The sequence below is a fragment of the Podarcis bocagei genome, assembly GCF_964188305.1.
Source record: "Podarcis bocagei genome assembly, chromosome: 5".
Taxonomy (NCBI): domain Eukaryota; kingdom Metazoa; phylum Chordata; class Lepidosauria; order Squamata; family Lacertidae; genus Podarcis; species Podarcis bocagei.
In genome coordinates this window covers 5,717,568-6,005,925 of record NC_138129.1, presented here as the reverse complement: position 1 = coordinate 6,005,925, position 288,358 = coordinate 5,717,568, and the positions used below count along the sequence as shown (strand labels likewise).

The following is a 288,358-nucleotide window of genomic DNA, read 5'->3' as shown; positions in this document are numbered from 1 at the left end:
AGGTAGGGAGGGAGAGGAGCTGCTTCCTTTGAAACCCGGGAAATTTAAGGGACATCATCAATAAGGGACAGAGCTGGACATGGCGCTGGGATAAGGGACTGTCCCACCAAATAAGGGACACTTGACAGCTATGCTCTGTGTCAGGGAACTGCCATCAGTGCCGGAGGGAGAGAGCAAAATCCAGAGGGATTCCGGAGAGCGTCCCAGGATTGGGAGAGGCAGCCCATCTTTTGGGGAAGAGAATCAGTGTAGCACCAGTGGAGAAGGGGGGCAGATGGGGGAAGCGGCGAGGCGGTCCCATGACTCCTTGCCGGGGACCAGCAGGGAGAGTAGAGGTCCTCCGCTGCCTACGCCCTCCTTGCGCAGAAGGCTTTCGCGCAGAGAGAGTAGGAGGAGACTAGGCGTCAAAGAGCTTCTTTGCTGGAAGAAGTTTAAGAAACGCCCACTGACGGATTCTGCCAGCGATTGAGACAGCCACGGGTGAGTGGCTGCCCGGACAGAAAAGGTTCACTCAGGCAACCCAGCCAGGTGTTTGCACCGGCTTACGCACGAGCAACCCCTAGAACCATTACACTCTGAATGTCAAATGCTGGGAACTGAAGGACCCCTCTTGTGCCTGGGTCCTGGTTTCAGGCTCCCAAGAGGCATCCGGGTGGCCACTGCAAGAGCAGGCTGCTGGGCTAAACATGCCACTGGCCTGATCTAACGGGCTCTTCTTAGGTCCTTAGAGAATCCCAACTTCCCAGGCAATGAGGCATGATACACACACACACACACACACACACACACACACACACACACAATATTCACAATATTTCAGAGACGTGAGGTCATGTAAAATGGCTTGCTTCCACACCCACACAGTGGGACTTGAATCCGCACCGGAGATGCTTTTCAAACAGAGTGGCAATTGCTATTCACGTACCGCTCAAAAGCCTTTTGATTCTTGTAATTGGTAAATCAGTACTTTTATACAATACGCCCCTGCCCAGTCGCTTAACCCATGGCTCTTTAACAATCGTCCCCGTGGCTAATTATACCTAGTACTTATTGCTTCCCAGGGAGAAGGTTTAGTACGCTGTTCCTTACATCTCCTCCCACAAAGTTACAAGCCCTTCTCAGCCACGGCATTTAAAAGCAGAATGAAAGCAGTTCTTTCCCTGTTGGTTTTTCCTCTCTCCATTCAGGTGACATTGAAGTGCACCTTATAAAAGCTTTCGGGGACAATGGATTGCGTGACGGTTACTCTTTGTGGCATCTGTGCCTTTTTGTTGCTTGTTGTCGAAGGGCTGCCCTCCCAGAATCTCCTGACAAGGACACTTCAGAACAAATCACTCCCATCAAGGAGGCATCTGTGGCCAGATTACACATTATGGTAGCGTGTAAACACGGTGGGAAACACGGACAATGCCTGCTCCTTGCAACAAAATAGATGTGTGAAGGTAGTTCTCAAGTGGTCCATGTGATTTTCGCTGTGCTGACTCCCCTTTTCGTTGCGGTTTGCATTTTGGTGGGGTGAAAGCTTCCTGGGTCATGTGAGCAGCTATGTTGCACAAACAGCCTTGGCATGCATTTGTGTCTCAAGAAATTCCTACAGTGTCATTTGCTCAGGAGAGCTGAGACAAAGAAAGCACGTGCTGCAAAGGGCATTTTTGTAAGGCGACCGGATGCAAAGGAAGGTTATTTGTGGAATAAGCTAGAAGCTGAATGAAAACAGCAGTCCCACAGGGCACTAAACAGTAGCACTATGCTCCCCATTAAAAAAAACAACACAACAGCAGCAATGCCCATTCTTATAGTCAATAATACGTTTCTTTCAAAGTGTAAACAGGCAAGGAGGAAGCTTCTAACAAAAGGGACAGGAGCCCCCAAAAGCTGCAGTAGCACTTTGCTGTTGGATGAGTTGATGCTGCAGTTTCATCTGAAGAAGAAGAAGAAGAAGAGTTGGGAGAATAATGTGCCAAACAGTGGAATGAACTGGGTGCTCTGTAAAATGTCTGGCTTCTCTGTAAAAATTGAGTGAGCAAATGGTGCCATTTTGTAGAATCAGAACAGAAAGTTGGAGTTGACCTTGTAGTTTGTCTAGACCAGCAACCCAGTGCACAATGCAGAGGCCGAGAACCTTCCGGCGGTTCCCTCATTGTGAGAGCTGAGGTTACCGAGAACCAGGCAGAGGGCCTTCTCGGTAGTGGCGCCCGCCCTGTGGAACATTCCTGCCGCCCTGTGGCACATTCCTTCAGATGTGAAGGAAATAAGCAGTTATCTTTAAAAGACATCTGAAGGCAGCCCTGTTTAGGGAAGTTTTTAATATTTAATGCTGTAGTGTTTTTAACACTCGATTGGAAGCCGCCCAGCGTGGCTGGGGAAACTCATCAGATGGGCGGGGTATAAATAATAAATAATTATTCTTATTCTTATTCCTATGCTTGCATTTTCCCTTTCTGCTCCTTTCCTAATAAGTCCTAGCGCTGCATTCACCTCCTTTCACTGCCACAGCACATTGAGATGTCATTATTTTGGTGACATATCCACCAAGACCCCAGGAGTTTTCTGAATATTGGCTGGGGAAAAAATGGGAAATTTCCATTTGCAAGGAGGTGGTGTCTCCTGATTTCTCTGAGATGAAGCTGGTTCCCTCCCTCCACCCCCATCCACTTTGAAAAGCAAGAGGAGGTAATTACAAGCCAGGAAAGAGCCCTTCGCACAGTCAGCAGCTCCTTGGCTAGTTAATTTTGCATGAAGGAGTGGAGTTGTTCTCTGATGACGGATCACTCGGCAGCCTCGCGGCCTAATGAAGCTCTGTCTGATTAAAGAGCAGATTGCACAGCCTTTGCAAAGAGCACTTGTAGGCGGCTGTCGGGGATCCCTCCTTTCAACTCTGCAACTCGTTTCCAGATTAAGCCAGCCCATCTCCTCCTGGGGATGAACATCAGAAGATAAGAAGGAACCTGCAGTGGCGTAGCGTGGGTTGTCAGTACCCGGGGCAAGGCAAGTAATTTGCGCCCCCTAACCCATGGATTTGCGCCCCCTAACCCTAACCCCCAGATGTTGCGCCCGGTGCGGCCGGCCCCCCCTGCACCCCCATGCTACGCCACTGGGAACCTGCCTGATCAGGTCAACGGCTTCTCCAGTCCCGCTCTCCGTTCTTACAGTGGCCAACCAGATGTCCATGGAAGGCCTGCAAGCAGGACTTGAGCACAACAGTGCTCTCTCCCCAACTGCAATTCCCAGAAACCGATATTCAGAGCCATACAGCCTCTGAAAGTGGAGGTAAAGGTGAAGGGACCCCTGACCATTAGGTCCAGTCGTGGCCGACTCTGGGGTTGTGGCGCTCATCTCGCTTTACTGGCCGAGGAAGCCGGCGTACAGCTTCCGGTTCATGTGGCCAGCATGACTAAGCCACTTCTGGCGAACCAGAGCAGCACACGGAAACGCCGTTTACCTTCATGCCGGAGCAGTACCTATGTATCTACTTGCACTTTGACGTGCTTTCGAACTGCTAGGTTGGCAGGAGCTGGGACCGAGCAACGGGAGCTCACCCCGTCGCGGGGATTCGAACCGCCGACCTTCTGATCGGCAAGTCCTAGGCTCTGTGGTTTAACCCAAAGTGCCACCCGTGTCCCGAAAGTGGAGGTATTGTGGCTAAATAGCTGTTGGTAGCCTTATTGTGGGAATGTTCAGGGAGGCAGGAGAGGATATATTGTTTATTAATATCCTCGCTAACTTGCACTAACAAGTTCTATAACCTAGCAGAGTTTTACATTCCCCTTTTAAAAGCACAGCAGATAGCTGGTTGCAGGCTTGTTTAAGCCTCTCAATATTAGGTTCCTAGTACGTTCCCTTATTTCCCTCTTAAAAGAATAAACACGTCACAATCTTGTGTAAAGTATATAAAATATGTTTACTCACATCATCAGTTCACAGTTGGATCCCTGAAGGCAGACTTAGTTACAAAGTATATACGTGTGGATCTATACCATATGAGGATAATCTCAGTGTCCTCTGTTGGCTGAGAGCGAACAGAGCATCTCTAGATGAAAAGCTGCTCCAACGACGAAGGAAGTCAAAAAGAGAGAAGGTGTGTTGCGTGACTTGCCCTTTTGTTACCTGGGCAGGTAAGGTCACACCCACCACTAGTCACATGCAAAGGAAGTATGTCCCAGCCAGGAGAAAACAGGAAGTTTTTGACTGGCTGGACCAAACATTCCCCCGCATGTCCATATCTGTTTGTTTTTGCAATAAATCCTCCTTTTTAATTATCTACGTTTACTGTGTTATCAAGCTGGGAACCTGGACTCCTGACAGCCAGGTCATTTAAGTACTGTCCACATTGCAACGGCTCCATGGTTTCCCGCAAGAGATATCCCCAGTTCTACCTGGTGATTTAACCTGGGACCTTCTGCATGCAAAATGGATGCTCTATCACTTACCTACGACCCTTCTCCTATCTGCTGGTGGCCTGTGTGCTTGCAAGCACCACCTTCACAAGCAGAAGAAACTTGCTTATACTGAGATTCTTACAAAGTGGGATTCTGAACGGCATAAATGGCTTAGCTCAGCCACCACGAGAAAAAGGTCAGGGATGATGGGAGTTGTAGTCCAGTATCATCTGGAAGGCCGAAGGTTCCCCATCCCTGAAAGAAGCAATGCTGAGCTAGATCAGGGTTTCCCCAAACTTGGGTCACCAGCTGTTTTTTGGACTACAAATCCCATCAGCCCTGACCACTGGTCCTGCTAACTAGGGATGATGGGAGTTGTAGTTCAAAAACAGCTGGAGACCAGAGTTTGGGAAGCCCTTGGCTAGATGGACCTCGTGTAGAGAGGCTTTCTAGATTAATAAAAAGCAACAGCCCACCCACAACTGCCTGTTTCCCTGTATATGTTTCAAAGCTGTGCCTGATCAGAACTTGCTTTCACCACTGGAGCCTTCATACAGATAAGGAGTTTGCTAGTAAATAAAGGAATGCATGTGTTTTGATGGCTGGTGCTCCCCATAACAGCAGCTCAAGGCTTATTCTTTCTCCTGCTTCCTTCTGGCGCTTCCTGAAATGGCAGCAACCAAAAACAGGGTCACTTCTTGCCTGCAAGATGTCAGCTTCGCTTCCTTAGCAACGCAGGCGCGAAGGCAGGCGTGTCGGAGCTCCTTTGCACAACAGCCTTGAGAAAAACGTCACAAGGATGCCTCCCTTCCCCAAGGCTGAAGTGAATCACAACGCATTCAGGAGAAGTGGCTCGTGCTAATGGGGGGAAATGAATTGAGAGACGCAGTTCCTGATGCAGGGCAGATTTAATCCACAGGAACCTGCCCACTGATGATGTTCTTCATCCAAGGTCCTCCTCTCTGCAACTTTACCTTCTGAGGTCAGGCAGGTGACGTTAAAGAGAGAGCCTCCTTTGTGGTGGCTCCCAAGCCATGCAACTTCCTCCATAGCTATTTATTGGTTTATTAAATTCGTGCCCTGCCCTTCCTCTCAAAGGACCCCAGGGTGGCAGACATCGGCATGTCAATACAATACAACTTAGAATCCTATGCTTCTATGATATTTAAAACAATTAAAACCATATAAAATGTTTTTAAAGAAATAAATGAGAGCCAACTGAAAATGTTATGTTTTTGGTGCCAGGCAAAATCAGCTCTGTCCTCTCGTGCTTTTGAATGGTGATGGGTATCCTTTTACGGGTTCCCAGCTACAGCTTTTTTCCTTGCACGCTGCTGCTGGTTTTTGGTTGGTAATGCTTTGTTGCTTTTATTGGTGCCTTGAGGATTTTTGCGCTGAAAGTGGTGTCGTCAGCACAAGGCCCAGAGCCCCACTCAGCAGAAGGATCAGGAGGGGCACACCAGCACAGCAGGGCTGTTTTACCCTGTTCTAGTGGGAGGGAGTTCCGTAGGGACGGGCCCACTAAGCAAACAGTGCGACTCCTTTCTGGCCCTGCTTCAAATAACAAGTGTGTTTGCCTGTCTCAGACATATCCCTGAACTCCAACAATGCCTCTTGCTTGGCCTGGATAGAAGGCAGAGGTGTGTGTGTGTGTGTGTGTGTCTGTAAGAATTAGCCTGCTAAAATTAGCATTCGTGTCCCAACCACTTTTGCTCCTGGCCCCACTGGTCTGTGGCCCCTGGAAGTTTGCCATGGTGGGAATGTGGCTGGAAAATTCCTCCCACTGCTGAGACAAGGCTTAGGGCTGAGCCAAGAGAGCTTGTCTTGTGTTCCTGGTGGGTTTTATACTGAAAGGAGAATTGGCATGAATGTTCTTTTTTTATGCATTTTCTTCCCCAAGGATTCTCTACAGTGCCCTTTTGAGTGGCTTAGGAGGGAAGTTCGCCTTTTGATCCATTAGTTCCCCAAGGAGCAAAACAAAGGGATTTATTGTCACCTGCTATTCACTTGCTTTGCGAGCTCCCGTAATTACCAAATCAGCAGATTTCTGTAGGATCCGCCACTTGCCAGGCTCCTTGTGCATAGATTTCTCCGCCCCTGAGATTGGGTCATTGTGTGTGTTCATTATTTGGGAATAAAATTCAACAGTGGGCAAATGTCATCTGGCACCTGGCAGGAGGTGTGTTATTCCTGTGCGAAAGATGAAGGTATCGCTCAAGAATCTGCCACTTTAAATCTGTTACTACCTGTGGCTTTGTGTGGCGTTCCTGTGGAAAACATTAGCAACTCTCAGCAGACAGCTGGCTCCCCCTGCTGTTTTAGCTTCTCCTCTACAATGGATAATTCGCCCTCGTTTTAAAAAAGCAGTGCTGCCTTCATTGTTATTTGGCGATTAAACCCCAGCAACCTTAATTGCCAGTGTGCGGTGTTAAGAGAAGAGGTTTCTCCCCAAGCCTCACATTTCAGGTCTAGAATTTGGCAGCACTTGAATGTTTTAACACTTCTCTGCATGGCATTATCCCCTTCCAAAAGGAAATCTCAAGAGCACTTGCAGAAACCGAATCTTGTGATTATTATTATTCTTGCTTTTTCGTCACCCATTAAGACATCTTCTCACCTGGGACCAATCCAGATTTTGAGTGGCATTTGAATCAAGCACCTCGGGGGCAATGGGTGCTTAATCAGTAGCAAAGCTGTGCCTTCCCAGTGCGGTTCAAATGAACCAGGACTGGGTTATGACGATGAGGCTTTGCTGGTTCCTGATTTCAAAAAGTGAGAGGTGCTACATCATGTCTGAAAGGGACATCCACTTCAAACTGAATTGTGTGCTTCCTTATGCAGAGTCATCTGTGTGCATGGCACTGTAGGCTTAAGACAGTGGATGCATAGCATGTTAGTTACCTGAAGGGGAGTTGTTGTTGTTTAGTCGTTTAGTTGTGTCTGACTCTTCATGACCCCATGGACCAGAGCACGCCAGGCACTCCTGTCTTCCACTGCCTCCCGCAGTTTGGTCAGACTCATGTTAGTAGCTTTGAGAACACTGTCCAACCATCTCGTCCTCTGTCGTCCCCTTCTCTTTGTGGCCTCCATCTTTCCCAACATCAGGGTCTTTTCCAGGGAGTCATCTCTTCTCATGAGGTGGCCAAAGTATTGGAGTCTCAGCTTCAGGATCCGTCCTTCCAGTGAGCACTCAGGGCTGATTTCCTTCAGAATGGAGAGGTTTGATCTTCTTGCAGTCCATGGAACTCTCAAGAGTCTCCTCCAGCACCATAATTCAAAAGCATCAATTCTTCGGCGATCAGCCTTCTTTATGGCCCAGCTCTCACTTCCATACATCACTACTGGGAAAACCATGGCTTTAACTACTATACGGACCTTTGTCAGCAAGGTGATGTCTCTGCTTTTTAAGATGCTGTCTAGGCTTGTCATTGCTTTTCTCCCAAGAAGCAGGCATCTTTTAATTTCGTGACTGCTGTCACCATCTGCAGTGATCATGGAGCCCAAGAAAGTAAAACCTCTCACTGCCTCCATTTCTTCCCCTTCTATTTGCCAGGAGGTGTTTGGCCCAGTGGCCATGATCTTAGTTTTTTTTGATGTTGAGCTTCAGACCATATTTTGCACTCTCCTCTTTCACCTTCATTAAGAGGTTCTTTAATTCCTCCTCACTTTCTGCCATCAAAGTTCTTCCATCTGCATATCTGAGGTTGTTGATATTTTTTCCGGCAATCTTAATTCCGGCTTGGGATTCATCCAGTCCAGCAACTGCCTTCGTGTCAAGTCAGACTATTGGTCCATCTCTCCATCATGCTATGTTGCTATGGCCATTGGCTAATGCGAATAAAGTTTATCTATCTGTCTATCTCCATCAAGCCAACACCAGGGGGAGACATTGTGGTGCCCTCAAACTGTTGGATTCCACTTCCCACCAACCTGCTGGTTGGAGACTGATGGAAGTTGCACATAGGGTTGCCAACTGTCCTGTATAATACAGGATTGTCCCTTATTTCAATGTAAAATGCTATGTCCTGTCAGTTACTTTTTCCTAGAAAAAGAGGTGCAGGAACTCCCACATTTGTTTTTGATGGACAACCCTAAGTTGTTGAGCAATTTTTAGTGGAAAGCCAAAGTTGTTGAGCATCGCTGCGGCTGCATTTACAAAATTGCCTCCGACACGCTGCCCCACAGTCTCCGACACAAAGCCATGAGCGACATGCAGCTTGAAGCCTCCGACACACAGCTCTGGGCATCATGCTGCTAAACAGCAGCTGGCATGCTACAAAGAGGTGCCAGAATGCACCAAATAGGTGCCAGTACTCTGGTGAGTTTTGGGTGAAAAAAAGCCCTGTGTCCTGTACTGATACAGTTTTGTCCTGTATTTTAAGTCATCTGTCTGTCTGTCTGTCTGTCTGTCTCTGTCCTCTCCAAATGCACGTGTTTGAAAGGGTGTGTGAAAGCAGTGGCATAGCATGGGGGGGGGGTTAGGGAGCTGTCACTGCAGGCAGTTTTTGGGGGGCCTGCCCCATCACGGCGCCCTGCCCCATTGCATCATTCACAGCACCCTTCAGCTGGAGGGCAGCTGAGAAGGATGCAACAGGCATACGCCCTGGCCCTTGCAGGCCCAGAGCTGCTTTTCCAAGTGGCGCTGCTTGCAGGGAGGGTGCCATGGGCTGCTACGTCCTTTTCACAGTGCCCTCCAGCTGGGGGGTGGCTGAGAAGGAGGCAACAGGCATGCACCCTGGCCCTAGCACTGGGCTCATTCCTGACCATTGGGAAAGCTGACAGGGGCTCATGGGAACGGGAGTCCAATCAAGGCTGTCTTAAGCATATGCAGCGCCAGGTTGCAAAGATCTGCCCAGCGCCCCCGCCCCCAGGTTGCCTAGAGTTGTTTTTTAGGGCGGGCCGGCGAGGTGCGCACGGCAGAACTGGCCTGCCGGCCGCCTCAGCACCAACAGGGGAGCCTGAGGAGGTGACGGCGACTGAGCGAAGCCAGGTGCTTCGTGTGAGCAGCATGCACTGGGCGGCCCTCTTGATGGCCTGCCAATCGCAGGTGTGCAGGAGGGTGGAGCCAGCTGGCTGCCTCAGCACCTTGCTTGCCTGCAGCAGAAGAGCTGTGGCGCTCCGATGGGCTCTGCTCCGCTCAGCAGTGGCTGTCGGCTCTTCCCAATCCCCGGACTCCAAATCTCGGCCCCAGACTCTTGACCTGGCACCCCCGAGAGCCCATTTCCCGGGTGCCCCGCACCCCTAGCACCTATGGGTAGGACGGCCTTGAGTCCCATGATCTTTTGAGAGCCCTGTGTTGGCTCCCCTGGTCTGGTTTCCCTAATCACAAACAGGGATAGATGAACTTTGATTTTCCATATCCATCTTTTCTCCCTCAATTCTCCATGCCCTAACAATGCAAATGTATAAAGCAAGACTCCATGACCTCTCAACAGTTAGAGCATTACTAATTTTATTAAATGATATGAGCATGCATTCTTACCCATGTACATGGCATTCGAAAAAAAGTCATTAACTTACATCAGGGATGGCCAATGTAGTACCATCCATATGTTGTGTACTGCACTTCCCATCAGCCCCGGACAATCTAGCCAATGGTAGGGATGATGGGAGTTGTAGTCCAGTGTTTCCCAACCTTGGGCCTCCAGCTGTTTTTGGACTACAACTCCCATCATCCCTAGCTAGCAAGACCAGTGGTCAGGGATGATGGGAATTGTAGTTCAAAAACAGCTGGAGGCCCAAGGTTGGGAAACACTGTTGTAGTCCAATACATCTGGAAGCCATCACATTTGCTAAGTGTACAATACAAATGTAGGTGCACAACAATCTCAGTACATTTCATGAATCTTGTCTCTTATGTATCCTGACTGCCCAATAACATTGTTGTGGTGGATCAGAATTTTTTCAAGAATCCTAGCAGGTTCTAGTTGGCCCATGGGATCCATTGGGCACTAAACCTTTGGGGGAAACTCTTTCCCAACTGCTGCAGAGGCTCTCCAGACTGAATTCCTTGGTAAGCTCAAATCTGATTTGCTGTGAGTTCTTCTTTTTTTAAGTGGTTTTGCAGCTGAGCTGTTGTGAAAAATCATGATTTTGAAATTGGTGCTAAGGGTATCTCTTTAAAGTTTAGCTATAAACATACAAATGCAAGTATGCCAAGTAATAACAATTATGATTTGGTTTAAAAACAACAACAACCCTTAAACATATGCTACCCAAATAAGAAGCAGATGTTGAAAAGCCAGAAACAAAAAATAAAAGGGAATTAAACAAGCAGTTATTCCATGCGCTGAAAAGCAAAAAAACCCCACCCCTAACCCAAATATCATTTTATAAGCAACAGAGTTTTCCGCTGAGGAATTCTAAAGCACTGGTAGAGCCTGCTCTTAAATGGATTCTGGTGATTTATTTCTGTTCCAATAGTCCATAACTGGCTGCCAACTTTCTCATGATTGGATAATGCGACCAACCCCCTGTGCTATTTTATTAAAGGCTGTAACTTTATTTCTTAGCATTACATGCCAAACCTTTCTAATCCAGCCCTCCTTTGATGGTTCCCACATATTTTTGCACCTCTTTTTGCAGCAACTCTTTCCCATCCATTTTTTTGCAACAAAGGTTAGCAATTTGCCTCCTGGGTATCTCTATTGTTTTCCTAACACGTTCCTGCAAATTGTTTAGCGCATAGATTGTGGATTTATAAGTATTCACAATGGGCGATATCCAACTAGCACGTCCTGTCAGCTCAAGGTTAACCACTTGATCAACAAGACTTCCTTCCCTTCCTGCTTGCACTCTCTCAACTCTCAACTTTGGAGAGTTGGGGGAACCCCAGAACAGATTTAGGGTGCTCACAGGTGGTGGAGTGGGGGGAGAAGCTGCAATGCACAAGCAGAAATCATTGTGCCAATAAGAGGCTTAACACTGCTTTGGATACCAAAAATAATTTCATTGTTTTTATATATGGTGCCATTATCTATATGCAGCCATAATAGGTATTGGCATTGATGCTAACCATCAATACCAAGATGAAGGTCTACCAGGCTTGCGTGTTGAGCATGCTACATTATGGTAGTCTGATGAGGGCAACTTACACCCACCAGAAGCAATGCTTCAATGCCTTTCACATGCACTGCATCAGGAAGATTTTGGCCATCACATGGCAGGACTATGTCAGAGATGTGCGCTCCCAAGTCCACATTCCCAGCACACTCCTGTCTCAGAGAGGTCTATGCCGGCTTGGGTGGTGCTGTGGTCTAAACCACAGAGCCTCTTGGGCTTGTCAATCAGAAGGTCGCGGTTTGAATCCCCGTGGCGGGGTGAGCTCCCATTGTTCTGTCCCATTTCCTGCCAACCTAGCAGTTCGAAAGCATGCCAGTGCAAGTAGATAAATAGGTACCACTGTGGTGGGAAGGTAAAATGGCGTTTCCGTGCGCTCTGGCTTCTGTCACGGTGGCCTGTTGCACTAGAAGCAGTTTTAGTCCTGCTGGCCACATGACCCAGAAAGTTTTCTGTGGACAAATGCAGGCTCCCTCGGCCTGAAAGCGAGATGAGCGCCATAACCCCATAGTCACCTTTGACTGGACTTAACTGTCCAGGGGTCCTTTAACTTTTTTTTAACCTATGCTGGCTTGATCAGACCTACAGAATGGAAGACGGCAGTATCCCCAAGGATGGGCTCTGTGGGGAGCTGGCTTCAGGCACCAGGCCCATTGGCAGACCAACTCTAAGTTACAAAGATGTCTGCACATGGGACATGAAGGCTGGCAACATCAACCCTGCCAAGTGGGGATCACGACCACAGTGCCTGGAGACAGACAGACAGACAGACAGACAGATTGAGTGTCCATAGCAGTAACCAAAGGACAAATAACTGCTGGGAGGAGCACAGAGAGAAGAAACGCCATGGTGCATCTGCAGCAGCACAACTGGACGCCATCATCTGCCCCAGCTGCAACTAAACATGTCTCTCCTATATCGGTCTCTACAGCCACAGCAGGCACTGAAACTCTCCAACGGTTTGACTTCACCCTCGAAGGCACACTTTTCCATTGTCTCTCCCGAGACAGATGGGTGCCAACCACAGAAAACCTAATAAAACCACAAAAGTGAGACAAATATGAAAGGCTAATAATGGTGGATGGTAACCAGCTGTTCTTTTAGCCCCTGCCTTTCTTTCAAGGCTGCTGCAAGGATGGTTGAGATGATCCCAGTGTGGCTATGATTCCTCTCCACTGTTGGATAGGAATATCCCTCTGAATATTGTGATTCTGCTGGGAAACACAAGTGGTTTGAACTCAGTCTGAGTCCTGCTTGGGCAGGGGCTTCCCACGGGGACATCTGGCTGGCCACTGTAAAAACAGGATGCTTGATTAGATGTACCAACTATGCTTCTCTCTTCTTGCAATGCGCTTTTGATGCTATATAAGTGCACAGAACTGTTTTTGCAATTCTTTAGTAGATCGCGATGTGATACCATACACACTTTTGCTCTTCCTGCTCCAAATCCGCCCTCTGCCTCTGGATATGTCCCTCTCTAGATCTCAAGTTCTTGGAGACTTCAAAACATCACTCTGGCAACTGCTTTCCCCATTGTTCGGATGAGAGGGATTCAATGAAAGCCTTTGCAATTCTTTTAAAAGACGATGTTGTGTAACCATGGGAAGGGCAGTGGAACATCTGCTTTGCATTCAATTGTTCTGGGTTCAGTCTCCAGCATTCCCAGGTCGGGCTGAAGCCCTGGAGAGATTCCTTTGTCTCCATGTTCTTGTGTGTCCTGATTGCCTGGCAAGGCCTCCTTCCAAGAGCGATCGTGGAAGTGTATGTTTGTGAAACAGGCTCTTTGCTCTTTCTCTTTATCAGGACTGGGCTGCTCTCCATGGTCCTGAAACAGCATCCAAGAGTCATAGAATCATAGAATCATAGAATCGTAGAGTTGGAAGAGACCACAAGGGCCATCGAGTCCAACCCCCTGCCAAGCAGGAAACACCATCAGAGCACTCCTGACATATGGTTGTCAAGCCTCTGCTTAAAGACCTCCAAAGTAGGAGACTCCAGCACACTCCTTGGCAGCAAATTCCACTGTCGAACAGCTCTTACTGTCAGGAAGTTCTTCCTAATGTTTAGGTGGAATCTTCTTTCTTGTAGTTTGGATCCATTGCTCCGTGTCTGCTTCTCTGGAGCAGCAGAAAACAACCTTTCTCCCTCCTCTATGTGACATCCTTTTATATATTTGAACATGGCTATCATATCACCCCTTAACCTCCTCTTCTCCAGGCTAAACATGCCCAGCTCCCTTAGCCGTTCCTCATAAGGCATCGTTTCCAGGCCTTTGACCATTTTGGTTGCCCTCCTCTGGACACGTTCCAGTTTGTCAGTGTCCTTCTTGAACTGTGGTGCCCAGAACTGGACACAGTACTCCAGGTGAGGTCTGACCAGAGCAGAATACAGTGGCATTATTACTTCCCTTGATCTAGATGCTATACTCCTATTGATGCAGCCCAGAATTGCATTGGCTTTTTTAGCTGCCGCGTCACACTGTTGGCTCATGTCAAGTTTGTGGTCAACCAAGACTCCTAGATCCTTTTCACATGTACTGCTCTCAAGCCAGGTGTCACCCATCTTGTATTTGTGCCTCTCATTTTTTTTGCCCAAGTGCAATACTTTACATCAAGTAGAAACTGGGAAACTGGTAGGAAAAGTTCGCCCTCCCAAAGTACCTGAACCTTGTGAACTGAGTCCAGAGGTGGGTCTAGCAAGTCCACCGTCCTGTTTCTGTAGTGGGCAACCAGATAATATTGTATCTTGTGAGATTCCGTACGCTGCTTTGAAGTGGCAATCACATCCAGAAAAGTGGTGTATAAGTCAGGTAAAGGTAAAGGGACCCCTGACCATTAGGTCCAGTCGTGGCCAACTCTGGGGTTGTGGCGCTCATCTCACTTTACTGGCTGAGGGAGCCGGCATACAGCTTCCGGGTCATGTGGCCAGCAGGACTAAGCCGCTTCTGGTGAACCAGAGCAGCGCATGGAAACACCGTTTACCTTCCCGCCGGAGCAGAACCTATTTATCTACTCGCACTTTGACGTGCTTTCAAACTGCTAGGTGGGCAGGAGCAGGGACCGAGCAACGGGAGCTCACCCTGTCACGGGGATTTGAACCATCAACCTTCTGATCGGCAAGTCCTAGGCTCTGTGGTTCAACCCACAGCGCCACCCACGTCCCCATAAGTCAGGTAGGTAAATAAATAAATGAGACAATTTTTTTAAAGCCGCAAAGAAATCAATGATGTAAGGACATAGCATAAGAGCCCTGATAGATTAGGCAAAAGGCCTGTCTAGTCAAGCTTCTGGTCTCCTGCAGTGCCTAGCCATTGCTTCCTGGAAGTCCACAAGCAGGACATAGGTAGAATTGCCCTCTCCCATGCATGATCTGCAGCAACCGTTATTCAGAGGAATACTTCATGGGTACAGAAACTTCTTGGGAGTGCTCTGAAAACTGCCTCAACAGTTCTGGGGCTTGCCATTTGGCACTGGCAAAATGGAGATGGGTTTTTATATATATATAAAAAGATGACAAGAGTTACTATGTGACATGATGTTAAATTAACGCCCACTTCCTTTCTCACCAGCCCAGAGTCTATGCTAATTCTTAACCCCCCCCCCCAGCTTTTAACTGTGATCAAGTTGAGAACTTAACTTTGCCATTACTGCTTATTCTTCATCTTCAGCCTTGGTGCTTAATTGCCATTGTCCCAGCAAAATGTCAGAGTGAATCACAGACACTATTCCATTAGTATGAATATTAATTAAACAAACCATGGAGTGTATGTGTGCTTTTCTGCCGCCGCCGCCCTTTTTGTGCTGTGAACTTTTCCCATGGCTGGCTTCAGTATCCCTTAACAACAGCCTGAGGGCTGCACAAAACAATCCCTCCTTTCCAGATTAATTTCCCACCTGTTGGAGAAAAACAACCCAGAGATAGATAGATAGAGATTTTAATAAATACATGGTGGGAGAGGGGAGGGTTAAGCAGACCCCTCCCCGCACCATTCTTGAAAGTGGCTGAGTTCAGTGCTGGTTTTTCAGGGTTTTTTTATTTAAAAAAATCAATTGAAAGCCTGTTCCTGTACACGGTCTACTTCATCTTCCCAGAAGTGCTCAGGTGGCCACTGTGAGACCACTAAATGTAGACTAAATGGTAGACTAAATGTCCCACAGGCTCAGATCCTACAGATCTTTATTAGTTCTTAAGGCTGACCCATGGGACTTTGAACAGACTTTAAATGAAAGCAGTGATTCCCACTCTCCCTTCTGTCCCCAAAGGGCTACTGCAGGAATCCTCCCCGAGGCAAAAGCTCCTCAGAGATCATTTAGAAGAAGAAGAGTTTGGATTTGATATCCCGCTTTATCACTACCCAAAGGAGTCTCAAAGCGGCTAACAATCTCCTTTCCCTTCCTCCCCCACAACAAACACTCTGTGAGGTGAGTGGGGCTGAGAGATGTCAGAGAAGTGTGACTGGCCCAAGGCCACCCAGCAGCTGCATGTGGAGGAGCGGGGAAGCGAACCCAGTTCACCAGATTACGAGTCCACTGCTCTTAGCCACTACACCACGCTGGCTCTCGAGCATTAAACAGGGTTGCCATTTTTTATTTTAAATCCTCTCCATGCTTCTGTATCCTTAACAGCAGGTTGAGAAGCACCATAAATTCAATGAGTGACCCTTCTCCTGGCATGGAGCAAAGTACAATCTGATAAGCCTTTCGTGCTTCAGGTTATCACCAAAGGCACAGGAGCAGAGCCCATTAAAAACGTGGCTGTCTAAGAAACCAGGCAGACTGAGATATTAGCCTGGGAAAATGCCAGCTAATTTTCATTCTTCTAGCCGTAATGCCAGATGATGCCGAGTGCCCACAACAGGAGGTGTCTCCCATCTTCATTTCCTGCTTATGAGTTTTCCAAATGCCCTTGGCCGGTTGTTGTTGTGCACTGAATGCTGGCTTCTTCAGTCGCGCTGACCCAGCTCTTTTCTGATCAGAGAAGATGGAGGGTTTCTAGGTTAGGAGTACAAAATGGAGCACCTCTGGTTTTCATAACCAAACTCGGAGCTCCAGGGGCTCTCAAAACTCTTCCCGGCAGGCTGCTCCAAAGGTTGGTGGGCGCAGCTGATCAGATCTCATGTTTTGTTACCTGATTGCCTGACGTGAGCGCAATCAGCTCTCTGTAGCTCAACACCGGCACTTCTGCCTTCCTGTAATTGCAGGCGCGCACAAAGGGAATCAAGGGCCCAAACTCAGGACCTATTCATGATCTAGCCTGAGATGGCAGCCTTGGAGAGCGAGGATTTCATTTCAGCTGAATGCCCTCATTTGAAGGCAGAAAGGGCCTTATCAGGCAGGCTAACGACAAAAAAAGCGGCCCCTTTTGTGCCTTTTCAACAGGAGGCACTCAAAATGGAAAACAGGTTTGGAAATCAGGGACACTAGAAGTTTGCGGGGGGGGGGGGATAACAAGAGGGAGATTTGGAGGCACTGTATCATGTTGCATTGTGTCCATGAGCATGGAGGGAGTATGATCTCTGCCCACTGAGTTGAACTCAACGGATTGGCAAGCTGAGAGGACCCATGGAGGGCATCGAAGTCCAGCTTCCTTGCTCAGTGCGGGTTCTACAATGCAGAAACTTGCAAATGCAGCATCCCTGAACACAGGAAGCTGCCCTATACTGAGTCAGGCCATTGGCCCATCTAGCTCAGGATTGCCCACCCTGGGTGACTGGCGGTGGCTGTGCTGGGTTTTAAGCAGAGATCTGTCTCCTCTGCCAGGGATGGAACCTGGAACCTTCTGCATGCAGGGCTGTACCATTTAGGTTCATCACAAAACCTGGAAAGAAAATGTGCCAGTGCTCCGTCTTTAGATGCCTGCAAGCTAAAAGAGCAGAATTGCCAACTTTAGAGACAGACGACATTCTTGGGAACCTGGTTTACACAAGAAGTGCCTACAATGAGTTTGGCAATAAGGCACCAAGGTTGCTAATTCATGCCTTGAAGAAACAGAGATCCAGGAATTTAATTCATTGTATCCGATCATCTTAAGGTGCTTTAATATATGACGCTCCTTCAATTAGCAAAGAATTTATATGCTTTTTCAAAAAAGCACAACCTATATTCCAATTATTCGCCATCTCCAGAGGCTATCAACTCATATATTGCTCAGACTGCTCTTCCAATCTTAACAGAAGGTTCACAGGAACTTTTTGAACAGGGCTATCTCTGAGGAGGAAATCTGCGATACTTTAGCTGAGATTTTGGCATTGAGGGGGGTTGGACTAGATGACCCCTGCTAGTCCCTTCCAACTCTACAGCTCTATGATTCTATGAGGGGATTCTAAAAAGGGCAAATCTCTGGGGCCAGATGGATTTTCTGGGGATTTTTATAAGGCCTTTTGTGATGATTTATTGTCCTATTTGACTTTACCATTTAACAGTATTCTGGCTGGGGTTGTCATCCCACCCTCATGGAAATCTTCAAGAATTGTGTTACTGCCCAAACCAAATACTGATTCTCCGGGGGTGGGGTGGGGGGTCATACCACCCTATAGATGCTAAATTACTCTCCTCTGTAACGGTTCAGAGACTTAATACTTTTATAGAATTAAGGATATTCCTCCTAATACTCATCCTATTTCCATGACGGCCCTAAATGAAAAAAAGGAAACATGAATATGGACTCAGTTAATTCAAACGACTACATTTGCTAAATCGCTAGCTCATAAAGGGGGTTGTTTATGTTCTCTAACTACTTTTGAATCCTTAATTGCTCAAATATCTCTGAATGCTAAAGGCTTGGTGTCCAGTATTTACAAATAGCTAAGAAGCCAGGCAATGGGCTCCTTGCAGGGTCTCAAGCTATCCTGGGAGGGTGAACCTAAATGACAGATTGATGAACATAAATGGAATCAATCCATTTGGGGAAATGTGCCATTAAAAACCATATCTCCTAGGATTCAAGAATCCACTCTAAAAATGATACTTAGGCTGTATCGGAGGCCAGTGTTTTGTTGTTGTTGTTTAGTCGTTTAGTCATGTCCGACTCTTCGTGACCCCATGGACCAGAGCACGCCAGGCACTCCTGTCTTCCACTGCCTCCCGCAGTTTGGTCAAACTCATGCTGGTAGCTTCGAGAACACTGTCCAACCATCTCGTCCTCTGTCGTCCCCTTCTCCTTGTGCCCTCCATCTTTCCCAACATCAGGGTCTTTTCCCGGGAGTCTTCTCTTCTCATTAGGTGGCCAAAGTCTTGGAGCCTCAGCTTCAGGATCTGTCCTTCCAATGAGCACTCAGGGCTGATTTCCTTAAGAATGAAGAGGTTTGATCTTCTTGCAGTCCATGGGACTCTCAAGAGTCTCCTCCAGCACCATAATTCAAAAGCATCCATTCTTCGGTGATCAGCCTTCTTTATGGTCCAACTTGGTACACCTTTCCTAAATCAAATATCTCTCCACTATACTGGCAATTTGCTATTGGAACATATATGCATATGTGGTGGGAATGTGAAGTTTTATATAGTTTTCGGATAATCACAGATTATACCTCTCAAATCACAGATCAATCACTAACACCAGGTCTAGCCTTTGCCTTGATTTCAATAGAAAGCAATTCTAATCCCAGAGTATCTCATATGATGCTGATCTTTCCATTTCTAATGGCAGCAAGAATGTCAATAGCTTGTCAATGGAAATCTTGCTCAACTTCCTTGATTGATTATTGGCTTGGTAGAGTCTGGGATACAGCTATTTCTGAGCATCTCACATATCAAAGAAAAGTAACTAGGGGAGAATCTAAATCAGATTATTTTCATGCTACTTGGTCTAATTTTTTAATATGCATCAATACAACAGAGAGCAAACATAGACGCCCAATGGTCCAATGAACTTTGTGGAAAAGATGTATTTCAGACAATTAAGATAAATTGCTTTCTCAATGCCTTGGATTGTGATTATGAAAATTGCATCGCATGAATTAATGTAGAGCAGGCACAGGCAAACTCGGCCCTCCAGATGTTTTGGGACTACAACTCACATCATCCCTAGCTAACAGGACCAGTTGTCAGGGATAATGGGAGTTGTAGTCCCAAAACATCTGGTGGGCCGAGTTTGCCTATGCCTGATGTAGAGTGTTCTTTCCCCTTTTCTTCCCCTCCCTCTTATCCATTCTAGAATCATAGAATCATAGAATCATAGAGTTGGAAGAGACCACAAGGGCCATCGAGTCCAACCCCCTGCCAAGCAGGAAACACCATCAGAGCACTCCTGACATATGGTTGTCAAGCCTCTGCTTAAAGACCTCCAAAGTAGGAGACTCCACCACACTCCTTGGCAGCAAATTCCACTGTCGAACAGCTCTTACTGTCAGGAAGTTCTTCCTAATGTTTAGGTGGAATCTTCTTTCTTGTAGTTTGGATCCATTGCTCCGTGTCCGCTTCTCTGGAGCAGCAGAAAACAACCTTTCTCCCTCCTCTATGTGACATCCTTTTATATATTTGAACATGGCTATCATATCACCCCTTAACCTCCTCTTCTCCAGGCTAAACATGCCCAGCTCCCTTAGCCGTTCCTCATAAGGCATCGTTTCCAGGCCTTTGACCATTTTGGTTGCCCTCCTCTGGACACGTTCCAGTTTGTCAGTGTCCTTCTTGAACTGTGGTGCCCAGAACTGGACACAGTACTCCAGGTGAGGTCTGACCAGAGCATTCTAGTTTTCCTTCCCTCCAGTTTTGAATCAGTATGTTCTGTGTAGCTTGTATTTCATCTTCATTTTCAAAATTACTAAAGTTTTTTTAAAAAAACAACAACCAGGAGGCATCTCTGAGCATACGCAGAGTGCATTTCTCATCCATTGCATCTACACATCTGGCATCAGGAGGAGGATTTTGTAGCCAGAGGAGTCTAGCCCTTTACAGTGGTACCTCGGGTTACAGATGCTTCAGGTTACAAAAGCTTCCGGTTACAGACTCTGCTAACCCAGAAATAGTACCTCGGATCAAGAACTTTGCTTCAGGATGAGAACAGAAATCGCCTGGAGGCGGCAGCAGGAGGCCCCATTAGCTAAAGTGGTACCTCAGGTTCAGAACAGTTTCAGGTTAAGAGCGGACCTCCGGAACGAATTAAGTTCTTAAGCTGAGGTGCCACTGTAGTCCAAAAGGGCACACCGCCTGCCCTCAGCCACCTCCTTACAACAGGGAGAAGGCGTTTCTCCCTTGTGAAGTTGTGGACTCTCCTCCCTTTGAGGTTTTAAAGTAGAAATTGGATGGCCCTCTGTCATGGATGCTTTAGCTGAGATTCCTGCATCACAGGAGGATAATAATAATAATAATAATAATAATAATAATAATAATAATAATAATAATAATAATAATAATTTATCATTTATACCCCGCCCATCTGGCTGAGTTTCCCCAGCTACTCTGGGCGGCTCCCAATCGAGTGTTAAAAACAATACAGCATTAAATATTAAAAACTTCCCTAAACCTTTTTTTTTTTTAATAAATTTTTATTGGTTTTACAGCATTTTTTAAAAAAGAACAAACAAACACAAAACAAAACAAACATACAAAATACTTTCAAAGATATTTTCATGAACCTCTTTTCTTGGACTTCCCCATACCCCCCCTCTTTGCATCCCAATGTCCATATTTGAACTAGCAACTCCCAGTTGTTACTTTCTAATCTCTGTCATCTTAGTCCTCCTTTATCATCTAACCTTGTATCCCTGTACCCTGTTACTTCTAGCAACCACAACATTTTAACATTCGTTGAGTTTGTAGTAGTCCTTAAGATAGCTCTTAAATTTTTTCCATTCTTCTTCCACCATCTCTTTACGTTGGTCACGGATTCTGCCTGTCATCTCAGCCAGTGTCATATAGTCCATCACTTTCATCTGCCATTCTTCCAGAGTAGGTAAATCTTGTGTCTTCCAATACTTTGCGATGAGTATTCTTGCTGCTGTTGTGGCATACATAAAGAAATTTCTATCTTTCTTTGTCACCAATTGGCCGACAATGCCCAAGAGAAAGGCCTCTGGTTTTTTGGAAAATGTACATTTAAGTACCTTTTTCATTTCATTATAGATCATTTCCCAGAAGGCCTTTATCTTCGGGCATGTCCACCAAAGGTGGTAAAAAGTACCTTCAGTCTCTTTACATTTCCAACATTTATTATCGGGCAAATGATAGATTTTTGCCAGCTTGACTGGGGTCATGTACCACCTGTATACCATTTTCATAATGTTTTCCTTTAAGGCATTACATGCCGTAAATTTGATACCGGTGTTCCATAACCATTCCCAGTCATCTGACATAATGTTGTGTCCAACATCCTGCGCCCACTTAATCATAGCAGATTTAACTGTTTCATCCTGTGTGTTCCATTTCAACAGCAAGTTATACATTCTAGATAGATTCTTAGTATTGGGTTCTAACAATTCGGTCTCTAGTTTTGATTTCTCCACTTGGAAACCGATTTTCCTATCCTGTTTAAAAATTTCCATTATTTGGCGATATTGAAACCAATTTTCTACTTTGTGCTTCAATTTCTCCTGACTTTGTAGTTTAACCTTGTCTCCATCCTGTTCTAAAATTTCCCAATACTTCGGCCATCCGACCTCCATATTGAGTTTCTTCACTGCTTTAGCCTCCACTGGTGACACCCATCTAGGGGTTTTATTTTCCAATAAGTCTTTGTATCTTATCCAGACATTAAATAATGCTTTTCTAACAATGTGATTTTTAAAGGTACTGTTAACCTTGTCATACCAAAGATATGCATGCCAACCAAAAGCATTATTGAAGCCTTCCAGATCCAAGATGTCTGTATTCTCGAGGAGCATCCATTCTTTCAGCCAGCAAAACGCTGCTGCCTCATAGTACAATTTTAGGTCCGGCAGGGCAAAACCCCCTCTTTCTTTAGCGTCAGTCAGTATTTTGAATTTAATTCGGGGCTTTTTGCCCTGCCAGACAAATTTCGAAATGTCTTTGTGCCACCTCTTAAAACATTCCATCTTATCAAGAATCTGCAAGGTCTGAAACAAGAATAACATTCTAGGCAATACATTCATTTTAATTACTGCAATTCGGCCTAACATTGACAGTTTCAGATTTGACCATATTTCTAGATCTTTTTTAATCTCTGACCAACATTTTTCATAATTGTCCTTATACAAATTAACATTCTTAGGTGTTAAATAAACCCCTAGGTATTTGACTTTCTTAACCACTGTCAAACCTGTTTCCTCCTGAAACTTCTCCTTTTCCATATCTGTTAGGTTTTTCCCTAAGACTTTAGTTTTTTGTTTATTCAACTTAAATCCAGCCACCTGGCCAAATTGTTGAATTATTTCTAAAACCCTTTTCGTACTAGTGTTTGGCTAAAAACTTCCCTAAACCTTGGGGTCCCTTCCAATTCTATGTTTCTATTATTCTACATTGGTTCTGACTCCACCTACTGTCTGGGCTTCCTGCCTTTCAGTCCCAATGGGCACTGCTTCTAGGCCATTTAATATTCTTAATTTCAGACATTTTAACAGCTGGCCTTACCTCCTCTTGCCTCCATCTCTGTTTGTGTCTCTTGCATGTGATGACCGTTTGTGTCCAAACAGAGGCTTGCATTACAGTGGTACCTCGCGTTACAGATGCTTCAGGTTACAGACGCTTCGGGTTACAGACTCCGCTAACCCAGAAATATTACCTCGGGTTAAGAACTTTGCTTCAGGATGAGAACAGAAATCGCGCGGCGGCAGCAGCGGGAGGCCCCATTAGCTAAAGTGGTACCTCAGGTTAAGAACAGTTTCAGGTTCTAGCAGAATGCTAGAATGGGAGATGAAAGTTGAAGAGGTAAAATCAGTTATGATTAAATGGGCACAAGACATAGGTCATAATATTATGTTGGAAGACTGGGAAAAGCTATGGAAAATTGACTTAGAATTCACACATTGCTCTTTGTTGAAAGAAAATTATATGAAGATGATGTATAGATGGTATATGACACCAGTGCAGTTAGGAAAAATGTATAAAACCAGTTCAAATATGTGTTGGAAATGTAAGGAAAAGGAGGGGACATTTTACCATATGTGGTGGGAATGTAATGAAATTAAAAAGTTTTGGGAAATGATATATAATGAATTGAAGAAAATGTTCCATCTAACATTTGTTAAGAAACCTGAAGCATTTCTGTTATGGATTGTAGGAAAAGACCTGCCAAGGAAGTTGAAAACTATCTTCATGTATGCGACAACGGCGGCAAGATTCTTAATAGCACAAGGATGGAAGAATGAGGAAACCCCGACTAAGGAACTATGGCAAGAGAAATTGATGGACTATGCAGAATTGGCAAAATTGACACATAAACTACGAAACAAGGATAACTGTGATTTCAAAGATGAATGGGAACCTTTTACAAAGTACTTAAAGAAACAACAAAGTGAACTGGACTCCTTGGCAGGTTTTGAATAAACACTCACAAACTTTTTATTGACAATAATCAGTCAGATAAATTAAAGATCTATATAGTTTTGTACCATGCAGAGAATAGCATTTGTAGAGAAACCAGAGATTGGAACTGAGGGAAGTGAGGGGGAGAGGGGGGTTATTTTATGGGGAGGGGGGGAAAATGGGGGGGAATCAAAGATGATACGTTTTAAGACAATATGTTTTGTTTAAATTCTTAATAAAAAATATTTTTTTAAAAAAAGAACAGTTTCAGGTTAAGTTCTTAACCCGAGGTACCACTGGACCATAACGAAGGCTGATCGCCAAAGAATTAATGCTTTTGAATTATGGTGCTGGAGGAGACTCGTGAGAGTCCCATGGGCTGCAAGAAGATCAAACGTATCCATTCTGAAGGAAATCAGCCCTGAGTGCTCACTGGAAGGACAGATCCTGAAGCTGAGGCTCTAATACTTTGGCCACCTCATGAGAAGAGAAGACTCCCTGGAAAAGACCCTGATGTTGGGAAAGATGGAGGGCACAAGGAGAAGGGGACGACAGAGGACGAGATGGTTGGACAGTGTTCTCGAAGCTACCAGCATGAGTTTGACCATAGTGTGGGAGGCAGTGGAAGACAGGAGTGCCTGGTGTGCTCTGGTTCAGGGGGTCACGAAGAGTCGGACACGACTAAACGACTAAACAACAACAACCACTGTACATGTAAACTGGGCACTTGACAGCATTTTGGAGTTCCAAGGTGTCGGAAGCAGACCTTGGATAGCTCAGTGAGTACAGCCCTGAGACTGTCCTGAGTTCGAGTCCAACACTGGGAGAAAGACTCCTGCATTGCAGAGGTTGCTCTAGATCAGTGTTTCCCAACCTTTTTTGGGCAAAGGCACACTTGTTTGATGAAAAAAATCTCGCGGCACACCACCATTACAGCCCCGTGACGTCAGCGCGCAGCGTCACGCCGGGAGGGATGCACGAAAGTGAAAGTTTTCAATTTTTCCCCCTCCCCCTTGCCTTCCTTCTGTGCCAACCGCCAAAAAGCCAAGAATCGCGGGACCGCCGGCGGAGGGGGGGAGGGGGGAGGGGGAGCGGAGGCAGCGGTGAGCCCCGTTCCTCCCCATCCGCCCCATTCCGTGCAAGGAGCGCAAACAGGTGTGAGAAGGGGGTCAAACCTGCGGGTCGGCGCCGGGGAACCTCCAAGATTTGGGGGTGGGGGGGAAGGAGGCAGCAAAGCGAGGCAGGAAGGAGAGCGGGGCTTGGTGAAGTACTCGGCGGCGAAGGCCAGCAGGTCCGGCGGCCGGTGCCGCAGCACCTCCACCGTGTAGCCCTGCAGCAGCTCAGTCAGACCCGGCGGGATCTCGATGCTCATCTTGTAGCCGAGGCGCGCGGGAGACTCAACGGACGGGCCCGGGAGAGAGAGAGAGAGACACGACGGAGAGAGAGCAGGAGTCCCTGCTCGCCATTGCCGCCGCTACAACTACTGTGGCGGTTGGTCGTGGTCGCCGCCGCCGCCGCTGCCCACCTCTATCTATCTCTCCCCCTCAGCTTTCTACACGGGCCTGGAGCCGGAGGGGGGGTGGCCGCCACCGCTTTCTCCGCCTCCACGTCCTGCCTCCTCCTCCTCGAGCCCTCCGTCAGCCCTGAGGGAACCGCCGCGCTCGCGCCGCCGCTCTCTGACACGCGAGAAAGAGAAAGGAACAGAGCGGCGGGGTAGTCGGGGGAAGGAGGGGCCGGAACGGAAGCGCGAGGCGAGCTGCGCATGCCCAGCAGGAAGCGGCGGAGAGCGCCACAGAGAGAGAGAGAGAAGCAAGGGAGGGCGGGGAGTGGGCGGGAACACGCTTCATGCGTCACAATAACGGACAAGGGGCGCTCGAGAGATAGATTAGGACCTAATTTGACTTTTACAAAAAAAAAAAATCTTTTTAATTTTCCCCACGGCACACCAGGCATCATCTCGCGGCACAGTAGTGTGCCGCGGAACAGTGGTTGGGAAACACTGCTCTAGATGACCCTCACAGCCCCTTCCAACTCTACGATTCTATCATTTTCCCTCTCCTCTCTTTCTTTCTCCGCCATACAGAGGCCTTCTCGGGAGAAGATGAATTTTCCTCTCATTGTTATTGTGTCTCTCTCAAGGTGAATTATCAATAGGATGATGATGTGCATATAGAAAGGAGAGGAAGTGACTGAATTGAAGCGGGGGAGGGGGCAGGTACAGCAGGGTGGATACGCATGTGGGTGAACAGGGAAGGGCCAGCACTGGCAGCATGCAAGGTTTTATGGGATGGCGGATAATGGACGGCCCACGCTTTTCAAAAGGAGTGGGTGGCGCGGTTGAGAGCACCTCCCACGTGTCATTATGGAAGGTCAAGGCAAGGGGGAGGTAAATGGATTCCCCTCCTCTGTCTCATACATAGACAAACACATGCAGAGTGAGAGAACAAAGCGAAGGAGAAGGGAAAAACGAAGCCAGCCCATTGTTAATCCCTTCGGTAACCCTGTTATTTGCATTAATGCTGAACTGCGTTTGGTATTGATCTTTTGGCAGCTTTAGAAACGGGGCATCAATGTGCTCTAATATTTCATATATATGTGTGTGTGTGTGTATAACAAATTGAGCTAAGCACAAAGCCATTGAAAGAAAGAAAGAAAGAAAGAAAGAAAGAAAGAAAGAAAGAAAGAAAGAAAGAAAGAAAGAAAGAAAGAAAGAAAAGTCTTCTTTCACAGGTATATCTCAACTTTTGCCCCAAATAGAAGAAGAAGAAGAAGAGTTTGGATTTGATACCCCGCTTTATCACTACCCGAAGGAGTCTCAAAGCGGCTAACATTCTCCTTTCCTTTCCTCCACCACAACAAACACTCTGTGAGGTGAGTGGGGCTGAGAGACTTCAGAAAAGTGTGACTAGCCCAAGGTCACCCAGCAGCTGCATGTGGAGGAGCGGAGACGCGAACCCAGTTCACCAGATTACGAGTCCACCGCTCTGAACCACTACACCACACTGGCTCTCCCAGCTCTCACCTGGGAGCATCCCTTTCTTCCCCAAGCCTCTCACCCTGGGAGCATCTCCCCTTCCCTGCCTCTCACACAGGGCCCTTCACCAACTGACCATCACTTCCATCTGCGTAAAGGTCTCTCTTGAACCCGGAGCAGAGGACAACAGCAACAAAAGGCAGATCAAAACTGAAACAAAGCAAACAGGGAAAAGAGTGTTTGGAAGGACTTTCTGATGGCAAAAGCAGAGCAGATGGTGGTGGATTCTCCTTCGTTGGAGGCATTTAAGCAGAGGTTCGATGGCTTCCTGCCAGGGATTCTTTATAGTTTGGTTCCTGCATTGCAGGGGGTTCGACTAGATGACCTTTGGGCTCCCTTCGAACTCTACAATTCTGTGATTATATGATACGCCATATAGCACCCTGTGATCATAAAGGTAAAGGGACCCCTGACCATTAGGTTCAGTTGTGGCCGACTCTGGGGTTGTGGCGCTCATCTCGCTTCATTGACCGAGGGATCTGGGGTACAGCTTCTGGGTCATGTGGCCAGCATGACTAAGCCGCTTCTGGCGAACCAGAGCAGTGCACGGAAACACCATTTACCTTCCTACCTATTTATCTACTTGCACTTTGACATGCTTTCGAGCTGCTAGGTTTGCAGGAGCAGGGACCGAGCAACGGGAGCTCACCCCATCGTGGGGATTCGAACCGCTGACCTTCTGATCGGCAAGTCCTAGGCTCTGTGGTTTAACCCACAGTGCCATCCGCGTCCCATCCTGTGATCATAGTGAAATATATTCTAGGGTAGAATCCAACACAAGGATTTCTGCTTATGCAATGGAACGCCCTCCCTTAAAATTATTATTATCTTTTATAGTGTGTGTGTGTGTGTGTGTGCTTGTGTATCCCATCTTTTTCCTCCTAGGAGCTTGAGGTGGCATAAACAGTCCTCCCCCTTCTAATTGCATCAACACAACACCCTTGTGAGGTTGGTTAGGCTGAGAGGCGGTGACTGGCCCAGTGAGCTACATGGCAGACTCTCCCTGGGAAGTGAAGCTTGCTAAGGGTGCTGGGAACTGTAGCTTTGTGAAGGGGTGAAATATAGTTCCCAGGATTCTTCAAGCCGTATGCATTGAATGTGCTTTTAAATATACAGTGCGGATTCAGAACTGTGGCCCGCCCACTTCCTCTATTTGGATGAATGACGGAAATGCAAAAGAACATTTGAATACCTTATGTGTAAAGCATTTTAAGAGATTGCCAAAAGGAGGGAATCTCTCATGTAATGCAGATTCTAAGCTGGTTTGCGTAGGCCAGGGGTGCCCAAACTTTTCCATAGAGGGCCAGATTTGATGAAGTGAACATGCGTGAGGGCCGACCAATGCTGTTGAGCTTTTTAAAAGGATTTTATTCCAGGACATATACTGCCAAGGGGACCAGATTAAATTGACCAGCGGGCCAGATTAGGCCCCTGAAATGGACTTTGGACATGCCTGGTTTAGGTCAGCTTGACGGTGTTAAACCAGCCTGATTTTGAAACTTTGGTGGCCAGGACCACTAAATGCCCACTTTCGAGTTTGAGTTTGTGAAGATCTGACAATCTCGTCTATAGACTTTCACTGCATGCAGCGTGACAGGCATCTCCGCTTGGATAAATGCAGTGTTCCGTTTGCTTTCAGTTCATTTATCTACCAGACAGCTCAACCTCTGTTCAGCTCTTCCTTCAAAAAGTGCATGTGACAATTTTTAGACGTGATGGGTTCGGGCTGCAGGTTTTAGGCACTTTCCACGTAGGGATTTTGCAGTGTGCAAAGCTGGTCCGAGAGCCAACTCACTCACGCACTCTGCAGCGTGGCAGAAACATTTGTGCCTGTTGTGCATTTGCTGCAACAAAGAGGGATGAGTCACAGCTGAGTAGCAGAACACAGGGCTTCCATGCAAAAGCTCCTTGATACTACCACCCATTAAAAGGGTCAGTGGGAGGGAAGAGAGTGGAACGGACCCTATGCCTTAGATCCTGGGAGATGCTTCTGGCTAGAGAAGACAAGGCTGAGTTCAATGCACCAATTCCTTGAGTCTCCATGTGTTTGCCTTATCCCAGATATGCCCGCTCGACTCCTTTGATCTGCTGTACTGTCGCTGCTACAGGTGTCAAATAAAACCCATTCCCCCTTTGTAAGAAATCGATCTTTGGAACTCCCTGCCTATTGACATCATACAGGTGCCTTCGCTGTACTGTTTTTGATGCCTACGTGAAACTTTTTTTATTCATGAAAGCCTAGCCAGGGACCTGTAAAAGTTATATGTGCTGTATTTTTTTTTAAAGCTCCTGTTGATTTTAAATCAACTTTAATTTTTTTATACTGCCTGCTTTTAACTGCTTTTACTTATCATTTTAATGCTTTATTTTATATTATTGTAAACCACTTAGAGGGTGTGCTTTTTAAAACTTACAATCAAATGGTATATCAATTTGTTAAATAAAAAAAAAAACAAATAATTATAGAATAGCCCAAGGCCTATCTAGTCCAGCTTCCTTTTGGAAGACTTTTAGAAGACATCTGAAGGCAGCCCTCTTTAGGGAAGCTTTTAATGTTTAACAGACTACTGTATTTTAATACTTTGTTGGAAGCCACCCAGAGTGGCTGGGGAAACCCAGCCAGATGGGTGGAGTATAAACAAATTATTATTATTATTATTATTATTATTATTATTATTATTATTATTATTATTATTCCTGATCTCACAGAGGCCAAGTGGATGTCTATGGGATGCCTGCAAACAGGACCAGAGGGCAACAAGAAGGCTCTCCCAAACTCCTGAGTGTTCCCTTAATCCCCAAAGCAGTGGCGTAGCGTGGGGGTGCAGGGGGTGGTGGTTAGGGGGCGCAAATCCACAGGTTAGGGGGCGCAAATTACTTGCCTTGCCCCGGGTGCTGACAACCCACGCTACGCCACTGCCCCAAAGCAAGTTTGCTGTGGTTTCCCAAATGTCTGTGGATATGCATTTCTCTTTCTTTACATTCGGGGACATTTCTCACTGACCTGGGTTTGCCAGGATTGTAATAATAATAATAATAATAATATAATAATAATAATAATAATAATAATAATAATAATAATAATAATAATAATAATAATAGTAATAATAATATCTTTATTGTCATTGCCCCCTCTCGGGGACAACGAAATTACTTGGCTGCTCCATCCACCCAGGTAGGGCACTCCACACAAAATCAAAACAACTATAAAAGCACTAATTAAAACAATACAGTCTAACACAGCAAGGAAGATTAGATGACTTTCAAAGTCCAGGCTTCCCATTCAGGGCCGAGATCGCTCTGGAGAAGAAGCTGTTCTTAAGACGACTCCTTCTTGTCTTCATCGTCCTGTATCTCGACGGCAAGAGCTCGAAGAGACAGTGACCAGGATGCGATGGATCTTTTACTATGTCCAGTGCCTTCCTATGGCACCTTGTGGCATAAATCTGCTCTAAGGTGGAGAGTGGGCAGCCAACAATGCTCTCTGCTGCCTTAACAACCCTGCACAACCCCATCCTGTCCTGGGCAGTACAGCTTCCGTACCACACACATAAGCCATAAGTGAGCTTTTGTCCTTTTAGCCGGGAGGGGAGCCTGTCTTGCGACCCTGGCAGGGATTTCTGCCTGCTGCTGCACAGTCCCCTTTTTTGCCATTTTGGGGGTATCGATTTCAAACTCCGTAGTAGTCGCCTAAGAAATGTAACGTGTGAAGGGGCCCTTATTGTGATGGACACCCTATGCACCCAGAGGGAATTGCTTCTGAGATCTAGGGGTTTTGTTTTGGAGAATGAAGTTTGCGCCTCGCCAGCTCTTTTCCGCTGCCCCCCGACTCCTGCAGAAAGGCTCTCTAGCAAGGATCTGCTGGTGGCCTTCCTTTCCCCCCCTATGGAGGTGTCGAAGAGCCGAATGATGCTTCTCATTATTCAGAGCTTCCGTCTTCCCCTATTGGCTCGGGAGAGCTTGAGCTGCGCTGGGGCTGTGTGGCAGGAGGCGGCGGCGTGTCAATAAAAAGAGGGGCAAGGGGAGGAACCCGTTGCAAAAGGGGGAAGAAAGAACCCGAGCTGCGAAGCAAAGAAGGGGTCGCAGCACCTTCACCGCCGCTCCATCCGCCCAGCCACCAAGGATGAACTAAAGCGCAAAGCAGGCTGCGCGCACACCGGCAAGAGGAACCTGCAACTTTCGCGTCCTGCCCAGAGAACCCACCTGAGGCCAACTCTCCGAAGAAGCGTCTCCATGAACTTTGGGAGTTCTTTGCGCAGGTAACACCTTCACTTTTCCCTCTCTCTGTGTCTCATTTGCCTCCTTTTCCAAGCCGGCTGCTGTGCAATCCTTTGTCCTCCTCGAAAACCTTCTTTCTTTCTCCACCCATTGATTTATTTCTTTTCATACCCACCACCTCAGCCTCAGTTTCGCCACTGGCAAACAGAGAACGCTCTTTCGTCCGGCGGCGTTTGCCTGCTTTGCGTTCAGCAGGGCTCCGATTCAGCACACCCACACACTTAGTTGAGAGTAAGTCCCACTGAAACTCAGCGGGGCTTGCTTCTGAGTAGGTGCGGGTGAGACTGCACTGCGAAAAGCATCAACTACGAAAAGTAGAAGCAATTAAATGATATATATAGATGAGTCTCTATTCTCCACTCACCTCCATTCCTTAGCAATGGATTTCTGAACTCTGCCTGTTTATTATATCCATTCCACTTCGAAGCACACATCAGTTTCAACTCAGGGGGAGCCAGCAAAGAAAATCTTGCCAGTGCGTTAAGATCAGTCTTGTTGCCATGCATTCCTAACTTTCAGCCGAAAGGAAAGGAGATAAAATTATCTGGGTTTTTTTTGTTAAAGAATGTGCATTTTTTTATATACCACAAAAGTTCCTTTCCGGTTCGCTTGTTTGCTACAAGTGCTTTCTTTGAACTGTGGGCATATTTGATGGGGGTTTCCTCTATTGCTGGAGAAAATCCGTGTGCATTTCTTGTGATTTTTGCCAGGAGAAATAAATAGTGGGCATAATCCAGACAGAATTAAGAACTCGAATCAGTTTTGATTTCGGGCACACGCCTGCTGAAGTCAATGGGACTTTTAACAGCACAGTTCTGCTCAGAAGTAATTCCCAAAAATTCAGTGGGGCTTAGGGCTTGGTAACTGGGGTTTGATTGGCAGCCTAAAGCACTTATGACTGCAGTCCTGTGCGCACTTAACTATCATAAAATCATAGAACTGTAGAGTTGGGAGGGACCCCAAGGTCATCTAGTCCAACCCCCTGCAATGCAGGAATCTCAACTAGATCATACATGACAGATGACCATCCAGCCTCTGCTTAAAAAGCTCCAAGGAAGGAGAGTCCATCACCTTTCAAGGGAGCCTGTTCCCGGGAGGAACAGCTCTTTCTGTCAGACAGTTCTTCCTGATGTTTAGTCGGAATCTCCTTTCTTGTAACTCGAAGCCATTGCTTTGGTCCTAGCCTCTGGGAGTAAGCTCCATTGAACTAAATGGGGTTTACTTCTGAGGAGACACATCCAAGACCGCAGCTTACCTCTCCCTTTTCTCTAGCTCTACTATTGTTTCCCAGTCCACTGGATTTGACAGAGCAGCCTCAAGGCTGATTGTCTAGAAGCCGTTTAAAAGAGTGAGAACAAAGGGTGCTTTAGTTACAGGTAGTTAGCCGTGTTGGTCTGCCGTAGTCGAAACAAAATTTAAAAAAATTCCTTCCGGTAGCACCTTAGAGACTAACTAAGTTTGTTATTGGTACGAGCTTTCGTGTGCATGCACACTTCTTCGGAGACACCGAAAGAGAAGCTACCAGACCTTTATATATCGTGAGAGGGTGGGGAGGGGTATTACTCAGAAGGGTGGTGGGAATGGGTGATGCTTTGTGCACCAACATTGCACTGGGAAGTTCTCTTGCACAATTCCTATTGGAATCAGTGGCGTAGCGTGGGGGGTGCAGGGGGGCCGGCCGCACCGGGCGCAACATCTGGGGTTAGGGCAAATCCACGGGTTAGGGGGCGCAAATTACTTGCCTTGCCCCGGGTGCTGACAACCCACGCTACGCCACTGATTGGAATGAACAGGAATTTTGCCCTAAGTGTGGTCCAGCCTTTGCCAATCTGGTGCTCTCTAGATGTTTGGGACTACGATGCCACTCAACTGGCACCAGGGTGTGGAAGACTGGGGATCAGAGGCACACCGTGGCTCCCTTGCCCTCTTGGCAAGCAGTTGTATCAGCGCTGCCTTGGCAACCTGCATTGGCACCTCCACCACCCCTTGCTCCTTTGACAATCTCCAGCTCTCCCCATCTTCCTTCCTTTGTGCTGCCCTCTAGGCCTGCACCTTTGGTGGGGGCCAAGCTAGCCAACCCCTTGGTACACCTGGGGATTCATTAGAAAGAGGGATGGGGTTGAAACAAAAGGGGAGATAAAAGTGTGTGTGTGTGTTTCTGTTATATATTTTTTGGGGTGTGCTCCTTGAACCATTTTGGGACACCTTCAAAACAACTCATGGCAGATTCTTCAAACATAGCAACAAGCAGGCAATGATAAGAGGTGGATCGTATCTATGCATAGCTGTCAACTTTTCCCTTTTCTTGCGAGGAATCCTATTCGGATTAAGGGCATTTCACTTTAAAAAAGGGAAATGTTGACAGCTATGATTCATATTGTGCCCCCATTTGCCACAGAGGCAAACCAAACCGGGTTAATTCCAAGAGGGCGAGGATGTAATCGGCTTTCTTCACTGATTTGCAAATCTTTGCTGCTCATTCATAACACTGTTTCTGTAATAAGAGCCATCTGGGGCCAGAATCCATTGGGAGGGGGACTTTGGTAATCTTTGGTAGTATGGCACCCTGAGCAAGCCCAAAATCTGGCACCCCCAAATTGATCTTCGCAATGATGGAGCGTCTCAATTTTGCAACCCCTTGGCTTGGCGCCCTCTGCGAGGGAGCTGTCTGCACCGCCCTAAATCCAGGGCTGATTGGGACATTCTCCTGCACAAGGCGAACTTCCTGGAGACTACTGTCCTCCTCCCTGTGAATCAGAGGGCTTAAAAAAATCCCTAGGGAGCAAAGCTATCTGTCCCCCGCATCCTCACCTCCCACCTCTAGAAAGGGTATTCATAGAAGGTCCATTTCTCATTTCTCATTTTCGTCACTAGTTACATATTCAGTACTGTATCCCTAGCTACACATACAAAGAGAAATTATCACCAAATGAACCATCAGCAATGGAGATTTTGACTTCAGAAAACTGTCTTTGCCTGGCAGACCACTTGTGATCTTTACTTAAATTTCATCTGTCCAAAGTAGGCGGCATATATATATATATATATATATATTCATATATTCCAAATGGACAGAACAATTCATGAAGGATAAGTCTCCCATTAGCTAAGTTATCTAAGTGGAACCTCCATGTCCAAATGCAATGTACCCCTGCCCAAGGGACACAACAGTGGTGGGAGACCCCCCCCCCCGGCAGCGTGGGACTGGAGAAGATGAGCCTATGGTCGAATCCAGTTGGGCTCTTCCCATGTTTGCTGTGTGTCGTGCTGTGTATTTCCATAAAGAAAAGTCTCTTGAAAACCAGAGCTCCGCGGTCACACCTTTCCCAAGCACCCAAAACAATAATTTTCTCTGCAACATCAAATCCATTTTTTTTTTTACACCACAGTCACAAAAAGCCAAGGCAGATAAAACAATATAGCATAACCAGTGGGCAATAAAGATCACGTCTAGAAAGCCAGACATGGAAACCCTAATAAATCGGGGCAGTTTCTTCCCCCTCCCATTTTAGGCTGCTGAAATACCACGCGGAATTGTAGAATTGGAAGGGAGGACCCCCGACGGTCATCTAGTCCAGGGGTCAGCAAACTTTTTCAGCAGGGGGCCGGTCCACTGTCCCTCAGACCTTGTGGAGGGCCGGACTATATTTTGAAAAAATATATATGAATGAATTCCTATGCCCCACAAAAATAACCCAGAGGTGCATTTTAAATAAAAGCACACATTCGACTCATGTAAAAACACCAGGCAGGCCCCACAAATAACCCAGAGATGCATTTTAAATAAAAGGACACATTCTACTCATGTAAAAACATGCTGATTCCTGGGCCGTCTGTGGGCCGGATTTAGAAGGCAATTGGGCTGGATCCGGCCCCTGGGCCTTAGTTTGCCTACCCATGATCTAGTCCAACTCCCTGCAATGCAGGAATCTCAACTAGATCATACAAGACAAATGACCATCCAACCGCTGTTTAGAAAAGTCTGCCACTTCCAAGGTGGTCCGTTCCATGTCGAACAACCCTTATTGCCTTAAAGTCCAACATGGATGCTGAGTCAATAAGCAGGCTTTCGCTATCTCAGTGTCTTCCAGATGTTTTGGACTTCATCTTCTGTCAGCTCCACTTGCCAGACTGTATTTACAGGGAGGTGCGTAAGCCCCTGCAGTCCAAAGACAACTGGAAAGCTTTCCCCATTTCCTTCCTCCTTGCAGAGAAATATTTGAGGTCAATTTGGGAGAGCCAAAATGGCTCCAGGATTGTTCTTCTGTACTATTTCAGACACGTGGTTTATATACTTATGTATGTGTTTGCCTACATTTATGAACATTTATTATATATATATTATATTTAAGACCTTATAAATCCTATAACACAACCAAAACATCTGGAGGACACAAGGTTGATGAAGCCTGGCATATACAATTGTCGGAATATGGAAGACTCTGCAATGTTTTTATTGCCTCTCATTGCCACTTTGCTTTAGTTGCTTTTTTTTCTGGACAGAGTTCTCAAATGTTTTCAATAAAAGCAGGGGAGCTATTACTCCGTTTTCACTGGGGGGGGGAATTCTCAAGCGTTTCCCCAAAGCAACATTTCCATTGCGAACAAATTGCATTTCCTGTTCCCCACCCCCAGATTCAACATGTTATTTTTACTTGAGAAAAGTGCTCTTCTGACCACTTTAAAAAGCCATAATAATAAAAAAGCGGTAAACACCAGTGAACTTTATGAAATCTCTTACGGCGATGCCTTCAACCTTTCCCTGCAATGTGGTCTTTTTTCCTTTTATTAAAAAAGGGTGTTTATTTTATGCTGTGTTGTGGGTGCTCTCTCCAGTGCTGCAGATACATTAATCCACACACAAACACACTTGTCCGTTTTCCTTTCCCGACTTGACACCAGAGGTAACATTGACAAAGCTCCGCCATGGGGCATCATCCACTTTGGGGTTTTCTCAAACCCAAGCTGCATTTGCAGAAATTAAAATGTGGGGGGAAAGTTGAGCAGTTCAGCATCTGCCAATATCCATGCAGCAAAATTGTGGGCGTACCTGTTGAGACACCGCCTTTCATAGGCGCCGACTCCATGGGGCTTGAGGGGGCTCGAGCCCCCTCAAAAATTTTTTTTGGGGGGCTCAGCCCCCCCCAATAATCTCGGGCGCCCTTCCAGCAGAGCGCCGCCGCCGTCCCCCGCCTCCTCCCCACCTGCTCCTTCGCCGGCCAGCCTGCCAGCCGCGCGCCCTAATGGCGGGGGCTCCTGCCTCGCTGCTTCGCAGCACCACCGCCACTGCCAAGGCACTGCCGGAAATCCCGCGAGAACAGGGGAATCCCGACTGGCCACACCTCCCAGCCAGCCAATCGGCTGGCTGGGGGGCGTGGCTTGCCCTATTTAGGGCCGGAGCCACTTTATTTGCATATTCATGAGCTTATTTATTATTCATGAGCTTTCCCGGGCCCCCCCAATATTTTTTATAAGTCCGCGTCCCTGCCGCCTTTACACAGCCGTGTAAAAGCCCAGTGTAAAATTAGGGCTTTCTCAAATGTTAGGGCTTTTTTTTTTGTTTTGAGTGTGCTTATCTTGAGCTGCTTCTGTTTTCTTTTATTTTTAAAAAAGCAGTTGTGAGCAGGGCCGGATTTCGGTTTGATGAGGCCCTAAGCTACTGAAGGTAATGGGGCCCTTTATATATCCAGCTGTCCTTTGTCAACAACAAATTGCCGCTGTTTTTTGTGTTGAATATATGCTATATGGTAATTTATGGACCTAATAGGTATCTAAAGCCATTTGCACATAACAAATAGGAGCCTACACAACACAAAACACTGTTGCTGTGTGTTAAACACTGTTGCTGTGTGTGGGTTTTGTTTTATTTGTTTTTTATCTTATGTTTTGGAAATGTACATCCGGGTTTTTCCCCTTTAATTTTTGGGGCCCCCCCAAGAGAGTCGGGCCCTAAGCTATAGTTTATTTTATAGCTTATACGTAAAACTGGCACTGGTTGTGAGGGGTTCTGAACTGGATCAGGAGTGCATTGTGCAGAATATAACCTTTCCCCTTCTGCACCTCTTTCCAGCCCAAATCCCGCCCCAAGACATGTCTTATACTAGGGGTCAGCAAACCTTTTCAGCAGGGGGCTGGTCCACTGTACCTCAGACTTCGTGGGGGGCCGGACTATATATTGAAGAAAAAAAATAATGAACGAATTCCTATGCCCCACAAATAACCCAGAGATGCATTTTAAATAAAAGGACACATTCTACTCATATCAAAGCACGCTGATTCCCGGAACATCCGTGGGGTGGATTGAGAAGGTGATTGGGCCGGATCCGGCCCCCGGGCCTTAGTTTGCCTACCCATGTCTTATACTGACTCAGACCATTGGTCCATCTGCTCATAATTGTCCACTAAGGGCTCCTCTAAATCAATATTCCCCTTCCAACCTTGTTTCCTTCCTGTGGGGCAGCGTAGCCAAGAGGGGCAACTGTCCCCCATAAGTAAAAGTAAATACAAATGAATACAAATATGAGGTTCTGCCCCCTAACAAAAACCCTGGCTACGTCCATGCCCCCCTCCATCCTAGCATTAGAAAGATGACTGTTTAAATGTTTTGTTTGTAAATCGAACATGTTTTATTTATACTTTTTTATTATTTATACAAAATACAATTACATAAAGTGATAGGAGCATAATGAAATATTGTTGAAGCAGAAAAACATAGACTCATAGGAAACTCAGCTAAAACACCCAATGCCAGAGGGGTAGACTATGTCTAGTCTTCAGTGAGTCTTCTCTCTCTCCCCCCCCTAATCTTATTAAATGTTTTTAACATATAATGCAGTAAAAACCAAAGCGGTCTAAAGAGAAATAATAAAAAACAAGACAGAAAAAGAAAGAAAAAGAGTTGAGAAGAAAAGAGAGAGAAAAAGAACGGAAATAAAATAAGAATAACATATACTGTATTTTTCCGTGTATAAGATGCCCCCATGTATAAGGCGCCCCCCATTCTTGGGGACTCCAATTTAAGAAAATGGAGGGAAAGATATTCGTGTATAAGAGAAGCCCCAATTTTGAACATTATTTTAGAGTTAAAAAAACCATAGACTTATACATGGAAAAGTATGGTAATTTTGTGTTTTATTATGAATAATATATCTATAGCCTCCTATTGCCCCTATATCTTAATCTTCAATCCACATACAGAGATGGGAATCCCCCCCCCCCCAGCTTTCACTGGGGAGCTTCCCCCTTCCTCAGTCTCACCCTCTGAGGAAGACCACTCTGACCAGGTCTCAGTGTTTCGATTTCTGGGAATGGAGTTGAGAGACGACCTAACCTGGGGAGAGAACAGCAAAGACCTGATGAAGAGAGCACAGCAGAGGTTATATTTTCTGAGAATCCTCCGGAAAAAACAATCTCTCAAAGGACCTGTTGATGGCATTCTACCATTGCACTGTAGAGAGCGTACTAACTTATGGTCTGTGCGTGTGGTTTGGGAGGTGCACGGCCAGGGAAGAAACAATGCTGTCCAGGGTTGTAAAGACTGCGGAGAGAATTATTGGGTGCACTCTTCCCACCTTGGATCAAATCTACGCTTCCAGGTGCCATAAGAAAGCGGCAGAGATAGCACATGATAGTACGCACCCCGGAAATGATCTCTTTCAGCTTCTACCTTCTGGAAGAAGGTATAGGGTTATAAAGGCCAGGACTAGCTGCCTGAAAGACAGTTTCTACGCTAATGCAATTCTGGTTCTAAACGCAGCATAAGGGGTCTGTAGTATAGTGTGTTTTAAAATGGGGTTTTAGAGTTTTTAGGGGTTTTTGAATGTTTTATGTAGTTTTGTAGTAGTTTTATGTAGTTTTGTAGTAGTTTTATGTAGTTTTGTGGTAGTTTTATGTAGTTTTTATGTAATTTTATGTAGTTTACAATTTCATTGTTCTGCAAGGGACAATGACAATAAAGATATCGTATCGTATCGTATCGTATCTGACCAGTCTCCCACACAGGGCTTCCTTTTCTATCCAACACCAGTGAGCATTCGTTCTGATTTGTTTGCAGGAACAATGACAATGAGCATGCATCCTAATTTTCTTGCATGGTGTTTATACGTTTTCCAGTTAAGGATTCCTTCACCCCACAATTTGCAGTGTGGTTCCTCATCACCTTCCTAATTATAATAAATAATAATAAATTTTTATTTATACCCCGCCCTTCCCGGTTCAGAAAACCGGGCTCAGGGCGGCTAACAACAAATTTAAAACACTTAATTGATGCAACAAAAAACAGTATAAAACGTGAATAACAATATATTCAGAATTCAAAAATGAATTTAGGGGGGAAACCATCCAATAAACATTAGATGATCACCAGGGCTGGCTGGCTAAATTAGTCCTGTTTGGGCCAGCGAAGAGACCAGGGGAGAAATAGCTGTGGGATCCCAGAGCGGGTAATCTTAATGAAAAGGAGAGGGAAGGAAGGGGAATAAAATATCGGGCTAAGTTCAAATTGAAAGCCAGGCGGAATAGCTCTGTCTTACAGGCCCTGTGGAAGGAGGTTAAATCCTTCAGGGCCCCGGTCTCATGGGACAGAGAATTCTACCAGGTTGGACCCATCACTGAGAAGGCCCTGGCCCTGGTAGAGGATAGTCTGACTTCCTTAGATAAACTGACTTAAAAAGTTAGTTGTTGTTTTTTTTTAATGGCGGTAGGATGACAGAGCTCTTTAACCTACTTTAACAGTGCAACCCCGAATTTCTGGTATATATTTAATTCCGCCTGCAAAATACTAGCAGCCTTGAGGCAACCGTAATTTCAGCAGCTCTCCAGGGTTTCTGACAACGGTCTCTTCTTGCACTACCTGGGTATCCCAGTGATTGAGTCTAGGACCTTCCGATTAATAATAATAATAATAATAATAATAATAATAATAATAATAATAATAATTTATTATTTATACCCCGTCCATCTGGCTGGGCTTCCCCAGCCACTCTGGGCTGCTTCCAAAAAAATATTAAAATACTGTAATACATCAAACATTAAAAGCTTCTCTAAACAGGGCTGCCTTCAGATGTCTTCTAAAAGTCTGGTAGTTGTTGTTCTCTTTGACATCTGGTGGGAGGGCGTTCCACAGTGTGGGTGCCACTACCGAGAAGGCCCTCTGCCCGGTTCCCTGTAACTTGGCTTTTCGCAGTGAGGGAACCGCCAGAAGGCCCTCGGAGCTGGACCTCAATGTCCGGGCTGAACGATGGGGGTGGAGACGCTCCTTCAGGTATACTGGACCGAGGCTGTTTAGGGCTTTCAAGGTCAGCACCAACACTTTGAATTGTGCTCGGAAATGTACTGGGAGCCAACGCAGATCTCTCAGGACCGGTGTTATGTGGTCTTGGCGGCCGCTCCCAGTCACCAGTCTAGCTGCCGCATTCTGGATTAGATGTATTTTCTGGGTCACTTTCAAAGGTAATGAGCAATGGTCCTTCCTTTCTCCCAATAAATATTTGCTCCTAAGGAGTGCCATTGCAATAAAAACTGTGATTGGTGCATGCAGTTCTACAACTGTTGTGCAATCGAGTGCCCTGGCCATTTCTCTGGCTTCTGCTGGGTCTGTGTCTTCTGACGATTCAGGTGTGGCTACAGAAGCCTGTTTTATGTTAGCACGTAAGGTAGGGCTGGAGAACCAGAGTGAAATATACTCAGAGTCGCAAAGTGATTTCATGCTCTTTATTTAGCTCATAGTGGTGAGGAGGAATGAATGAAAGTCCCCTCAAAGTATCTGCTTTATATACATTATTTACACAATGGGCTGCACATGATTGGTTAATTCTGGAATTCTACTGTAAGCCAATCAGGTTGTGGATTCACTTCTATCTGGAGCAGGATTGGGTGGTTCCTGCCAACCAATCATACTGCTGCATTGTTCTTGGACCAATCAGACTGCTGCAGTTTGGATCCTATTCAACTCAGTACATAACACAGAGGTTGTTGGAATCCAACTCCCATCAGCTCCTGCCAGCCTGGCCAATCTTCAGGGATGAAGGGATTTGTTGTCTAGCAACATCTGGCAAGCCACAGGCTCTCCACCTCAGATGCAGGATGACCAGGTGCAAAGGAGGTAGGAATTTCAAATGCGGTGCAAAACATTCAAGTTCTGCACCTGCAGCTTCTCTCACCTTACACTTGACAACCTACAGCTGCTTATTTGCCAACCCCCGTCTTTTGTTGTATAGTCGTTTAGTCATGTCTGACTCTTCGTGACCCCCTGGACCAGAGCACGCCAGGCACTCATGTCTTCCACTGCCTCCCGCAGTTTGGTCAGACTCATGCTGGTAGCTTCAAGAACACTGTCCAACCATCTCGTCCTCTGTCGTCCCCTTCTCCTTGCGCACTCCATCTTTCCCAACATCAGGGTCTTTTCCAGGGAGTCTTCTCTTCTCATGAGGTGGCCAAAGTCTTGGAGCCTCAGCTTCATGATCTGTCCTTCCAGTGAGCACTCAGGGCTGATTTCCTTCAGAATGGAGAGGTTTGATCTTCTTGCAGTCCATGGGACTCTCAAGAGTCTCCTCCAGCACCAGAATTCAAAAGCATCAATTCTTCGGCGATCAGCCTTCTTTATGGTCCAGCTCTCACTTCCATACATCACTAGTGGGAAAACCATAGCTTTAACTATACAGAGCAATTTGATCTTCATCTGGTTAGCTGTCTGAATGTAAAATGGAGAAGAGAGATTGCGATCCAGAAGGGCCAACATTTTGTGGAAGGGATTCGAGTGCATAACAGAACTTTAGGATGGTGGATGAAAAAGCTCTGTCTCCCTAGCGTAAAAAAAATCCACTTAAACAAACATCTTGTTTTATTTGTGGCTTGGAAAGTGACAGGGAAATGCAAGGAGTGTGGAATGAATGAGCCATTTATGGGAAGACGTATAAACCGCTCCACCATCAAAGCAGGATGAATGCTCATTCCTATATAATCATTCCTGAAACAAATAGGAACAGATGCTCAGTAAACGTTGTACATCATATAAACGCTGTGTAAGCTTTGTAAAAGCAAATCTGGGTGAATAAACTGCAACCCCAAAGAGTCTCATTCCTGGGCATTCACAGCCATTTCACACCCCATAAGCATATATGTGAAATTAAAATTTCGTTTTGCCCTGGTGTTCATCACTTCACATTTGTTTACCTTGAGTTGCATTTGCCATTTTATTGCCCATTCACTCAATTGAGAGGTTCTTTTGGAGTGCTTTGCAAACGCTTCCAGGTTTAAGGACCTGGAACTATTAAGCATCATAAGCAAACTTGGCGACCCCTCTGCTCTCCCTTAATGCAATATTATTTATAAACAAGTTAAAAAGCACAGTCCAAATATTGATCCTTGTGGGTGGGGAGACGCTACATCCCTCCATCAGAAGAATTGTCCATTTATTCCTACAGTGGTGAATTCCTGGACTGTGAATGCCCAGGAATGAGACCGTATAAGCTAAACAAGCTGTAGCTTAGGGCCCCAAGTTCTCCCCCCCCCCAATATTTCACTATTAATATACTTCTTCTTCATTGTATTTCAGTTCAACAATTACTTTGATAAAATACATATTTTGTTACGTGCAAATGGCTTTAGATACCTACTAGGTCCATAAATTACCACATATAGCATATAGGTAAACGTAAAAGGACCCCTGACCATTAGGTCCAGTCGTGGCCGACTCTGGGGTTGCGGCGCTCATCTCGCTTTATTGGCAGAGGGAGCCGGCATACAGCTTCCAGGTCATGTGGCCAGCATGACTAAGCCGCTTCTGGCGAACCAGAGCAGCGCATGGAAATGCCGTTTACCTTCCCGCCGGAGCGGTACCTATTTATCTATTTGGAGTTTGACGTGCTTTCGAACTGCTAGGTTGGCAGGAGCAGGGACTGAGCAACGGGAGCTCACCTCGTTGTGGGGATTCGAACCGCCGACCTTCTGATCGGCAAGCCCTAGGCTCTGTGGTTTAACCCACAGCACCACCCCGTCCCTCCATATAGCATATATTCAACACAAAAAACAGTGACAATTTGTTGTTGACAAAGGACAGCTGGACATGTAAAGGGCCCCATTACCTTCAGTAGCTTAGGGTCTCATCAAACCTAAATCCAGCCCTGCTCCTACTACATGCTTCCTGATATGCAACCAATTCCTGATCCATAGGAACACCTGTTGTTGATGTTGTTGGCATCCGTCTGTCTTGAGAGACAACAGAGTGCGCCTCCAGGGGTGAAGTCGAACTGTTGTGTTAGCAGCACCGAAATGAACTCCCTGGGGCACCAGCCTGGGCAGTGTGGATGGAGGTTCTGAGCTGCCCAGACAACAAGACCCCCCTTTCGGCCCGACTAGTGTGGTCCAAAGGAAAGAGGAGCAATGCGTTGGGCACCAATTTGGCTGCAGGAGTTGCCAGAAAGAGGCATTCAAGGAGCCAACCAACCCGTCTTAGGGACTCCACTCCAGATTTCTGTAGGATTTACCGTATTTTTCGTTCTATAGGACGCACATTTCCCCCTCCAAAAATTAAGGGGAAATGTGTGTGCGCCCTATAGAGCGAATGCAGGCTGCGCCGCTAAGCCCAAAGCCAGAACAGGAAGACGGAGCACTGCGGAGCGCTCCGTCTCGCTGCTCTAGCTTGGGGACGGCTGTGCGCAAACCTCTGCAGGGCAGCGGGGTGCATTCACCCCGCTGTCCTGCAGAAGCTAGCAAAGCTGTTCCCAAGCCAGAACAGCGAGACGGAGGGCTCTGTCTCGCTGCTCTAGCTTGGGGACGGCTGCGCGCAAACCTCTGCAGGGCAGCGGGGTGCCTTCACCCCGCTGTCCTGCAGAAGCTAGCAAAGCTGTTCCCAAGCCAGAACAGCGAGACAGAGGGCTCCGTCTCGCTGCTCTAGCTTGGGGACGGCTGCGCGCAAACCTCTGCAGGGCAGCGGGGCCCTGCGCTCCAAAGGCTTCAGGGATCTTTGAGGCTGGCGGTGGGGGAAAGCAGCGCTTCCCTCCACCGCCAGCCCCACAAGCTCTGGTGAATGTACGTTGAACACACCTTGTTTTAGAGGGGGAGAACAAGAAAATTTTTTTTTCCTGTTCTCCCCCTCCTATGGTCCGGTGCGTCCAATGGAGCGAAAAATACGGTACTTCTTTGTCTGTTCTGCTCCTGAAAATGTTCAGCAAGGGAGTAGGTATGGATTTTAATTTGGGGTTGACACCCTAAGCCTTTCTCATGAATGGGTATAGCCGCAAGGCAGCGGAGGTCTAGGACCAGAGTTTTCCTTCTCCTAGACGGGCTCCCTTTCCAGGTTGATGAGCCCATCTGCCTCTCACTTCCCTCTGCAGCCTTCTTGACCGCTGGGCCCATGATTGCTCTCATCCACTCAATCTGCCGGAGCCTGTCTTCACATGTAGGGGAAACCCCTAACTCACCATGGGTCTGAGACTTGTCGACTATCCTCACCTGGTTTAGCCAGCCAGTCACATATTGACATCTTTTGGGAGCCACAGGTGGAAGCCGAGTGCAGGATGGGGACCAAAGGTTACACGGAACCAGGCAGAGGGCCTTCTCGGTAGTGGCGCCCGCCCTGTGGAACACCCTCCCACCAGAATTCAAAGAGAACAACAACTACCAGACTTTTAGAAGACATCTGAAGGCAGTCCTCCTTAGGGAAGCTTTTAATGTTTAATAGGTTACTGTATTTTAGTGTTTTGTTGGAAGCTGCCCAGAGTGGCTGGGGAAGCCCAGCCAGATGGGCGGGGTATAAATAATAAATTATTATTATTATTATTATTATTATTATTATTATTATTATTATTATTATTATTATTATTATTATTAACTACCCCTAACACCCCATACACCTGTATAACACTATGCATGTTATGAAGGAAGTGGATAGAGAATTTTCTCTCTCCCTTGTTCATAACACTAGAACTCGTGGACGTCCTATGAAACTGAATGTTGGAGGATTTAGGACAGAAAACGGAAGTTCTTCTGTCCCCAGTGCATTGTTAAACTGTGGAACTCCCTCCCACTGGAGGCAGTGATGGCTACCAACTCAGATGGCTTTAAAAGAGGACTAGACAAAGAACAAAGGTATTAATGGCTACTAACTAGGATGGGTGCATGTTGTTCTGCATTCACGAGAGGCCGTTATGCTTCTGAATGGCTGCAAATGGCAGGAGAATGCTGTTGCTCTTGGGTCCTCCTTGGGGGCTTCTCGTAGGCATCTAGCAGCCTGTTGCAAAAACAGGATGCTGGAGTTACATGGGCAAACCAGTGAATTTTATTAGCTGACTGGGTTCTAGTATTATGGGAGAGAGAAACATAATAAGCCATGCATAATTATATCTTCTAACCAACGTCTCAACGTACCTGGGAGTCAGCCCAACATGATGGGACTTACTTCTGAGTAAGTGTGCTTAGAATTGCATTGTCAGTCTCCCCCCCCCCCCGCCCCTTTTGGAAAACAACTAAAAAGCCCCCAATGCTTTGAGTCGCATCAGGGAAAAAGGTGGAGTATAAACAATAAACAAACAAACAAACAAACAAACAAACACACACACAAAATAATACAGTCATACGTTGGTTTTCAAACGCCTTGGGAGTCAAATGTTTTGGCTCCCGAATGATCGAAAACCGGAAGTGATTGTTCCAGTTTTCGAATGTTCTTTGGAACCCAAACATCTGATGTGACTTCTAACAGCTTCTGATTGCAGCCAATCAGAAGCCACACCTTGGTTTCTGAATGTTTTGGAAGTTGAATGGACTTCTGGAATGGATTCCATTTGACTTCCGAGGTACCACTGTAATGCTTTAACCCATTTTGGCACCTTCCAGATTCTGTGGACTACACTTCCCATCAGGCTCAGAAAACATGCCTAATTGCTAACAATGATGGGATTTGTAGTCTATAATATCTGAAAAGCACCACGTTGGCTATATTTGCAATAATAATAATGATGATGATGATGATGAAATAATTGTCAGGAGTTCAGCCTACACTCGAGTAGGACCCTGGCAGAGACACATGCCCGACTGGCATGTTCCCTCCCTCCTGATCGTTCGTTCGGGAGCTTCATAAGCTTTCTTCAGTCCGAACATCACAGCGACCGATGCCAACCGACACCGGCACACTTAGGGATCCGCAGAGTTTGCGCAACCTGCGTGTGACAGACCTCAGCAACTCAGCATTTTGGCTAATCTACTTTATTTACATATAAACACAGACGGAGCACTGCAACATGGCTCTCTCTCTCTTTGGCATCAGACAGCAAAGAGAGAAAGAATAAGGACAATAGTCTGCCTTCACAGAACACAGTAACACAAACATCCTGTCTCCGTCACTTCCCACCCTGTGGAATGAAAACATACACCGTCATGTGATAGACAACAATCCCATGACTGTAACCATGGAGCAGGAATTCTAACAATAATAATATGCTTCCCATCTGAGTAAGCTTGAGCCTTTTATAGAGTAGAGCGTGCTTCCACCTTCCTCCTTATGCCCAGTCCAAGCGAGAGGTGGTGGAACAGCCTCCCTTTGAGGTTTGCAGACACCTGGACGTATCTGAATGAGGTTTCCACTAACAGCAGCAGCACTGACTCTGCAGAGCTGCCTGGCACATTACGGCAGGGCTGAGGGACCTGTTGCTGGACTCCCAACTCCCACCACCCTCAGCCAGACTCATAGAAGCACAGAATCATAGCACTGTAAGAGTTGGAAGAGACCCCCAGGGTCATCTAGTCCAACCCCCTGCAATGCAGGAATCTCAACTAAAGCATCTGTTAGGGGATGATGGGAGTTGTAGTCCAGCAACATCAGGAGGGGCACAGATTCCCCTTCCCTGCACTAAGACAATGCTGGGGTTATCAAGAGTGGAACAAATGTCATCATTGGCAATGAGGCGAGGAGAATGCCTGAATTTACAGCACACACAAACACACACCTGGATTTTGCTTGCAGGCAAGTTTGCAGTTGCATGCAAAAGTCGCTTTTGTTCTGTCTGTTGGCGTGTGTTTCTTAAATTATATATATATATATATATATATATATATATATATATATATATATATATATATATATAAAACAAGCCTGTCTTCTCTAAGCGCATTTTATCTTTAATTGCACCATTGTCTCTATCGTTATTTGCGCATCCAAACTGGCCCTTGGCACACCGTTCGAGAGCTGCCTCTGCGCTCCGCAGCCCGGCAGCAGCAAAATGAGAAATTTAATTCTCTCCCCTCCTGCTTTAATAAGAGCCTTTAAATCATCCCGAGAGAAATCGATAGAAGCAAGCTGATTCAGAGGAATGGCAGGGATGATATAAGAACCTATCAAGCCACACATCCTTCACTGCTGGCTGTCTGTTTGTGGACTGGCAAGTGAGCGGAGCATTCTGCACCAAAAACGACCGGTGGGAAATTGGTTTAGTTATGCAATGCATCTGCCCCCACCAAACCTTAGCCAAAAAGGCTGCCAGAGCAGTTGATGAAACATCTGTGGTAAGATAGTCTCTCCTCCTTCCTTGCCCGCACTCCAGCAGAGTCCGTTCCACTGTCAAACAGCTTTTATTGTCAGAGGACCCACGTACCTACGGGACTGCCTCTCCTTGTATGCCCCGCAGAGGACCTTAAGGTCCACAAATGACAACATTTTGGAAGTCCCAGGTCTCAAGGTGTTTAGATTGGTCTCAACTAGGGCCAGGGCCTTTTCAGTACTGGCCCCAACTTGGTGGAACGCTCTGTCACAAGAGACTAGGGCCCTGTGGGACTTGACATCTTTCCGCAAGGCCTGCAAGACAGAGCTGTTCCACCTGGCCTTTGGTTTGGACTCAGTCTGACCCTTATGTTTCCCTCCCCTTGTGATTTTTAAATTACTTTTTAAAGGCTGCATTTTAAATTGCATTTTAACCTGTATTTTAAATTGGCCCCCCTTTATGTTTTTACTGTAATTTTACTGGTGTTAGCTGTCCTGAGCCCAGCTCTGGCTGGGGAGGGCGGGGTATAAATAAAATTTATTATTATTATTATTATTATTATTATTATTATTATTATTATTATTATTATTTTCTTCCTGATGCTTGGCCTGAATCCCCTTTATTGTAACTTGAATCCATTGATTCGGGTTCTAGCCTCTGGAGCAGGAGAAAACAAGCTTGTTCCATCTTCCTTGTGATAGCCTTTGAGATATCCGAAGTGGAACGGACTCCCTCAGAAAGTGGCAAACTCTTCTCCATTGGAAGTTTTTTCAGCAAAGGTTGGGAGATTCTTTAGCTGTGATTCCTGCATTGGGGACGCAAGCCAGCAGAGATAAGAACTCTTCACGACAGAAGCGCAGAGAGAGGCTGTGTAAAGCATATTTAAGGCATTTTATTCAGCATCGGGACAAGGAAAAACATGTCTGCTCCCCTTCGTGTCCAAGCAAACAGCATAAGCAAAAGCTATACACGCAACGGAAGTTCCCAGCAAGCTGTGCTGGAATGTAAACAGACATCTGACATACAACAACTCCACATATCTGTTAAGGTGGAACGGAATATCGTAACACCAATGTCCTCTTTTTTTTGTTTTAACCTTAGTTTTTAATGCAATACAAGCGTCACTCAAATCCTGCCAAAATGTTTAGTTGTTTACAGTGTTCTCTTAAATAAAAATTTCCATTCCTTCTTAAAGTTTCTATCTTCCTGGTTTCTGATTTTCCAGGTCAATTTTGCCATTTCGGCATAGTTCATCATCTTCATCAGTCATTTATCTCTGGTCGGGACATTATCTTCTTTCCATCATTGGGCCAGTAGTATCTGCGCTGCTTTTGTCATGTACATAAATAATCGTTTCTGCTCCTTTGGTATCTCTACATCTAAGATTCCTAGTAAAAAAGGCTTCTGGTTTTTTAACAAACGTTATTTTAAACATTTTTTTCAACTCATTATATATAATTTCCCAGAACGCTTTTGTTATCTTGCACGTCCACCACATGTGTTCGAATGTGCCTTTCTTCTCCTTACATTTCCAACATATGTCTAAAGCAGTTATGTCTAAAGCATCTTTGCTAGCTTTATAGGTGTTAAATACCACCGGCACATCAATTTCATATAGTGCTGCTTCAACGCACAGCATGCTGTGAATTTAAGTCCACCAATATCCTCTCTTTTGTAGAGGTGAAATTTTATTTTATTTTTCTTTAGCCTTGGAAAGAATTATCTCCTTTAACTCCCTTTCCCCCCTCAAGCTGCACTTGGCTCTGCAGTCATTCTGGGAGGCTCTATTAATTAATGCTCTTAAGGCAATTTGCGATCAGCAGATGAAAGGTGCCAAAAGATCGCAAAGTATTGTAATCAGATAGTGAATCAAGCCTCTGAGCCACCGGCAGCTCGGTGGAATTTATGTTCTGCTAACGTCGATAATTCGACATATGATAATGCATATCATTCAAATTACAGCTTAATTTAGCACAAATGAATATGGGAGGATTAGCATATTTCTCCATCAGCTCCAATTAAAGGACATTAAGGAGAAAGTCAGCTGGAGCAGAGAGGAGAGAGCAAGCGTAAAAGATCCCCAGGGATTCAGAACAGGGACCCCTCTGGGGCTTAGCAGCTGGGGAGAGACAAAGGAAGAGTGTTTGCCTGAAAGTTTTTTGGTACTTTTTTAGGGGGGGGGGTTCATTTCCAGCCGAAGCAAAATCCCACTGCCAAAGCTCGCAGACAATATGGAAGTGGGAATAGGTGAGATATTCCGATCCCATCATCTGCCTGCAAAGACCTGGGCGAAAAGGCGCATCTTGACCTGATCTTGAAAAGTATGCAAATATGAGGCCAGATGCACCCTGGGACATTCCACCCCGCGACGGGGTGAGCTCCCGTTGCTTGGTCCCTGCTCCTGCCAACCTAGCAGTTCGAAAGCACGTCAAAGTGCAAGTAGATAAATAGGTACCGCTCTGGCGGGAAGGTAAATGGCGTTTCCGTGCGCTGCTCTGGTTCACCAGAAGCGGCTTAGTCATGCAGGCCACGTGACCTGAAGCTCGGCCAGTAAAGCGAGATGAGCGCCGCAACCCCAGAGTCATCCGCAACTGGACCTAATGGTCAGGGGTCCCTTTACCTTTACTTATAGGTTGGAATACACACATGCACACACAAAGTGTATTTTCAGTTGGAACTTGCTGGAATTCAGTTCCAGCTCCTCTCAGGTGGGAGCCATAGCTAAAACGAGGGAGATGTTCATGGTGAGTTCTGGCACCTCTTTTTCTAGAAAAATAGCACATATATCCTCTTAACGCTGACTGAGATAACTGCCTCTCCTGGTTTTTGTACAGCCAGTTGTGGATGGCAAATAGCTGCCTTCTTAATGGGCCATTAGGCTGCTCTTGCCTGAGGCCATGTTGGAAGGTGCCTTAAATCAAGAGGCCATTGCACAGGGAATGCCACAGCAGCCTCCTGACTTGGGGAGGAAGGAGTAATGGAAAGGGCACTTGCATGAGACTGCTGCTTTGTGCAAAGAAATGGCGACTGAGACTGCTTAAACCTTTCCTTTCTTTCCTTTATTTATTTCCTTCCTTCCATTCATGAGTCATTGTCCATTATGCATCTCAAAGTAATCTAACAATGGGAAACATCAGCAAGATATAATTTCATGTGCAAAAAGAATTGAATGAAGGCCTTTTGCTTTTTGGATTGAGGAACTCGGTGGAGCTTATCCAGACTCCAAATTCTTGACCAAAGGCCGATTGTAGTTTCTCTGGGGGTGCCAGAGATTTCCCCTGGAGATCCTCACAGCTGTCCATGGAGGCGCAGGTCAATTCTGTGTCCAGGGCAGTTGTGTACCAGCTCCATCTGGTGCGCAGGCTGAGACCCTCCCTGCCCGCAGACTGTCTCACCAGAGTGGTGCATGCTCTGGTTATTTCCCACTTGGACTACTGCAATGCGGTCTACGTGGGGCTACCTTTGAAGGTGACATGGAAACTACAACTAATCCAGAATGCGGCAGCTAGACTGGTGACTGGGAGCGGCTGCCGAGACCACATAACACTGGTCTTGAAAGGCCTACACTGCCTCCCAGTATGTTTCTGAGCATAATTCAAAGTGTTGGTGCTGACCTTTAAAGCCCTAAACGGCCTCGGTCCAATATATCTGAAGGAGCGTCTCCACCCCAATTGTTCTGCCTGGACACTGAGGTCCACTGCCGAGGGCCTTCTGGCGGTTCCCTCGCTGCAAGAAGCCAAGTTACAGGGAACCAGGCAGAGGGCCTTCTCGGTAGTGGCACCCACCCTGTGGAACGCCCTCCTACCAGATGTCAAAGAGAAGAACAACCACCAGACTTTTAGAAGACATCTGAAGGCAGCCCTCTTTAGGGAAGCTTTTAATGTTTAACAGACCACTGTACAGTGGTACCTCGGGTTAAGTACTTAATTCGTTCCAGAGGTCCGTTCTTAACCTGAAACTGTTCTTAACCTGAAGCACCACTTTAGCTAATGGGGCCTCCTGCTGTTGCCACGCCGCCGGAGCATGATTTCTGTTATCATCCTGAAGCAAAGTTCTTAACCTGAAGCACTATTTCTGGGTTAGCAGAGTCTGTAACCTGAAGCGTATGTAACCTGAAGTGTATGTAACCTGAGGTACCACTGTATTTTAATACTCTGTTGGAAGCCGCCCAGAGTAGCTGGGGAAACCCAGCCAGATGGGCGGGGTATAAATAATAAATTCTATTCTATTCTATTCTGCATGCAAAGCTATGATTCCACCCTCCTGTCCCTCCCTCCCCAAAAGGCATGGAGCTCTCAACAGTGCTGGTATTTCAGAGAATTACTCCTCCCCTGGAAAGTCATTCTGCCACTCACTCACCTCTCTTCCCAATTCCTTCAGGTGCCTGCTTTCAAGAATGGAGTGGCAGCTTCTGGCATTTGCCATTTGCCTCAGTTTGGCTACCTCGAATTCGGCAGACTGTTCCGCTCAGTGCTCCGCATGTGCTCTTCACAGCCAGGATGTGGAGAAGCTGGTCAGCCCCTTGGTAAGTCGCAGCCTGGTCATGACTTGGCTACCCTTGCCCACCTGAATCCTAATCCGATCTGGGATGCTGTTTATGCAAGCAAAACATACATGCAAGCATAATTTTGTTGGTAACCTATCTTGGTCTCAGACCTGTGGGAATGTTCCGGGTGGCAGGAGAGGATATATTGTTTATTAATACCCTTCCTAACTTGCACTAGCAAGTTCCTTTACTGAGCAGAGTGCATTCCCCTTTACACAGCAGAAAACTAGTTGCAAACTCGTGTGAGTTTCTTAAGACAATACGCAATTCCATCTGGCTTGTCCAGATTGAAATGTGTTCTGATATTTTCCTGGTAAGACCCCTTGAATCTCTCCTAAAAGAATAAAGACACCACAGTCTTATTCATAAGCAAGAAAAAGAAAGTTTACTCACGGTCAGGCAAAGCGCAGTGTGATCTCTGAAGGCAGGCTTTAGGCTTAAAGTTTCAAACATATACTTAGAGTGTTAAAATCGAAATGTGGAAATATGGAAATAACGACAAGCTGCAGGATTGAGATGTGGAGTTATGCTTCAAGGTCCAGACTATGGGAAGTCCCAAAAATTAATAATTACAATTTAGAAGATAATTTGATCTTTTTTATTTTAGTTTTTTTATATTTATTGGATTATGATTTGATATGTTAATTGGATTTTTTATTGGAAAATTAATAAAAACAATTTAACAGAAAATAAAGTTTCAAACATATGCATACAGGTTTACTCCATAAGAGAGATTTACCTAGTGACTGGAAGCTAACAGTCCAGCAGTTCACAGGACGCAAGGAAGATGGAAAAGAAGGGAGTGGCAGCATGCCTTGTCCTTTTGTGACCTGGTCTGGAAAGGTCACGCCCACCCACTAGTCACATGCAAGAGGAAGGATGCTCCAGCCCAGGAGGAACAGGAAGTTTCGACTGGCTGGACCAAACATTCCCTTGCATGTCCACTCTAGGAAAACAAGGAATGTTGTATTTGACTGCTCCCAGTGGATTACATCCATGAGACCCACCTCTCCTGTGTCTATGGAGAGGATACCTACATTTAACATCAGCTGATCCATCCCCCGGCCAATCACCTTCCAAGACCCCACTGTTCCACCATCCCTCATCCAACCATAGTCCTTCAAAGACTCCAAGCTTTGTTACTGGATGTGCAGAGCTCTCCTCGTACCTTATCTGGAGTTGTTTTTCGCTCTAACATTCAGCTGTTAGATTCCTCCTAAACTGGTTCTTACCAGTTTTATGACCGGACCTCCCTTTTGCGTACGCAATGCTGGCACTCACTGATAATGGGTTTTACAGAATTTCTATCTCCGGGCCACGGAGGGAATGTTGACCGGGTTGTCCCTTTTGTTGGTGTTTTACAGATATGCTCCCTGGAGTGCCAAGGCTCCTTGCTGTCCAGCGCTGAGTGGGAGAAGTGTAAGAGAGCTCTGTCCTTCCTCGCCCCTTTCCTGATTGAGGGGGAGCCCGACAGACCATCCCAGGGGGATGAAGAGGAGGAGACCGAACAGGAAGGTGACCCTAGACCCAGGGAGGTGTACAGTGGGCCGTCCAAACGTTATGGAGGCTTCATGAAAAAGCTGGACAAGAACAAGATCTTTTCTCTCCTCCGCGAGAACGCCCTTGCCAAGGGGAACGTGGCAAAGAAGTACGGCGGATTCTTCCGGAAGGTGGGGGAGAGGGCAGCCTCTGAGGTGGGCGCTGAGGAGGAATACCTGGCGGCTCTGGAGACTGGGGACCTGGCCTACAATGGGGAAGAGTCGGATGCGGGGTTGCTCAAGGATGAGGTGAAACGCTACGGGGGTTTCCTCCGCAAGTACCCCAAGCGAGGTTCCGACACGGCGGCCGGCGAGGAAGGCAGGCAAGAGCTGGGGGACCTGCGCAAGCGCTACGGGGGCTTCATGCGCAGGATCCGACCCAAGCTGAAGTGGGACAATCAGAAGCGCTACGGAGGGTTCCTGCGGCGCCAGTTCAAGGTGACCACCAGGTCGGAGGAAGAGCCCAACGCCTACTCAGAGGAGGCCTATGACCTATAGAAGCCGCTTTGGGCAGACACCCAAGGCGTCCTCCAGCCATGACGCCCCCAAATATGGACTGTGTGGGTCACTCCAACCGCTCACCCCAGTGCTCAGCCAAGTAGTGCAAGGACCATCGACAGGCCTGATAGAGAAGGAATGAATCAACATCATGGGGTACCTTAGCATAGATTTTGAGGTGGAGGGAAGCCCGGGTTTGGGGGTTCAGGGCCTGAGATGCAGCTTTCTGGTGCTGTCCTCGATCTCTAGAAAGAGGGGTGCATGTATGGCGATACCATCTGCTTCCAGCCTCTAAAAGAGATTTGTTCTCATCTGTCATTAATTTTTTGTTTCCCCGTCTGCCAAAAAACGAATCTAGCCTGGCTAACAAATCTAATTAGCCGGTACAATAACAAAACCACATCAATGAAGCGCACCAAAAGTGCACACCTAAGCCTGTTTGCTTGGAAGTAAAACCCCTCTGAATTCCTAGCCAGCGCGCTTAGAAGTGCAGCCTGTAAACAAATTTAAACGGTGAAAACAGCAGCAATCAAAGCTCATTGAAGAGTAATAGCTTGGAAACACCTGCTGGTACAAAGCAATCACAGTCCAAACCTCAGCTGGATAAAGCGGCCTTCCCCAACCTGGTGCCCTCTTGATGTTTCGGATGACAGCTCCCATCAGCCGCAACCTGTATGGCTGTGCAGTCTGAAACTGATGGGATTTGTAGTCCAAAAACAGCTGCAAAGCAACTGGTTGGTGAAAGGTCAAATGGAAACAGCAAGACTTTTTAACAACTTTAAATAGTGTCACATCCATCCTACAAAAAGCAGTATTCAGAATAGCGCTTTGCACGGCCCACTAAGGAAGACAATAACATAATAATGTTCACAACAGGAATCCTAGAATCACAGATTTGGAAAGGAACCTGAAGACCATCTAGTCCAATCCCCTGCAAGACAGGAATATGCAGCTGTCCTATATGGGGGTCGAAGCTGCAACCTTGCCATTATCAGCACCATGCTCTAACCAACTGAGCTATCAATTGCACATTTATTGAAAATCAAAACTATTTAATTAATTCAACAAGATGGATGAACTTGATCCAGTGATGGCAGCTTTTCAAAGCCAACAGAGTGATAGATAACTCAGTCGGTAGAGCATGAAACTCTTAATCTCAGGGTGGTGGATTCGAGTCCTACTTTGTGCAAAAATATTCCTGTGTTGTCGGTGGTTGGACAACATGAGCTCCCTGGTCCCTTCCAACTCTAGGATTTTATGATAGTCATTTGCACCTCCAGTGCCCAGCTGCCACCCCTTGCCTCTCAGCGCCCCCCACCAGATAATCCTAGTGCCCCTCAGGGGGTGATCTTGCCCACTTTGTGAACCTCTGGAGCAGGCGAATGGGTTTGCTCTAAGCATGATAAAATCTGACTGCTGCCCTCTCTCTTTATACTGTGCATATATGATTTACTTTAAGTGTTCCCTTTAAAATGTCAAGTGTGAAATGTGACAAGGAGGTGTTTCAAAACATGCACATCGTGTAGGCACACACGTTCCCCGGGTCGCGACTGGCAAGCCAGAGTCAGTTAGCTCTGTAGTGTTTGAAATCACCCTCTGTGGACGGGCTTTGCAAGGAATCTGTCTTGCAGGACCTTTAGGACTCGAGAGGACAGTGGGGCAAAAAAACCCCAACCCAAACAAAAACAGAGAAAAGAGTGTGTGCCCCATGGGAACCGATGTTTGCATCATGCCAGCTTCAAATTAAGTGAAAACCTTTGTGCCGCCTAGCTGAGCCAGATGTGGTGTGATAGATGCGTTTGCACCCTGGAAGTCTGCATTTTTATTTCTTCTGCTCGTGCAGTTTCCTAAGTGCTACTCCAAACACCCATTTCCCAGAGCCAATTAAAGCGTGTGGCTCACAGATCACACAATAATTTCTCCGTCTTTCACATGATGTAGGCAGGGGTCAGCAAACTTTTTCAGCAGCGGGCCAGCCCACTGTCCAGCAGACCTTGCGGGGGCCCGAACTATATTTTGAAAAATAAAATAAATGAAGGAATTCCTATGCCCCACAAATAACCCAGAGATGCATTTTAAATAAAAGCACACATTCTACTCGTGTAAAAACACGCTGATTCCCAGACCGTCCACGGGCCGGATTTAGAAGGCGATTGGGCCAGATCCGACCCCTGGTCCTTAGTTTGCCTACCCATGATGTGGAGGTTGAGGAGTGAATTCTGTGTCCGACTTGACTCAGACCCATTTTCCCCCCAAACGTTGACAGCTATGCACTGGGGGTGGCCGGGGTCTCCCTCTCAGCATTTCTGGGGGCGATCGGCTTCTCTTGTGGGTGCGCAGCTGCCACCTGGCAAGCAGGGCTAAGCGCGGATCAGTGGCGCTTGTTTCCAGCAGCTGGGACAGGCGCGATCTCAATCCCTCCGCTTTCCTTCCTCTTCCTCCTCCTCCTCCTCCTCCTTCCCCCACTTCCCTTCTCTCCATTGCAATGCAGCGCCCAGTGGTCAACTTTGACAGCGGCCAGGGAAGGGGAGGTTGGGGTCGGGTGAGTGGTGTCGCCACGAGCCAACCACCCTGGGGAGCTTAGGCGGCTTCAGCGGCGGGTGTCTGGCACCTTCCAGAATTCGGCGCCCGGGTGCCCTGCACCCCTTGCATGCCCGGGTAAAGACGGCCCTGATTGGCACTATGTCCCACGGAGAGTGGCATCTGTCACTGGGTTTTGAAGGCCAGGCCGATCTTACCCTCAGAAGCAGATCGCCACTTGTCCAAGCCACGAGAGACCAAATTAGAAAGTTGCGTTTTGCTAGAGAGTGAAGAATCTGCCGGGGCTTCACCTGGAACCAGCAGCCGAAGTCTGCAAGGCACTCTGAGGGACAAAATTCCTGGCTGCCCGTGGGTGATAAAGGCTCAGGAAGGAAAGGGTAGTCTAAGGGTGTTTAATGGGGCTTGTTGGTATCCGTCTGCCTTGGGAGACAACGGAAGACTGCATCTTTGGGGGTGAAGTCAAGCTGTTGGAGAGTTAGAGCACCTGCTGTGGCTGTAGAGACTGAAATGGGAGAGACATGTTTTGCTGCAGCTGGGGCAGATGAAGACATCCTTACTCCTAGGTAAATCTGCATAGAATGACACCTTAGGGTATCCACAGATAGTGGCTCAGTAGCCCAGCTTTTGTTGATTGCAGTCCACACTGGCAGGCTGGTCAACTTGCTATTTTCCTGAAGCATGGGGAAACTTATTTCCTCCCTTACCTTGAGGGCCACATTCTCCCTGTTAATAAATAATAATAATAATAAATAATAATAATAATTTATTTATTTATACCCTGCCCATCTGGCTGGGTTTCCCCAGCCACTCTGGGCGGCTCCCAACAAAATTAAAAGCACAATAAAACACCAGACATTAAAAACTTCCCTAAGCAGGGCTGCCTTCAGATGTCTTCTAAAAGTCAGATATGGTAGTTGTTTATCTCCTTGACATCTGATGGGAAGGCATTCCACAGGGCAGGCGCCACCACTGAGAAGGCCCTCTGCCTGGTTCCCTGTAACCTCACTTCTCGCAGGGATGCTGCAGTCTAGCAGTGGGTGGGGCTGGAAAATGTATTTGGGGCTGGACCCAACCCATCACCATCTCTCTCTCTCTCACACGCACCCCATTCTCCCATGCCCTTCTCTAATGTAGACTTGGCCAATCTACTAGAAAACAGTCCTTGGAAAGAGTGTAGCATGTGCATATGGGAAATCAATCTTTATTGGGTTTTTCCCCATTCACCATTGGCATTACAATAATCAATCAGTGGTAGTTTTTCCTAATCTCCCGTGTGGTTCCCTCTGCAGCCCCTTTTGCTATCCCACCCCCACAGAAAAAAAAAGAAAGCCTGGCCATTTCAATTTATTTGCCAAATGATTAAGTTGCCTTTCAGCACAAGGTACTCAGGACAAAGCAGGGTACTCTTCAAAAGGTGTGTTTTTAATTAAAAAACCAAACACATAATATATTTAATTCCATTTATGAATTGCTTCCCATCAAGGATGTAACATTGCGACAAGAACATCGGCGAAACAAAACAACACCCCTCACAATTCTAACAATTGACAAACCCCAGTTTTATATGCAAAGACAATAAAATGCAATTTCGAAACTGAAAAACCATTTCAAATCCAGGACAGGTGCAGCCTGGGATAGAGACATCCACTTAAAAGGTCTTCAACAGGCAGCAAAACAGAGTGCTTTCTCCTTAGGGCCTGCCCATACCTTGGCCCAGGGCCAGCACAGGACTTTTTGCTGCTATAGCCAAACAGAAAATGTCATGCCAGCATCGCCTTCACTTCTGCAACCAATACTCCTGCTCCTCTGCTGTACACCTGCCCACCTGCTGGGGGGCAGAAGGAGGCTAGAGAGGAGCTGGCTGCAGAGGGTGGGCACGTGGCGGTGGCAGAAGGGCAGGAGAAGGCGACTGGCACACTCCTTGTAGGCCACCCCTCACAGCTGTCCGGATCTGGCTGCCCTGAGGCAACTGCCTCACATTGCCCCATTGGTGGGCTGGCCCTGCCTCGATTCATAGGCGCCAACTCCTAGGAGCTGAGGCAGTTTCAGCCCCCCAATGTCTTTTTTCAGAGGGCTTTTGGCTCCACCCCTTGCCTCCTTGTGACATCAGGATGTTGTGTGACATCGCATTGGGCCTGTGAGAATGTTCATGGATGCAGGAGAGGATATATTATTGGATTATGGCCTTTCCAACTTGTGTAAACAAGTTCACAATTTAGCAGAGTAATATTCCCCTTTTTAAACTCACAGCGGATGCGTTAGCTCAGGCTCGCTAAAGCCTCTATAATAACTGTTCTGGTATTTTCCCCTTATTCCCTCATAAAAGATAAGACACAACACAGGCTTCTATAAAAGTATAAAAAGAGTTTACTCACATTCTGTTCACAATCGGATCCCAGAAGGCAGACTTAGCTTAGAAAAGTTACATACATCTGAAAACTATCTCATAAGGAGACGGTCCCTTTGTCATCTCTTGGCTACAAGAGGGCATCTTTGGCTAAGCAGATGTTGCTTCTTCGATGCATGTAGTCAAAGAGAGAGAGATGGCTGCCCTGCCCTGTGCTTTTGTCGTTACCTGCCCAGGTGAGGCCACGCCCACTTCTAGTCACATGCAGAGGAAGTCTGTCCCAGCCCAGAAGAAAACAGGAAGTTTACCTGCTGGCTGGACAAACATTCCTCCCCATGTGTAAACATGTTCACTCTAGGAATGTTGTACTTGACTGCTCTTGCGTTTCACGTCCCACAGGGCCCCCTCAATCCTTTGGAGAACTGATGCCTCTGCCTCAACTTAATGTGGATGGCGAATCCTTTCTGCATCCTTCCGTTTCTCCTTGCCCATCCTTCACTCTCCTCCAATTCCTGCTGCCCCACAATTTCTCCTCCCCAAACCGGGAGATTCCCCATGCCCTGAAGATCCATATAGGAGAGCCGCATTGATTGCACAGGGAGCATCCAGGTTTAGCTTATTTATTTCTTAAAATTTATAGCCTGCTTGATTGCAGAAAACCCAACCCAACCAACCAAACCCAAGAGCCCTCAAAGCAGAATAAAACCAGTAAGTTATTGGTAAAATCATTTAGTAAGAACAACTCTGCTAAACATTCAAGGGATAAAATCAATGAGCTAAAAACGGTTCAAAGCATGTATCAACGTACTTCTTAGATTGTCTAGATGAAAATGTTTTTAGCAGGTACCAAACGAAGATCATGGCCACTGGTCCCATCACCTCCTGGTAAATAGAAGGGGAAGAAATGGAGGCAGTGAGTACTTTCTTGGGCTCCATGATCACTGCAGATGGTGACAGCAGCCACGAAATTAAAAGATGCCTGATTCTTGGGAGAAAAGCAATGACAAACCTAGACAGCATCTTAAAAAGCAGAGACATCACCTTGCCAACAAAGGTCCGTATAGTTAAAGCTATGGTTTTCCCAATAGTGATGTATGGAAGTGAGAGCTGGACCATAAAGAAAGCTGATCGCTGAAGAATTGATGCTTTTGAATTATGGTGCTAGAGGAGACTCTTGAGAGTCCCATGGACTGCAAGAAGATCACACCTCTCCATTCTGAAGGAAATCAGCACTGAGTGCTCACTGGAAGGACAGACCGTGAAGCTGAGGCTCCAAGACTTTGGCCACCTCATGAGAAGAGAAGACTCCCTGGAAAAGACCCTGATGTTGGGAAAGATGGAGGGCACAAGGAGAAGGGGACGACAGAGGACGAGATGGTGGGACAGTGTTCTCAAAGCTACCAGCATGAGTTTGACCAAACTGCGGGAGGCGGTGGAAGACAGGAGTGCCTGGCATGCTCTGGTCCAGGGGGTCATGAAGAGTCGGACACGACGAAACGACTAAACAACAACAAAAAGGGTGCAATCCAGGAGGAGCAGCAGTAGTTGGAGGAGAACGCTGCACGTAGGAGGGTGAATCAAAGGAGAATTGAGGGGTCACACATTCCACATCAAGCCAAGGTACAGATGCCCACCCTCCTGAGACCCCACAACTGAAGCATCAGACTAGAAAGGAGGAGAATACCTCCCTGCGCTTTGTTAGGAGAAGCAGGGCAGTTCCAGTTCTACTTGTGTGCCAGTCCCTGAGTGCCACTTATGGCCCGATGGCCAGATGTCCCTCTCCACCCCCGTCGACTGAGATATTATCCAGCCCCTACAAAGGGTCTTGGGTGGCAGATCTGCCTATGCAAGCTTCACTGGAGTCGCTCTCTCTTCCTGGATCAGGGCAAGACGGGACCCAGGACTGTCAGGGGCTCACACCTCTAATAATACTACTTCACTCTCTCCGACTTCCCTATTTGCAAGAGAAATGTGCTGTTTTAGTGGAGGAGCCAGGATCTCTTACTTGCGTGGAGGTCACCCTCATCAGCGCCAAAGCGGTCTTTTCACAAGATAAAAACCTCCTAACAAAGGGAAGCGCCATCAATCTCCTCTTTCCCATTCGTCCCCGCCTTTCCCCATTGTTATTCCACAGCCACCTATTGGCTGCCCCCTGAATTAGGCCGTCTATTCACCTGGCATAATGGGGAGCATTGCCCGGAGAGCCTCAAATCCGGCCCGCTTCTATTCAAGCTAAATTGCGGCTCTGACCCTTCGCCATGAGGAATATAAGGCGCAGCAAAATAACAATTTTGCCCCATTGTTGAAGTGATCCCGAGGTAACCCGCAATTTGTTGGCTCAGCAGCCGCTTGGGCTTTGATATTCCACCATCGTATTTGCAGGTGCTGTTCAGTCCGCTTTCTTTGGCTGTGAGGGACAGGCACGATTCAAGAGCCCAGGCTGCCTGTATTAGGTTGCCCGCACTCAGGAACAATGAAAGGTACTCTAGAAGATGCTTCTTTGCTGGTAAACTGCCATTAACAAGCGGTCTTTGCATGCAGTCTGATTAATTATATTTTTTTTTAAAAAATATATTTCTTATACCCTGCCCATTTGACTGGGTCACCTCAGCCACTCTGGGTGGCTTCAAACAAATTATTGTTAATAATAATAATAATAATAATAATAATAATAATAATAATAATATACTGCCCTGTACCCAGAGGTCTCAGGGCTGTTCACAGAAAGGATCAAAATAAAAACCACAATATATATAATCAAAATAAAAACAACAACCCAATAACACCCCCCAAAAAATTAAGCAACAAAACATCAAGGATTAATAATAATAATAATATTTTATTTATATCCTGCCCTCCCCAGCCAAAGCCAGGCTCAGAGCGGCTAACAACTATAAAAGTAACACAGCTAATGATAATAGATAAAGACTCTTGTGTTTCTCCACAGCATGTATATTTTCAATACTAACAAGCTGCCCCCCCAATTAAAAATTATGTCCTTACCCTTTTCATTTATGCACAAGCAATTAACGATACAAAAATGACTTCTTTCCCCTCAACTACTTGGAACCTTAACACTCTTTCGATCAGTGATGGCCAAACTCCCATTATCCCTAGCTAACAGGACCAGTGGTCAGGGATGGTGGGAACTGTAGTCCCCAAAAAGCTGGAGGGCCAAGTTTGGACATTACTGCTTTAGATATACTCCCCCCCCCCTCTTGCAGGGGTGCACCAAAGGTTTTTAATGGTGTGCATGAAAATGCACAGTGTTAACACATGGACTCAAACGTGTGCAAGCAAAGAGGTGTGTTGTCCACACAGGTTCCTCAGGACACAGCTAGATGGGCAAGTGATCCGATTTGGGATCAGGCAGTTTCGTATGTTCCTGTGTAGTTATTGCAGATCCAGAGTTCTGGGTGAAAGAGAAATGTCTAGCAAGCCTGAGGATGTCCTCGGTTCTTGACTGTAGCATCAAGCAATGACTTGCATTCTATGTCCATGTCCGTTGATATTACATGCCCAGACAATGGTCTGAGGTTCTGTTACATTGTGAAAGCTCAGCGGGTCTCAGCCAAGCACACTTGTACCTCTCCTGAGCCAAATGCCCCCCAAATTCAGAATTCACCAGGGTTCAAATCTGAAAATTGCCCGAGTTGAACATTTGGCTTCAGAGCGTAATTTTATGGTCATTAATAACAACGACCCTTAAACAATTAAATAGCGTTGATCATTTTGAAGTGACTTGGTGAGCCAAACCATTCCCCTAAATTCAGTGTCATCCATACTAGGGGTGAATAGTAAAATCCGGGTGAATAGAAATTCTAACCTGCTGCACACAAGTTCAGGTTCGAGGCGAAGGATAGAACTGTAGAGCTAAAAGGGGACTAAAAGGCCAAGCCAAAGCTTCAAATGGCCTCCAGCTCTAGTATCAACTTAGAAGATTCACTAACCATACCTACAGCATGGAACGTTTGGCGCAGGAATCCCAGCTGGAATGAGGAGCCCAGGTGACTGCTGTCCGTCAAGACCAGCTACTCAACAGCCAACAACGTTCCAGCTGTTTTACATTCCCTGCGGTGTTCCCCCCTTCCAGTTCATTGCTCCATGACACCCGTGACCTTCACCCAAGCAGGTAAAGTCCATGGCCCCTCAAATGACCCCCACCTACCTAATAACCACAGATTCAGTCAAGCTACCTTTCAGGTTCCCAGGGACGCGGACTTATAAAAAATATTGGGGGGGCCCGGGAAAGCTCATGAATAATAAATAAGCTCATGAATATGCAAATAAAGTGGCGCCGCCTCCTCGTGAGCGAATAGGGGAGAGCGTACTGCGCCTATTAATCAGCTCCGAAGGAAATTAGGTGGAGCTTTTGCTCGGGAGGGAGGGCAGGAGGCATACAGCCCGACCCTGTGCATTTTGGGCTGGGGGAGGGGCGGCGATGGCGCTCTGCTGGAGGGGCGCCGGAGATTATTGGGGGGGCAGAGCCCCCCCAAACGAATTTTTGAGGGGGCTCGGGCCCCCTCAAGCCCCATGGAGTCGGCACCTATGCAGGTTCCCTCTCCTTAGCCAACTGGGTAATGTTTGGCCTTCTGCAAATCAGCCACATCCTTCCTTTCTTCTCAGCTGTCTGCACAGCCTCTTGGCTCCAGGCAACGGCCAGCTGTTCTCCTTTAAATCATCCATCCTCTTTGAACCGGGAGGACTGACAACCCCTAAGGCTGGTCCTACCCATAGCGAGAGTGAGCTGGTCACCTCAGGGCACAGATGTGGAAGGATGGGGAGCAGCGAAGGTGTCATTTTGGAGAGCAGAGCTGTGTGTGGTCCTGCATCCCTTAAGCCAGGCTGTTGTCCTCAGGTGTGGTGCAGGATGCTGCCCCATTGTCCGTGCTGAGATTCTGAATGTGCATCTTGCCCTTTGTGCCTGGCAGCTAAACCTGACTGCTTCTTAGAGGGGGAGAAACTCTGTATATTTGGGCACTGCCTCCCCTGTTTGTTCACCCCCCAGGACCTGGTATTCAGAGGCAAATCACCAGTAACATGGATACTTCTTTTCTCACTGTTAACAAACCTCCCCCACTTCACAGTTAAATTTGCCTAATCCTTTTAAAAAGTCATCTCTCAGCATAAGCCCATCATTACACCCGAGGGCAGGTTAGTTTTGTGTGTAAATTAAATAAGTGTTTTTTTTCTTAGGCTAGCGCAGCTGAGAAACCTGAATTCTACTTTGACATACAACAAAGTTTCACATAAACCTCACGCATTCAACAAAACGACAGGATTCACATTTCACAGGGCAAAACACGCTTCCGGTTTCACATTTGAAATTGAGCCTCAGCGAGGACCTCACAAAAGCCCTAATCTCTAGTTATTGCTGATTCGTTCTAAGACAACAAAATTAGTAATCGTTTTGCTTTTCCCCACTTAAATATTCCAGCCCTCCCACCACCCCCTGCCTGCTCCTGACAGCATACATTACTGGGAATGCTGAAACAACTTTTAACCCTGGGTAAAAATAAACTCAAATTTTTGCAGGGAAGCTATGAGACGGGTTGAATGGGGGAAATGAGCTCTTTCTGCATGCATGGTGTGATGAGATTCTGGACGATGCACTCTTTGGCTCAGCACTGGCCCTGCCAAATCCCTCTCCTTGTCTCTCGTGCTGTTCTTTTGTGTACTGGTTGCTTTGGGTATATTTTGCCCTCGAGTTTTCAAGGATCAATAAAGCATTTGGCGTGCCCAGCAACCGGGTTTGTTCTTTCTCCCCTTGTTCTCCTTCTCCGTGATGAATAATAATTAAAAAATGTGACCGTGACCTTGGATGATCTGTTCTTTACCTACTCGAAATGAACGAAGTGTTCCTGTGTGGTGATGGGGGAGCTTGTGGGTTGGTGGGAAGGAGTATTCTCGGTGCCAAGATTTGGAGGCGCCCAGCGGGCCCTTCTTAACCTGGAACAGCCAGGACATGCGCCGCCTCCACAGCTGGCAATGCTTCTGAACACCAGCTGCTGGAAAATGGTCAAAGGCCTGGAAATGATGCCTTATGAGGAACGGCTAAGGGAGCTGGGCATGTTTAGCCTGGAGAAGAGGAGGTTAAGGGGTGATATGATAGCCATGTTCAAATATATAAAAGGATGTCACATAGAGGAGGGAGAAAGGTTGTTTTCTGCTGCTCCAGAGAAGCGGACACGGAGCAATGGATCCAAACTACAAGAAAGAAGATTCCACCTAAACATTGGGAAGAACTTCCTGACAGTAAGAGCTGTTCGACAGTGGAATTTGCTGCCAAGGAGTGTGGTGGAGTCTCCTTTTTTGGAGGTCTTTAAGCAGAGGCTTGACAACCATATGTCAGGAGTGCTCTGATGGTGTTTCCTGCTTGGCAGGGGGTTGGACTCGATGGCCCTTGTGGTCTCTTCCAACTCTATGATTCTATGATTCTATGAAACCACAGGAGGGTAGAGGGTGCTATCGGGCTCAGGCCTTGTTTGTGAGCACACGGGTTCCCACAGGCATCTGACTGGCCACTGTGAGAACAGGATGCTGGATGAGATATACCACTGGCCTGATCCAACAACAGCAGCAACAACAACATACTTTTATTTACATCCGGCCCTCCCCAGCCGAAGCCGGGCTCAGAGCGGCTAACAACAATAAAAGTAACACAGCATTCTAAAATCAATTCATTCTAAAGTCAATTCAGAATCAAATTAATGGCAACCATTGGGCTAGAGTTCTGTGAGGATTACCAAAGGAGGGGATCAGACTGTGCCTTGGCCAAAGGCCTGGTGGAACAGTCTTGCAGGCCCTGCGGAAAGATGTCAAGTCCCGCAGGGTCCTAGTCTCTTGTGACAGAGCGTTCCACCAGATTGGAGCCACAGCTGAAAAAGCCCTGGCTCTGGTTGAGGCCAGCCTAACCTCTCTGTGGCCCGGGACCTCCAAGATGTTTTTGTTTGAAGACCGCAAGGTCCTCCGTGGGACATAGCAGGAGAGACGGTCCCGTAGGTACGAGGGTCCTAGGGCGTATAGGGCTTAAACCTGATCCTGTACTCCACCAGGAGCCAGTGCAGCTGGTATAGCACCGGGTGAATGTGATCCCACTGTGAGGACCCCGTAAGGAGTTTCGCTGCGGCATTCTGCACCCGCTGAAGTTTCTGGGTCTGTCTCAAGGGCAGCCCCACGTAGAGTGAGTTACAATAATCAAGTCTGGAGGTGACTGTCACGTGGATCACAGTGGCTAGGTCAGGGCGAGAGAGGTAACAACAACAACAATTTATTATTTGTTCCCCACCCACTCTGGGAGGCTTCCAACAAATATTAAAAATACATTAAAATGTCACACATCAAAAACTTCCCTAAACAAGCTCAGGTGTGCGCAGTCCAGACAGCTGCCATGCATGCACAACTAAGAGCACCTGCGCAGATGGCTGCTTCATTGAACTAAGAGTTCAACACAGGGAAGCACATCAGGTGATGAGCATGGGGCGAAGATAACCACCCCCCAGTGGTCTGTACAGCTATGCAAAGCTACAAGTTGAAATGCAGTGGGTTGGGGAAATGACCTCACTGCATTTCAGGTCGCTGAGATGCACATCACCTAAGAATTTTCGCCTTGCCCCTTGCCCTCTTAGTTAGTCGATGCAAAGTGTCTGCATGCTATTTCCCCAGCAAGTTCCCCAGCTTGTTGGGCAGAAGGCAGGGAGACAAACAGTAGGTGGCGCCAGAGAGCCAATGGCAGGAAGAGCCATCTAATTCTGGTTTTGCCCCCATCCTCTTTTCTGCAGAGTTCGACAAGGTATTATTTAAGGAGGAAGGTGACAGGAGGGGTTATGCCTTGGAGGCAGGATGGTCGGGGCTGAGGGAGGGCAGATCATAGAGTCATAGAATGGCAGAGTTGGGAGGAACCGCGAGGGTCATCTAGTCCAGCCCCTGCAATGCAGGAATCTTTTGCCCAATGTGGGGCTCGAACTCCCAAACATGAGATCAAGAGTCTCGTGCTCTACTGACTGAGCTATCCAGTGGGGCAGTGCCCCATTTACCCTGATGGCAAGCCTCCACTGCTTGCATGTCTGAAATGAACCAGGGTTGCATGCGCAGCACAGGGATTTCTTTTAAGTACCATATTTTTCGCCCCATAGGACGCTCCGTCCCATAGGACGCACCTAGTTTTTTTGGGGGGAAATAAAGGAAAAAAAATTTCCCTTTATTTCCCCCCCAAAAGCAGGTCGGGGAAACAGAGCCAGGTCGAGGAACAGCGGGATGGCGGCGCTGCGCCTCCCTGCTGTCCCCCGAGCTTGTGGGGCTGGCTGATGTCTGCCCCGCGCGAGGGGCGCTCTGCATCAGGGCGCCCCCCCTGCGGGGCGGCAGGCTGCTATCCGCGGCATGGGGAGCCTTGCCGGGAACTCCTGCAAGGCTCCCCACGCTGCGGATGTCTGCCTGGCGAGGGGGGCGCTCTGCTTCAGGGCGCCCCGCCCGCCGGGCAGCAGGCTGCTATCTGCAGCGTGAGGAGCCTTGCCGGGAAGTCCAGCAAGGCTCCCCACGCTGCGGATGTCTGCTTGGCGAGGGGGGCGCTCTGCTTCAGGGCGCCCCTCGCGCCAGGCAGCAGGCTGCTATCTGCAGCGTGGGGAGCCTTGCCGGGAACTCCGGCAAGGCTCCCCACGCTGCGGATGTCTGCCTGGCGAGGGGGGCGCTCTGCTTTAGGGCGCCCCGCCCGCCGGGCGGCAGGCTGCTATCCGCAGCCTAGACATCCCTGCCGGACCTCCCGTAGGGCTGCCTAGGCTGCGGATGTGTTCCTGAAGCCTGGAGAGCGAGAGGGGTTGGTGCGCACCGACCCCTCTCACTCTCCAAGCTTCAGCAAAAGCCTGCATTCGCCCCATAGGACGCACCCAGATTTCCCCTTCATTTTTGGAGGGGAAAAAGTGCGTCCTATAGGGTGAAAAATACGGTAAGCAACCCCCTCCTGCAACCTTATGCATGGGATATAAAGCCCTATTTCATACCAGCTGTGGAGGAGCTGGCTGAAATGTTCCTGGAATGTATATCACACCAGGCTGCAGGTGCTCGCAATGTGTGAGAGTTTTGCATTATTCAGTCCTCCCTCGCATTCGACACATGCATCCCTTCCACACTGGATACCAAATGCCAGGCAGAGGCATTCTAGCGCAACCTTTTGCAATATGCCAGGATATGAGAAGCATTCAATGCTCCCTGCTGGAGAGCAGCTGCCTGTCAGTGTAGATGATGATGATGATGATGATGATGATGATGATGATGATAATAATAATAATAATAATAATAATAATAATAATAATAATAATAATAATTTATTTATACCCCGCCCATCTGGCTGAGTTCCCCAGCTACTCTGAGCGGCTCCCAATCAAGTGTTAAAAACAACACAGTGTTAAATATTAAAAACTTCCCTGAACAGGGCTGCCTTCAGGTGTCTTTTAAAGATAGGATAGCTGCTTATTTCCTTCACATCTGAAGGGAGGGTGTTCCACAGGGTGGGCGCCACTACCGAGAAGGCCCTCCATCTGGTTCCCTGTAACCTCACTTCTTGCAATGAGGGAACCGCCAGGAGGCCCTCGGCGCTTGATCTCAGTGTCCGGGCTGAACGATGGGGGTGAAGACACTCCTTCAGGTATACAGGACTGAGGCTGTTTAGGGCTTTAAAGGTCAGCACCAACACTTTGAATTGTGCTCGGAAACGTACTGGAGCCAATGCAGATCTCTCAGAACCGATGTTATGTGGTCCTGGCGGCCACTCCCAGTCACCAGTCTAGCTGCCGCATTCTGGATTAATTGCAGTTTCTGGGTCACCTTCAAAGGTAGCCCCACGTAGAGCGCGTTGCAGTAGTCAAAGCGGGAGATAACTAGAGCATGCACCACTCTGGCGGGCAGGGAAATTTTGGAACAAGAGGGAGACAGATTAAAATTGCAGAGTTTTGAAAAACTAAAAAATAGAGTACGAGATTGGCTCCACTATTATCAAATAATGGAGGCATATAATTTGGATAAAAAACTAGGCTTCCAGGTGGAAAAATCAAAATTGGAATCAGAATTGTTAGACCCTAAAGTTAAGAATTTGTCTAGAATGTGTAACTTGCTGTTGAAATGGAATACTCAAGATGAAACGGTGAAATCTGCTATGATTAAATGGGCACAAGATGTTGGACATAATATTATGATGGCTGACTGGGAACAGTTATGGACCACTGGTATGAAGTTTATGGCATGTAATGCCTTAAAAGAGAATTTAATGAAAATGATTTACAGGTGGTACATAACACCAGTCAAGCTTGCAAAAATTTATCATTTGCCCGATAATAAATGTTGGAAATGTAATGAAACTGAAGGTACATTCTTTCACCTTTGGTGGACATGCCCAAAAATTAAGGCATTCTGGGAGATGATATATAATGAAATGAAAAAGGTATTTAAATATACCTACCTGAAGAAACCAGAGGCCTTTCTCTTGGGCATTGTCGGCCAATTGGTGCCAAAGAAAAATAGAACTTTCTTTATGTGCGCTACAACAGCAGCAAGAATACTCATTGCAAAGTACTGGAAGACACAAGATCTACCCACCAGGGAAGAATGGCAGATGAAGCTGATGGACTATATGGAACTGGCGGAAATGACTGGCAGAATCCGAGACCAGGGAGAAGAGTTGGTTGAAGAAGATTGGAAAAAATTTAAAGTATATTTACAAAAACATTATAAAATCAATGAATGTTAGAAGGATGTTGGAATGAAGTTATATGGTTTTAGCAGAAATGTCATAAAGAATTAAGTAAAAGCTGATTTATAGTGGGTCAAAATGAAAAAATTAAAGGTTAGACCGTTAAGATATATTACAGGAAAAAATTGAGAAAGATGGAAAGAATTTGCTGAGATAGTTAATTGAACTAGAATACAAAAAGGGAGGTGTGAGGAGGTCGATGAAACAAGTAAATGAAAGGTAAAGTTATGAAATATTGGATGTGTTTTAATGTTTTTTCTCTTTTTTGCTGCTTTGTTGTTGATGTTTTTTCTTTATTTTAGATGTATTGTAATGTATGTGTGTTAATTCTTTATTGTGTTTCCTTTTTATGTTTTTTTTGCAATTTTTAAATTCTTAATAAATATTTTAAAAAAAGAAAAGAAAAGAAAAGAAAAGGGACATCCTTTTCTGCCAAGCAAGAGGAATAAATTGTCCAAGGATGAGGCTAGGAATGAATCATGTGTGGCCCTGGATGGGAAGCTGGTCTTCTGCTTCTATTCCCAGCCTTTCCCGTGACTCACTGCCTGTAAAGCTCACTCTTCGCAAAAGGTCTGGCCTACGCAGGCCCCTTCATGCCCTCAAGCCATCTCCATGGGGACGAGGTTCGCCCCACAAGAGCCTAAGCGAGCTACTTAGCCTTCCCTCCTATTCACCCCATGCGTCATCGCTGCCCAGCTGCAAGCGCCAGGACATATAACACAGTGCGCCGAGCTCTGGGGGAAGACAAATGCCGCCGCCGCAGAAGCGTGAAGAGGAATGAACGAGGGGGGTTGCTTTATAGATTAACGAGGCTCAAATCCAATTCTGCACAAAGTCTCAGTTCTCAACTGGCTCAGCAATAACGAGGCGGGATTTTATTTCAGTATTGAGAAGGAGTGTTAGAGTGCAGTCTGCAAAGTTTAATCAATTAATCAGCCAGACTAATTGACCCTTTTGGTCGATTCTAAAGGTGCTCTTGATTATTTGGACAGCAGAGTACGTAAAAAAGAAGAAGTAAAATAACCAATTAACTATAATATAGGTACCTACAAAAAGCATAGGGACGAGGGTGACGCTGTGGGTTAAACCACAGAGCCTAGGACTTGCCGTTCAGAAGGTTGGCGGTTCGAATCCCCGCGACGAGGTGAGCTCCCGTTGCTCGGTCCCTGCTCCTGCCAGCCTAGCAGTTCGAAAGCACGTCAAAGTGCAAGTAGATAAATAGGTACCACTCTGGCAGGAAGGTAAACGGCGTTTCCGTGTGCCACTCTGGTTCGCCAGAAGCAGCTTAGTCATGCTGGCCACATGACCCGGAAGCTGTATGCCGGCTCCCTCGGCCAATAAGGCAAGATGAGCGTCGCAACCCCAGAGTCGGCCACAACTGGACCTAATAGTCAGAGGTCCCTTAACCTTCACAAAAAACATGGCCATGGATCTGTCTTAGGACTAGGAGAGGTCTTCCTCTTCCTCCTCTTCCCCCGAGGGAATCTGTCTTCCATGAACATATACAACTCTTTTGGTCCATCTAGTCCAGGACTCTAGTGCTGTGCTGAACATTTCATTCACCTTCTTTTCAACCATTCTCCACCAGTTGATGAAAAAAGAAAATGCATTCAAAAATTGACAAAGGGAAGAAAAAATGTTGGTGAAATTGCCATGGGTGGGTTGCTCTTTGTGTTTGTGTGCTGACTTTAACTTCTGAGATGGCTGAGAGTTTTTGTGAGGGTTTCCCCCCCTTTGTTTGACAGATCTTCTCCCTGGTTGTCTGCATTCTGCAGCCTTCCCAGGTGCCATGATGTCACGGGCTGCACTTTCTTTCACTCTGCAAATCATCTCCCTGGTGGTCTGCATTCTACAGCCTTCCTGGGTGCCTGTTCTTCCTGTGAAAACCCCATGTTGTCATGGGCCAGGCTTGCCTTCATTCTACAATTCATCTCCACTGATTCGTGTGCTTCAGTTAAAGCCCAGAGGAAGATGTCACGAGGCAATTCCTCCTATGATGTCTATTCAGATCAGGAAGTGGTGGCACCTGGGGAGGCTGCAGAGTGCTGGGGAAATGTTTCGTGGAAAGGAAAAAACACACACACACCACTACACTTGGCCACCTTGTAATGTTAAGGTGAACTCAACCCTGCACACAGCAAATTCAAAAGAAATTCAGTAGCACCCTGAGAATGAGGGAGAAAAGCAGAATGTTGCAGGAGAAGAGAACTTGTGAGAAGCTGGATGGAAGGTTTTGCCACCACATTATCTTCTGATGGGGAGATGCTCTTCATGGTCTCCAGCAGAGAGATATCTTTTCTAACTGGAGATGCTGGTACTGTGTGCATGAAGATGCAACATTACACAATGGTCCTTCCCATTCCAAGAGAGTGCTTGCTGTGATGCATGCATGTGTCACCCAAAGGGCCTAGAATGATATGCCTTTTGTTAATTCCACCCTTCAGAATAGCTGCTTTTATTCCTGTTCAGCTTTGATTAGTTTGGCGAATCAACTGAAACTTGTATGATAAATTGACTAAGATTTCCGCAACGGTGTGACAGCCCCAGTATGAATTTCAGCCTGCCAGGAGGCAACATTGATGGGCAATGAACCAAGAGCATTGGGTCATGGAAATGATTGTGTGTGCATGTAATTCAAGGAGGATGAAATTTGATCTATTAGCAGGATGCTTTAAACACTAACAGACTGTATCACATTTGAACAGCAGCCTGACAAGGCTAGGTAATTACCATAGTCAAAGGGTAAAAGGGAGTCACCATTCTCAAAACGCGATGGATACGTTCCAGGGAATCACAGCCAACTGTGTTTCCACCTAGTGGATGTCCCCAAACGTATTGTGTGTAGGAGGATCTGTAGCCAAAATCACAAATGCATGGTTGCTAGATAGTCACAGACATGGGGCTCCATGATGTCACATAGAATCATAGAATCATAGAGTTGGAAGAGACCACAAGGGCCATCGAGTCCAACCCCCTGCCAAGCAGGAAACACCATCAGAGCACTCCTGACATATGGTTGTCAAGCCTCTGCTTAAAGACCTCCAAAGAAGGAGACTCCACCACACTCCTTGGCAGCAAATTCCACTGTCGAACAGCTCTTACTGTCCTCTTACATCCTCTAGTCTAAACTTTTGTGGTGGGAAGGAAAACAATAGAAGGTTAATCTCTATTTCCTTCTGTCGCTACACACTATTCTCCTATCTGCCTTTGCTCTCCTCCAGAGAACAACCTTCATTTTGAACTGGACTATGTATACTTGCAACACTTAAGGATTATTGCCTGCCTGACTTTAATCACTGTACTTGTTGAATCCTGGCAAGACTTGTGATGTGAGTAATACTCGTATTTTTTATCTTTACTTATGAACCTGAGAGTGATTTCTTTGTAAAGAGGGAAACATAAAAAGGGAGAAGATATTCTCAGTCTGCCTAAAAGATCATAGGATATAATTGTTCTAGAAGGTTATGCAAACTTTGTCCTAATAGCTTCTAGAGATAAGCTGTGCATGGATGGCGATTTTTAACTCTGTTATTTGCATTGTCACACAAGTGAGAAAGAGGAAGAATAATTACTTAATAATATATCCTCTCTTACTCATCAAAACCCATCCTACATTGGGAATACGTACTATATGTTCACCAGTATTCAGAGTACTGTGAGACTACAGAATACTGTGAGTTGAGCAGCCAAGTCAAGCACCAAACATTCTTAAGATCAAGGGTTGCCAACTGATTTAAGCAGGCCTTGTTCTTGTGGCTTTAACAGCAGTTCCATCTGGCTTGGCGCTCATACTTAACCCCACGCTGTGAAAAACTTAATTTGCTGGTTTCTGCAGATCCAGTTGCTGTCCAGGTCATAAGAGCAGGTCAGCCTACTGTCGTTTTTCCTGATTAGTTGGGAAAAAGAAGAATTTTCTAACCCAGACATAAATGGTCTTTCCTACATAGGAATAGAGAGCTGCCTTTTAGCAGGTCTGCCTAAGACAGTGGCCTAGATCCTGATCTCTCCTGGGTAAAATTTGACAGAAGGCAGCACTTGCCAATTGCCTGACTTAGTCATGAACTGGGGGGTGGGGTGGGGGGCACAGCTTTGCAGAAGTTCTGGTCTTAGTTGGATGGTTGCTTCCAGAGGTTGATGCTTGGGGAGTGCTCTTTGGCCCCATGGAGCCTTCAATGTGGGGTTCCTCGGGGTTCAATTTTATCCCCCAGGATGTTTAACATCTACATGAAACCACTGAGTGGGGTCATCCAGAGCTTTGGAGTACATTGCCAGCCATTTGCTGATGACACACAGTTCTACTTCTGCAGGTGTGGCAGTGGAAGTGTTGGGCCAGTGTCTTACCCTGGTAATGGACTGGATGAGAGCCAACAAACTGAGGCCCAATCCAGATAAGTCTAAGGCACTGTTAGTGGGTGGTTCTCTAGACTGGCTGGCTGGCAGGTGGCCTGCTCTTGCACTGTCATATTCACTTATGGATTGTGAATGGTTGCTGCAACTGTTTAAGGACGTCAGGGTTACTGTGAAATGTCCTATACAGGTTTATCAAGACAACAGGTCCTGTTTGGTTTTGCTTGCTTCAGAGAGTTGCAAGCAAAGAACCAAGTACTTGCAGATAACGTTACATTGTGCAAGGGAGTGTATCCGGAAAGGACTCATTCAGGCGTCCAACATGCCAGGAAACGAGATTCCTGCAGATTTGTTGTCTAAGGTTGTTAACAGAGAACAACTTCAGGTGTATGTACAGTGGTTGCAGCTGGGTTGAAATACTGTGCCACAGGTTACACGGAAAGGGGGAGGATGCTGACATTTCCATTCTACCTTAAGGAGCAGACGTGTGGAATTATTGTGTGTCACATGTCTGTTTACATTCCAGGACAGCTTGCGGGGAACTTCCATTGTGTGTATAGCTTTTGTTTTTCCTGTTCTCTCTGAGACGACGAGAGAGAGAGAGACGTCATGTTTCTTAGTCCTGATTTATGATTAATAAATCTGTAGTTGTAGCCTGCTTCCACAAGCCTCACGCCTATACTGTGTGCGCAGTTCTATCTGCTGATAGTGTGCCCTGGCTTAGAAGGCTGGGTTGCTGATTTACGTTGGAGCAGAGGCCGGTGGTCCACGCAGCGGGACGGCTGCAAGGGAACGGCCCGGCTGGGGTTAGCCAGCTGGCCTCCTGGCCCTCTGCATGTCAACAGTGGTTACACGCCCTCTGAAGGAGCAGGTACACAGTTGGAGGCATTTCTGGAGCCATTGCTGACACTTGAGGTTCAGGTGGCCTCGGTGGTGCAGAGTACCTTCCATCAGCTTTGGCTGGTGGCCCAGCTGTGCCCCTACCTGCACAAATATGGGATGGGGAGCGGGAAGAGTACCATTCCCTTGCTGCCTTGCCCAGCAAAAGCATGTGCTAAATTTCTTCTATGCAGTGATCTAAAGGGGGAGCTGCACCTTTCCTACCACACCTGCTCCTTCTGGGGTGGGGGAGGCTCTCCACTCAACAGAAAACTGTGGTTCTAGAGCACTGGCTTCAGGTCAGTAGTTATGGTTACAACTCTGAGAGTTTCCAGTGGGAGTTATTTTTTATCCACATCTTCGACGGCTCACCGAAGCCTCCATCTCAAGGTTATTCTCCTAATGGGGAGAAGATTCATCCTTCTCCTCTGGTAACCTTCCAATTCAGAGACAACAGCAGGCAAACAACAAACAGTTACTATGGTGACAGCTGAAAAATAATTTCCAGCTGGTGCAAAACTTAAAAAGTGGGGAAAGTTGGTGCCAGAACTTCGAGGGAACTGGAGCTAAAAACTCATCGCCTTTGAGGTGGGTAGGGTGGCTTGCCCCAGTCTGCTGTTCTTCAAATGTTTTGGACCACATCTCCCATCAACCTTGACCACACTGGCTAGGACTGATGGAGTTGTTGGTCAAAACATCTGGAGGGCATTAGGTTGGGGGAGTTTGGTGTACCACGTTGTTGTTTAGTCGTTTACTTGTGTCCGACTCTTCGTGACCCCATGGACCAGAGCACACCAGGCACTCCTGTCTTCCACTGCCTCCCCCAGTTTGGTCAGACTCATGCTGGTAGCTTTGAGAACACTATCCAACCATCTTGTCCTCTGTCGTCCCCTTCTCCTTGTGCCCTCCATCTTTCCCAACATCAGGGTCTTTTCCAGGGAGTCTTCTCTTCTCATGAGGTGGCCAAAGTATTGGAGCCTCAGCTTCAGGATCTGTCCTTCCAGTGAGCACTCAGGGCTGATTTCCTTCAGAATGGAGAGGTTTGATCTTCTTGCAGTCCATGGGACTCTCAAGAGTCTCCTCTAGCACCATAATTAAAAAGCATTTGGTGTACCACAGTGTTTCTCAAATTTGGGTCTCCAGCTGTTGTTAGCTTACAACTCCCATCGCCCTTGACCACTGGTCCTTCTAGCTAGGGATGACGGGAGTTGTAGTCCAACAACAGCTGGATACCCAGGTTTGGGAAACACTGGAGTGACATGTTCCAAGGCAAAACAGGACCCTTACTAGGCGAGCCGTGCTGGAATTTGTGGAGGGAAGGGTTTTAGCTTAGCAGAAAAGCACCGGCTTTGCATGCAGAAGGTCCCAACCTCAATTCTTGGCTTCTCGAGGTAGGAACAGCTCTGCCTGAAGCCTTTCGGAGGTGCTGCTACTCAGTGTAGATGCTGCTGCACTAAATGGTCCAAAGATCTGACTCATGCTTGAAGGAGCTGGGTAGGTTTAGCCTGGAAAAGAGACCGGGGATTGAGCCTGGGACCTTCCGCATGAAAAACAGATGCTCTGGCACTGAGCTATGGGGGAAGGCTGATTTTAGGCTGGTGAGAACTTTGAATCTGTGTCTCCCACAATTTCAAGAGGTTCTTTTCCCCCCTTTAGGGTTTCTTCTGTCCTTTCTTCAATAGGAAGGGGACACGAGAGAGGGGGAAAGCAAGGATGGAATTGTCAGAAAGCCAAAGGGCAAGGAACCAGAGCAGCTTTGGAAGTGGTAGAGGACCACTGTTCATGCAGAGAGGTGCTTCTGGGTCTCTCTCTCCCTCTCTCCCCCCACTTCAGCTATAGCTGGTGCATGAGCGCCGCCTGGTGGTGGGAAGCTTGAATACAAACAAGCTGAGTGTAAAATTGAAAGCTGACATTTATATATTAGTTACAGGTAGGTAGCCGTGTTGGTCTGCCGTAGTCGACACAACAACAACAAAATCCTTCCAGTAGCACCTTACAGACAAACTAAGTTTGTTATTGGTATGAGCTTTCGTGTGCATCCACACTTCTATCTCTGATGGACAGCTCCAGACAGCCTATTCGTTCATTAATGAGAATTTGTGTTTCTGGTGGGATCAGGGCAGGTTACACATGATCCCACTTTCAACATTGCAAATGTTTCGGGGCAGATATTTTGCTTTGTTTCCCGTCAGTGCATGTCGTGTAACTTACGCCTGAAATCCTGCAACTTTTTCTCCTCACCCCCCACTAATGTTCTGCAGCAATTTTTTTTCCGGGGGGGGGGGGGCATTTTTTCCTGCTTTTGTTGTGCTATAATGCAAGAGTGTCCCTCAAGATGGCATGAATACAGCAACATTGGGGAAACACTGAAGAAAAATTAATAAAGTGGATTGGTATTTGAATGGACCTGCCACTAGTACCTAGTACCTACCACGCGGGTGGCGCTGTGGGTTAAACCACAGAGCCTAGGGCTTGCTGATCAGAAGGTCGGTGGTTCGAATCCCCGCAATGGGGTGAGCTCCCATTGCTCTGTCCCAGCTCCTGCCAACCTACCAGTTCAAAAGCACGCCAGTGCAAGTAGATAAATAGGTACCGCTGCAGCGGGAAGGTTAAACGGCATTTCCATGTGCTCTGGTTTCCGCCATGGTGTTCCATTCTGCCAGAAGCAGTTTAGTCATGCTGGCCACATGATCCGGAAAGCTGTCTGTGGGCAAATGCCAGCTCCCTTGGCCTGAAAGCGAGACGAGTGCCTCAACCCTACAGTCGCCTTTGACTGGACTTAACCATCCAGGGGTCCTTTACCTTTTTTTACCTGCAGGCAGCAGCACTTTCTCTCCCTGAAATTTCCAGCAACTGATATTCCGAAGCATTGTTGTCTCAAACTGCGCAGAGCCACCATGGCTAGCAGCCTTCGGTAGCCCTCTCCTCCTCCATGAATTTGTCTCATCCTCTTTTAAAGCCATCCATCCAGTGGGAGGGAGTTCCACAGTTTAACAATGCACTGAGTGAAGGAGGACTTTCCTTTATCTGTCTCGAATCTTCCAATGCTGAAGGAGGATATGAAGCCGGGTCAATGAGACAGTGCACAGCCACTGTGGCGAGGAGCCACTGAGAGCCACTCCTCCTTGAAGTTGTCCAATCCTCTTTTAGAGCCATCCAAATGGGTGGCCACCCCTGCTTCCCGGGTAAAGAGAAGTGTCATTGGCCGTGCTGTCTGGGGCCCATTGGAGTTGCTGTTCCACAACATATGGATGGCCACAGGTCCCTCACTCCTGGTGTAGCACATCACCCCAAAGCTCTGCTTCAGGACGTCTCGCAACATTGCAGGGATGCTCAGGGCTAGTGGTGGCTACTCGTCACAAAGGCTGTGCTCAGCTGGAGGCAGCGGTGCTTCTGAACACCAGTAGCTGGAAACCACAGGAGGGGAGAGCTGCTTAAATCCTGCCTGCGGGTTTCTCCACCTGGCTGGCCACTGCGAGAACAGGATTCTGGACTAGACGGGCCACTGGCCTGATCTAGCAACCTCTTTTTATGTTCTTAACTCACCTTGCTTTGAGGTCCCATCCCTCAAAGCATCCTGAAGCCAGCCTTTAGTTGTACAGTCATACCTAATGTTACGCTTGCTTCAGGTTGAGCATTTTCAGGTTATGTCCGGCGGCAACCTGGAAGTACCGGAAAGGGTTACTTCCGGGTTTCGCCGCTTGCGCATGTGCAGACGTGCAAAATGATGTCATGCGCATGCGCAGAAGCGGCAAATTGCGACCCGTGCACACGCAGACACGGGTTGCGTTCTGCTCATGTTGCAAACGGGCGTCCGGAACGGATCCCGTTTGCAACCAGCGGTACCACTGTATTAGTCTGCCTGCTGGACAGGGCATAGGGCAATGCCTGTCACCTCCTTTCCATGAGCAATAATCTGACCTCCCAGCATATGATACCACATGTCTCTCTCCATTTTAAAAGGAGCCAACTCTCCAGTTTTCCTTCAGGTGGGCATGCTTAGATCTTGCTCAGGTGCCCCTTTAACACCCAGGCTGCCTCACCAAAGTCCGCAAAGTGTTTATATGTTGACGGACGGCTTGGGGAGTTGCATTTTATGGACCAAGAAGGTGTTTTTTATAACTAGCATCCTAACCTCCATGCTTGCAGAGACAAAAGGAAGGCAGGTAATGATAAAGGCAACAGCATTTAGATGCAGCAACACATCCAAAGCATTTAAGACACATTGCAAATGAATTACTCAATGTGTGGATAAAGAGTTCACGTTGACTCAAGATTAGGCAAAGGAATCCTTTGTGCCAGGTCCACCCAACACGGGAGCCGTCAAGGTTAATGGAATCCAAGGTGTTAAGAGATTTGTGTGCAAAATACCAGAAATGATTTCAGAAAGCCTTGTTGGCACCGCTCTCGCTTTTCTCCTTTGTTCACAGTCCGACAGAAGCAGAATGCAAACATTCAGAGGTCACAAGCCGTTTATTATAACCATCGCCTTTCCCAAAGTCCTTTCAGTTCCTCAAACCCTTGATCAGGTTCCCAGGGGGGAAAAAAGAATGGAAGACCACAGGCTTGTGACAGCCTTTGGGGAGATGGGTTAAGGATGCATGTTATTTCCTCGTCAAGCCCCCCAACATGTGTGAATCTGGAAGTTGGGTTGAGATGGCAGCTCTCTGGGACCAGCTCAGAGCTCACCTCTTAGTTTGCTTGGAACAGCAAGCAAGCTCACTGGGGAGCTTTTATAGGAAGCCAGGGGATACCACCTGACCTGTCTAGCCTATTAGGATCAGGTTTCCTTGGTGGGTGTGGCTGATCTCCTTGCAATACTCTTCTTTGACCAGAGGTGAGGGTGTGCTACAAGATGGAGCCAGCAGTGGTTGGACCAGGGTTCAAATTGGCGCACTCGCACTCAGCGTAACCTACCTCACGGGGCGGTTGTGGTTGCAAGGATAAGATGAGGTGGCTGAGTACGTATACCACCTTGATCTCTTTGGGAGGAAAGGTGGAATAGAAATGTAATAAACAAATAAACAAAATCCCCTGTACAGTGGTACCTCTGGTTGCGAACGGGATCCGTTCCGGAGGCCTGTTCGCAACATGAAAAGAACACAACCCTCAGCGGCGCGTCTGCGGACACGCAGGTTGCAATTTGCCGCTTCTGCGCATGATGTCATTTTGCACGTCTGTGCATGCGCGAGTGGTGAAACCTGGAAGTAACCCTTTCTGGTACTTCCAGGTCGCCGCGGGACGTAACCTGAAAGAATGTAACACGAAGTGGACGTAACATGAGGTATGACTGTAGTCATCAATTCAAGAATGGCCACAATTGAGTCAACACAAGATCAGGCCAAAGGGCACCAGGGATCACAACAAGAGCTGCCTTGTGGTCTCTGGGATGGTGTTTCCCAATGCCTCCTTGCTTTCTCTTATTCCTGGAAGTCCCATCCAGGACATCTTCACGGTGCTCCTCTGCCTCCCTCTTCAGATCCTCCCTTGAACCCTTTCCCCACGATTCACCTCGTCTCCTTGCACAGCAAGGCCCAGACTGCATCTCTGTACGCATTCAACCCTCGTTCGTCTTTCTTGCCTCTCCCCGCTCCCAGTCTCTGCCTTTTGATGAGTTGTCTTTGCCCACTTTCAAAATACAGACCCCTAAGCGCCAAGGGGCAGGGAACTGCCTTCACACTGCTAATTGCTGAAAGTTGAAAAAGTTGCGTTGGGTTGGCTGGCGTCGTATGCATAACAAAATATGAAAATAACCTGCAATGCAAAAATCTATCAGTTCATAAGCCAGTAATTATGCAAACAGATGCAATCTACAATTATGTCAAGCTTTTGTATAAGCGCATTTCAAAAAGACTCAAATCAAAATTGCATATTTTTTTTGGGTGGTTGGGTAACCAAGGCACAGCTCCAACTCAAACCACTGTGCGTTCCATGACAGCAATGGCTGGTAGTCAAATGATTATGCCGCGCTCTAACACAGCTGTCGCCAAAGTCCATACAATAATAATTAGAATTATTGTTCTCCTTCAGCATGAAGAACAATCTGGGAATTGGACTTTCCATTCCTAATAACAGTCCCGCGTGATTGTAGATTACCTCTTTTGATAATTATTGCTTCATGCTTGGACAGATTTTTTCCCTTCCTTTTTTGCAACACCAGCTATTTTCATATTTAATTACGTCCTTCAAGTATTTGGGTGGGCCACCAATACTGGACTTTCCTCAAGTACTAGCTTTCTGTTTCCCCAACAAGAGAGCCGGAGACATCTGATATTTTGCCCAGAAGACCAACCCGCCGAAGCCAGTTCTATTATCACCACTGACACACACGCGTGGTTGGTGTAGAACTTTGAATGCTTTTATTACAAAAATATCTTGCAAGCGAAAAACAAAAACAAACAACAAAAAAACCCAAACGAACTTAAGGTGCAATTCATACAAACAGTCACCTATAATTTTTTTGATCCACAACAAATATATCCCAATACGGCTTCATTTTTCTTTTTTCTTTTCCTGGTCCCATTTTCCTCCCTGCAAAACCAGGGCCAAGAGACTAGGCTCAATAGAGTTGGGCTAAAGCTCTTGGCATTCCATCTCCCAAGCTAGGGTACCATTGAACTTCTACACATTCCCATCCGACACCGCTGAGGAGGAGGGTGGCAATGGAGTGTTTGGAAACAGAGGAACCGAGAAGCTGGTATGACATTTCTGCCTTGACTAAGGACCAAAGTAAATGTCAGGAAAAGCTGTGGAAGCCAAAAATGGCAGCCAGAGGTCTTCCTTCCTCCCCATCTCCCAAATAACACCCAGCTAGCTTATGAACATCCTGGTGTCATGGCAACCTGCATCTTCCAGCAGCCAATGATGGAACCATAGAGCATCGTGATGGAACCATATGAGGAACCATAGAGCATCAGTACAGGTCTTAAGATGTCCGTACAGGTCTTAAGTTGGAGGGGAAGTTACCGAGGGAGAGGAGAGTTGTGAACGTGTGACTGCCATTTTGGACAGCGGCTGTTTGCCTCCTGAACCATTGGCTTTGGCCTCGACGTCCTTATGCATGGTGTACGGAAGGAGCCAAGAGAATGTGGCCGAAAGGACTTGTCTTTGTGACCTCAGAAGGGTGAGATGCCACCATGGCTTGCCGTTCCCAGAACTGTATCTGCCCAAACCACACTCATACCTCCCCTTTCTCATATTAGCAATACAAGTGCCTACTGGCATTTTATTTTTTTTAATTTTAAGTGCAATGTCATCAATGTCCCAAAACTCTTCCCATCACACATTTATTTTGAGCAAGGGTGAAGGATACTGTGGTCCTTCCATTGCTTCTGGGCTGCAACTCCCATCAGCCCACTGGCCATGTTGGATGGGGCTGATGGGTGTTTTGAGTCCAAGTGCATCAGGAGGGTCACAATTATCACCCATCCCTGCTTTACTGACCCAAGGAGGAGTTGCTCCCGTGTCCCGAAGCGTCATTGTGAATAGGCACCTTCTGGAAAAAGGAGAAGGTCCTCTTGGATGGCTCTACTTTGTGTCTCCACCAGAAGACACTGGCACATTTTTGAGACACGGAAGTGACAAGAGAGGCCTGCCCTGTGTCTTTTCAATGTGAAACCCATCGAGATTTGCTCATCTTGCTGAAGAATTAGCAAATCGGGCTAAACTCTTCCGAGTTTTGATTGCCTTCATCCTGGATCTCGCAATCCGCTTGGGTCAAACTTAAGGTAGGAAGATCTGCAGTAGAGAATTTGGAAGACGTCACTTCTCTGCAACCCTCGCCTCCTTGTTCTCGTTCCCCCACTTCCTTCTGTTTCCGCAGAGTGCCAGTTAGTTCCTAAATTGCCTTAGTTTTTTGTTTTGTTTTAAAAGGAACACAGAGCTACAAATAAAATAAAATAAAAACAAGAAGAGGAATTTTGGTTACTGGCAGCAGGAGTCACACAGGGTAGGTTATGGTGGGTCAAGTCACCATGGGGGAGAGGACAAGTTTTAAGAGACCCCCTCTCTCTTCCCCAGCACTTTATCCCTTTTTAAACTTTGCTTTTGTGCTTGTCACACTAGTGCTAAGTACACAGTACTACACCCACTTACAAAAAACACACACAAATACTGGTATTTTTTTCTCGGTTTTTTTTTAGTTCTAAAAGGAGTAAACAGTTATAATGCTGAACAGTCAACACAGGTGGTACGACGGTGTTTCGGGCAGGGTGGGGTGGGGGCAGCCCTACTTCCCATGGGGGGCAGAGAGGTGCTATTCCTTGTCCCAAGTGCTCCCCCAACCCTGCCCCAAAGGCTCTTTCAGAAAGAAAAGTGAGCAAGACCACCAGAGGAAGGGAGGACAACAGCATGGATTCGGCCAAGAAGGAAAGACTGAAAGGCAAGAGGAGGTTCTCTTGGCATGGCGGGGGGAGAGATCATGGGGAGGGCAGGAGCAATCTGGGCTGCCAAAAGGTGTAAACTCTAAACTTGCAATGAGCTGCCTGTTTTAGTAGCCTCATGAGAAGTTTCGCCCCACCCGCGCCCCCGTGGGGGCATCGGCCCAGCTAAGCCACTCTACTGGCATTGACCCCAAACCACCTTTCCTCTCCTCTGTCAACAGTCATTGCACCATAATCACTCGCTGCTGTTCCCCTGTGGTCCTTGGGTGGGGCCCCGCAATGTTTGCTTGGGCTACTGCACATTTGTGAACTGTGCAAAACAACAATGATAACGAAACCAAAATGGCTGCAAGAAAAATGAGCCATGATGGAGCCCAAGCAGAGTAGCAGGTTGGGCTTGTGAGTGTGTTTGTGTCGTGTTAGGGAGTGGCTTTGCAGGAAAGATACGAGTGGATGGAGATCTGCCAGGATGGAGAATGGCTGGCTTGGAAGCTCTCTCTTCTCTAACCATGCAACAGTGGTGGCGGCGGCAAAAATCAGCTTTCAGAAGCACACACACACACACTCTCACACCTCTTGCAGGCCTTAGTTCTGTTGTGAAGGTTGCTGCCCCTACTTAGCCAAATCTGGGAGGGGTCAGCCGAGGAACCAGGCAGAACATGGCAGAGACGGGAGCGGACAAGATTCTTCAACGTGGCTTCGTATTTCCTAAGACCTATCACAGAGGCTGCAAGACACGTCCAAGGTCACCCCTCCCCAATTCTAGACACACGTAGGGATGAAATAAAAAAGGCGGATTAAAAAGAAATAAAAATGAGGAGCAGATTGACACACCTAAAATGCGTTCTACAGATTTGGCTTTGCCAGAGATCGGCCCCTGGGGTTAGGCAAGATCGATGGGTTGTTGTGGAACAGCCTTCACCAGCCTGGTGCCACCAGATGTGTTTGGACGGCAACCTCCACCAAGATCAACAGGTGATGGGAGTCAAAGTCCGAAACATCATGCGGACACCAGGTTGGCAACTGCTAGCCCAGAACAAGCTGCTGTATCTCCAAGAGGCACTGTCCCAAGACGTACTGTCAGGGGAAGAGGGAGGAAAATACATCTGTGGACTAGAGAGATACAAAGTGAATCAGATGCCATCATGAGCAAGAAAGCAGGCTTCTCCTCTTCCTCCTCCTCTTCCCAGAAGGACCTGGGGAAGTGGGTGTTTCCACCAAGTCTTGATGTGGGTAGTGTCCACTTGCTTTTTCCCACCCCACAGAGCTAGCTGGGGCTGCCAACTTGGTTTTGTTCAGTCCCCGTGAGGGAAAAGAAAAGCTTCTCAAGGTGGCATCTGAGAGGGTTTGGTTGTCCCAGAAGGAAGTGGAGAGAAGGCCTTTAGCTGGCCAAAGCTGAAGAGAGAGGCTCGCCTGCCTCCAAGGTGACAACTCGCCACTTGCTCCGTGTGACGTGTTTGGATGAATCGAAAGAAGAGAGTTATGGTCCCAGTGATAAAAGCTGTGTTAGATCCTTAGTTGGTCTAGGCACCTCCCGTCCACCTGATAACCAGGGGATGAAGAGGCACCATGAACTAGCCCAAGTACCAGGATGCAATTGTGTGTAGCACCAATTAGTTTCCTCCTTGACCTTGGCTACGTACATTAAGTTCCACTCAAAGAAACTGCAGGAACCGCTCCTTGGCAGGCAAATCCCACTGCTCCTCAGTTGAGACCCAGTCTGGAGACAAGGCCAAGGATCCAACCCCAGGAAGGGAGGTCTCCGACAACCCCGCAAGAGGGCCGGCAAGCCACAGAGAGCTGACGGCGTCCGCCAGGGATCACTTGCCCCGAACCTGTACGCTGGCGTATTCTGAGCTGGTTTCCTCCGGCTGCGGGGCAGGTCTCTTGGGAGCTTTGCTTAGGTGGACCATGTCCAAATCTGCATAGGTAACGTTCTCGTCGTTGGGCGCTGGCGGGACAGTCTGGATGCTGGCGTATTCAGACTGCTGGCTGATCTCGACCACCTGCTGGGGGCTCTTCTTGGGCGCCTTTTCGAAGTTCAAGTCTGCATAGGTGACGTTGTTGGGATCAGGCTCCTGAGGAGGCAAGAAGGAGAGGGAGAAGTCAGTAAGAAGCACGAGAGAAGGCCCGTGGGACCATGGGAACCTGCTGCAGCACTGTTGCAGAGCATCTTGCTTTGCAGGCAGAAGATCTCAGGTCCAAAGACAGAAGCACTGTTTTGGATGATACCCAGCTCTACCTCTCCTTTAAATTGGAACCAGTGAAGGTGGTGATTGTCCTGTATGAGTGTCTGGAGGCGGTTGGAGGACAGATGGCAGCTCAAAGATTGAGGTTGGATCCCAACAAGACAGAAGTACTGTTTTGGGGGGAAAGAGGGAGGGCAGGTGTGGAGGACTTGCTGGTCCTGAATGGTATTAACTGTGCCCCTGAAGGACCGGGTGCATAGCCTGGGAGTCATTCTGGACTCACAGCTCTCCATGGAGGTGCAGATCAATTCTGTGTCCAGGGCAGGTGTCTACCAGCTCCATCTGGTATGCAGACTGAGACCCTACCTGCCCACGGACTGTCTCACCAGAGTGGCGCATGCTCTGGTTATCTCCCGCTTGGACTACTGCAATGCGCTCTACATGGGGCTACCTTTGAAGGTGACTACAAGTAATCCAGAATGCGGCAGCTAAACTGGTGACTGGGAGTGGCCACTGAGACCACATAACACTGGTCCTGAAAGACCTACATTGGCTTCCAGTATGTTTCTGAGCAAAATTCAAAGTGTTAGTGCTGACCTTGAAAGCCCTAAATGGCCTCGGCCCAGTATACCGGAAGGAGCTTCTCCACCCCCATTGCTCAGCCCAGACACAGAAGTCCACCACCTTTGGGCAGTTCCTTCATTGCAAGAAGTGAAATTACAGGTAACCAGGCAGAGGGCCTTCTCAGTAATGGCGCCCTCCCTGTGGAACATCCTCCCATCAGACGTCAAGGAGATAAGCACCTATACAACCTTTAGAAGACACCTGAAGGCAGTCCTTTGTTGGGAGGCTTTTAATGTTTTATTATGTTTTTATATGTCTAGGAAGGTGCCCAGAGTGGCTGGGGCAAGCCAGTCAGATGGGAGGGGTGTAAGTAATAAAATTATAATTATTATAATTGTTGTTGTTAAATCCCTGGCACCTCCAATAAGTGCTGGGAAAGATTCCCTTCCTCAAAGAGCTGGAGAGCTGCTGCCAATCAGGGAAGGAAATACCAACCTACATGGACCAAAGGTGTGATCCACAAGGCAGCCACTTCCCATTAGGTCAAAAAGTCCTTCTCGTATGGCATCCAGTTTCTGGCAGTGACCAATCCCAGGAGCAGCTGGCGAGCAGGGTAGACTCTGAAGACCTGGCAGCCTGGCATCTACCATCTACTGGGATGGTGAGACCGGGGCTGGTCCAGGCCGTTTTGCTGCTTCAGGTGAAACGCTAGACGTTGCCTCCTGCCTTGTCCTTCTCTGCGTCTGGCTGTCCTACCACTGCAGCTGCCGCCTTCACACTTGCCTGTCGCAGTGGCCAGGAGGAGGCAGGCAGCGGCAGGTCAATGTGGTTCTAGAGCAGCAGTGGGAATGCCAGGTGGTTTGTGGTGCTGTTTCTGAACACCCTGCCCTCGCCCGCCCAGGGTCCCGGGCTGTGACACCACTGCTGCCAGGCCAGGTTCGCAGTGGGGCAGAGACTCTGCCCCACCATATTTCCTGAAACCCTATCCATCTCTATCTGTCTTAATTTAATAGGTGTCAATAACTTTCAATTCAGCAGGTTTATTTGTTTTAATTGCTTAATTGTTTAAGAGTCCGCAAGCCTTTTTTTTTAAAAAAATAACAAACTAATTAACGGAATGGCAAAATTAGTTTCATACCTTCTGATTCAATTTAAACTGTGCGAGCCACTTTTTAAATATTTAACAAAGCAATTTGCAGAGTGGCGGAATGTGCTTTTTCTTAATTAGAGATGTAGGGGGCGGCCTCCCGGTTTAGCCTCCTCCCTGACCAGCTAGATATCTATGTGCAGGGATTTTTTCCTCCCCCTTCTCCAAAGGGGCAGCACCACATGCCTGCCCTGCCCCCCACCTGTGGACTGAAAATGCTTCGGCTCGGGAACAATTTCACCATGTGATGTGTCTTGTTTTTGCAAGACTGGCTCCAAAGGAAAAATAAATAAAAGGAATCTTACTGGGGGTGCTGGGAGATGCAAGAACAGCTGCTATGAATTCAGAATAATAATTAAACACACACACACACACACACACGCACACAGAGCAATGTGAGCATTAGACTGGGTTTAGGGTTTTTGGCAGCCTAGATGAAGCTATAGACATCACTTCTCCCATTGTCCCAAAGGAATGACATCTTCCCGATGCAAAGACAGCTGTGTACGTACGTGAGCAGCTACGAGGCTGGAAGAAAAACAGCCACGCGCAGGGCGGAGGGGGCCTGGTTTGCTCAGCGAAATCGCACAATCGCGCCACACAAAAGGGGGCCTCTAAAAATAAGCCCTCGCCTGGCTGCTGTGCAGCTGGGCCTTTTCAGAAGGGAGCGACACTTTGTGATTATTTTGCGAAGGAAACAAACAAGAACGTCAACAACAGAAAAGGGTGGCCGTCAGCAAGTCTTCAAGGGCGGTGGTTACAATCCCTGTTGTAAGGCGGCGGGGGAGAGACTCCGCCGCAGACAAAGCAGGGTTCTAGTCCTTATTGTCTAGGGGGTGGGAGTGCAAATGTTGCCTTGGAAGTACGGGATACAGATGTGGGGACACGGAAGCAGTTTTCCAGAAAAGAATGACGAAGGGACAAATTCCTGCAAACAAGCCAACGGAGGGACGAAGCTGCCAGAGTCACAGAAATAATCCACCAAGCCAATAAAGGTTGTTTTGAGTGGTGTCGGCTTCCTGGCAGGTATTCTACCTGAAATTCTTTAACTGGAAAAGCCAAGGATTGATCTGGAGGCTTTCTGCAAATAAAAGCAGGGGTTCTGCCATGGAACGGCAGGCAGGGCCTCCTCTCAAACCCTCCTTTTTTGGAAAACCCTTTCCTGGTTGTACTATGGGTTGTTATTGTAGGTTTTTTTGGGGGTGCCAGTCTGGATGATGCCCTGAGTCCCTTCTTTGTCGTGGGGTCCTGTACCCAGTGAGGTTAGAATCTGACAAGTGGAGTTTGCTGAGCTAGTCAGAGAGGTTTCTTCATATGAAAATGACCTTTGATGGACACTTACGTGTCGTCATCAGCATCCCAAAAGAATGAGCTAGGTTGCAAGAGTGACAACTGAGTGATGGGCAAAGAGGTGCCTTCACATCACTTAGCTGCCAGGTGGAGACACCAGTTTCAACATACACTCTGGGCGGCTTCCAACAAAATATTAAAATACAATAGTCCTTCAGATATTAAAAGATTCCCTAAGGAAATCAGCCCTGAGTGCTCACTGGAAAGACAGATTGTGAAGCTGAGGCTCCAATACTTTGGCCATCTCATGAGAAGAGAAGACTCCCTGGAAAAGACCCTGCTGTTGGGAAAGATGGAGGGCACAAGGAGAAGGGGACGACAGAGGACGAGATGGTTGGACAGTGTTCTTGAAGCTACCAGCATGAATTTGACCAAACTGTGGGAGGCAGTGGAAGACAGGAGTGCCTGGCGTGCTGTTGTCCATGGGGTCATGAAGAGTTGGACATGACTAAACGACTAAACAACAACAACAACAAACAGGGCTGCCTTCAGATGTCTTCTAAAAGTCTGGTAGTTGTCTTTTCCTTTGAAACCCGGTGGGAGGACGTTCCACAGGGCGGGTGGCACTACCGAGAACGCCCTCTGCCTGGTTCCCTGTAACTTGGCTTCTTGCAGTGAGGGAACTGCCAGAAGGCCCTTGGAGCTGGACCTCAGTGTCCGGGCAGAACGATGGAGGTGGAGACACTCCTTCAGGTGTACTGGGCCAAGGCCGTTTAGGGTTTTCAAGGTCAGCACCAACACTTTGAATTTTGCTCAGAAACATACTGGGAGCCAATGTAGGTCTTTCAGGACCGGTGTTATATGATCCCGGCGGCCACTCCCAGTCACCAGTCTAGTGGATTCAAAGTTTTTAAAAATATGAAGCCTTCAGGGAATATTCTCATACCAGCTGGTTCAACATGGAACCCCTGTGCTTGGCAGAGAATTCTGGGGCACTCAGTTTGCTCACCCTGTTTCTTGCACCTCACAGTATCCTGAGTCTCTTGGAGAGTGAACTTCAGAACACACCTAGCACTCCTCTGAGGCTGGGGGTGAAGAGGAATTCGGATTGGTTTACATGTCAATGCGAACCTCCCTAATCTTGCACTCCCTGAAACGGCAAGCACACCGAAAGGCATCTATCCTGCAATGCATTACTCCAACCAAAAAAAACAAAACCCCTGCATAAATATATTTTGGGGAAAGGGTGTATAGAAATGTCTATCACCAGTGAAGACTGCTTTGCGAAAGTGTGTATGTCAGCAAAATGCCATGCGAAAATGGGCAGATTAGGATACAGTGGATGTCATTATCATGCACTATATTATTATGCGCTCTCATATTAGGATAAAGTGCGAATTAGGATAAATTAGAATAAATGAGCACTAAAGAGTTGATGAATTTCAGTGAGGGATTCACTGATGAGGAAATGTGTTTTTCTACAGGCATCTGGTCGGCCACTGATCCAGCAGATGCCTTTCTTCTTTCTTTCTTTCTTTCTTTCTTTCTTTCTTTCTTTCTTTCTTTCTTTCTTTCTTTCTTTCTTTTTCTTTCGCTCTTAAACTGAATTTAATATCTGAAATTGACAGATCTGCCCAAAGGGTGATCTAAACGATCAATGGGTCTGGAAACCAAGCCTGATGAGGAACGGTTGAAGGAGCTGGATATGTTTAGCCTGGAAGAGAGGAGACTGAGAGGAGATACGATAGCCACCATCAAATATCTCAAGGGCTGTCACAGGGAAGAGGGAGCAAGCTTGTTTTCTCCTGCTCTGGCCCCGAACCAATGGATTCAAGAAAGGAGATTAAAAGAACTTTCTGACAGTAAGAGCTGCTTGACTCTCCTTCACTGGAGGTTTTTAAGCAAAGGCTGGATAGCTATCTGTCCTGAATGCATTAGTTGAGATTCCTGAATTGCAGGGCGTTGGACTACAGGTAGATGACCATTGAGGTCCTTTCCAATTCTACAGTTCTAGGAATCTATAATTACCTGTCTTGTCTCCCTGCACCAAACTCCAGATGAAGCTGCCATCTATGCATGTGCTCTAACCTGCTCATGTGCAATGGCTATCTCAAATGGACACACCTCAGCTTCACTGCTTCAGATGGATGTTCATTGGACAGAAAGTGCATCAAACAGCATTTCTCAAGAAACTACAGGGTACAGGTGGATTAATGGCTAATTTCATGTGCACTTGGCTTCAAACACCAACACTGCCTCCGCTCAACATCTGAAGAAATTTAGAAGAACTTACCTGATTTGCTCCCCCAGAAGCCTTCTCAGATTCGTGCAGCCTAAAGAAAAATGGACAAAGAAAGTCAAACAAATCACCCAAGAGTAAAAGGCAAGCCTAACACAGTTGTTTCTTCAATAAAATAAAATAAATGGCGCCACTTCCTGCTTCTTAAGTCCTCTACTGAGGCCTCTTGGACCTGCAAGGGGAATGTGCACTGCTGAAAATTCTCCTGCAATTTCCTTCCCAATGGGAATTCTTTCCTCATCTCTCAGTTTGCTCAACAGAAGAAGGAACCTTGATGATGCGAGTTTGTAAAAAAGCCAGAGGAAGGTTGTGCTAAATGGAGCTAAAATAAAGAAATTCCTTCCAGTAGCACCTTAAAGACCAACTAAGTTAGTTCTTGGTATGAGCTTTCGTGTGCATGCACACTTCTTCAGATACACTGAAACAGAAGTTGCCAGATCCTTCTATATAGTGAGAAGGTGGGGAGGGGTATTACTCAGAAGGGTGGTGGGAATGGGAGATTGGCAGATAGCTGAGATGAGCCTGTTGACGACTCTTAACGACTGCAATAGGTCTTACAGGAAAAGGCAAGGGGTGAGAAGGTGAAAAATGGCTTAGTCATGTATAATGAGATAAGAATCCAAGGTCTTTGTTCAGACCAGGTCTCTCCATGGTTTTAAGTTTGGTAATGAGTTGCAATTCAGCAGCTTCTCTTTCCAGTCTATTTCTGAAATTCCTTTGTAGTAAAACAGCTACTTTGAGATCTTGTATAGAATGTCCTGGGAGATTGAAGTGTTCTCCTACTGGTTTCTCTGTTTTGTGATTCTTGATGTCAGATTTGAAAGCTCATACCAAGAACTAACTTAGTTGGTCTTTAAGGTGCTACTGGAAGGAATTTCTTTATTTTGACTATGGCAGACCAACACGGCTACCTATCTGTAACTAAATGGAGCTGGTAGACACAACCAGCCAGCCACCCAAACTAGTTTATTAGTTTCCTGTTCAAAGCAGAAGCCCAGACTAGTTTATTAGTTTCCTGTTCAAAGCAGAAGCCCAGACTTACCTCACAGATGTGGGCTCTTTATCTAGAGAAAAGAAGAAGAAGAAAAAAATCCCACGTAAGATGGAATATATATTTTTACCTGGGTTCCAAGCAATGCCTGTCCCACTATAGATGCAGACCCTGCCAATTGTGTGTTTGTGTGCATGGATGGGCTTCTCGCAATCATTTCACAACAGCGACAACAAAACAACCTCCCCCTGCCTGAGTTAAGACTCCCTGTTCTGCTGTGTCTCATAACTCAGAAGGTAATTTTGTGCTTTTTTACACAGCTCTTCTCAATTTCGTAGCTCATGAGCAGATAATCAAGTTTGCCCCAATTTATATTTTGGCCTACCACGTCCCAGTTCTTATTTTGGACCTGGCTTTGTTTTTTATATTATTATTATATTTTTATTGATTTTTACATATCATTCCCAAAGATCATATAACATATTTTCTTATCTTATACAATGTTTTGGACTTCCACCAACCACATCTGAAGATTTTTCAATCTTGATCCCTTAATCTACATTTCATTCATTTCCTTATTACTTTTAATAATCCTTAACTAATAATTCTCTTCATAATCTTCTCTGCGATATTTCGCATAGTCCTCCTTACAAAACTTCTTGCAGTCCTACTAGCGTAATCTGTTTATCACAATTGCTTTTCAAATAGTTCAAATATCTACTCCAGTCCTCTGAGAACCTCTGTGGGCCTGGCTTTGTTGCTGAACCTCTCAGAGGAGGTAGGAGGGAACAACCAAGTCGATTCAGGAAGCTTGAAGTCTCTCCATGCTGGTAGTGGAGGTGGAAATCAGTCTCTGAGCACCACAACATAGTGATGGAGAGGGAGGGAGGCTGAAGAGGTGGTAGGCTGGGTTGGACCACTACTCCTGGGGTGTGTGTGTGTGTGTGTGCAAATATTGCTGGAGCTTTAGACCTATCTGCACTGTAATGTGTATGGGTTGCTCGTGCGTAAGTTGCCGCCTCTCCAGGCTTTGTTGCCTTGCTAAACCTTTCAGTCTGGGCAGCCCTTCACTTCGTGGCTGCCTCAGTCACTAGCAGAATCCGTCAGTGGGCGTTTCTTAAATCTTTTCCAACATAAAAGTTGTTTGACACCCAGTCTCCTCCTACTCTCTCTGCGCGGAAGTCTTCTGCGCAGGGTGGGCGTGGGTAGCGGAGGACCCGTGCTCTCCCTGCTGGTGTCCGGTGAAGAGTCCTGGAGCCCTCTCGCCGATTCCCCCATCAGCCCCTCTATATCCCTGGTGTTGCGCTGATTTGCTTCCCCATCTGCGGAGCTGCCTCTCTCCCTGCTGGGCCCTTCTCCAGCATCATTTGAGAGCCTTCCCTCCACCTCTAGCTCCGATGTCAGTTCCCTGACATGCACTATTGGAGACAGTGATATTGGGCATAACTCTTTCACACACTGTTTGCTAAATTAAAATCTCTCCCACCTTCCACCTTCCACCATGCAAGGAATTATTGCCCAGCAGGAGAAAATAGAGACAGGTACAAGTAGTGATACCTTTCCCTTGCTGAGAAGGGCTCAGAAGACCATCTGATGAAGCTGTGTTGGAAGATCCAGGAGAGATAAAAGGAGATGCTTCATCACATCAGACATGGCACTTAGTCAAACTGTGAAACTGACTCTGCCAAGATGATCACCACCAACCTGGGTGGCTTCAAAAGAGGATCGTGCTAATTCACGGAGGGTAAGGCACGGTGGCTATCAACTTTGCCCAGTGTCAGAGAACACCCAGGGGTCCTGCTTGTGAGCCTATGGTTGGCGCTGTGAGAACCAGATGGTGGACTAGGTTGTCCTTTTGACCGAACTAGCTGCCAGAACATAAGAATGGCCTGCTGGATCAGGCCAATGGCCTATTGAGTCCAGGATCCTGTTCTCACAGTGGGAAACCAGGAAGCAGGACCCAGGCAGAAGAGCCCTCTCCTCTACAGGTTCTTGGTTCTTCTTACGTTGACCATTCCTCTGTCCCAACAGCTCCCAAATATTCTCTGACTGTCAGTCCCTTTCAACCACCACCTTCCTCAGTACGTCTGTATCAAACAAAGCCAGGTGATCATAACATGATCTTCAGCAGATGCCAGTTAACCCAACCATGAGGCAGCCTGCTCCCTCACCTCCCACAGCATCAGGAATAGCACCATCACAAGTCTCTCCCTCCTCTTTGCCACCAGTTAAATACTCAATAATTAGAACTGCCAGATTCTCACTTTCTCCCAAAACTTTCCTTGCTGACACTTTCAAAAGAAAGCCCATATTTATTTGTACGGGCGACATACGGCCCAGCAAATTCCTATCGGATTATGCATTGAGTCAGAGAGACCCCAAAGTCCAGTTTGGCCACTCAGTGGAATGAACTTGAGCCGACTGTCGATGGAATCACAAGAGGCTAAGGATGGCAAGTGCCATGATGTTCTGGAAGCACTTAAATTGTGCGAACTTAAATTGTATGAATTTAATCTGATCCGACCACCAGGGGCTCCTCCCCACACCTGCTGCTATGGGTCCCACAGCCATGGCATTGGGGGTAGGGATCCCATGTAGGGCCAACAGTTCATCCAGTTTGTGTGCCTCTATGTACCCCTGTGGGTGATCTGAACTGGACCCAATTGACCCAATGGCATTGCAGGGGGTTGGACTCCAATTCTACGACACAAGTGCAACAAATATTCTTTTTACCCTTGTTATGCCTTGCATGGATGAAGTAGATGATAGTCACCACCAATACCACCAGGAGGGCACAAACCACGGCGCTGATGATGTAGATTTTCTTCTCATCTGCAAAGAGATTGCATTGATTTAGCTGGCAACTGGCGTCCTGCTTCCCCATCTCCGTAGCTCAGTGGTTTAAAGCATCTGCTTTGCATGCAGAAGGTACTCCAGGCATCTCCAGGCAGGGCTGTGAGAGACTCATGCTTGGAAACCCAGGAGAGCCACTGCCAGCCAGTGTGGACAATACTAGGCTAGAAGGACCAATCCCTTTATCGGGGGAATTACAAACTGCATAATAACAACAACTTTAGAGGTTTTTTTGTTGGTACCAGTCTGTCTTGAGAGACAATGGAGTTTGCCTCTGGGACTGAAGTCAGACCTTGTCCTTAGCAGCACCAAAGTGACCTCTCTGGGGCGCAAGCCTGGGCAGCGTGTATAGAGGTCCTGGGCTGCCCAGATGACAAGACCCCCCCTCAGCCTCACTGGTGGAGTCCAAAGGAAGCAGAGCAAGACACTCAGCACCAGCTTGGCCGCTGGAGGGAGGTGTAAAGGTAAAAGTAAAGGGACCCCTGACCATTAGGTCCAGTCGTGGATGACTCTGGGGTTGCGGTGCTCATCTTGCTTTATTGGCCGAGGGAGCCGGCGTACAGCTTCCGGATCATGTGGCCAGCATGACTAAGCCGCTTCTGGCAAACCAGAGCACCGCACGGAAACACCGTTTACCTTCCCGCCGGAGCAGTACCTACCGTATTTTTTGCACCATAACACTCACTTTTTTCCTCCTAGAAAGTAAGGGGAAATGTCTGTGCGTGTTATGGAGGGAATGCCTACGGGTGGCATGCCTACGGATTTTCCTCCTCTAAAAACTACGTGCGTGTTATGGTCGGGTGCGTGTTATAGAGCAAAAAATACGGTATTTATCTACTTGCACTTTGACGTGCTTTTGAACTACTAGGTTGGCAGGAGCAGGGACCAAGCAATGAGAGTTCACCCTGTCACGGGGATTCGAACCGCCAACCTTCTGATCGGCAAGTCCTAGTATCTGTGGTTTAACCCACAGCGCCACCCGCGTCCCATTGGAAGCAGGTGTACAAGGCGCCAACCAACCCATCTTAGGGTCTCCACTCCAGATTTGCGTAGGGTTTACCCCTTAGCCTTTTCTTCTCCCGAAGGCAGGTGTACATAAAACAATATGGCTTTCAATTTGAACTTAGCCTGATTTTTTATGCCCCTGCCTTCCTTCCTTCCCTTCCCCTTTTTATTACCTGCTTTGGGATCCCACAGCTAATTCTCCCCTGGTCTCCTCACTGGCCCAAATAGGACTAATTTAGCCAGCTAGCCCTGGTGATCATCTAATTTATTGGATGGATTTTCCCCCTAAATTGATTTTTGAATTCTGAATTTATTGTTACTCATGTTTTATACTGTATTTTATGCTGGGTTTTTTTGCATCAATTAAGTGTTTTAAATTTGTTGTTAGCTGCCCTGAGCCTGGTTTTCTGAACTGGGAAGGGCGGGGTATAAATAAAAATTTATTATATTATTTATTCATTAATATAAAGCACTTAGCAACAACGCCCAGAGAAAACAAGCAAATATTGAAAACAAGGACACGTAACTGAATTTTGAGTCTGGAAAGCCTTGCTGATACAAAAGGAAAAGTTTTTAGCAGGCGTCTGGTGGGGTTTAGCAAGGGTTCCTCCCTGGGGGACAGGAGAGGAAGTCTACATAGGAGTATATGAAGCAGCCTTAGGTGGAGTCATTTCACTGGTCCCTCCAGGCCTGGACACTCTACATCAAGAGTCCTCCAAACCTTTTGAGCTTAGGGCCATGGAAGTGTGTAATGGGCACTAAAAACACACACATTTTTCCCACAAAAAAACCAAACAAACAAACAAACAAACAAACAAACAAACAAACAGGCAGCACCAAAACCCCACACATCCCCCCGAAAGCTAACCACAATCTCACTTTTTAAACCCTTGCTCTATCCCAGGTGGGGGGAACCTTTGGACCCCTAGATGTTTCTGAACTACAACTCCCATCATCCCTGGCCATTGGTGATGCTTGCTGGGGCAGATGGAAGCTGTAGTTCAGCAACAGGTGGAGGGCTAAAAGTTCCTCACATCTGGTCCACGTTCACTGGCAGTGACTGTCCAGGAAACCCATGACTCTACCAGGAAATGTTGGAGGTTGAAACTTGGATCTATTGCATGCAGAGTGGCTGCTTTTCCTGTGAGCTATAGCTGCTGCCCATTAGGGTATGAAGAGGTCTGAAGGCAAGAAGGCCTACACACAGAGAGACAGACAAAAATGAGAAATTTAAGTCAACACGGATCGAGGGGCGGAGGACAGGTGAACACCTACCTGGCTCCATACTGACGCTTTCACTTCCTTCAGTCAGCACCCTGATGTTCAGCACTGACGTTTCAGTCGCTACAGGCTGAGAGTTTTGCGTGACCAGGCAAGTAAATGCAGACTGGTTCCTTTCTTCCGTGGCATTCAGCTTCAGGGAGCTCCTGAGGGTGAATGTCCCATCCCCGTTCTGGGCCATGGGCTCAGCCGTTCCTGTTTCACTCAGGCTGCCGTTCAAAGTCAAGGCCAAGGTTGTGTCTGCTGGGTAAAACCCTTCTGCGCTGCAGCTGAAGGTCACCGATTCGTTCAGCGGGACGGGGTTGGCTGGGTTGGCTTCCAGCTTCACTCTGGGTGGAACTGTGTGGACAAAGGCAAAGAAATCAGAATGAGGACCTCAATACCCCTGAGGGGAAGTGGTTGCCAGACTCCAGTGCGGGCTAGAATTGCATTCCTGGTAGAGGTGGATATCATCTCCTAACACCAGAACTTGGGGAAAACCAGTGAAGCAGAATATTGGAATATTCAGGACCCATAAAAGAAAGTCCTTCTCCATACAGCCTGTAAACGATGGAATTCATATCTGCCAGAGGAACTGACGGTCACCAACTTGGATGGCTTTGAAAGGGAGTTAGACAAACTCATGGAGCACAAGACCACCAATGGTGACAAGTCACAGTGGCTTTGTTCTCCTCCCCTCTTGGAGGAAGTAGGTCTCTGAAGAACCAGAGGCTGAGAATCTCAAGTGGGGAGAGGGCTGTTGTCCTCATGGCCAGCTTGTGGGCTTCTCACTGGGGTACTGGGTTGGCTCCTAAGGAAAGAGAATTCTGGATGCGGTGAGTCTTTGGTCTGATCCAGCAACCAGGCTCCTCTTTTGGCCTGTGTGGTTTTGATTTGCAGTATAAAGGGGAAGGGACAGATATTCCTCAAAAGCAACCTCCTAACCCCATCAGCTCAAAATTTTGCCCTTTGATCCTATCGTGTTGTATCCAGTGTTAGAGTAGACCCATTGAAATTAATGGACATGGGAAAACTTTGGTCCCTTTTATCCATGGGTCTACTCGGAGTACAGGGCTCCTCTCAGATTTCATTATCAGTTGTTCTTGGATGGACGCTGGTGGGCATGTGGACTGTGGAGACTGGACAAGCATCAAACACACATCTGATCTCCTTCAAAATTGGTGTGTGGCTGTCTCTTAGCGTCCATCTTAGTAGCAGGAAATGCTTCCCCCCTTTAAATTAATGGACCTAAGGGCCAAAGTTAATGCTTCTTATGTACCAGTGGCAATTTTTTTCTTGGAGCAATTGAGAGCAAAGAAGCAGTATAGTGGAGGCAGAAGGGGCACCTGCCCCTTCCCATTTGTCCCCCTCCAATGGAGCTTCTCCAGCAGGTGCCTGTGTCTAATGTATAGCTTGGCTCAAAGTTGCCACCTCTCCTTTAGAGAAAAGGCTCATCTCTGCATGCTGAAGTCATGGAGAAATCCCTTTGGCAAGAAAGTCCACCAGGGGTCTCCAAGTCTCCTGGCCAATCAACTCCAAGCCCTTGGTAAGCCAGGAGAACCCATTCATACGTACTAAAACCCTCCAAGTTACACCTGGATATACTATTCTCAACTCTACCAAGGAAAGCAAATCAAGCCATAGATGAGAAGCTTCACGCTGCCCCTTTTTCAAATCTTGCTCAAAGTCTTAGTAGACTCTTAAACACCCTTGTTGGACCAGCCTTTGGAAGCACGGCAATGCATAGTGGAGATTAATTTATTAGTTCAGTTGATCTGCCCTTTCTCCCCAAAGACCCCAGAGCATTAAACCCCTCTCCCAATTTCTTCTCCCTGGCATCCCAGATCTGCAGCCCCTTCCCCATCCTTGCACTTGGTAGCAATGAAGCAGGGGAAGAATTGCTGATCTGCCTTCTGAACACTGCGCACTGCGGCCGGTTCTGGAGAAGGAGAAACGCATGGCGCACGGGAGAGGTGCTGCGTGGCAGCAGGAGTGCTGGATTGGCTCCACCTGCATGAGCACCATGAGCACCTGCCTTGTTCTTTTATATATATATTTTGAAATAATTTTCATTTGATTTTACAAGTCTAAAAATGACAACCATACATATCCACATTTGTAGATTCCTCCGAATCTCTGGACTTCCCACCTTCCCCTCCATAGGTCCTATTATTGTTAACCTTTTCAACTGATTATTATTCAAGAATCCACGGTTTACTGTATTTTTCGCTCCATAAGACGCACCTGACTATAAGGCGCACCTAGTTTTTAGAGGAGAAAAGGGGGAAAAACCCGTTTTTGGGGGGATCAGCTCACAGTTGTGCAGCTTCTTTTGCAAAGGGGAAAAGTCCCCCTTTTTTGAGGGTCAGCTCAAAGTTGTTGAGCTTACTTTGCAAAGGTAAAAAAAATCCTGTTTTTATGGGGTTCAACTCACAGTTGTGCAGCTTCTTTAGGAAAGGAAAGGGAGCCGTTTCTACAGTTTCCAGACAGATAATCTAATGAGCCAGTCACATGTTGCTGGGGAAACAACCGCCTCCGTCTGCAGAACATCCCAACAATGGAGGCCTGGGCAAGGGGGCGGAAAGGGAGCCAGCGATTGACCACACATTCGCTCCATAAGACGCAGAGACATTTCCCCTTATTTTTTAGGAGGAAAAAAGTGTGTCTTATGGAGCGAAAAATATGTTATATTACTCCATTATCTCCATAGTACTTACTACATTACAAGTGCTATTGCAATTCTGCTAATGTTTTCATCTGCTCCAAGATAAATTATAATTTTTCCCCATTCTTTTTTGACGTTTTGGTCTTCTTGGTTCCTGAGCTTTCTGGCCAGTTTTGCCATTTTGGCATAATCCAGCAGTTTAGTTTGACATTCTTCTCCAGTAGGGACCTTGTTTTCTTTCCATCTCTGGGTTAGCAACATCTGTGCGGCTGTCGTCACGATGCCTTGTTCTTTTATAATGGCAATGGCGCCCACCATTCTGGCAATGGTGCCAGAACAGAGTTCCAGTGATTTCCGGCTGGGAAAAAAAGCTCTGCTTGTTCCCTACCTCCTCCCTCTCAGGAACCAGCAGTGAAGCTTGCTGCTCAGAAGGCAGGTGAGAAACACCATGATACCTCAGCCACCCCATCATCCGCCACCCCACAGCCAGACCCCCACCAGTCTCTGTACCTCGTAGGATATCTCCAAGTTTGAAAAACTCCCGCAGGGGACTCCGCAAGGTCTTGTGTTCAATCTGGCAGATGAGCTGGGACTTCACATCGTCTCTTGTGAGTGGCACCTGTGTGGTGCTCAGCACTTGGTAGGAGATGCTGTCTCCTTCTGGCTTAACGGTGGGCTCTGGGGACATGATCCTGGTGTTGTCCTTCAGCCAAGTGACTTTGATGGCTCGGGGGGAGAATCCATCCGACGTGCAGCTGAAAGTCGCCGAGGTCCCAGATAACACTCTGCTCGCGGGACCCTTGATGGATGGCTGGGATGGCGTGGCTGTGGGAGGAAGCATCGACACATCACCTGGTGACCCTTGCAGGATAGGACCCATCACCAATCCCAAGGGAAAATCCTTTTCTGGGCCAGTGGGCACAGTTGGAATTTTAAGAGAGTGCCATGGGTGCCAGCCACAAGGCAGCTGCCTTGGGGTTTGTGTGTGGCAGAACACAATGTCTTCTACTTCTAGAGAGAACAGTGCAAAATGGTGTGGACATCCCTCTTCCACCATTGTGAAAAAGGCCCCTTCACCAGCCACCACTGTGCTTGATCCCAGCGAGAAGCTCTTTGCCCCTCTCCTCCTTCCCTCAGCTGCCCAGATGATTAATCGACCAACTAGGAAATCAGACCAGGCTGGGACAGAGTCAGGCCCACCTCCTCCCTTGGTCCATACCCCTGGCATCTAATGCACTGTGGCTCTTTGTAAAGGGGTGTATTTAATGAAGGAGTGGCCAAGGCAGTGCAAACAGGAACCGAGTAGGAAGAGCCAAAGGTCTTATCGCGGCCTTTTGAGAGAATACTTATTGTGACCTTTTATGGTGCCATAGGAGGCGTTGGTTGATTCACTGATGCTTCCGGGTGCTGCCTCAATGAAGTGGCGGACGAACCCTCTCCAGCACCCAGGGTGGGACGTCGAGGGGCAGAGCAAACTGCCCAGTGATGCACCCGCAGTGACTATACAGGCTGCCGCCCACGCACGGCATCCGTACGGGCTGCCGCTCACGCGTGATCACTCTGTATGGGCTGTGGGCCCATATGGTCACCATGCGAGAGGCAGCCCGTACGGATGCCCGTATGGACGGCATGCGAGAGTGGCAGCCTGTACGGTCGCCGTGTGAGAGGCAGCCTGTATGGATGGCACGTGAGAGCGGCAGCCCATACAGATGCCCCGTGAGCGGCGCCCATATGGACTGTGTGCGCCCTTGACCGTTCTACAGCTGGGGTGAGGCAGGGGCCATCTTGTTACCCCTCCCAGAGTGGCACCCGGGGAGGACGGCCCCTCCGCCCCCCCACTTAGTACGCCCCTGCCTCGATGTCTCCTGTGCCACAAACTCTCCGCTCCAGATGAAATAGGTAGATAAAGTAAATTCCATTTCTGCAGCCCAGTCCAAGGGCTCAAGAATGAGTCCTGGATAGCTAGGAAATTCCCAGGTGTTTAACTCAGTTGTCCCATTCCCTGGCAGATCAAATATTCCCATCCCCCACACAAGAGGCTCTCCACGTAGCTGACTTGCCCAAAGGGGTTAAGTACACATTACAGATAGAGGGACGCGGGTGGCGCTGTGGGTTAAACCACAGAGCCTAGGACTTGCCGATCAGAAGGTCTGTGGTTCAAATCCCCGTGACGGGGTGAGCTCCCGTTGCTCGGTCCCTGCTCATGCCAACCTAGCAGTTTGAAAGCACGTCAAAGTGCAAGTAGATAAATAGGTACTGCTCTGGCGGGAAGGTAAATGGTGTTTCCGTGCGCTGCTCTGGTTCGCCAGAAGCGGCTTAGTCATGCTGGCCACATAACCCGGAAGTTGTACGCCAGCTCCCTCGGCCAATAAAGCAAGATGAGCGCCTCAACCCCATTGTCAGCCATGACTGGACCTAATGGTCAGGGGTCCCTTTACCTTTACCTTACACATTACAGATAAATGCTTATAATGACATCTAGGTTTTCAAAATATGAAAAGCAGCTGTAGGAGGAGGGAGAAAGGAGATTTTGAGCAGGATATTGCCCAGCACTGAAAGACTTATGCATCCTTTCTCCTTTCACTGCTCTACTACTCAAACATGCGACCCACAAGGCTATTTTTTGCTTTTTTAAAAAGGTCCGAGCCTCATTAGATGCCCTTGTATTTCTATGTATGTGGAGTTTCTGGGGTGAGGGGGGCAGATTATCCTCCTTGGAAACAAGGAGAAATTGAGGGATACTTACCAATCACGGAAACCTCAGTGCCCACTCCCGATTTCAATTCTATTTCTTGGGATCCTGCCCTGTACTTGACACAGTAATAGGTCCCGGCATCCTCAGGTCGGATGTTGCTGATGCGGATGCTGAAGTCTGTTTCTGATCCAGCAACAACCCTGGTCACACGGGAAGGATATTGTCCTCTTTCACTGTAAATGGACTGCTTTCTGTCCGACCCCTTGTGCCATTTCACGCCTCCTGGTGGACCAGTTCCTCCTACTGTACACGTCAGATTGAGGGTCTCTCCTGCGGACACAGACAAGGGTCCTGGGGGCTGCAGAACTTCCAAATCTTGGCCTTTGGCACCTGCAGCAAAAAATAAATTGTTATAGATTTCCTCTAAAGAGTAATCACCCTTCTCCTTGCGGCAAATGAATGACTCAGGACTTCAGTGCCTTAAGGATACCTCTTCTCATACAAACCGACCCGGACCCTGCACTTGTCACCCAAGGCCCTTCTCTGTGTCCCTCCCTCCCCAAGAGGTTTGGAGGGTGGCAATACGAGAATGGGCCTTTCCTGTGGTGGCTCCCCATCTGTGGAATGCTTTCCCCAGAGAAGCTCGCCTGGTGCCATCATTGCCTGTCATAGATTCACAGAATCATAGAGTTGGAAGGGACCCTGAGGATCATTCAGTCCAATCTCCTGCACTGCAGGAATATGCAGCTGTCCCTTACGGGGATCAAACCTGCAACCTTGGCATTCTCATCACCACGCTCTGTGTTTAGGTGGCAGATGAAAACATCCCTCTTTACTGGTCTTTGGCCATTAAACAATCCATGGCCCTTTAAAAGTGGAGGACTGTCATTATGATTTTTTTCAGTGATTGTTTTATTGGTTGTCGTTGTTGTTATGCTATGCAAATTAAATTGTTAACATTGTACACCATCCCACAATCTACAAAATACTACTACAAAATCCCACAAACTCCCTAGACGCAATCAAAAAACAATGGGAGGATGCCATAGGTTGTGAGATTAACCCCACTCAATGGAACAAAATGTGGTCTAAACCCCCCTTTAAATCCATATCAATGAAAAGAAAAGGACTCACTCTGAAACTCACCTACAGGTGGTACCTAACACCAAGAAAACTAGCGCTAATACACTCAGGAACCTCACCAAAATGCTGGAGAGGGTGCACCTCCACAGGCACATACCTCCACATGTGGTGGGAGTGCCCCCAAATCCAACTATTCTGGACAGCAACCATACGAGAAATAAGTAAAATAACCAAGCAAGCATTAGAAACCACCCCAGAATTGGCCTTACTAAACATCTTCCAAGACAATAACGCCCGCTTACACCACAAAGAACTCATAACCCACCTACTTTCAGCAGCCAGAAACATCATAGCCAGACACTGGAGAGACCTGTCAGGAGTAAGCATGGACCAATGGTACCAAATAGTATGGGAAACAGCCCTACTAGAAAAATTAACCAATAAACTGAAACTGACATGGGGACAAACAGAAGAAGATGCCTTCACCCCGGTATGGCTCCCCTTTATCACATGCACAGCCCAACAAGACAATGACAAAAATCCACCGACAGCATACAAATCAATATGGCTAACCTGACCCAAAACACCCACCCACCCCACTCACACACGAAAACAAAGACCACCACAGCCAACCACAAACGAACAACCACACCCCAGGCCAACCCCAACCTCTCTCACCACCAAAGGAACACAAGCGAACAGCAAAGAACCTGCACAAGCAACGCTGACACCAAACGCTACATGTAGTAAATAAAATAGAAACATCGCCACCCGACCCCACCCCCACCCCTCTTCCCCCCCCTCCACCTCTTTCCCCCTTTTCTTCCTAATGTCTCAACAAATGAAACTGATTTGTAAAAATGTTACATGGGGGGAAAAATACGAGAGAGAGACATTGCACATACTTTTGTAAACCAAGAAAATATTTAATAAAGAAGAAAGAAAGAAATTGTACACCATCCTGGGATTTTCAGATAAAGAGTGGTATATAAATTGAATAAATACTAAATAATAATAATAATAATAATAATAATAATAATAATAATAATGCAGTGCTGCTTCCCTTTCTCACTTAGGGCAGCTTTCCATAAAAGCGCATCTCAAGGGCCAGTTGCCCATTTATTGTGTGTTCCATTCCATAGCATGTAGGAAGATAGAGACCTGGGCCTGCCCGCCCATGAGGTGAGGGGAGGCAGTGGCCTCAGGGAAACAGCCCCCAGTCAGCTAGGAGGGGCTGCTCCACTGCACAAGATGACTGGGGAGCAGGGGGACATTTCCAGTTTTGCCTGGAGTGGCAAAACATTCTGAGCCAGTCCTGATAGTCCTTCACCCATCAGTGGAGACAGGAGGTGATTGTGGAGCACAAGACTGACAAGTAAAAGAACAGGTCAACACCACCGATGTGGTTGGATGGATCGCTGTGTTCCAGCCCCATTGTTGGAGGGGAGATGCTGCTGAATACCAGTTGCTGGAAATTATTATTGGGGGAGAGTGCTGTTGCCCTCTGGTCTGGCTTGCAGGCTTCCCATATCGGCCTGTGGTTGGCCGGAGCAAAAATCGGGCATTGAAATAGATGTGCCCCCTACGGTCTAATATAAGGTAAAGGGACCCCTGATCATAAGGTCCAGTCGTGGCCGACTCTGGGGTTGCAGTGCTCATCTCGCTTTATTGGCTGAGGGAGCCGGCGTACAGCTTCCTGGTCATGTGGCCAGCATGACTAAGCCGCTTCTGGCGAGCCAGAGCAGCGCACGGAAACGCCGTTTACCTTCCCGCCGGAGAGGTATCTATTTATCTACTTGTGCTGGTGTGCTTTCAAACTGCTAGGTTGGCAGGAGCAGGGACTGAGGAACGGGAGCTCACCCCATCGCGGGGATTTGAACCGCCGACCTTCTGATCGGCAAGCCCACCCGCGTCCCTTACGGTCTAATCTAGCAGGACTCAATTCTTGTGTTGTTATGTTATGTTCTAACACGGATAGTGTTGAATGAAGTTTGCAGAGCGAGCACACAGCTTGGAAGCTGGCTGTATACTGAATTCTTGCTGTTGAGCACTCTTTAGCCCTAACACAATCTCACTGAGACTTTAAGTATGAAATAGAAGAAATACATTGTGGTTATTAATTAAATCTGTGAATCACACTTTTTTTTTTTTGCCATGGCAACTCAAAAGTGACTTGCAACACATGCTTAGAGGGTAAAGAAATCCTAGCTGTAGCTAAGTTGGAGATGCAAAGAGCCATTTTTGCTCTTTCATCTCCGCAGGAGAGAGACAGATTCCCAAGGTGGGACCGAGAAGAAGGGAGGAACAGGTAAGGAAGTCAGCAACCCTTAGAGGTATCAATCTGACATCAGAAGGAAGGTCAGCCCAGGTTAGAACAGAAATACAGCCTAGGAAGTTTGGAGTCTGTTCTCTCTACTTTCTCCCCATGCAAACCACACCTGATACAAACTGAGTCGCATGCCAAGACTTCCAACAGATACAGGAACATGAACACCAGGAGTTGCATTTTACTGAATCAGACTTTTGTGGCCATCCACTTCACAATAGCTGATTTCTGATTAGTAGCGACTCATGCAGGTATTTTTTCCCACCTCCTGCTGTACAACTTGATCCTAATTCAAAGTGTAGGGGCCCTTTGCTGGCACCGCACATGGTCTCCTACTGAGCAAATTTACCCCCCTTTCCCCAGAGAGATGGGCTTGTGCGGAAATTGAGCCCAGGACCTCTCACAGCCAAAGTGAGACTCATATCTATGGCACCAACAAGGTGCAATCAGAGCACCAGCAGGTGCGTTTGGAAGGAAGTGAAGCTTCTGGGCCATCTTCAAGGCTGGCCCCACATTGACTGCATGTTAAGTATAATTATTTAATTGACACTAAAATGAAAAATAGCTAAATGTTTATTGCTGGAAAAGGTCCATCTCTGGGGAAATTGAACTACAGTATTCTAAGGGACTTTGAGCTTTAACTGAGTTGATGAGTAACTGTTGTTGTTCTCTGCTAGTTAACACTTGAGTGTTTAACCTTAGGTCAGGCCACAAAGGCATTTGGTTGCAAATCTCCATTTTGAAGGGAGTTGCCTTTGAGTCTTTGTTCTCAGACTCTATGGGAGTGAGGATGAAGCTCTCCAGGCAAACAGCCTCAGGCAGGATGCAGGTTGTGGGCAGAGACAGACGTCCGCTTATAGGTCTGTTTCGAGTATTTCATATTTTCTAAGATGCTGAGCCTGTGCTGGACGACACAAGATGCCTTATGGAATTATCTGGATGTATGTTTTTGTTTTGAAGAAAGTTATGCAAGTAAACTTTTAATTAAGCTTATGGGCCTTGCCAATGCTTTATTTCCAAAAAGGAGTCCGTTTTCATGCGTCAAATCGCTTTAAACTGTGCAATATTAAGATCTGCTATATTGCAGTACAGTGGTACCTTTGTTTATGAACTTAATCCGTTCCGGAAGTCTGTTCTTAAACCAAAGCATTCTTAAACCAAGGCGCGCTTTCCCATAGCAGCAGGGGACTCAATTTACAAATGTAACACACTCAACAGGAAGCGAAACATGTTCTTATTCCAAGGCAAAGTTCACAAACCAAAACACCTACTTCTGGGTTTGCAGCGTTCTTAATCCAAGTTGTTCATAAACTAAGCTGTTCTTAAACCAAGGTACCACTGTACTGTCATATGCTGTGAGTAAAGCACACAAATGGCTGAGGCTGGGTCAAGTTAAACCGCCCTTCATCTGAAAATTGCAGGGCGGTTTACAATACAACACAAAATACATGCCAAATAACAAATGAAAACAATACCCCTCCTACAGCTTAAAAGGTCATAGATATTTCTATTGCTCATGGTGCAAATGGTAATGTAAATCTGGCGAACGCAGAAGGAAAGCCATTTCCAGAGTTTGGGTTCCCGTTGCTGATACTTTCCTAAGTGTCAGTAAGGCAGCTCCCTCAGGCTCCTTGCAGAAGTGGCATTTAAATGGATCGTAAAATTGATTCACAGTACCCTCCTTAAAAAATCTGTCAGATCCCCCCCACTCCCAACCTTGAAATGCAAAAGTCTTTCTCATACGGCTGAACTCATGCGAGCAGTAGGATAAAAGAACCTACAGAAATTGGCCAGGCATTTGAATGGAAGTTTTACTTTTCCTTAAGTGACATAATAAGAATTCAAGTTTCACCTGTCAAAAACGCAGCACAAACTCAAGTAACAGCCTAATTTTGTTGCAGCCTCGGTACTTCTTGAAGGCTGCTGATGCCTGCCACATATTTTCCTTCATTCCCCCATGCTTATCACCAGTATCTTTTGCTCACTTTACACCAAATATGATAGAAACACACACAAATTACTCCTCACGACGATACATTTTTGGATGTTGTCTTTTTAAAATGCTCATCTGTGGTCCCCCCCCCCCCAGGCCGACTTCACGAACCAGGTGCTCTCCAGTTGTTGGCCAAAAACATACGGAGGGCACCAGGTTGGCAATGTTTTAACACGTACTCAGATACAGGAGAACACAAATGATTTATGCACCGCTGATACAAGTTATTCTGGGCATATTGTTTGGTACAAAAAAAAAATTGCACACCTTAATTGCAGGTAAGTGTACAATTTTACTGTCTAACACCTCAAGCTTCCTGTTTCCTCACTGTGTAATGGATGTTCATTTTTCTCTATTAAGTGGCTTTTTTTGAAACTCATTTTTAAAATAAAAAACAAAAAGGAGTCATGCCAGTTTAGCTAATGTGCCAGATATCATCACCTTTCTGGGAGGGAAGGCAGGGGCTGGCAGAAAAAGAAGAGACAGTTGCCTAGAAAATTGATGCAGATGCCTAGAAATGTGATATTTTGCTCGCTTGGTCCTGAATACACATCTATACCATTCCACGCTGTCGCCTAAACAAAGTCGAAGCTGAAACTTCAGTATTTGGGAACCCACCCCACAAAAAGAAATCTGGTTCCCTTCTGCTTATACATATCTACAATCCAATTTGATGACATTTTTTTTGGGGGGGGGGGGAACGCTAGGCTAGCGGGATGCAAGCTCTCCAGTTTTGTATACACTGAAAGCATAATTGCTTTTACATCCCTTTATATTAAGCTAATTGCTTGTGAGCTAGACAAAAAAAATCTATAAAAATAGTTCACAGCTGTCTCCCTAATATTACCACAAGCTCAGAAACTGGCCAAATCCATAAAGATAAGAAACAGAACTAAGGGATTTTTTTTCTTTTTTTGCAAGCAGTTTTCACAGCCAAGAAAAACATGGAATTTCTTGGGCCAACTCTGCTAATAGGCAGGGTGTAAATGGAAACAAGAGAAGCTGCAGAGAGACTGCTACTACACTTTCCACTTCCAAATCAATTCTACATAGAGGGTTAAAAAAAAAAAATCTTTATAAGAGGCATAACCGCAGCTAATAACACAGCTGAAAAACCCTGTAGCTATTTCAGCAAACAGGTAGGAGAAGAGACAGCAGGTCACTACCTACAGCCGTAAAGCAAATATTCAGGAAAGGCCTGGATAGCAGAGGGTTTTACCCATTGGGCGAAAGGCTGGGAGGCCAACAGTAGGTGGCGCCAGACCCAGCGACAGGCAGAGCTAATTCTAGTCCCCATCCCACCCTCCTGCCTGATGAGTTCTACAAGGGAAGTGATAGCTCAGTCGGTAGAGCACGAGACTCTTACCCTCAGAGTTGTGGGTTTGAACCCCACCCTGGGCAAAAGATCCCTGCAACACAGGAGGTCAGACTAGGCGACCCATTGTGGCCCCTTCCAATTCTACGAACGCTGAGACCAAGGGCTCATAGGCGCACAGGCTAAAATTAGAGTTGTATCATTTATCTGGTCTTAACATTTTATTTCATATTTATATTTTCTATTTATGTATATCCATTGCAAGCGTATTACTCAAATCCTGCAAGTGAGTTCATTTCAATGCATTGTTTCTGAATGTACGTCGTAAAAGTTTCCCAATCTTTTAAAAAGTCATTATTATCTTTATCTTTGAGTCTCTCAGTTAATTTTGCCATTTTAGTGTATTCCATCAACTTTTCTAGCCATTGTTCTTTCGCTGGCATTTCAACACTTTTCCATCTTTGCGCTAATAGAATTCTGGCCGCTGTTGTCGCATACATAAATAATTTTTTCTTGTCGTTTGGTATATCTTGCCCTAGGTTTGGTTTATTCTTGTTCTTACTTTTCTTATGTATTTTTGTGTTTTTTTACATCATAATTTTATGTTGTGAACAGCTCTGAGATCTACAGATGTGGGGCAGGGAACAAATTTAACAAATAAATAAAACTTAGAAACAACCCAGTGGATTTCAGGACACACAACCTAGCTGGAGTCAAATATTTTAAGCTTGGATCTGGAAGTGGGAGGGGTTAAGCGCTGCTTAAATCTTCCTCACTGAAATCAACAGGGCTTTACAAGGAGTAACATTTGATCTGTTCTCTCTGCAAGCACCGCCAGGACCAATCCTGCTGAAATCCTGGGATCAACTGAGGCTGCAAAGGGATAGTTTATGCAAATAATGCTAGTGCAGGAAGAGCAATGCAGGTTATCTACGAAATGCCAGAGGAAATTGACTCATCTGGGGAAATGATGGGATATTCGTTAATTAGGAGTGAGTGGCGCGTCCATCGATCGCCTCCAGGAGATTACACATGCCTACGTCTCGTCATTAAGGGACAGTTCCAAAATGGCTAAATGGACCAGAATGCCACAGAGCAGTTGAGTGGTTCATATCTTCAGGAGAGCTAGAGAGAGTTACCGGTAAATGTGTTTTTCAAAAGGGTGCTTGTACAGTGGTGCCCCGCAAGACGAATGCCTCGCAAGACGGAAAACTCGCTAGACGAAAGAGTTTTCCGTTTTGGAGGTGCTTTGCAAAATGAATTTCCTATGGGCTTGCTTCGCAAGACGACAATGTCTTGCGAGTTCCTGCTGAGTTTTCCCCTCCCCCCCTTTTTCTACGCCGCTAAGCCGCTTATCAGATGATCCGATCAGCAGATAAGCTGCTAAAAGCCGCTAAAAGCCGCTAAAAGCCGCTAATCCGCTAACCCTTCAGTGGGCTTGCTTCGCAAGACGAAAAAACCGCTAGACGAAGAGAATCACAGAACGGATTCTTTTCGTCTTGCGAGGCACCACTGTATATACACATCAGGAAATGTATCTCCCCCCCCCATTAAATCAATGTGATACACTCGTGAGCATCCTGGAAGTCTTCCCCTGGTACCTGTGAAGATTACACTTACACACACACACAAACACACACACTGGGCCGGCCATGAGGGGGTGAAGGCGGTGACCATAGAGCTGAAGGAGGAAGTTGGAAGAGCGTCACTTCTTCCCAGTTCCTCTTTCAGTTCAAAGCACTTTTCAAGGCTCAGGTGAATTCTACTGGACTTAAATGAAGATCCCTGGGGAAAGTGAAGTGGTTAAAGTGTGTAGTTGTTGGACCATAAAGAAGGCTGATCACCGAAGAATCGATGCTTTTGAATTATGGTGCTGGAGGAGACTCTTGAGAGTCCCATGGACTGAAAGAAGATCAAACCTCTCCATTCTGAAGGAAATCAGCCCTGAGTGCTCACTGGAAGGACAGATCCTGAAGCTGAGGCTCCAATACTTTGGCCACCTCAGGAGAAGAGAAGACTCCCTGGAAAAGACCCTGATGTTGGGAAAGATGGAGGGCACAAGGAGAAGGGGACGACAGAGGACGAGATGGTGGGACAGTGTTCTCGAAGCTATGAACTTGAGTTTGACCAAGCTGCGGGAGGCAGTGGAAGACAGGAGCGCCTGGCGTGCTCTGGTCCATGGCATCACGAAGAGTTGGACACAACTAAACGACTAAACAACAACATTTCTTTATACCCTGCCCCTTTCCCTGACGGCATCAAGGCAGCTTACAGGTAAAAATAAGAACAGCTAAAAACATTGAGGGTGGGGTGGGGATAACCATTAAAAACAATTAAATACACCTTCTCTCTTTCTGTCTCTCCTGGAGGGGATAATCTGGGGAGAAGAGAAGTGGGCAGAGATGGGTGCCCACAGCACTCCATTAAAGAACCCCCCAGTGAGCCCACTGGCCTTAAAAAGTTGGCCCCCACTGCATTAAAGCAGTTTTTCTAAGAATATAATTAGTTCTCTAGAGCTTGCTTCCCTCTTGTTATGAACCACTGAACTCTCTCGCTCTGGGCTGGGATTGGCAAATCTGTCCGTTTTGGTTGCCATCTGTTTCTCGTCGCTCCAGGTGCAATCTGCAATGAAGTACAACCATTACGAATATTCACCCGCATTTTAGTGTGGCCTGATGAACATAATTTCGTATGCGGTTTTGTCCAGCGGTGATTGCACGGGATTTCTCCTAGTAGAGTTAATTTATTTTTGCGCGATGTTTTCACTAATAAATGCATTTTAATGCTCATTTCTCCCTAAATGTATGCATTTTCGTACACACTGGCCAGAAAGCTGCAATGCAAAATTCAGAGAAGTGCGAATTCCAAAAGCATAGTTATGTTTTAGTTCATGTCTCGGTTTGAGAAGCGCAGACTGGGCAATTTCTCACTGAAATGCAAACAAAAACAAACGTCAACCAATCCGTGTGTGTTTGTGTATGCTCGTGTGTGTATCTTTCACAGTGCAAACTTGAGGAACAAATTCCCTAAGCACCAGAGTTACAAAAAAAATCCTCTTAGTGGTTCTACGTTCTTGAAGGTTATCTTGCAATTTACATTCCAGTGCCTTGGGACAGAAGTAGCTGTGACGTCGAGCTCAGTTTGCCATCAAAAACAGAAAGCCCTGCTGCATCCAGTTCCCCCTCTTCTCCCGGGAATGCCTAGTTACCAAAATACTGGATGATACATCCCCCTCAATGTGCATTCTCCTCCTGCCTGCTTCTCTGGCCCAGCAGCAGCCAATAGCACAGAGCAGGAAAAGCAACATAGACTGCGAGAGCTGGGGAGGAGCCTGCAGCCCTCTAGATGTGTGGGATGTAATCCACCAAGAGCAGTCAAGTACAACATTCCTTGTTTTCCTAGAGTGGACATGCAAGGGAATGTTTGGTCCAGCCAGTCGAAACTTCCTGTTCCTCCTGGCCTGGAGCATCCTTCCTCTTGCATGTGACTAGTGGGTGGGCGTTACCTTTCCAGACCAGGTAAAAGGCCAAGGCGTGCTGCCACTCTTCCTTTTTTTCATTTCCATTTCATCCTGCGAACTTCCTGGAATGAACTGCTGGCTGCCAGCCAAGCAGTCCCTCAGGTCATCTCCCTTATGGGGTAAACCTGTTTTTATACATTTGTAACTTTAAGCCTGAAAGCCTGTCTTCAGGGATCACACTGCGCTCTGCCTGACCGCGAGTAAGCTTTCTTTTTCTTGCTTATGAATAAGACTGTAGTGTCTTTATTCTTTTAGGAGGGATTCAAGGGGTCTTACCAGGAAAATAATAGAAGACATTTCAATCGGGACAAGCCAGATTGAATTGCGTTTTGTCTTAAGAAACTCACATGAGTTTGCAACAAGTTGTCTGCTGTGTAAAAGGGAATGCACTCTGCTAAGTAAAGGAACTTGCTAACACAAATTAGGAAGGATATTAATGAACAATACAGTGGTATCTCGGGTGAAGAACTCAATTTGTTCCGGAGGTCCGTTCTTAACCCGAAACTGTTCTTAACCTGAGGTACCACTTTAGCTAATGGGGCCTCCCGCTGCCGCAAAGCTGCCGGAGCACGATTTCTGTACTCATCCTGAAGCAAAGTTCTTAACACAAGGTACTATTTCTGGGTTAACGGAGTCTATAACCTGAAGCGTTTGTAACCTGAAGCGTCTGTAACCCAAGGTACCACTATATATTCTCTCCTGCCACCCTGAACATTCCCACAAAATGTTGCTGGACTCCAGCTCCCATCAGCCTTTGCAGCCAGCATAGCCAATAGTCACGGGTGATGGAGGGCACCAGGTTCTCCACTTACCGTATTTTTCGCTCCACAAGATGCACTTTTCCCCTCCTAAAAAGTAAGAGGAAATGTGTGTGCGTGTTATGGAGCGAATGCAGGGGGAAGGCAGGCAGGAAAAGCCCCCAAGAGCCGCACACAAGCTCCGCGCGGCTCTTGCGGGCTTTTTCCCAGGAGCGAGACGGGACTGAGGCGGCCAGTCAGTCCCTTCTCCCTCCTCGTAGAAAAGCCCGCAGGAGCTGCACACTCCTTAAAGGGTGCGCGGTTCCTGTGGGCTTTTGTGGGAGGTGGGGGAATTCCCATAGTCACGCGCAGCCTCTCGCGGCCGGAGAAGCTGCGCACAGCTAAAGAAGCCAAGACAGCGAGCAGGATCCATCCCGTTCTGGAGGTCCATTCTTAACCTGAAACTCTTCTTAACCTGAGGTACCACTTTAGCTAATGGGGCCTCCTGCTGCCGTTGTGCCGCCGCCGCATGATTTCTGTTCTCATCCTGAAGCAACATTCTTAACCCGAGGTACTATTTCTGGCTTAGCAGAGTCTGTAACCTGAAGCGTCTGTAACCCAAGGTACCACTGTATATCCTCTCCTGACACCCCGAACATCCCCACAAGATGTTGCTGGACTACAGCTCCCATCAGCCTTTGCAGCCAGCATAGCCAATAGTCACGGGTGATGGGAGTTGGAGTCTAACAACATCTGGAGAGCACCAGGTTCTCCACTTATGTCATGTGATGGCATAATAATAATAATAATGATAATAATAATAATAATAATTTATTATTTATACCCCGCCCATCTGGCTGGGTTTCCCTAGCTTCCAAAAGAATATTAAAATACTGTGATACATCAAACATTAAAAGCTTCCCTAAACAGGGCTGCCTTCAGATGTCTTCTAAAAGTCTGGTAGTTGTTGTTCTCTTTGACATCTGGTGGGAGGGCTTTCCACAGGGAGTGTGCCACCACCGAGAAGGCCCTCTGCCTGGTTCCCTGTAACTTGGCTTCTCGCAGTGAGGGAACCACCAGAAGGCCCTCGGAGCTGGACCTCAGTGTCTGGGTAAAACGATGGGGGTGGAGACGCTCCTTCAGATATACTGGACCAAGGCCGTTTAGGGCTTTAAAGGTCAGCACCAACACTTTGAATTGTGCTCGGAAACGTACTGGGAGCCCGTGTAGGTCTTTCAAGACCGGTGTTATGTGGTCTCGGCGGCCGCTCCCAGTCACCAGTCTGGCTGCTGCATTCTGGATTAGTTGTAGTTTCCGGGTCACCTTCAAAGGTAGCCCCACGTAGAGCGCATTGCAGTAGTCCAAGCGGGAGATATGAGGGTGGCAATATGAGAACAGGGCCTTTTCTGCAGTGGCTTTCCATTTGTGGAATGTTCTCCCCAGGGAGGCTTACCTGGTGCCTTCCTTACATCTCTCAGACCTTCCAAGTGTCCCTGTTTTCCAGGGACATCCCTGATGTAGAGAAGCCATCTCGGTTTCTGATTTGATCCCAGAATGTCCCACTTTTAATAATAATAAAAAATAATAATAAATTTTTATTTATACACCGCCCTTCCCGGTTCAAAAACCAGGCTCAGGGCGGCTAACAACAAATTTAAAACACTTAATTGTAAAAGCAGCATAAAATACAGTATAAAAAATATGAATAACAATAAAATTCAAAATTCAGAAATCAATTTAGGGGAAATCCATCTGTCAGAGCTGCTTGAAGATCCTAGCTCACAGAGGATCACGCTAGCCAGCGATCATTAAGTAAAAGTCTTTATTGAATTACAGTTTCCATTCTCACGCTGCTGCGCGCAAACTCTACGTCTAGTAGCTAGATCGGCGAAGCTCCGTCTGAGTCTCCGCCCCGTGTGCACCAACTTAATATCCTAGCCTTGCTCCACCTTTTCCGCCTGACTGTCCTCCTCTGGGTCCCTCTACCCCCCGGGGCTTCTTCCTTCCGGGATTCTTCTGACGCTGACCCGGACCCTCCTGCCTCCTTGCGCCGGGCTTTAGGACCTGGTTCCCTTTCGGGGCTGCTTACTGCGCCGCCTTCCTCTGCATTTGAACTTGGCGCGCGCGCCCAACCTTCCACTTTCCTCTTAACCGTTTCTTCGCTCCCCGATGGAGGCGTGGCCACTCCTGACTCATGCCCTCCCTCCTGTGGTGAGCTGCCAGCGCTTCCCCCCTGGCTCCCTTTCTCTTCCCTGCTTCCTGGCGGTGACGCTGGTCCCGATTTCCAGCTGCTCCCCCCTGAGTCCCCTCTGGCTCTATCTTCCTGGGGTGCCCCCCTAGACTCCCCCCTTGCCCTGGCCACTGGCGCTCCTTTCTGTGAATCCTCTGATTCACTGGAAAGACTGGGAGATCTCGGGTCGTCGTCATCACTCATCTTTTCTTCTGCCTCCTCCCCTTCGCTCTCTGTCTCCTCCCTTGCCCGTGCCTCTGCTCCTAAACCCCTGACATCCATCCCCCCCTCGAAGCCCCCCAGTCCCCCCTCCCCTCCTTCCGGTGCTGGAGCTGGGGGCTGCTGTTGCAAAGGGACGAACGTCGGATATCGGTCGCTTCCCGTGGCGGGCCTCCATCTGAACTCTTCCGGGACTTCCTCCCTGCTCTCGTCGACGACGGTCACCTCCGCTTCCATCTCTGTGCCGCCGTGCTCGAAACCAGGGTCGTCCCCGAAAATGTCCATGTCCGTCTCTCCCTCACTTCCTCCTGGCGGCGTTGCTCGTCCTGAGCAGTCCAGCCACTTTCTGCGGAACTGCTCCTCTGGCCTATCGTCCCACCAATACGAGGGTTCTGAGACAGATCCCGAGGGTGACCCCTCCGGGGAACGGACGTCTCGCGTTGGTTCCTCGTCCGAGTCGAACCCCCGGAACGTGCTGGCCGAAAGCGTGGGTGTGAAAAGCCAGTCGTCGAAAAAGTCTGCTGGCATAGGTCTATGTGGGAAGAGGGCATGAAACTCGTCTTTGAGCAGAGGTTCGTCTAAGGCGTATCCCGGCACCCAGCTGTTCGCACTGGCCGGGGTGCCCTCCTTGGCGAGAAAGTATTCTACCCCCTCTTCCCCCCATCTGGAGTCCAAAATCTCCGTGACTTCGTTGATGCGTTCCTTCCGTGCCACTCCCGCGTGTCCTGTTCTGTCTCTGGCCGGACTCGGCGCCGTTCCGGGTTCCTGGAACCTGTGCGGTGCCTTGTAGGGAGTGAGCACCGATCTGTGGAATACCGGATGCATTCTGGAACCCTCCGGAAGTGCCAGTCTGAAAGCTACCGGGTTGACCTGCTCTTCGACTTGGTAGGGCCCCAGTTGTTTATGCCCTAGTTTCTTCTTGGCCAACGACCTGGCCGGCACTGCGTGGGCCGCTAACCAAACCCAGTCTCCCACGTGGAGCTCTTCTCCAACCCTTCTGTGCTTGTCTGCTTGTACCTTGTATGCGTGCTTGGCCAGCTCCAGGTGGCGCCTCAGCTGATCGTGGACTTCCTGCAGCTCCGACGCGAACGCATCTGCTGTCTGCGGCTCCCCCTCCCCCATTCTTTCCAGTCCCGGGAAGGTTCTGGGGTGCCTCCCGTTGTTGGCGAAGAACGGCGTGACCCCCGTGGATACGTGCTTCGTGTTGTTGTAGGCGAACTCTGCAAGCGGCAGGTAATCCACCCACGTCGCAGGCTGTTGATTTGCATAACATCTCAGGTACTGCTGCATGATGGCATTGACCCGCTCCGCTTGCCCGTTGGTCTGCGGGTGTCTCGCCGACGCCAGGTTGATCTTGACGTTCAGGAAGCCCATCAGCTTCTGCCAGAAGTTCGAGATGAACTGCCGCCCGCGGTCGGACAGAATAGACCGTGGCAGACCGTGAACCTTGAACACGTGGTCTATGAACAGTTTGGCGGTTTGCTCCGCCGTGGCCACCTTAGCACACGGAATGAAATGCGCCATCTTGGAAAACAGGTCCACCACCACCAGCACTGCCGTCTTGCCCCTTGAGCTGGGCAGATCCGTGACAAAGTCCAGGGCCACCCTTTCCCAAGGTTCTACCGGAGTTTGCAGCGGCTCCAACAGTCCGGCCGGCGGTTTGTGCACTGGTTTGGCCCTCTGGCAGGTGTCACACCTCGCCACGTAGTCTGCGACCTCCCCTCTCATTCCAGGCCACCAGAAATCCCTGGCTACTAATTCCACCGTCTTCTCCTTGCCAAAGTGCCCGGCCGTGGGCGCGTCGTGCAGCTGCTGCAGCACCTTGGCTCGAAGTTCGTCTCCCGGCACGTAGATGGCCCCTTTACGGATGAGCAATCCATCTCTTAGCTGGAAACCGTCGGCCGCTGCCTTGCCCCTTTGCACCTCTGCCATCTTTGCTTGTGCGAAGGAGTCCCCCTGCAACGCTCGCCGTACCGCCTCTAGGTCCACGGTCGCCGCGGCGCACGCCCACACTGTCGGTGCGAAGATGTGCATGGCGGCCGCTGGTGTTGCGTCCTCCAGATACTGTGGCTTACGGGAGAGAGCGTCTGCCATGATGTTGGTGTCCCCCGGGACATACTCTATTCGGAAGTCGAAGTTCGCAAAGAACTCAGCCCAACGTATCTGCCTCTGGTTCAGGAACTGTGCCGTGCGCCAGTGCTCTAGATTCTTGTGGTCCGTGCAAACCTGCACCGTGTGCTTGGCGCCGATCAGAAAGTGCCTCCACGCCTTGAACGCTGCATGAATTGCCAGCAACTCCCTGTCCCATATGGTGTAGTTCTGCTCGGACTTGCTGAGCTTCCTGGAGTAAAACGCTCCCGGTCGCCACACCCCCTGCGGGTCTTTCTGCAGCAGGACCGCCCCCACGGCTCTGTCCGAAGCGTCTGTCTCCACCCTCATCGGCTTGCTGGGGTTGACATGAAGCAGCTGCTCTTCCGACGCGAAGAGACGCTTGAGTGCCTGAAAGGACTGCTCCGCCTGCTCTGTCCAAATGAACTTCTTTTTCTTGGAGCTAAGCGTGTCAGTGATGGCCGCCGTCTGCATCGCGAAGCCCTTGATAAACTTGCGATAGAAGTTCGCAAAGCCGACAAACCGTTGGACCTCCTTCCGGTTGCGCGGGCTCTTCCAATCCAACACCGCTCGAACCTTGGCGCTGTCCATGGCGAGCCCCTTGTCAGACAGCTTGTAGCCCAGAAAATCCACCTCCGTCACGTCAAATTGGCACTTCTCCAGCTTGGCGTAGAGCCTATGTTGCTTTAGCCTGCTCAGCACTTCCTTGACGTGCTTGTCATGCTCCTGCTGCGACTCCGAAAAGATCAGGATGTCATCTAAGAAACAGACGCACGTCTTGTAGAGAAGTCCCGCCAACACGTGATGCATAAATGCTTGAAAAACGTGGGAGCCATTTTGCAATCCAAAAGGCATAACTCTATATTCGTAGGTCCCCAGGGGCGTGAACATGGCTGTCTTCCACTCATCACCCTCCCGCATGCGAATGAGGTTGTACGCCCCCCGCAGGTCCAACTTGGTGAACACTCTGCCCTTCCGTACCTTCGCGAGGAGGTCGTCAATTCGGGGCATGGGGAAGTCCGATGGCCTAGTCACACTGTTCAAAATCCTGTAATCCACTACGAGTCTCTTTTGGGGCGTGTCCCGCTTCTTAACAAAGAATACGGGACTGCCCCCCACTGCCTTGGACTCCCGGATGAAGCCGCGCTGCAAATTATGATCAATGAACTCCTTGAGTTCTTGCAGTTCGTCCTCTGACATGGAATACAGTTTCCCTTTAGGCAGCGCCGCCCCCGGCAGCAGGTCAATTTTGCAGTCATATGGTCTGTGAGGGGGTAGCCTGTCTGCCTCCTTCTCGCAGAAAACTTCCAAAAATTCAGCGTACTTGTGGGGAATCGCTTGCAGCGTGCCTAGCAGCAGCTGTGACTCCTCTTCCTCTCCTTCCTGCCTGGGCACTATGCAGTGTTCAGCACAAAAGGAAGAGCCGAAGGTCAGCTGCCTCTGGTACCAAGCCATCGTTGGGCTGTGCTTGTCCAGCCAACTCATGCCCAATACAACGGGCGTGTCAGATAGTTGAGTGACGTTGAAGCTGATGATTTCTCTGTGATTCCCAAGCCGCATCACCATTGGTGGCGTCTGCTTCACCACTTGCCCCCCGAGCAGCTCCCTGCCATCCACCGTGACAACCTGCAGGGGCAGTGTGGCCGGCAGCAACTGCACAGCGTGCCTGTCGACAAAGTCCTGTCCTATAAAGTCCGCATTGCTGCCTGAGTCGATGGTGATTGGCACGTCTATGGTGATTCCATTGGGCAGCTGGAGAGATGCTGTGAGCCTCACTACTGGTTTGGGCGGGAGGGGGTTCACGGGCTGTAAAATCTCTGGGGACTGCGTCACTAACACGTCTGGCTGGGCCCCAGTGCCTCTTCCTCCAGCCAGACTGCGTCGTTTCCCTGCTGTGGTCCTGCTTGCTGCGTTGCTGCAGTCACCATTGCCGAGGCCGCAGTGAGCTTGTGGGGCCTCTGGGGACACTCTTTTGCCATATGCCCTGGTTCCTCACAGACGTAACACTTCCTGTTCCCTCTAGGAGGCTTCGCTTTCACTGCTGCCGGTGCTAGGGCTCTGGTCGCTGACTGAGCCCTTGCACCTCCAACCTCCATAGGTTCGGCTCCTCCTCCTGGCGGAGGCGTGGATTGCGCCCGCGCTGCTTCTCTGGGAAGGAAGGAGGGGCCCCCGGCTGGTTCGCGCCCTCCACGCCCTTCTTCCCTGCTCCACGGACGTCCTTCCAGCCTCACCCCCACTGCCAGTGCCCTCTGAACGACCTCCTGGGTGGTTCGGGGTCTCTCCCCCCTCGCGATCTCATCTTTAATCGAGTTGTGCAGCCCCTCCCAAAAGAGGTCTCTTACCGGAGCCGAATCTCTGTCCCATTCCAGGGCACTGACCAAGGCGAAAAAGCGGGCATGATACTGCCTGACGCTGGCCCTCCCTTGTCTCAGCCCATGCACCTCCTTCCGTGCAAGATCCACGTCAATACTTGATAAAAAGCACCCATCCATCGCTTTAATAAAGGCATCCGCATTCTGGAGCGCCGGATCCTTATCTCTCCATAAATTGCGTAGCCATGCTTTCGCATCCCCATGCAGATGGGACATGATGAACCCCACTCTCTCTTGTTCATCTCTAAAGTCTTTATGCAGCAGTTGCAGTGCGCACAGTACGTCGGCTCTAAAGTTGGGATACTGTTGCAGGTTCCCATCGAAGTGAGAGACTAGCCCGCCTGTCCGTCTCGCCAACCCAATTCCCTCCTGCCGGGGTGTCTGCTTTGTCAGCACGTCTAACCTGACCTGGAGATCCCTGCAGGCGGCAGCTGCCTCCTCCTCTCTCTTCCTGGATGCGAGAACCTCGGCGTTCAGTTGTGCCACTGCTTTTCTGAGGTCCTCTATCTGCTGCTCAGCCGTCATGTCGTCTGCCGTTCGTGAGCTCGCTAGTAGGCACCTGTTTCTCTCCCCTCCTCGAGGCTGTAGATGCCCACAATGATGAGACGGAGCTTACTGTCAGAGCTGCTTGAAGATCCTAGCTCACAGAGGATCACGCTAGCCAGCGATCATTAAGTAAAAGTCTTTATTGAATTACAGTTTCCATTCTCACGCTGCTGCGCGCAAACTCTACGTCTAGTAGCTAGATCGGCGAAGCTCCGTCTGAGTCTCCGCCCCGTGTGCACCAACTTAATATCCTAGCCTTGCTCCACCTTTTCCGCCTGACTGTCCTCCTCTGGGTCCCTCTACCCCCCGGGGCTTCTTCCTTCCGGGATTCTTCTGACGCTGACCCGGACCCTCCTGCCTCCTTGCGCCGGGCTTTAGGACCTGGTTCCCTTTCGGGGCTGCTTACTGCGCCGCCTTCCTCTGCATTTGAACTTGGCGCGCGCGCCCAACCTTCCACTTTCCTCTTAACCGTTTCTTCGCTCCCCGATGGAGGCGTGGCCACTCCTGACTCATGCCCTCCCTCCTGTGGTGAGCTGCCAGCGCTTCCCCCCTGGCTCCCTTTCTCTTCCCTGCTTCCTGGCGGTGACGCTGGTCCCGATTTCCAGCTGCTCCCCCCTGAGTCCCCTCTGGCTCTATCTTCCTGGGGTGCCCCCCTAGACTCCCCCCTTGCCCTGGCCACTGGCGCTCCTTTCTGTGAATCCTCTGATTCACTGGAAAGACTGGGAGATCTCGGGTCGTCGTCATCACTCATCTTTTCTTCTGCCTCCTCCCCTTCGCTCTCTGTCTCCTCCCTTGCCCGTGCCTCTGCTCCTAAACCCCTGACACCATCTAATAAGCATTAGATAATCCCCAGGGCTAGCTGGCTGAATTGGTCCTACTTGGGCCAGCGAGGAGGCCAGGGAAGAATTAGCTGTGGGGTCTCAGAGTGGGTGATCTTCATAAAAGGGGAGGGGGAGGGAAGAGAAGGGAAAGGAAATAAAAGATCAGGCTGAATTCAAATTAAACACCAGGCGGAATAGCTCTGTCTTACAAGCCCAGTGAAAGGAGGTTAAATCCTGAAAGGCCCTAGTCTGATGGGACAGAGCATTCCGCCAGGTTGGAGCCATCACTGAAAAGGCCCTGGCCCCGGGTGGAGGATAATCTGACTTCCTTAGGACCCAGGACCTCTAAACTATGGTTATTCATGGACCTTAAGGTCCTCTGCAGGGCATACCAGGAGAGGCGGTCCCGTAAATACGAGGGCCCTAAGCCACAAAGGGCTTTAAAGGTCAAAACCAGCACCTTGAACCTGACCCTATACTCCACCGGGAGCCAGTGCAGTTGGTAAAGCACTGGGTGAATATGCTCCCATGGCAGGGATCCCGTGAGGAGCCTTGCTGCAGCATTCTGCACCCGCTGGAGTTTCTGGGACAGTTTCAAGGGCAGCCCCACGTAGAGCGAATTACAGTAGTCAAGCCTGGGGATGACCGTCGCATGGATCACTGTGGCCAGATCGGGGCAGGAAAAGGTAAGGGACCAACAGCTTAATGCGGTGAAGATGGAAAAATGTCGCCTTAGCTGTTGCTGTAACCTGTGCCCCCATGGAAAGGGAGGCGTCAAGGATTACACCCAAACTCTTAACGTAAGGCACTGGCACTAATTGAGCCCCCGCAAGAGAAGGGAGTTGGTCCCTCATCCCCATGCCATCCCGACCCAGCCAGAGGACCTCTGTCTTTGAAGGATTTAGTTTCACATTTCCTTAGGATGTCCCTATTTACATTGGAGAAATGTTGGAGGGTATGATCTCTTCTGCCAGGCGAAAACATTTCTCTTTAACCAGGCCTTTGGGCTGCCCAGATGACAAGACCTCTCCTCTTGGCCTCACTGATGTGATCCAAAGGAAAGCAGAGCAATATATTTGGCACCAGATTGGCTGCAGGAATTGCCAGAAGGAGGCCTACAAGTCGCCATCCGGCCGTCTTAGGGTCTCCACTCTGGATTTATGTAGGGTTTATTCCGTGTTTTTTTCTTCAGATATCCCGCAAGGCAGTGGAGGTTTAGGATCAGAGCTTTCCTTCTCCTAGATGGGCTACTTTCCTAGGTTGCCGGGCCCCATCTGTCACTTATTATTATTTATTGTGCATTAAATTAGTATACCAGCCTTCATCCAAAGATTCACAATATAAAAATACCAAACAAGAACACAAAAATGGGATAAATACAAAAACAAACCAATAACCCCTCCTCCACAAACAAATACCTGGCTTCCATGAGTGGGAAACGTTTTTTCAAATAAAATAGTTAATTTCTTGTACTCCGTTTGATTTATTGCAGGCTGGCTCCCTGACAGAGGGTCATGTGACAGGCATGGGCGGGGCCAGATGCAAAGTGGGAGGAGCAATACTCAGCCTTTGTACAGGAGGCTATAATCCCAAGTGCAGAAATCAGGGGTGTCTCCCCCCTTCTTTCTCTCTCTCTCACAGATCTCTTCATCCAAGCAAGCAAGAGGGAAGGTCACTTTTCAAGGTCACATTTCAGCCACACAAAATCACTTGAGCAGAGCATTTGGCGTGGCCTAGGGAGAGTGTTGAGGGCTGGAGAGAGAGGACTGGTGGGTCACATTCAGTGACTGGCCCAGAGGTTCCTCACCCCAGGATATGGGGTAGGGAAGGGCATAGATTTCTGGTCCTCTCCAGGATCTATGAATCTTTCATAAGAGGAGGGCTGCAGCCCGTCAGACCCGCAATTAAGACAAAATGCCTTTCCTGCTCCATTTGGTACACCTGCTCAGGAACTGAGCATCATCAAGAGGCTATAGTAGGAAAGTACAGAAGCTATTTTTAAAGTGACAGAAATCAGTGCATTTAGAATGGAATTTTAATTAAGGCAGCGCTGCAGGTTGCATTCCAATAACACTCTGGGCGAAAAATGCCGCCTCCCGGGCCCAGAGCAGCAAACTACTATACAAAGCCTGCTGCAATGAACACGGTTCCTCAAAGGTGTGTGGTTTTGGGGTACTGCTGTGGTTTTAGAGACCTGAAGCACAAAATTAGCAGGGCGCCAGGCACACTTTGCGCCTAAAGATTCTCCACTTGCAAGCACATCAAAAAGTCTGGGCGCCATTTTTTTGCACCTGGCTGACACTCAAGGATTACTGGAATGTATGTGCTTTGAAGTCTCGAAGTACAGTGGTACCTCTGGTTGCAAACGGGATCCATTCCGGAGGCCCGTTCGCAACATGAAAAGGCCGCAACCTGAAGCGCCGTATCTGCGCAGGTGCGCAGCACGATTAGGTGCTTGTGCACATGCACGAAGCGTGATTTAGCACTTGTGCGCATGCACAAGCGGTGAAAGCCGGTAATAATCTTTACGGTACCTCCGGGACGCCGCGGGACGCAACCTGAAAAACGTAACATGAAGCAAACGTAACATGAGGCATGACTGTATAAGTTAAGGGTAGACTTATACGTTAAGGAGTTTAATAAAGAGTAGAGTGTTTTGAAAACGGAAGTACCCATATTTTTTATTATGAAACCAAATTAAACATGTATTAACAATTTCTACTAAAAATGTGATATTAATAATGTGTCACTTATGTGAATTGCGTATTAGTTCATGCTTATCAAGATACTAAATAAAAAGTGTTGCTGACCCCTCCCCCCACCGGTGGCGACTAGGCATTCTGTTTTGGCACCCACAACCCAGGTCCCAAAAGCCATTTGGCTCCTAGCATTTCTTTCCCAGTTTCTAACGCTGGCGGGTGCTACCTTTGAAGGTGATTCAGAAAGTACAACTAATCTAGAACACAGCAGCTAGACTGGTGACTGGGAGCGGCCGCCAAAACCACATAACACCGGTCTTGAAAGACCTACATTGGCTCCCAATACTTTTCCGAGCACAATTCAAAGTGTTGGTGCTGACCTTTAAAGCCCTAAACGGCCTCGGTCCAGTATACCTGAAGGAGCGTCTCCACCTCCATCGTTCTGCCCAGACACTGAGGTCCAGTGCCGAGGGCCTTCTGGCAGTTCCCTCATTGCGAGAAGCCAAGTTACAGGGAACCAGGCAGAGGGCCTTCTCGGTAGTGGCACCCACCCTGTGGAACGTCCTCCCACCAGATGTCAAAGAGAACAACAACTACCAGACTTTTAGAAGACATCTGAAGGCAGCCCTGTTTAGGGAAGCTTTTAATGTTTAATAATGTTTTTATATTTGTTGGAAGCCACCCAGAGAGGTTTGGGCAACTCAGCCAGATGGGCAGGTTGTTGTTGTTGTTGTTGTTGTTGTTGTTGTTGTTGTTGTTGTTATTATTATTATTATTATTATTAATGCAAGCACTGCGGAAGAACAAAAATGTAGCATAGACAGCCAAGGAAAACTCCGCTTTCTGCTTGCTAGCTTTAGCAAAAGTGCCAACTCTGCGGATTTGAGAGGTAGGCTATTGCTGTTGGGGAGTGATCTACCATCTCTTTATTTGCTTTTGTTTCTATCTCAAGTGCAGCCAAGTATTTCCTTTCTTCTTGAGGTTTTCCTAAACAACACTAATTGGCAATTAAGTATTGCAAGCACTGAGCTGCTAGATCAAACCAAAGGCCTTGCAAGAGCTCGGCGTGTTTAATTAAGATAAACAAGATAAGCTTTGCCAGAAGATTAGCACTTAAAGCAAAACAAAAGAGTCCAGTAAATATTTCTGTCCCTTTTCTTAAAAAATAAAAATAAAAATTACACCCCAGCAACATGAAGCAGCTTTACATTTTTAGCTTTAATATACATCTAAGGATGTGATCTGGAAAAGCTTGTGATCATTAAACTTCTCTTTGCTCTAGTGTATTAAGCGTGGGCCAAATGCATGCCTGTGTGGCCTACTTTTAGGTTTTGCACTAAATTCATCAAGCGCTTGAAAATTAGCATAGCAGGAGCATGTACTTGGGTGTCTCAACAGCTGAGGCCTAGGAGGGAGAGTCGAAAAGGCAGGACCACTCCCATCAGACCAGGCAACAGACTCAAGGCACTTTTGACTCCATCTTTGGGTGGCTATTCTGCCTGGCTCAGGCATGTCAACTGCTAGGGGCAGAGCTGTCTTCAGTCCCCTCAATATCTTCTGGCAGGGGACTGAGCCCCCTCAATACTGACAGGGCTTTTGCGGAGCCGTTTGCGGCGTGGTTCGGTGGCTGGCTCCTCCTGAGTACAACAGAGGAAGCTGCGCCATGCTCGGCTCTGCCATTGGCCTCCTCCTAATGAGCCGTTGCGCGTGTATGTCGTGTTTCGTGCACATATCAGACACGGGCAATGTGCGCATAATGCCATGCATGTGCTGCGTGCCGTCCCCCCAATCTTGGAAATAAGGCAGCACCTCTGGCCTGGCACAGGGTCACCCAGGGAGCTTTGTTGATGAACCACAGAATTGAAGAGTTGGACCCTGAGGAACATCTCAGTATAGCTGAAGGAGCGTCTCCACTCCCATTGTTCTGCCCGGACACTGAGGTCCAGCGCCGAGGGCTTTCTGGCGGTTCCCTCATTGCGAGAAGCAAAGCTACAGGGAACCAGGCAGAGGGCCTTCTCGGTAGTGGCGCCCACCCTGTGGAACGCCCTCCCATCAGATGTCAAAGAGATAAACAACTACCTGACATTCAGAAGACATCTTAAGGCAGCCCTGTTCAGGGAAGTTTTTAATGTGTGACATCTTAGTGTATTTTTGGTCTTTGTGGAAGCCGCCCAGAATGGCTGGGGAAATCGTGCCAGATGGGCGGGGTACAAATTTATTTATTTATTTATGTATTATTATTATTATTATTATTATTATTATTATTATTATTATCTCGTCCAACCGCCTGCAATGAATGTGCAGCTGCCTCATAGGGAAATTGAACCTGCAACCTTGGCGTCGTAAGCACCACACTCAAGCCAACTGAGCTATCTTCCCATATCAAGGAGTGAGCATCCGAACCTTTGTCTCCCAGGTCGTAGTCCAAAACTCTAACCACTATGCCTCACCGGCTCTCTTTAAGGGTTCTTTATGCCAGATTTGGTCCAGACAGCTGTCACAAATCTCAGAAACTACCCAGACTGGCCTTTTACATTTTCTATAGGAGATGTCTGGAATTGCAGACGCTGTCTGCTAATCATGTCTTTCCAGTCACGTACCAAGCCAGCACTTCTGACTCCACATTTCTGCCGGGCAGAAAATCCTAGCCTTCTCTGTTTCCCACTTCTCGCCTTACAAAGGTGCCTTGCCAGCAATAATTGCTTTTTCTTCCAGCAGCTCCTGCCCACGGGAGTAGCCTCCAAACCTCACTGAGCAACTGCCCTCGAGCTGACAGACGTGATCACCCCCAGATAAAATGAGGCACCCTGGCTTGACATTTAGCTCCTCATCTTCCAACCAACTCCACAGTAGGGCTAGGGGAGAAATTCAGATCTGTTCACATTGAGAAACAACACTGTTCACTTTCTGAAACAACACAAGAACCAAAACACAGCCATCCTTCAGAAAATTCACACTCATCTGAATTTCACGATGAAGTTCTCCAGCCAACCAATTATTGTAAAAATGCATCTAAATGTGAGCATAATAATGAATATAACAAACTCGGCACCTCTGTCCCCGCTTCTTCTGGTCTCCCAGAACCAGAAGACGCATGAAGTGCGAGGAGCAAAGACAGGCACACAGGCGTAGTCTCTGATTGCTTGGAGAGACCCTGGAGTGGAGGAGACACAGATGGCTGTGAGGAAGCAGGGACCTTATAGTCTTGGCAACTGATCCATGGGGAACAAGACCTACTGGAGAGGAGGTCCTGTGCTCATCAGGCCTGGCACTTTTCCAAGTCTGTGCAGATCCTGTTCTTGCTAATGAAGAGTTAACTCCAATATGCACGGCACGATTTACTGCGCTGGTGGCGCTGTGGGTTAAACCACAGAGCCTAGGACTTGCCGATCAGAAGGTCGGTGGTTCAAATCCCCGTGACTGGGTGAGCTCCCGTTGCTCGGTTCCTGCTCCTGCCAACCTAGCAGTTCGAAAGCACAACAAAGTGCAAGTAGATAAATAGGTACCACTCCAGTGGGAAGGGTAAATGACATTTCCATGCACTGCTCTGGTTCACCAGAAGCGGCTTAGTCATGCTGGCCACATGACCCGGAAGCTGTACGCCGGCTCCCTTGGCCAATAAAGCGAGATGAGCGCTGCAACCCCAGAGTCGGCCACGACTGGACCTAATGGTCAGGGGTCCCTTTACCTTTACTTACATTATCAAGGTAGAAGTCATATTCATTGCTCTAGCTTCTTGGGCTTCTGAGTCTTCTCCACCATGGCATGTGTATTTGGGAGGGTTGCCTAGAATGGAATGAGGTCTTTTGTCCGAAGAAGTTCTCCTGACCCTGTGGAGTTGTGGTGTGGTAAATAAAATCACCACCACTGCATGTGGTTCCTCTCTCGACATTGCAGGGTCTCTAAGGGAGGACATGAACGGCTAAGTGAGCATGAGAGTCTGCTAACCTGCTTTATCAGGAAAGGACATATTGAACCCTTTTTCAAAAATAATAAAAAAGATCAATGGTAAGTTATTTATATTTTTAGTACCTTTCAAACAACCACAATCAGATCTAGATTGATTGAGAGGTTGTCGGAAGGCTGCAGTGCTATAAACAGAGGTCGGAGCAAAGGATTCTGGGAGTAATGCCAAGCAGTAGTAGGGACCTCATTGCCTCTTATTCATCATTCAGGCCATGAGAAAGAAAACAGAGGAGGTGCAGAAAGTCAGATCTAAAAATGCAAAGAAATGTAGTGAGAGAAATAAATGAAGTGGTTGGAGTGGCCTGTTATTGATCAAAAGCAGCAGAAGACGATGAAGGGAAAGAAGTATAAAAAGTGTGATTTTTTTTGCTATATATTTAATGTGTAAGGTAAAGTTAAAGGGACCCCTGACCATTAGGTCCAGTTGTGGCCGACTCTGGGGTTGCGGTGCTCATCTCGCTTTATTGGCCGAGGGAGCCAGCGTACAGCTTCCGGTCATGTGGCCAGCATGACTAAGCTGCTTCTGGCGAACCAGAGCAGCACACGGAAACGCCGTTTACCTTCCTGCCGGAGTGGTACCTATTGATCTACTTGCACTATGAGGTGCTTTTGAACTGCTAGGTTGGCAGGAGCAGGGACCGAGCAACGGGAACTCACCCCGTCGCAGGGATTCGAACCACCGACCTTCTGATTGGCAAGTCCTAGTCTCTGTTGTTTAACTCACAGTGCCACCCGCGTCCCATTTAATGTGTACTAGAAGGTTAAGCATAAATGCAACAGAAGTATGCTTTTGAAAACACAACCATTGCGCCAGGATGGGATGCGACTCATTGGTAGTACATGTTTTGCGGCAAACCCAGGTTTGTTGCTGTGTAATGTGTGAAAAGGCCCTTTAAATAATAAACACAGCCTCTGTTTTGACATTTCTCTGGCGCACCATCAAGTTGCTAGAAAAGGCTGCCCATTTGTATCTTCCGGAGGGCTACAAGGTACTTGCTGAAAAATTGCTCCTTGCAGGATTTTAGACTAGACGGCGGCGTTGATTCATTATTAATAAATCAATTAAGCCCGGCTGAAGTCATCATTATTAATGACCTAAAGAACTTTACTCAACACACACACATTCAACCGTTGCTCTTCCCCACCCCCCGAAGCTCTGAATTAAACAAAAGGCTAACACTCTGTGATGATTGAAATCCCATTCCTAGCCTCTCCTGCGACAATGCCCAGTCGATGCTCAGGCTGCGGAATATTGCAAAGGACTGGAGAGGCAGGGCTGCAGATCCGCAGTGGCAAATAAACGAGAGGCTGGGATTCCACCAGACTAATAATAATAATAATAATAATAATAATAATAATAATAATAATTTTATAAATGAAACAAAAACAAAAGACCTTGTAGGGAAAGGGGAGCAAAGGACACTGCCAGAAGCCTCCTGAGCTTTTAACAAGGAACCCGCCAAAGTCTAGGCACATCTCGCTTGACATATTAATTTTGGCACAAGTTGTCAGCTTTGTCACGCCAATGGAATTATTGAATCTGAACTGAGGAAAATTCGTATCGATGTTCTAGCTCAAGGTTATGTGCTGAAGTGCCGGCTTGCTGGCTGGTGGGTGCGTGGCGCCTGCTCCTTGTTTCCCTAGAGGCTGACAAATATATTTTTTTTGTTTTTGCTTCTGGCGTGTTGTTTTGCTTTTATAGATGGTGCCGACTGGCAATTTGGTGTCTATTGGGCCTACAGACTTGCAGACCCCAAATGCCAGTTAGGGCCATGAATATGTTTTGCTGTTGAATGCAGTTATCTAGGTAGAGTTGTGCTTTGCGTCTGGGATCTGTAGCTCAGGCATAGGGCATCTATTTTGCATGCAGAAGTTCCCATGTTTGATCCCTGGGTTCTCCAGGTAGCATTAGGAATGTCTACTGCTTGAAACCTTGGAGAGTCACGGTCGGTCTGTGTAGACCAGGGTTTCTCAAACTTGGGTCTCCAGCTGTTTTTGGATTACAGTTCCCATCAATCTTGACCACTGGTCCTACTAGCTAGGGATGATGGGTGTTGTGGTCCAAAAACAGCTGGAGACCCAAGTTTGGAAAACCCTGATGTAGACATTCCTGAGCTATTTAACAAAATTTATATACCGCTTCATGGGACGGGGGGACGGGACTCAAAGTGTTCTATAGATAGATGGACCAATTTGTGTGAGCGGACATGATTCTGCTCCCTATGTTCTAGGCTGGAGAGGGTTACTGAGCTGAGGGGAGAACTAAATCCCTCTCCACTTACTGAAGAAAAACAGGCCACTGGAAAATTGCACCCTCCAACTCCCAGGAAGAAGAACATAGCAAGCGGCAAGTCAGCTGGGCCTCATCCATTGACCTTAGAAAGAGCAGCTCTAGAGAGCTTCCCTGAGAACAACAACACCACCACCACACCGCTCCAAGTGCCAGCTGCCCTGGGACTGCAGGACAAAAGAAGAGCCGGCAGGATCAGGCCAATGACCCATCTAGTCCAGCATCCTGTTCTCACAGAGGCCAACCACATGCTTCCACAGAAAACTTGCAAGCAGGACCTGCGCACAAGGGGCCAGCCTTCTGTGGCTTCGAACCACTGGTGTTCACAAGCATTCCTGCCTTGGCCCGTGGAGGCAGATATTACCTATCAATTGCCTTTTCCTCCACAAATTGGCCCAATCCTCTTTTGAAGCCATCTATATAATAATTCTGCCAACAGAATACAGTGGTGCCTCGCAAGACGAAAAGAATCCGTTCTGTGACTCTCTTCGTCTAGCGGTTTTTCCGTCTTGCGAAGCAAGCCCATTGAAGGATTAGCGGATTAGCGCTATTAGCGGCTTTTAGCGGCTTATCTGCTGATCGGATCAGCTGATAAGCAGCTTAGCGGCTTAGAAAAAGGGGGGGAGGGGAAAAAACCAGCAGGAACTCACAAGACATTGTCGTCTTGCAAAGCAAGCCCATAGGAAATTCGTTTTGCGAAGCACCTCCAAAACGGAAAACTCTTTCGTCTAGCGAGTTTTCCGTCTTGCGAGGCATTCGTCTTGTGGGGCACCACTGTATTAAAATACAATAATCTATTAAACATTAAAAGCTTCCCTAAACAGGGCTGCCTTCAGATGCCTTCTAAAAATCTGATAGTTGTTTTTCTCTTTGTCATCTGGTGGAAGGGCGTTCCACAAGGTGGGTACCACTACCAAGAAGGCCCTCTGTCTGGTTCCCTTTAACCTCAATTCTCACACTGAGGGAAAAGCCAGAAGGCCCTCGGCACTGGACCTCAGTGTCCGGGCTGAACGATGGGGGTGGAGATGCTCCTTCAGGTCTACTGGACCGAAGCCGTCTAATGCAGGAATCTCTACAGAAGCATCCATATATGGTAGTTTGCTGTAATGCACAAATCTGTGGATGATTTACTTCAACCTTTTAGTAACGATGGAATGCATTAGAAAAGTATCTGTGAAAGTTTTTCTGAAAACATGGGGGGGGGGGCGTATGCCACATGCCTGTTTGCTTACCTCTATAATACTTATTAGGGACACAGGTGGCGCTGTGGGTTAAACCACAGAGCCTAGGACTTGCCAATCAGAAGGTTGGCGGTTCGAATCCCTGCAACAGGGTGAGCTCCCGTTGCTCGGTCCCTGCTCCTGCCAACCTAGCAGTTCGAAAGCATGTCAAAGTGCAAGTAGATAAATAGGTACCGCTGTGGCGGGAAGGTAAACGGCGTTTCCGTGCGCTGCTCTGGTTCGCCAGAAGTGGTTTAGTCATGCTGGCCACATGACCCGGAAGCTGTCTGCGGACAAACGCCGGCTCCCTTGGCCGATAAAGCGAGATGAGCGCCGCAACCCCAGAGTCGGTCACGACTGGACCTAATGGTCAGGGGTCCCTTTACCTTATAATACTTATTAACACACTTATTTATTATTGCAGTCCACCCTTCAAGACCAGACAGTCCTGGGGTGGGTAAAAAAATATCAGGTATCAAATCAGTGCAATTAAAATGGTAAAATAAAACCAGAATACTTTAAAATGGTGAAATAAAATCAGAATGCATTAAATACAGAAAACATAAAATACATTAAAATTGTAAAATAAAATCAGAAAAAACAACCATTATTGGAACAGCGACGCAGAACAATGCAGGAGGAGAGACGATTTCTGCTCAGCCAAAGCCCTGGTTTAAAAGGTGTGTCCTGACCAATTTTCGTTTTATCATCTTAAATTGGGCTCGGCAGGGAAGAAAGGTCTTCATGGTTTTTAACTGCCTGCATTTGTTTCATTCTGTTTTGCTTTTATTCTGTTTTGCTTTCATTAACCTTTCATCAAGAGACTCCTCTGATCTCCATTACTAATTTCTTAAATTCAAATAAAGATGAAATTGGTTGTATAAACAGATGCCATGCAGTTGTCGGCATACAATGAACCTGTCATTCACATGCCTAGGAGATGTACGTTTAACAGAGCCATTACTTCGTCTCCCCCCCCCCCCAATAGTGAATGTCTCAATAGGCAGAGCAAATAAAACCATCACCAACAGTGGGGCGACCTGGTTGGTCACCCCACTTTAGCATATGGTTACCAGATTTTTTTCAGTGAATCTGGGGGACACTTTTTTTTTGAAGCTGCGTAGCAACGGGGCATCTTAAAAAAGCAGAGACATCACCTTGCCGACAAAGGTCCGTATAGTTAAAGCTATAGTTTTCCAGTAGTGATGTATGGAAGTGAGAGCTGGACCATAAAGAAGGCTGATCGCCGAAGAATGGATGCTTTTGAATTCTGGTGCTGGAGGAGACTCTTGAGAGTCCCATGGACTGCAAGAAGACCAAACCTCTCCATTCTGAAGGAAATCAGCCCTGAGTGCTCACTGGAACGACAGATCGTGAAGCTGAGGCTCCAATACTTTGGCCACCTCATGAGAAGAGAAGACTCTCTGGAAAAGACCCTGATGTTGGGAAAGATGGAGGGCACAAGGAGAAGGGGACGACGGAGGACGAGATGGTTGGACAGTGTTCCTGAAGCTACCAGCATGAGTTTGACCAAACTGTGGGAGGCGGTGGAAGACAGGAGTGCCTGGCATGCTCTGGTCCAGGGGGTCACGAAGAGTCGGATACGACTAAACAACAACAACAACAACAAAAACAACAACAGGGAGTCAGTAGTGGGGATGGTGAGGCAAAAGACCCTGCGCCCAAGCACACATGCATATTGTATAAAGGTGCAAAGCCCTTCTTTCGCACCCTGTGAAACATGAATACACAGTTCTTTTAAAAAGTGGGCAATGGCACGCCGTCTGTCCGTGACTCCGGAGCCTTCCCTGATCTCCTTTCCCCCTTTGTTTTGGCAGATTAAGGGAGGCTCAGGAGTCACGGGCAGTCGGCCGTTGCCCAGGAGGGGCCAGCCTGGTAGTGCAGTTGGTTCTGGCTGGCTTCAGGAACTGCTCGCCGCTCGCTGCCATGGCACAGGAAAAATGGCAGGCGCCACGGCAGCGAGCATCTCCTGAAGCCAGCCAGAGCCAACTGCGCTACCAGGCTGGCTCCGGGCTGCTGAGGCTGCCGCTGCCACATTTCCAGGGGATAGATTTGCAAATCCAGGGACATTCTGGGGACAGAATTTGTCCGGGGACAGATTTGCAAATCCAACGACTGTCCCCAGGAATCGGGGACGTCTGGTAACCCTACTTTAGCATCCATTCCTTATTGTTGCTTCCAGATAAGAAGAGGAGCCCTGACAGGTCGGTTGAATAGCCCATCAAGTCCAGCAACCAATCAAATAAAGCAGGACCTGCGTTCAACAGCACTTTCTCCTCCTACCAGAAACTGGCATTCAGAGACATACTGCCTCTGTTTCACGTGGTGGTAGGACCAGGGTCCGCAGTGCGTTCCAGTGAGATCTCATGAGATTTCAGGAGATCTTGGCAGAACTTGCCATGGTCACATGACCCAGGTATGGGAGGCTTTGGGGGCGGGGGTTCAGTGTGTGTGTGGGGGGGACATGGCACATTCCCAAGGGGCAAAACAGGATGGACTGCCCTGGGTAGAATGTAGTCGTCATGGTCAGTAGGCATTGGTAGCCTATGTCTTCATGAATTTGTCTAATGCCTCTTTTCATGGGAGCAAAACGGAGCTCTTCCCAGACTTTTAAGAGGACCGTGCACTCTGCCATAAAACAAAGGTAAAGGACCCCAGACAGTTAAGTCCAGTCGCGAATGACTCTGGGATTGTGGTGCTCATCTTGTTTTACTGGCCGAGGGAGCTGACGTTTGTCCACAGTTTTTCCGGGTCATGTGGCCAGCATGACTAAGCTGCTTCTGGCGAACCAGAGCAGCACATGGAAACACTGTTTGCCTTCCTGCCAGAGCGGTACCTATTTATCTACCTGCACTTTGACGTGCTTTTGAATTGCTAGGTTGGCAGGAGCAGGGACCGAGCGCCGGGAGCTCACCCCGTCGCGGGGATTTGAACCGCCGACCTTCCGATCGGCAAGCCCAAGCAGCACAGTGGTTTACAACACAGCGCCACACGCGTCCCCCCGCACTCTGCCATAATGAGCATCAAATAATGGGAAAGTATGGTAGCTCCATTTATGTTCCTGATTAAACCTGATGTACCCAGACACCCATGCATTGAGGAAAGGAGCCTCTGTAGAAATGCGCTCTTCTTGCCAAGTTTGGGGTGCACTGAGCAGCTAAGCTGGGGTCTTGCTGAAACTGGGAAGGACTCACCTCACAAACTCTAACAGCTGGGGGTGGGGGTGGAATAAGCTGGGTTTGTCTGAATCCTAGCAAAACAGGGCCCCTGATACCATCTTGAGCACTAATCATGAACGTGCAACATAAAGAACACATGAAGGGAATTTTAAAGCGCAAGTCAAGCAAGGACATTGCGCAATTGGACTTGAGCATCTTGGAACGAGGCTGGACACTGCCTGAAAACTAAAGAAGGCCGAGCCAGAGACGCAACCATTAGTGGTCTTCGCTTCCAGATTCATTCATAATGAAACACGACGGTTCAGCCAGACTGACAAGAGAAGGGTTATATACAACTCTCCGGAGAAAACCATCTCGCTCTGACCTCTTATTAATTGCAAGATCACAAATCATTTCCACAACTTCCCCCGGCTGAATGAGGACAACTATTAGAACATGTTTTCATTCAAAAACAACACCGGGGTGGCGAACCGGGTGCCCTCCAGACAGCGGTGGAGCATGCCCCACTGGTGCCCGTGGCGGGCAGGCATGTGACCCGGCGCATGTGCAGCGCCATGGGAGCAGGGCACACCGTGGGGTTGGGGGCGCCACCAGAGCAACTGCCTTTCTCAGTGGCCCTCCAGCCCACAGGTTGCCCCAGGCGCCATGTCCCTTCCGGGCGCCCTCCATTGCACACACACCATTTTAAAGGCAATGCTCATCATTTTTGAGGGGGCCTGCCCCCCTCAAATATTTTATGGGGGGGCCAAAGGGACCTCGTCCCCTTGCCCTATGCATGCACCTGAAAGAGTGCAGCAAAGGTATTGATATCAATATGCAGGGAGTTCCAAAGTTTAGGTCAGGGGTCAGCAAACTTACCACACCTTGGGCTGGTGTCTCCAGTGCTGATCGCGCGGTGGGGTGGAGGGTAGGGGAGAGCGTGCCCATACGAGTGCGCACACGCTATTTCCGGCGCACTTCCGGGTCGGAGGAGCACCGGAAATAGCTTGTGCGCATATGCACGGTCCTCCTCCGACCCGGATGTGCACCGGAAATAACATTTGCACATGTGCAAATAACGCTTGTGCATGTGCTCAAACTATTTCCGGTGCTCCTCCAACCCGGAAGTGAGCAGCCACGCAGCGCAGTGCCGGTAAGAGTGGGCGGCGGCAGCGGGTTGCGGGGGGCGCCATGGGCCGGATAAATGAGTCCCTCGGGCCTTATCCGGCCCGCGGACCTTAGTTTGGGGACCCCTTGTGTAGGTGATGCCACGCCAAAAGATTCAGTTTGTTCAAATTCAGTGGGCATTATGTGGCACATGTGACTGCCAGTTCCGCAAATGGACTGACAAATGTGTGCTGCTTATATTTTCTTATAAAGCAATACAGAAATGAAATGAATAATAAAACATAAAAATAAAAATGCAACTCTGTTTTATTTCAATAGAAGGGAGGTAACAATATAATAATCAGAAAGCCCTGCTTCTTAACGCTTTTCTCTCTAGGCAGCACCAACCACCCAACGGTCCATGTGAAACACAGAGGAGCATTTGCCACCTGGAAGGCTGAGGAGAGCCAAGGGTGTGACGCCGCCAAGGGGATGGCGAGGGGCAGAGGTGGCACACTGCGGGGTTTTATCCATCTACCGTGCGCCCAGGAGCCATGGCAACGAGGGCACAGTGATTACATAAAAAATAAATATTAAATTTGGGCCTTGGCAGACGGTGCGCGCCATAGGCTGTGAGAAAAAAAAGGGGGGGGGGAAGGAAGGAGCTGTAATTTGCTAGCACAGCTGTTCCCTTCCAGGAACGTTCAGGGATAACAAGAGAGAAGCTTCTGTTGTGGCAAAGAAATCAAGAGCTTTCCTCCAACCAGGTTACCGCAGCTTTGAAAAATGCATGGAGCCGTAGCGTATATGTACGGCAGTCACTTTGTAACTCACTCTACGTGGGGCTGCCCTTGAGACTGACCCAGAAACTCCAGCGGGTGCAGAATGCCGCAGCGAGACTCCTTACGGGGTCCTCGCTGCGGGATCACATTCACCCGGTGCTATACCAGCTGCACTGGCTCCCGGTGGAGTAAGGTGCTGGTTTTAACCTTTAAAGCCCTATACGGCCTAGGACTCTTGTACCTACGGGACCGCCTGGTATGTCCCATGGAGGACCTTACAGCCTGCAAATAAAAACATATTGGAGGTCCCGGACCACAGGGAGGTTAGGCTGGCCTCGACCAGAGCCGGGGCTTTTTTAGCTGTGGCCCCGGTTTGGTGGAACGCTCTGTCACAAGAGACTAGGGCCCTGCGGGACTTGACATCTTTCCGCAGGGCCTGCAAGACTGTTCCACCAGGCCTTTGGCCAAGGCACAGTCTGACCCCCTCCTTTGGTAATCCTCACAGAACTCTAGCCCAATGGTTGCCATTGATTTGATTTTGAATTGATTTTAGAATGAATTGATTTTAGAATGCTGTGTTACTTTTATTGTTGTTAGCCGCTCTGAACCCGGCTTCAGCTGGGGAGGGCAGGATATAAATAAAATTTTATTATTATTATTTGCAATCAAGGAGTCAGTGGCACCTGGGGACACGGATTAGCCAGGCTCTGGGATCTGCTGAATCAGGATGCTCAGGGGTTGGGTTTGGCGAGTCAACTCTCTCTCTCACAGTGATGTCAGGTGATGGTTGCTGGGACGTCAAAGACACCTGTGTGGTGTTTTGAAGCGCTATTAGCTGGCAGGTTTGGAATCGAGCCCAGCCCCAGCTGATGGGTGGAAGCATCAAACCTGCTTTCTTGGTTGCACAGCCAATCCAGCCACACCTCTTTCAGCCCCTCACCTGACATGGCATATGATGTCCAGTATGGGATGGGTGGGCGTAGCTTGGGGGGAAATCGTCTCACTGCTCAAATTTCTCCTTAGGACTCATCTGTTCTTCTTGTTGTTGTTTGTATACTCCCCTATACCCGTGGATCACAGGGCAGTTCAGAGCATAACATTACAACATTATTTTTTTAATACATAATAAAAACAAAGACTATAAACAGTGAAAGGTGAGAGCAGCCTCCTACCTCTCAACAGAATTGCTCTCAAAATGATAGCCTCATTTTGCTTCATAAACCTCATTCTAAAGGGGACTGGAGATTTACTTATACGTAATCCATTCCAGAAAACTGTCCGACTTCCGAAATGTTAAAAAAACCCCAAAGAATGCATTTCCATTTGGAAAACTCAATACGGCAGCTGTGTGGCATGAGTTTGGCTTCCAAAAAGCGTTTTGAAACCAAAGAAGTTACTTCCAGGTTTTCGGCATTCGAAAGCCGAAACGTTCGACTTCTGAGATTATCAAAAACCAAGGTTCAGTCATACCTCGGGTTACAGACACTTCAGGTAGCGTGATTTCGGGTTGCGCACCACGCCGAATCCAGAAGTACCAGAACGGGTTACTGCTGGGTTTTGGCGCTTGCGCACGTGCAAAAGCGCTAAATTGCGCTTTGCACATGTGCAGAAGTAACGAATTGCGACCAGCAAGTTGTGAACGTGCCTCCCACATGGATCACGTTCGCAACCTGAGAGTCCACTGCACCTGTGTATGTGTGTGTGTGTGTGTGTTATTGTTCCTGCAGAAGACCTTCCTCTTCCAACAAGGCTTTTAACAGTTGAGTTCTTTCCCAGTTTTCATTGTTTTAAAGAGTTTTCTTTTAACCACTTGCTGTTGCTGCCCCCAGCCTTCCTTGGGAGGAAGAACAGGTCATAAATTTAATAATAAAAACTAATAATTGATAGCAATAAATTGTTGTTGTGCGTGCCACCATTTGCTGGTTTTGCCTTGGGCAGCAAGATCCCTTGGACTGTCCCCGTCTGGCAATTCCTTTTAAAGCTGCTAATAAACCCGACTTGCTACATATGCCAGCCTTTTGTTCTCGACATTTATGGATCACCTTGCTACTCATAGACACAAAGCCTTTGCACGATTATCAGGCAAATCAATAACACCATCAAAGCAAACAGATTAGAAAAACACACCCAATTAAAACAGCAAACCTAAAAACAGAATGAAACAGAAGGACTGAAGGATAAAAATTGCTTTTGTTAACAGCTTTTTATGATTAATTATTGTTCATTTATACAGCACCATAAGCTTACATGGCTGCTTTTATGTTTCATGAGTCAACTAAATACATGCATGGGTCTCTGTTCACAAGGCATCTACAATCAGGGATGGAGAAGGAATTTGCTTTGTCCATTTTTTTTTTTTTTTTGCAGTGCATCAACCCAGTTTGACATTCCTGAACTTGATTATGGACCAGAAGACTCCTAAGAATGATTCAGAACAAAATAAAGTACTTCTTCACTGCTAAGCTATGGAACTCCCTCCCACTTGAGGCAATGATGGCGACCAACCAAGATGGCTTTGGAAGAAGATCAGACGCATTCATGGAGGAGATGTTTATGGGTGACCACCAGCCAGGATGGCTGTGCTCTGCATAACAACAACAACAACAACAACAACAACAACAACAACAACAACATTATTGAGGCTGAATCTTGACAAGACAGAAGTACTGTTCTTGGGGGACAGGGGGTGGGCCGGTGTGGAGGACTCCCTGGTCCTGAATGGGGTAACTGTGTCCCTGAAGGACCAGGTGCGCAGCCTAGGAGTCATTCTGGACTCACAGCTGTCCATGGAGGCGCAGGTCAATCCTGTGTCCAGGGAGGTTGTCTACCAGCTCCATCTGGTACACAGGCTGAGACCCTCCCTGCCCACAGACTGTCTTGCCAGAGTGCTGCATGCTCTGGTTATCTCTTGCTTGGACTACTGCAATGCACTCTATGTGGGGCTACCTTTGAAGGTGACCTGGAAACTATAACTAATCCAGAATGCAGCAGCTAGACTGGTGACTGGGAGCGGCCACCGAGACCACATAACACTGGTGCTGAGACATCTGCATTGGCTTCCAGTACATTTCTGGGCACAATTCAAAGTGTTGGTGCTGACCTTGAAAGCCCTAAACGGCCTTGGTCCTGTATACCTGAAGGAGCGTCTCCACCTCCATCGTTTGGCCCGGACACTGAGGTCCAGCACCTTCTGGCAGTTCCCTCATTGGGAGAAGCCAAGTTACAGGGAACCAGACAGAGGGCCTTCTCGGTAGTGGCGCCCACCCTGTGGAATGCCCTCCCTTCAGATGTGAAGGAAATAAGCAGCTATCTTCTCTTTAAAAGACATCTGAAGGCAGCCCTGTTTAGGGAAGCTTTTAATATTTAATGCTGTATTGTTTTTAACACTTGATTGGAAGCCACCCAGAGTGGCTGGGGTATAAATAATAAATTATTATTATTACAACAACAACAACAACAATTTTATTTATACCCTGTCCATCTGGCTGGGTTTCCCCAGTATCCAAGGTTGGAGGCAGCAATGCTTTTGAATACCAGTTGCTGGAAACTGGAGAATCATAGAATTGTAGAGTTGGACTTGGGCACTACACAGATTAACCCCCCCCACACACACCTCACATCTCTCTCCCTCACTCTGCACACACCGGTAAAAAATAAATCAATCTCTGGGTGATGTCACTCAGCCAATTTTATGTAAAAAAGTACGAGAGATAAGACAGAACCCTGCAGAACCCCATATTCATGCATACCAAAGGGATGAGCAGCAGCAGTTTGAAATTCAAATGAGAGAAGAGTTTGGGTAGCCTAATCACGGAATCGTAGCTGCTGGAAGGAACCTTAAGAGTCATAGAAACATACAGCTGCAAGGGACCCTGAGGGTCATCTAGTCCAACCCCCTGCAGTGCAGGAATCTCAGCTAAAGCATCTATAAAGGTAAATGGACCCCTGACCATTAGGTCCAGTCTTGGACGACTCTGGGGTTGCAGCGCTCATCTCGCTTTATTGGCCGAGGGAGCCGGCATACAGCTTCCGGGTCATGTGGCCAGCATGACTAAGCCACTTCTGGCGAACCAGAGCAGCGCACGGAAACGCCGTTTACCTTCCCGCTGGAGTGGTACCTATTTATCTACTTGCACTTTGACATTCTTTTGAACTGCTAGGTTGGCAGGAGCAGGGACCGAGCAACGGGAACTCACCCCGTCGCGGGGATTCGAACCGCCGACCTTCTGATTGGCAAGCCCTAAGCTCTGTGGTTTAACCCACAGCGCCACCCGTGTCCCCAAAAGCACCTGTAACCTCTGCTTAAAAGCCTCCGAGGAAGGAGAGTCCACAAGCTCCCGAGGGAGATCATTCCAATGTCAAACAGCTCTTTCTGTCAGAAAGTTTTTCTGTACGTTTAGTCAGAATCTCCTTTCTTGTAACCTGAAGCCATCGGTTCATGTCTTACCCTCCAGCACAGGAGAAAAACAAGCTTCTTCTCATGTGAGAAAACCTCGATATACAGTGGTACCTCGGGTTACGGATGCTTCAGGTTACAGACGCTTCAGGTTACAGACTCCGCTAACCCAGAAATAATAACCCAGAAATAGAACTTTGCTTCAGGATGAGAACAGAAATCGCGCAGCAGTAGCGGGAGGCCCCATTAGCTAAAGTGTTACCTCAGGTTAAGAACAGTTTCAGGTTAAGAACGGACCTCCGGAATGAATTAAGTTCTTAACCTGAGGTACCAATGTATTTGAAGACGGCTTTCTCCATTCCATCTCTTTTCCAGGCTAAACATACCCAGTTCCTTCAACCGCTCCTCAAAAGGCTTGGCTTCCTAAGAGTTGTCCATGTGCTCTGCTTTTGCTTGTGGGTTTCCCACAGACATCTGGCGGGCCACCGAGATAACAGGGTGCTAGATTAGGCGGGCCACTCTTATGTTCTTACGATGGTATAGAACAGATTGCTTTCCTACAATCGCTTTCCTCTAAAGTCCATTGCTGTAACTGGCCTTCTCCTTCTTGGCTTAATAAAGTGGGCCAAAGGGGTATGACTGCTGAGTTCTACAAGAGCAACTCCAAGACTCAGGAGGAGGAGGAGAAAAACTGACAGCCAGGGTCACCCCCTAGACTGGTTGTAAGGAGGTTGATGGGGGTTGGTGGGTGGGAGTACTGCCCAATCACCCTAATGACCAGTCTGCACTGGGCTGTCTTGAAAGAGACTGTTATTTGATCACTCTTGAAAAAGCCCACCTGGGACCCCTTAGTCCTGATCAGGCAATTACTGCCCAGATCAAACAACTACAGTGGTACCTCGGTTCTCAAACGTCTTGGTACTCAAACAACGTAGAACCCAAACACTGCAAACCCGGAAGTAAGTGTTCCAGTTTGCGAACCTTTTTCAGAAGCTGAACGTGCTCCGTTTTGAGTGCCACACTTCCGCTTTGAGTGTTATGCTGAGGTCTGTCTGTTTTTGCTATTTATTTTGCGTTTTTGTTTTTGCGACTCTTTTTGTTTTGTTTTTGTGACTGTGTGGAACCCAGTTCAGCTACTGATTGTGTGACTGCAGTACATTGTTTATTGCTTTCATTTTATGGATCAGTGGTCTCGTTAGATAGTAAAATTCATGTCAAATTGCTGTTTTAGGGGTTGTTTTTAAAAGCCTGGAATGGATTAACCCATTTTCATTACTTTCTATGGGAAAGCACGCCTTGGTTTTGGAACACGCTTTGGTTTTGGAACGGACTTCTGGAACGGATTAAGTTTGAGAACTAAGGTACCACTCTACTGTCTGATCACAAATACCTCCTTCCTGGAAAAAGTGACTGAAAGCATTGCAAGTCTCTTTGGTGGAAACAGACCATTTTCACCTTTCCAACTGAGTTCAGCCCCGGTCACCCTGATGTTTCACTCTTATCAGGAGAATCATATAATTGAAGAGTTGGAAGGGATTCAAAGGGAATGTAAAGGGTAAAGGTAAAGGGACCCCTGACCAGTAGATCCAGTCGTGACCGACTCTGGGGTTGCGGCGCTCATCTCGCTTTATTGGCCGAGGGAGCCGGCATACAGCTTCCGGGTCATGTGGCCAGCATGACTAAGCCACTTCTGGCGAACCAGAGCAGCACACGGAAACGCCGTTTACCTTCCCGTCGGAGTGGTACCAATTTATCTACTTGCACTTTGACGTGCTTTCGAACTGCTAGGTTGGCAGGAGCAGGGACCAAGAAACGGGAGCTCACCCCGTCACAGGGATTCGAACCGCCGACCTTTTGATTGGCAAGTCCTAGGCTCTCTGTGGTTTAACCCACAGTGCCACCCGTGTCCCACAAAGGGAATGTAGTCCAGTCCAATTCAGGAATCGCAGCTAAAGAATTGAGGACAGATGGCCACCAAACCTCTGTTTAGAAACCTGCAATGAAGGACAGAGGGAGTGCAACTCTGCTTTCTTATTCAGTCTCAGGCTTTTCATACCACTGACCATATTATCCTCCTGAAATGATCCGGTTTATTATTCTTATATTTTAAGAAAACAGGGGTGGAGGTGGGGAAAGCCCAAGAGATGATCTGCTGAAGGCACATACTTTCTACTGCTGAAGCTAAGAGATGCTCAGGCCTGCAAACTGCCTAGATGGAAAACAACCAACTTGCATCCTGCAGGAACCACCCTAAATCTCCTGGGAGGCATAGCAGAGCTGTGTAAATATGAATGACAAAGTGAGGCTATCCTCTTTTGCTTGGGTGGCTCCATCACTAAAATTACAGCGTATAAAGCTGTCTTGCATTGAGACGGCTCAGTAGACACCCAACACAACTGTTTGTTTTAACTGGCATCAGCTGTCTGAGGTCTTAGGCAAGGACTTTTCCCCTAACTCTGCAAAGATCTTTTACCTGGAGATGCCAGGAATTGAACTGGAACCCTTCCACAGATAAAGCAGGTGGTCCAACATTGAGGGTGGTATCCGATAATGTAGCTCTGCTGGGATAAGGATTCCTGCTTGTGCAGCAGAACTTTTCCTCCCTTTCATCTTCCTGGGTGCCCTTTCCAAATCTGTTCCAGAGGGCTTGCTGAAACCCCCAGAATGGATTTGGAGTGGCGGGGGGAGAGGGAGGGAAAATTCCATTGCACAGCCGAAAGTCCTACTACTCTGTTGGATACAGCCCTGAGCTATGCACAGGCGACTTGAAGAGACTTAATGAAATCCATAAGCCCCACTCCTTCAGCTTTTAGCAAAATCACAGCCCACCTGTAGCTTCTGAAAACAGCAGCAAAAGCGAGCCGGGCTTGTAATTCAAGCACTGCTGAGATGCAATGCTTTGAATTTGGAAAGTATTTTACAGCCTTTATTTTGTCCAGTCTTAACAACTCAGAGAAACAAGGCCGCTTTTACCCCCATTTTGAAGAAAAGGCTGACGAGATGTTAATAGCAGTGATGTTCCCACAAGCCCCCACTGTACACATGGCTACAAAGTGATTTGAATCTAGATCTTTGCTTGCCCTCTGGTCCACAAAGGAACATGTGTACCTGAGGACATGTGAAATCCTGCTGCACCATTAATTACCCTTGAAGACAAGGGCCTGGAGGGAGATAGTCAGGCTGTGCGTCCACAGCAGTGACCAGAGGAGGAATGACTGCTAGGAGGAGTACAGGGAGAAGAAAAGCCATGGTGTGTCTGCAGCAGCGCAACTGGACGCCTTCACCTGCCGCAGCTGCAACAAAACATGTCTCTCCTGTATCGGTCTCTACAGCCACAACAGGTGCTGTAACTCTCCAACTCTATGACATCATCCCTAAAGGCTCACTCTTCCATCGTCTCTTGAGACAGACAGATGCCCACCAACTACCACAGCCCCTTTACCCACACACCTGGGACTGGGTGCAGGGCTTCCAGTTTGATGGCAAGACTACCAGGCAGACCCCAGACCTGCAGCCTCCAAAATAAGTTAGCAGCCCTAAAACTTGCAGTTTCTATTTGGGCGGAGAGCGCAGAGTCTTTTGAAGAAGCTTTGAGGAGAAAGCCTCTTAAAGTTCAACATCAGCACCAGCACAACAGCAGAGTAACTCAGTGATGGAAGTTAAAAAAAACCCACCACACCGCGCACACACACAAAGAAGCTATAACCAAAGAACCCCGATATTCAAAGCAAAAACTTTTGCATATTCAGAACTTCAAAAGCACAACAGCTTTGAAAAGGTGAGAACCCAAAGTCGTCCTCAAATATACACATTTCAAAGATGAAAACATGCAGGCTGATTTAATTTTGCTAACTCAGAATTCATGAATTCAAAATTTACTCCTTGTGCTTAATTTACTCCCATTATTTATGAAATCCGCAGCAGCCTTTGCCGTTACCCTGCAGGGCACATTGCTTGATTAGTGAATGCCCTACTTGTCCAATTATTTCCAAATCCAGGTAATTTGGCTCCTGTGAATTTGAAATTTTGATTCACTGTGCACGAAAACAGGAGAGGGGAAAAACTGCAATAATTCCAAGTTAATTTGAATTCATATGTCAACGCTGCCTGTAGCTGTGAATATTCATCCAAGCAAAAACAGGTGCTCAGATCTGGGCTGTGGATTTGGAAGGGGGGGGGGAAGCACTGTTTGTTTTTCCTTCAAACACTCCGGCACACGGAGTTTAGCAATAACAAGACTCACTGCCCACGTTTTCGCCTACAGAAGTTCACCAAGAGGGTCGTTTGCCCCTCCATCACCCACTTGCAACAAGAGCGGCAATTTAATTCAATAACATTTGCGTAAAACAAATAAAGTGCAAAGCAAGAGGGGGTGGTCCATCCTTATTCCAAATAAACCAGAAAGGAAGTGGTAAAATAGTGGTGTTCATATCCCCCCTCCCCACAAGCCCCTGTTAAAACTTATTTGGAGGAAGGACTCCCCGGGAGAGGTACGGATCCTGCTGAATGCATCAATCACTCCAGGCAGCACAAGTGTGTAGGCAAGGCAGAGTGTACAATGCGTAATGGATTTCAGAGCATGCTACCCTTCCTCGCTTCCTCCTCTCCATCTGTCAACTGCTTATGGAGGGAAAGGAGGCATAGAGCTGGGGGCGGGCGGGAGGGGTGTGTGTGGAGATGGAGGAATATGCAAAGCCTGGAGGGTGCTGGGAAAGACGGACGCTCCTCAGGCAGGAGCTGGAATGCTCTGGTTGGGTTTGATTTGTAGCAGGAAATCTATGGGGAGATAGCGGATCTCGGAGACTCTGGACTCGGAACGCACGCAAGCCCCATCTCCAATAGCAGAGGGCTCGCTTCTTCGCAATCTTTCCACACCATTTTAATTATCTTATTAGAATTGTGAATAGACACACAGGCGGCCACAGCAGCTTCCTCAACAATGGCAAGGAAATCAACTTAACAGAAACAATGAGAATCCAATAGCAGAATTTCATACTGGATGTCCAAACAATACCCACTGGGCAATGGCGTCCTTAGCTTGCGAAGTTATCCCCTTTCTTCCCTATAGAAAGCCCTTCTCTACGGCAGGGTCTCAAACGCCTCTCATCATGTTTCTAGTCCTGGACGTGCTTGCATAGAGCCATCGAACAAGGAAGAAGGGAGAGGCAGGGGCAGAAGAAGGGGGTGCGGTGGGGGCAGGTCGCCCCATGTGTCACCACTGGGGGATGGGGTGACAAATGGCAGGCGGCACTCACTGCAGGGCCTACAGTGCATGTGAGCCACGCGTCTCTCCTGGGAGTGTCGCGGTGGTTTGGGGGCCCGCAGGCTCCACCCCGCCCAAACGGTCCACCCGCTGCCTCCCCCTTAGCTGTAGGGCAGCTGAGTGGGAGGAGGCAGGCAGACTCCTTGGAGGCCCAGTGAAACGTCCTGCCCCGGCTGGCCCCGCCCACACAGGCAGCTGGCCCCACCCCTGGGCGCAGGGCATGCGCGCCGCCCCAGGTGCCCGATCAGCTTGCTCCGCCGCTGGGGAGGGGAACTGCCCACTACAGACCTTCCGCTGCAGGGCAAGGCCAGCTTTGCAGCCAAAAAGGGCAGGTTGTATTCTCAGGGCCGGCCCTGCCATGTGGGAGGTTGGACAATAAGTAACCAAACAATTAAACCCCTGTGTTGCAAACAATTATCAGTAATATCCAAGGCAACACAATGACCAAGTACAACAATGCAATGTCAATATGAACTCTTTAGATAATCTATACAGAACATTGAACAGTATGAAATATATGAAATATGCACTCTCTGCAAAATCAACAGATATTACTGATGTGGGAGGTTGGGGCAAAGCCCACTCTAGGAAGTAGCATGAATGGGGTGCGGAGGTCTGGATGCAGGATTGAAGGCTTGCAAGAGGGGAGGGAGCAGTGGCTGTAGAGTGGCAGCTGTCCAGTGCCACTGGCTGGGTCACTAGCCTCATGAAGAAGGATCACCCCATCACCGTGTTGGTTTCTATGTTGTCCACCTTCCAAAAGCACCACACAAAGCTTTGGGTGTTTATTATCCATTCATAACACTCTTTGAGTCACCGACAGAATGACTTCTCCTGCTCCCGAAGACCCAAATGAATGAATTCAAGAAAGGAGATTCTGACTAAACATTATGAAGAACTTTCTGATGGTAATAGCTGTTCGACAGTGGAACAGAATTCCTCGGGAGAAGTACTGTTTTTGGGGGACAGGAGGCGGGTGGGTGTGGAGGACTCCCCGGTCCTGAATGGGGTAACTGTGCCCCTGAAGGAACAGGTGCGCAGCCTGGGAGTCATTTTGGACTCACAGCTGTCCATGGAGGCGCAGGTCAATTCTGTGTCCAGGGCAGCTGTCTACTAGCTCCATCTGGTATGCAGGCTGAGACCCTCCCTGCCCACGGACTGTCTCGCCAGAGTGGTGCATGCTCTGGTTATCTCCCGCTTGGACTACTGCAATGCGCTCTACGTGGGGCTACCTTTGAAGGTGACCCGGAAACTACACTAATCCAGAATGCGGCAGCTAGACTGGTGACTGGGAGTGGCCGCCGAGACCACATAACACTGGTCCTGAAAGACCTACATTGGCTCCCAGTACATTTCTGAGCACAATTCAAAGTGTTGGTGCTGACCTTGAAAGCCCTAAACAGCCTCGGTCCAGTATACCTGAAGGAGCGTCTCCACCCCCATCGTTCAGCCCGGAAACTGAGGTCCAGCGCCGAGGGCCTTCTGGCGGTTCCCTCACTGCGAGAAGCCAAGTTACAGGGAACCAGGCAGAGGGCCTTCTCGGTGGTGGCACCCGCCCTGCGGAACGCCCTCCCACTAGATGGCAAAGAGAACAACAACTACCAGACTTTTAGAAGACATCTGAAGGCAGCCCTGTTTAAGGAAGCTTTTAATATTTGATGCATTACTGTATTTTAATATTGTGTTAGAAGCCACCCAGAGTGGCTCGGGAAACCCAGCCAGATGGGTGGGATATTATTATTATTATTATTATTATTATTATTATTATTATTATTATTATTATTATTCCTTGGAGGATTTTGAGCAGGGGTTGGATGGCCACCTGTCATGGATGATTTAGTTGAAATTCCTGCACTGCAGGGGGTTGGACTGGATGACCCCTGGGTGTCCCTTTTCAAACTCTACAAGTCCATGATTCCATAAAGTGCTTTTCATGTAGAAAAGGGCAAACACTTGTTCCCCCTTGCCGCAGATTAGAGTCAATGGGTGGAATCCATCTAAATATTTTATTTATTAACATATATGTACAATTTGAGAACTTGCAAAACACAGAAATATCCAAAATGTAACGAAGAGAAAGATAATCATATCCGGAACAAATTGGATATTAGAAGTATGTATGCACTGAGATCATAATGTTCTGAGTAATACGAATGGATTTACATTGTCTTGAATCTTATTGCGCCAATAATTTATGATGAAGAAACTTTTCTCTTTTTTTTCTAGAAGGAATTGATTGCGTTGCCTGACTTCTCTTTTATCCACAAGCTTTACCATACACACAATATCCCAGATTTTAATTATCCAGTTCTTTATGAATACTGTCCTCATTTTCTTGCAATGCTTACAAACAGACGTTCGTGCCTCTGTCAAGAAATGCTGAATTAACTCTTTATCCTTTTATAATACCATACTTTTGATATAACCAAATACAGTGCAGTCGACGCTTAGATGGGGGTTGCATTCCGGGGGTTCGCACTCGTTATAAGAATTTTTAGGTCTTATATATACAGTATATAATAAATGTTCCTAAATGTACCAAGCAAACACATATATAAATATATAAACCACATGTCCAAAACCCACAAGAAAAGTCCTAAAGCCATTTTGACTCTTTCAATCACCTCAAATATTTCTCTACAAGTTCGAAGGAAATGCAGAAACCTCCCCATTGTCTCTGTCCTCACAAATCCTGCTTTAAGGGCACATTTAAGGTGTGAACAGGGTGAGCCTGTGATCTGGCTCAGGAATTAAGTATTATCATTATAAAAGAATGGCCAGGCTCCCCAGATAATCCAGTCAAGTGACCATTAACAGACAGGGTAAAAACAACGCACTCAGATTTCTGTTGTAGACCGCTTTTTCTGTGATGTAGCTATGATGTTTCTGGGGGTGGTCTTGGACTCCAGGGCGGGCAATTTAAAATGTCTATGTAAGGGCTTGCATGGATGGCTTGGGGTCCTCCTCCTCTCTCCTGCGAGTGAGGGGAGTACCCTGTTGCAACAGTTAATAAAGTCCAGGCTTACTAGCTGCTTTGCTTCTCAGTATTCTCTGGTTGGTCTCTGTTATTTTCTCCTACCGATAGAGAACCTACAAAAGGACTCTATATGGGCTCTTGGGTACCCCATAAGGGAAAAGGAGCAGTTTTAAAAACTTATATCACATAGAAAATCAGAATGACCCCAGAACTGCCTCTGCATAAGGGCTGCCATATTTCGGAAAGCAAAAAAAGAGGACACATTTGCTGACGTCTCCTTTTAACTATGGATCGTTAGGACAACTCTCATTTTACATCTCTGTGAAAAAGAGGACATGTCCTGGAAAAAGAGGACGTATGGCAACCCAACCCCTACCTTTTTGAAGCTAGCACACCAAGTTGGCTTCGCCCCCAGCCCTGCAAGGTGGAGTTTTAAAACCCTCTGCCTTGCTTAATGGGTTTGGGGGATCTGTTGGGGGCTCTGGACAGCCTGAGGGTCTCCTGCAAGATCTGATGGAGCTCTCTGAGATCCTGCAAGAGACTCCAAGGACCTTCCAGAGCCTTCTCGGTAGTGGCACCCACCCTGTGGAACGCCCTCCCACCAGATGTCAAAGAGAACAACAACTACCAGACTTTTAGAAGACATCTGAAGGCAGCCCTGTTTAGGGAAGCTTTTAATGTTTGATGCATTACTGTATTTTAATATTTTGTTGAAAGCTGCCCAGAGTGGCTGGGGAAGCCCAGCTAGATGGGCGGGGTATAAAATAAATTATTATTATTATTATTATTATTATTATTATTATTATTAGCGACCTCCAGAGAGCCTGGAAAGCAAGGCAAGAAGTTTCCCCACTGCTTAAAGAGTTTTTAACCCTCCACCTTGCTTACCAGGCTCTGCGAAGTGTTTGCATGGGCTCCGGAGACTCTAGCAAGATCTCGGATGGTCTCGGATGGTTGCTTCTCGCTCCTGTTTCCTTTTTTTTTTTTTAATTTCTTTCCCAACCATGCACAAGCAGCTGCGACCGCATAAGTAAAATCGGCATAAATTGCAATTGCACTGTAATGGAATTAAGGGATCCACAGTTCTGCTCCTGCAAGGGCATTTGGCTGCAGAAAGCATTATAATAATTGCAAGGTGTCGTAAATAAATTGAATGTTCGTAAGGGCCCAAGGTAAACACACATGCTAAGTACCTAAATCGCATGTCTGAAATAGTACAGGAGAACAATAGGGAAGCAACCTTGACGCTTAATGTCTCCAAATATTTTCTCTGCAGAAGGAATTCTTGGGGGGAAAAACAGCTTTCTCAATAGTTCTTTTCATTTACAAATGCTTCAAATCCACTCAAAAGAGCACATTTTGTGTATGAATAGGGGAGATCTTTGACAATAGTTTCAGAAACCAAGGTATTTACCGTTTCAAAATAATGGCATAGACTGGCCAGGATAATGCAATCAGAAAGCATTATCAGGAGTCTTGACAAACAGGAGCGAAGCTATACACTCAAATTTCTGTTTCTGTTGTGGACTGCCTTTTTCTGTGATGCTTCTGCGATGCTTTTGGGTGGTTTTTGGCTAAGGGGTTGGGCAATTTCTAACTCTTTAAAAGCTGTTACATGCCTTTGTTGTGTGTGTGTGTGTTTTTTGGGGGGACACTGTGTTGCAACAGAAAAATAAAGGCCTTCTTTGCTTCTCCTCAACTGGTTCCTGCCTCCACCCATTCTTCTTTGACCAATCATGGACTTAGGGGACTCCCAGTCCCCGGTAAAGGTAAAGGTAAAGGTAAAGGGACCCCTGACCATTAGGTCCAGTCATGGCCGACTCTGGGGTTGCGGCGCTCATCTCGCTTTACAGGCCGACGGAGCCGGCGTTTGCCTGCAGACAGTTTTTCCGGGTCATGTGGCCAGCATGACTAAGCCGCTTCTGGCGAACCAGAGCAGCGCACGGAAACGCTGTTTACCTTCCCGCTGGAGTGGTACCTATTTATCTACTTGCACTTTGATGTGCTTTCAAACTGCTAGGTTGGCAGGAGCAGGGACCGAGCAACGGTAGCTCACCCCTTCTGATTGGCCGACCTTCTGATCGGCAAGTCCTAGGCTCTGTGGTTTAACCCACAGCGCCACCCGCGTCCCTACAGTCCCCTGTAAAAGCAACTCCCAAATTTTTGTATATCGTTCTGCCCGGACACTGAGGTCCAGCACCGAGGGCCTTCTGGTGGTTCCCTTACTGTGAGAAGCAAAGCTACAGGGAACCAGGCAGAGGGCCTTCTCTGTGGTGGCACCCGCCCTGTGGAACGCCCTCCCACCAGATGTCAAAGAGACAAATAACTACCAAACTTTTAGAAGACATCTGAAGGCAACCCTGTTTAGGGAAACTTTTAATGTTTAAGAGATTATTGTATTTTAGTGTTTTGTTGGAAGCCGCCCAGAGTGCCTGGGGAAACCCAGCCAGATGCGCGGGGGATAAATAATAAATTATTATAATATTATTATTGTATATTACCATGCTGGGGTTCCCTGTCGCTGGGAGAGTTTTTAAACCCTCTGGCTTGCCTACCAGGCTCTGGAAAGGGCTTGAAGGGGTTCTTGAAATTCTCACATACTTTGGATAGCCTTTTCCTGCTCCCCCACCCTTGTTTTATTTTAAAATTTATTATTCAACCAAGCGCACACAGGTGTGATCACATAAGTAAAATCAATGTAAGTTGTGGTTGCACTATAATGGAATTAAGGGAGCCACAGACCCACACATGCAAGGACATTGGGCTCCACAAAGGAACTTCCCTCCCTCTAATTTTCCCATGAGCACACCCCCTCCCCACTTAAATCTGTACTGTGTTTTTCCCAAAACCTTACAGCAGGAAAGATTTCAGCTGACAATATATGTAGCAGCGCCTCCGGAAAGTCAGTATTTTGCGAAGGGATTCAAGCCCATTCTGGGAAATGTAAGTTCCCGCAACGAAAGACGATTAAAGCACTTTGCGATCCTCGCACAACAAATCCACTTGAAAACTAGGGGCATACATTTCGTGGTTTAGAAAGCCATGGGGACACTACGCATTGAACACTGAGGAGTGAACAAATGAATAGCAGGAAGAAAGACAGTGTACGCACCTCGTAAGCAGATAAGGATAAGTGCAGGATTAATGCTCATCGCTGTATAACCTCCCCACAAACAAATGAGAAGGGACGCTCCGTAAATAATGGGTCCAATCTAACTTCCACAAAAGCTTTGTGCAAGCAAATCAGGATGAATGCTCATTACGCAGGTCATTTGGAAAAGTCGCAGGAGTCATTTCTCAACCGTAAGGACAGGATGACAAGGGAACCAATTGCTATAGCGGGCTCTCACTTGCTGCAGGTGTTTAGAGAGGTTGGACAGCCATCAGCTGAGGATGCACAAGCACTAAATTTGGGGTTGGACTAGATGGCATTTAGAGTCCCTTCCACTTTTATGATTCCATGATTCTCCCCCTCAGATAGGAATCACTGGTCCACTGATTAACCCCCAACTAAAAAAGGGGGTGCGGAATCGAATTTGTATATTCTATGCCAGGGACGTCAAACTCCCAAGAGACTGCGATCTACAGTGGTACCTTGGGTTACATACGCTTCAGGTTACAGACTCCGCTAACCCAGAAATAGTGCTTCAAGTTAAGAACTTTGCTTCAGGATGAGAACAGAAATCGTGCTCCGGCGGTGCGGCAGCAGCAGGAGGCCCCATTAGCTAAAGTGGTGCTTCAGGTTAAGAACAGTTTCAGGTTAAGAACGGACCTCCAGAACGAATTAAGTACTTAACCTGAGGTACCACTGTATAAAAAAACTGGCTGTGAACTACCCATTGTCGTTGGATGGATCAAAGTTATTGAGCTTTTTTTGGGAAGCCAAAGTGGTTGAGCTGTTTTTTAGGGAGCAAATGAATGAATGAGACTGAATGAGCATTATACACAGAACATAATCAAAAGTTGATTATATAAAACACAGCTTAAGGCCCTGAGTCCACCATCCGACAGTGGAACTTAATCTGACAGCCCACTTTTTTGCTAGGAATCAAAAGTTGCTGAGCTTTTTCGGGAAAGGCAAAGTTTAACTTTTCTTAGGAAGCCAGACTCACAAAGAGTCGGACACGACTAAACAACAACAACAAGTTGTTGAGCTTTTTAATTCTTTTTAATTCTTTATTTTGGGGGAAGGAGATCCCTGAGGGACGAGAGATCGACCAGGATCTACCAGGAACACCCCACAACCTACCAGTAGATCATGATCTACTTGTTGGATGTGCCTGTTCTATACGGTAGCTACCCATGCAACTATGGGATTCGCTCCAACGGGAGACAGAGATAGCCACCAAGTTGGATGACTTGAAAATCTATGGAGGAAAGTGCTACTGACAGCTACTAATTCACGATGGCAATGTTCTGCCTCCACAGTTGGGAGATGGTAAGACTTCTGACACCAGTTGCTGGAAACCACAGGAGGTGAGAGGGTTCCTGTGTTAGAAACCTCCTTAAGGGTTTCCCATATAGAGCCAGTGTGGTGTAGTGGTTAAGAGTGGTAGACTCGTAATCTGGGGAACCGGGTTCGCGTCTCCGCTCCTCCACCTGCAGCTGCTGGGTGACCTTGGGCCAGTCACACTTTTTTGAAGTCTCTCAGCCCCACTCACCTCACAGAGTGTTTGTTGTGGGGGAGGAAGGGAAAGGAGAATGTTAGCCGCTTTGAGACTCCTTAAGGGGAGTGAAAGGCGGGATATCAGATCCAAACTCCTCTTCTTCTTCTTCCATATGCCTTTGCTGGCCATTACAAAATCAGGATGCTGGACTCAAGGAGCAAACGAAAGAGCTGAAAATTCGCCGACCATAAAAATATGTATTTTTATCAAGTTACAGGTGTCGTGTTTATCTGTGTATGAACTGGTCACTTTAGGAAGCCTGGAAGCTGTACGGTATAATATTATGTATCTGCCAGTGCGGGAATCTCTCATATTTTTAGCGGAATCAGGGAGAGAAAAATTGCATGTCACTGAGATTAAGGAGCAAGGGGGGGGGGACACCTCCCCAAACACAAATCCATGCTCAGCCTCGAGACTGCCAGAAAATTTCACCCCTAATTATTGGAAGCCGGTCCTTGCATGCAAGAGGCAAGTGACAGAAAAGGAGTAAGGGGGGAAAAAACCCTGAGAGGTAGAGTTAACTTAAATAGAGCACAGTTTAAACAGCAAGCTGGAGATATCCACTTTGTTATTGGGATTTCACACACCTTTCTGATGATGCCAGGGAAACCTGCAGGGTTTTCTGTCATCTAATTCCCACCGCCGTCAAAGGGCAGACGGGGCTACAAGAAGACATTTATGCTCCCAGGACACATGTAAAAATAAATAAAGAAAAAGCCCTTCCTTTCCCACTTCCATTTTTTTAAATATACCAAAACTGACAATTATCGTTTCTGAACACTGCGTTTCAATTCTGCCTCACATATGAACTTTAAAAGATGCTTTGAAAAGTCTATTATTTCAGCCGCCGTGACAGGAAAGCAATAAAATAGGACATGGACAATTCCCCTCGCAGTCAGTCAAAAGCTCACGCAGCTCCATCACTTCAGCCCTTTCCTGTCCCCCCCCCCAAATGAATCACCCTACTTGAGCCGAAGCTGTCAAGAGACATGCCAGCCCCACCCTGGGGCAGGAGCCCAGATGCCTCGGTTCCAAAAATCCAGAGGCGCCGCTAATGCACCTGTTCGTGATTGCATCTATTCACAGGTGACTGAAACACCATGCCAAGCATTAAACATGAATTCGAAAAACCGATCTCAGAGTGCAGCCCTTGACTGAGCGAGGAGTCACTCTCTAGTGCAAGATATGCCACATTAGTGTCACTCGAAAGTGCTGCGCAGGGAGGCAAAAAGGGGTTTAAGTTTGGCTTGTGAAAACGCCCGTGGGGAAGAGTAAAAGCAAGACAAAGAAAATCCCTTCCCTCTTTGTCAACAAAGCCCTTCTATTAGAAGCAAAAAAAAAAAACTTGTTTTGGTGAATTGGAAGAACCGCAGAAAGATTCCATTGAGCACATGGATTGATAATATGGACAGATTAGCTACATACGAACAAATCGCATGTCGGCGCAAATTAAGAATGGATAAATATGAAGAAATCTGGAATGAATATTTAAGCAATAAGGCGGATAGCGGTGGGAAGTGGGGGGAGGAGATAGAGGTGGGAAAGAATTGTTAAAAAGGTGTAGTCATAGGTATATCAGTGTATTCAAATCTGAATTGTCAAATTGTGTTATTATTGTTGTTATGGTTTTTGTTGTGTGTGTCTTTTGCGGTTGTTTGTATTGAAAAAATGATTAATTTTTTTCAAAAAAAGCCCTTAGTGCAGAGAAAATCAAATCGAGAGGGCACAAGGGCGCAGGTGCCACCTGGAATTAGTCTTCTCCCAACCTGGACCACAACTCCCAGCTGCGCTGGCCGGGGGCTGATTCTGCTTCAATTGCCGGAACTGGCACTGCTACAAGTTCCACATAATATCTGTAGTGTGGCAGCATTTGCAGTTTGGGACTCCCTATTTGTAGGGTTGCCGTGTGTCCTCTTTTTCCAGGGCACACCCTCTTTTTCAGGGGTATAATTTCTGTCCAGGTGGATTTTTAAAAATTTGCCAAAATGTCTCTGGCTATACTTTCTGGATGAGACATTGCTTTCTGGTTGAAGGCTTGCTTTCCTCTTCTCTTCTCCTGCCCTCCTCAGCAATATATCACAGCTCCTATAGCCTACATATAGTAGGGGTATTTAAATGAGAGTCATCATAGAGTCTTCTCTTTTGCTCTTCAAAATATGGCAAGCCTATCAGCAGGTGCCTTCAACTTGTCCTCTTTTTGGTGCCTGCTAAAAGCATTTCTGTTTAGACAAGCCTCCCCAGACATGTAGAATTCACAGAATTGTAGAGTTGGAAGGGACTCCAAGGGTCATTTAGCCCAACCCCTTTAATGCAGGAAACTCAGCTAACGTTAAATAAGTTGGATTTCTTGTTATTAAATATACCAAGAAAAAAGCACACCAAGAACTCAGGCCAACGTAAGTTTCAATAATGGGAGTAGTCCCTCCTCGCAAATCAATAGTCAGTTGTAACAAACTCAAATAGAGATTACAAACTCTAGCAGAAAATACAAACTCAAACTCATAAATATTTGTAATCTCTATTTGAGTTTGTATGTATGGAAGTGAGAGCTAGACCATAAAGAAGGCTGATCGTCGAAGAATTGATGCTTTTGAATTATGGTGCTGGAGGAGACTCTTGAGAGTCCCATGGATAGCAAGAATATCAAACCTCTCCATTCTGAAGGAAATCAGCCCTGAGTGCTCACTGGAAGGACAGATCCTGAAGCTGAGGCTCCAAGACTTTGGCCACCTCAGGAGAAGAGAAGACTCGCTGGAAAAGACCCTGCTGTTGGGAAAGATGGAGGGCACAAGGAGAAGGGGACGACAGAGGACGAGATGGTTGGACAGTGTTCTCGAAGCTACCAGCATGAGTTTGACCAAGAGAGCCAGTGTGGTGTAGTGGTTAAGAGCGGTAGTCTCGTAAACTGGGGAACCGGGTTCGTGTCTCCGCTCCTCCACATGCAGCTGCTGGGTGACCTTGGGCCAGTCACACTTCTTTGAAGTCTCTCAGCCCCACTCACCTCACAGAGTGTTTGTTGTGGGGGAGGAAGGGAAAGGAGAATGTTAGCCGCTTTGAGACTCCTGAAGGGGAGTGAAAGGCGGGATATCAAATCCAAACTCTTCTTCTTCAAACTGCGGGAGGCAGTGGAGGACAGAAGTGCCTGGCGTGCTCTGGTCCATGGGGTCACGAAGAGTCGGACATGACTAAACAACTAAACAACAACAACAACAATTTGAGTTTGTAATCCTTTTCAGAATACATAATTTTGAATGAATTAGTTTTTGTTACAATTGACTACTGGTGTGCTTTTTTCTTGGAATCTCAGCTAAAGCATCCATGGCAAAAGGCCACCCAACCTCTACTTAAAAACCGCCAAGCAAGGAGAGTCCACTGCTTTCCAAGGGAGTCCATTCCACTGTCAAACAACTCTTACTGTCAGAAAGTTCTTCCTGATGCTTAGTCGATAACTTCAAGCCATTGGTTCAAATCCTACCCTCTGGAGCAGGAGAAAACAAGCATCCTCCATCTTCCACGGGACAGCCCTTCAGATATTTGAAAATGGCTCTTGTATCTCCCCTCAGTCTCTTCCTTTCCAGGCTAAACCTACTCAGCTCCTTCAACCGTTCCTCATCAGGCTTTGTTCCCAGACCCTTTTATCATCTTGGTCGCCCTCCTCTGCACACCTTCCAGCTTGCAGAATACTGATGTATGTTTTAATCTGCTTTTAGTTTATTGCTGATTTTATCTTCGGAACGTTTTAAACAGTGGTTTTTTTAATTGATCATTTTATTGCTTTATGCTTCGTAAACAGTTTTGACGGTTTTTAAAACTTACAATCAAGTGGTGCATAAATTTTATTAACGAATTAACTAACTAATTAATTAAATAGCATTAAGGACAAGTCTGGTGCTTGGCAATGCAAACATTGCAGCCGTGGTGATAATGCAGTGGTAAAATGCAGGCTTACAAAATTCTAAACGTAACCACTGGAACATACTGTGAAAACCAACCTGCCTCTTGACTGTGGGGTAGGGCAGGCAGGAAATCCCAATAGCAATATAATGGAGCCTATTTGATGGTGGCCCCTTCATGGATCACTGCCTTGCTGTGGTGAAGGGGCTTGAATAACTCAGAGAAGCTATGAGCTATGCCGTGCAGGGCTACCCAAGATGGACAGGTCATAGTGGAGAGTTTTGACCAAATGTGATCCACCTGGAGCAGGAACCGGCAAGCCACTCCAGTATCCCTGCCAAAAAAAAAGCCTTGGACAAAGACAACAGGCATATAAAAGTTATGACACTGGAAGATGAGCCCCTCAGGTCAGAAGGCATCCAACATGCTACTGAGGAAGAGCGGAGGACAAGTACAAGTAGATTCAGAGCTGATGAAGCAGCTGGGCCAAAGCCAAAAGGTCGCTCAGTTGCGGATATGCCTGGAAGTGAAAGGAAAGTCCAATGCTGTAAACTCCCTGGAAAAGATCCTGATGTTGGGAAAGACGGAGGGCACAAGGAGAAGGGGACGACAGAGGACGAGATGGTTGGACTGTGTTCTCAAAGCTACCAGCATGAGTTTGACCAAACTGTGGGAGGCAGTGGAAGACAGAAGTGCCTGGCGTGCTCTGGTCCAGGGGGTCACGAAGAGTTGGACATGACTGAACGACTAAACAACAATAACAATTTGCTGGTGGCAGTGGTCAACATCCCCTCTCCCTGTTTTTGCAGAGCCCAGGCAAACAGCTAACAAAACTGATTAACTGGGGGACCAAGAATGGCAGGCAGAGGCTCATGAGTTGTTCCTGTCAGAGGGCTGAGCCAGGAGACCTGATCAGATCCCTCACATTCCAAATGGAAAGCAAAGGAAGAGCTCAACACAACCGCTGCATGGCTTAGGCACAGGGATGGGGCCCCTGTTTTGGTCTGAGGGCCACATTCGCTCCTGGGTAGCCTTCTGGGAACCACATGCCAGTGGTGGGTGGGACCAAATGCAAAAGTGGGTGCAGCAACAGTACAAGTCTTCCAACTTTTCTTCTTCTTTTCTCTTTATTTTTTATTTTTTCTCTTTTTTCTCTTTTGTTCCTTTTTTCATGTATATGTGCTTATTTGAAGTGTATATGTGCATATGCATTTGCAGTGTTTTGCTTATATTTTGTAACAATTATGTTAAATAAAATTTATAAATAAACAGTACAAGTCAGGGGTGTTGACATACACAGACACATCTCTATAAGAAAGATCTGGCAAGAGTTGGTTTTTTTTTTTTAAAGTGAGGAAAGCATTAATTTTATTAAGACTGTCTCAAATGCATTTTGCAAGCAATAATGGAAATAGGGACATCTTCATCTCGTTTATTGAGTTTGAGGAAGAGTCTCAGAGAACCCACCATGTTACTGGTTCAGTTGCCCTTGTCCCGAAAAATGAAATGATAGAAAATCAAATGATGCTTTAATCAAGAGCATTGAAGTACCAGCGAAAGAAGAGTGGCAGATGAAAACGATGGACTTTGCAGAACTGGAGATGCTGACAGGAAGGATCCGAAACCAGCGAGATCAAGTATTTTACAAGGACTGGAGTGAATTTATTCAGTATTTGAAAGACTACTGCAAGCAATTAACATCACTAGCAGGGTTGTCTGAAGACTTGCAATGATGAACTTTCTCCCTGTTCATTTTAATTTAAATATCAATATTTTTTGTAATGAGTGATCTAGAATTGGAAAAAGTACAAAATTCAACATCATAAAGGTTAATTTTGAAAGCTATGAGGCGGGAAAGTTGATGGGCTCTATAGAGCCAGAGATGTAAAGTGGACAATATCGATGTGAACATATATTAGTAAATGGAAAACTAATAAAAATTATTAAAAAATAATAATCATCAAGAGCACTGGTGCAACTTGGGAGGAAACAATATTTTCTGTTGATAAAAGGCAACATGGAGGTGGTACAACATTTTGCTGATTTTTTTTCTTACAGCTCTAGCACAACACCAAGAAAGTAAGAAAAGCCCTACTAGGATCGGACCGGCAAAGGCTGATCTAGTCTAGGATCCCATTTCCTACAGCGATCAACACGAGGACAACAGACTTCACCTGCTCTTGTTCCGAAGCAACTGGTCCTTGTGGCAAAAAACACGTGCTTCTCATGCAGGTTGAATGGCCATCTATCACGGATGCTGTAGTTGAGATTCCTGCGTTGCAGAGAGTTGGATTAAATGAACCCCTGGCCACTTCCTACTCAACAAATCCATGATTCTATAAGGTCCACATTTGAATCCTGGGCATCTATAGGCAATGCTGAGCAGCCCTTCTGTCTATAAGCCTGGGTCTCAAAAAGTGTCGTGCGCCTTATTGGTGTGGCAGGAGAGGATGGGAAATGAGGGAGGAAGACTCAAGGACAATCAAAGAAACATTGAAACTCATCGTTTTTTGTTTACACAGAGAGGCATTAATCACCAAGACATACTCATCACCAAGACATATGTAAGAGGCTCGTTTATAATTATATTTTGGGGATGATGCATGCTGTTATACTTTTGCTTTATACTTTTCGGATGGCCCATGACCATGTTATAAAGTAATTGCGTTCAAGCACTGGTAGCGGTTGTTTCTTTTCGTTTTCCAGTGTGTTTCTTATCAGTGACTACATGATTACATGAGCACTGTTCCACAGCATTTGATATTTTCATTTACATACATTCGTTCGAAATAAGATGGGTTTATGAAGCAATTCTATATTCTCCCATCAGGCTGACGAAGAATTCCACGAAACAGTAGTCAGTATCCGGAATCACTGTTCAGTGTTGGACATCATATTTGCTGAATACACAAAGCTTCACAGCTTGTCTATCTTTAGACCCGGCCAGTATGGCCAACTATCGCTCAGTCTCAAATCTTCCATTCTTGGGCAAGGTGATTGAGCGTGTGGTTGCTGAACAACTCCAGGCACGCCTGGAGGATGCGGACCATTTGGATCCCTTCCAATCAGGGTTCAGGCCTCATCATGGGACTGAAACTGCCTTGGTCGCACTGGTTGATGATCTCCAGCGAGCTAGGGACAAAGGTGAGAGTTGTTTCCTAGTTCTGCTGGATCTCTCAGTGGCCTTTGATACAATCGACCATAACATCCTTCTGGACCGTCTAGAGGGGTTGGGAGCTGGGGGCACTGTTATACAGTGGTTTCGCTCCTTCCTCCTGGGCCATGTTCAGAAAGTGGTGGTGGGGGATGAGTGTTCAGACCCTTGGGCCCTCACTTGTGGGGTGCCTCAGGGTTCCGTCCTCTCCCCCATGCTTTTTAACATCTATATGCAGATGATACCCAGCTCTACCTTTCTTTCAAATCAGAACCAGTGAAGGCGGTGAAGGTCCTGTGTGAGTGCCTGGAGGCGGTTGGAGGATGGATGGCGGCTAATGGATTGAAGTTGAATCCTGACAAGACAGAAGTACTGTTTTTGGGGGACAGGGGGCGGGCTGGTGTGGAGGACTCCCTGGTCCTGAATAGGGTAACTGTGCCCCTGAAGGACCAGGTGCGTAGCCTGGGAGTCATTTTGGACTCACAGCTGTCCATGGAGGCGCAGGTCAATTCTGTATCCAGGGCAGCTGTCTACCAACTCCACCTGGTACGCAGGCTGAGACCCTACCTGCCCGCGGACTGTCTGGCCAGAGTGGTGCATGCTCTAGTTATCTCCCGCTTGGACTACTGCAATGCGCTCTACGTGGGGCTACCTTTGAAGGTGACTCGGAAACTACAGCTAATCCAGAATGCGGCAGCTAGACTGGTGACTGGGGGCGGCCGCCGAGACCACATAACACCGGTCTTGAAAGACCTACATTGGCTCCCAGTATGTTTCTGAGCACAATTCAAAGTGCTGGTGTTGACCTTTAAAGCCCTAAACGGCTTCGGCCCAGTATACCTGAAGGAGCGTCTCCACCCCCATCGTTCTGCCCGGACACTGAGGTCCAGCGCCGAGGGCCTTCTGGCAGTTCCCTCATTGCGAGAAGCGAAGCTACAGGGAACCAGACAGAGGGCCTTTTCGGTGGTGGCGCCCGCCCTGTGGAATGCCCTCCCATCGGATGTCAAGGTGATGGACAACTACCTGACATTCAGAAGACATCTTAAGGCGGCCCTATTCAGGGAAGCTTTTAATGTATGATATTTTAGTGTTTTTTGGTTTCTGTGGAAGCCGCCCAGAGTGGCTGGGGAAACCCAGCCAGATGGGCGGGGTACAAATAATAAATTATTATTATTATTATTATTATTATTTCATCGTACAAAGTCTGGTACCTCGCTTCATTTAAAGGTTTTCAGAGACTTTGAGACTAAAGATTTCATTTTGTACTTGTTACGGTTTGAAAGTATTCTATAAAGATTGTCTGTTGCATATGTACATGGTCATCGTGTTGGCTAGACATTGCTGACGTTCTCTTTGCAACACAGGGGTTGAAGGAATGGGTTTCTCAAATCTAAAAACCTGACTGTGTAGTCAGTCTGGAACGGGCCCCAAAATCCGCATTTTTCCTTCTCCAAGGGAGCATTTCTAAAATGCATTAACTTGAGCTGTTGAGCAAATGCATAACAGGAACCCAGCTGTATAAACAAAGCGCTCTCCTTTATCAGTCTGTGACAGCAATGTATGGCCTTGACTGTTCCAGTGGAGCAGGGATGGCACGTCTGGGTCTCATCTTACATCCTGACCACACTCTGACGCACAGGCCTAGTCCGGGAACAGCGCCAGGAGAGTTGGTGACCTTCTTACCCCAAGATAAGAGTGCCGGAACAGGAATACCCTTATATGGTCAAGAGTACAGGAAGAGGAACACCCTTTTATGGTTAAAAGTACCAGAGCAGGAACATCTATGATGTCAACCTGAGAGTATAAGCTGACGTGGCTGGATTCCTGGGGAAGGGGGGAGAGGGTGCCTGGAGGATATATATACTGCATGAAATTTCTCATTTCTTTGGACTTGCTGTGGACTCACCACGCAAGTGCCTTCTGCTATTCGGAGAGCAGAATAAACTCTTTCTCTGAACCAACCCTCGGTGTCATTTGACTTCCTTCTTCCCATCCGGGAGCAACGCTCACCCTACCAATTGGTAAAGCCCAATAAGGCTACAGGGTTTGTTTGGTTAGTCTTTAGGATGCTAAGCAGAGGACTCTCCCTCTCCACTTACACGAGATTCTTCTGTGCTCTGCAACTGAACTATGACTCTGCCCCCAAATGGCTTGCACACAGGCAAGGAAAACATCTGGAAGAACTGCTTCCAAATGCTGCTGGTGGTGGGGGCTTCAATTAATAATTAGAAGCATGTGTGGAGGAATGGCAGATGAAGATGATGGATTTTTTTGGAGCTGGCCGACCTGACCGGAAGAATCCGTGGACAGAAAGAGGAGGAATGCCAAGAAGAATGGAAGAAATTTGAGGATTATTTAGTTAAATATTCTAAGATAATATAAAAGGTAAAGGTAAAGGGATCCCTGACCATTAGGTCCAGTCGTGGCCGACTCTGGGGTTGCGGTGCTCATCTCGCTTTATTGGCCGAGGGGAGAACCAGAGCAGCGCACGGAAACGCCATTTACCTTCCCGCCGGAATGGTACCTATTTATCTACTTGCACTTTGATGTGCTTTTGAACTGCTAGGTGGGCAGGAGCTGGGACCGAGCAACGGGAGCTCACCCCACTGTGGGGATTTGAACCGCCGACCTTCTGATCGGCAAGTCCTAGGCTCTGTGGTTTAACCCACAGTGCCACCCATGTCCCTAAGATAATATAAGTACTACTGTTTGTTAGTACCAAATTGGCTTGGGAGTTAAATATGTTAAATTGCATAACATTATGGATAGAAGTGAATATGATAAGAAAGAAAGATGTTAACTGATTAAGTTAATTTTATTTAATTTTATTTGAAACTAGTACTGTGGTACCTCAGGTTAAATACTTAATTCGTTCCGGAGGTCCGTACTTAACCTGAAACTGTTCTTAACCTGAAGCACCACTTTAGCTAATGGGGCCTCCTGTTGCTGCTGCACTGCCGGAGCACGATTTCTGTTCTCATCCTGAAGCATTCTGTTTTCATCCTGAAGGACATTCGCAGGGAAACCAAAATGCTTGTTTACAAAGCTATTGTACTACCAACCTTACTGTAGGCTTGTGAAACATGGACCACTTACAAACGCCATCTCCAACTCCTCGAATGATTCCATCAACAGTGTCTATGAAAATTTTTACACATTACTTGGGGAGACAGGCAAACTAATACCAGTGTACTAGAAGAAGCAAAGATCACCAGTGTTCAACATCAACTTCGTTGGACTGGTCATGTTGTGCGGATGCCTGATTATCATCTTCCAAAGCAACTACTCTATTCTGAACTTAAAAATGGAAAGCATAATGCTGGTGGTCAACAAAAGAGGTTTAAAGACTGTCTCAAGGCAAATATGAAAAAATGTAGTATAAACACTGACAACTGGGAAACACTGGCCTGCGAGTGCTCCAATTGGAGAACTGCCTTTACCAAAGGTGTCATGAACTTCGAAGACACTCAAACTCAGGACGCAAGGGAGAAACGTGCCACGAGGAAGGCACACTTGGCAAATCCACACCGTGATCAACTCCCGCCCAAGAACCAATGTCCCCACTGTGGAAGGACGTGTGGGTCCAGAATTGGCCTCCACAGTCTCTTACAGACACATTGTTAAAACCGTGTTTATGGAAGACAATCTTACTCGGCTACGAGTGATTGCCAAAGACGACAATGACGACGTAACAGAAGTGTGATCTGCAACAAAATGTTGCAGCGTGGGAGCGCTGCTGCTCCAAGATTCTAGCCATTCCGTTCCATTCCACTTCCCCAGAGTTTTCTGTTTCCCCTTTCCCTACACCCAGTTGCCATTTCATGTCCACTGAATACACTCAACCCATATTCGACTATTTTGGAGCCTCCCCCCACTTTTCAATTTTTCTTAAAGGTTTTTTATTTTTAAATACTTCTGCAAACCTTGTGGTTTCTCCCAAGTCTGCTGACACTTCCCTCTTGCATGCGGGTTGGTGCCGTTTTGCCTATGTAAGCAATGGCATGCACAGCTGAACACTAGAAATGGAACACAACTGGAAACATTGTTGTTTCTGTCTCTCCCGCTCCACCACACCAGCTACTTCCTACTTTCTTCTCATAATCAATGCTGCATGCATGGCAAGTAGAACTTAATAGTCATATCTCGCAAAGTAAGATTTGCTTTCTAAAGCCCTTATACGAAAAAACAAAAGGTGGCAGTGGCGGACACATGGAGAGGAAGGGGAATGCATTCAAATCCCCCTCCTCAAATATGCTGCACAATGTTTTAAGTGGTAGGGAAACCAACATATCTAGATGGTTTGATGTGGTGTAATGTGCACCACAGTTTCAGTAATGATAGATTTTTGCACCTGTCTATAATCCTTCAAAAGCTGATCTTCTTGAGACAGCCCAACTGGATCTATTCCCAGTGCTTGCTACCCACAGAATTGGAGTAGAAACTTCTGCTAGAAAGCCAGAGGTCTTTCTGAGATGCTCCGAGTTATTATGCATCTATGCACTTTCTCCATGGACACAAAGCTGAAATTGCACCACCCGCCACCGCCTTTTCTCTCTAGGCTTCTTTGGTCCAGTAGGGGAGGGGGGGAAAGAGTAACAAGGATGGATCTTTGCCTCGGCTTCAGATATGTATATAATGTTTCCATTCATGAAACATCAAGCAAAGGGGAAGGAAGTTGCATGAAAGGGAGTCACTAAAGAGGGGCGGATAAAGCGAAGTTCCTGAGAGATTTCTCAAGACTGCCGGTATCTTGCAGGAGAGTTTGAAGTGCATACTTTTCACAATTAAAGTGGATTAAAAGGGCCCAGTCTGCTAGCACGACAAACCCACTTATAAAAGACTGGGAAACTTTGAGAAGTGAGAGATGCCTGAATAATTAACAGGAAGATGTGTGAACATTCAGCAATCAAATCAGGATTAACACCCTGCAAACAAATGCATAATAATACTAATAATAATTTATTATTTATACCCCACCCATCTGGCTGGGCTTCCCCAGCCACTCTGGGTGGCTTCCAACAAAATATTAAAATACAGTAGTGCATCAAACATTAAAAGCTTCCCTAAACAGGGCTGCCTTCAGATGTCTTCTAAAAGTCTGGCTAGACATAATCTAACCTCCACATATGCTTTGTGCATATGTGTTTGTTCAGGAGGGATGCTCAAGAAACAGGTCTTAGAATCATGGAATCATGGAGTTAAAAGAGACCACAACTGTTATCTAGTCCAGCCCCCTGGAATGCAGGAATCTTTTGCCCAATGTGAGGCTCAGAACCATGACCCTGAGATTAAGAATATCATGCTCTACTGACTCAGCTACTCCAGAGGAGTCCTTGTATAGAACTCACACCGTGGGTCCATCAAGCTTATTACAGTCCTACCTTGGTGCTCGAACGCCTTGGTACTCGTACGTTTTGGCTCCCGAATGCCGAAAACCCAGAAGTAAGTGTTCCGGTTTTCAAACGTTCTTTGGAAGCTGAACATCCGTCACGAATTCTGCCTGAGTGCAGGAAGCTCCTGCAGCCAACCAGAAGCCAATGCAATTCTGGGCTGCATCAATAGGAGTATAGCATCTAGATCAAGGGAAGCAATAGTGCCACTGTATTCTGCTCTGGTCAGACCTCACCTGGAGTACTGTGTCCAGTTCTGGGCACCACAGTTCAAGAAGGACACTGACAAACTGGAACGTGTCCAGAGGAGGGCAACCAAAATGGTCAAAGGCCTGGAAACGATGCCTTATGAGGAACGGCTAAGGGAGCTGGGCATGTTTAGCCTGGAGAAGAGGAGGTTAAGGGGTGATATGATAGCCATGTTCAAATATATAAAAGGATGTCACACAGAGGAGGGAGAAAGGTTGTTTTCTGCTGCTCCAGAGAAGCGGACACGGAGCAATGGATTCAAACTACAAGAAAGAAGATTCTACCTAAACATGAGGAAGAACTTCCTGACAGTAAGAGCTGTTCGACAGTGGAATTTGCTGCCAAGGAGTGTGGTGGAGTCTCCTTCTTTGGAGGTCTTTAAGCAGAGGCTTGACAACCATATGTCAGGAGTGCTCTGATGGTGTTTCCTGCTTGGCAGGGGGTTGGACTCGATGGCCCTTGTGGTCTCTTCCAACTCTATGATTCTATGATTCTATGATTCTATAAGCCGCGCCTTGGTTTTCAAACGGTTTCAGGAGTCAAACGGACAAATGGACTCCCGGAATGGAGCTCTCGCTTGTGGGGTGCCTCAGGGTTCTGTCCTCTCCCCCATGCTTTTCAACATCTACATGCAGCTGCTGGGAGAGATCATCAGGGGGTTTGGGCTGGGTGTTCATCAGTATGCGGATGATACCCAGCTCCATCTCGCTTTCAAATCAGAACCAGTGAAGGCGGTGAAGGTCCTGTGTGAGTGTCTGGAGGCGGTTGGAGGATGGATGGCGGCTAACAGATTGAGGTTGAATCCTGACAAGACAGAAGTACTGTTTTTGGGGGACAGGGGACGGGCAGGTGTGGGGGATTCCCTGGTCCTGAATGGGGTAACTGTGCCCCTGAAGGACCAGGTGCGCAGCCTGGGAGATATTTTGGACTCACAGCCATCCATGGAGGCGCAGGTTAATTCTGTGCCCAGGTTAGCTGTTTATCAGCTCCATCTGGTACACAGGGTGAGACCCTCCCTGCCCGCGGACTGTCTCGCCAGAGTGGTGCATGCTCTAGTTATCTCTCGCTTGGACTACTGCAATGCCCTCTATGTGGGGCTACCTTTGAAGGTGACCCGGAAACTACAACTAATCAGGAATGTGGCAGCTAGACTGGTGACTGGGAGCAGCCGCTGAGACCATATAACACCGCTCCTGAAAGACCTACATTGGCTCCCAGTACGTTTCCAAGCACAATTTGAAGTGTTGGTGCTGACCTTTAAAGCCCTAAATGGCCTGGGTCCAGTATATCTGAAGGAGTGTTTCCACCCCCATCATTCTGCCTGGACACTAAGGTTCAGCGCCGAGGGCCTTCTGGCGGTTCCCTCACTGCAAGAAGCCAAGTTACAGGGAACCAGGCAGAGGGCCTTCTCGGTAGTGGCGCCCGCCGTGTGGAACGCCCTCCCACCAGATATCAAAGAGACAAACAACTACCAGACTTTTAGAAGACATCTGAAGGCAGCCCTGTTTAGGGAAGCTTTTAATGTTGAATAGGTTATTGTATTTTAATATTCTGCTGGAAGCCGCACAGAGTGGCTGGGGAAACCCAGCCAGATGGGTGGGGTATAAATAAATTATTATTATTATTATTATTATTATTATTATTATTATTATTATTATAGATTAAGTTTGACAACCATGGTACCACCATATTGTCTACTGCACAGCCCGGCCCTGGTTTCAAGGATTCAGGTAGAGAGGACTTTCCTTGCTCTACCTACCTGAAGGTGCTAAAGAATAAACCGGAAGCCTTCTTCATCGAAATTTGCACTTTGCCACTGAACTATGGTCCTTTCCAGCCACAGACTGGATGGGGCGGGGAGGGAGAAGGAATATAGGAAACTGCCTTATACTAAGGTTTTCATCCCCTTAGCTCAGTGCTGACACTGACTTTTTTACATGCAAAGCATTCTCTGTACTACGAGGTAAGCGCCCCTCCTTTTTAAAAACCTAATTGCATATTGGTCTCTTTTGTACACAGTTTTTATTCAGTCTCGGTTGCAATGGGTCTTGCTTTTTCTAGTGCTAGCTAGCAAGCACCACTAAAGCCTGATGTAACCAAACTGCAAGCACATTCATTTACTTCAGTTCAGAGCACAGCCTTAGTCCGTGGATCTTGCATCCCGTACCAGGAATGTACAAATGTCCTATTTAAAGTGTGCAATCAATCTATAGGCATAAACAATGCCCGTGCAAACGATTATACATGTGTCAACTAAAATCTCTGCACAGATCAACAAATACTTTTTGCATGCGTATTTGGAAAAAAATACACCAGAAGACAGAGCATGGTTTTTTTGAAATGAAATCATTCCAGACTACACCATTTCTACTGGGACACATTCCAGAAGTCAGCAAATAGAGATGTGGCCCCTTAAAGAAAGATTTATTGAAGCACAAGTTTTTGCAGGCAACAGCCTACTTTATCAGCACTTTGTCTCAGTGCCTACAGGCAGGCTTACAAACGTAATTTTATTTTAGCTGAGTGTTGCTCCTTACATTTTGAAGGGAAAGGCATTTACCACCCTTCCTTACAGCCACAGGAGTGATAAAAGGGGAAGAAGTACCTCCTAAAAAAGGAACAGTCTTCTGGTGAATTGATATAAAAATAAATGTCTAAGAAGGACTAAGAGAAGTGAGGAAGTCTCATGTGATTTCTTGGGCAATACAGGGCCATATGTCTCAAGGAGGCTCACAGGAGACCAAATGGCCTTCGAGTTACACATCCTGTTCTCAACAACCAATTGCATAAACCCACAGTTTAGTTCCAGCTAAGGGTAAAGATAAAGGTAAAGGGACCCCTGACCATTAGGTCCAGTCGTGACCGACTCTGGGGTTGCGGCGCTCATCTCGCTTTAGTGGCCAAGGGAGCCGGTGTACAGCTTCTGGGTCATGTGGCCAGAATGACTAAGCCGCTTCTGGAGAACCAGAGCAGGGCACGGAAACACTGTTTACCTTCCCGCTGGAGTGGTACCTATCTATCTACTTGCACTTTGACGTGCTTTCAAACTGCTAGGTGGGCAGGAGCAGGGACCGAGCAATGGGAGCTCACCCTGTCATGGGGTTTCGAACCGCCGACCTTCTGATTGGTAAGTCCTAGGCTCTGTGGTTTAACCCACAGCGCTACCCACGTCCCAGCTAAGGGTAGGGTTGCCATGTTTCCAAAAGTAAAAACCAAGACACCCTGAAAGTTGTTGAGGTTTGTTTGTTTGTTTGTTTTACAAAAATGCCCAAAAATGCAAAGATCCATGGCAAATCGCTACCTTCCAGAAATCCAGCCCCCCACTTCCACCTTTAAATCTCAGACATGTGGCAGCCTTATCTAAGGGTGGGTTCCAAACAAAGGGCTTTCTAGCCAACGTTTGAGTCTTTGTACCTAAAGCTGAACTACTACTCAAAACTGAAAACTCGCTCAGATGTACGATGCCAACACAATTTTTTAAAAAACAAATCTTCGATTTTCCATACAAGCATTCTGGACTCAGGAAATTTTAGAATCCTTCCTCCAGATTTGTTTCATGTTTCCCTCTCCAAAGTATTACAAATATTGTATTACCACACACTCACACTCCAACATTCCTTAGATGTAAATAGCGACATTTCTCTCCCCCCGCAACTGAACCTCCCTGGGCCACCCAATTTTTTGTCCACCCCCTGGAGAGCATTTCCCATTAGAAGAAGGGTGAGTGCTGACACAACTACGTAAAGGACCCCTGGACAGTTAAGTCCACTCAAAGGCGACTATGGGGCTGCGGCGCTCGTCTTGCTTTCAGGCCGAGGGAGCCGGCGTTTGTCCTCAGACAGCTTTCCGGGCCATGTGGCCAGCATGACTAAACTGCATCTGGCGCAACAGGACACCATGACGGAAACCAGAGTGCACAGAAATGCCATTTACCTTCCCGCCAGAGCGGTACCTATTTATCTACTCGCACTGGTTTGCTTTCGAACTGCTAGGTTGGCAGGAGCTGGGATAGAGCAATGGGAGCTTACCCTGTCATAGGGATTGAATGAATTTATTATTTCGGTCACAGACCAGTTCCAGCCCACATGGGGATTTGAACCGCCGACCTTCCGACTGGCAAGCCCAAGAGGTATAACTGGCATTCTGTGCCTTACAGAAACGAGTGGTATTTTTGCAAGTCTCGTTCTTTCCAGTAGACTGTCTTGCACTGCACATTTCTTCTTTCAGTGTTCGTACAGCAGTGACATTCTTTTTTTTTAAAGCATAAAAGCCCGAAAAACAAATGGCTTCATTATTATGCAAATCTCATGCAACTTATCTTATCTGCCGGATGTATCCTGGTCACGGAATTGGGATGTGCCTGCATGGAACGCTAGGCCCCCGTGAGTTATTTTCTTCTGGCAATAACTGTTTTGTTCAATCAATTCAGCAAGAATCATGCAGATCCCTCCTCTATTAAGAGAACGAGCGAGCATGTTTCTTCTTGAAGGCAGACCACAGAGGTCGCAATGCGACAGATGTGATGATGTGATCTGGTAGAGGATATCACGGTTTAGTGCTTCGTGCCGATCCTTCAATGACGCCCGGTGCAGAGCAGACTCTGAAGTCCTGGTGTAATGGGTTCGCAATGATCTGCCAACATCACTTAGGGGAGCGCCGCCAGATGCCTCTCAGAAGTGTTGGAGAGCAGCTATCTCTATAGGCTGCTTCCAAATAGGGGAATCCTAGCACCCATAAATCATTGCTCTTGTGTTGTAAGATATATGTAGAACGGTGCTCATCTTGCTTTCAGGCCAAAGGAGCCGGCGTTTGTCCACAGACAGCTTTCCAGGTCAATGTGGCCAGCATGGCTAAACAGCTTCTGGCGCAACAGAACACTGTGGCGGAAACCAGAGCGCACGGAAACGCCATTTACCTTCCTGCCACCACAGTACCTATTCATCTACTTGCGCTGGTATGCTCTCAAATTGCTAGGTTGGCTGGAGCTGGGATAGAGCAACGGGAGCTAACCCCTTCATGGAGATTCGAACCCGCCTGCCTTCTGATCGGCTCAGTGGTTTAGACCGCAGCGCCACCTGCATCCTTCATAGTCCCACAACCTCAAAGTCACCTTTGACAGGACTTAACCGTCCAGGGGTCCTTTACCTTATACCTTTACCTATGTAGAATGGCAGTTGGACTTCCCACTCAAACAGGGATATAATCCCCTTTTCTTTATGTTAATCCCGATCTCTGCAACCCATAATATTGGGCAGGGCCTATCTACTGTACATAGGAAAGAGGAAGCTCCCATTCATCCCAACAGCCATTTGAGTTTTTAAAAGAAACCACGCAAGCCTGAATTTCCTAAAGAGTAATCATCGATTTAGTGCTAAACACCCATTGCTACCTACAAAGCGTCAAAAACGCCCACTGTGTTGGATGTTTGTTTTCGATCAGACGTGTTGAATGAGGAATAAACCACCTTGCTAAAATGGCGGAAATGTTAATTCTCTTCATTTTTAAAGAGCAAGTTTGCATTTCATAGCTAGCGATAAAGTGTGAATAGCGCTGTAACACTGTAAGCAGCATTTTGCTAATATTATTGTGTGTTACAGATAGGTAGCCGTGTTGGTCTGCCATAGTCAAAATAAAAAAAACTCCTTCCAGTAGCACCTTAAAGACCAACTAAGTTAGTTCTTGGTATGAGCTTTCGCGTGCATGCACACGAAAGCTCATACCAAGAACTAACTTAGTTGGTCTTTAAGGTGCTACTGGAAGGAATTTTTTTATTTTGATTATTGTGTGTGTTTTCTCTAAAAAGACACAGGAACGTGTGGACATTGAATGAAGCTGAACGTTGGAAGATAACAGGACAACTCTTTTAAAAAGCACTTCTTCGCACAGCGCTTAGTTAAACCACGGAACTCCCTCCCACTGGAGGCCACCAACTTAGATGATTTTAAAAGAGGACTGGACAAATTCATTGAGGAGGAGAGGCCTCTCAGTGGCTATGTTCTGCTTCCACAGTCAGAGGCAGCCATCCTTCTGAAAACCAATGGCTGAAGCCACAGGAGAGAAGAGGGCTCTTGTGATCAAATCCTGTTTCTGGGTTTCCCACAGAGTTCTGGTTGGCCACTGTGAGATCAGGATGCAGGATCAGACGGGCCGCTGGCTAGCTCTGGTTTTCAACTTCGTGATATACTGGTATCACCAGCTAAACACTGTGATAAACTGATGTATCACAATGTCTGAAATAAGGATGGAGCTATGCACTACAACCCTACATTGTGATTTTTGCATAACACACACACACACAAATCATGATTTGTGATATACAGTGGTACCTTGGGTTACAGATGCTTCAGGTTACAGACGCTTCATGTTACAGACTCCGCTAACCCAGAAATAGTACCTCGGGTTTAAGAACTTTGCTTCAGGATGAGAACAGAAATCGTGCGGCGACAGCAGGAGGCCCCATTAGCTAAAGTGGCACCTCAGGCGAGGAACAGTTTCAGGTTAAGAACGGACCTCCAGAACGAATTAAGTTCTTGACCAGAGGTACCACTGTATTGCCAGGTCAAAAGTTATGAATTGAGTATCATTATATGGACTTGAAACCGGTTTTGGACGATATATCGCCCAGCCCTAACACACATTATGGTTGTTAGACCACCAGTGATCTAATGAGTTTCATTCAGGAAATCCATGGCATGTCAGTGGGTTTGTTCTTGAAGATGAGATACAGCCTATCCATCATACTGGGTATTATTTTAAATTGCCTTTTAATTGCCTTTTTCATTGCTTCCTTTATTTCTTACATTGTTTTTTACTGTCTTACAATTTGAATTGTGTGGAATGCAATACAGTGGTGCCCCGCAAGACGAACGCCTCGCGAGACGAAAAACTCGCAAGACGAAAGGTTTTTTCGTTTTCGAGTTGCTTCGCAAGACGAATTTCCCTATGGGCTTCCTTCGCAAAACGAAGCTTGCCCCCGCACCCCGGACCTCTTTTGAAGCAAGGGGCGGCGGGGAGAAGATCGCTTCTCCCCGTTGCCAGCCCCGCAATCTCCGGGGACAGAGGGGAAGGCGCGTGCGCGCCTTCCCCTCTGTCCCCGGACCCCTTTTGAACCAAGGGGTGGCAACGGGGAGAAGCGATTCTCCCCGCTGCCCCTTCCCTTGCTTTAAAACAGGTCCCCTCTGTCCCCGGACGGTCTCCATAGGAACGCATTGATTGATTTTCAATGCATTCCTATGGGAAACCGTGCTTCGCAAGATGAAAAACTCGCAAGAAGAAAAAACTTGCGGAACGAATTAATTTCGTCTTGCGAGGCACCACTGTATATAAGAAATATCAGAAGCAATAAGAAAGAACCAAGAAGCACATAAAACATCTAGCACAGCTCATTGCAATCGCTACCAACATCCGGAAAGAAAACATTAAGACATGGGTAGGCAAACTCCTGAGGTGATCAGGAGTACCTGATCACCTCATCTGTCTCCTGAGAAATCTCTATGTGGGACAAGAAGCTACAGTTAGAACTGGATATGTAACAACTGATTGGTTCCAAATTGGGAAAGGAGTACGACAAGGCTGTATATTGTCTTCCTGTTTATTTAACTTATATGCAGACTTCATCATGTGAAAGGCTGGGCTGGATGACTCCCAAGCTGGAATTAAGATTGCCGGAAGAAATATCAACAACCTCAGATACGCTGATGACACAACCTTGATGGCAGAAAGTGAGGAGGAATTAAAGAACCTTTTAAGGAGGGTGAAAGAGGAGAGCGCAAAATATGGTCTGAAGCTCAACATCAAAAAAACGAAGATCATGGCCACTGGTCCCATCACCTCCTGGCAAATAGAAGGGGAAGAAATGGAGGCAGTGAGAGATTTTACTTTCTTGGGCTCCATGATCACTGCAGATGGTGACAGCACTCACGAAATTAAAAGATGCCTGCTTCTTGGGAGAAAAGCGATGACAAATCTAGACAGCATCTTAAAAAGCAGAGACATCACCTTGCCGACAAAAGTCTGTATAGTTAAAGCTATGATTTTCCCAGTAGTGATGTATGGAAGTGATAGCTGGACCATAAAGAAGGCTGATTGCCGAAGAATTGATGATTTTGAATTCTGGTGCTGGAGGAGACACTTGAGAGTCCCATGGACTGCAAGAAGATCACACCTCTCCATTCTGAAGGAAATCAGCCCTGAGTGCTCACTGGAAGGACAGATCCTGAAGCTGAGGCTCCAGTACTTTGGCCACCTCATGAGAAGAGAAGACTTGAGTTCGACCAAGTTGCGGGAGGCAGTAGAAGACAGGAGTGCCTGGTGTGCTCTCGTCCATGGGGTCATGAAGAGTCGGACATGACTAAACGACTAAATAACAACAAGGCAAACTAAGGCCCAGTGGCCGGATCTGGCCCAACCGCCTTTCAAATCCGGCCCACTGATGGTCCAGGAATCAGCATGTTTTGACATGAGTAGAATGTGTCCTTTTATTTAAATGCATCTCTGGGTTATTTGTGGTGCATAGGAATCCATTCATTTTTTCTCCCAATATATAGTCCGGCCCCCCACAAGGTCTGAGGGACAGTGGACCAGCCCCCTGCTGAAAAGGTTTGCTGACCCCTGCATTTGACCCCTGCATTAAGGGGTCTTCCAAGACCCTCTGAGATTTTCAAGCGGTCCATGGGGGCGGATGTTTGGGAACCGGGAGATGATACTAAGTTAGATGGAGCAACTGTCTGATTCAGTCTTGAGGCAGATTCTTGAAGCAGGAATCGCCAACACTGGCATGTGCAAAGTGGGAGGTGGGAAGCCGCCATACACAAGCACACACACACATACACATACACAAGTCATCAGTGTCACTTGACAGAAGATGACAACCCACTGACTAGAGAAGGGTCCTCTATTCAAAACAACCCTTCCCACACCTTGCTCCGGAGTCTGGGGGAGGTATCCTTCAGAAGGCATGACAGATCTCAAGCCAAGCTGTTTCTGGAAGCTCATTTAGATGGGAATCAAGCCACATGGACCACCTCTCCCAGTGCTTTCTCCTGCCCAGGAGCAGCTCTTCAGGGTCCTAGGTGAGGACGTTTTCCTGGCCCTGATACAGAGAGATCTTTCAGAGATGGCAGAGATCAGACCAAGGGCATAGGACGTGCTCTGCCACTGACACCGCCTGCATCACACGCTCAGGAAGAGGTCACTTGGCCATCACTGGGGACCTGATCCTTTTATAACTGAAGATGCCTGGGACCTCTGATGGACAAAGCTAATGGTCCTTGCCAGCAAGCCAAGATCTTCACCACCCCCTCCCACACCCATTCAGATTAGCTCCTTTTTTTGCAGAGTTTGACAAAAATGGAAATCCAAATTGCAAATTAAACACAGATCTCTCTTAGCTGTCGTGTTCCAATCCTGCCTAATTGAACCAGTTTCCAAAATTTACCAGCCCTATATATGTACAAGTGTGTGTGTCTTGAATCATCTGGCAAAGATTTTGGGAAACAAGAGAATGACTAAATCAAGACTCACTTTCCAGAGAACCAAAATAGTCACAGAATATGAAAAAGAAAGGGAGGGATCTTTCAGCCCGTTTATTAATTTGGTGCATTCCTTACCCACCCTTCACCATGGGGGCTCAGGGTATGGTACAACAATACAATGAACCAATAAAACAACAGTGATAATAGAATCATAGAATTGGGAGGGATCCCAAGGGCATCTAGTCCAACCCCCTGCAAGGCAGGAATTGCAGCTAAAGGACTCCTGACAGATGTGCAACCTGTTTAAAAGGCTCTGAGGAAGGCGAGTCCACCACCTTCCGAGTTGCTCTTATGATTAGAAAGTTCTTCCTAAGCTTTAGTTAGAGTCTCCTTTCTGCTAACATGAATCCATTACATTAAAGCTTCGGTTAAAGAATAAACAAGGACAGCAAGAAAAACACCACCACCAGACTTCCATTTCTCTGCAGAAGGAGTTATAAGACCTTACATAGTCATCACCCCCTCTTTGAAGTAAAAGTAGCAAAATTGCAGCCAAGCTCAATATATACCGTATTTTTCTGTGTTTAAGACACCTCCATGTATAAGACGACCCCTATTTTTTATAACCTAAAATTAAGAAATTAAGTTGTTTAGCTTTTTGGGGGTGGGGGTGGGGGAGGTCACTTCCACCAATTGCTCATCTGCCTGCCCATCACTGCCGATCGCTTGCCACAGCCACTGCCAATCGCACACCTCGCTGCAGCTGCCGTTCGCCTGCCCAATTGCCGCAGCCACAGCCAATCGCCAGCAGGCCTTGCCGCAGCCACTAATCACCCGCCCAATCGCCACTGCCAATCTCCTGCTTGCTGCTGCCATTAATCGCACGTCCCCCCCTCTGCATTCACTATCCGTGTATAAGATGACACCCAATTTTTACCTAATTCTTTTTTTAGCAAAAAGCATCGTCTTATACACGGAAAAATACGGTATATATAACTGACACTTAAAAAAAACACAACTAAACCAATGTCCAGACTTTTAACATTCAAAAACTTTACTTGCAGACACTTACAGTTATAGATGAATTAAAATATAATATTTACAGTCCCATGCTTCTCCCAGCATGGGCTTGCAGTCTCTTCTTCAAACTTCCAAATAATTGTATTTCCCCCTCTTTCCAGAGCTCAGCACTCAGCCTTCTGTAGCTCAATCCTTGCAGCTCCCAGGAGAGATTTCCACTTTCTTCTTCTCCTGAAGCTCTGCTCTCTTCTCAAGCAGAGAAGAAGCACTCCAACACTCTATTCAACTTAGCAGTGTTCACAGTGGATTCTAAGGGCTCTCCTCCCTGAAAGAGAGGGGAGTGGTTGTGGGCGGGAGCCTGAGCACCGCCCAGCAGGGGGCGTTGCCCCTGCCTCCAGCTCACCTGGCTGGCGCTCACGCCCCCTGGTGGCCACCCAACCAGGTGCCGCAGAGGGGGCGTGTTCAGCAGCCTTTTGCTGCAGCGCCAGCCACTCCCTGGCCTCATTCCTCATCGTTGTCCCATCGCGAGTCACCCACCCTCCACTCCCTTTGAGTTAGGGCTTAGGTCATTGGCCTTGCTATGGACCTTAGGTTGGTCGCCCTGGTTGCCTGGGGGGCCTGGTAGGAGTTTTTCCATTTAGCATTAGGCTTTTTGGTTTTTTCGCCTACCTCGTAGCAATCGTCACAACTTTTGTGGTATTGGTGGGTAGGTTAGTCATTGGAATAATGTGTTGTGGTGTGTGGAAGTGCTAGGTGTGGCCATCGCCTATGCCTTCAATTTTTAGGGGTATTCCGTTAAAGGAATCTGGGGGTCGTGTATTCCGTCCGATGCCTGCTTGGCGGGAGGCCTTGGCACGACCCTCGGTGACAGCAGGGGTGAGCCTATAGTTGGATTAGCATCAACAGGCTCCACCTACTGGTGAATAAACCCATTTGTTTCGATCCAATGCCTAAGCCAATACCTTTTCATTGCTGTAATCAATAAAGTTGTGGCCTTTTCTAGCCCATCAACCTTATATCACGTGTCCTTGTGTCTTCATTTCACTTCGCGGGGGTCGGGTCCTCGAACCACAAAACACAGTCATCTTGCTTCACATAAAAATGGAGTTTCTCCTTCACTAGACCAATGATAGCCAAGCACATGAGAACTACTAGAGAACTCTCTAGAATTCAGCTACCAACCCATCAGATTTAAGCGCACAGCAATATGTACAAGTACTTACAATTTCAGCAACTTAAATTACTATATTTAACACACCCAGCCAACAAAAAAAGAGAGGTCTGAGCAAAGAGGTGTGTTTGACCTGCCAATGGAAGGTATACAGTGATGGTGTCAAATGCGTTTCCTTGGGGAAAGAAATCCAAAGTCTAGGGGTCTCCAATGAATTGGCCCTATCATATGCTACCACCCTTCAAACTTGATAGGGCAGAGGCATAACCAAAAAGTCTTTGCAGCCGAATAATTTCCTTCCTCACTGTTTACTATATATTGCATCTTCTTAAAGATGGGTCCCCGAGGATGGTCTATGTGTACATGGTTGGTGGGGCATTTTCACTTGCCATTTAAAGGTCACTGTTCCTGCAGGACTGTATCACGCCAATCAAAAAAATGCACAACCCCATAGCTGACAGACCTCTTTCATCATCAGTCGGAGGGAAATGAAGAAAGCTGTTCCTTAGCTTCAAAAAGATCCAGCTCCCATTTACAAAAGCAATTTCCCTCTGTCAATTTACGTAGGTAGCAGCCTAGTACTTACAGAATGTTTTCCCCATTTTGAAGACGTATAATCTTGGGTCATTACAGCACAGCCTATAACCCTGGCTGTTCAATGCGTCACGTCTTACAAGTGAAACATACCAATCATCTAGAAGTTCAACTTATTTGCAACTGCTTTAAGTGCACGCAAAATTTCAGCGGCGGCGGATTTCTTATTTTCCTCAACCTGAGACCACTTCTGACGTGTGATCAGGGCTGCCGTATGATTGGCCAGTGGCTCTACTTCCTTCCTCGTGGGTCGGAATGATGACCTTAATAATTCTACACTTCACAATTCTAAGATTCTGTGACCTTCCTTTGGCATCATAGAGGGCTGTCTTGCAGGCCCAAACCAGAATATGCTCCAGTACTGAGGGCAGTTCCCATTTCCTTTCTTCGCCATGGTCTCCATTTTGTTGGGTGTGTGTGTGTGTGTCTCGTTAAAAACTGTGTTAGTGTGTTCAACTTGTCATTCTTCAGAGTGTCTACCCAGGGCCCCTGAATCTTATCTCTGAATAGAGGAAGGGGTATTTGGTGCAAGCACTAAAACACCACAAAACATGCAGTCTGCCAATGCATATGCTGCCCCTGCACAAATCCACACACATCATTAATGCGCATGCACACTAAGGCACCATGCAGCGCATGTTGCAGAATCTGCTCCGGGATTAAATCCATTTAATCGTGTGTGTGTATGTTTGTGTGTGACTTTATGTATATCTACAGTGGTACCTCTGGTTGTGAACGGGATCCGTTCCGGAGGCCCGTTCGCAAGCTGAAAAGGAATGCAACCCACGTCTGCGCGTGCGTGGGTCGCAATTCAACGCTTCTGCGCATGCTCATGACGTCATTTTGCTCGTTTGCATATGCGCGAGCCATGAAACCCGGAAGTAACCCTTTCCAGTACTTCCAGGTCGCCGCAGGACACAACCTGAAAACGATCAACCTGAAGCAAACGTAACATGAGGTATGACTGTATTTTCTGTCTGTCTGTCTGTCTATCATCTATCTATTTATCTATCCAAAGGTAAAGGGACCCCTGACCATTAGGTCCAGTTGTGACTGACTCTGGGGCCCCTTCCTCCACCCCTGACTGTGGGTTTCTTTACACTTCCTCTTGCCCCAGTGCTTTCTTCTGGGGGAAATTGTTCTTTAGTGCTCAGCTGGAGCAAACGGCAAGTCCATAAGGCTTGGGACTATGACATGCACACGCAAGCAAACTGGAGTTTTCTGCACAAGTGGCGCTGTGGGTTAAACCAATGAGACTAGGACTTGCCGATCGGAAGGTCAGCGGTTCGAATCCCCGCCACGGGGTGAGCTCCCGTTGCTCGGTCCCTGCTCCTGCCAACCTAGCAGTTCGAAAGCACATCAAAGTGCAAGTAGATAAACAGGTACCGCTCCGGTGGGAAGGTAAATGGCATTTCCGTGTACTGCTCTGGTTTGCCAGAAGCGGCTTAGTCGCTGGCCACATGACCCGGAAGCTGTACGCCGGCTCCCTCAGCCAATAAAGCAAGATGAGTGCCGCAGCCCCAGAGTCGGCCACGACTGGACCTAATGGTCAGGGGTCCCTTTACCCTTTTTAGTGTGTGAAAGCAGCTCCCAAGAGACAAGGAAGGGAACTCAAGCCAGCAACAGTGACTGGATGCCAACGTGCTTTTCCTGAGCAGTTACGGCACAGCGGTCAAAGAAGCCAAGCCCTCAAAATTTCAAGTCCAAATCTTGTCTCAGATAGTAAATAGCTAGGTGGCCTTTGACAAGTCCCTTTTCTCAGAGTCGTGGAGATAATATTGTTGGTGCACCTTACGCAATTACTGCAAGGATTACCAGAATAAAGTATGTGAAACGCTTTGTAATGAGAGGTCTGCGTCAGATGTTTTCCCATTTTGATTTGGGGAGCAAAAGTAACAGTCGGGATGGTGGAGGAAACACTTCTTATTCCATGAAACGAACGCTCACTCTTTTATGTGTGTGTTTCTGAATAATTCAAGAGAGAGGAAGCAGAGACAGGGCAGGGTTAAAAATTGCTCCAAAGATAATTGGGGGAAAGAAAGGTTTATATCGGATAATGTAAGATTTGTGCGGGGAGAGAAAGAGAGTTTCTGCACCAATCAAACCAAAACCAGAGATATTCAGCAAAGCATTATCTAAGTCGTTGCTCTGGAATACTTAAGTGGGAGCCACATTTCAACGTTGTTGACAAGCCTGGAAATTGTTTAGACGAAGAAGAGTACAATATATCCAGGAGACAAACTTCTGTGAGAGAACTCTGAAGAAACAGGAGGTATAGAAAATGAGGTATATATAAAAAAGGGAAATTTACCGTCACTTTTTAATATATGCAAAAGAATGTGGGAGGAGGGGGAAGGAATGCATTCACCAAGAACGAAGAAAGCAAGCAAGGAAGAATAAATGGCTTGGACAGGAAGGCAGATTTAGGATAGATATTAGGAAAAGCTGCCTAATTTAGGGCAGCCTCCAACATTCCTCAGATGAAAACAGGGACATCATATACCAGGAAGCTTCTCCTGTGTTTGATCTCGCTGTACACAGATACGTCATATATACACCTGTCACCTAGAGCCAAGGGCAACCTCTCCGCCAAAGCTACCTCGCAAGGTTGTTGTAAAGGGGAAAAAAAAGTGCAATGGAAGGGATCATGTACAGATAAATGGAATGAAATAAACTTTTAGCTGTAAGCTGCCTTGAGTCCCTGATAGGAAAAAAAGCCAAGAAATAATCATCATAATGGAAACTGTGAGAACGATCAGAAGCATACCAGAGGATCAGTGCCGGATTTACGTATAAGCTAAACAAGCTATACCTTAGAGCCCCACTCTCTTGGGGGCCCCAAAAAAATGTAAAGGAAAAAAACCTGGATGTATATTTCCAAAATGTAAGATAAAAAACAAATAAAATAAAACCCACATACAGCAACAGTGTTTTGTGTTGCGTAGGCTCCTATGATGTAAGTCACGGGCCCCGCCTGCTAGCCTGCTCTCTAAAATATCACTGGTTTGCTCATTTCTATGTATAGGGTGCCTATGTTCTGCATGGACTGGTTTCCAGGCAACATGCGCAGGTGGCTTTAGATACCTATTAGGTCCATAAATGACCATATAGCGTACAGTGGTACCTCAGGTTACACATGCTTCAGGTTACATACGCTTCAGGTTACACACTCCGCTAACCCAGAAATAGCGCTTCAGGTTAAGAACTTTGCTTCAGGATAAGAACAGAAATCGGGCTCCTGGCGGCGCGGCAGCAGCAGGAGGCCCCATTAGCTAAAGTGGTGCTTCAGGTTAAGAACAGTTTCAGGTTAAGAACGGGCCTCCGGAACGAATTAAATACTTACCTGAGGTACCACTGTATATTCAACACAAAAAACAGCAACAATTTGTTGTTGACAAAGGACAGCTGGACATATAAAGGTCCCCATTACCTTCAGCAGCTCAGGGCCTCAACCAATCTAAATCCGGACCTGCAGAGGATAATCACATTTGACTAAGTGGGACTTACTTCAGAGTAAAATGCTAAGGATTGCAGTATGAGACTGCAAGTCTTTACCCAGTTACCTGGGAAGTTCTACTCTACACTATAGATAAATGATCGTAAGAGTGAATCCTGGGGAACTCTAGTTCTGTGGGAGTAGAGATTTCCAACAGAGGGTTCTTGGCACCCTCACAAAAACCTGAAACTCCCAGGAGTTTTGGGGGGAAGCTACAGTCATTAACCGAGTACAAAATTGATAGACCTTTCAGTGTATTATATGCCTCAAGAGCATTTAACAGCCGAACATGCAGCCTTGAATAGCCATTAGCAAAGGTAGGGTGGAAAATACCTGATACCTTGTAGGCAAAGATTTCTGAAGCAAAATGACATGGCCACCCCTTTCACCGACCCATTTAACAGGGCATTTCAGAAACTGGAGGGGGGCAGTATTATTAGGAGCCACAGCAGGATGAAACTCACTGCCAAAGATACTCACCCACCCCTGCATGGTAAGGCAAAGGTAAAGGGACCCCTGACCATTAGGTCCAGTCGCGATCAACTCTGGGGTTGCGGCGCTCATCTCGCTTTACTGGCCGAGGGAGCCGGCGTACAGCTTCCAGGTCGTGTGGCCAGCATGACTAAGCCGCTTCTGGCGAACCAGAGCAGGGCACGGAAACGCCTTTTACCTTCCTGCCAGAGAGGTACCTATTTTCATGGAACTTTGGAGTGTCAGGCATAGCCCCATTGGCTTTAGCCCAAACGTAGCAGAGTTTTCCTGCACAGCGAAGAAGCTAGTTGCGGCAGTAATGACTAGTCAGCTAGACTCAGAATAACTATTTACAGGATTTATTAAAAAAGGAAAAATAAAACCAGCAGAGTTTCTGCATACAAATAAAAGCAAAATAAATCCTATCTTTCTTTCTCTCAAAACCATACACAGCACTTCTAACTCCTAACACACCTCACACCAAACTGTGCTAGCAATCCCTAGATAACAGAGTTGAGTGCTGCTCGTTAACCAATCAGAGTGAGTAGTTTCTAGGTCAAGCAGACCTGGGCTTTCTGCCAAGAGTAAATTGACACCAGCTTGAGTTAATTGGTGAAGCTAGAATCTGCAAGTTTCCCACGAGAACCAATTAACAGAAACTGAAACCGAAACTGAACACCCCCTCACAGATTCTGCTGAACAATTAACACCAAATACACCTATGTAAGAGATCATTTTTCCAGCAAACCTAAACCCTTGCACATTCGCTTGTTCTTTATCTTTGCCAATGGTTTAGTTAACACATCTGCTACATTTTCTTCACTTGACACATAAGTACAGGTGATTACATTGTCTTGTACACAGCAACGTACATTTTGGTATTTTACAGAGATATGTTTGGAACGCGATTTGAAACCCTCTGTTTTACTTAAGGTTATACAAGCTTGATTATCAATGTAAACTTGTACTGGTTCTCCACAATTTACATTTAAATCTGCCAACAAATGCTTGAAATAAATCACCTCGTTGCACAATTCACTCAATGCGGCATACTCTGATTCCGTTGATGACACACTTACAACGTCTTGCTTGCGTGACCGCCAGCTGATTAAAGCTCCACCGACCCTTATGACTAGTCCTGTGACAGATTTTCTATCTGGCAAATTTCCCCAGTCACTATCACAGTAGCAACTCAACATTTCGTCCTCTGAAGAATTTAATTGTAACATATAGCCAATTGTCTGTTTGAGATATCTCAGAACTTGTTTTACCCCTTTCCAGGCATTTAGTGTGGGTTTTGAGACCAATCTACTTAATATGCCTACTGCATAGCTAATATCAGGTCTGGACCACTGTGCTAGATACAATAAACTTCCAATTACAGAGTGATATACATCAGGATGTTCAAATTCAGGACTCTCATCTATGTGAAGTGTTTTTATGAAACCTGGATCCATAGGCACCGCTGCCCCTTTGCAATCCTGCATCCTGTATGTAGTCAGTAGTTGTTTAACTTTGTTCTGCTGACTAATTAGACAGCTGCCATCTTGGGCCCAGCACACTTCCAACCCTAGATATGTCCTAACCGGGCCTAAGTCTTTCACTTTGAACTTACTGGACAATTGCTTGGCAAATCTTTTAGTTTGTTTATCTGTTTTACAGGCATACAATACATCATCTACATAAATCAGACAAAACTCTTGATCACTGCCTGTACCACGTACATAAACACAATTGTCAGCTGTACTCTGCTTGAAACCAAATGACACTAAGGCCTCATGGAAACATCTGTTCCAAGATCTTGCAGCCTGTTTGAGACCGTATAGAGCTTTGTTTAACTTCAACACTCTATTGGAACCTGTCTCATAACCAGGCGGTTCAGCTAGATACAGGTCTTCTGATATTGATGCATGTAAATATGCAGTCTGAATGTCAAAATGGTTTAACAGGAGTTTTCTCTTTGCTCCAAGCGTTAAAATCAGCCTTACACTGTCCCCCTTAGCAGTAGGGGAAAAAGTCTCGTCATAATCTTTTCCAGGCCTCTGAGAGTATCCTTGAGCAACTAAACGAGCTTTGTATTTGTACTCTCCTGTCACCAGAGGTTTAAGTTTGTACACCCACCTGCAGCCTACAATCTTTGCCCCCTCAGGCGCTGCTACTGGTGTAAAAACCTTGTGCTCATTCAGAGAGGACATCTCTTCCTCCATTGCCTGTTTCCAGCGCTCTGCCTCCTCTTTTGGTAACTTTAACACCTCCTGAAAACTCTTGGGTTCTGCACTTACACTAAACACATTTGCAGTATCAGGAGAAAAACGCACCGGAGGCACTCCTTTGTTTTGTCTTTTAGATCTTCTGGGAGAAAATTTTTCTTCTGACCCACTTTCCTCCTCAGAACTACGACCTCTCTTTTGTTGCTTAGCAACTGGTCTCTGGCTAACTTCACTTTCCTGAGAGCTCTTATCTGAACTTTCCTCCCCCTCAGACTCTGATTCTCTGTGTCTACCTTCAGAGTCATGAAGCTCCTGGGAAGGTTCAAACCAAACCTCAGTATTGGCATGTAGTCTCTCCCAGCCACTATGTTCACAAAAACTGGCATTCCTGGAGATCACAATGCCATTTGTCCCTTCAGCAAAGCGGAAACCTTTTCCCAGCTCCTGGTAACCCACAAACACTAACTGTTTGGTCTTAGGATCTCCCTTCTTTCTCATTTGTTTCGGAATTAATACCCAGGCTTTTGATCCAAACACATGCAAGTGGTCAATTTTAGGTTTTTTCTGAAACAATTTAAAGTACGGGGTTGTACCTATTGTTTGATGAAAGAGCCTATTTTGGAGATAACACGCGGTGAGCATGCTCTCCCCCCAATAAGACATGGGCAAATCAGCATCATCAAGCATGGCAAACATCATATCTTGTAAAGATCTGTTTTTTCGCTCTGCAACGCCATTCTCCTCTGGGGAAAAAACGTTCGTTTTCCTATGCCCAATGCCACGCTTTTGTAACCAATCTTTAAAGGCATTTGACATAAATTCGCCACCTCTGTCCGTCTGAATCCTTTTGAGTTTAATGGACAGAAATCTTTCCACAGATGCCACCCAGCCTTTAAACTTAGTGAACACGTCACCCTTATTCTTCATGGGAAAAACCCAAGAATAACGCGTGGCGTCATCCACAATTGTTAGTGAAAAGCGCGATCCACCCCTGCTTACAGCAAATGGACCAATTACGTCCATGTGAACCAGCTGTAGCGGTGCCTCACTAACTCTGTCGCTTCTGGGGTAAGAGACTCTGTGGGTTTTAACCTTTTTACAGACATTACAATCAAGGTACTTGTTACAACTCTTTAAATTACCCCCATCAGCCAATTCAGACATTTTTAGTACACTTTTCCAGCAAGCATGCCCCATTTTCCTATGCAATAAGTGCACACAGTTGTCATGTATAGCTTTGTTATTCACTGCAGGCTGAGATTTACTGACTACTGCTGCAACTTGAGATCCTGCTTTAAGCCAAAACAAGCCTCCCTCTGACTTAGCAGTGCCTAAAATCTCACCAGCCTTCTTAATAATGCAACTGTCTCCTTCAAAATGCACTTTAAACCCAGCTTTTAGCAAACAATCTACAGACATCAAATTGCTCCTTAATGAAGGCACACAAAGTACATTTTGCAGGCATTCACGAAGACAAGGAACAAAAACTGCACCCCCCGAAATCACTTCGGAAGTACTTCCGTCTGCTAGAGCCACCTGGCTGCGCTGTGCTGAGTTCTTGGAAACAAACAATTCATCTGAATTCACGATGTGGCGAGACGCTCCCGAATCGACCACCCAGACCGCTTGTTTCTCATCAGCAATCTTGACCTCGCCGGTCACCAGCTGAGCCGACTGTTTTCGTTTGAAGAATTTCTTTTTACGCTGCTGCTGCTGCTGCTGATCTCGTCTCTGCTCCTGCACCGGCAACTGAGACTTGACCAACACCGGACATTGTCGTTTTAGATGCGCTGAAGACCCACATCGGAAACAACGCCTAACAGCAAATGCTGACTCCTCACCAGTACGCTGCTTTTGCTTCACCTCTGGCACGGCATGAGAACTCCTTCCAAACAGCCCACCTGTAGAAGCCTTTGCAGCCAACGACCTTTCTTGCCTCTTCTGCCATTCTTCAATCAAACGCCCAGTAACGTAACTGACTGATAAATCACGCTCCTGCATGCCTTCTAGAGACAAAACTAAATTATCCCAGCTTTCCGGGAGAGAACTCAAAATAATAGCCACCTTCTCCTGCTGGTCTAGTGCACAGTCTCTTTCCTGTAGCGCAGTAAACTTTAACTGTAAACTGTGTAGGTGTTCCTGCATTGTAACCCCAGGCTGTAACATTGCCTTGTACAATGCCTTGCGAATGAACAGCTTGGAAACCGCTGTCTCACGCACATGGAGTTCTTTAAGTGCTTGCCACACACCTCTAGCTGTCTTGATTCCCCTCACATACGGCAACTGGGAATCTTCCAGCCCCAAGACAATTGTGGCCCTTGCTCTTTGGTCTTTATCAAGGTCTTCATCATCAGGCTTCGTAGGAAACTTACTCACCACTTGCCAGAGACGATCCCTCTGCAGCACTGCCTGCATGCGTTCCGACCACAGCAAGTAATTGGAGTCATTCAGACGCTCAAAAGCCATCTGACCTGGTTGTGAGGCCATCTTGAGAGCGATGTCCCTGGAACCCGGAACCAGCTACTCACGACCACCGAGAGAGAAAACAGGAACCACAGCACCCAGCACTCACACGCTGCAGCTGTTGTCCTTGCGTCCGCTGCGTCACCAGCTCACCACGGTCAGGAACCAGCCAGGAACAACAACTTCTGGAACTACTGGAACCAACGCCGTTGATGCTGACACCACCGCAACTCAGGCTGGCAGCACAATGCCCATAACCTCATGGAACTTTGGAGTGTCAGGCATAGCCCCATTGGCTTTAGCCCAAACGTAGCAGAGTTTTCCTGCACAGCGAAGAAGCTAGTTGCGGCAGTAATGACTAGTCAGCTAGACTCAGAATAACTATTTACAGGATTTATTAAAAAAGGAAAAATAAAACCAGCAGAGTTTCTGCATACAAATAAAAGCAAAATAAATCCTATCTTTCTTTCTCTCAAAACCATACACAGCACTTCTAACTCCTAACACACCTCACACCAAACTGTGCTAGCAATCCCTAGATAACAGAGTTGAGTGCTGCTCGTTAACCAATCAGAGTGAGTAGTTTCTAGGTCAAGCAGACCTGGGCTTTCTGCCAAGAGTAAATTGACACCAGCTTGAGTTAATTGGTGAAGCTAGAATCTGCAAGTTTCCCACGAGAACCAATTAACAGAAACTGAAACCGAAACTGAACATATTTATCTACTTGCACTTTGACGTGCTTTTGAACTGCAGGAGCTGGGACTGAGAAATGGGAGCTCACCCCATTGCAGGGATTCAAACCGCCGACCTTCTGATCGGCAAGCCCTAGGCTCTGTGGTTTAGACCACAGCGCCACCCGCGTCCCGTCCTCCCTGCATGATACCAATGTCTTAAAGAAAAAAGAAGTTAGCACAAAAATATGTCCGACTTTTAATTCAAATTTCTTTGAATACACACAGCTTTGTATGCAGATTTGCCTGATGAGCACATTTTTACAAGCAATTTTCTCCAATATAATGCACTGTATGCTTCAGAAATATATGCCTTTTTATGTATGCTTCCCCCCAATACACATATTTTTGTACACATTATTTGGTTGGGAAGCTGCATTACTCTATAACCTGAGCCGGAAGGATGGGAGAGGATACTGGAAGTGGTGTTGTACATCAAAGAGAGCATTGATCCAAATAGTTATGAATCCCAAAAATGTGCATACTCTGCCACAGAATTGTTGTGGCTAGCGAACCCAGGATCCATGTACTTGGGACATGCTATTACCTCCTGGTCAAAAATGTTCAGGGACATCTTAGGGTGAAGAATGAAAACAAGGAGGTACACCAAAGAAATTTTGTAATAAAGGGTGAGCTCAACGTTCCTCAGACTGGACACAACAAAGAAGTAAAATTTCTAGAAACAGTTGTACCTTAGATCCCAAATGCCCCGGAACCTGGACGTTTTGGCTCCTGAACATCACAAACCTGGAAGAGATTGTTCTAGTTTGTAAACGTTATTTTGGAACCTGAACATCTGACGGGGCTTCCGTGGCTTCTGATTGGCTGCAGGAGCTTCCTGCAGCCAATCAGAAGCCATGATTTGGCTTTTGAATGTTTTGGAAGTCAAACGTACTTCTGGAATGGATTCCGTTCGACTTCCAAGGTACGACTGTATCCTCAGTGACTGTGCCTTAGAATAGTTGGAATCAACCAGAGAGATGGTGACCCTAGACTTAATCTTGAGTGTTCCTGAGTCAGTTGGGAGCTGTGACCATGACGCTATTAAAGTACAGTGGTACCTCTAGTTACGAACTTAATTCATTCCAGAGGTCCATTCTTAACCTGAAACTGTTCTTAACTAGAGGCGTGCTTTCGCTAATGCAAGTCTTGTCCAAATGAAGAGATAAAAATAGGAACTTTGGCAAAAGAAGAAGAAAAAGGAAGCAGACATAAGGCATGCAAAAAAGAATGTGAGGAGCACATTGCTAAAAACATCAAACCCAAGAAAATATTAACTTCTTCAAACATGTTAGTTGCAGGAGTCCGTCTAGAGAGGCGGTTGAACACTGGGACGATAAAGGAGTCAAAGGTGCTAAGCAGGGCGGGATTTAGGCTGGATGAGGCCCTAAGCTACTGAAGGTAATGGGGCCCTTTAAATGTCCAACTGTCCTTTGTCAACAACAAATTGTCGCTGTTTTTTGTGTTGAATATATGCTATATGGAAATTTATGGACCTAATTGGTATCTAAAGCCATTTGCACATAACAAAATATGTATTTTTTGAACTGAAATACCACTAAGAAGAGGTATATTAATAGTGTTTTTTAACTTGAATTTTGGAAATGTACGTCCAGTTTTTTCCCCTTTAATTTTTTTTGGGGGCCCCCAAGAGAGTGGGGCCCTAAGCTACAGCTTATTTAGCTTATATGTAAATCCGGCACTGGTGCTAAGGGAGGATAAGGATATTGCAGATAATCTGGATGATTCTTTGCATTAACCATCATGGTTGATGATATACGGCAAACCCCAGTACCAGAGCTAACTTTTGTAGAAAGGGAGGTCTGAGCAACAGAGGCAGATAGTGTTTATGAGAGATAAACTTTTAAGCCTAATAAAAGAAAAAAATTAAAGCTGACAAATCATCGGGTCCAGATGGTATCCACCCAAGAGTTCTCAAAGAACTCAAATGTGAATTTGCTGATTTTCTAACAAAATTATGTAACATGTCCCTCAGATCAGCTTCCATACCTGAAGACTGGAATGCAGCCAGTGTAACACCTTTTATGTTTTAATGGGATCATGGGGATCCTGGAAATTGCAGGCTGGTTAGCGTAGGGTCTGTCCTGGAAAAACTGGTGGAAGCCATTGCTAATGATAAAATAACCGTGGATACAGAAGAGCTTTGCTGAAGGAGAGCTATCATGGCATCTGCAAAGGACATCCTGTGTCATGGACACTCTCTTTGAGTGTGTCAACAAGCATTGAGATACACATGATGAAAAAGCTTTCAACAAGGCATCTCACTGATGATTCTTACGTGAACTCCGCTTTCATGGAATAAGAGAAGAGGTCCTCTTGTTGATCAGGAATTGGTTAGGCAGGAAGTAGAGAGCAGGAATAAATGGCCTATTCTCTGTATGAAAAGATGTAAAAAGTAGAGTCCCCCCCCCCTCCACAACGATTGGTACTGGGACCTGTGCTTTTTAATTTTTCCATAAATGATCTTGTGTTAGGGTTAAACAGGGAGGTGGCCCCATTTGGTGAGCATGCAACGTTCTTCAGGGGCATTAAAACCACGAGAGGTCGTCAAGAGCTTGAAAAGGACCTCTTCAAACTGAGTGAATGGGCAATAAGATGTACCTGGACTACCAATCCCATCAACCCTGACCTGTGACCATGCTGGCTCGAGGCCTATGAGAGTCCCATTCCGATTTAAGTGTTCTTTTATCATTCTGTATTATATGGTTTTGTTTATTTTATGTGTAGCCCCCACCCCCACCTTGGGATCCACAAAGATAATAGACAGCCTATAAATAGTTCAAAAAAATACCGCTGTGCTCTCTGAGGAATATTGCAATGGATTATGCTATTAGTTTATGTTTCAATGATACACTGAATACCAGTGCACTTTTTTAATCATATGGTTGACTGACTGGCGATGGCGTCTGGCTAAGTAGAGAAGACCTGCTATCAGCATGCGGTGGGCATCTGGTGATAGGACATCTGGCGTTGATTGACAGGAAAGGAAGCCTACAGGAGAAAACTGTCTTGAGCAGCATAAATTACTGAGCCCCTGCCCAGAATCATCTGTGAAGTATCCCTGGTGTTAACCAGAGTGCTACGTTTAAAGTTAAGTGTCCATCTCTGCCTCTGTTGCAGTCAAAACCCAGTCAAAACATTTTTAGCAATTCTGCGAGGGGCTGCAGCTACAATGAGGAATGAGGCGGGTTGACGTTTGCGAGGTTTGGAGGCAGGTATGGCGACCCTGTGTGCACTTCTGACATCTGGAAGGATGTCAACGCAGCGTGCAGCAGCTGTGAAACAGGGAAAAGTCCATGATAGGGATCATTAGGAAAGGAAGGGAACATAGATCTACGGCATGACTGCGTTTGGAATACAGTGAACAGTCCTGGTTTCTTCACCTCAAAAAGGACATTGCAGGGTTGGAGAAGTTTCAGAAAAGGACAGCCCAAATGAGCAAGGGGATGCAGAAGTCCCTATGTGAGGAAAGGTTGCAGCATTTTTTAAAAAAATAGTTTTTGTTGCAGCATTTAGGGCTTTTTAAGAGACGCGGGTGGCGCTGTGGTCTAAACCACAGAGCCTAGAGCTTGCCGATCAGAAGGTTGGCGATTCGAATCCTCGCGACAGGGTGAGCTCCCATTGCTTGGTCCCTGCTCCTGCCAACCTAGCAGTTCAAAAGCATATCAAAGTGCAAGTAGATAAATAGGTACCACTCCGGCGGGAAGGTAAATGGCATTTCCGTCCGTTGCTCTGGTTCGCCAGAAGCGGCTTAGTCATGCTGGCCACATGACCCGGAAGCTGTACGCCGGCTCCCTCGGCCAGTAAAGCAAGATGAGCACGGCAACCCCAGAGTTATTCAGAGCTCCTTGGAGTCGGAACAGAATGCAAATGAATTGAGATGTGTGGTGCTGGTTTTGGCCCAGGACCGCAACCCCACTCCTTGCATTCCCCGCTTTACTTCTCCGCAAAAATCTCTATATTGCCAACTTTAATAATGCCACGGCGGGGAACAGCTTAAAAACTAACTACAGCATACTGTAACCAGCTGATTGCATTTTCAGCCCTGTTCCACCCTCAAAGCCCAAACCACAGACATTATTCTGCAGCAGCAACAGCAGAAGCAGAAGCAATTTAGCAGAACAACAACACACCCTTTATTTTGTGGCATGGTATTTTAACAGAACAACAGGGAAATTCTTAAAAAAAATTGTTCTGCCTTTGTTCTGCCCGATCCACAGTCTCACTTTGTTTTTACAGAACGCTGCCAACTTCGAAAGCAGACACCTCACTCCTGCAGATGCCACCCGCCTCCACCCCTTGGCAGACGTCTCCCCCGCCAACTTGATCTCGGTTCTGCAGAGTCACGAGACAGCTCAGAATAGAATCCCGAGGGCACAGACCTCTGCTCTTGCAGGTGGCTCCAAATTGATTTGGGGGAGCTGAGCTAATGCATCATCATTTAATAGGAACGCACCACATTAAAATGCCACAGAGGGAAGGGGGGGGGAGCAGATCTGCAAATCACAAATACACAAATAGGTCCTTGGAAAGAGAAGGGGAATTGTTAGGGGCTAAAGTTTGGAGAGGGATGGATGTGGGAACCAGGGGGGAAGGGAGATCAAAACAGCAACCATCGTCAAGCTGTATCCTCCAGATATCATTGGCTTACAACTGATGCTGGCTTGGGCTAATGGTAGTTGAGATTCAACCACATCTGGAAAGCATCAGGCTGGCGATGGCTGCCATAAAACATTGGCGAGCTTCTGCCAAAAATCCCTTTTTCGTCAGCCTCCTCTGCAGCCTGCAAACCTAGCCCAGGAATGAAGGTTTTGGAGTCCATTAGATTGAGTCCACTGTTGTTTAGTCGTTTAGTCGTGTCCGACTCTTCGTGACCCCATAGACCAGAGCACGCCAGGCACTCCTGTCTTCCACTGCCTCCCGCAGTTTGGTCAAACTCATGCTGGTCGCTCCGAGAACACTGTCCAACCATCTCGTCCTCTGTCGTCCCCTTCTCCTTGTGCCCTCCATCTTTCCCAACATCAGGGTCTTCTCCAGGGAGTCTTCTCTTCTCATGAGGTGGCCAAAGTATTGGAGCCTCAGCTTCAGGATCTGTCCTTCCAGTGAGCACTCAGGGCTGATTTCCTTCAGAATGGATCGGTTTGATCTTCTTGCAGTCCATGGGACTCTCAAGAGTCTCCTCCAGCACCAGAATTCAAAAGCATCAATTCTTCAGCAATCAGCCTTCTTGATGGTCCAGCTCTCACTTCCATACATTGAGTCCATTAGAACATTGCAAATGACATCGCTGCTTCAGCGGAATGGTCCATCTAGCCTCGCACCTCATTTCTAACAGTGGACAGGTGGCTGCTTCTGGGAAACCCACAATCACAGAGAAATCAACCCTCCCCTAACAACTGGTGTTGAGAGGTAAAGTGCTCCTGCCTCTGGATTTTTCACTAGTTAATAGCTATGGAGGAACCGATCATTTGTGAGGTCGATACTGCCTTTCTGACAGACCTGGCAACACAATCTACAGCTACCTTTAGGGGACACACAGAGATATTTCCAAGTGCAGGATCAGGCCCTAAACTTGCTCCCCAAACCCATCACTCAGAGCCCAAGAATTTTCCCTCTCTCCATGGACTAGCGTTTTCGTGACTGGGGAAAGAGGCAACAGCTGGAATTTGGGAAAGTACCGTATTTTTTGCACCATAACACTCACTTTTTTCCTCCTAAAAAGTAAGGGGAAATGTCTGTGCGTGTTATGGAGGGAATGCCTACGGGTGGCATGCCTATGGATTTTCCTCCTCTAAAAACTACGTGCGTATTATGGTCGGGTGCGTGTTATAGAGCGAAAAATACGGTAACTCTTCTTTCCTTCCCTCTCAAACAGACCCTGGGACTGTTAAGCACTAAATCCTGATCACCCCACACTTGTCATGATGTAGAATGCCCAACCACTAAGGCTTGGGGGAAAAGGACATATTATTTTCTTTAAAAAAGAAAAATCCTTCATCTGTTATGAAATTGATTGCACCAATTTCTGCTACTTATACTATTCTATTTTTCTCTCTTAAAGGTCAATGAAGTGTACAAGTAAAATTGTCATTAAGGGCTCCTGCAGACGAATTGTTTGTTGAGCATTTCTCCTGATTTGCTTGCACAAAGCTTATGAGGAACTTAAAACTATATCTGGTCTTTATTGAACCTTAGTTCCGATTTGAATACAGGGTGGTTATGTGAGAACGAGCCATCATTCCAATTTGCTTGCGGGGGGTTTACATGTGTTCCACTTAATCATTCATTCATCCCACATTTTCCAAGGCATTCCCTTGTCCCTGTCAAAGCACGGAAAAGTCTGTTGGCTTTTTTAGTGAGGATTTGTTGCACTAGAGCGACAGAGCTCTTTAATCCACTTTAAGTGTGAAAAGCTAAAGTTCTGGTATTCGCTCGAATCCCTCTCACAAAACACCGGCAGTCTGAAGACACTCTAAATCCCATACATAGAGTTAAGCATAATATAATTTTTGCTCAAATATAATAACAACAAGCCAGCAATTAGCTCTTTCCCCAGGCACGCCGGGTTCACCTTGATACATGCGTGCTTGCCTAAACACCTCTTCTGCAAGCATGTTTGAGTAAGGTTCCTGCTTAGTGAATGGGGCTTGCTCCTTAACAGAATCACACAATTCCAGGGTTCTATGGGACACGGATGACCACGCAGACCAACTCTTGCTCAAGGCAGGAATATTGCAATCCCTGAAAGATGATTGATTATTACAGTTCACATCTCCTCCAAGAAGCATGCATGTTTCACCCTCTTCCCCATTTCGAACTCACAACAACCCTGTGAGGTAGGCTAGGCTGAGAATCAGTAACTGGCCCAAGCTTCATGGCTGAGTAAGGATTTGAAACCTGGCAAGACTCCCATAAAAGTGCCTGGCTTAAAATTGTCTACCCAAAACTTCCCTCTTATGGACTATCCCCAAAACACCTACTCACTATGGGCCCCACTAAAGCAAACTGATGCTTTTGAATTCTGGTGCTGGAGGAGACTCTTGAGAGTCCCATGGACTGCAAGAAGATCAAACCTCTCCATTCTGAAGGAAATCAGCCGTGGGTGCTCACTGGAAGGACAGATCGTGAAGCTGAGACTCCAGTACTTTGGCCACCTCATGAGAAGAGAAGACTCCCTGGAGAAGACCCTGATGTTGGGAAAGATGGAGGGCACAAGGAGAAGGGGACAACAGAGGACAAGATGGTTGGACCACATTCTCGAAGCTACCAGCATGAGTTTGACCAAACTGCAGGAGGCAGTGGAAGACAGGAGTGCCTGGCATGCTCTGGTCCATGGCGTCATGAAGAGTTGGACACAACTAAACAACAACAACAAAGCAAACAGACTAATTGGTTCCAGTAGTAGATAGGTAGCCGTGTTGGTCTGCCATAGTCAAAATAAAAAAATTCCTTCCAGTAGCACCTTAAAGACCAACTAAGTTAGTTCTTGGTATGAGCTTTCGTGTGCATGCACACTTCTTCATATACACACATGTGTATCTGAAGAAGTGTGCATGCACACGAAAGCTCATACCAAGAACTAACTTAGTTGGTCTTTAAGGTGCTACTGGAAGGAATTTTTTTATTTAGACTAATTGGTCAAAGTCTAAAAGATATCGAGCACCAGAAAAACCTGGCCACTCTAAGGAAATTCTGCCCTCGGTGTGTTCAGTTTCCACCTCTACATTTTAATTCTCTGGCCCCATATCTGCACAAACCTATTATCCCAAAATACAGATGTGCTTTTACACTTGCAAGACTGGATGTTTTGCCATCTGCGGTACTTGAGGGTCGATTCTGAAAGATCCCGCCTGAGAAACGTCTTTGCCCCTGTGGAGATGGCAGCACCGAAACAGCGGCACATGTCCTCCTGTCCTGTACTCTCTACAAAGACCTGAGGAACAAGATCATCACCCCACACGTACTAGCCATCCCAGGGCGCTCAACCACTGTCACAATGTGCTTCCTTCTATTAGATCAAAATGAGCAGATAACAGCAAAGGTTGCTAGGTGCATAGGAGGCAATCAGAATAAGGGCCACTAACAGACGGCTGATTCAGGACTTTAAATTGTGCTTTTATATCAAACTTCCTTTTCTGCGTATACTGTAATGTTTTACTGTTGCTATGGCCATTGGCTAATGCAAATAAAGTTTTATTTATTATTATTTGAAACCTGGTCTCTCCCAAGTCCACCGCTCTAACCACTACAGCCCACTGGCTCTCAGAGATGGTCAATTTCTGCTTAACCCTCCAGTAATGGAGAGCTAACCACCTTTCTAGAACAATCCCCTTCGCTGCTGAACAGCTCTTCCTGCTAGGATGTTTCTCCTTAGCATTTAACCAAAATGCGTTTCTTTGCAGCTTTCCTGCCTGCTGGTTCTTGTCTAGAAAGAGAAACCAGTCCACTCCATCTTCAACCTGTCGGCCTTTCCAATATTTGAAGACCACTGTCCTCTGCAGGCTAAACAAACCCAGTTCTTTAAACTGTTCCTTATAGGATTTCGTTTCTGGACTACTCCTCATCCTGGTTGTCTGAACGCATCCCACAGTTTAGGATTGCATCCGTAATGTTCGACTTTGTCATTCCCATCATTTTCTACCACAGGAGAACCAAGATGCTATCATGAATATCCACCAGACACCAGCAGTTCAATTAGGCGCACCGTTTAAGAGCAGGCCTATTCCCAGGACCAGGAGGTGTCCGCCTGATTACTCTTACTTAATAGCTGAATTTCCAAGTGTTATTGACCGCTTTCCATTTTGCCTGCTGCAAGAAGCATGTGCTTTGTTTTTGCCAACACTTACAGCAAAAAGAAAAAGAAAAAAAGGAGACGTATGCATTAGTCATGCAGTCACTCGTCTCCAGTAAGTGTCACAGTCTGAATTTCACCACTGCATGCTAAAAACATAAGCCAATCAAGCCAATTGCCCATCTAGCCCAGAATCTTGTCTTCACAGTGGCCAAGCAGATGGCTGTGCAAACAGGATCCAAACCCTTCCTGCAGCTCTGAGTAACTGGGATTAAGAAGAATTACTCCCCTCAACAGGAAGATAGTACCTAGCCAACATAGTGTAAATGGAGAAATCTGAGGGCTCCCTTGGACAAAAAAACAAGGACACCAGCCAGGAATACCAGAGCAAAACAGCAGCCAGTAGGCTTGGTCTTTATTGAAGACTCCCACCTGCCACAAGATGGAACAAGATGGAAGCCGAACAAAAGAGCTCCCAAACTTTTATTAGCTGCTAATCCCCCATGTTACACCCCCCCAAACTACATCTCTAATACATCATGGTTACATCATGAAAGGGGAGGTCTGGTGGCAGGAATCTGAGCATCCTGGACCCTGCCCCATGGTTCTCCTTGCCCTCCACCAAACACCCATCAAGTGTAACAAAAGAGATATTTACATTTCCCTGTTTCCCAGCCAAGTTAATCACACCCTTTTGTCTTCATCTGGTTTGTTATTTCTGGAATGGCTACCTGTCTGGCACTCAGGTATCAGGATGCCAGGAATTATCACTCAGGCAGAGGGGCTGCTGAGGAGCTGAGCTCACATGTCTATATGAATTTCTGAAGTTTTCCCAGTGAGCCAGTACACAGATACATTTATCAGTGAATTGTTACATTTGGTATCGTGCAGCAAAGGCCCTTTGAATAGATAGGAAGAAACTGTGATGAAGTGTTTTGTGGGACAAATCACAAAAGTCACAAAAGTGATTGTGCCGGTTTTGGTAGTGGGCTGCATGTACAGGATATCTGCTGGAGGGGAAACCCCCCCCCCAACCTATACATAAATTCCTGCAACAATAGTTAGTAGCCACTGATAGCTGGATCCCCCCATGAACCTCTCCAATCCTCTTTTAAAGCCATCTAAGTTTCCAACGCGGGTGGCGCTGTGGGTTAAACCACATAGCCTTGGGCTTACCGATCAGAAGGTTGGCGGTTCGAATCCCCGGGACGGGGTGAGCTCCTGTTGCTTGGTCCCTGCTCCTGCCAACCTAGCAGTTCAAAAGCACATCAAAGTGCAAGTAGATAAATAGGTACCACTCCGGCGGGAAGGTAAACGGTGTTTCCGTGCGCTGCTCTGGTTCGCCAGAAGTGGCTTAGTCATGCTGGCCACATGACCCGGAAGTTGTACGCCAGCTCCTTCAGCCAATAAAGCGAGATGAGCGCTGCAACCCCAGAGTCAGCCACGACTGGACCTAATGGACAGGGGTCCCTTTACCTTTACCTAAGTTTCCAACGAGTGGATCCTGTCCAGGTTTGTAAATTGTCTTACTTTAAATGTTGTGAGGACCCTCTGCCCTTTTAAAATGTGTTTTTTGGGGGTGGGTTATTAGGTTGTTTTTGTTTTGAGTATGTATTTTGTGGTTTTATATTTTGATTTTATTCTGTGAACTGCCCTGAGACCTCCGGGTATAGGATGGTATATAAATTCAATGAAGAAGAAAAAGAAGAAGTTGAAGTTGGTGGCCATCAAGAAGGGAGTCCCATAGTTTAACTATGGCTGTGTGTAGAAGTTCTTTTGTCTTCCTTCCTTTCCTGAATCTTCCAACCTTCAGCTTCATTGGAAGTCCATAGGTTCTGGTGTAGTGAGAGAGAGACGAGACCTCTCCACTTGCTCCACACCACGAATAATTCTATGCAGCTCTCTTCCGTCTGCTGTTAATTGTCTTTTCTCTAAATTAAAAGAGTCCCAAATGCTGCAACCTTTGTTCATAGGGAAGTTGCGACATCCCCCCCTTTCCCTCTTTTTGAGACTTTTCCAGCTCTACAATACCCACTATGACTCCAAGGTCTCATTCTTGGTCAGTTGCCACCAGCTCAGACCCCACCAGCATACCTGTTAAACGCTTTTGTTCTGACATGCACCTCTTTACACTGGTTTACTTGGAGCTGCTAAACCACCGAGCCTCTTGGGCTTGCCTATCGGGAGCTCGGTGGTTCCAATCCACGTGTCAGGGTGAGCTCCCATTGCTCTGTCCCAGCTTCTGCCAACCTCGCAGTTTGAAAACATACCAGTGCTAGTAGATAAATAGGTACCACTCTGGTACTCGCCATGGTGTCTTGTTGCACCAGAAGTAGTTTAGTCATGCTGGCCACATGACCCAGAAAGCTGTCTGCAGACAAACACCAGCTCTCTCTGCCTGAAAATTTGAGATGAGTGCCAAATCCCATAGTCGACTTAACCATCCAGGGGTCCTTTAAGTTTACTTTACATTTTACTTGTAGCTGCACTTGCCATTTTACTGCCCTTTCACTCAGTTTGGAGATACAGTGGTACCTCGGGTTACAGGCACTTCAGGTTACAGACTCTGCTAACCCAGAAATAGTACCTTGGGTGAAGAACTTTGCTTCAGGATGAGAAATCGTGTGGTGGTAGTGGGAGGCCTCATTAGCTAAAGTGGTACCTCAGGTTAAGAACAGTTTCAGGTTAAGAACAGACCTCCAGAACGAATTAAGTTCTTAACCAGAGGTACCACTGTACTGTACCCTTTTTGGAGCTCTCCATAATCTTTTTTCCTTCCTTTTAACAACCTTGAACATGTTAAATGTGAAGTGCCCAAAAGTAAAGCAGAACAGTGTTTACACAGAAATGGCAGTTGTGCAATCAAAGCATGACTGGCAGATTATCAGTATTTTGAGGACAGGAGGAAACAGGAAACAAGAAGCCAGAGTAAGACGTGAGCTTATCAGGCCGTGATGCATTTTAAAGACCTAATTCTGAAGACATGATATGAAGATTCTCACAAAACAGGTGATGAGGCAGGATAAACCTATAACTGGACAGCACTTGTCATTTATTCCCTTTTACATATACTACCCTTGAACAAAGCTTCAAAGGTTGTTTACGAAAGCAAGATAAATAGGAATAAAAACCCATGAATATCCCTTCAGACAGAGAACCACACGCTGAAGACTAGACTAGCCTTCTCCTCCCTGACATGGTAGTTTTCTGTGTGCAAATAAGGGAACTTCCAACCTGCCACTGTTGGGGGCGAGATTCAATCACACGCTGCAATAGTCAGATTGGGCAATTAGAGTGCTTTGCAGGATCCTAAACAACAAACCCAATTTCTCCCGAAGGCTAGACTTCTTGCAATGAGGAAGGTGAGGGTCAGGTAAGGTGAGATAAGACTTGCTTTGATGCAACACCCCAGGCCTAGGCAAACTCCGGCCCTCCAGATGTTTCGGACTACAATTCCCATCACCCCTAGCTAGCAGGACCAGTGGTCAGGGATGATGGGAATTGTAGTCCCAAACATCTGGAGGGCTGGAGTTTGCCTAGGCCTGCAACATCCTCTAACTCAGTCATTCCTAAAGTGGGCAGTATCATCAGCCGGGTGTGTGTGTGTGTGTGTGTGTGTGTGTGTGTGTGTGTGTGCGCGCTAAGAGGCAAGTGGGTTTCAGAGGAACACTGGAGGTCTAAACGACTACCATGCTTTGAAAATCTGGTTTCAAGTCCATCAATTCTGTTTAATTCATTAAACTAAATAGTTTTAATTGGATTTGGGATAAATGTGCAGTTGATCGTTACTGTTTTGAATTTTATGGTGCTATTATATTCCTTAACGGGTCATGGAAGCGCTATTCTGAACGATGTTTTTTATAGGGTAGGAGGCGCTGGGAATGAACATATGGAGCCAAGGGGGCGGCAGTGCCCCAAACAAGCTTGGCAACCACCGATCTTGTTGTTGTTGTTTAGTCGTTTAGTCGTGTCCGACTCTTCATGACCCCATGGACCAGAGTACACCAGGCACTTCTGTCTTCCACTGCCTCCCGCACCAATCTTACCACTGGTCTTATCTCCCCGCAAACAGATTCATGAAAATAGTGCAGTCTAATTTCCCTGCGGGACGCAGGTGGTGCTGTGGGTTAAACCACAGAGCCTAGGACTTGCCGATCAGAAGGTCGGTGGTTCGTATCCCTGCGACGGGGTGAGCTCCTGTTACTCGGTCCCAGCTCCTGCCAACCTAGCAGTTCGAGAGCATGTCAAAGTGCAAGTAGATAAATAGGTACCGCTCCTGCGGGAAGGTAAACGGCATTTCCATGCGCTGCTCTGGTTCGCCAGAAGCGGCTTAGTCATGCTGGCCACATGACCCGGAAGCTGTACGCCGGTTCCCTCGGCCAACAAAGCGAGATGAGCGCTGCAACCCCAGAGTCGGCCACGACTGGACCTAATGGTCAGGGGTCCCTTTATCTTTACCTTTAATTTCCCTGCAAACAGTGGCGTAGCGTGGGTTGTCAGCACCCGGGGCAAGGCAAGTAATTTGCGCCCCCTAACCTGTGGATTTTAGAGCTGCGAGTGCGAGCGCGCCCGCCCCAGATGTTGTGCCCGGTGCGGCCGGCCCCCCCTGCACCCCCCACGCTATGCCTGCAAACCGACCAGGGAAAATGGTACATAACCTGGTCGTCTGGAAACACCTGATTCGGGGGAACATTCTGCTTTACTAACCTTTCCTCCTTCCCAGTCTGAAATGGTCCTACTCTGACACAGGTACACCAGGTCACTCACGCTAACCTGCTCTGCACCTCAGAGAAGGCGCTGCCCCAAATCAACAACATGAAATGATGGGAAGCGACTTGCTTTTCACACAGACATGTTTTTAAACCCAGGCAAGCCTTCTATTGATTGCATTTATATCTCACCTTTTCCTCCAAGGAGCTCAAAGTAAATGGTGGCTTGGCAGAAAGGCAAGAGATAAACACGCTAAAGAAATAAATGCTTCTTCCCCCCCTCCTCAGTTATTCCTCACAACAACCTTGCGAGGTCGGCTAAGGGGAAGCAGATGGCCCAAGGCCACTCAGTGAGCTTCATGGGCCAAATACAAACTTGACATGAGCCAACAGTGTGACGCGGCAGCTAAAAAAGCCAATGCAATTCTGGGCTGCATCAATAGGAGTATAGCATCTAGATCAAGGGAAGTAATAGTGCCACTGTATTCTGCTCTGGTCAGACCTCACCTGGAGTACTGTGTCCAGTTCTGGGCACCACAGTTCAAGAAGGACACTGACAAACTGGAACGTGTCCAGAGGAGGGCAACCAAAATGGTCAAAGGCCTGGAAACGATGCCTTATGAGGAACGGCTAAGGGAGCTGGGCATGTTTAGCCTGGAGAAGAGGAGGTTAAGGGGTGATATGATAGCCATGTTCAAATATATAAAAGGATGTCACATAGAGGAGGGAGAAAGGTTGTTTTCTGCTGCTCCAGAGAAGCGGACACGGAGCAATGGATCCAAACTACAAGAAAGAAGATTCCACCTAAACATTAGGAAGAACTTCCTGACAGTAAGAGCTGTTCAACAGTGGAATTTGCTGCCAAGGAGTGTGGTGGAGTCTCCTACTTTGGAGGTCTTTAAGCAGAGGCTTGACAACCATATGTCAGGAGTGCTCTGATGGTGTTTCCTGCTTGGCAGGGGGTTGGACTCGATGGCCCTTGTGGTCTCTTCCAACTCTATGATTCTATGATTCTATGATTCTATGATTCAAATAGGGAACTGAATCCTCATGCGGCAGCCAGACTGGTGACTGGGAGAAGCCGCCGAGACCATATAACACTGGTCTTGAAAGAGCTACACTGGCTCACAGTACGTTTCCGAGCACAATTCAAAGTGTTGGTGCTGACCTTGAAAGTCCTAAACGGCTTCGGTCCAGTATACCTGAAGGAGCATTTCCACCCCCATCGTTCTGCCCAGACGCTGAGGTCCAGCGCCGAGGGCCTTCTGGCGGCTCCCTCCCTGCAAGAAGCAAAGCTACAGGGAACCAGGCAGAGGGCCTTCTCGGTAGTGGCACCCGCCCTGTGGAACGCCCTCCCACCAGATGTCAAAGCAATAAACAACTACCTGACATTCAGAAGACATCTTAAGGCAGCCCTGTTCAGGGAAGTTTTTAACGTGTGATATTTTACTGTATTTTTGGTTTCTATGGAAGCTGCCCAGAGTGGCTGGGGAGGCCCAGCCAGATGGGCGGGGTATAAATAAATTATTATTATTATTATTATTATTATTATTATTATTATTATTATTATTATTTATCTCATTTCCTAGTCCTAAACAATTCGTCACTCTGGGAAGGGTCCAAAATGAAGCATCACTGGGAGGGTGTTGGCACTATTTACGGCTAGAAGGGAAAGAGGGCTTAACCCTTTCTCTGCTCGGTGTTTTCAGGGCCAGCTCAGAATCCTTCAGCCGCTGCCTCTGCTGTGGGTTTAGCCACATTTTTAGTTCCATGCAATGCGTTCTTGGGGGAAATCTGAAGGGTGGCTAGGCCTTGCCTCCTAGAGCTGCAAGGGGTGCGGCTTCTAGAACAGGCTTCCTCAACCTCGGCCCTCCAGATGTTTTGAGACTACAACTCCCATGATCCCTAGCTAACAGGACCAGTGGTCAGGGATGATGTGAACCGCAGTCCCAAAACATCTGGAGGGCCGAGTTTGCCTATGCCTGCTCCAAATGTTTTGGGACTACAATTCCCATCATCCCTGACCACCAGTCCTGCTAGCTAGGGATCATGGGAGTTGTAGTCCCAAAACATCTGGAGGGCCGAGGTTGAGGTAGCCTGTTCTAGAGTCTGGTAAACCTGCCAGGATCCTGTTGGCATCCATCTGTCTCGACAGACAATGGAGTGCGCCTCCAAGGGTGAAGTCAAACCCCTGGGTTAGCAGCAGCAACATCACCTCTCCAGGGTGCAAGCCTGGGTGGAGTGTCTGGAGGTCCTGGGCTGCTCAGGTGACAACATGCCCACCTTCTCAGCCTGGCTAATGTGGTCCAAAGGCAAGCAGAGCAATCGGTTTGGCACCAGCATGGCTGCAGCAGTTGCCAGAATAATAATAATAATAATAACAATAATAATAATAATAATAATAATAATAATAATAATAACAACAACAACAACAACAACAACAATAACAATAACAATAATTTATTTATACCCCGCCCATCTGACTGAGTCTCCCCAGCCACTCTGGGCGGCTCCCAATTGAGTGTTAAAAATACAGCATTAAATATTAAAAACTTCCCTAAACAGGGCTGCCTTCAGATGTCTTTTAAAGATAGGATAGCTGCTTATTTCCTTCACATCTGAAGGGAGGGCGTTCCACAGGGCGGACGCCACTACCGAGAAGGCCCTCTGTGTCTGGTTCCCTGTAACTTGGCTTCTCGCAATGAGGGAACTGCCAGAAGGCCCTCGGTGGTGGACCCCAGTGTCTGGGCTGAATGATGGGGGTGGAGACGCTCCTTCAGGTATACTGGACCGAGGCCGTTTAGGGCTTTAAAGGTCAGCAACAACACTTTGAATTGTGCTCAGAAATGTACTGGGAGCCAATGCAGATCCCTCAGGACCGGTGTTATGTGGTCCCAGCAGCCAATCCCAGTCACCAGTCTGGCTGCCGGATTCTGGATTAATTGCAGTTTCCGGGTCACCTTCAAAGGTAGCCCCACGTAGAGCGCATTGCAGTAGTCCAAGCGGGAGATAACCAGAGCATGCACCACTCTGGCAATACAGTCCACGGGCAGGTAAGGTCTCAGCCTGCGTACCAGATGGAGCTGGTAAAAAGCTGCCCTGGACACAGAATTGACCTGTGCCTCCATGGACAGCTGTGAGTCCAAAATGACTCCTAGGCTGCACACCTGGTCCTTCAGGGGCACAGTTACCCCATTCAGGACCAGGGAGTCCCCCACACCCACCTACCCCCAGAAGGAGGCATAGAAGGCTCCATCCAACTGCCTTAGGGACTCTGCTCTGGGTTTGTGTAGAATTTACTCCTTAGCTCTGTAATTAGGGTCATCATTCTACTTATTTGTACCGTGCCTTTTCCCCAGGCAGCCCAGAATCTCCATCCACACTGCCCAGGCTTGTTGGCCTGGAGAGGTCACTTTTGTGCTGTCAACGCAGGGGGTTGACTTCACCCCTGGAGGCCCACGAAACAGACGGTTGGCAGCAATGACAAGAATTGCGGAGTGAGGGGGAAATGAACCACAAGTTGATTCCACATGCTCATCCTTTGCCACAGCATCAGTTGGCGACTGGATGCCTGGCAAAGGGTGAGGGGGGGTGAGATTCAGCCTTGCCCCACCCACAGAGCTTCCCTTTACAACCGAGATCGCACACTGGGCTGGGAGTCGCTTACACGCGTGTGTGAGTGAATCAGAGGGGATGATGGAGCAAATCATACAAGGAACGCCTGTGGATGCGCTTAGCCGACGGAGAGACTAGATTAAAGAAATTATGTTGACAGTTTGTGGCGACGTGGAAGGGATGGGGAGGGGCGGCTGTCACGGAGGAGGCGGAAGGAAAGAGAGAAAAGCAAGAGCGACTCTCTCCAGGCCGGAGAGCAGATCAGCCCTTCATCAAGTGGGTGCCAGGCAGATGCTTTGAGCTGCAACACCTTAGAGTCCCAGGTTGTGGGCACAAAAGATCTGCAGGGCATTTAGGCTGGCAAAGGCTGGCACAGGGTGATGGATGGAGCTGTTGCACTTGGGTCCAGCTTATGGCCTTGCCACAGGCATCTGCTCAGCCGCTGGGCATAAGAACATAGCAAGAGCCCGGTGAGTCAGGCCAATGACCCATCGGGTCCAGGGGCATATGATGAAATTTTTGAAAGGAGAAACAATTAGGGTCAGAGGCACTAGCTTGGAAGAGCGATGGGGGGGGGGGACTTGACGTCACGGTGTCTTCACATCATGTCTGTGAGCATCTTGTCTTCCTCCGTAAGCCAGGCCGAAGCTTCCCAGGCTTTTGGAAGGTGGCAGGAGGGCTCCTGGACCCATCAGAGCATCACACTTCCCTCCCTAAGCCAGACAGGAGCTTCCTGGGGTTTGGAGACACCAAGGGAACATTTAGGGGGCTTGCCTAGTCCCCCTAGTCCAGGGGTCAGCAACCTTTTCTCAGCTGTGGGCTGGCCCACTGTCCCTCAGACCATGTGGTGGGCCGGACTATAGTTTGGGGGAAAATAATAATGAATGAATTCCTATGCCCCACAAATAACCCAGAGATGCATTTTAAATAAAAGGACACATTCCACTCATGTAAAAACATGCTGATTCCCGGACCATCCAGGGGCCGGATTGAGAAGGCGATTGGGCTGCATCCGGCCCTCAGGCCTTAGGTTGCCTACCCCTGCCCTAGTGCAATGATTCTGGTCCCACAGTGGCCAAACAGATGCCCATTATGGGAAACCCGCAGGCAGGATCCGGGCACCAGAGGGACTCTCCCCCTCCTGTCGTTTCCAGCAAATGGTATTCAGAAGCATTGCTGCTCCAGCTGTGGAGGCAGAGCAGAGCGTCTCCTCCATGAATTGGCTCAGTCCTCTTTAAAAGCCACCTAGGTTGGTGGCCAGCATTGCCTCCTGTGGCAGGGAGTTCCAGAGATTAACCACACACTGCCTGAAGAAAGACTTCCTTTGATCCACCAACACTCAGCTTCATGGGATGTCCACATTGCACCAGATGGCCTTTGGCCTGATCCTGCAGCCAAGCACTTCTTATGAATCACCTCAGCTATGAATTCGCCAAGGGGAGTGGGGAGGGTGAAGCAAGCCCCTCTTCCATGGCCTCCTCCCCACATTATGCTGCCCTTGTCAGGTTGCTGCTGACAATGAGAAGGTGTAGGAAAAAGGTGTAAAACAGCAGCTTTGCTGGATGATATGAAAAGTCCAAAATATTTATTAGGCCACTGCTTTCCATCAGGACAACCAAAAACATTCACAGCATGGTTGGTCTAATACAGGCACCCCCAAACTCGGCCCTCCAGATGTTTTGGGACTACAACTCCCATCATCCCTAGCTAACAGGACCGGTAGTCAGGGATGATGGGAATTGTAGTCCCAAAACATCTGGAGCAGGCATAGGTAAACTCAGGCCTCCAGATGTTTGGGGACTACAGTTCACATCATCCCTGACCACTGGTCCTGTTAGCTAGGGATCATGGGAGTTGTAGTCCCAAAACATCTGGAGGGCCGAGTTTGCCTGTGCCTGATCTGGAGGCCCGAGTTTGGGGATGCCTGGTCTAATAAAAGGGATTAGGATTTTGGAACAACAAGCAGTTTGGGGAGTTGGAAGTGCGAATAAATGCACAGCATTGTTCTCACACATTACAATGCAGGATACTTGTGAAGTGTGGACATCATTTATGACACACACTCACATGTTTAAGTGGCTGGGCAGATTAGTGCAGCTGGGAACCCCCACCTCTGTCTGAATTCTCACGTACATGGGTGTGCAAAGGCTGTGTGCATTCACCGTACATGACAACTCTTTTCTGCGTTACAGGTTACCATTGTTTGCTCGGCTGTGCCGTGGAAGTCATAAAAGAGAGCCTAGCAGTTAGCACCCGTTTGGGAACGCTGCCTCAATAAGCTTCCCAGAAAACATGCACAGCCGGGCTACAGTCATACGCTGCTTGCGAGGGTCCTGTGGAAAACACTGGCTGAAGCACACACATTTCCTGCAGGAACACTCATTCGCAGCGCTGTCTTTGCACTTGAACATCTGCAAGCAGACGGTCTCATATTTGGTTTCAGGCATCTCTAGGTAGGGCCGGGAATGGCTTCTGCCTGAAACCCTGGAGAGTGCAGATCGTACTGAGTGAGCTACATGAAGCAGCGTTCTGCATAAGCTGCTTTCTCTGTTTGCATAGGGCCTTGGTTGGGCAGTATAGCATCTGCTTTGCATGCAAAGGACAACAGTCTTGATCCTTGGCATCTGCAGTTAGGGCTGGGAATATCTCTTGTCTGAAACACCGGAAAGAGGCTGCCAGTCAGTGCAGAGGCCACTGAGCTTCATAGAATCACAGAACTGTCGAGTTGGAAGGGGTTCCAAGGGTCATCTAGTCCAACCCCCTTTTGTGCCAGGGCTTGAACCCACGACCCTGGAATTAAGGGTCTTCTGCTCTACCAGCCTTGCCATACTATGGACCTATGATCTTCATATAAGGCAAGTCTCTATATATTCTCTCCCTCCCTACGGTTTAACCAAAAATGTAACTTTTAAGCAGCATTTAAGCCACAGAATGAAGCTGCCTACGATGGCAATTAGCAAAGGATGGATGGGCACCTATCAGGAAGCCAGGGAGGCAGCAGAACCTCCTTTTTGAAAACTTTCCAAGAAAAAGGTTGGGCAAGGACATGCTGGGGATGTATAGGATATCCTCTTGCCTTCGGGCAATTGTTGCTGTACACAGCCAGCTGGATCCTAGCCAGCTCTCCAATTAACCTGCCATTACAAGTGCCACATCAAAGCCAGGCCAGTATTCCCATTGTAAGGATGAGAGGCTGAGACTTGGAGAGAGGTTTTGATAGCATGCACAAATGCATTTTGATTCTCCTAGAAGAGCTGGAGGTCATCTTCAAGGTGCAGGGCTGTATTTTGTAACTATCTCTTTCTAAGAATCAAAAGCTAAAAAGGGGAGTGCTGTTGGCATTATACAGTGTTGCCCCCAAAATATTGGCAGGTCAGGATCTAAGGCAGCTCGGCTGAGAATACGTAATTCCAGGGTGGTGGTGGCTGTGGGGCGTTCACGACACACCTTTTTCAACCTAGCAGCGTCCATCTGTAAAATGGGAAGAGCAACGGACTTCAAGGAACGGTTCCTAGAGCAAAAGAGAGCTGTTCAAGCTGAGAAGCGGTGCCTTGCAACGTACAGTTTCCATCCCTTCAGGTAAAACAGCCAGCAAGTCAATAATATAAATGGGATAAAGATACACGAACACGCAGAGCTCCTGCTGTCTCCATCACTCAACGCCTGCTGGAGCAGACAAGTTGCCCACAGCCTCCAGAAAGATGCCCCCGAGCCCAGACTTTGGTGACCCTCTGGTGAAAAAGAGGTTTAGCAAAGGCAAAACCACTGGAACATCTTCTGCCTTTGGCAGTAGGTCAAGCCACATTCCAGAGAGGGCATTGCCAACGAACCCAAGTTTGCAGCAAACATAAGAGGTGATCTCTCGAAGTATGAAAGACCTGAGCAGTTCAGGGATTTATGAAGGTAGAACTGTTTGCACAAATGCACACGCACACACACACACACACACACACACACACTTGTTGCTAAACACAGTCCATATAAACCACACTGGGACAATGCTGCCCTGCCTTATAGGACTGTTGTAAGGAGACGGCAGGTGCTTTCGAGTCTTTAAAAAGCAACACAAGTGCTAAATCACATCACCAGCAGCACAACCTCCTCACTCCACAAGCAGACAAGGCAGTGAAGTCACAAGATGCCCATCTAATCTCTGAAGCTCTCCTCTCCTCAGGCGCCTTATTGTGCATGCCAGCCAAATGCCAGGCGGACTCAGCGCCTCCTGCAACAGTACCACCACCTTCACGAACCGAGCTCAACATTATATCATTCAGAAGCCTTTGCATAGCTCCGGCTCTTTTAGGGAACATTTCCTGAGCGTGCCCTGGCACAACCGTAGATAGAAACCATACGTAGGTGGTGTTTGAAGTGGGGGAGGGGGATCTTGCAAGGAAGGAGAGGGATCAAGGTCTTTTCCCTAACCAACTCATCAGCCCTGCAAATGCTCCCTTAAACCAAATAATAACAAAAACACAAATCCGTCCTTTTGCTCTGTTGAGGAGCTGCGACAACCAAAGACGATGCCAAGACCAGACAACTGGTTTTTGCAAGGAGAAGGGGGGGGGGGGAGGCGAACAGATCAAAGTCAAAACCCAGACATGTCCTTTAGCAGAAGATGCTCTGGATGGAAAAGGAAACAAGCTCTTCTTACCTGACCAGCTACAGAACAGCAGCAGGGGAGGCAGGAGACAGGTCAGCAAACCTCTGGAAGAAAGCCCGGGAGCGTCCATGGTCATTTGCTACTGGAGGGAAGAAGGGAAAAAAAGAAAAAGAGTTTCATGAAGAGGAAATCAGAGGGTGCTTCTAGCGGCTTTCTCTCTGTGTCGCTCTCTCTCTTTGAGAGAAGGGCAGACGAAGCCAAGGAAGATGAAGAAAACAAAACCCCGCATCACTCCGTCCCCAAAATGAGGAAACCAACCTTACTTCCTCGTCTACAGACATCGGCAGGGTGGGGGTGGGGGAGAGCCCAAACCCAACCTATTTTCCAGAGCCGACGAAATCAGGAGTTCTCTGCCCCCCCTCCATCTCCTTCCTCCTGAAACATCCCCAGCTAAAAACGGTTAAAGGGAGATTAATATTTTACAGAGAGGACATCGGGGCAGCGGTGGGGAAAGCGGCAGGGAGACGGGAGGAAGGCGCATGGGGGGGGGGACTGTGCAACAACATCCTTTCCCGGGTGCCTAGCAAAGCACGTACGCAAACACAGCCACGCAGCCGGGCACAGACTCACCTGGCCAGCATCCGCTGCAGCGCGCAGCGCCCCAGACACGCAGACACACGCGCGCACCTCGAGAATTCGCTCCTCGCTCGCCCCGGGACCGGCGGGGAAAAAAAATCGCCACTTTTTGCTCAGGCAGGCAGTCACATGCCAAGGCTGCTGGGGTGCCCCCCTCCCTTCCCTGTTCCTCCTCCTCCTCCTCCTCTTCCAGGCCTTTCCACCAGTCGCACTAGGAAACCTTAAGAGTCACAAGAAACCAGAAGAAGGGGAGATGTTTTTTTCCCCTTTTTTGCAGAGGAAAAACACTTCCTCGGAACGGGGCTGGGGTTTGCGCGCCTCCCCAAGCAGCAATGCCAGGAGGAGACGGGGCGGCAGAATCTGCAGGAAAAGGGGAACAGAGAGAGCCCCCCCCCCTGCGGACACAAGGGAGATGGGCTCTTCTGTGTCACCTTTGCAGCCCTTGGACCCTGCCTAGCTGCGCTTGTCAGTCTGCTTGTGTCTCTCTGCAGCGCCTTCTTGCTCTCTGCTGTTGGTGGTTCACCCTCCTCCCGTTGCCTAGCATTGATGGGGCTCTGTTTTTTTTTCAACAATGTACCAGTTCAGGAGAGAAGAAAGAGTCGTCTCTCCCCCCCCCCTCCCGTCTCTCTCTCTCTCTCTAGCAGGCAAGCCAGCTTTTTGGGAACGGCTCCACGCAGTCCTAGTTTTCTCTCTCTCTCTCCCCCCCCCCCCAGCTAGCTTTTCACAAAGCAAGCTGGACAGAGGCGATCGGAAGAAAAGGCTGGAGGGGAGTAGAAAGAGCTCAAGGGAGGCTGTACCACTACGACTGCCTGCCTGCCTCGCTCCAAGCCAACTTGCTTTTTTTGTGTTTTGTAAGGTCACCCCTGCCTGCCTGGAATCAGCCACACATTGTTTTTCTTAAGGTGGGCTGGGAGAATTCAGAGGCTTCCTCCCCTGCCTCCCTTTCGCTTGCCCTTCCCTTTGCAAAGGAAAGCAGCTTTGTCTCCTGAAAAACACTCCCGGGTTCTTCTCCCCAGGCTTTCAAAAGAAGGCTGAGAATGAGACCGGGAGGGAGGGGTCAGGGGCAGAATTGGAGACTCCCTGTTGCACAAAGTCTGGCTTCTGCAAAGTGCTTCCGTCTGCGAACTCTCTCTCCTCTCCCCCACCAACCTACACCCCCCCCCCCGGCCCTGCTCCTCTTGCATTCCCAGCTACCACTCCAACTCTTCCCCAAGGAAAATACAAGAGAGAGAGAGAAAGCTGATAAAAGCTTCAGTGAAATGAATGGAAAGCCTGCCCGGGGAATTAGGATGGGACTGTCAGACAAGGGATGCAGGAAGGAGGTGAGCTGATGATGGTGGCAGGAAATAAACAGGAAGCACAGAAATCAGGAAGGATTTCATTCCAGGGAGGAGGAGGAGGAGGAGAGAGGGGCTAATAGATATTTATTCCTGAACAAGAAGAGACGGAGCTACCTTTGAAGATAGGGTCCTGAACCAAACCTCTCTAGCTTAGTAGGGTCTACTACTGCGCTGAGGGAGGGGCCTCCCAAGGATTTAGGCAGGGAAAACTCTCCACCAGCCCTCCTATCTAGGCTCCTTTCTGCTGCAAAGTGCTGGGGAATGGATCTGGGCTTCTGTTCGCAAAATGCGTATCATCTCTTTTTAGCTAAGGTAAGGCAGCCTGGTATGACTGCACAGCCTGCATAGCTGTCAACTTTTCCATTTTTTAAAAAGGAAAATTCCCTTATTCTGAATAGGATTCCTCGCAAGAAAAGGGGAAAGTTGACAGCTATGAGCCTGTGTCTGGCATAGGGTGGCATTCAACTGCACAGAGGAGACCTATGGAATTGAAGGGACCCCATTAAGCCATGCTCATTCATTTCAGTAAAATGTAGCTGAACACCACACCCATAGTCTTCATAGCTCAGTGCCTCTCTCCCCGCAAGTACCGAGTTAAACTTTTAGGCATCTGCTTTAGATGCTAAGCTTCAGACTTTGAAACGGGCGTTGGGGGTTGGGGAGGAGAGTGCACCTGAGCATGTACAGAATATAGGAAAGAAGCAACTGCAGCCAGATCCTCATGCGTCTTGGAGAAGGATCATGGGGTGGAGACCAAACTGTCCAGGCTGACCTGACCAACATCTTTAATCTCCTCCCCCCCCCCACCCTGGTTTCAATAGAGAATCAGGAACCACAGGTCCAAGAATAAATTCAAAAGCCCAAGTAGCGTGTTTCTTTAAAGCAAATAAATGCAACTTTTGGAATTTGGTTCCCGGTGAATAAATCGTCAGGGCTTGCTGATCAGAAGGCCGGCGGTTCAAATCCCCGTGACGGGGTGAGCTCCCGTTGCTCGGTCCCTGCTCCTGCCAACCTAGCAGTTTGAAAGCAAATCAAAGTTCAAGTAGATAAATAGGTACCACTCTGGCGGGAAGGTAAATGGCGTTTCCATGCGCTGCTCTCGTTTGCTAGAAGTGGCTTAGTCATGCTGGCCACATGACTCAGAAGCTGTACGCCGGCTCCCTCGGCCAATAAAGCGAGATGAGCGCTGGAACCCCAGAGTCATCCGTGACTGGACCGAATGGACTTTATCTTTAAGGACCCAGGCAGTGGGCCCTCCTAACCTTTTCCTCCGACACCTATTTTTATTGCAAGAGTAATATAAAAGGAGCCCTAGTGGATCAGACCAAAACCTCTAAGTTCTGTACCCCACAGTTCCCAGTCACCTGTCTCTGAGAAGCGGCCTCCCCCCAAATTCACAGCCCTTAAACCATCTCCCTGTCCCCACTCCAAGCAGTGCTAGGCCATACATGTTTGCCCCTTCCTTGCATACATGAATCTGCTCCTTTATGCAGTTTAGTGTACAAATTTACGTCTCCATCGCCTTCCAAGGTCAGAGCGATGGGTTTTTGAAGCATCCTATGGCTTGAATTATGGTGATGGAGGAGACTCTTGAGAGTCCCATGGACTGCAAGAAGATCAAACCTATCCATTCTTAAGGAAATCAGCCCTGAGTGCTCACTGGAAGGACAGATCCTGAAGCTGAGGCTCCAAGACTTTGGCCACCGCATGAGAAGAGAAGACTCCCTGGAAAAGACCCTGATGTTGGGAGAAGGGGACGACAGAGAACAAGATGGCTGGACAGTGTTCTCGAAGCTACCAGCAGGAGTTTCACCAAACTGCGGGAGGCAGTGGAAGACAGAAGTGCCTGGCGTGCTCTGGTCCAGGGGGTCACGAAGAGTCGGACACGACTAAACGACTAAACAACAACAATGGCTTCCAAGGCTGCATGCCATCAAACATCTCTGCTCCTGTGCTGGGCCCTCAAGACTTCGTTCAGCAGCTTAGGGGCCTGCAACTTTCATTTTTGACATCACTTCCTCCCGTCAGCCTGTGTGTCCCCCCCACTTCCTTCTGCCCCAGGCACAGAGCTAGTAGTCAATGGAGGTCAGTGGCACTTGGTGGGTCTGTCCAACCTCCTTCGTGGAGACACACTGCTTCAAAGCAGCAGCAGAGAACCCCAGATTTGATCCCCAACATCTCCTGTTAGGCTCCTTGTCTGAGAGCCGCTGCCAGTTAGTGTAAAAATACTGACCTAGATTTATGCATTTACATATTTACACTTTCAAAACAATATATATATCAAGGCACTGTGCAACATGAAAGAATAAAAACAGCAGAAAGCATTCGTAAAAACATCAATAAACGCCAAATGGCTACAAAGAGAAAATTCATGTTGCAAAGGCCTAAACAATATAGTTTTCAGACACTGTCAGAGGGAAGGGAGGGGCAGTTTGTGCTGAAATGCTCTACTGGCAGGGAATTCCACAGGGCAGGGGAATGCTGGACCAAGAGCTCCGTCCCTGGTGACGGCCCACCGAGCCACAGGGGGAACTACCAGAAGTGGAACTACCCAGGGATCGAGGTGGAGTACAATGAATCAGACAGTCTAGAGTAACACGTTGCCAGGAATCTGCTCCTGTGAGCCACCTGGCTGCTGCATTCTGCACTAGTCGAAGCTTCTGGACCAGATACAAGGGCAGCCCCGTATAAAGCATGGAACAGTAATCAAGCCTTGGGGGTGCCAATCCATGAGCCACTGTGGTCAGGCTGTCATGGTCAAGGAATGGTCACCTCTAGTGTACTACAGTGGTGCCTCGCAAGACGAAAAGAATCCGTTCTGTGATTCTCTTCGTCTAGCGGTTTTTTCGTCTTGCAAAGCAAGCCCATTGACGGATTAGCGGATTCGCGTTATTAGCGCTATTAGCGGCTTTTAGCGGCTTATCGGCTTATCGGATCAGCTGATAAGCGGCTTAGCGGCTTAGAAAAAGGGGGGGGAACCCGCAGGAACTCACAAGACATTTTCGTCTTGCGAAGCAAGCCCATAGGAGATTCGTTTTGCGAAGCACCTCCAAAACGGAAAACTCTTTCGTCTAGCGAGTTTTCCGTCTTGCGAGGCATTCGTCTTGCGGGACACCACTGTACTTGGAGCTGGTAAAAAGGCACTCCTGGCTACAAAACAAATTTATTATTATTATTATTATTATTATTATTATTATTATTATTATTATTATTATTATTATTATTCAGCCCATGTGGCTGGGTTTTCCCAGCCACTCTGGGCAGCTTCCAAAAGAATATTAAAATACAATAGTCCGTCAAACATTAAAAGCTTCCCTAAACAGGGCTGCCTTCAGATGTCTTCTAAAGTTTTCCTCTTTGACATCTGGTGGAAGGGCATTCCACAGGGCGGGTGCCACTACTGAGAAGGCCCTCTGCCTGGTTCCCTGTAACCTGGCTTCTTGCAGCGAGGGAACCGCCAGAAGGCCCTCGGCGCTGGACCCCAGTGTCCGGGTAGAATGATGGGGGTGGAGACGCTCCTTCAGGTATACTGGACCGAGACCACTTGCGCCTCTAGTGATAGAAATGATGTACCCTCCAAACAGCATGGCTGCTCCACCAGAGGAGAGTTCAACCCCTTCCAGAAAAGGCAGTTGACCTGTCTCCAAGATACAGGAACCACCCACCCACAAGGCCTTCATCTTTTCAGGATTCAAGTTCAGTTTGTTCACCCTCAGCCACTCCACCACTGGCTGCCTGAGCTACCCTCATTTCCCCTCAGCTGCTTCCCCTTCCCTTTCTTGCCAGTGGGTTGGGGTTTTTTTTTTTTTAAAAATCTTTTGAGAAACCACTTTCAGACACTTCTCTCTTGAGAAGTCTGTGGGTGGTGTCCCGCTGGGGAATGTGGTTTGCCAACACAAAAACAGGATATCGGACTGCATGGGCCACGGGGATGATTCAGCAAACACCCCGCTCCTTGTGTTCAAATGTGAAAGTCCAGCCGCATCAGACCATCATTCCATCAAGCAAGACGCTGGAATTTGGGAGCTGTCCAATGAAGCTGAGTGTTGGACAATTTGGGCCAGGCAGAACGAAGTTCCCCACAAAGCACAGAGCTGAAACTATGGAATTTGCTTGCACAAAACCCAGTGGTGGCCCCCAACCTGGATGGCTTTTAAGGAGGCTTAGACAAATTAACAGACGATAATAAAATAATAAAATAATAATAAAATAATATAATAATAATAATAATAATAATAATAATAATAATAATAATAATATATTATTTGTACCCCACCCATCTGGCTGGGTTTCCCCAGCCACTCTGGGCGGCTCCCATAGAAACAAAAAATACAGTAAAATATCACAGATTAAAAGCTTCCCTGAACAGGGCTGCCTTAAGATGTCTTCTAAATGTCAGGTAGTTATTCATCGCTTTGACATCTGGTGGGAGGGCGTTCCACAGGGCGGGCGCCACTACCGAGAAGACCCTCTGCCTAGTTCCCTGTAGCTTTGCTTCTCGCAATGAGGGAACCGCCAGAAGGCCCTTGGAGCTGGACCTCAGCGTCCGGGCAGAACGATGGGGGTGGAGACGCTCCTTCAGGTATACTCCCCCACAACAAACACTCTGTGAGGTGAGTGAGGCTGAGAGACTTCAGAGAAGTGTGACTAGTCCAAGGTGCATGTGGAGGAGCAGGGAAGCGAACCCTGTTCACCAGATTACGAGTCCACCGCTCAGAACCACTGCCTGCAGACTTTGCAGAGGCGTTGGTTTAGCTGATGGGAAACCAGCTGGACTTTCGCCTGACCCAACAGTGCACTTCTTCTTCCTTTAAAGTTTTATTTTAAACACATTTATTCAAAAGCCACCCTACAGCTTTGTCCACTGTCATGATACCACACTCACGTAAATCCACTACCAGGACCTGGGAAACCCTGTAACGAAGCCTGCATGCATTCCACTTGGATCTGGCGGCACATTTCACAACATCCCTTTGGTTTGTGCTAGATGGGGCTGCTGTGTGTGCCTCTTAGAAAGCCCTCCAGCCCCCCCGAGATTTCTCAAGATGTTCCTCATTGGGAGAGTTGTTATGATGAGAGTCATTGAGCAGGTGACCCCTTAGTCTCAAGTCTGAAAGCCACAGACAGGAAAATGAAGAGGCAGCAGCAGAGGGCGATGGGGTCCACTGCTAGCATTATGAGGAAGGGTTGAGGAAGTTGGGTATGTTTAGCCTGGAGAGAAGATATCATGTTGTTGTTGTTTAGTCGTGTCCAACTCTTCATGACTCCATGGACTAGTCTTCCACTGCCTCCTGCAGTTTGGTCAGACTCATGTTTGTAGCTTCGAGAACACTGTCCAACCATCTCGTCCTCTGTCGTCTCCTTCTCCTTGTGCCCTCCATCTTTCCCAGCATCAGGGTCTTTTCCAGGGAGTCCTCTCTTCTCATGAGGTGGCCAAAGTATTGGAGCCTCAGCTTCAGGATCTGTCCTTCCAGTGAGCACTCAGGGCTGATTTCCTTCAGAATGGATAGGTTTGATCTTCTTGCAGTCCATGGGACTCTCAGGAGACTCCTCCAGCACCATAATTCAAAAGCATCAGTTCTTCGGCGATCAGCCTTCTTTATGGTCCAGCTCTCACTTCCATACATATCATAGCCATCTTCAAATATCTCAAGGTGTTATGTACTGAGTGGAATACGATCCAGAATGCAGCAGTCTGATTGGTCCTAGAACAATAGGATCCAGAATGCAGCAGTCTGATTGGTCCTAGAACAATAGGATCCAGAATGCAGCAGTCTGATTGGTCCACAGGAGCCACCCAATCCAGCTCCAGGTGGAAGTGAATCTGCAGCCTGATTGGCCTACAGGAGAATCCTGAATTTAGCCCATCACGTGGGGCCCATTGTGTAAATAATGTATATAAAGCAGACATTCTGGGGGAACTTCCATTCCTCCTCACCACTATGAGCTGAATAAAGATCATGAAATCCACTCTCGACTCTGAGTGTATTCCACAAGGGCTGTCCCATGGAAGAGGGTGCAAGCTTGTTTTCTACTGCTCTGGAGGGTAGGACCCGAACCAATGGATTCAAGTTCCAACTAAATGTTTTAGGGTGAACTTTCTGACAGTGGAACAGAAAACCTTGGAAGGTCTTGGACCTTCACTGGAGGTTTTTAAATGGAGGTTGGATGCCCGTGTGCCATGGACTCTTTATTTGAGATTCCTCTACAGTTCTATGATTCTATAATAAAATGGGAGGAAGAGCTTCTGCAACTAAAAGGACCTCACAACAAGCAGATTGCCTAGAGCCATTTCCCCCATCCATTGCCACTCAAAACAGCTGCAGCAACACCATCCAGCAGAGAGCCCGCATTGAAGGTACTTGCTGTTACAATAATATTTGTTCATTGCTTTTCACACAAAAAAGCCTCAAAGCAGCTAGTGCAAGTGGTACAATTCAGAACAACCTACGAGACATTTATAATCCACAACAGAGACAGAAACAAGAATAGTGAAACTGTTCATCCATCGACACAAAGGACAAATCCCACCCCACTAAAAGGCCAGAATAATACCATATTATAACTAAACTAAGATCCAAGCACCTAGATCTGAATTATTCCAAACAGGAATAATTCTGCCTGGCGGCTGAAGGCTAACAATATTGGTAGCAGGTACGTTTCCCTGCACAGAGCACTCCTAAATCTGGGAGCCACCACGGAAAAGGACCATTCTCTTGTTGCCATCTTTTGCACTTTCCTTGGAAGAGGCCGCTGGGAAAGGGCCTCTGATGACAACCATAGGGACCTGTTAGGTCCATATGGCAAGAGACAGACCTCTGCAATGCACATTGATGAAAATCACTTCTGCTCAGACCAACTAGCCCAACTCAGGAACTTTTATAGGGGGTGGGGTGGCGATGTGGGTTAAACCACAGAGCCTAGGACTTGCCAATCAGAAGGTCGGTGGTTCAAATCGCCGCGATGGGGTGAGCTCCCATTGCTTGGTCCCTGCTCCTGCCAACCTAGCAGTTCGAAAGCACATCAAAGTGCAAGTAGATAAATAGGTACCACTCCGGCGGGAAGGTAAACGGCATTTCCGTGCGCTGCTCTGGTTGGCCAGAAGCGGCTTAGTCATGCTGGCCACATGACCCGGAAGCTGTATGCCAGCTCCCTCGGACAATAAAGCGAGATGAGCGCCGCAACCCCAGAGTCGGCCACAACTGGACCTAATGGTCAGGGGTCCCTTTACCTTTAAGGAAGACCACATGGCCAGCCCCAGCCTATTGGTGCAAAGATGCTTTTTTGGTAGGAACGGCTGCCCTCCCTGTCCTTTGCCCAGAGTTGGTTGTGGCACCAAGGCTGAATCCCCAGGCAGCAGATATTCCTTCTCTCCACGTCCCAAGTTTGATACCCAAAGCTGGCTGAAGTTCTGACAGTGCTGCAAGCATTACATGACACTCAAGGATCCATCTAAGAAGCGATTTCAGAGCAGTTAGACCTAAGATTGCTACTTTAGAACCGAGACAAGCGTTTGGCACAGAAAGTCTCTCCCTCCCCCCCCCCCCCGATGCAAAGGGCACATTCATCCTGCCAACACATCTCTCAAGCTCATCTGACAACACGGGTCCTTAATAGGGGCTTGTTTGCTGGGTGGTACCAACTCCCTCCTTGGTTATGTGGAGATAAGAAGGCAGCTTTGTCTGGCTAGAGGAATAGGCAGAAAGATTTCCCCCCAGTAGAGCATCCCCGATACGTGATTTCCATCACAGACTGCTCAGCGATTGTGCAAATGGGCACGAGTGACTGGGCGCCGGTGTGCGACCTAGCAGGAGGCAAGCCACCACAGAGGCACAGCCACAGCAAACATCTTATGCTCGCAATGTACAGTGGTACCTCGGGTTAAGTACTTAATTCGTTCTGGAGGTCCGTTCTTAACCTGAAACTGTTCTTAACCTGAAGCACCACTTTAGCTAATGGGGCCTCCTGCTGCTGCCGTGCGATTTCTGTTCTCATCCTGAAACAAAGTTCTTAACCAGAGGTATTATTTCTGGGTTAGCGGAGTCTGTAACCTGAAGCGTAAGTAACCTGAGGTACCACAGTATTGTTTTGGCATTTATCCCATGGCGAAAGAGTTTTGCGCAAAAGACGGGGATCATGGGACTGTGTGTTGCATGAGACCAGGAGTGGGAAAACGTGCAGCTTTCTAGACTAAAAAGGTAAAGGTATAGGACCCCTGACAGTTAAGTCCAGTCGCAGATGACTCTGGAGTTGTGGCACTCATCTCGCTTTACTGGCTAAGGGAGCCGATGTTTGTCTACAGACAGTTTTTCCGGGTAATGTGGCCAGCATGACTAAGCCGCTTCTGGCAAAACCAGAGCAGCACACGGAAACACCGTTTATCTTCCTGCCGGGGAAGATCGCAGACGACTCTGGGGTTGCGGCGCTCATCTCGCTTTATTAGTCGGCGTACAGCTTCCGGGTCATGTGGCCAGCATGACTAAGCCGCTGTTTACCTTCCTGCTGGAGTGGTACCTATTTATCTACTTGCACTTTGATGTGCTTTCAAACTGCTAGGTTGGCAGGAGCAGGGACCGAGCAATGGGAGCTCACCCCATCATGGGGATTCGAACCACTGACCTTCCGATCAGCAAGCCCTAGGTCTAGACCACAGCGCCATCCACAGCACCATCTGCTCGACTTCCAAAACATTCGCAAACCAAGGTGGAGCTTCTAATTGGCTGATTGGCACTGGAAACAATGATGATAGCCGAAACGGATGTTCGGCTTCCAAAATTTTTTTGCAAACCAGAACAGTTACTTCCGGGTTTGTGGCATTTGGGAGCCAGTTTGTTCGGGAGCCAAGCCGTTGGGGAACCAAGGTACCACTGTATTTTGCTACGCAATATAGCCCGATACACATCACTGTAAGCAGTTTTCCCCAATATAATTCTGTTTTCAGAAACAAACGTTCTTAGGCACCCTTTCCCCTAGTCCACACATTTTTCAGCTGGAGAACTACACCATAAAATTTGGAGAAGCGAGCATTTCAAAGTGGCTGCCAACCCTATCGGAGCAGGGAGCTTCCTGCAACATGGAACAGAAGCCAAAGCAATTAAAAGCTTTAAGAGATCCAGCTGGTATTTTTTTTATTCTTTTTTTATAGTCAAGACAAGCCGAAGATGCCGTGGGAGAAGAAAGCAGAGGAAAATGACACCAAAGAAGAAGTCAGGTGTTTTCAAGAAGATAAAAGGCCTCTTTGCCTATTGCAACCTTTTCTTACGTCTTCGGTTTAAGCAGAGTGGAGATTTTTTCTGGGTACCAGACTGACGGCACCAGGGACTCAGCAGCCTCCACACGGCATACTGATGTGCTTCCATCCAGACACAACAGGTCCCCCCTCGGGAGAAAGGACAAAGAAACACTTGCGAGCTCTATCCCTGCCCTTTCGCGATAAAGGAGCTGCAAACAAGGGGTCGGTCACAGATCTGATTCCGGAAAAGAGACGGCCAGCAAATCAATTAATTGAGCGGCTAACGGCAGGCAGCCACTTTGGGGATACTCTGATGTAGGCATCTGGAGAGAGACCAGCCTTCCCTGCGTTACCTGGAGGTCATGTGGAAGCTGGCAAAGAGCAGGATCAACACAGACCAAATAAGCCCAAGGGAAGGGAGGAAAGTTGAGATGCGAGTGCTTATTGATCGCGAGAAGGGCACGAGCGAGGATGTGGCTGCAGAAATTATGGAATTAATAGCCGGCGAAATCTTAAGGGGAAAAGCACCCAGTGTTCAAGCTACAAACACACACCATATACATTTAAAGGACACTGTTTCCCACCCAAAAAACCCTGGGAACTGGAGCCTACCCCCACAGAGCAACAATTCCCTGCACCCTGAACAAACTATGGTTCCCAGAATTCTTTGGCGGAAGCTATGTGCTTTAAATCCAGGGACGTGGGTGGCGCTGTGGGTTAAACCACAGAGCCTAGGACTTGCCGATCAGAAGGTGGGCGGTTCGAATCCCCATGACAGGATGAGCTCCCGTTGCTCGGTCCCAGCTCCTGCCGACCTAGTAGTTCGAAAGCACGTCAAAGTGCAAGTAGATCAATAGGTACCACTCCGGCGGGAAGGTAAATGGCGTTTCTGTGCGCTGCTCTGGTTCGCCAGAAGCAGCTTAGTCATGCTGGCCACATGCTGGCCTCACTTGGCCAATAAAGTGAGACGAGCGCCGCAAACCCAGAGTCGGTCACAACTGGACCTAATGGTCAGGGGTGTCCCTTTACCTTTACCTTTATGTGCTTTAAATGTATGCTGTGTGTGGGTGTGCATGCAGGGATGTCAAGTAGTGCTAGGAAAGGAACGTGCATCTGAGCATGTGCAAGACCTCTCCTTCTCCCAGAGGGGAGGAGTCATGAGCGGGAGCAGCTTCCCACAGCAGCAAGGAGGCATAATTGGCTCCCTGCTTCTGATTGCCCCTGCTGCCGGCCAATAGGGCTGGCTGGTGGGCGGGGATTAGCTGCATTTAAACAGCCGCAGCAGCACTCATCTCCCAGTCTGTTCCTGCTTTCTTCGGATCTCCCGCCCTCCCTCCCTTTTAGGTCAGCTTCTTTTTGCGTATTGACCTTGCTATGGACTTCGGTTGGTTGCGTTGGTTGCCCAAGGGGCCTGGTAGGACTTTTTTATCCATTTGGCAAATTGGCACCAGCCTCTTGGTTTTTCTGCCTACCTTGTAGCAACTCATCACAACTTTTTTTGGTATTGGTGGTTAGGCATTGGAATATGTGTGCTGCGTTGGAAGATTGGGTATGCCCATAATCTACCCCTCCTCTTTTGGGTATTCCATTAAAGGAATCAGGCGGTCGTGGATCCTGAGAAGGACACTGACAAACTGGAACGTGTCCAGAGGAGGGCAACCAAAATGGTCAAAGGCCTGGAAATGATGCCTTATGAGGAACGGCTAAGGGAGCTGGGCATGTGTAGCCTGGAGAAGAGGAGGTTAAGGGGTGATATGATAGCCATATAAAAGGATGTCACATAGAGGAGGGAGAAAGGTTGTTTTCTGCTGCTCCAGAGAAGCGGACACGGAGCAATGGATCCAAACTACAAGAAATAAGATTCCACCTAAACATTAGGAAGAACTTCCTGACAGTAAGAGCTGTTCGACAGTGGAATTTGCTGCCAAGGAGTGTGGTGGAGTCTCCTTCTTTGGAGGTCTTTAAGCAGAGGCTTGACAACCATATGTCAGGAGTGCTCTGATGGTGTTTCCTGCTTGGCAGGGGGTTGGACTCGATGGCCCTTGGGGTCTCTTCCAACTCTATGATTCTATGATTCTATGATCCTGTCCGATGCCCTGCTGGTGGCTAGGGCCATGGCATGACCCCCGGTGACGTCATGGGGTTGCTTCCAGTTGTATTTGCATCAACAAGCTCCTCCCACTGGTTGTTAACCCCTGAAATGACTCCCCGCTGTGCGGGGTGGAGTCTTGAATTGCTGTTTTATCCAATGCCTAAGCCAATACCACTCATATGCTGTAACCAATAAAGTTGTGGCCTAATGTTGCCCATTAACCTAAAAGAATGTGTCTTTGTGTCTTATTTTATTCCCATGCAGGTGGCAGGTCCTCAACTCATAAAGAACGTTTTGCTCCACTATCAGTGAACAACTGGAGCTAGCTGCCCAGAGCCAAGCCAGGACATTTTACTTCCTGAGGCAAAGGTGACTCACATACCTTCCGCCACGTACAAAAGTTGGCTGGACTAGCAAGCTCATTTCAAACTGCTTGTGGGAAACTCACCTCCATTGCTCCTGAGGGGAGCTGGCTAGCTTGGGGAGGGGGTACAGGGCAGGCTACAGAGGAGGGATGCTTAGTTTTGGACTTCAGAGACAGAGAGATAAATGGTTGTAGAGCTGCCACTGTTCCTACAGCATTTGCCGCCCGAGGCAGTTGCCTTACTCTGCCAACTGGTAGGGCTGGCCCTGCTCCCACACAGCTATTGATAGAAGGGGACTCCAGGCCAGGGCTTGGCGCTTCCTGGCAAGAGGGGGCAAGTCCTAGTACCTGTCTTCTTAGAAGGATAGCTCTTCTGAGATCCCTCAGGTGGAATTCAACACAGTGCTAAGCAAGGCATCTGTTAGGTACTGAGTTGAATAGGATCCAAAATGCAGCAGTCTGATTGGTCCTAGAACAATAGGGTCCAGAATGCAGCAGTCTGATTGGTCCGCAGGAGCCACCCAATCCAGCTCCAAGTGGAAGTGAATCTGCAACCTGATTGGCCTACAGGAGAATCCCGGAATTAGCCAATCACATGGGGCCCATAGTGTAAATAATGTATATAAAGCAGACGTTTTGGGGGAACTTCCATTCCTCGCTACTATGAGCTGAATAAAGAGCATGAAATCCACACTCGACTCCGAGTACCGTATTTTTTGCTCTATAAGACTCACCTCTTCCCTCCTAAAAAGTAAGGGGAAATGTGTGTGCATCTTATGGAGTGAATGCAGGCTGCGCAGCTATCACAGAAGCCAGAACACCAAGAGGGATTGCTGCTTTCACTGCGCAGCGATCCCTCTTGCTGTTCTGGCTTCTGAGATTGAGAATATTTCTTTTCTTGTTTTCCTCTTCCAAAAACCAGGTGCGTCTTGTGGTCTGGTGCGTCTTATAGAGTGAAAAAGATGGTATATTTCAGCATCCATCTACCTCAGTATTGTTTATGCCAACTGCCAGGGACTTTCCAGAATTTGAGACTGAGGTTTCTTTTAGCCCTGTCTGGCGGTACCCCTGGGGATTGAACCCGGAGCCGTCTGCATACAAATGAGGTGCTCTAGCTCTGAGCTATGGTCCTTACGTGTGAATGATGAGAGACAGAAGGAGCAACAGCCACAGCAACGGCGGAAAGAGTCCCAACAAGGCGAAAACTAAAATAAAATCAACATAGGCCTCGGAGCTTGGCCACCCTGCAGAAACAGATTTCCTCTCTGAAGCCTCGCCTCCCATTGTACCACTTGGCCACTGCAAAAATAAAATAAAAACCTTGCTTCCCTCCACCAGTCCCTTCCCGCAGCTCCTTTGTGTCCGTCCATTCGTCATGCTCCTATTCCTCTTGGAAGGGAGGCGGCAGCGAATGAGAGCGTGACACCATTTCCATTTAAGCAAGAGCGAAGCATTCGATGCTCCCTGGCGGTCAGATTGCAGCAACACTGGGAAGCCAGGAAAACTCGGGGCTCCTCCCGACAACCCAACAAGCACTTATCCTCATTTTTGCTTGAACAAAGATTCAACAGACTAAAGGCCACATTCACACTAGGTAGCTGAAGAGCTGCAATACCCATTTAACAGCCGTGGTTCCCCCCCAAATACAGTCATACCTCGGGATAAATATGCTTCAGGATAAAGCGTGTTCTCACTAAAGGAGAGCACGTGTTGCGGATGGGGCCTAGCAAGACACCCCATAGTTGCCAGGCAGGATAAGATAGAGGGGCCAGGCAAGGATTGGCTGTTTGTGTTGCTGGGGTAAAATTGATGTTGCCAATTTGGGGGTGGGAACAGAGGTTATTTAAACAAGGTTCACAGCAAGCTGCTTTCTCTTTCGATATGGGAACCGGATCACATGGAGCACTTGGACTGTCTGGAGGACAGTGATGCAATCTTCTCATTGTCTGGTTACATTTCTTTATTTCCCCCTTCTTTTAATCCCTTAAATAATTCAATTCCCCTTTTTCCTGTTCCATTTCCCACCCCACCCCTTACCCTGCCCTGTGGGAAGATTCTCCCTGTATCTGTGGCTTGCCTTTCTTTCGCAAAAGGGTTTCCCCCATTTCTCTTGTTGTAAATTGTGGGGCTAGTCAGGGCTGTTCCCAGTTTAGCGGGAATCACTTTCGTTTATAGCACCCCGAAGGTTGGCTTTATTTGAGTGTGTGCAGCGCTGTTGGCCAAATTTTAATCTAGCCTTGGGCGGGAGCACTATTTTGAGTTCCTTTAATATTGCTATGAGACTAAGATTCTCAAGAGCAGAGGCATGGAGGCCTATTCGGCCTGTGCATAACTTCCAAGCTTAAGTATGCTACAGGTAGCAGTTAATTGTTAAGTCTCTGACCTCTCTATAAGAATGTACCTGCTTGCAGGCTCAGTTGCTGCTAATGTATATCTGAGGCAGACAGAGGGCGGCAGAGGCTCTCTGTGCCTCCAATGACTATGAGCACTCTGTATATGCTCTTTAACTATGCTGTTTCTGAACAAGTTTATTTTCTTTAAGTTTGTTTTGCCCTGATAGTGGTGACTGCCATTTTAGAGATGAACCATTGTGGTTTAGTGGCTAAAGTGTAGGACTAGGACCTGGGAGACAGGGTTCATATCCCCCTCTTAGCCGGTTATCAAAACAAAACAAACTGCTCCTTTTGGGCTATTCTGTTGCTGGGTAGTTTGGCCCATTTGTGATAAAAGAACTTTGGGTTTCTTGAAGGGGTGCTTCCCTCTAAAAGGGCAAGCAGGGGTACCTGGACAAGCTGTGGGCTACCTCAACTCTGCTATTTCACTGGAAACATTTATGCCTGGCCTAGCAGGTGATCCTAGGGCTTTGCCCTATAATTTGATGGCCTGGAAGCGTTACCAGCCTAAATAGTGTCCCCATGTGGTCCATGAAGCATTGGTTTCACCGGTTCCTTACATTGTTTAGTTTTTGCGGACTATGACAGGGCTTTTGCAGATGCCTCAAGAGCTTGCCTCTCCTGCAGGGGATGACTTGTGGACTTCCCAGGTGTCTTCTTCCAGAGGGAAACATCTTTGAAGGCTGCAATCCAGGAGGAGGGCAAAGAGGAGCAGGGGTGATGATTCAGACATCACCTTGGACCTCTACAGGGGTCAGGGTGAGGCTGTCCTGAGTCTTTAGGGATCATCCTGGATAGCTCAGCTGGTCAGCGCATAGTGCCGGTAATGCCTAGGTTGCAGGATTGGTCCCTATATGGGACAGCTGCATGCTCCCCCATTGCTCTACCTGGACGCTTAGGTCCAGTGTCGAGGGCCTTTTAGTGATTCCCTCACTGCGGGGGATGTAACAGGCGCCACATTTGCAATATGCAAGCGGGAGAAAGCACCTTTGTGTGCCCGCACTGCAGTTGCTCTGTGCGTTGCAGGGCACAGCGCTGCACAGGCTGCATTTGCATTGCATTGCGTGAGAGATTTGCATTTGCATTGCACGGAGGTTGTGTGCATTGCACGGAGGGTATGTGTGCATTTCACAGAGGGTGTGTACATTGCACAGAGTGTGTGTGCATTGCACGGAGGGTGTAGTTGCATTGCACAGAGTGTGTTTTTTGCATTGCACAGAGTGTGCATTGCATGAAGTATGTAGTTGCATTGAACAGAGGGTGTGTGCAGTGCATGGAGTGTGTAGTTGCATTGCACAGAGTGTGTTTTTTGCATGAAGTGTGTAGTTGCATTGAACAGAGGGTGTGTGCAGTGCATGGAGTGTGTAGTTGCATTGAACGGAGTGTGTAGTTGCATTGCATGGAGGGTAGTTGCATTGCACGGAGTGTGTTTTTTGCATTGCACAGAGTGTACATTGCATGGAGTGTGTATTTGCATTGAACAGAGGGTGTGTGCAGTGCACGGAGTGTGTAGTTGCATTGCACGGAGTGTGTTTTTTGCATTGCACAGAGGGTGCATTGCATGAAGTGTGTAGTTGCATTGAACAGAGGGTGTGTGCAGTGCATGGAGTGTGTAGTTGCATTGCACGGAGTGTGTAGTTGCATTGCATGGAGTGCTTTTTTTTTTTGCATTGCACTGAGTGTGTAGTTGCATTGAACGGAGTGTGTAGTGCATTGCACAGAGTGTAGTGGCATTCCAGGGAGTGTGTGTGCACTGCACGGAGTGTGTTTTTGCATTGCACAGAGTGTGTGTCTGAAAAGGAAGCTGGCTCGGCGGCAGCTTTGTCGGGACTTTTTTAGGGGTTCTGGCCAGCGTTGGCCCTGTAAATTTACGTATTATGATGGCAGCACAAGATGCCCCCTGCCCAAGCGGGGGCTGGAAGCTGGCAAGCAATACCTCAATACTTTTTGCCCATATTCCCATTTTATTTAGGGATCCAGATGGATATCGTTGCTAAAACATACCAGTTGCCTATGGAGAAGCTATCTGCCTTGAAGGAAGTTATTTTGTTATACTTCCTCTGTAGCAAGTGATGCTTCACCAGATCCGATCTTGCTGGGTCACTTAATTAATCTTGCATGCAGAGTGGTTGCCCCAGGCCGCCCCTTCCCTTCCCACTAGGCCAGGCTGCCTGCGGCCGGAGGTCCCCTTACCTTTCATGCAATGGTTGCAATTCCTAAATGTTGAGGTCCCCTTACCTTTCTCATGCAATGGGATCTCATGCAATGGTTGCAATTCCTAAATGTATGCAATAGTAGTTGGCCATGGCAGGATACTTGCACAGGGATTTTTCAGGTTCATGCTGATGCTGCTGGATCTTTGCCCTTTGGTTTTTTTTTTTTTATTTCAGGGGCTGCTGGTGTGCAAAGCCATGGCCTCAAGCCCGGTATGGTGAGGTAATTATGTGACCTAACTTTTGAGTTTTCCCCATTGTAGCAGCAGTTCACATGTGGCCCGAGGTGTCCAGTGACTATCGGATCTGCTTTTGGTCTGATAACCAGGTAGTGGTGAGCGTCTTGGCTAAACAGTCCTCATGCTCCAGCAGAGTCTCCGCCCCTCCGCTCACGCGTTGGAGCTGCGCCGCTTAAGGTTTAATATTGTGCTTTCTGCTCTCCTGATTACAGGATCCTCTAATGATGTCACTGACACTCTATCCCATTTTCAGATGGAGCGCTTCGGATCCTGGGCTCCAGACACTCAGCTACTGCCAGACTTTTCCAGACCACCTGTGGCATTTTGACAACAATTAGTAATTACAGAGAGCAGCATCTTCCATTTCCCCTTCTGCTTTTAGCTCTTATGGGAAGGCCTGGATGGATTTCTTAAGGCCTGGGTGGATTTCTTAAGCTGGCAGTCCTTGGCCATTCAGATGAACTGGCCCCCATCCTCTGAGCAGATCCTGCAGTATTTGGTCTACCTGCTGCAGATTGGGCATGCTTTTATAACTATAAGAATTCAGTCCACTGCAATGTCTGTTATACTGAACCTTATTTTTCAGAGACCCTTGCGTAAAGTTTGTAATGCGCAGGGCCTTGGAAGGTTGGAATAGGCTCCTACCTCATAGGACAGTGGGCAGGAAGTCGGTCAATTTTACCTATGCAGTATCTGCAACAAGTTAAAACTTGTCTGCTGGTAAAAGATCAATGCGATACTCCTTTCAGTATTCCATTGCATTATGGGCACTGAGGGTTGGGGAAATGGTTGTTGGAGCCAGCACAGGGCTGAGAGTCTGGAGGCTTATTGCTTCAGGATTTTTTCCTTATCTGCTTTGGAGCTTGTCATTAGAGTTGGGAACTCTAAAACAGACTTAGTGGGCAGGAGTGCCACAATCAGGCTTCCCGTTACAGGTGAGCAGGGCCCTTGCCCGGTTATGGATACCAGAAAAAATTGGCTTTTCATTCCCCTGGGGGCTGGCCCATTCCAGTGCATTAAAATGGGTTCCCGTTAGCCAGGCATTGCTGTGCTTACGTCGTGCACCAGTTATTACGGCCTGCGGCTTGCCTACCGCTGAACACACCTCATTCCTTCCGAATAGGTGGTGCTGCAAAGGATGCACACTTGGGGCCTGTCAGTAGACAGGATTGTGAATACGGGTCATTGGAAGTCTGACACTGACAAGGGCTATATCAGGAAGTGTCACAATGATGTCTGTGCTGATGCTTGTCTGTTATTTCCTTTTCTCATAGGAGCAGCTGTGCACATTTGGGCCACAGCATTGTACACTGGGCTGGCAAGCGCGCTGACGAGTCTGGACTGGGGCGCCATCTCAGTCTTCCTGCCCATGTGAACATATACTGGATGTCCAGATGGGGAATGCTTTGGGAAGAGATCCTTCCTTTGGTGCGGTCGAGTGTGACCTGTGCAGGTCCTCCCGCAGGGCTGGTGGTACAGCTGGGCGAGAATTATTTGCTGTCTTCCTCCAGCATACGTTTGCATTCCTGCATGCAAGAGGGCTTGGATTGAGTTGATGGCAGCTCTCCCTGGACTCAAAATAATTTAAGGCATTGGTTCAAGGTGGTCTGGAGGGGGGGTTGGAGCACCTGTCCCCTCCAATGCGCAAAGATATTCCATTAAAGGAATTCAAGGATTCACCATGCTTTTGTCGACCCCTTACAAGGGGTAGGGCCACGCAGGAGTCCCTGGGAGCATTTGGGGTGAGCTTGAGTCTGATCCTGGTTCATTGCTCCCCCACGCTGTTTACTGGTACTGACGATATGCTGGTGCCCAGTCGTCAGTGCTGCCCTGCTGAGGTCAGGTGCAGCTAGTCGGGAACCAATGCCTAGACAAACTACCACCGAGGAGGCCAGAAAGCATGTTAATAAGGAAGGTGGAAGATAAAATAAAATAAAATAAATAAAATAATAATAAAGTAAAATAAAATAGGTCCTTGCTTTAGGTGGTTCCGTGATTTTGCACCCTGTGATTACCTTCAAGGCTGCTGCCCTCTTTAGGGCTGATGGGGTGCATCTTTCCCCTATAGGGAATGACACCTGGTTGGCTACGGTTGCTTTGGGATTGAAGGAAGCAACCACTCACGTGTGTGTATTTGAATAAAGTTGTGGGCAAATTCATGCCCCCCACGCTGTTTACTGGTACTGACGATATGCTGGAGCCCAGTCGTCAGTGCTGCCCTGCTGAGGTCAGGTGCAGCTAGTCGGGAACCAATGCCTAGACAAACTACCACCGAGGAGACCTGAAAGCATGTTAATAAGGCGGAAAATTAAATTAAATAAAATAAAATAAATAAAAAATAATAAAGTAAATTAAAATAGGTCCTTGCTTCAGGTGGTTCCGTGATTTTGCACCCTGTGATTACCTTCAAGGCTGCTGCCCCTTTTAGGGTGTATCTTTCCCCTATAGGGAATGACACCTGGTTGGCTACGGTTGCTTTGGGATTGAAGGAAGGGTTGCATTTGTGAGTGGTTTGGCGGTGAGCTAAGGCTCTGTGGCGGTTAGGCATTGGTTTAAATTGGTTGGTGGAGGGGTATGGATTGGCTGTGCCTGCCCCTCCAATGTTGCTGCTGCATGGGAATTCCGTTAAAGGAATTCTGGGGCTTACCATCCCCTTGTCCAAACCCCTGGAATCGGGTGCGGGCCGCGTAAGACCCCAAGGAGCAAGCAGGGAGGAACTGAAGGGTCTGTGTCGCAGCCCCAGTTGCCCTGATCTTGTTCCTCCACACTGACTCTCGCTGGAATCCGGGAGTCAGTGCTGTCCCCCAAGGCGGGGGGGACAGCTAGTCATAACCAATGCCTAAGCAACCACTCACAATTTGTATGTTTAATAAAGTTGTGGCCAAAATTATGCCAAAAACCTTAAACAAAAATTTATGAGTGATGTGTGAGTTATTGGGGTAGGGGTGTTTTGGGGGACCTCAGCACGCAAAGCGTGTTCTCACTAAAGGAGAGCACGTGTTGCGGATGGGGCCTAGCAAGACACCCCATAGTTGCCAGGCAGGATAAGATAGAGGGGCCAGGCAAGGATTGGCTGTTTGTGTTGCTGGGGTAAAATTGATGTTGCCAATTTGGGGGTGGGAACAGAGGTTATTTAAACAAGGTTCACAGCAAGCTGCTTTCTCTTTCGATATGGGAACCGGATCACCCGCCCGCCCTCCCTTTTGGGCTTGTGCTTTGACCTTGCTATGCCTGTCATGGGGTCGTCCGCCTTGGTGCGGGGGCCTGGTAGGAATTTTTCCATTTGGCTGATTAGTGTGTGCCATTTGGTTTTTGCCTACTGCGTAGCAAATCGTCACAACTTGTAAGGTTGGCGGTTAGGCATTGGTTTAAATTGGTTGGTGGAGGGGTATGGATTGGCTGTGCCTGCCCCTCCAATGTTGCTGCTGCATGGGAATTCCGTTAAAGGAATTCTGGGGCTTACCATCCCCTTGTCCAAACCCCTGGAATCGGGTGCGGGCCGCGTAAGACCCCAAGGAGCAAGCAGGGAGGAACTGAAGGGTCTGTGTCGCAGCCCCAGTTGCCCTGATCTTGTTCCTCCACACTGACTCTCGCTGGAATCCGGGAGTCAGTGCTGTCCCCCAAGGCGGGGGGGACAGCTAGTCATAACCAATGCCTAAGCAACCACTCACAATTTGTATGTTTAATAAAGTTGTGGCCAAAATTATGCCAAAAACCTTAAACAAAAATTTATGAGTGATGTGTGAGTTATTGGGGTAGGGGTGTTTTGGGGGACCTCAGCACGCAAGTATTTTCGGGTTGCGCTCCGCGGCGACCCAGAAGTAACGGAGTGCATTACTTCCGGGTTCCGCCGCTCGCGCATGCGCAGATGGTCAAAATGACGCCACATGCATGCACGGAAGCGGCAAAACGCAACCCGCGCATGCGCAGATGTGTCTTACGTTCTATTCAGGATGCGAACAGGGCTCCGGAACAGATCCTGTTTGCATCCCGAGGTACCATTGTACCTGTCGTTTGCTAAGGGTGCTGAGAGTTGTTAAGAGGCCTCTGTCCCCCTCCAAGAGCTGCAATTCACAAGAAGAGCTTGCAGGATCAGGCCAGTGGCCCCCTGTCTGGGCCAGAATCCTGTTCTCACAAGGGCCAGCTAGATGCCTGTGGGAAACCAGCAAGCAGGATTCAAGCACAAGACAAGAGCAACACTCTCCCAAATTGGCATCCAGAGGCATTGCTAGGGTTGCCATACGTCTGTGTTTTCCTGGACATATTCAGAATCCAGGTGTCTGCCGCAGTGTCTGGGTGGAAATTGGGAAAGCATCCAGGAAAATCCGGATGCATGGCAGCCCGTGTCGACCGCACCGTTTTTGCCTAGGTTGTTTGAAATATGGCAACCCTAGGCATTGCTGGACGTGGGTGGTGCTGTGGTCTAAACCACTGAGCCTAGGGCTTGCCGATAAGAAGGTCGGTGGTTCGAATCCCCACAACGGGGTGAGCTCCCATTGCTTGATCCCAGCTCCTGCCCACCTAGCAGTCTGAAAGCACACCAGTGCAAGTAGATAAATAGGTACCGCTCTGGCGGGAAGGTAAACGGCGTTTCACCAGAAGCGGCTTAATCATGCTGGCCACATGACCCAGAAAAACTGTCTGCGGACAAACGCCGGCTCCCTTGGCTTATAAAGCGAGATGAGCGCCGCAACCCCAGAGTCGTCTTTGACTGGACTTTACTGTCAGAGGTCCTTTACCTTTAGCTTTTAGGCATTGCTGCCTCCCAGTGTGGAGGTTGAGAATAGGCATCCCAGCTAGTAGCCATCGGCAGCCCAGAATTCCCTGCGAAGAGAGATTGATTGTAAAACCACTCAGAGTTGTAACTCTGTTTGGGGAACAGGGGTCACTGAACAACTCTCAGCACCCTCAACAAACTACAGTTGCCACAATTCTTCGGAGTTTGCATGATTGTTTAAAGTAGAAAGAAGATTCCACCTAAACATTAGGAAGAACTTCCTGACAGTAAGAGCTGTTTGACAGTGGAATTTGCTGCCAAGGAGTGTGGTGGAGTCTCCTACTTTGGAGGTTTTTAGGCAGAGGCTTGACAACCATATGTCAGGAGTGCTCTGATGGTGTTTCCTGCTTGGCAGGGGGTTGGACTCGATGGCCCTTGTGGTCTCTTCCAACTCTATGATTCTATGATTCTAGTATAGTGTTTTAAATGTATGTTGTGAATGTGGCCTATATTTGACCCACCCTGTGGAATGCCCTCCCACCAGATGTCACAGAGATGGGTAATTATATATATTTTAGGAGACATCTGAAGGCATCCCTTACTATGTTTTTATATATGCTGGAAGCCAGACACAAGATTTACCCACACTGGAAGAATGGCAGATGAAGGTGATGGACTACATGGAACTGGCAGAAATGACCGGCAGAATCCGAGATCAGGGAGAAGAAGTGGTGGAAGAAGACTGGAAGAAATTTAAAGACTATTTGCAGAAATACTGTAAAATTAATGAATGTTAAAGGGATGTTGGATTGAAAATAAGCGGCATTGGTAAAAAGATTAATAAGAATATGTAAATACGGATTGACAATGGTTGGAAATATATAGTTATAAATAGGTTAAGATATTAAGTAAAGATAAATGATAGAGGGTAAGGATTTGCTGAATTAAATATTTGAACTGGAATACAAAAAAGGGGTGTGTGAGGAGGTCAGGAAACAAGTAACTGAAATATAAGACATGAAAATATTGATTCTTTCCCCCCCCCTAACTTTGTTTTTACTTTTTATGTATTTTGTCTTTGTATTTTTGTATCTCTTTTTCTTTTATTATTGTTATTCTGTTCTATTTTTTATCCTTAATTCTGTAACTTTTTATTGTTTGTTTTTATTGTATATATATATATGCTGGAAGCCGCCCAGAGTGGCTGGGGCAACCCAGTTAGATGGGCAGGGTACAAATAATAAAGTATTGTTATCATTATTGTTGCCATTATCATACAATTGCTGTGATTTGTTAACAGAGCAGTCATATGGCAATGGATATTCCTCTTGATTTGCTAATATGGTGTGTACATTTGTCCATCGCACTTTCACTGCATTTCTCCATGACTTTCTTGACTGCAAAAGTCTGTATATATAGAGAGAGAGAGCAAGAGAGAAGATTTGCAGCCTCAGGGCAGCGCTGTTTCCCTCCCGGCTGTTTTTGGACTACAACTCCCATCATCCCTGGCCACTGGTCCTGCTAGCTAGGGATGATGGGAGTTGTAGTCCAACAACAGTCGGGAATCCCAGTTTGAGAAACACGGCCCTAGAGTGACAGGGAGCTTTCACTAACTTTAATCACACAGTCCGAAAAGTCTACTATGCATTGGAATCCCTTCCTGTAAAATACTGACAGCTTGGAAGCAGTCAGCGTTTCATACCTATTTTGGGATGTCAAAGGATTCTGATGAAAACAGAAACTGGAGAGGATATTGCCAATGCTCGCTTATTTGACACCTGTCTGTAACGGAAATCAATCCTGCAAATATGATCGGTATTTGCTGCTGCTGCTTTCAGTCTGCAGATGACTTGTAATTTATTAGCTCTGCGTTTCCTTTGCATTGAAGCAAATGGAGCACAATACCATAATCACATTGTAATTCTGCCGCAGTAGAAAGCCAGACAAATGACCTAGTTTGGGGCAGAAGACAAACTGCAGCAGTAAGGGAACAGTGCCGCTTGCAACAAACCTTAATGGATGACTATCTTATCTCTACCGGTTGCTTAAAAATATCCTCCTTTTGCAATCTCCAGGCAGGCAACCAAATGCAAGGAGGCTTGCTAATTCCCCAGATGGCTGCCCTGCGTGGTTTAAAGGGGGGCCACTAATTGCCCAAGCAAGGCCTGTTTGATGCATCAGTCCTGTGAGCAAGGTGGATGTAGGAGGACACAGTACATACCGTATTTTTCCGTGTATAGCACGCCCCCGTGTATAAGACATTCCCTATATTGGGGACTCTCAATTAAGAAGTTGGGGAGAGATTGCCCAGAGTTTTTGAGCTTTCTGGGGGGGGAGAATTGCTCAGAGTGTTGTTTTAGGGGAGATGGCTGAATATCACTCACCCGCCTGACCTACGCTGCCACTCACACATGGAGAAAAAGCCACCTATCGTCTGTCCCCACAGCGGCAGAAGCCAGCAATCGCCTGCCCTATTCCCATAGCGACAGACAATCAACAACAGCCCTTGCCGCAGCCACCAATAACACACCGAATCACCGCTGAGCATCTCCGGCTTGGGGCAGCAACCAATCCCACGTTCCCCCTATACACTATCTGTGTATAAGACGACCCCCAATTTTAAACCAAATTTTTAAATAAAAAACCTTATCTTATACACGGAAATAATAATAATAATAATAATAATAATAATAATAATAATAATAATAATAATAATAATAATAAAATAAAATAAAATAAAATAAAATAATAATAATAATAATAATAATAATAATAATACAGTGGTACCTCGGGTTACATACACTTCAGGTTACAGACGCTTCAGGTTACAGACTCCGCTAACCTAGAAATAGTACCTCGGGTTAAGAACTTTGCTTCAGGATGAGAACAGAAATCGGGCTCCAGCGGCACGGCAGCTCAAGTGGTGCTTCAGGTTAAGAACTGTTTCAGGTTAAGAACAGACCTCCGGAACGAATTAAGTACTTAACCCAAGGTACCACTGTAATATTAATAATATAATAATAATTTATTTATACCCTGCCCATCTGGCTGGGTTTCCCCAGCCACTCTGGGCAGCTTCCAACAAAATATTAAAATAAAACAGTCGATCAAACATTAAAAGCTTGCCTAAATGGTCTCCGGTACCTCCCAAGCCAAACACACATCTGAGTATACTGGATGAGCATGAGAAGCGTGCGCTTGTGCAGACACTTAAGAGAAAACCAGAGGTGCATATGTTGGGGATGGTTTAAGGGTCTGCTGAAATGACAGGCTCAGCGCAAGGCAGTGGCAGGGAGCTTTCTTCCTAAGTAGGATTACCAGGTCTTATGAGATAATAAACTTGTGAGCCTTTAAGGTGTCCCCCTTTGTTGCATTTGCTGCAGACTCAAGGAGGCTGCCCTTCCCAAAGCCCCCTTTCCTGGGGTTCTCCGGAGGAAAGGAATTAAACCTCAGAGTGAGAAATAAGAAGCAACTATTCTCCCAGCATACCTACCGTATTGGCCCGAATATAAGCCACACTTTCCCCAACAAATTCCGATTGTGAAAAGTTAAAGTGTGGCTTATATTCATGACCTTCCGGTATCGTTGCTGAAACAGCTGCCCACGAGGGCCGTCAGAGATGCGGGACAACGGCGTCCATCCCAACTGCATCTCCCAAGCCTCCCCCAAGCCACCGTAAGGAAGGGGGAAGAGGGGGAGGCCGCTGGCAAAGTGGCGCAGCTCCCCCCACAAGAAGCAGTCCAGGAGCATGGGGCAATGGCACGCAGCCCACATGCTGCTCCCAAGCCTCCCTCGGTGCCGGCTTGGGGAGGTAGTGCAGGGAGGCGGTAGTACCGGGAGGTGGATGCACAGTGCCCACTTGGGGGGCGGGACACAGAGCGCCAACTGCCCCCCATTCAGGGTGGTAGTGCTGGGAGGCGGGCAGCACCCACACATAAGCCATGAATTTTAAAGGTGTGGCTTATTTGCGGGTGCGTCTTATATTTGGGGCAATACGGTAGAACCCAAACTAGTCTCCTCTTTGTAAAGTTTCTTCCACCTTCTTTGGGGAGGCCATAGCCCTGAGAGGAAGGTCCCGGGGTCAATCTCCAGGTTGTCTTGAGAGACAATGGAGTGTGCCTCCGGGGGTCAAGTTAAACCACTGCGTTAGCAGCACCAGAGTGAACTCCCTGGAGTGCAACTTGCAAGCCTGGGCAGCGTGTCTGGAAGTCCTGGGTTGCCCAGATGACAAGACCTTCCCCCCCTGGCCTCACTGATGTGGCCCAAAGGAAAGCAGAGCAATGTGTTTGGCACCAGCTTGGCTGCAGGAGTTGCCGGAAGGAGGCATTCGAGGCTCCATGCAACCGTGTCGCATGCCAACAGCTTCTAGGAGCCACAGGTGAATGCAGGGTGGGGACCAAAGGTGGACAAACTACCCCAAAAGGATCACAATGTGTCGCCCACCAACCCTTCCCCTAACATCCCATACACCCCATGTAGGGTTAAGAATATCCCAAGTCTAAAATATGGTTACCAGACTTCCCCGTTCTCTGGGGACAGTCCCCGGATTTACAAATCTGTCCCCAGGATTTCAGTTAATGTCCCCGGATTTATATTTTAAGTGTTGCAGATTTATTAGTAGGGGATGAATGTTGCGTGATTGGTTCAACGGCACAAGACACATCATATGGGGACTTCCGGTGAGGCAAAATGGTGGGCACCACAGCAGCAAGGCTGGCTCCGGGCTGCTGAGACTGCCACTGCCGCCGCCGCTGCCGAGGGGGAACTGGGGACGGCTGGCAAGTCAACTGGGGGAACCGCTGGTGACCCCCCCCCGTGACCCAAATCGAGCCGGGAGCAAAAGCACCCAGCCCCCTGGCCGACTGCCTAGCAGCGCTCCGGAGCCAGGAAAACCCCAGAGCCGACGCAGGGAGAAGGAGGAGAGGAGAAGGAGATGGAAGAGAAAGAAAGAGGAAGGAGAAAAAAAGAGGGGAGCCCTGACTTTGCCGCACTGGTGCTGCGGCTGAGGAGAGGTAGGAGAGCACCGGGAGGGCAAGGACACATGGCCGAGCCCAGGCTCGACCCGAGCCTACTCCACGGCGGCTAGTGCTCCAAGAGAGCAGGCCAGTGCCCAGAGGAAGACTGCACGACAGAGGAGACCACAGAAGAGAAGATATTACTTCTTTTTAAAAAAATAACTTTTTTTTAAAAAAAAAGTGTCCCCGGATTATTTGGAAAAAAATCTGGTAACCTTAGTCTAAAACCCCAGAGAGCCGCTGCATTGTGTGGACAATACTGAGCTCCACCCTGCAACTGCTTTGGCCTGAACTTCAGGATTTCTTGCCACACTCGTTTCTAAGAGAAATGTCCAGAAGTGAAAGTAAGCTGGTGGGAGCAGCAATTTCTAAGAAGAGAAGCTGAGCCCCAAGGTTGACTGGGAACCCTGCCCTCAGCGCTTTGGAAGATCGCCCTCCTCTTTGCTGACAAAGCATGTGGCGACAGGCTGCCAGTGGGCATTTTGTACACGGTCAGAGGTACACTCTTCTAGAATAGTTGTTGATTGGAAAGCACATTAGAAGAACCTTGCTGGATCAAGCCCATGCTCTGTCTGATCCAGCACAATGTTCTCATGGTGGGTCGCCGTTCTGCCTGCTTCTGGTCCCCAGCGAGGGGTATTCGGAGACCCAGCCCCTCCAAAACTGGGGGCAGTGCACAGCCACTTTGGCCAGCAGCCAGTTGCTCCACAGCCCGATGCTCCACAGACACATCTAAATGGCTCCAAAAGCCAGCCAAGCTAGTGTCCATCACCTCATCGTTTGGAAGCAAATTCCATCGTTTCAAGAAAGAAGCATAGCCAAAAAGGCAGGCAGAAGAGGGAAGGAGGGAGGGAAGGGTTGGAGGAGGAGATGGCACTATAAGATCAAGACCAACACTATCTGCAAAATCACCCTCAAACCAATTTGCCACTGAAGCAGCATTTCAAGGCTCTGCCTGATACGGGAAGATGGTATTAACATCTCAATTGAAAATTTCAGAAAATGATGCTGGTATCGTCTCTATATGAATAGAGCCGCGAGTCCTTGACATCCTCTGTCTGTAATTTTTCAGCTTCACGCTCCCCCCATAGCATCCCCCCTTTGTTGTTTCACATATTACTATTCAATGTTATTGTTATTCAAAAAGAAACCTGTACATTTTTTTAACGTAAAAAAAAGAAATTATACTGCTATTCTCCGGGAACTCAAAGCACTCATAATTCAGCGTAATAAAATGTGACTAACCCAAAGATTTAATAGAGGCGGGTTGGATATGGAGCGCAGAGCTGAGGTGCACAGAATAGGTTTGATTCCACACTGCTGTTTATTCTGGAGTTACTTTCTGTTTACTGAGAATCCAAATTTCTTGTTGTTGCCATTTCCTTGTGGTGCAAAGCCAAAAAGCAGGAGGAGGAGCCCTGTCCTTCTGCAGCCATTAGTAAGGCATTAGGGGCTTCTGTGCCTTTACTTAGAAGCTTCCTCCTTGCAGTTCCTGCTCTCTGAATTTTTTCTTGTTTAGCAGGAACACAGCCAATTCCTGTTCCCAGGAGGGACCTTTATTCACAAGCTATCTCTTGTTTATCTCTCTGCTTAAAAATAATTCTGACATGGCCTATTTTTCTATTCCACCTTTTTTAAAAAAAAACCCGGAAAGACATAATTAAAGACCTTCCAGCAGTACAGGAATTGACTAATTAAAGGACAATTTAGGAATGCCCCATGCCCACTGAACAGAAAGCAATTACTGGGGCAAACTCCACAAGGAGAGAGCTTCTAGTTCATTTGGCTTTGCTATACGAGACTCTTTTCAGAGTAAACGTTATAAAGGGATCTTGTCCATGGGAACAGGTGTTGCCAGGTAACACAGAGCTATATTAACAGCCATACAAAGATTTCTCCCATCTGCTTGTGAAAATGCAGTGCTAGAGCGCTCTGACCTGGAACCCTTTACCGAGTGCAGGTAAGGCTGAATTAGTATAAGCCACCTTTACAGGACGTAGTTTATGAATTTACACTGATTCTGAAAGGCAGATTTTCAGATTTGCATTTGGACTCAAAGGCACAAACTGTCATTTTGTGTCATTTTGGCCAGGGGATATTTCTACGGAAGCCCAAGGGGCAAACTACTGAATATAACTTTTTCACTGTTCTCAATCCTTTTTAAAACAAAAAAAAAAGGGGGGGGGGGGAGAGAAGAAAACAGGCCACGTCAGAATTTTAGGGGGAAGCCCTCCTTTTGCAATATTGCCTGATCTAGGCAGAAACCTGTCAGAAATACTGCGCTTCTGAATATTTCCACTGGCAGAGGCAGCATTCATTTCAATGCCTGTTGCTGGGAGTGAGAATGAAGAGAATGGGTTTGTTTTTTTCCTGCTCTCAGGCCTCGCTTGCAAGCTTTCAATAGGCACGGAAAGAATAGGATGCTGAAGTAGATTGGCTTTTTGTCTGCTGCACCAAAGTCGTCTTGTTATCAAAGAAAATGAAATGGATAGGCTTATTCAAGGATTGGCTAATGATGGTTAGCTACAGAACGGTAGTTGGCGGGTACCAATATTAGCCCGACTCTTGCAATAAATCCTAAATCCCTTTCCGCAGGAGATGAAGTGACAGAACCAGGGACCTTTTGCACAGAGAGCAAGTGCTCCATTCCTGAACTGCGCTATGGTGCCTCCCAGTTTAAATGAGAGTCTGTGAATCTCCCAGTGATTCCGCCAGGTACATTAGTACTGTCTGCTCCAGTTAGCAGTAGTTCACCAGAGGATCAGATAGAGGTCTGTCCCCACTGCTTGCTACCTGATCTCTTAAAAAATATAATAACCTGGAGATTCTGGGGAGGGATTATTGAATACAGGACCGTTTGTATGCACAGCATGTTCTCAGCCGTCCCTCAATAATAATACTAATAGGGATGTCAAAGAATTCTGCTAGGGATGAGAACGGGGGAGGATATTCCTGCAATTTACACTTTGTCCAAGGCCAAGATTGGAAATTATGCAAGAGAAGATGAGCAGCAGTCATCGTTGTTTTAGGCTGCAAACATTATGCAAATTATTTTCTGCACTGGTTGTGAATATTCCCTTCTATCTAACTGATTTTTGATTTTTATTGTTATTCATGTTTTTATACTGTAGTTTAAGCTGCTTTTATAATTAAGTGTTTTAAAGTGTTTTAAATTTGTTGTTAGCTGCCCTGAGCCCCGTTTTTGAACCGGGAAGGGCGTGGTATAAATAAATTATTATTAATTATTATTATTATTATTATTATTATTATTATTATTATTATTATACTTAAATGCATTGTTTTGGCCATAGCAAGATAACAAGACATGTAACCAGAGCAAGCTCACCCATGAGGCAGGGTGAGGAAACTGCCTCAGGTGGCAGAATCCACAGAGGCAGCAGATCCTGATACAGATCATTATTCCTCCCTTGTTCCTTATGTAGATCTTCATTCACCCCTTCGTCCCCATGGGCAAGGGGGATGCCATTTTGTGGTTCGCCTCAGGTGCCATTCCATTCCTAAGGATATTAGCCCTGAGTGCTCACTGGAAGGACAGATCCTGAAGCTGAGGCTCCAATACTTTGGCCCCCACATGAGAAGAGAAGACTCCCTGGAAAAGACCCTGATGTTGGGAAAGATGGAGGGCACAAGGAGAAGGGGACGACGGAGGTTGAGATGGTGGGACAGCGTTCTCGAAGTGACCAGCATGAGTTTGACCAAACTGCGGGAGGCAGTGGAAGACAGGAGTGCCTGGCGTGCTCTGGTCCAGGGGGTCACGAAGAGTCGGACATGACTAAACGACTAAACAACAACAACTCAGATGCCATAATGTTTTGGGCTGGTCCTGCATGTAGAACAGATTTTAGTGGAAGCTGAACTGTTGCAGAATGGAAACAGCACTGATTGAGATGAATCCAGGATGGGAGAGAAATTATCGCCTCCTTACATCCCCACCCAAGTTGGATTTGACAGATGGCAAGCCAAAGCAAGCCTAAGTTTCATCAACAGCTCCCTTCCCAACACCAGTCCAAATTGCTCCCTCCCTGAGGTTGATATTATGCAACTCAGAGAATTGTAGAGTTGGAAGGACCCCAAAGGTCATCTAGTTCAACTCCCTGCAATGCAGGAACACAGCTGACGAATTTATGGCAGACGGCCATCCAACCTCTGCTAAGAAAAACTTCCAAGGAAGGAGAGTCCACCACCTCCCAAGGCAGTCTGTTCCACTGTCAAACAGCTCTTGCCATTATAAAGTTCTTCCTAATATAGAGATGGAATCTCCTTTCTTGGAATTTGAATCGATTGGCTCGGGTCCTACCCTAGGCAGCAGGAGAAAACAAGTTTGCTGTATCTTCTGAGCAACATTCCTTCAGAAATTTGAAGATGGATATCATGTAAATTATTCTTCTTCCCTTCCTTCCTTCCTTCCTTCCTTCCTTCCTTCCTTCCTTTTCTTCTTCTTTCTCTTTTCTTCTTCTTCCTCCTCCTCTTCTTCCTCTTTTCTTCTTCCTCCTCCTCCTCCTCCTCCTCTTCTTCCTCTTTTCTTCTTCTTCTTCCTCCTCCTCCTTCTCCTCTTCTTTCTTTTCTTCTTCTTCCTCTTTTCTTCTTCTTTTCTTCTTCTTTCTCCTCCTTCTCCTCCTCTTCTTCTCTTCCTCCTCTTCGTCCTCCTCTCCTCCTCCTCCTCCTCCTCCTCCTCTTCTTCTGGCTAAACATACCCCATCTCCCTCAGCCATTCCCCATAAGGCTTTTCTGGGAACACAATTGAAGTTGGATTTTGACAAGCTGGAATGTGTGCAGAGGAGGGCGACCAAGATGATAAATTCCCCAGCCCAGGATTTGTATGCAGATCAGCACGCAACTATCAGTTGGATCGGGTTCATCTCCAGGTTGTGCAGTTGCCTTTCAGAAGATGCACACAAATACGTCTATTTTAGTGGGTGAATGTGCACACAGTTTTTAGAAGTGAAATGCAATTCTTTGCACCTGGTCTGTAAAATAAAATAAAATCTGCCAGGCCCCCTCGCGTCCTGGTCACCTTCCACTACACACACACACACTGCAATAATAATAGGACTGAGAAGGTCCGATTATGGATTTCTCAAGTTTGGCCCAATTTGGCCATAACTGGAAGGGGTTGGTGTGCCATCGGAGCAGAACACCAGCTGTCTCCAACCCTCCCAGGGTTATATATAGAAAGGGAGCTCAATCGAGAATTCCAAGAGGCCTGTTTGACTCCGGCATGTCTGGGCCATTCCCTGCATGCCACACTGAAAGTTTCAGACAACCTGCGCCGCAGCAATTAGAAAGCGGGGAGATGGTGCTGCCGGAGAGGACGATTTAGAAAGGGAATCTCACTGAGTGCAGGAGGGTGGGTGAGCTCCAGGGAACATTGCTTGCTAACACCCTGCAAGATAGGGTGGGTGGAGGGAGGGAGGCTTGTGCAAAAGCACTTCTGAGGAGAAAACCTTAGCGGAGAGATTCTCATCAGCTAGGGAGAGTGAAAAGGAAAGGCGATGACAAGATAGGAAACGCATTTAAGACAACTGTCTCTAGCCAAAGAGAGTTGAAAGTGATCCAGGAGTTGAAAGTGAACTGGAAATGTTCCGAGAGAGAGTCTTCGCTACCCGGAGTGTGCACACATTTCCTTTCATTCCACTCTCATCCCTGCTCAAAACGGGCTTTGCTGACTATTGAAATAATGCAAAAGCAAAGAATATTGTTTTGCACAGGATGAAAGTGTGTATTTTTCATATATATCCACACTGCACCAAACACACACAGTATGATCACATAACGTGACTGAAATTGCACAGGTTAAATCCAAGCCAAGGCAAAAGAAGAAGAAGAAGAAGAAGAAGAAGAAGAAGAAGAAGAAGAAGAAGAGGAGGAGGAGGAGGAGGAGGAGGAGGAGGAGGAGGAGGAGGAGTTTGGAGTTTGGATTTGATATCCCACTTTATCACTACCCGAAGGAGTCTCAAAGTGGCTAACGTTCTCCTTTCCCTTCCTCCCCCACAACAAACACTCTGTGAGGTGAGTGGGGCTGAGAGACTTCAAAGAAGTGTGACTAGCCCAGGGTCACCCAGCAGCTGCATGTGGAGGAGCGGAGACACGAACCCGGTTCCCCAGATTATGAGACTACTGCTCTTAATCACTACACCACACTGGCTTTCTGCCACTGATTATGGTGCGCATATGCGTGAACACACACTTTCAGCTCAGGAAATACCTGCCCTCTCCCTGTCCGCCCAATTATAATCCACCTCCATTTGAAGTTTGTGAATATTTTACTAATTTGGGGAGTCGGGGAAGATATCAAATCTGATAGTGCAAAGTCTATAAGCAGGTGTGGGAACTTTTGGGCCACTGGATGTTGCTGAACTTCGACTCCCATCATCCCCGGCCCTTGCCAATGCTTGCTGGGGCTGATGGGAGTTGTAGGCAAAGGTTCCCCACACCTGGCATATGGCATGTGTGTGTGTGTGTGTGTGTGTGAGGTCTCAGGGCCGGCCCTACTGTCGGACAGAACAAGTTGAGTGTCATGAAACCGCAGCAATTGTTAGCTATTAAATCCATTGGCCCTGTATTTTTACCATTGCAGAGAGGCAAAGGTACTTTGGTAGTTTTCTGATTCAGCTGCAACAAAACCCAAAAAAAAGAAAAGAAAAAAGCCATGAAGGATCAGTCTCTGTTACTGTTGCACCTTGACTTGGGCGTGGAGAGAGTTTGCCTCAGGCAGCAAAAAAGTCTGGGAGTTTCAACTGTCGCTAAGCCTGTTACCAAGTACAAGAACATATTTTACACACTCAGTTGCACAAAGTAACTTTGTAGGCAGCTTCAAAGCACTCCAAACAAATGGGGGGCCTTCAGTCAGAGATCCCTGCTTAGGAAACAGAAGCCAGCAGCTCAGCGGAAGCAAAGCAAAGCAACAGCAGCCATCAGTTCAGTCCCCTGTTTCCGAAGGGGGCACATTCTAGTTTATCACACACCCCGATGCCCTGCTGTACATTTTGCCCCCTACCTTAAGTTCTATGCCTGCTAGAAACATTTTGCTTTTTTGAAACAGAAAGAAAGATGGAACTTTGAGGATTAGGGTTCATCTGGAAGGGGGCACGTGCCTGCCCCCCCCATAGCTATCCCTGAGCAGTAGCCAGGGCTGGTCTCAGCACCCAGGATCCTTGGGCAGCTGCTGAAACCCCTGTCCCTCTGACTCCAACCCTGCCTCCCCTTAAATCTGGCTCTCTCTCATTTTAACATCCTGTGCATTGCCTCCAACATAAGCCACATCCCCACCATAAATTTAATGCACAATGAAACCACTTTGACCAGTCATGCATTGCCTCAAAGGATTCTGGGAGCTGTGGTTTGTTCAAGATGCCGAGAGATGTAAGGAGACACCCCCAATTCCCCATCACAGAGCTACAATTCCCAGAGTTTCCTGGGAAGAGGGATCTAAAGCACTCCCAGGATTCCGTGAAGGAGGCTGTGACTCTTTAAAGTGATATGATACTGTTTTAAATTGTTGACCTGGGACACCATGAGGAATGGAAGTACTGTGAACACTGAGGGAGGGGAGGGGGTCCCTAATCCCCCTTCAGTACAATGGAGACAGTAGGCCATGTGCTCACCAGGAAAATTCCACTCAACTCAAAATTACAATCTGATGCAATCCTACAAAAATACTCATCGCTGGGCCCATAACCCTTTGTGGGAATGTTTAGGGATGTGGGGGAGAATATATTGTCTAAGATATCCTATCCCAACTTGTCTTTACAAGTTCAACAAAATCAGCAGAGTTAGCATTCCCCTTTTATTTAAACACACACATACACAGCAGATAGCTTGCTCAGACTCGTTAGAGTCTCTGTTAATATTTCCTGGTATTCCCCCCGTTTAATCCCTCCTAAAATAAGACGCTACGCAGTCTTCTGTAAAGTATAAAACGTTTACTCACAAGTAATCACCTGTTCACACAGTGGTTCCCAGAAGGCAGACTTAAAAGGTTAGAACATAGTTTAAATGTGGTGACTATCTCCTTATGGGAGAAAGCCCCCCTTTTCTTCTCTTGGCCTGGAGCCAAGTAGTGCTGTTGTTAAGATGGCATCGATAGAGACAAGAGAGACAAGATGGTCGCCAGCCTGTGGTTCTGGTTTCTTTTTACTTCAGGAGAGGCCTCGTCCATCTCAAGTTACACATAGGAAGTTTCATCTCAGTCCTGGAAAGCAGGAAGTTCCGGCTGGAGGACTGAGACAACCTTCATGTCTACTGTAGCCATGTTGTGTTTGACTGCACCTGATTCTTACATCCCACAATAGGGTTTCCCTACATCCTGAATTTCCTGGATGTAGCTGGGATTCAGCAGTTGGAAACTGTGTCTGGGCGGAAATCGCCGAAATGTCCTGGAAAATTCGGACATACGGCATCCCATGTTGGAAGTGTGGATTTTGGCGAATTCCCTTCAAAAATGTTTTTTTTTTTTTTTTAGATTTTGCCAAAAAAGCTCAATAGCTTTTATGTCCGGATTTTCACTTTTTGAAACCCTAATGGAAGCCAGAACCAGTATCAGCCTCCATTCCCAGAAAAGCCTACCAGTTCCCAGTGGGCCTATTGCCATAATCTTCATCATCAATGACAACTCTACTATATCCATAAATATTGTCAGCAAATACTGCCATGTATATTAACAATCATCATGTTATGAATAAATTAATTAATTTTATAATGAATGATTTTAGAGTATTGTTTGTGTTGTACTTTTGTACTGTTTTATTGTTGTTAGCCGCCCTGAGCCCGGCTTCGGCTGGGGAGGGCGGGATATAAATAAAATTTATTATTATTATTGTTATTAAAAACGGAAGCATCCCTTAAATACCAACACTTCTAATTGTTTAGAACTCAACCAAATATTCAAATGTTACCTTGAAATTTCAAATTCTATTGAAATTCTAATAAATATATCAGCTTGGCCTTCGATACATAACGTACTTAACACTATTACTGGCTTTGCTGCTACTGATCATGCCAACGTGTGTTCTAAATTTCACTCATTCCCAACTCCTTTTAGATATCCAAAAAACATATGCTTTGGGTTCAGATCTACGTTTCCACTGAATAGACCATTAATTGCATTTGAGATATCTGCCAGAGGGCCCTTCAACCCTGCAGACAGCCCTGGCATTAGCCCTCTCCCACTGCTGCAACAGGGAAGGAACAGGTTAAATCCCCACTTATCCTCTTGCTGTGATCCTGCTAACTATCAGGTTCCCATAGCTGAGCCCATCTGCATTTTTAACCCTACGCTCCTGACCATCAACATTCGTGTTTCTCATTTTTCCATCTTACGTTCAGTTCTTTCAAAGCCCTTATGAACAATCCATCAGCAATATTAGTGTGAATTCCTCAAAACAAATAAGCACATTTTTGTATGCACTGTTGCCTAAAATACAGTGGTGCATCGCAAGACGAAAAGAATTCGTTCCGCGAGTCTTTTCGTCTTGCGATGTTTTTCGTCTTGCGAAGCACGGTCTGTCGCAACTGCGCCTCTTCAAGCGGCTTTAAAAAAAAAGTGCAAGACGTTTTCGTATTGCGAAGCAAGCCCATAAGGAAATTCGTCTAGCGAAGCAATGCAAAAACGGAAAACCCTTTCGTCTAGCGAGTTTTTCGTCTTGCGAGGCATTCGTCTTGCGGGGCACCACTGTATGCATTTTTAAAAAGCAACTTGCCTTCATGCAATGTGTTTTGGGATGCTGTTTTCACCAATACAGTGGTACCTCGGGTTAAGAACTTAATTCGGTCTGGAGGTCCGTTCTTAATCTGAAACTGTTCTTAACCTGAAGCACCAATTTAGCTAATGGGGCCTCCTGCTGCCACTGGGCCGCTGGAGCACGATTTCTGTTCTCATCCTGAAGCAAAGTTCTTAACCTGAAGCACTATTTCTGGGTTAGCGGAGTCTGTAACCTGAAGCGTATGTAACCTGAAGCATATGTAACCGGAGGTACCACTGTAACAGATCATTAAAGCAGCACAGCAGTACAGTGGTACCTCGGGATAAGAACTTAATTCGTTCCGGAGGTCCGTTCTTAACCTGAAACTGTTCTTAACCTGAAGCACCACTTTAGCTAATGGGGCCTCCCGCTGCCGCTGCCCCGCTGCACGATTTCTGTTCTCATCCTGAAGCAAAGTTCTTAACCTGAAGCACTATTTCTGGGTTAGCGGAGTCTGTAACCTGAAGCGTCTGTAACCCGAGGTACCACTGTATGTGCTTTTTCCTGCACTCTTTACTCCAGAATATGCATCCTTCCTCATGTAACTTGGCAAAAGGCAGACAAGTGGAGATCTAGAAGGATGGCTGACTTTTGGTTTCTGTACAGTTCCGGGAAGCGCGAACGAGTTGAGTTCACCCTTAAATGCGATCTGAACCCATTTTATCCCTTGTCCGTGGGATCAAGACTAAAAGGGCCCCGCTTTCGCATTTATAAATAAAAAACAGCAAGCGAAAAACCCACCCCCAGCTCCCCAGGGAGCCTTCGTCGAAGAGGCCAAGTGCGGGGCGATTCTCTCTCTGCTCCTCCCGTGACTTAAGAGGGCAGAACTCAAGCCTTCATTTCTAGATCTCTTGCTCAGTTTGGGAGGCTTCCCTGCCTCTTCTTAATAAGTAGTTCGAGATGAAAGCAAGAGTTCTTTGGTGCTGCACCAGAGAGGAGTGTGGCGTCTTTCAGGAGATATAATGCCATAATTAGTACCTTCCCCCAGGAATCAAACACCCACAGCTCGCAAGCGACTTGCTCTTGCATTCAGCATCAGGGTGGGTTCGCCCTGCCAGACATCAAATACTGTTATCGGCCTACCCAGGCTGCATGGAGCAACCATTTATTTAAAGGCATTCTCTCTACCCTTGTCTGCCTTCCTCCTTCTGACTACAGTCTTCACCATCTGTACACCCAGCTGGGGAGAAGGGGCCAGAGCTCAGTGGTAGGACATCTGCTTCGTATGCCCAGGTCCAATCCCTGGCATATTTTGGTGGGGGTGGGAATTGCACCCCCGTCTTAAACCCTGGGGAACCACTGACAAGTCAGTGTAGACAGTAGAGAGGTAGATGGACCACTCGTCTGATGCAGTACAAAGCAGATTCTTATGTGACTGAGCTCCAGGAAGCTCTGCCTTCTCTTCTCCTAGAGGCAGGACTTCGTTAATAATAATAATAATAATAATAATAATAATAATAATAATAATAATAATAATATTGATTTATATCCCGCCCTCCCCAGCCAAAGCCGGGCTCAGAGCGGCTAACAACAGTAAAAGTAACACAGTTTACATAAAATCACAATCAATTAATAGAAATACATTCTAAAATCAATTCATTCTAAAATCAATTCAGAATCAAATGAATGGCAACCATTGGGCTAGAGTTCTGTGAGGATTACCAGAGGAGGAGGTCAGACTGTGGCTCGGCCAAAGGCCCTGCGGAAAGATGTCAAATCCCGCAGGGCCCTAGTCTCTTGTGACAGAGCGTTCCACCAGATCGGGGCCACAGCCGAAAAAGCCTGGCTCTGGTTGAGGCCAGCCTAACCTCCCTGTGGCCCGGGATCTCCAAGATGTTTTTATTTGAAGACCGTAAGGTCCTCCGTGGGACATACCAGGAGAAGCAGTCCTGTAGGTACGAGAGTCGTAGGCCGTATAGGGCTTTAAAGGTCACTGACATCCAAATTAAACATTCCTTGTCATGTTACTAGCATTACATGTGAAAAGGATTGCAGGGTCTTCGTAGACCACAACTTTAACATGAGCCAACAGGCTGATGCAGCAGCAAAAAGAGCTAATGCTATTCTAGGTTGCATCAACAGAAGTCTAGTGTCCAGAGCAAGGGAAGTCCTAGTCCTGCTCTATTCTGCCTTGGTCAGACCACGCTTGGAATACTATGTCCAGTTCTGGGCACCAGAATTTAAGGAGGATGTTGACAAGCTGGAAGGTGTGCAACCAAGATGGCCAAAGGTCTGGAAACGAAGACTTATGAGAGACGGTTGAAGGAGCTGGGTACGTTTAGCTTGGAAAAGAGGAGACTGAGAGGATATACGATAGCCTTCTTCACGTATCTAAGGGTCTGTCACATGGAAGATGGAGCAAGCTGGTTTTCTCCTGCTCCGGAAACAAGGACCTGAAGCAATGGCTTCAAGCTGCAAGAAATGAGATTCCGACTTAACATCAGGAAGAACTTTCTGACAGCAAGAGCTATTCAATAGTGGAACAGACTCTCTCAGGAGCTTGTGAGCTCTCCTTCATATGAAGTTTTCAAACAGAGGTTGGATGTCCATCTGTTAGGGATTCTTTAGCTGTGATTTCTGCATTGCAGGCGGTTGGACTAGATGACTTGAGCCCCTTCTAAGCCTACAATTCTATGATTCTAAGCTCTGAAGGCCACTGCCCTGCTAGGCTACAAAAATCAGGAGGAGAGATAAGATATCTTTAAGTTGGCCTGCGAAGAGTGGCAGGAGGCAGCCAGTTACGCTTTCCCCAGGCTTTGGAGCACTAAGCCGGACTTACACTGTCATAATAAATAATAATAATAATAATAATAATTTATTATTTATACCCCACACATCTGGCTGGGTTTCCCCAGCCACTCTAGGCGGCTTCCAACAAAACACTAAAATACAATAACCTATTAAACATTAAAAGCTTCCCTAAACAGCGCTGCCTTCAGATGTCTTCTAAAAGTTTGGTAATTATTTTTCTCTTTGACGTCTGGTGGGAGGGCGTTCCACAGGGCGGGTGCCACTACCGAGAAGGCCCTCTGCCTGCTTCCCTGTAACTTGGCTTCTCGCAGCGAGGGAACCGCCAGAAGGCCCTCGGCGCTGGACCTCAGTGTCCAGGTAGAATGATGGGGGTGGAGACGCTCCTACTGGACCGAGGCCGTTTAGGGCTTTGAAGGTCAGCACCATGCCAAGAATGCCCCATGCTTCCCAGCTGACCGGGGACTTAATGGGCGAAACAGCCGTGGGCAAACTCCCTTGCCTGTCCATATGCACTGCAAGGCTTTGATCGTAAAATCTGGACTCGTGTCACTACATAGTAGCGCATAGCATCAGATTAGACAGCAGCGCCACGGTGGAGCATCTCATGCACTGCGAGTCTGTCGGAGCCACAAGTCTGGTGCCACTGTTATCTTGCGTCGGTAGAGCTTGGGTAAGAATGAGGCGTGCAGAATTAGTTTTGCAAGCAAGGTCGAAAACTGCATGGAACTCAATAAATCAGTGTAGAGTAGGCTGTCAGTAGCTCTTTAGAACTTCAATTTTTCTAAAAAAAATCCTAGGTTTATCCAAGCTACCTTGCCAAACCAGACTGGCTTCTTTTTTTCCTTGAGTTTATAACATGGGTAGGCAAACTAAGGCCTAGGGGTGGATGCGGCCCAATCGCCTTCTCAATCTGGCCCACGGACGGCCCAAGAATAATCAGCGTGTTTTTACATGAGTCGAATGTGTGCTTTTATTTAAAATGCATCTCTGGGTTACAGTGGTACCGCGGGTTAAGAACTTAATTTGTTCTGGAGGTCTGTTCTTAACCTGAAACTGTTCTTAACCTGAGACACCACTTTAGCTAATGGAGCCTCCTGCCGCCGCTGCGTGATTTCTGTTCTCATCCTGAAGCAAAGTTCTTAACTCGAGATACTATTTCTGGGTTAGCGGAGTCTGTAACATGAAGCATCTGTAACCCAAGGTACCACTATACTTGTGGGGCATAGGAACTCATTCACCCCCCCCCCAAATATAGTCCAGCCTACCACATTGTCTGAGGGACGCTGGACCAGCCCATGGCTGGAAAAGGTTGCTGATCCTTGGTTTATAACTTTATTCAGGGCTTTTTTTCCAGCCAGAACTTGCTGGAACACAGTTCCAGCACCTCTCAAGTGGGCGCCATTGCCATTCTGAGGGAACTGAAGAAGACTCCTGCTCCAGGCCTCAGACAAGCTGTGTACCTGGGTCTGCCTTTAAGCATCTTCTAGCCTTCCAGACTTTACCTAGGAATCGTGGAATTGTAGAGTTGGAAAGGAGGCAGAGGGTCATCTAGCCCAACCCGCCTGCAATAAAGGAATCAGAGCTAAGTGAATAAGAAGAGCTCATTTGGGTCAGGAAAAGGGCCTATTGCAAGGTTGAGGGAGCTGTGGCCCTCCAGGTGTTGCTAAACTGCATCACCCGTTATCCCTGACAGTTGGGCCAGGCAGGCTTGGAGGAGGTACTGTTGGCTGGTACTAATCCTATACTTCCATTGATTAACTCTAGAAGAGGATTAGTCTTTTTTGCTGCTGCATTACACCATTGGCTCACGTCTACTAAGAGCCCCGGATCCTTTTCACAAGGGCTGCTGTCCAACCAGATGTTCCTCCTCCCGTATTTGTGGCAGAAACCCTCCTCTTTCAAATCCTCTCGGCCGTTTCAGACAATGGAAAAATAGAAGACCAACAAAAACAACAAGTTAAGAGTCCAATTTGGAAAGCCTTAAACTTTTGAAGCGGGGTTCTGATTATCATTCTCTAGTCAGCCAGCCAGGGCCACACCGGCCTCAGCTTGAAAGGCAATCACACATTGCAGACGTACAGATTTAAAACGGCACGTACAGTAAGAACTCGTGGAAGCTTTCTATTCTCACTCAGCAGGACCCGAGGAGCATAATTTCTGCACACTTGAAGTGGCAGAAACTCTCCAGAAAATGAAACAGTTCTGAACTCTCCCTTGCCATGGGTTTAACTCCCTTCTTACAGAACTTACATTTCCAACCCCAAAGCAAAAATATACATGCATTTCAGGCTAAAGTTAGTGTCCAGGCAGTAAGCAAAACAACAGCGGCGGGGGGAGGGGGGAGCTACATGTCTGTTTTAGGACTCCCTGCCTTCTGCAAGGCGCTTCCACTCTGTCACCATTTTTGGGTGGGATTCTGCCACAAAGCAACATATAAGCAGTGCTGGATTTACATATAAACTAAACAAGCTACAGCGTATGGCCCCACTCTCTTTGGGCCCCTCAAAAAAATTAAAGGAAAAAACCTGGCTATACATTTCCAAAATACAAGATAAAAAACAGATAAAATAAAACCTACACCCAGCAACAGTGTTTGTGTGTTGTGTAGGCTCCTGTGATGTAAGTCATGGGCCCCGCCTGCTAGCCTGCTCCCTAAAATATCACTGGTTTGCTCATTTCTGTACATAGGGTACCTACATTCTGCATGGACTGGTTGCACGGCAACATGTGCAAATGGCTTTAGATACCTGTTAGGTCCATAAATTACCATATAGCATATACCTTATTCAAGACAAAAAACAGTGACAATTTGTTGTTGACAAAGGACAGCTGGACATATAAAGGGCCCCATTACCTTCAGTAGCTTAGGGCCTCATCAAACCAAAATCTGGCCCCACATATAAGGTTGTACAATCGTAACTGTTTGGGGGATCTTGCAGAACAAAGCCAAAGATTGGACTTATAGCGATATAAGGAAGGTGACAGAAAAGTGCGCTAGGATAACAATGGCTTGAGTGCAACTTGATCTAACCTTCCTGCAACAAATCTGCGGGAATGCTCATTAAGTAGGCAGTGTCATCTAATCTCCCTGCAAACAGAGGAAGATGGGTTATTCATCAGGTGGGATTTAAACACAATAAATAAATAATAAGAAACAGGCCACCTGGAAGCATCCTAGTCAGTGTCAAGGCAGCTATGTCTCTTATTTTACAGAGGACGGTCCTCTATTTGAAGGAATGTTGGGTCCAACTCCAGGTTAAAGATAATGAACCCTAAGGAAGGAGAGACATCACCTTGCCAACAAAGGCCCGTGTAGTTAAAGCTATGATTTTCCCAGTAGTGGTGTATGGAAGTGAGAGCTGGACCATAAAGAAGGCTGATCGCCGAAGAATTGATTCTTTTGAATTATGGTGCTGGAGGAGACTCTTGAGAGTCCCATGGACCTCTCCATTCTGAAGAAAATCAGCCCTGAGTGCTCACTGGAAGGACAGATTGTGAAGCTGAGGCTCCAATACTTTGGCCACCTCATGAGAAGAGAAGACTCCCTGGAAAAGACCCTGATGCTGGGAAAGATGGAGGGTGCAAGGAGAAGGGGACGACAGAGGACGAGATGGTAGGACAGTGTTGTGGAAGTTACCAGCATGAGTTTGACCAAACTGCGGGAGGCAGGAGTGCCTGGCGTGCTCTGGTTCAGGGGGTCATGAAGAGTCCGACACGACTAAACGACTAAACAACAAGAAAAAAGGAAGGAGAGCTGGGTGGTGGGCTGCAAGACACACATCCAAATTGAACACCTGGAGTGTACACTGAGCAGGTATCCACATTACCTGGTTGCAGTCCTTCACGCTATTATGAGACGTGGTGCATTTCTGCTTTAAATTATATTTTTTTCTAGAAGTCAGAACAATTCTTTTCATATCTCTATTGTGCTCTCTCTCTCTCTCTCTCTCTCTCTCTCTCTCTCTCTCTCTCTGTGTGTTGTTTTTTCCTCCTTTACAAACAAATGATGCATTTTCTTTCTTACTTTCTGGTGATGCATAAGTGGCCACTTGGGACTGGAGAGAAATTCAGTTCAGTTTGCATTTAAAGGCAAACTGACCAAATTTGCACTTCCCAAAAGAATATGCGAGCAGCCGCCCTTTTAAATTGACGCTTCTTTGAATTATGCAATGCGGTTCTCCAGCCAAGCAATGTGTTCAGAAATGCACGCACCAAGGAAAAGTGTGCATAAATGTGTGCCTATATTTGTGAAAATAGCATGCAAAAATTCACTGTATTAGGGGAAATTACTTGCAAAAGGTGGGCTTCCAGACTTTGGAACTCCTTCCTTAGACAAGCTAGACAGGCTCCATCCTTTCTCTCCATCTGCTGACAGGTAAAAGACTTTCTTGTTCCAACATGTTTTGCGAATGGACTAATTAAAAGCCTGTGCCGTGCTGTTTTTAATGTAATTATTGGTTTGTTTTAAATAATTTTTTTTATATGTCTATAGTTTTAAGTCTTTAATCTTTAATTGCATTGTAATCTTTGATTTTTCTATGTCTTTAGTGAGTTTTGTTTTTATCAGGGGAAAAAGGAGGGGTATAAATAAATACATAATTATACTATTATGGGGAAATTGTGCTAAAATGCTGGTGAATTTTTCCGAGGACTACAATTATTTGTAGTAAAGGTAAGACAGTGGACGCTCGGGTTGCGAATGTGATCCGTGCGGGATGCACGTTTGCAACCTGCAGCGGCGCATCTGCGCACGTGCGGGTTACAATTCAGCACTTCTGCACATGCGCAAAGCGCGATTTAGTGCTTCTGTGCATGTGTGACCTCCAAAACCTGGAAGTAACCCATTCCAGTAGTTCCAGGTTTTGGCGGTCCGTAACCCAAAAAAACACAACCTGAAGCGTCTGTAACCCGAGGTATGACTGTACTATTAATAGCAGCTGTGTGTGCCGTGCCACAGCTAATGGTGATCCACGACCCCCAGAAAACCCTTGGAGAAATTCCATGAAATTATCTTCCTAGTTTCTCTACCCACAAATAGGATGGAGAGCTTTGGAAAGCCATTTTTGCACATAGCCCTAGTGAAGACTTGCAACTACATTGGTACCTCCAGTTGTGGACAGGATCCGTTCCGGAGCTCCAGTCGGATCCCGAGGTTTCCGCAACCAGAGGGACCGCTTCTGCACATGCGCACGGCAAAACACTTCTGGGTTTGCTGCTTTCACAACCTGAAGTTTACGTTACCCGAGGGTAACGTAAGCCAAGGTGCTACTGTACTTGTTGCCAATCTTTCTTCAAGCTGGTGCAAAGATACCGTTGCTATGTGGAAGCCGCCTCTTAAAATATTCCACATGGCAAGCTTCTTCGCGCACATGAACACGAGTTGAAAGCATGCGGCTCCAGCCTCATTAGGGACCTTGCCAAGCTCAACTAACTGATGCTTGGGGTGTGCAGAAGGTGCACAGCTTAAATTAGCTGCTACGGTGGGAGCACGTACTAAACAATACGTTACTTGATGAGAAAAATTGCCCTTCTGCCAGATTTAGAAAGCACGAGAGAGAGGTGACAATTACGATGGAGCCTCGAGTTGAGGAGAGCATCATTTGCAGGAGCAGTTGGGAACCTTTCATATACTATCTATGCAAGATCATTCAATGCTCATTAATCCTGATCAGGATTAAACTAAATCCTGCGGGGGCGGGAGACAACATTACAGACAACATGGAAACACCTGGTAATCGGGATAATTGCTTAATTAATGCACAGGAAACTGAGGTAGTGCTACTGAAACCTGCTAAAGGGCCGGAAACTACAAGGAGGCGGCAGTTGGAGGGAATGACTCATGGCATCAGTTGTCTCTGTACTAATGCACAGAGTATGGGAAGCAAGCAAGACAAATTTGAGCTCTTAATACACATAACCTAATAGGCATTACTGAAAGCTGGTGGGATGAGACTCATGACTGAAATGTAGAAATTGAGGTGTATAGCCTGTTCAAAAGGAATAGACCAAACAGCCGGGGGGGGGGGGATAGCGTTAGATGTAAAGGATGCGTACACTTGTGAAGAGATCCATGACCGGGAGCACAGAAGGCAAACTGTAGGAAAGAGAAACAGTGATCTTACTGTGGGTATCTGCTATAGACTTCCAAGTCGGATTGAAGACTTGGATGATGACTTGCTAGAGCAGATTACCAAACATTCAAAAAGGAGAGAGACAGCAGTCATGGGAGACTTCAACTACCCTGGGTAGTTGGAACTCAAATTCTTCCAAGAATGTAAGGTCCAACAATTTTTTCTATTGCGTTGCTGACAATTAGATTTCGTAAAAGGTGGAAGAAGCAACAAGGGGCCCATCTAAAGGAGCTTGTGGATCTAATTTCAGAGTCTAACTACTGACTGGTCAATTTGACATTGATCATACCAGGAAAGGTCCTAGAACATATAATTCAATAGTTGGTCTGTGAGCCCCTAGAAGAGGATGCTGTGATTACTGAGACCCAGCATGGGTTTCTCAAACACAAATCCTGGAAGATAAATCTAATTTCTTGTTTTAATAGAAGCTTGGTGGATCAGGGGAATGCTGTGGATGTAGTGTATCTTGATTTTGGGAAGGTTTTTGACCAAGTTCCCCATGATCATCTTGCAGAGAAGCTGGTAAAATGTAGGCTGGACAAGATAACTGTTAGGTGGATTTGTAGCTACTTGACAGACTGTACCGATAAAGTATTCACTAATGGTTCCTCATCAACTTGGAGAAAAGTGACAGGGTTCTGTCCTGGGCCTCTTGTTGTTGAACCTCTTTATAAACAATTTGCATGAAGGAACTGAAGGGATGCTCATCCAATTAGCAGATAACACCAAACAGGGAGGGGCAGCTACTGCCTCAGAAGAATCAGAATTCAAGATGACCTGAACAGATTGGAGAATTGTGCCCAATCTAAGAACATAAATTTCAGTAGGGACCAATGAAAGTTCTACAGTTAGGCAGGCGGAATCAGCTGTACAAATTTAAGATGGGGGACACCTGGATCTAGGGATCTTAGTAAACCACAAGCTTAAAGTGAGTCAACAGTGTGAAACAGCAGCAAAAAAAGCTAATGCTATTCTAGGCTGCACCAACAGAAGTATAATGTCCTGATCAAGGGAAGTAATACGTAAAGGTAAAGGGACCCCTGACCATTAGGTGCAGTCATGACCGACTCTGGGGTTGCGGCATTCATCTCGCTTTACTGGCCGAGGGAGCTGGCAAACAGCTTCCAGGTCATGAGGCCAGCATGACTAAGCCGCTTCTGACGAACCAGAGCAGCGCACAAAAACGCCGTTTACCTTCCCACCAGAGCGGTACCCATTTATCTACTTGCACTTTGAGGTGCTTTCGAACTGCAAGGTTGGCAGGAGCAGGGACCACGCAATGGGAGCTCACCCCGTCATGGGGATTTGAACCGCAGACCTTCTGATCGGCAAGTCCTAGGCTCTGTGGTTTAACCCACAGCACCACCCGCATCCCTAGGGAAGTAATAGTACAGTGGTACCTCAGGTTACATACGCTTCAGGTTACATACGCTTCAGGTTACAGACTCCGCTAACCCAGAAATAGTACCTCGGGGTAAGAACTTTGCTTCAGGAGGAGAACAGAAATCGCACAGCGGCAGCAGGAGGCCCCATTAGCTAAAGTGGTGCTTCAGGTTAAGAACAGTTTCAGGTTAAGAATGGACCTCCAGAACGAATTAAGTACCTAACCAGAATTAAAACTGTACTGCTTTATTCTCCTTTGGTCAGACCACACCTGGAATACTGTGTTCAGTTCTGGGTACCACAATTTAAGAAAGATATTGACAAGCTGGAACATGTGCAAAGGGGGGCAACCAAGATGATCAAGGGTCTGGGAGTCAAGCCTTATGAGGAATGGTTGAAGGAGCTGGGTTTGTTGACCTGGTTAAGAGGCGACTGGGAGGAGATATGATAGCCATTTTCAATTGTCACATGGAAGAGGGAACAAACTGGTTTTCTCCTACTCTGGAGGGTAGGACTCAAAACAATGGCTTCAAGTTACAAGAAAGGAGATTCTGACTGAAATCAGGAAGAACTTTCTGACAGTAAGAGCTGTTTGACAGTGGAACAGTCTCCCTCGGGAGGTTGTGGACTCTCCTTCCTTGGAGGTTTATAAACAGAGGTTGGATGGTCATCTGTCATGGATGCTTTAGCTGAGATTCCTGCATTGCAAGAAGTTGGACCAGATGACCAGCTCTACAGTTCTATGATTCTATGAATCCAGAATCGCCCTCATCCTTTTCTCCCATGCTCACAATGACCAGCATAGACGTATTTCAAATGTTCAAAGCAATTTGCATTCATTACCTCCATAATCCTTGCAATAACCCTGGAATGTAGGCCAAGATTACCCCCATATCTCCTGGAGGAAGAGAGGTCCGGTGGCAAAAGCAAACAGAGGCTTCTTCGGGTTATACCTAGCAAACACATAGCTGGAGGCAAGATTTGAAGATTGATTGGATTTTGTGCGTAGTATTGATTTTTGTGGTTTTATGGGTTTAGGTCGTATGGCTGTTTTATGGATGGTAACCCGCCCTGAGATAATTTGATATAGGGCAGTGATTGAATTTTATGCGGAGTGCCAAGTTTGGCGATTTTATAGTTTTTGTTGTATTTTCACTTTATGGAGTGTAACCTCATTTCTAACCAGCCTTGTATCAAATTAAGTCATCAAAAGAACAACACCCTCCCCTGCTTAATAAGATGCACCGGAATCCCCTACGGCAAGGGCTGAGGGGAAGGAAACAGACCCACCCATTTGCTGCTCTCGGTAACCGCATTGTGATGTCTCCACTTATGAACAGATGACATGGGTCATTCATGGAGGAGAGGTCCATGTTAACAGCTCTTCGCCAAAATGATGGTATGGAACCTCCAGGCCCAGCATGCCACAAAACACGAGTTGCAGGAGAGCAACTACAGGAGAGGGCTTTTGCTTTCATGTCCAAGTTGTAGCCTTCCTAGAAGAATTTTGGAAGCTCTTCTGTTGTTATATCCGATCCAACATTGCTCTACTTATGTGCTTAGGTTCCTAAACAGAACAACTGAGTGCACCAAAATCAGGCCCATTTGGGGTCACTAATTTCAACAAAGATTAGTAAACTGTCTTGAGGACTAGGAAGCTTTAATGTCCTCTGTCTTTTTGTCAAAGAAGATGACCATGTTCAGAGGCATCGCATGGGTGGGGCAAGTGTTGGTGCTGACCTTTAAAGCCCTAAACGGCCTCGGCCCAGTATACCTGAAGGAGCATCTCCACCCCCATCATCCAACCCAGACATTGAGGTCCAGCTCTGAGGGCCTTCTGGCGGTTCTCTTGCTGAGAGAAATGAGGTTACAGGGAACCAGGCAGAGGGCCTTCTTGGTGGTGGCGCCTGCCCTGTGGAATGCCCTCCCAGCAGAAGTCAAGGCAATAAACAACTATTTTACTTTTAAAAGACACCTGAAGGCAGCCCTGTTTAGGGAACTTTTTAATGTCTGACGCTGTATTGTTTGTTTTTTTATAATAATTTTTATTAACAGGCCAATCATATCACATTATCCATATCACATTGATTCCAAATTATACAGCCAAATTTTAAATTTTGTTGGGGGTACCCATACATTAAGCTCAGCACGAGTCCAAAACAGCATCACTTATCTTACTGCATTAATTAGACAGTTCTGTCCAGTTTGATCCGGATAGTCCTTTATTACTTCCTTTCTCTTCTTCTTGTTATCATAAATTCCTTTCTTTGCGATCTCTGACGATTTTCACAAGCAGGTTAAAAGCTGGCCTTCTATGTGGATTTTGTACTCTTCCAAAAATCATATCGATCCCGGACAGCCTCTGTACAACGCTTCCATAAACAAAATTAATCTCCGATCTGTCCTTTATTTTTCTCAGGCTTACCAAATAAATCAAATGAGTCTGGGGGTTCTGTCAGGTCAAACTTACATTCCATCATTCCTTCTCATTCAAACAATCCTGATTCTCCTCCCCCAGTCCTCCTTCCTCCGGCAAACCTGTCATGGCGAGGCGCCATTTTTTAACTGCGTCATAAAAATTTTCCTCTTTTCTCACCGTTCTCCAGTCTTCTTTCCTGTTATACTCCGTCCCACATAGTTCTTAAAATCCTGCCTGTGATTCATAGAAACGCGACGATCTTGTTTCTATCTGGGGGTGAAGGGTTATTAATGTCACATCATGCAGAGAAAAAAAGAGTTTTTTCCTCCACCCCCCCCCCTTCGTTCCAAACATACAGTCTCCTTATGGTAATTCATCAGAAGATTTACTTATCCGTCTGTCACTCCTGGTCACAGAGATCCATTAATCAGCAGTCTTATCTTCGAGCTTTACTTGATGTATGTGCTTTCAGCTTCATTTCCAAATGTATGTTTCCAATTATAATTCCAAGCTGCAGCAACCAGCAGGCGCTGATTGGAATCGGCGTCAGGAAGGTCTGACTTCACCTAGGGACTTTGCCAAGTGTTCAGCACCCCCATCACTCGTTTCAGGGGGTGCATTGTGAACACCACTGGCAGGACAGTACTCCCCCACATCCTGGGGGAGTTTAGGAAGGCTGCATACTTCCCATAGCAGCCCCTTAGTACCTCGTATGGGTCAGAGAGATGTTGTCGGCCATCTTCCAACGCGCTACCTGGTGGCCCCCAACGCTGTATTGTTTTTGATATTTGGTTGGAAGTCACCCAGAGTGGCTGGGGAGACCCAGTCAGATGGGCAGGGTATAAATAATAAATTATTATTATTATATAAGGGGGCCCAGTGCCCCGGGGCGCATTTTGCTCTCCATGCCACCCCTGCCAGCCCTGTGCCATTTTGCAAGTTAGATCCCACATCCCAGCCTCATAATAATAATAATAATAATAATAATAATAATAATAATAATAATAATTTATTTATACCCTGCCCATCTGGCTGAGTTTCCCCAGCCACTCTGGGCGGCTCCCAAACGAGTGTTAAAAACAATACAGTATTAAATATTAAAAACTTCCCTGAACAGGGCTGCCTTCAGATGTCTTTTAAAGAGAAGTTAGCTGCTTATTTCCTTCACATCTGAAGGGAGGGCATTCCACAGGGTGGGTGCCAGTACCCACCCTGTGGAAAGCAGACTGGGCTGGCAGGCCACCAGGAGGACTGATAGAAGGCCACATGCTTGCCCTGCTGTGTCCACCCTTCTATTCCAAGCTGTCAGGGTGGCGCGAGGAGGATGCAACAGCCACGTGCCCTTTGACCCCTGCCTCACAAAGCAAGGGTGAAGCTGGGAAAAAAGGGTGCACGACTGTTGTGTCCTCCTCATGCCAGTCTCCCCGAACCGCTCTACAAGGCTGGGATCATTCCAGCTGCATAAAGCAGATCAGGGCTGGCATCACATCAACGGTGAGGGCTGGGCTGGTGCATCCCTCCACCCTGTGCCCACCTGCCCACTCCAGGCGCCATCAAGACATGTTCCACTGCGGCCATGTTTGTGGTTTTCATTTCTGCTCTATTCATGTGCAGTGGTTACCCAACTTCGTGACCACTGCTCTGTAGCAATCGTTGTTATACAATTCCATTCACCATCCAGATGGGTTTGTGAAGCATTTCTGTATCCTTCTGCTGTGCTGAAGAAGAATTCCACAAAACAGTGGGTACCGTATTTTTCGCCCTATAGGACGCACTTTTTCCCCCTCCAAAAATGAAGGGGAAATGTGTGTGCGTCCTATGGGGCGAATGCAGGCTTTCGCTGAAGCCTGGAGAGCGAGAGGGGTCGGTGTGCACCAACCCCTCTCGCTCTCCAGGCTTCAGGAGAGCCCCAGCACCAGCCCCACAAAGTCGGGGGACAGAGGGAGGCGGAACGCCGCCATCCCGCTGTCTCCCGAAGTGGTTTGGAGGCTGACGGTGGGGAGACCCCGCTGCCTGCCTCGCAAGCTCCGGGGACAGCTGGGAGGTGCAGCGCGTCTCCCCGCTGTCCCCGGACCTGATCTCAAGGCGGGCGGCGGGGAGAAGAGTGCTTTACCCCACTGCCTGCCCCACAAGCTCCGGGGACAGCTGGGACGCGCAGTGTGTCTTCCCGCTGTCCCCGGACCTGATCTGAAGGCGGGCGGCGGGGAGAAGAGCGCTTCTCCCCACTGCCGGCCCCACAAGCGCCTGGGGGGGAAATAAATTTTTTTCCCTTTATTTCCCCCCCAAAAAACTTGATGCGTCCTATGGGCCGGTGCGTCCTATGGGGCGGAAAATACGGTATATCTGGAATCACTGTTCAATACATCTGCTTGCGACCACTTCGGCAGCATTGGACGTCATAAAACAAAGCTTTAAGGCTTGTTTTCACCTGATAAGAATCTGAACCACTGCTTCTTTCAGAGACTTGCATAGCCCACAAAGACTTTCAGAGACCTATAAGACTTATGTTTGTCTGGTTCTATGTTTTCAAGAGAATCCATCAAGAGTGCATATTTTGTGACTTTCAGAGATTTAGAAGATTTCTGTTTATTTGGTTTTGAAGAGTGCATATTTCATATATTTCATATTGTTCAGTGTTCTGTATAGATTATATAAAGAGTTTATATTGACATTGCATTGTGTTACTTGGTCATCGTGTTGCATTTGGATATTATTGCTATTCATTTGCAAAGCAAGAAGAATGCGTCAGTCTATCTGTATGGGAGGTTGATTTTTTTCTAACCAACAAAAGAGATTTTACTTTCTTGGGCTCCATGATCACTGCAGATGGTGACAGCAGTCACAAAATTAAAAGATGCCTGCTTCTTGGGAGAAAAGCAATGACAAACCTAGACAGCATCTTAAAAAGCAGAGACATCACTTTGCCAACAAAGGCCTGTATAGTTAAAGCTATGGTTTTCCCAGTAGTGATGCATGGAAGTGAGAGCTGGACCATAAAGAAGGCTGATCACCAAAGAATGGATGCTTTTGAGTTATGGTGCTGGAGGAGACTCTTGAGAGTCCCATAGACTGCAAGAAGATCAAACCTATCTATTCTGAAGGAAATCAGCCCTGAGTCCTCACTGGAAGGACAGATCCTGAAGCTGAGACTCCAAGACTTTGGCCACCTCATGAGAAGAGAAGACTCCCTGGAAAAGACCCTGATGTTAGGAAAGATGGAGGGCACCAGGAGAAGGGGACGACAGAGGACAAGATGGTTGGACAGTGTTCTTGAAGCTACAAACATGAGTCTGACCAAACTGCGGGAGTCAGTGGAAGACAGGAGTGCCTGGCGTGCTCTGGTCCAGGGGGTCACGAAGAGTCGGACATGACTAAACGACTAAACAATAACAAACCAACAAAAGCAGTTCATTAGTTTCCTAATAATATAGACCAGGCTTCCTCAACCTCGGCCCTCCAGATGTTTTTCGGCCTACAACTCCCATGATCCCCAGCTAGCAGGACCAGTGGTCAGGGATGATGGGAATTGTAGTCTCAAAACATCTGGAGGGCCGAGGTTGAGGAAGCCTACTATAGACAGAGGATAGCTCAGTCGGTAAGAACACACGACTCTTAATTTTGGAGTCGTGGGTTCAAGCCCCATGTTGGGCAAAAAGATTCCTGCATTGCAGCAGGAGTAGATGACCACCGTAGTCCCTTCCAACTCTACAATTCTATGGAGAGTTCAAGGTAAAGGAGACCCAACCATTCCACACCTGACTTCTCCAGCATCCATCACTCCAGGCCAGGCACCTTTTGCACTCAGCCCAGGTTGCATTGTGAATGGAGCTGGAAAGGCCATCCAATTCACCATGCTGCCTGAGGCAAAGGACAAAATGGCGCCTCCTCCTCTTCCACCACCAATTCCACATACAAAACCCAAGCAGGCTGGTAGCTGAACCTCACTTCCATGCTGGCTGTGGGACAGCATTGTTCACTGGGCCCAAGGATAGTAGGCAAATGTGGCAGGCACAGGGCAGGCCAAATGGCACAGAAAGCTCAGTTTGCTCCTCAGTATCTGCCACCTGAGGCAGTTGCCCACCCTGTCTCATGTTAGGGCCGGCCCTGGCAACAGGGGGAGAAGAATTCAGGCAAGCAACCGCAAGAAACTATGGTCTTCTCTGCTGCGTGTCCCATTTGACATGGAAAATCAGAACTCTTTCCCGACGCACAACCCAGGTTTTAGACACAAATAGGCACATTCAACAAAACAAGGCTGCATCGCATGGGTTCTGCAATGGCGGTGGCTGCTCTCTTCAGTTCCTGCCTCTCCAATGATTCTCTTTCAATTAGCAAGGAAGGCAGCAGGGAATGTGGCGCCGGCAGCAAAGGGCACCATCTTAGAGCAGAGAGTGTGCAAGTAGCCATTTGCTTGCATTCACCAACAGGTGTGCAAAAAAGAAGAGTTTGAAGAAGAGTTTGGATTTGATACCCCGCTTTATCACTACCCGAAGGAGTCTCAAAGCAGCTAACATTCTCCTTTCCCTTCCTCCCCCACAACAAACACTCTGTGAGGTGAGTGGGGCTGTGAGACTTCAGAGAAGTGTGACTGGCCCAAGGTCACCCAGCAGCTGAATGTGGAGGAACGGAGACGCGAACCCGGTTTCCCAGATTACGAGTCTACCACGCGTCTACGAGTCTTAACCACTACATCACACTGGCTCTCTGGGCTCCAGTGGGGAGATCAGGACAATAACAGTCACTATTTTGGCTGGCATTTTGGCTGCTCTCCCCCTCACCCTTCAAAAGGTCAGAAAACTTAGCCGCTTCCTAGAGCAGATTTTGCAAAATGCCCCTCGCCCATCCCATTTTGCCAATCAGGTACGGAGCTTTGCGCAGCTATGGCTCTAGCGACAACATTGTTTTAATGCAAGTGCAACAGAGCGTTCCAACGCAGGGCACTCCCATTCAGGTGGCCGGCCAGCAATCTGTGCCCTGTTCCACGATACTCCATTCCCTCCCCATCACCAGGGCCTTCTTTCCTCCCTGCCGGCAGGCAGCCATTATTCTGTGGCGCCTGAGCCAGCTTGGTCCCCACGGGGCTGTTCCCTCAGCCACTTAAGAATTTTACTGAGTTTTTTTGGTCCTTGCAAAACTCGGGGTTTTCCCCAAGCCTGCTGAGAGCGCCCCCTAGTGCACGGATGGCGCCATTGTGGCCAGATCAGGAGCAACACAGAGAGAATTGAATTCCTTATTAGTTTATACACTGAAACTGCTGCAAAAAACTTCAAATGCTCTTTGTGCATTTGTTCATAGGAGACTAGATCCCCGCCCCCAGTCATTAACAGGTCACGTGCAATTCAGTATTTTTTTCCTTTCAGAAAGATAATATGCCATTTAACTTTTTTATACTTTTAGTCATTTCTGATTGTTCTTTACTACTACGTACTACTACTAGTAGTATTAGCAGTAATAACTTGCTGCAAGAATTGTGTGAGCCAGTGGCAGCCTGCTCATTAAATTCACAAAAGTACACATTTCCTCCTGCCCAAGGAAAGCCATCTTCCCATTTTTGGTTGGCACACACCCCATGACAAAAGCAGTTTAAGATTTTTGGAATTTTGGGGACTTAATTACATGCCAAAAGTTTGGGTTGCCAACTTTTCTGGAGGGTGGGTGCTCCTGAGCCTTTAGCAACTGTGCAACAGAAAACCCATTCAACAGTGCAAATATAAGTAAATAACATTTCATTCCCCGGCAGAAGATTGGGTATGAGCCACAGGTATGTTTCATGCACCTGCAAATTCTGTCCTAGTTAGGCTTTTGAGAAAAGCACCCCGCCCACTGTCTTTTCTCGGTTTCTCATTTTTCAGTTCCTTAGTTCAGTTATGTCCACACCAGTTTGCAACACCCCCCTCCATGCCCCCCTTAAAAAACCTCATGAAAATACATTAGCATTTTAGTACTAATTTCTTCTAAAATGCACTCTTTTTTTGCAAACTAATTTCCCCTAATAAAATGCATTCTTGTGCGTTACATTCACAAACATATGCAATTTTATGCAGACTTTACCCCGGCAAATGCATTTCCATTCACATTACTTGGGTGGAGGGCTGCACAGGAAAATTCAGGTAAGTGCAAACGCCTAAGGTAGGCGGCGTTCCCATCCTCTTACGGTTTCAAAAAGTGCGATTTAGGTCCCCCTTTCAAAGCAAACAAACCCTTATTGGCGCGTGAACGAAGATCCCCACCTTGCTTGGGAAAACGGCCTCATCTCCTAAAGTTCTCCTCCTCCTCCTCCTTCCCACCGAATAAGCCCAGCCAGTCCTTAAACCACCCAGAAGGTCTGCCTGCCAATCTTGCGCATCCGAAATAAGCCTAGCTCCGAAATAAGCTCGAGTGTGTCAGCGCCTCTGGTTTAATAAGTCTGGCACTCCTCTCCCCATCTCGGAATGAAAATGCGCACAGCCCCCCAGGTGCGGGAGGAGACGACGAGATACTTTCTTCGCAACCACAAAATAGAAATAGCTACTGCTGATCACACTTGCCTGGATTTCTTTAACAAACCCCACAGCGCGCGTTCCTAGCTCCACTTCCAGCCCCCTTTGCGCAACCCAAGGAAGGAGAGGCGGACAGCATCTATTTATGGCCCGCCGTCTCCGAGAGCCATATAGGGTTAATCAACTGCAGGGAGAGGCAGCCGTCTGCGTCTCTCATCAAATACAACCCCAAAGCCTCACCTGCCTATTAAAGGCAGCTCTGCAGGAGCCTGGAGCCAAAAGCAGTCAGATCCGTTTGATTATGACTTAGCTCAGATAGGGCTTTTTCTTAATGCGGCACTCTCCCTATAGGGGATTTCAGCGCTGGTCTTCCTCCTTCTATATTTACAAACCATAAACCGCTGTAGAGCCAAAGTTTCTGGGCTGAGAGTTCTCTGAGCAAGGAAACTCTGAAAGAAACTTCTTAGTGTGCTTGGAGAGGGGGGAAAGTTCTGTGTCAAGTGTAGCAGGTTCGCATGGGTTATGCTTGGGGTTGCCAACTTCTTTTTACCCACTCTGCTCCTCTGCCTTTAATGGCAGGTCATAAAGTGGAAAGTTAGCAGATGAGGAGAGCTTTTTGTGTTTTAAAAGGTAAAGGTACCCCTGACTGTTAGGGATGTGGGTGGCGCTGTGGTCTAAAGCACAGAGGCTAGGGCTTGCAGATCAGAAGGTCGGCAGTTCGAATCCCCACAATGGGGTTAGATCCCGTTGCTCGGTCCCAGCTTCTGGCAACCTAGCAGTTCGAAAGCATGTCAAAGTGCAAGTAGATAAATAGGTACCGCTCCAGCGGGAAGGTAAACGGCGCTTCTGTGCGCTGCTCTGGTTTGCCAGAAGCGGCTTGGTCATGCTGGCCACATGACCCGGAAGCTGTACGCCGGCTCCCTCGGCCAATAAAGCAAGATGAGTGCCGCAACCCCAGAGTCGTCCACGACTGGATCTAATGGTCAAGGGTCCCTTTACCTTTAACCCTGACTGTTAGGTCCAGTCACAGACAACTCTGGGGTTGTGGCACTCATCTCGCTTTACTGGCCAATGGAGCTGGCGTACAGCTTCCAGGTCATGTGTCCAGCATGACTAAGAGGGCGAGGGTACCCCTGGACTTTCACCGCTCCCCTTTCTTCTCCCTAAGAGCAGAAGTAATGATGTCATATGCTAGTGTAATAATAATAACAATAACAATAACAATAACAATAACAATAACAATAACAATAACAATAATAATAATAATAATAATAATAATAATAATAATAATAATAATAATAATAATAATTTATTTATACCTCGCCCATCTGGCTGGGTTTCCCCAGCCACTCTGGGCGGCTTCCAACTGAATATGAAAAACAAAACAGCATGAAACATTAAAAACTTCCCTAAACAGGGCTGCCTTTGTCTTTTAAAAGTAAAATAGTTGCTTATTGCCTTGATATCTGCTGGTACTAGGGCATTAACAACAACAACAACAACAACAACAAGAACCTGACCTTCACTCTAAAATCCCAAGGTAAGTCACATCACATTAAAACCAGTTTAAAAGTAAATTATAATTAAAAGAATAGGGTTGGGCCAGGGAAAGAGGTGTCAACAAACAACCACACTGGGCATAGGCCAACCCCACCTCTCTCACCACCAAAGGAACACAAGCGGACAGCAAAGAACCTGCACAAGCAACGCTGACACAAAACCCCACAGATACATTAAGTGAAATAGAAACATCGCCACCCCACCTCTTCCCCCCTTTCTTCCTAATGTAACTCTAATGTCTCAACATATCAAACTGATCTGTAGAAAATGTAACTTGAAAAAAGAGACATTGCACATACTTTTGTAAACCAAGAAACCTTTAATAAAAAATACATTTTTTTAAAAAAACAACCAATCCTCCTTTTTCTGGCAAGCAACCGGGTGGCAACGAGTCTTCAAAAAGTTTTCCTATGGTTAGGGACCGATTAGGATAGGGAACTGAGCAAGAGAATCCAGAAGAGGGTAGATTAGGGGCCAGCAAACCTTTTCAGCAGGGAACTGGTCCACTGTCCGTCAGACCTTATCGGGGGCCAGACTATATTTGGGGGCGGGAAATGAACGACTCCCTATGCCCCACAAATAACCCAGAGATGCATTTTAAATAAAAGCACACGTTCTGCTCATGTAAAAACACGCTGATTCCTGGACCATTTTCAGGCCGGATTTGGAAGGCGATTGGGCTGGATCCGGCCCCCAGGCCTTAGTTTGCCTACACATGGGCTAGATGCTTCTTGCCTTTGACTGGGTCCTCATAGGTAAAGGCAGGATTATTATCACAGGGCAAATCATTTTTTGGAAAGACAAAACCACCGAGTGTATAGGTTTGCTCACTGGTGATGCTTCTGGGCTTTTAAGAGCAGCCTAGCATGTACAAACGTGCGCAGCGATATTTTTATCATTATCATCATCCTTATTGTTATTGTTATCCTTATTATTATTATTTTGCTAGGGACATTTCTGCGTATCAGATTTCTGTTTAAAGGTGCAAACGTGGCAACCCTGAGCTTAATATCTATTAAATTATTTAATTAACACCCGAAAGGGCGGCATGCAAATATTTAAAAGGAAAATCAACAACCATAAATAGGATTAAAAGGTAAAGGGACACCTGACCATTAGGTCCAGTCGTGGCCGACTCTGGATTTGCGGCGCTCATCTCGCTTTATTGGCTCTGGGAGCCGGTGTACAGCTTCCGGGTCATGTGGCTAGCATGACTAAGCCGCTTCTGGCAAACCAGTACAGCGCACGGAAACGCCCTTTACCTTCCCACCAGAGCGGTACCTGTTTATCTACTTGCACTTTGACGTGCTTTCGAACTGCTAGGTGGGCAGGAGCAGGGACTGAGCAACGAGAGCTCACCCCGTCGCGGGGATTCGAACCGCCGACTTTCTGATCAGCAAGTCCTAGGCTCTGTGGTTTAACCCACAGCGCCACCCGCATCCCTTATGAATAGGATGCTCAGGTGCAAAAGAGGGCCGGGGTGAGGTGTGGCTCCTGCCCCTTTAATAGTTGCATAGAAGAGGGAATTTCAATAGATGGCCACTTTCATGGTGGGCTTCACCTGCTGAGATTTCCCCTCTTCTATGCAATCATTAAAAGTGCAGGATTCTCCCTTGGTCCCCTTCTGCACCTGTCCGCTCTAAACATGCAGGATTGATGAAAGGTGAAAGCTGAGTGCTCCTCTTACTACGTTTTAAACAGTCTGGCTAGCCCATCCCTAATCTGCACCAATTTACATTAAATGAATTTGGAACTGATGTACAGGAGGGTCTGGTTACAGAAGAGGAAAGCTCTTATTTCCTGTAAACAGCAGTGCTGCATGCAAATTACGCTGGCTGCTGCACCTTTACCAGTAGGCAGGAATGCAAGTGGTGGAGACAAATGAATTTATTTATATTTCAAAGGGCTGCTGTCTCGCCTTCCTAGTTAGTCGGAGAAGCTCACGACAATTGAAGCATCCCTCTCCGTAATCAAACAATGCCTAGTCTTTTCCCAACTGCTGCATTGCCACATTGTGTACTTGCCACTCCTGTGGCTGTTTAGCTTTGTAGTTTTAATTTACAGTGCTAATTAATTGAATATTGTTTTTAAATGGTGAGATTTTATGTCACACTTCTCCCCCCCCCCATCAGGAGCACTCACTGGAGGGGCGGGCTGTAAGGATGTATGAATAAACAAATAAACAAACAAGATTATATAGAAACAGGAGACAATGAGCCTGAAATAAGCTGTGCCGTCTCACATCTCATCTGCCTGGCGCAACAAAAGCTTGCCAGAACAAACAGTTTTGCACAGAGTTGCCATGATGACAAAAAATCCAATTGAGAACCTGCTGGATGAGACCAAAAGCCCGTCTCTGAGCACTCAACCAGAAGCCTGCAGGAAAGAAGCAAGATAGGAGTATTATCACAGAAACACAGAGCTGTGGGGGTTCCATAGGGTCATCTAGTCCAACCCCTGCAATGTCTTGCCAGAGTGGTACATGCTCTGGTTAGCTCCCGCTTGGACAATTGCAATGCGCTCTACGTGGGGCTACCTTTGATGTGACCCGGAAACTACAATTAATCCAGAATGCGGCAGCTAGTCTGGTGACTGGGAGAGGCCGCCGAGAGCACATAACACCGGTCTTGAAAGACCTACATTGGCTCCCAGTACGTTTCCGAGCACAATTCAAAGTGTTGGTGCTGACCTTTAAAGCCCTAAACGGCCTCGGTCCAGTATACCTGAAGGAGCGTCTCCACCCCCATTGTTCAGCCCAGACACTGAGAGGTCCAGCTCTGAGGTCCTTCTGTCAGTTACCTCCCTGCGAGAAGTGAGGTTACAGGGAACCAGGCAGAGGACCTTCTCGGTGGTGGCGCCTGCCCTGTGGAACACCCTTCCATCAGATGTCAGGGAAATAAACAACCACCTGACTTTTAGAAGCCATCTGAAGGCAGCCCTGTTTAGGAAAGTTTTTAATGTCTGATGTTTTATCATATTTTTTATATTCTGCTGGAAGCCGCCCAGAGTGGCTGGGGAAACCCAGCCAGATGGGCAGGGTATAAATAATAAATTATTATTATTATTATTATTATTATTATTATTATTCAGGAATTGCAGTTAAGGAATCCCTGCCAGATGGCCATCCAACCTCTCCTTTAAAACAGCACCTTCCGAGGGAATCCCTATCGCTGCCAAACTGCTTTTCCTGCCAGAAAGCTCTTCCTGATATTAAGTCGGAATTGACTTTCTTGCCATTTGAATCCATTGGTTCAGGTTGCTCGATCTTATGATTTCTAAATATTATCTTTATTTGTCACTTAACACAAAAAAGTCTCAAATCGGCTTCTGGTCTCTGAGAAAAAAAAACCATATAATACCAAATTATACATCAAAAGATTTAAAACATGCACCCCCAACCTACGGCCCTCCAGATGTTTTGGCCTACAACTCCCATGATCCCTAGCTAACAGGACCAGTGGTCAGGGATGATGGGAATTGTAGTCCAAAACATCTGGAGGGCCAAAGGTTGGGGATGCCTGATTTAAAAGCATCATTAATGAAAAGAGATTATCCTGCAAACCCAGAAAACTGACACATCCTACGCCAGCCAGCTAAAAGATGAACACCAGCTGAGAGCTAAATGCCTGGCTAGATAAAAACTCCTACACCAGGCACCTAAAGGTTGGTAGCGATGGAACCAGGAGTATCTCTTTGGTGAGCCACTACTGAGATATGTTTTTATTTACACATATATACAACCTGAGCATAGGATGCAGCGGCTTGCAGCATGAACACCCCAGTGTATCTCGGTTCTCTATTAGCCAGAGCTTTGGATCCAGTACAGAGCATGCATGTCTCTGTATCTCCACCTTCCAGCCTGCTTTCTGCTTGTTCACACACTACTCTGGCTGTCGTTCTCCTACATAGCAGCTAGGGAAGGCAGCGGAAACCACACTCATTTGGCAGAGAGAAACTTCTTTGGATGTGCTAAATCATGGCAGTTAACTAGTCAGGCAAAGGGACCGGTTTGGCATGCTTGCTCTTATACATTCTGTCCTCACAGATACAGGACCCAAAGAATTGGAAGGGACACAAGGTATTATGAAGCTCCCCCCACAAACTCAAAACAGTAGAGTGGACGCTCGGGTTGCGAACATGATCCGTACGGGAGGCACGTTCGCAACCCGCCGTGTCTGTGCACACGTGGGTTGCAATTCGGTGCTTATGTACAAAGCGCAATTTAGAACTTCACATGCGCAACCGCTGAAACCCAGAAGTAACCCGTTCCAGTACTTCCGGGTTTCGGCACATCCGCAAGCAGAAAAAAACCCAACCTGAAGCGTCTGTAACTCAAGGTATGGCAGTATTGTGTTCAGGTAAAGGTAAAGGTAAAGGTACCCCTGCCCGTACGGGCCAGTCTTGCCAGACTCTAGGGTTGTGCGCTCATCTCACTCTATAGGCCGGGAGCCAGCGCTGTCCGCAGACACTTCCGGGTCACGTGGCAAGCGTGACAAGCTGCATCTGGCGAGCCAGCGCAGCACACAGAACGCCGTTTACCTTCCCGCTAGTAAGCGGTCCCTATTTATCTACTTGCACCCGGGGGTGCTTTCGAACTGCTAGGTTGGCAGGCGCTGGGACCGAACGACGGGAGCGCACCCCGCTGCGGGGATTCGAACCGCCGACCTGACGATCGGCAAGTCCTAGGCACTGAGGTTTTACCCACAGCGCCACCCAGAACATGCGACAAAACACATCTGCAACAAAACATCAAAGCCCTTACGAGCCATTTGCCTTTAAAGGGTCTTGTGTGTGTGTTTTCTAAGCAAGGGCTGTGTCTGATGCCTGCCTGTGGAAGGATGATGGTGGTGGTAATAATAATAATAATAATAATAATAATAATAATAATAATAATAATAATAATAATAATAATAATAATAATTTTATTATTTATACCCCACCCTTCTGGCTGGGATTCCCCAGCCACTCTAGGTAGCTTACAGCATATATAAAACAGTAAAACAATCAAGGCTACCTTAAGCATATGTGGCACCAGGGTGCAAAGATCCGCCTGGCGCCCCCCCCCAGGTTGCCCAGTCCCAGGCGCAGAGGAGGACGGAGCCAGCCAGCCGCCTCAGCATCTCACTAGCTCAGTAACCCCCCAAACTCGCGGCGCAGAGCCATCCATAGCAGAAGAGCCCGCCATGGCGCTCCGGCCGACGGGCAGGCTCTTCCCCGGACTCAAATCTCAGGCCCCAGACTCTCGGCCTGGCGCCCCTGAGAGCCCGGCACCTGGGTGCCCCACCCCCCTAGCGCCTATGGGTAAGACGGCCCTGAAAACAATGGCAGATCAGCTGCTTGGCAGACAGAATGTCCTGGGTTTGATCTTCAGCGTTGCCTGCTAGATGGATTTTCTGCCAAAGAGTTGCAAAAGCCCCCCAATCTGAGAGCTAAAGTGGACTATCAGCGATGCCCTCCTGAGGGTTTTCGAGAAGGTAAATGCAGCCACGTGGGGGGTGAAATTTGGATGCGAGCTGCAGCGCTGCAACAGGGGGAGTTTAACCCCCTCACTCGCCATTTCCTAAATTAAAATCCCCTGCGATGCAAGCTATTGTTGCTCAGCAGGAGAAAATAGACTGGTACGAATAATTATGTAGTGTTGCCATATTTCACAAAGTGAGATTCCTGACACCCGCAAAGAGCTGTGGAGCTTTATTTGTTGGGCTTTTAAAAGAAACCCACCAGAATTGTTAAGCTTTTTTTGGGAACAAGCCCAACCCCAAACTAGTGATTTCCAGTTTTTCCAGCTTCTTCCATTGGGTTGCCATACTTCTGGGTTTCCCCTGACATTTTGCCAGTTCGGCAAAATTCACCTATCCTGAAAACCAGGATAGGTGAGGAATTCTCCTGACGTATGGCAAGCCTAAATTATGCCTTTCCCCTGTGGGGCAAATGACAGCTGAAAAGAGCCCAGGAGACCATTTGATGAAGCAGAATGTTGGAAGACCCAGGTCACATGGCACATAATTAAACTATGGGATTCATTCCCCCAGGGCTGGCAATGGCCACCTACTTGGAGTATGCTTCCAGTAGCACCTTAGAGACCAACTACATTTGTTATTGGTACAGTGGTGCCTCGCAAGACGAAATTAATTCGTTCCACAAGTTTTTTCGTCTAGTGAATTTTTCGTCTTGTGATGCACGGTGTCGGAAAAGTTTTGGAAAAGCTTCAATAATCACCAAAAACCTCAAAAAAGGCTACCACACCGCGTGCTATGAGTTGCTCCTCGAAGTCAAGTCGCAACTGTATTAACGGTGTTAAGAAAAAGGAAACAAACTTGCAAGACGTTTTCGTCTTGCGAAGCAAGCCCATAGGGAAATTCGTCTTGCGAAGCAGCAAAACCCTTTCGTCTAGCGAGTTTTTCGTCTTGCGAGGCATTCGTCTTGTGGGGCACCACTGTATGAGTTTTCGTGTGCATGCACACTTCTTCAGATACGAAAGCTCATACCAATAACAAACTTAGTTGGTCTCTAAGGTGCTACTGGAAGGATTTATTATTATTATTATTTTGTTTTGACTACGGCAGACCAACACGGCTACCTACCTGTAACTGGGGCAACCCAGTAAGATGTGTGGGATATAAATAGTAAAATTATCATTATGGAATGGGACGTCCCTATTTTCATCGGATAAATGTTGGAGGGTATGCAATAGTCCTCTCTTCCATAAATTTCTCGAATCTTCTTTTAAAGCCAGCCAATTTGTTGGCCATCACTGGCTCCTGTGGGAAGGAGTTCCACAGTTTAACTCAGCACTGTGTGAAGAAGGACTATCTTTTATATGTCTTGAATTTTCCAATGCTCAAAGAGGATGTGCCACAGGTCCAATGAGGAAATGTGGCTTGGTAAAAGTTCAAAGGGCTGGTCAGAGAATCCCGGGGGCCTCATTTCACCTACCACCACCTATCCCAAATTCCCTACACCTGGGTTAGATACCCAGCCATTAGTGGTTATCATAGGCTATGCAAAGAGGCACAATTCAAATGATGCTGAGGTCAGCTTATGTGAGCACCAAAACCCTGCTTAGCATCTGTTCATGGAGTGATAAGTGGTGATTTTATAAAGCAACTGCCGTCAGAAATGCTTTCTGATTATTAGAACGGACATTGCCAACTGACCAGGGGAAAAAATGGCCAGGGCTGCTCTTGTGCCTTTGAGAAATGCAACACTGTAATGAATAATCGGATTATCACCCTGCGCTCTGCATGAAGCAACCTCTGAAAAGTGTCCAGAAACGATTGGCCAGATTGTTAACTGGTGGGCACCATCTGGAGCACATAAAACCAATTTTCTTCCACCTTCTGAGGCCGCCTGTTTCTTCCCAGGCTGACTTCAGAGTGCTGGTATTGATCTTTAAAGCCCTCTAATGTTCCTCCATGACCAGAATTTTGAAGGCACCACCTTCTCTTACGTAAAGAAACCTGAACATACTCAATGTAATGTGATAAATTGAGGTGGGGGACATTTAAATCATAGGACATTCTCCCTAGAGAAGCCTGCTCTCCCCTATTCCTCACACTGCCCCAAATCCTTGCTTTTTGGCAAGCAGCAAAAATGCCTTTTGCATGATCTGGCATTATTTTTTAGTTATTTCATAAAATTTGTACACTTGGCCACAATAACCCAAGGACCATATCTCTCCAAATGAACTGGCCTGGACCCTGTGATAATCATCTGAGGCTCCTTCTTCATGTGCCTCCTTCATGAGAGGTTCATAGAGTGGCAACATGAGAACGGGGCCTTTTCTATGGTGGCTCCCTGTTTGTGGGATGTTCTCCCCAGGGAGGCTCACCCGGGGCCTTCCTTACATATCTTTAGGCACCAGACAAAAAACATTTCTCTTCTCCCAGGTCTTAAACAATTCATGAACTTTTAAACTTTTGATTTTTATGGCCTTTAAAATGGTTTTGCTTGTTATTATGGCACACATTTTGTGTTTTTATATTTTTTTTAAATATATATATATATTATATATATATATATATATATATTATATATATATTCAGATTTATATTCAGATGAAGGGTAGCGTAGAATTTTTTAATTATAATAAATAAATAATGGGGGCAGGACCCTCAAAGAGGCTTTCGAAAAGGATGAAACAATAAAATCATCACTAAAAAAATCTACAACCATAATTTAAAACATACCAAAGGTTGAAACCACACCAAAACAAATTAAAACTCACACAAATTCTCTAAATATTTGGGTAAAGGTAAAGATAAAGGACCCCCAACAGTTAAGTCCAGTCGCAGACGACTCTGGGGTTGCAGCGCTCGCTTTACAGGCCAAGAGAGCCGGCGTCTGCTCTGCAGACAGTTTTTCCGGGTCATGTGGCCAGCATGACTAAGCCGCTTCTGGTGAAACCAGAGCAGCGCACGGAAACGCTGTTTCCCTTCCCGCCGGAGCGGTACCTATTGATCTACTTGCACTTTGATGTGCTTTCGAACTGCAAGGTTAGCAGGAGCTGGGACCGAGCAGCGGGAGCTCACCCCGTCACAATGATTCGAACCACCAACCTTCTGATTGGCAAGCCCAAGAGGCTCGGTGGTTTAGACCACAGCGCCACCTGCGCTGCTCATTTAAAGCAGGGTGGGGAACTTTTTCCAGCCAGAAGCGGTGCGCAGCTGAACTCTGGAACTCCCTCCTGCAGTGATGGCCCCGGGGTCAGGGGAAGGGGTGGAGGGGGGACGGGTCACCCCTGGTGTCACTACTGAGGGGGTGACAAAATGCCAGGCAGCACTCACTGAAGGGCCTGCGGCGCGCCCGAGCCATGCTTCTCTACTGGGAGTGACGCGGTGGCTTGGCTGCCCACGCGCTCCGCCGCTGGATGGCCCCCAACTTGAGTGATTTTAATAATAATAATAATAATAATAATAATAATAATAATAATAATAATAATAATAAATTTTATTTATACCCCGCCCTCCCCCACCAGAGCTGGGGGCTCAGGGCGACTAACATAATTAAAATCCTGACAAGACAGAAGTACTGTTTTTGGGGGACAGGGGGCGGGCTGGTGTGGAGGACTCCCTGGTCCTGAATAGGGTAACTGTGCCCCTGAAGGACCAGGTGCGTAGCCTGGGAGTCATTTTGGACTCACAGCTGTCCATGGAGGCGCAGGTCAATTCTGTATCCAGGGCAGCTGTCTACCAACTCCACCTGGTACGCAGGCTGAGACCCTACCTGCCCGCAGACTGTCTGGCCAGAGTGGTGCATGCTCTAGTTATCTCCCGCTTGGACTACTGCAATGCGCTCTACGTGGGGCTACCTTTGAAGGTGACTCGGAAACTACAGCTAATCCAGAATGCGGCAGCTAGACTGGTGACTGGGGGCGGCCGCCGAGACCACATAACACCGGTCTTGAAAGACCTACATTGGCTCCCAGTACGTTTCCGAGCACAATTCAAAGTGCTGGTGTTGACCTTTAAAGCCCTAAACGGCTTCGGCCCAGTATACCTGAAGGAGCGTCTCCACCCCCATCGTTCTGCCTGGACACTGAGGTCCAGCGCCGAGGGCCTTCTGGCGGTTCCCTCATTGCGAGAAGCGAAGCTACAGGGAACCAGGCAGAGGGCCTTTTCGGTGGTGGCGCCCGCCCTGTGGAATGCCCTCCCATCGGATGTCAAGGTGATGGACAACTACCTGACATTCAGAAGACATCTTAAGGCGGCCCTATTCAGGGAAGCTTTTAATGTATGATATTTTAGTGTTTTTTGGTTTCTGTGGAAGCCGCCCAGAGTGGCTGGGGAAACCCAGTGTGATGGGCGGGGTACAAATAATAAATTATTATTATTATTATTATTATTATTATTATTATTATTATTATTATTATAAAATTACAGTAAAACACATAATAGGGGAGGGGGGAAAACAACAATTTAAAATACAGGTCAAAATGCAATTTAAAATGCAGCCTCATTTTAAAAGTAGCCCATAAATCAAGACCATAAGGGGAGGGAAACATAAGGGTCAGACTGAGTCCAAACCAAAGGCCAGGCGGAACAGCTCTTTCAAGTCCCGCAGGGCCCTAGTCTCTTGTGACAGAGCGTTCCACCAAGTCGGGGCCAGTACTGAAAAGGCCCTGTCCTTGGACTGGACAAATTCATGGACTTACGAGTTATCCATGGCCGCTAATCCTGATGAGCATATTCTACTTCGCAGTTGGAGGCAGCAGCGCTTCTGAATACGAGTTGCTGGAAACTACAGGAGGGGAGAGGGGTGGGGTAAGGTTGTAAAGTCTCCCAAAGAATTGAGTCACCTTGTGTACTCCTTGGGAACCAGAAAGTCCCCACTGCCTTTTGATTCTGTTTCCTGGACTCACGCTTGAGGGGAATTCCTCTCGGCCCTTGTCACAGCAGGAAAGGTGGGCATATCCTGCTCAGTGCTCAGCCAGCCGTTCTGTCCTGACCCATACATGGCAGGGGGAAAAAGACACAATAGAGGGGAATCACACAGCCGTCAGCAGAAAAGCTGGCAAGGGGGAAGAGGAGATTCTGCAACCTTTGCAAACTGGGCTTCTCAGCTGATTCCTTCTCCTTTTGAAATTTCACCAGGGAACTGCGACTCCAGAGCATTTCCACGAAATCGCCAAGAGCGAGTATTGGAAGACACAAGATCTACCCGCCCTGGAAGAATGGCAGATAAAGGTGATTGACTGCATGGAACTAGCTGAGATGACTGGCAGAATCCGAGACCAGGGAGAAGAGTCGGTGAAAGAAGACTGGAAGAAATTTACAGACTATTTAAAGAAATATTGTAAAATCAATGAATGTTAGAAAGATGTTGGATAGAAATTAAGTGGTTTCCGGCTGTAATGTTTTAGGAGATATGGGGGGGGGGGGGAAGGATTATAAATGGGTTAAAGTTTTATGGTAAGGATTTGCTGAACCAACAAATTGAATTGGAATACAAAGAAGGGAAGTACGAGGAGATCGGAGGAAATAAGGATATGGAAGTTATATTACTGAAAATTGAAGTGTGTTTTTAATTGTTTATTATTTTGTATGTTTATTTTTGTATGTTGTGTATGTCTTGTATGTTGTATGTTTATATCCTAAAAATTTTCAATAAATATCTTTTTTAAAAAAACGAAATCGCCAAGAGCTTTCCCCCAGCAATAATAATAATAATAATAATAATAATAATAATAATAATAATAATAATAATAATAATAATAATAAAAATAATAAATTTATTTGTACCCCGCCCATCTGGCTGGGTTTCCGCAGCCACTCCAATAAAGATTAAAAATACATTAAAATGTCACACATTAAAAACTTCCCTGAACAGGGCTGCCTACACCATACAGCGCATTCCTACATGACTACTCAGAAGGAAGGTCACACGCACACCATACATTTAAAGGCCACGGCTTCCCCCAGAGAATGCTGGGAACTGTAGTTTGTGTTGTGGGTGCTGGGTCTGAAAGGGGTAAACTATAGTTCCCAGGATTTTTGGGGGAGTGGGAGCCATGCATATCCTCCAACATTTCTCTGATGAAAATAGGATTGGCCTATTCAACGACAGCAACAATTTTACTATTCATACTCCACCCATCTGACAGGGCTACCTCAGCTACTCTGGGCAGCTTCCAACATATATAAAAAACATAATAAAACATTAAGCATTAAAAAAACCTTCCCTATTCAGATGGCTTGGGAGTCGCAAAACTCCATACCCTAACACAGAAGTACTGTTTTTGGGGGACAGGATGCGGGCAGGTGTGGAGTACTCCCCGGTCCTGAATGGGGCAACTGTGCCCCTGAAGGACCAGGTGCGCAGCCTGGGAGTCATTTTGGACTCACAGCTGTCCATGGAGGTGCAGGTCAATTCTGTGTCCAGGGCAGCTGTTTATCAGCTCCATCTGGTACGCAGGATGAGACCCTCCCTGCCCAAAGACTGTCTTGCCAGAGTGGTGCATGCTCTAGTTATCTCCCGCTTGGACTACTGCAATGCGCTCTACATGGGGCTACCTTTGAAGGTGACCCGGAAACTACAATTAATCCAGAATGCGGCAGCTAGACTGGTGACTGGGAGTGGCCGCCGAGACCACATAACACCGGTCTTGAAAGACCAACATTCTGAACTTTCAGTAACCCGCGGTAGGACAATTAAGTTTTCCTAGTATATCTTTAACTAAGAGAACAATCGCCCTCTTAGTGTCGAAGGCAGGCCACTGCAGAGTCAATGAACAGTGGAGGGGTGAGGCTGGTGAAATAATCCCCAGATAGAATAGGTGTTTTTATGGATGTGTCCCAGTGCTTTCACCATAAAGAAGGCTCATGTTTCACTCCATGCTATAAAAAAGTTTCACTTGCTGGTGTCTGTAGTTCTCAAAGCTATGTTAAAGAGACAGGAGCGAATCCAAGTCCCTCTGGGTGTTGTTGAACTCCAGTTCCCATAAGCCACAGCAGTATGGCCAGCAGCGAAGGATTATGGGAGCAAGCATTTGATGCGCCACAGGCTCTCCATTCCAATTACTGTCTCTGAGTTTCACTCGTTTCACTGGTGCCCCCTACTGGTGGCCTCCTTAACCAGTCTCGATAGGTGGCACCAGCCTCCACTGTTATCCAGACATAGAATCATAGAATCATAGAATCATAGAATCATAGAGTTGGAAGAGACCACAAGGGCCATCGAGTCCAACCCCCTGCCAAGCAGGAAACACCATCAGAGCACTCCTGACATATGGTTGTCAAGCCTCTGCTTAAAGACCACCAAAGCAGGAGACTCCACCACACTCCTTGGCAGCAAATTCCACTGTCGAACAGCTCTTACTGTCAGGAAGTTCTTCCTAATGTTTAGGTGGAATCTTCTTTCTTGTAGTTTGGATCCATTGCTCCGTGTCCGCTTCTCTGGAGCAGCAGAAAACAACCTTTCTCCCTCCTCTATGTGACATCCTTTTATATATTTGAACATGGCTATCATATCACCCCTTAACCTCCTCTTCTCCAGGCTAAACATGCCCAGCTCCCTTAGCCGTTCCTCATAAGGCATCGTTTCCAGGCCTTTGACCATTTTGGTTGCCCTCCTCTGGACACGTTCCAGTTTGTCAGTGTCCTTCTTGAATTGTGGTGCCCAGAACTGGACACAGTACTCCAGGTGTGGTCTGACCAGAGCAGAATACAGTGGCACGATTACTTCCCTTGATCTAGATGCTATACTCCTATTGATGCAGCCCAGAATTGCATTGGCTTTTTTAGCTGCCGCGTCACACTGTTGGCTCATGTCAAGTTTGTGGTCAACCAAGACTCCTAGATCCTTTTCACATGTACTGCTCTCAAGCCAGGTGTCACCCATCTTGTATATGTGCCTCTCATTTTTTTTGCCCAAGTGCAATACTTTACATTTCTCCCTGTTAAAATTCATTTTGTTTGTTTTTGCCCAGTTCTCTAATCTGTCAAGGTCGTTTTGAAGTGTGATCCTGTCCTCTGGGGTGTTAGCCACCCCTCCCAGTTTGGTGTCATCTGCAAATTTGATCAGGATGCCCTTGAGTCCATCATCCAAGTCGTTGATAAAGATGTTAAATAAGACCGGGCCCAAGACAGAACCCTGTGGCACCCCACTAGTCACTCTTCTCCAGGATGAAGAGGAACCATTGATGAGCACCCTTTGGGTTCGGTCAGTCAGCCAGTTACAAATCCACTGAGTGGTAGCAGAGTCAAGACCGCATTTTACCAGCTTCTTTACAAGAATATCATGGGGCACCTTGTCAAATGCCTTACTGAAATCAAGGTAGGCTATATCCACTGAGTTCCCTTCATCTACCAGGCTTGTAATTCTGTCAAAAAATGAGATCAGGTTAGTCTGACATGACTTATTTTTCAGAAATCCATGCTGACTATTGGTGATCACAGCATTCCTTTCTAGGTGCTCACAGACTGTTTGCTTAATGATCTGCTCCAGAATCTTCCCTGCTATTGATGTCAGACTGACTGGGCGGTAATTATTTGGGTCCTCTCTTTTCCCCTCATGGAATCATAGAACTGGAGGGCTGGGAGGGGCCCATGGGTCATCTAGTCCAGCCCCCTGCAATGCAGGAATCTCAGCTAAATCATCCCTGAAAGAGGGCTATCCATCTTCACCCATTTCTTGTCTCTCGCTATGCATTCTTCTCCCTCCGGCCCTGCTTACCCCTGGAACATGGTTCTTGGGAGGTTGTCCATGCAAGAATGCAACCCTACTCGAATCCCAACAAATAATTCTACCCTGCCCTTTGCACTCCCTGCAGAATTAGCTGGTTCCCAGATGGTTGGCATCTCCCAGCTCAAGTGCCAAAATGAACATTGAGAACAATGCCGGTGGTGTTACCGGAAAAATTCGAGGGCTCCCTTGGACAAAAACAAAGACACCAACCAGGATAACTTGGAGCAAAACAGCAGCCTGTAGGCTTGGCCTTTATTGAACTGTTGCAACAGGGTGTTCCCCTTACTTGCAGGAGAGAGGAAAGACCCAGAAAGATGGTGTGCAAGACCTTATAAAAACTTTTGAAATTCCCATCCTCTAGGTCAAGCCCACCCCCAGAAACATCATGCATACATTACAGAAGGGGTTGACATCATGCATACATTACAGAAAGGAGGGGTTGAGGGAGGAGTTGTGGTGGTAACCTGAGTGTCCTGTCACCTGGCTTTCCCCCTCCCCACGAGTCACTTCCAGGAGACAAAGGGGAGTTTGCAGTTTCCTGTCCCCACAGGGAAGATCTGATCATTGTCCTTTGTTTCAGTCCATGCTGAATCCACTCCCATATGCAAGTTCTTTGTGATCTTGATTGTCTTCTGTCTGGGATCATCACTGCTACAGTGGGAAGAACTCAGCTCAGAGTGAAACTGCCAAGGCTGCATACAGAGAAGCAGAGGAAAGAGCAACTGCTGAACCAGCCTGTGAAAAAGAGGTCATGGGTAGGGTAAATCTGCATGCACAGCCCTGGGAGAAATGCTCTCTTCTGCAGCAAGGTGGGGAGGAAGAGATCCATTGCCCAATATATGTCAGGAGTTCAGCCTACACTCGAGTAGGACCCTGGCAGAGATTCAATTCCAACACCAATCCACAGACAGTCCGCGGGCCAGATCCTGAAGGCAATTGGACCTGATTCGGCCCACGGGCCTTAGTTTGGCGACCCCTGTTCTATGAGGAGAGAATGCTGGAGTGAATGAGACCTTGGCTTGAACTGTTTTTCATGTTCTTGTGTTTAAGTTACAGCATCAGAGGAGACTAGGTGACTGACATGGAAGGAAATGGCTGTCGATGCTGAGTCTCCCAATTAAGTAGCAGATTTAACGATTTGCAGGGGGAATTGACCGGTTGCAACTTGTAACCATCTTGGGGGGAAAGATGTGCATTCGGTGCTTAATGACCAAAACAGTTTATTGTCTAAAAAGCCAATGAGGGAATCAGATGCCCCTTCCATTCCTTCCCAGCCCGTAAAAAGGATACTTTCACATTTGGGTTGTCATCAATTAGCACATCTTTATTGACACACACCTCATTCTGAAATACGAAGGATGCTCTAAATGCAGTGCATGCTACGAACCATGGCCTCATCCTTCGGCACCCCCTTCCCAGCAAGGCTTTAAGAACTCATTGAGATTCCTTTTGTATCTGAGCAGTGCCGGATTTACGCATAAGCTAAACCACAGAGCCTTGGGCTTGCCGATCAGAAGGTCGGCGGTTCGAATCCCTGCGACGGGATGAGCTCCCGTTGCTCAGTCCCTGCTCCTGCCAACCTAGCAGTTCGAAAGCACGTCAAAGTTCAAGCAGATAAATAGGTACCGCTCCGGTGGGAAGGTAAACGGCGTTTCCGTGCGCTGCTCTGTTTCGCCAGAAGCGGCTTAGTCATGCTAGTCACATGACCCGGAAGCTGTACGCCGGCTCCCTCAGCCAATAAAGCGAGATGAGCACCGCAACCCCAGAGTCGGTCACGACTGGACCTAATGGTCAGGGGTCCCTTTACCTTTACCTTTAAACAAGCTATAGCTTAGGGTCCCACTCTTTTGGGGCCCCCAAAAAAATTTAAAGGGGAAAAAACCTGGATGTACATTTCCAAAATATAAGATAAAAAAACAAATAAAATAAAACCTACACACAGCAACAGTGTTTTGTGTTGTGTAGGCTCCTGTGATGCAAGTCATGGGCCCCGCCTGCTAGCCTGCTCCCTAAAATATCACTGGTTTGCTCATTTCTATATATAGGGTGCCTACATAAAATATGTATTTTATGATAAAATACTGTACATATTTTGTTATGTGCAAATGGCTTGAGATATCTATTAGGTCCCTAAATTACAATATAGCATATATTCAACACAAAATACAGTGACAATTTGTTGTCAACAAAGGACAGCTGGACATATAAAGGACCCCATTACCTTCAGTAGCTTAGGGCCTCATCACACCTAAATCCAGCCCTGGATCTGAGCCCACCTATTTGAGCATCATGCTCTCACCGGGACCCACCACATACCTATGGGAATCCTCTATGGAGGACATGAGCACAACAGCCCTCTCCATTCTAGCTCAGTAGATCTAGAAGGAGTCAAAGGTGACCCAGTTCAGTTCCCCTGCTGGGACAAACTGTCCACTAGAATCAGTTCTTTGCAAGTGAACTTAAGCCATCTGGGCGAGAGAGCTTTCCGCAATCGGAGAACAAATAACTCAGAATGACGTGAGCAAGAAAATCCAGGTGTGTGTTACAGAGGAGGGTGCCGGGGTGGGGGAGATGTTTTCAAAAGTGGGAGGCAGCCTGTCCCAACCTGGTGTTTTGGAATACAAATCCCATCTGCCCCTATAATATTTTCTTCATCCTCTGTTGGGAGCCGCCCAGAGTGGCTGGGGAAACCCAGGCAGATGGAAAGGGTATAAATAATAAAACATTTATTTATTTATTTATTATATGCTGTCAACAAGGAAACAAAGGACCCATACTGAGGACGACGGAAGTCTCAACGTATGGAAGAACTTTATTTCATAAGCAACATTTTCTTTGCCCAGGATGTGAATTGTTTTTCCCTTTTGTTCTTTTTGTGCTGAGCGGATTCAATATTTAAAATCAATAAAGATTAAATTGCAAAACTCACAAACACACAAATCCCATCAGCCCCAGCTACAGACCCTCCAAGTGTCTCTATTTTCCAGGGACAGTCCCAGATTCACAGAAGCCTTCCCGGTTTCTGATTTGATCCCGAAATGTCCCAATTTCCCTTAGGACGCCCTGATTTTTCCTTGAGGAAATGTTGGAGGGTATGCAGTTAGCCTGGGCAGCAGCGCGTTGGCTGGGGCTGATGGGAGTTGTATTCCAAAGGGCACCAGGTTGGGATGCAGTCTACAAAAGTGGCAAGACCAACTGCAGATATTTCATGATTTTGTGGAACTAGGTGGGCGTGAGTGGGCATCTTGCGGCACCTGTATCTCAGGAAACTCCTTCCACAGCTTCTTTGCGAAGCCCAGGTGTGGGGCCTCTGGGAATTCAAGTCCTTTGGACATCATATCAAAGCAAATATTTACAATCATTGCTGGAGTGCTTCTGTGGCCAGTCTCTTCCGATTTATGTCAAGCTCATTATAGCAACACACACACAAAACCCAGCAGCGTATATATATATATTCCTCTGTCAGTTAGCAAGGCTCAGTGCAGCCTTTAAGGGAATGAGGTGTCAGTCTTGTTCCCTCCACTCCCCCCACAATCTCGCTCCTCATCCCTAGTTAGTGGTGAAACTAGGATTTTCTGAACTATTTGTTCCGAGTTTGGCACTCTCTCAGAAGCTTTTGAAGCAGGAACTATTTGATGTATCCCGGTCGGAGCAAACTGCATCGGTTTCTAAAATAGTGCCACATCACAGGGAATCTCCTTTACATCTTCCTCCTACTGCCTTGTTGCTTCAACATCCAGAGGGGCACAAGTGCCGAGCCTCCTGCAGCAAAAACAACAAGGAGTCATGCAACGCCTTATAAAGACTAAAGGACTTATTACGGCATTGCGTTTCATGTGCTCCAGCCCACATCGTCAGATGCGATGGCTTGTCACTCGAAGGCTTTGCAGAAACTGAGAAAGAGAATGTCCTTTACTGGAGTCTAAATAAATCCGACGCCTCCAGGTATTGTCAGCCCAAACTAGATTAATGTTAACTCTGTACCTGTATGCTTAAGGGACACACACACAAACACACGCTATCCCAACATCCAAGGAGTGTGAAAGTCCAGGGGTTCCAGGCACTTACTCAGGGTTCGGTCTCCTTGGAATGACGGGCAGTGGAGGCTGGTGTCTTTATGGTATTTGGTTTTACAGTCAAACTTCAGTTCCTGAACACCTCTGCTTTGGAATGTTTCGGCTCCCAAATGCTGAAAACCTGGAAGTAACTGCTCTGGTTTTTGAATTATTTTCAGAAGCTGAACATGCTACGCAGCTTCCGTTTTGAGTTTCCCTATTGCATTGATGCTTTTGAATTATGGTGCTGGAGGAGACTCTTGAGAGTCCCATGGACTGCAAGAAGATCAAACCTCTCAGTTCTGAAGGAAATCAGCCCTGAGTGCTCACTGGAAGGACAGATCCTGAAGCTGAGGCTCCAAGACTTTGGCCACCTCATGAGAAGAGAAGACTCCCTGGAAAAGACCCTGATGTTGGGAAAGATGGAGTGCGCAAGGAGAAGGGGACGACAGAGGACGAGATGGTGGGACAGTGTTCTCAAAGCTGCCAGCATGAGTTTGACCAAACTGCGGGAGGCAGTGGAAGACAGGAGTGCCTGGCGTGCTCTGGCCCAGAGGGTCATGAAGAGGCGGACACGACTAAATGACTAAACAACAACAACAACAATTGCATTGAGGCTTCTGCTTTCACTTTTCAGCTGTCAATCATTTCAGAAACTGAACTGTCTTCCAGAATGGTCATACCTTGGGTTACAGCTGCTTCAGGTTGCGTTTTTTTGGGTTGTGGCCCGCTGAAACCCAAAAGTACCGGAATGGTTTACTTCCGGGTTTCGGCGGCCGCGCATGCACAGAAGCGCTAAATAGTGCTTTGCACATGCGCAGAAGTGCCAAATCGCAACCCAAGCGTGCGCAGACGCGGGTCATCCCGCATGGATCATGTTCACAACCCGAGCGTCCACTGTATATTTGACAACCAAGGTTTGACTGTATTTACACATATATGCAACCTGAACAAAATATGGAGGGGCTCACAGCATTAGCATCCCAAAAGGACTTGCTTGTCTCGTAGTCACAGCCTTGGAATCCAGCAGAAATCAAGCATGGCTCTGTCTCTCTAGCTTCTGCCTCCAACCAGCTCCCCATCACTCAAGTTTTTAATGTTTGGTGTC

At 47.2% G+C, this 288,358-nt stretch overlaps 2 protein-coding genes and 1 long non-coding RNA gene across 9 annotated transcripts; 1 reads left to right on the top strand and 2 right to left on the bottom strand.

Annotated features, from left to right (window-relative positions):
- The first annotated feature begins 30,892 nt into the window (after positions 1 to 30,892).
- PDYN (prodynorphin) lies at positions 30,893 to 56,410 on the top strand. The gene is made up of 3 exons (XM_081196680.1): positions 30,893 to 31,150; positions 52,022 to 52,166; positions 53,552 to 56,410. Exons 1-3 carry the CDS (start codon positions 31,125 to 31,127, stop codon positions 54,221 to 54,223), a joined length of 843 nt encoding a protein of 280 aa, XP_081052806.1. The 5' UTR covers positions 30,893 to 31,124; the 3' UTR covers positions 54,224 to 56,410.
- Positions 56,411 to 81,414: 25,004 nt separating this feature from the next.
- LOC308588097 (tyrosine-protein phosphatase non-receptor type substrate 1-like) lies at positions 81,415 to 211,709 on the bottom strand. 7 transcript variants are annotated; one of them, XM_081196364.1, is made up of 10 exons: positions 210,917 to 211,709; positions 210,338 to 210,425; positions 102,469 to 102,807; positions 100,233 to 100,547; positions 97,073 to 97,417; positions 94,673 to 94,771; positions 93,497 to 93,538; positions 91,991 to 92,012; positions 90,943 to 90,982; positions 81,415 to 85,537 (listed from the first exon to the last, which is right to left on the bottom strand). In XM_081196364.1, exons 2-10 carry the CDS (start codon positions 210,420 to 210,422, stop codon positions 85,280 to 85,282), a joined length of 1,545 nt encoding a protein of 514 aa, XP_081052490.1. In that variant the 5' UTR covers positions 210,423 to 210,425; positions 210,917 to 211,709; the 3' UTR covers positions 81,415 to 85,279. The 7 variants fall into 7 exon arrangements, with proteins under 7 accessions (XP_081052490.1, XP_081052492.1, XP_081052494.1 ...); XM_081196366.1 differs by having other exon boundaries at positions 210,338 to 210,428; positions 211,354 to 211,709; XM_081196368.1 differs by having other exon boundaries at positions 211,354 to 211,709.
- LOC308588374 lies at positions 92,354 to 93,501 on the bottom strand. Its single transcript, XR_014008670.1, has 2 exons — positions 93,353 to 93,501; positions 92,354 to 92,915 (listed from the first exon to the last, which is right to left on the bottom strand). It is a non-coding gene; the product is annotated as an uncharacterized lncRNA (long non-coding RNA).
- Positions 211,710 to 288,358: the final 76,649 nt, after the last annotated feature.

Excerpts from the sequence above, each read along its gene's own strand:
- PDYN (XM_081196680.1), top strand. The coding sequence starts at position 31,125 with ATGAACTTTGGGAGTTCTTTGCGCAG. Across the intron at positions 31,151-52,021 it reads TTTGGGAGTTCTTTGCGCAG|GTGCCTGCTTTCAAGAATGG; the intron begins GTAACACCTTCA and ends CAATTCCTTCAG. Across the intron at positions 52,167-53,551 it reads AGAAGCTGGTCAGCCCCTTG|ATATGCTCCCTGGAGTGCCA; the intron begins GTAAGTCGCAGC and ends GGTGTTTTACAG.
- LOC308588097 (XM_081196364.1), bottom strand. The coding sequence starts at position 210,422 with ATGACCATGGACGCTCCCGGGCTTTCTTCCAGAGGTTTGCTGACCTGT. Across the intron at positions 93,539-94,672 it reads CCATGCAAGGCATAACAAGG|CTTCATCAGATGGTCTTCTG; the intron begins GTAAAAAGAATA and ends CTTCCAACACAG. Across the intron at positions 85,538-90,942 it reads CTTCTGGGGGAGCAAATCAG|GAGCCTGATCCCAACAACGT; the intron begins GTAAGTTCTTCT and ends TTGCCTCCTCAG.